Source organism: Rhinatrema bivittatum, chromosome 4 (assembly GCF_901001135.1).
Source record: "Rhinatrema bivittatum chromosome 4, aRhiBiv1.1, whole genome shotgun sequence".
NCBI lineage: Eukaryota > Metazoa > Chordata > Amphibia > Gymnophiona > Rhinatrematidae > Rhinatrema > Rhinatrema bivittatum.
The window spans coordinates 83539381-83786932 of NC_042618.1; the positions used below are offsets into that span (position 1 = coordinate 83539381).

At 46.4% G+C, this 247552-nt stretch overlaps 4 protein-coding genes across 9 annotated transcripts; 3 read left to right on the forward strand and 1 right to left on the reverse strand.

Moving 5' to 3' along the window:
- Positions 1 to 2583: 2583 nt before the first annotated feature.
- ZC2HC1C (zinc finger C2HC-type containing 1C) lies at positions 2584 to 37279 on the reverse strand. Of its 2 annotated transcripts, none has more exons than XM_029598409.1 (3): positions 37164 to 37279; positions 13625 to 15188; positions 2584 to 5717 (listed from the first exon to the last, which is right to left on the reverse strand). In XM_029598409.1, the coding sequence occupies exons 2-3, from the start codon at positions 15167 to 15169 to the stop codon at positions 5454 to 5456; spliced, it is 1809 nt and encodes a 602-aa protein (XP_029454269.1). In that variant the 5' UTR covers positions 15170 to 15188; positions 37164 to 37279; the 3' UTR covers positions 2584 to 5453. The 2 variants fall into 2 exon arrangements, with proteins under 2 accessions (XP_029454269.1, XP_029454271.1); XM_029598411.1 differs by having other exon boundaries at positions 5535 to 5721.
- Positions 37280 to 37327: 48 nt separating this feature from the next.
- ACYP1 (acylphosphatase 1) lies at positions 37328 to 88467 on the forward strand. Of its 2 annotated transcripts, none has more exons than XM_029598416.1 (3): positions 37328 to 37499; positions 57265 to 57360; positions 88082 to 88467. In XM_029598416.1, the coding sequence occupies exons 2-3, from the start codon at positions 57274 to 57276 to the stop codon at positions 88295 to 88297; spliced, it is 303 nt and encodes a 100-aa protein (XP_029454276.1). In that variant the 5' UTR covers positions 37328 to 37499; positions 57265 to 57273; the 3' UTR covers positions 88298 to 88467. The 2 variants fall into 2 exon arrangements, with proteins under 2 accessions (XP_029454276.1, XP_029454277.1); XM_029598417.1 differs by having other exon boundaries at positions 57269 to 57360.
- LOC115089946 lies at positions 82915 to 85852 on the forward strand. Of its 4 annotated transcripts, XM_029598415.1 has the most exons (3): positions 82915 to 84765; positions 84868 to 84949; positions 85113 to 85852. In XM_029598415.1, exon 1 carries the CDS (start codon positions 83187 to 83189, stop codon positions 84096 to 84098), a length of 912 nt encoding a protein of 303 aa, XP_029454275.1. In that variant the 5' UTR covers positions 82915 to 83186; the 3' UTR covers positions 84099 to 84765; positions 84868 to 84949; positions 85113 to 85852. The 4 variants fall into 4 exon arrangements, with proteins under 4 accessions (XP_029454275.1, XP_029454272.1, XP_029454273.1 ...); XM_029598412.1 differs by having other exon boundaries at positions 82915 to 85217; positions 85425 to 85852; XM_029598413.1 differs by having other exon boundaries at positions 82915 to 84949.
- A 12963-nt stretch (positions 88468 to 101430) lies between the features above and the next one.
- Positions 101431 to 227798, forward strand: MLH3 (mutL homolog 3). Its single transcript, XM_029598418.1, is given in 13 exon segments — positions 101431 to 101855; positions 101857 to 105604; positions 114677 to 114775; positions 124387 to 124469; positions 130419 to 130523; positions 144907 to 144979; positions 177053 to 177124; positions 191671 to 191779; positions 211707 to 211866; positions 211993 to 212016; positions 212107 to 212185; positions 226899 to 227050; positions 227517 to 227798. Coding segments are annotated over 13 exon segments (5112 nt in total). The 5' UTR covers positions 101431 to 101516; the 3' UTR covers positions 227586 to 227798.
- Positions 227799 to 247552: the final 19754 nt, after the last annotated feature.

Below are 247552 nucleotides of genomic sequence, written 5' to 3' on the forward strand. Positions count from 1 at the left end.
AGTAGATGGAATAGTGTCCCAAGCCCACCTCGCCGAAGGGGACGGTGGAAATGGCCCCTATGCTCTGCAGCCGATCCAGGGTTTGTTGCACTGCCGCCCTCTTGAGGTCCGAGCCACAGGGGGAGAAGAGGAACCGGTCCCTTGGAGGGTGGACAAACTCCAAGGCGTAGCCGTGTCTTATAGTGTCCAGGACCCACTGGTCTGCGGATATACGTACCCACTCCTCGTAGAACTCCGCCAGCCAACCCCCTATCCTGGAAGTGGAGGAGTGGGCGAATCTGGCATCATTGGGTAGACTTTGGCGGGGGGTTACCCTGCCCTGAGCTGTCACGCGCGGGTCTGCGCCCACGAAAGGACCGAGGCCAGGACTGGGGTCTGGAGGAGCCTGGGCGAGTCCCAGACTGCCTGTAAGACCTATAGTGCCTCTGCGCTCTGGCCCTCGTCCGAGAAGAAGCAAATGACCGAGAAGGCCGATGTTGATCTTCAGGAAGCCTGTGGACAGCATTCTCCCCCAGAGACTTGATGAGTTGGTCCAAGTCATCTCCAAAAAGAAACTTGCCCCGGAACGGCAAGGAGCCCAAGCTCGACTTGGAGGAGGCATCCGCCGCCCAATTGCGCAGCCAGAGAAGCCGTCTGGCCACCATTACCGAGACCATGGACCGCGCCAGAACTCGGAATAGATCATAAAGAGCATCCGCCCCGTAGGCTATGGCGGATTCCAAGCGGTCTGCCTGTGCGGTCTCCTCTGGAGGTAGAGACCTGGAAGTGAGTAACTGTTGAACCCACCGAAGGCTGGCTCGCTGCGTCAGAGAGGTACACATCACGGCCCGCATTCCCAAAGCGGAGACTTCAAACACCCGTTTTAGGAAAACTTCCAACTTGCGATCCTGGGTATCCCGCAGGGCCGTGCCGCCTGTGACCGGGATCGTCGTCCTCTTGGTAACCGCCGAAACAACTGAGTCCACCTTGGGTACCTTGATGAGCTCCAAGAAATCTTCTGGTAGCGGGTACAATTTCTCCATGGCCCGCGTGACTTTCAACGAGGCTTCAGGAGTATCCCACTCCCTGGTGAGCAGCTGCAGGAAAGAATCATGGATGGGGAAAGCCCGAGGTCTAGGGCGAAGAGCGGCAAGGACCGGATCCCCCTTCCTGGCTGAGGTGGCGACTGCTGGGGCAACCGGAGCCGGTGGATCCGGTGGAGGATCAAGGTCTAGTTCCAGAAGAATCTGAGGGATCAGGTCATTCAGCTCGTCCCTCTGGAAAATGCGGAGCGCCAGTGGGTCGTCCCCGTCGGAAGGCAGATCCGACTGCGTAGGATCCAAAGGCTCTGGGGAGGCTCCCCCCGATGGAGAAACCGCTCCCGTACCCCCCCAGGGCAGACCGTGGGCGAGGAAGCGGCCCGGGGGCCCCCGACACCGAGCCCAGCAGGTCGGGGGGCGCAACATAAGGAGCCGAGGGGACCCTAGGGGCCTTAGTCGGTGGGGGGCCCCCGGGAACCCCTAGCCCCTGCAAGTACGCGCTATGCATGAGCAGAATGAATTCTGGGGGAAAACGCGGCAAGCTGGGAGGGGGGCTTGAGGAGGGGACCTCTGAGGGCTCTGGAGCGGGCAATCCCCCCTCCGGGGATAAATTCGGGGGAGAGACCTCCCAAAATTCCCTCCGCTCTTGTGCCGAATCTGTTGCAGCATCGTGCTGCAAATCTAATATGGCCGCCGTTCCCGCCAACGGCGGCGAAGTGGCCGGCCCGCGCCGCCCATGCCGCGGGGAGGGGAGGAAGGAAAACGAGGCGAGTGGCTGCGAGGTGCCTTCCCCTCCAGGGAGACACCTCGCGCAAATCCCCTCCCGCTCGCCGCAGGCCGCACATCGGGACGGCTGCGGCATGAAGGAAATGCCGGGGTAAGGCAGGCACTATGCCTCGGGGAGGGGGGGGGGGGCCTGAAAGCACCGAGAGGTGTCGCGGGGGGGCCCGGAATGGCCTGCTCAACCCGCCCAAAATGTCCCGCAGCGCCGAAGAGGAGCCCTGCCTGGGCTAGAAAACCCCGCGAAAGAGGCCGCGGGACCGTCAGCCCACACGTGGAGAGGCCGGCACCACTGGCATCCACGGGGCACTAAGAACGCTGTTGGGGAAAAGCAACAACCTAAAAAAAAAATAAATACAAAGAGAAAAACCCCAACAACTTACCCCAACCAACGGAGGAAAAAGCAAGCAGAGAAAGGCCGACAGAAAGACACGCCTCCACTTTAACTTGATCCACAAAAGAGCTCAAAGAATATGACAGGAAAAAATAGAAGGAAGGGAAAAAAGGAAAACCTAAAATCCTGTCACCCTGGGGGAGCCGATGGATCCCCCCCAACTCTCATCTGCTGGAGTCAGAAAGATACTGAGCTCCAGCAGAGGGAGCACTGGCTTATGCTGGTGACGTCCCTCGAAGTCTGTTCTGACTCCATCTGCTGGACGGGGGTCATAACCCACCGTCTGGACTGATCCTGGTACGTACAGGGAACATCCTCTGTTTCTGCTTAATAGAGTAGTATGGCTGCTGTGTTAGTCCAACTCAATGCACACAAATAAAGGTTAGTAATTAAAAACAAAACAAAAAAATCAGGCAATACCTTTTTATTGGCCTAATCTTAATACATTTCTTGATGAGTTTTCAAGAGCTAAAACTCTTCTTCAGGTCAGAATTCAAATGAGCAAAAGATGATATTATCAGGCAATATAAAGTAGTGGGATTGCAATAAGTGATTCATAAAAGGCCCTAACATGATCGGGGGTGGGGGGAGGGGTGAAGCATTCAGTAGTGAACAGGGCTCTGAAGCTTTGTTTGTGATACTTCTCAGAACTTCCACTAAATAAAAAAAGTTCATGTGCCTGGGAGGACTTGGAATAAGGTAGATTTTCTTCCCTAATCAAAAGGCAGCAACAACATAAAATTGGGAATTTAAAGGCACTGTGTGAATTACTATGCTATCAAGCAAGCAAAGCAGACCAGCTTGAGGAAAATCACCCAAGACAACTTTTTAAAGTAGTCTCTGAGTTTTCTGCCCAATCTAGTGATTCGTTAGCAGAATTCTTCTATTTTATCATCATCTCCATGTCTTTAGGAGAATCAATAGAATTTCTTTAACACTGTCATCTTCAGCTATTCAGAAACTTTCTGGCTGGGAAGAATCGTTGCTCTTCCTCTCTAGATCCAGTGAAGCTGGAGCTTGCCCTTACCAGATTCATACTTTTTATTCAAAACGGTCAGTTTCCATTCTCATTATTGAAAAAGGCTGCACTGGACCCTTTGTTGCCTTCAATTCTAATCTGTCATTTTTGTCTAAGATCAGAGAGTGAGAGGCTTCAGGAAGGAATATGCTGCATAAACAGCGCTAGTGCCTCTCACTAATGACAATGGAAAGGATGCACTGGACCCTTTGCTGCCTTCAATTCTAATCTGTCATTTTTGTCTAAGATCAGAGACTGAGGCTTCAGGAAGGAATATGCTGCATAAACAGCGCTAGTGCCTCTCACTAATGACAATGGAAAGGATGCACTGGACCCTTTGCTGCCTTCAATTCTAATCTGTCATTTTTGTCTAAGATCAGAGAGTGAGAGGCTTCAGGAAGGAATATGCTGCATAAACAGCGCTAGTGCCTCTCACTAATGACAATGGAAAGGATACACTGGACCCTTTGCTGCCTCCAATTCTAATCTGTCATTTTTGTCTAAGATCAGAGAGTGAGAGGCTTCAGGAAGGAATATGCTGCATAAACAGCGCTAGTGCCTCTCACTAATGACAATGGAAAGGATACACTGGACCCTTTGCTGCCTCCAATTCTAATCTGTCATTTTTGTCTAAGATCAGAGAGTGAGAGGCTTCAGGAAGGAATATGCTGCATAAACAGTGCTAGTGCCTCTCACTAATGACAATGGAAAGGATGCACTGGACCCTTTGCTGCCTTCAATTCTAATCTGTCATTTTTGTCTAAGATCAGAGAGTGAGAGGCTTCAGGAAGGAATATGCTACATAAACAGCGCTAGTGCCTCTCACTAATGACAATGGAAAGGATGCACTGGACCCTTTGCTGCCTTCAATTCTAATCTGTCATTTTTGTCTAAGATCAGAGAGTGAGAGGCTTCAGGAAGGAATATGCTGCATAAACAGCGCTAGTGCCTCTCACTAATGACAATGGAAAGGATGCACTTGTCATCATGCCACGTTACAGATATTGCATTAGATGATAGTGTTTTGTCTTGCTTTAAATCTTATCAAACCGTTCTTTTAAGTACTTAGGGGAAATCAATTCCTTTAAATGATGGGGTTCCCTGAGCTCCTGTTCGTCACTTTTTCTATTTAATATTATTTTAGTCCCTCTTACCATGGTTATCATTGTTTTATTCATGCAGATTGTTACCTATTTTGATCCTGCAGAGGTTTCTAAATTTAACTCTTGTTTAGATTGAGTTGCTGAATGGCTGAACTGTCATAATCCAAGAGTAAAGCTCCAGAAGTTACAGGTTCCAATATCATTATAAAAGTTGTGCCAACTTTGGGGATAAAACTTGATTCTAAAGTTAGTTTTTCAGAGCAGATTTCTTCCTTGATTCAAATCTCTTTTCAGTATCTGACATATATTCAAAGAGTTCAACTTTATTTCAGAACCTCAAGACCTTAAAGTATTAGTTCATGCTCTGGCTATTTCATGGACAGCTTTTTACAACTTTGTTTGCCTCTTTTCCAGTTAAAACAGCTTCAGCTCCAGCAAGATATGACCATGAGATTGATCATATCTCCCTTATTTTACAGAAATTGCATTGGCTGCCAGTATTGTGCAGGATAAAATTTAAAACTCTTTGCTTGACCTTTAAAGCCGTTTTTCGGGGCAAATCAATATATTTCAGATATGTTGATTCTGTACCAGCATGCTAGGGTATTGCATGCTTCACAAAAATAATTTTTGGTTATTCTGTTCCCATCTAGCAACAGACCAGAAGGGACACATCAAACCTCTTTTAGGTATCAAGCTCCTTTCTTAGAGAATTCTCTTCCATTCCATCTGCATTTAGTATCAAATTATCTCAACTTTAGGAAGCTGATTACATCTGGGCTTTTAAATAGGGGTTATTTTAATTCTCCTGGAATTCAAGGTAGTGTTTTGAATTTTGGGTTTTTATTTTTATTTCAATTTGCTGTTTATGTTTTATTTTGGCATATCTGTCTGTTTTTAAGAATTATATATATAATTTTCTATTAAGCACTTAGTTTTACTTCTCTATAATCAGCATATCAAATTTAATAAAAATAAGTCATCTGCTCACTTGCTAAAATCTGAATGTGATGTAAAATACAGAAGGCCCAAATCTGGTGATATCTACACTGCCTGAATATAAGAAGGCTGTCAGCATTGCCACTTCCCCTGCCTCTGGCAAGCCACAGAATGGGGAGGGGTCCTCTGCCCTTGGGACATCAGCGTCTCCGTTGTGGAGGGGGCTGTGGTTTGCTCTTGATAGTTTCACATTTTGGTATATGCCTTTCAGCCACCTTTGGAGCAAATCGTCGGCTGCAGTGTGGGCACCGGATGTAATCTGGGTTCTCATCTGGAGTAGGTATCGGTAGATCTGACAGCTTTCCACCCTTGGCTATGACCACCTGCATCTCACGAGCCTGCTGGATGGTCCAGATGAAAGACTCATGCTTCTGGCCGCCAGGTGCTCTTCTTAGCATGGATTTCTGGCTGTGAACAAGAAGGAAATATGTCTTAGACCATTAGAAGAGAGACAAGAGGAGGAGGAGATATGGATGAGCAAGAAAAGATGTAGCAAGCATAAATGTGAACAGTCTTGTAACTGATAGAGCACTGCTAAGGCAGTAGTATCCTTGCAGTGATGGCCCCAGGGAGCTGTGGGGAGAGATCACACTCCATACACGTTTTACAAGGTGATAGCTTCCTGCTCAAATGCAATCTTCTGCTTCTTTGGAAATGAAGCATAGCAGGGAAAGATGTGGGCAGCAAAGGTTCTTAAACAGGGAGTAGAAAGAAGTCCAGGGCTCAAAGTGCCTGCAGTGGATGGGAAAATGTGGTAGAGGGCAGCCCCTTCTCCAGCCCTCCCCTGTAAATCCACAGCCTCCCCTTCCTCATGAAAGGGATTATGGAATGGGGGCAGCGCTAGGTGGATATTAGGACAGAAGTTCTGACTCCTTGCCTATTCCCTGCCCTGGAAAATCCACTCTCCCCCCCCCCCCCCCCCCCCCCCATCAGGATGGTAATACACACACTGGTGTAATGTGGAGGATTTTGTATCAGTTTGCTGCAGCATGGACGTACCCAAAGCCTGCTGGCAAGTCGTGGAGCTTTCTACATGGGCCTACAAGGATGTGTGTGAGGGGTGGCAGAGGGCTCGTCATGTGCTTGCTGGTATATGGTAGTACAGCCAGGGGGGCCACAATCGCAAGCAGATGGACCACCTAGCTATAAGACAGGTAGGACCTAGCACAGGGGTATTCACTTCAAGCCCTTGGCCCACAGACAAGTCTGGCTTTCAGATAATCCTAAATGAATATGCATGACAGATTTGCATACAAATGTGGCAGTACCTCATGCATGTTCATTAGGGATTATTGTGAAAACCTGACCCATTTGCAGCCGTCGAGGACTGGAAGTGAATAGCATTGATCGAGCTCATCCACATAGCTGGGAACTTTTGTATCGTAGTCGCCCTGAGATTGCTGTTAGTAGTGCGGGAAGGGGGCAGGAAACAATGCATATCCTATATTTTCTCATTTGACAAGCAGGCATGAATCAGCCAGAGACCCACTAGTTTGTGGAGCATCTGAGTGGAGTCCATGCGTGTGCACTCTGCCTTCCGAGTTCCTCAGTCTTATTTTATCTGCGCTACCACGCAAAAACTTAAGCAATGCCATAGTGGGTCAGAGCACTCTCCATTAATTCCAGTATCCTGTCTCCAAAGGTGGCCAGGCCAGGTCACAAGTATGTAGCAGACCCCATGACGTACTTCTATTTCTTGTTACTCACTCACAGGAACACTGTACCAATAGTTTTCCTTCGTCGACCTGGCTAATAATGGATATTGACTTATCCTCTAGGCCAGTGGTTCCGATCCTGAGCCCATGGACCCATAGGGGTCTGCCCGACCATAACAGGGGGTCCGCCGAAACCCACACCAAGAAGAGGCCCAACAAGCCCCATTCCATGGTGACAACAAAACAGAAGGACCAGCAGGCTGCCAGTGTACCCCCTCTCTCTGGCGCCTGAAGACTGCAGCAGGTCACTGGCTCACCCAATCCCACTGGCAGCCGAGGAATGAAGGCTATGCAGCTGCCCACGCACCTCATTTCGGCAGCAGTCAGACTGCAGGAGGCCATGGGACCACCAGCTCCCTCGATCCTAACAGCAGCTGAGGAATGCAGGAGGCAGCGAGGCTGCCAGCTCACCCCATCCCACTGGAGGCTGAGGAATGAAGACCACACAGCCACTGCAGGAAGCCATAGGGCTCCTGGTTCACCCGATCCCGCCGGTGGCCAAAGAATTCAGGAGGCAGTGGGGTCACTGACTCACTCCATCCTGCCAGCAGCATGAGCGAGGAGGCGGCCGTTGTACCCCTCTCCTTATGTAGATTCCAGGACAGAGAGAGGAAGGGACCTGGCTAAGAAGGTGTGTAAGCATGTATGCCTGTGTGAATTAGAGGGAGGGAGCTTGTATGTATATATATATATATATTTTTTTTTTTATGTGTGCATGTATGAGAGAAGAAACATAGAAATGACGGCAGAAGAAGACCATACGGCCCATCCAGTCTGCCCAGCAAGCTTCACACTTTTTTTTTTCTCATACTTATCTGTTACTCTTGGCTCTTAGTAATCCTTTGGTTCTATTTCCCTTCCACCCCACCATTAATGCAAAAAGCAGTGTTGGAGCTGCATCTAAGTGAAATATCTAGCTTAGTTAGGGGTAGTAACCGCCGCAATAAGCAAGCTACACCCATGCTTATTTGTTTACCCAGACTATGTGATTCAGTCCTTGTTGGTTGTTGTCGGTATATAGATCCACTTTTCTTCATTCCCCCTGCTGTTGAAGCAGAGAGCTATGCTGGATATGCACGAAGTATCAGACTGTCTCCTCTGCCGTTGAAGCAGAGAGCTATGCTGGATATGCACGTAGTATCAGACTTTCTCCCCTGCCGTTGAAGCAGAGAGCTATGCTAGTTATGCATTGAAAGTGAAGTATCAGGCTTATTTTGGTTTGGGGTAGTAACCGCCGTAACAAGCAAGTACTCCCCATTTTTTTGGGAATTCAAATCTTTTTCCACATTTCCTCTTGCCGTTGAAGCTTGGAGCAATGTTGGAGTCGCATTAACCGTGTGTATGTTTATTGAATAAGGGTATTATCCCCAGGCAGTAACCGTCATTCCCGCGAGCCATCCACTCTTCATTCACGTCCTCTAGACTTTATGGATCCACAGTGTTTATCCCATGCCCCTTTGAAGTCCTTCACAGTTCTGGTCTTCACCACTTCCTCTGGACGGGCATTCCAGGCATCCACCACCCTCTCCGTGAAGAAATACTTCCTGACATTGGTTCTGAGTCTTCCTCCCTGGAGCTTCAACTCGTGACCCCTGGTTCTGCTGATTTTTTTCCGACGGAAAAGGTTTGTTGTTGTCTTTGGATCGTTAAAACCTTTCAAGTATCTTGAAAGTCTGTGTACCTCTCTCTCTCTATCCCTACTAATTCACAGCAATTCCAGGGTGACTGGAAATCAAAAAGTCCCAGGTCTAGAGAGTGGGGAATTTTTAAATTGGTTTTAGTTTTATTGTTGGCTGTTATTTGGTGTCTGATGTTTTGAAATAGTTTATGGCTGATTGGGAAATTAAAAAAAAAACAAAAAACTTAAATGAGTTTTAAATTATTGGATGTTTTGTATGACAGTTTTGAAATTTTTATTAGTATGGTTTGCTATTATTGATATTTTATATTTCTTGATTGTATTATTGTTGTGTTTGGTGATTGCAGCCTGCCCCCATGCACTGTAACATTTTCCTCCCTGGGCAGGCATTGCTGGCTCCTGCTGTGGCCAGAAGCTGGCAGCCTTCCTTGCAGTGGGATGCCACGCGGCAACAGGGCGCAGTACCACTAATGCACCATGCAGCAGGATGCCGCCAGCCCCAACCCAGCCATGCACACCCAACATCACACTACTTAAAGGGCCCGGGTAGCTCCTGATGACCTTACACACTAAGCTCTATAAAAAGCTCGCTCTCTCCTTCCCTCACTGCCTCAGCAACAGGTCCAGCTACTGTTTAGTAGTGCCTGTTGTGGCCCAGTGTTCCAGTCTTTGGCTTCAGCCTGTTCCAGTCCTTGCCTGACTCAGCATTATCCATTGCTCTTCTCCCTTGGCCAGAGACCTGGTTTTGATCTCTGCTTGAACTTTGGATAAGCTTGACCACTGCTTGCCCTTGACACTGCCTGAACTCTGATCATTGTCAGCCTCTGACCTTTGCCCAGACCTAGACACATCTATTGGCTGCCTGCCTACAACCTTCACCTGGCCTCAGACCATGTCTCCAGTCATCAGCAGAGACCCTTGCCTAAATCCTGCCAGCCCTGGCACCCAAAGGCTCAATCCGAGGGGAAAGTGGGCTGGTATAGGTGAAGGTCCGGTTTGGTCTCTATTTTGGCTCAGTCTGCCTAGTGACAGTGTGAACCTGCAGGGCTCCTTGCTGCTGGTAGAACCAATCTCACCTCAGCCCAAGGGTCCACAGACTAATCCTGGGGGAATTCTGCGCTACTGTGAAGTGCAGATCCCCCCCCCCCCCCCCCGCGCAGAAAATAGCAGAGACTCCAGCAGCACGTGAGGACGAAGGCCAGCATGTGCTGGGGGACACGCTCCACTTGATTTGAACAGAATACAGGACACAGGATCCCTGAAGGTATTTTTAATCTTTTTCTCTTTGTTTTTTTGTGCTGTACCATTTGTATTGCACTAACATTGAGACATTTAAGGGAAATGTGTTTACTCATTATTTTTGCACTGTTAAGTGACTTGTGTGTTCCTATGAATAACAAAGCGTTCAGTATTACAAAGGTACCTGATAAAGCCAGTAGCTTAACTGATAGGGCACTGGGTAGTGGCAGCCTGCTGCTTAACGGATAAGGGCGCAGGGCTCCAGCCAGCAACTTAAGAAAAAGACAAACCTGCTGCTTACATGACAGGGCGCAGGACAGTAAAGCCAGCTGCTAACAAACAGGGCGCTAGGCTTCTGGATAAAAATACCCGGCCCGGTGAACTATAGGGAAGTAAAATCCCTAGATTTTCAGCCTAAGGCTGGGACGGTCTGGGCAATCCACATTCAGGGAGACGAATTCTCTGGGATTGTCTAGGACTGGGATACAGGGTAGTGAATTCCCTGGGTATTTAGCCTTGGACACGGCTAGGATAAGTATGGGAAGTGCACCCCTGCTTCTAAAAAAAAAAGAAGTGTGAAAAAAAGGGGATAGCAAAAAGAACCTTGATTTCTTGAGAACCCTTGCATACATGGAGTATTTGTGATACAAGAGGAGAGTGTCTGTAATCCGGCAAAGGATTGCTACTTGAGAAAAAAATGGGAGATTTACCCAGCAAAGAAATACCAGAACCAAGGGTCCCTTACAATTCTTTTTTACCAAGCACTGTAACAACCTAGAGGGTTTTTTTCTATTAGATGGTTTGTTTAATCTCTGCATTAGCTACAACTCCTGCATACAGGGAAACAGTGTCTTATGATGCAGGCTATTTTTGAGAACTGCCTGTATATCTATTAGGAAAAGTGTTATGCAAGTGTTGCTGCCTATTAGCCAAACTTCAAATCTCTGCTATGGTAGATTGGTTTGAAAGATTTCTTTTTGGTCAAATGCACTATTTCTTTTTATCTACTTTGGGGATGCCCATTACAGACTATTTTTAATTAAGGAGAACTTATTAAAAGTGATTGTGAATTATTTATCTGTATATTTGTTAATAAATGTGCACTTGAAAAAAAAAAAAAAACTATACAAGGAAAATTTAACAACAGTGCCATTTAGCCTATGGTTTAAAACCCTTGCCCTGCTGGCGAGGCTGAGACAGGAACATAAAAAAGGGAAAATGTAGTTTGTAATCTGGTTTTTATTTATGTCTGATTTTTGCTGTAATGCATTACAATTATTATGGCAATTCCAGCACTTGAAAGGTCACAGTAAGTACTTTCATTTAGTAGAATTCTTTCAGAAAGATTGGTTTCATCAGCCTTCTCTGGCTGACATGTGGTTAAAAGTTAATAAGCTATTGAGTTTGTTAACAATAAACTTAAAAAGACTTTACAATAGGCATAGTAGGTATATTGCATTTTTGTATTGAAAGCACCTAGTTTGGTTCTTGTTGATTTAAGTTATAAGATTGATTTATGGGTCTCAAGGATGGACAGCGGCTGCTTCTCAGCATAACAATTTAACCCCTAAAACATTTCTCTGGTACATTTGGGATTTCAAATTATGAATTAAGGATTGTGATATATGCAGCAGCTATCTTTTAATTGCAAACACTTGTACCAGGGATTTTAATTGTTTTAACCCCTAATAGGCAGAGATTTTTTGATTTACAGATGAATCCTGTACAAAATCAAACCCAGGATTGCTTTGCTGCTACTTAGAGGTAAACAGTTCTCACTACCATCACAAATGCGATAGGCTGAACTCAGATAGCAGACACAGTATGGATAGAGGCTTTATTGTACTGCTGTAGATAGATGGTAAAAGCAGGAAGGTAAGGCACTGATCCATGAAGTGCCAGTACGTTCAACAAGCTCAGATGTATAGTCTCACCCACATGTTCATGATAGGCGGGAGCCTGCTGTGCGGGTAATGCCGCGGCTGGAGCTGGAGCACCGGATCGTAGAGGGACTCACAGGAATGAAGGATATAATGGCTGGTAGGCCCTCAAGGAGCGAGCTTCTACAGGAGCGAGGCCCTTGGAGTGAAAGCGGCGTCTAAGCGTGCAGCTGAAAGCGTTCAGAGTAGCTAAACCGAAGTCCTTGCTAACTCAAGGTGGTAGCGGAAGCGGAGGCTTCTTATACCCGGAGGTACTGACGTCATGCGGTGGGGCCGCCCCCGAGGTTCCCACCATGACGTGTATTTGAGCGTAAGAGATGTGCGTGCTCATGCCCTAGGAGGCCAAGGGAGTGAGCATGGCGGACTGGGACACCCATGCTAATTTGGAAACACCGAGACTCTCAGCACCGGAGGCAGCCATCTTGTCCAAGGAGAGTGAAAGAGGAGAAAAAGGAGGTAAGGCAGAGTGATCTCAACCGTCTGCGACCGACGGACGCAACACACGGCAGACTTGCATGTAGAGAAGTACTCTAATGCTGCCACGGCCTACCACACAGCATCTGAACAAAGCCTGAGAGCAGGGCCTAGTCAAAAGGCTGCTCAACCCATCAAGCTACCAACAAGGGCCCTGAACTTGGTGGTCGGTGAAACATGTAAGTATGGGAAAATAAGTGTGGGAGCTTACTGGACAGACTAGATGGGCCGTTTGGTCTTTTTCTGCCGTCATTTCTATGTATCTATGACTCCCCAAGCTCCTCCAGAGGCAGGAATGGACTTCAGATTGGCGCACCAAGGCTTGGAGACCAGAAGGGGAATGAAATCCTTAAAATTATCTTTTTTTTTTTTTTTTTTAATAATTACTCTTTACCTAAGCTCTGTCTGTCCTAACTGTGTATAGAGTTGGTCTCCGGCTGCGGGGGGAGAGGGCAAAGGCCTTCACTGCCACGCTCAGCTTCATGCACCCACTAGCCTCTCAACTGTTTCTCTCTCTACAGCTAAGTCCACGCTGGAAAAACAACTACTGGACCAAGGCACTCTACTGAGGGAAGGAAAACTCGACTGAGGGTAAGACCAGAAGGTATCACCTCAGGAGAGCGGGGTGAATTAATTTCCTTCTTTTCTCCTTCTAAATTTTTTTTTTTAAGCAATCTCCAGTAGGGAGATGCAGAATTCTGGTGGGCTGATATCAGTGCAGGGGCATATATACCTTGACATCAGATTTGCTCCATCTCCATCTACTGGTAGAGGTGCATAACTCACTGATTTATGGATTAACCTGTCTGAATGCTAAGAAAGTGGGAATTATTATGGTAGTTAAGCATAAAATGTAAGACAGGAACAGATTTTATGATTTGTGATTGAAACAAAAGCAAAAGAACAAATAATAAAAATAGAGCACACAAGAAGAGATGGGGTTGAAGATGACCAAAACGTTTGGTAGAGTCAGATGTATGGCGTCAACGAGATGAAAACCCATAGGTAAGTGAGGCATCTGACCAGAAGCTGGAACGTACAGAACTTCAGTTTTGGTGGAAGTCAGCTTTAGGAAGCATGTACATATCAGAGGACACAAAGGAAAAAAAAATACAAGCAAAGTGAAAGCTTGACAAACAGTTAAAAGATGGGTGAAAGAAAGTGAAAGAAGGAAAAAGGTTTGAGTGTCCCCTGCAAAGGAACGATAAAGACCCAAGGATTGAAAGCATTAGCATGCAGGTAAACTTGATTAGAGTAGTAGGAAGACAGGTTCTGACAGGGTTTGGCATGCAGGAGTCTCCTACCATGGCTGAGGTGGCTCTGCTCCTCAGATACAAATATGGTTCCAGATCAGTGCCCTTAGTCCTAGCCTTAGATGAGTCGAACACTTTCCTCTTAGAGTTCTTCATCTTTTTGCAGACCGCAACATGTTTCTGCAGTCTTTCCAAGAGGAAGGTGCGGCCACAGATCTGGCATGGCACCAGGTCAGTAGCAGTGGAATTCTCTGGGTATCCATTTTCTTCACCGACTTCAGATGATATTCCTGCACATGGATCTTCTAAGTTCAAGTCTGAAGGCTTTACTTGGTCTGACATCTCTTCTAGGCTATAATTGCTGTGGCTTCTGGAGAAAGGCCTGAAGTTGGAGCAATTTGCCTCAAACTGAGGATCTAACTGGTGTCTAGCTATCTCAGATGGGGCCAAAGTCTCTTGAGCTTGCATTTTGCTGTTACTGGCAACTAGTCTTTCCTTCTTCAGCTTTACTACAGTGTACTCCTGAGGCCTGCCCAAGGGGTTGGGTCTATAAGAAATATGGTGTACTGCTGGATTAGCCCAAGCTTTATGATTTCTGGCACTCAGACCACTCCTGGTAATGCCAATATCTGCCTCATTAACTTCTTCCTCATTGTTGGATCCCAGTGGCACTTTGCAAACGTTCCTGAAATCCTTGGTTACTGCTGTACCCACTGCTTTCCTAGGGGACATGGCCACCCTTCCGTTATCTAGTCCTTTCCCTTTTTCCTGTCTTTCCCTTTCATTTCTCTCTTCTTTTTCTACTTGTTCTTTCTCTCTCTGTATCCTCCTCAACTCTTTTTCTGTCCTCCTCAGCTTCTGTCTTAGGAGGGCCTCCTTCCTTTGAATCTCAAGCTCCAAGCTTTCTCCCATTGCCTCCAGCTCCTGAATCTGACATGATTCTAGTCTTCCTGGATTGGACATTGATCGCTGTTGGATCCCCCCTGGCCCTCGAGATGGTGTGGGAGTATCTGTGGCCTGTTCTTTAGTAGTGGGCAGTTTTCTGCTATTGAAGATAGGAGTGCATGAGCTTGTTGTAGGGGGTGAATGCAGCAGTAGAGTATTCTTGGGTTCTTCAACTTGGATGTTGTTGTTCAGGCTTACTGTTTTTCTGTGAAAAACAGGTCTCAAGGGATAAGCTCGATCCACTCCAGCACTCCTCTTGGCCATACAGTTTGAGGGCCACATGTGAGCTTGGCTGTAGTCAGGTCTAGTATTCCTGCTGTGGGATCCTGCCGAGGAGAAGCCTTTCCTGAATGGAGCTTGTGGGCCTTTCTCCAAAGAGTCAGACTGCATAGTAGTATGCAGAGAAAGATGATGTAAGGAGATTCGAGCTTTGTTTAAAGCAGTCAGTTGCTGTTGAGGAAAGGGGTCTACCAGTTTCTCCCCTCTCTGTCTCAAAAGACGTTGCTGATACTCATTCTTCATCAACTCTAACCTGGACTGAGGCTCACAGACTCTCTCATGTCTGAGTGAGGGGAATTTTGATGTCCCTATCATCTTGTATGAGGGCATAACATCAACATGTGGGTGCAGAGCCATCTGGAGATGAACCATTCAAGATCTTTCGAAAAACCTGTGGTGTATATAAAATAGAAGCCTTAAGAAAAATATACTTATAATCCTCAGAGCTAAACTTAAGCTTCAAAGAAAAGTGCAAAACGTCTGCAGATCAGTATGCTTGTACAATAGTGCATTTTTTGGCCAATGCCTTGATTTCCGGAAACTTCTGGATGGGAAAAATATTCCACAGAAAAAAAAAACGTGTGTCATAAAGCAGAGTTGCTTACCTGTAACAGGTGTTCGGAAGACAGCAGGATGTCAGTCCTCACACAAGAGTGATGTCATCTGATGGAGCCCAGCATAGAACTTTGATCTCAAAATATTCTAGAGTTTCAACATGCTCTGAGCATGTGCAGCTATAGCCACCTCCCTGCCTCCCAGGCAATGCCCCTCAGTCCATGATACAGCTAATACATGGAGAAACCAACTCCCAGGGGAGGTGGGTGAGAATCATGAGAACTGACATCCTGCTGTCCTCCAACACCTGTTACAGGTAAGCAACTCTGCTTTTTCTAAGGAAAAGCAGGATAGCAGTCCTCACACATTCACATAAGAATGGCTATTGCTGTTCCTTCTTGTAAGAGACATTACTGATTAAGAGGTTTTATTTCTGGAGAGCATGTGGTAAAGAATGGTGAATTATTGTGTGTGGAATGTGGTGGGTTGGATATTTTTAATCGAATGTGTGGTATTTCTCACAAATGGTATTTTTTTTTTTTTAGGGATGATGTATTTCTGTTTGACATTGTAAGAATCTGTTTTATATAAAATGTTTGTGATAAGAGTTAAATAGTATCTCAACTATTACCACAAATACTACCATAAGACTAGAGACAATGGGGTAGATTTTCAAATAGCGCGAATTGGCCTACTTTTGCTGGCGCATCAGGCGCAAGCAAAAGTACGCTGGATTTTAGCAGATACGCGCGGAGCCGCGCGTATCTGCTAAAAAACTGGATCGGCGCGCACAAGGCTATTGATTTTGTATAGCCGGCGCGCGCCGAGCCGCACAGCCTACCTCCGTTCCCTCCGAGGCCGCTCCGAAATCGGAGCGGCCTCGGAGGGAACTTCCTTTTGCCCTCCCCTCACCTTCCCCTCCCTTCCCCTACCTAACCCACCCACCCGGCCCTGTCTAAGCCCCCCCTTACCTTTGTCGGGGGATTTACGCCTCCCGGAGGGAGAAGTAAATCCCCGCACACCAGCGGGCCTCTTGCGTGGCGGGACGCGACCTGGGGGCGGGTACGGAGGGTGCGGCCACGCCCCCGGACCGCCCCGGGCCGTAGCCACGCCCCGTACCCGCCCCCAAAACGCTGCCGACACGCCCCCTAAACGCCGCGACGACCGGGCCCGCCCCCGACACGCCCCCCTCGGAGAACCCCGGGACTTACGCGAGTCCCAGGGCTCTGCGCGTGCCGGTGAGCCTATGTAAAATAGGCTCACCGGCGCACAGGGCCCTGCTCGCCTAAATCCGCCCGGATTTGGGCGGATTTAGGCGAGCAGGGCTCTGAAAATCCGCCCCAATATCAGCACATGCTCAAAGATGGCGAGAGACAGCAGATTAAACTATCTTTGAGCATGTGCTGATATTGTCTCTAGTCTTATGGTAGTATTTGTGGTAATAGTTGAGATACGATTTCCCTCTCTAAGTTCGCTTTGATCAGAGTGATTATTTGAGAGGTGTTTGCTTCTGTATTTGTGAAAAATAGAGTTAAATCATGTAATACAAATATTCCAATTTTTTTAATAGATTTAAAATTCCCTTTGATTTTTTATTTTGAGTCCTCACACATGGGTCATTTCCAAGCTACAGGCTTCACACCAAAACATGAAAAGGGGGAAGACCCCATACTGCTGAAGGCACCACCTTTCCCCCCTTTCCTCCATTAAGCATTATTTGTATTTATTTATCTGTTTATTTATTTATTTTTAGGCAGCTGAACCCAAAATGGGCTCTAGGAGGGAACGGAGTTAGGTTCCACACCTCAAAGAGACCACAGTTCAGATAGACACAAAAATTCCCTTCATAGCAATAGTCAAAGGCAGGGGTGTGATGCGAACTTGCGGCCAGAAGCCGACTTTGCCTCACAAAAACTAATACAGTCAGAGCTACCATACAACAAGCACTTGCGTGGTCCACTAGGCCTAGGTCCTCCTGGGTACATGAATGGGCACAAATCACTAACCAAGGGAAAGAGCTCTTGGATCAAAACTGCACAGTTCTCTTTGGTGTCGCAAGACAGCTAAATAGACAATCTGAGGCTAGAGAGCCCTCCAGAAAGAAAACTGCTGTTCACTACCATTTGAAGAGCAAGAACAGATTGTCTACACATAGCTACAACCGAAGTTTCACCAACAGCAAGAGGCAGCATAGATAAAGAGGCATCAGGTTCTGTGACAGACCCTACCTGTCAAATGACTATAAAAAAAAAAACCAAAAAAAAAAAACCCATAAGAAATTGCCATGCTGGGTCAGCCCAAAGGTCCATCAAGCCCAGCATCCTGTTTCCAACAGAGGCCAAACCAGGCCACAAGAACCTGGCAATTACCCAAACACCAAGAAGATCCCATGCTACTGATACAATTAAAGCAGTGGGTATTCCCTACGTAAATTTGATTAATAGCCATTAATGGACTTCTCCTCCAAGAACTTATCCAAACCTTTTTTGAACCCAGCTAGACTAACTGCACTAACCACATCCTCTGGCAACAAATTCCAGAGCTTTATTGTGTGTTGAGTGAAAGAATTTTCTCCGATTAGTCTTAAATGTGCTACTTGCTAACTTCATGGAATGCTCCCTAGTCCTATTATCTGAAAGTGTAAATAACAGATTGACATCTACTTGTTCAAGACCTCTCATGATCTTAAAGACCTCTATCATATCCCCCCTCAGCCATCTCTTCTCCAAGCTGAACAGTCCCAACTTCTTCAGCCTTTGCTCATAGGGGAGCTGTTCCATTCCCTTTATCATTTTGGTTGCCCTTCTCTGTACCTTCTCCATTGCAACTATATCTTATTTGAGATGCGGCGACCAGAATTGTACACAGTATTCAAGGTGCGATCTCACCATGGAGCGATATAGAGGCATTATGACATTTTACGTTCTATTAACCATTCCCTTCCTAATAATTCCTAATATTCTGTTTGCTTTTTTGACTGCTGCAGCACACTGAGCCGACGATTTTAAAGTATTATTCACTATGATGCCTAGATCTTTTTCCTGGGTGGTAGCTCCTAATATGGAACCTAACATCGTGTAACTACAGCATGGGTTATTTTTCCCTATATGCATCACCTTGCACTTGTCCACATTAAATTTCATTTGCCATTTGGATGCCCAATCTTCCAGTCTTGCAAAGTCCTCCTGTAATGTATCACAATATGCTTATGATTTAACTACTCTGAATAATGTTGTATCGTCCGCAAATTTGATAACCTCACTTGTTGTATTCCTTTCCAGATCAGGGGAATGTGGCTTTGTGCGTGTTAGGAAAACACATGCTCAATACAAGCAGCCGTTTTCAATGCCAGTCTTAATGCATCAGCCTCAGAGTGAAACCAAGTCATAAAGTGAAAATATGCAGGTTGTGCCCAGTAGGTATCAGGAGAGGCACTACCCCCACTTGGGAGAAATCCTTATCTATTGCTGGGGAACAAATTCCCATGAGAGGGAATCCTCAACACTGTGGGGAATCTGAGTTTGGGACAGCTCCCCACATGCCACAAAACATCTCCATTGCACAGTAATGAAATGGTAGAATGAGTGCTCCCAGATCCAGCAGGTTACAGAGAGCCGAGGAGCAAGCAGCCATTCAGAGGCTGGTAGGGGAAGTAGGCAGAATGGGCTGCAGGCACGCTTTAATAGACAAGGGAGCTTTTCAACCCATCAGCTTTTAGCATGAAAAAAATAAATAAATAAATCACCACATCTCTCTTGCTGACATTGCAAATTCAGGAATTGTGATGAAAAAAAACTCTATATTAACCCACAATCCAGTGGGAGCACTGAGAGGAGAGGATCACCTTACTGGTGGCTGAAAGGAATCAGTAAGTTCTGCTTGGGAAAATTTTTTTAAGTATTGGGGAGAAGTAAACGGGGCACATTATTTATTTATTTAATATGTTTGTTTGTGCTTTAAATAGTCAGTAAGGCAGATAGTAAGAGGAAGTTAGTATGTTTGTGTTTCCCAACCCTTTCACCCACCCCTAGCTCATCCTTTAATTTATAGGCAGTGACACTTTCACACTAAAAAAAAAAAAAAAAAATCTGCCTTTTAACTTCACAATCACAAATTCCCCACACCTTAAGAGTTTGATCATTTCCTGGTAAGCCACTACCAGATACATAGTGAATACACAAATACATTTAAAGGACCCTAATTGTACGCAATCCTACACCCATAACAACCTTAAACTTAGCTAGGATTTTTTACCCTCTGGTGAGAAGTTGTACATGTGCATCCGATGCAAAGAGCTCCTGTCTCTCAGAGAATGAGTCCGATCTCTGGAGACTAAAGTGGCAGACCTAGACATGAGGCAGACAGAGAGGTATATAGATGAGACTTTCAGGGACATAGTAGCCAAGTCCCAACTTCAGACTGGCAGCCCTGGTGCTGCCTTGGAGGAAGAAGGTCTCATGATCTGAGTGTTGCGTCTGAGGTGGACCCTTGGGCTGAGGTGGGGTTGATGCAACCCATAGACGAGGACCTACAGGTCCCCACCGTCAGCAGGTGTAGTGAGCTGAAACTAGAGGCCACTAGAGCTTCACCTACACCAGCCCTCGTTCCCCTCGGGTTGAGCCTTTGGGTGCCGGAGCCGGCAGGACTTAGGTGGGACTCGAAGTTAGCTAGAGAAGATAGGTGATTCAGCCCAGAGACAGCAGTTGGTAGATGGCGCAGTCCTATCCTGGACTGGATTCGGTACTGGAACTCAGGTGCCAAAGGAACAAGGAGAGACTGAAGGCGCTTAAGCAAAGGAAGGCTGAAGCCTTGAAAAGTCCATGTCAGAGGATAGGCAAGGAGAGGCGTCACCGACAGGCTAGGGTTAGAGCCGGCGACGAGTAGAAGTTGTGGCAAGCAACTTAGAACTCTGGACACTGAGTACGCAGAGTACGAGGAGACCTGTTGCAAAGGCAACGCTATGGAGCAAGGCCTGGGCTTTTATACGCTGAAGAGTCTGACGTCAGATTCTGGGTCCGCGGCCAGGTTCCACCATGGACCCTTTAAAAGAATCAATGATGTGCGCGCGCCTAGGAAGGGGCACGGCGCTGATGGCGGCATCTCTCCACGGGCCATGTGGAGAGGTCCGATGAACAGGGACATTTTGGCTAGCAACACTGGTTGGCGTGGCAGGACCAGAGGGAACCCAATGTCTGAGCTGGCGGCCCACCGCCGCTAGCTAAGAGGAGCCTTGAGCTGGAGTCAGTCTGAGAAGGTGAGAGGGCCGCACCGCGGGGCTGCTGTGGGCAGCATGCGTAACACTGAGTGCATCAACCTGGTGCAACAGGAAAGGATCCAGTAGCAAGGACCTGTTCTCAAGGTGGTTCATTGTCCTCACACCAAGGAATTGTCTCCCAAGCCTACTGCCCCAGGAAGGAAGGGTTAGGGTGGCCATCATAGTTGGTGATTTGATTATTAAGTATGTAGACAGCTGGGTGGCGGGTGGGCGTGAGGATCGCCTGGTAACATGCCTACCTGGGGCGAAGGTGGCGGATCTCAGGCGTCACCTAGATAGAATTTTAGACAGTGCTGGGGAGGAGCCGGCAATCGTGGTACATGTGAGCACCAACGACATAGGAAAATGTGGGAGGGAGGTTCTGGAAGCCAAATTTAGGCTCTTAGGTAGAAAGCTGTAATTCAGAAATGCTCCCTGTTCCACGTGCAGGTCCCCAGAGGCAGGCAGAGCTCCGGAATCTCAATACGTGGATGAGACAAAGGTGCAAGGAAGAGGGATTCAGTTTTGTAAGGAACTGGGGAGCCTTTTCCGAAGGGATGAGCTCCACCATAACCAGGGTGGAACCAGGCTGCTGGCACTAACCTTTAAAAAGGAGATTGTTCTAGTTTAAAAGCTGCTCTAAGGAGAAAGACAGTCGCTCAGCAGCGCATGGTTCGGAGGGAGGTATCTTCAAAGGATACTAATGATGCATTAGAATTAGGGCACCCAACAGTGAGGTTCCAATAATAAGAAAAGTAGTCCAAGTGCCTGTAATTAAAAACTCACCTGGGCTAAAAGATTCCAATTTATCCTTATCAATTAAAAAACAAAATGAAAATACAAACAAAACACACATTTTGAAATGTTTGTAGGCTAATGCCAGAAGTCTAAGAAGTAAGATGGGAGAATTAGAATGTATAGCAGTGAATGATGACATAGACTTAATTGGCATCTCAGAGACATGGTGGAAAGAGGATAACCAATGGGACAGTGCTATACCAGGGTACAAATTATATCGCAATGACAGAGGAGCAGTTGGGAGGAGGTGTGGCCTTTATGTCCAGGGTGGCATAGAGTCCAACAGGATAAAGATCCTGCATGAGACTAAATGTACAATTGAATCTTTATGGGTAGAAATCCCTTGTGTGTTGGGGAAGACTACAGTGATAGGGGTATACTACCGTCCACCTGGTCAAGATGGTGAGATGGACAGTGAAATGCTAAGAGAAATTAGGGAAGCTAACCAAATTGGTAGTGCGGTAATAATGGGAGATTTTAATTACATTTACCCAGTCAATATTGGAGTAACATCAGGGCAAGCTAGAGAGTTAAAGTTCCTGGATGGGATAAATAACAGTTTTATGGAGCAATTGGTTCAAGAACAGATGAGAGAGGGAGCAGTTTTAGATCTAATTCTCATTAGAATACAGGTTTTGGTGAGAGAGGTAACTGTGGTGGGGCCGCTTGGCAATAGTGATCATAATATGATCAAATTTGAATTAATGACTGGAAGGGGGGACAGTAAGCAAATCTACGGCTCTAGTGCTAAACTTTCAAAAGGGAAACTTTGATAAAGTACGAGAGGGCTATGCCAAGTTAATGATGCTTAAGCAACTAAAACCATTGTTAACACTAAATGACTTTAGAACAGAGAGCGGTGTTAAATGGAGCTGCAAGGATCAATGTTGGGACTGGTCCTGTTCAATATCTTTGTGAGCAACATTGCGGACGGGATAGAAGGTAAAGTTTGTCTTTTTGTGGATGATACTAAGATCTTCAAAGAGTGGACATGCCGGAAGGAGTGGAGAGAATGAGACGGGATTTAAGGAAGCTGAAAGAGTGGTCGAAGATATGGCAGCTGAGATTCAATGCCAAGAAGTGCAGAGTTGCATATGGGGTGTGAAAATCCGAAAGAACTGTATTTGATGGGGGGTGAAGGGATGATAAGAACATAAGAAATTGCCATACTGGGTCAGACCAAGGGTCCATCAAGCCCAGCATCCTGTTTCCAACAGTGGCCAATCCAGGCCATAAGAACCTGGCAAGTACCCAAAAACTAAGTCTATTCCATGTTACCATTGCTAATGGCAGTGGCTATTCTCTAAGTGAACTTAATAGCAGGTAATGGACTTCTCCTCCAAGAACTTATCCAATCCTTTTTTAAACACAGCTATTCTAACTGCACTAACCACATCCTCTGGCAACAAATTCCAGAGTTTAATTGTGCGTTGAGTAAAAAAGAACTTTCTCCGATTAGTTTTAAATGTGCCACATGCTAACTTCATGGAGTGCCCCCTAGTCTTTCTATTATCTGAAAGAGTAAATAACCGATTCACATCTACCTGTTCTAGACCTCTCATGATTTTAAACATCTCTATCATATCCCCCCTCAGCCGTCTCTTCTCCAAGCTGAAAAGTCCTAACCTCTTTAGTCTTTCCTCATAGGGAAGGGGAATGGAACAGCTCATCATTTTGGTCGCCCTTCTCTGTACCTTCTCCATTGCAATTATATCTTTTTTGAGATGCGGCGACCAGAATTGTACACAGTATTCAAGGTGCAGTCTCACCATGGAGCGATACAGAGGCATTATGATATTTTCTGTTTTATTCACCATGCCCTTTCTAATAATTCCCACCATTCTGTTTGCTTTTTTGACTGCCGCAGCACACTGAGCCGATGATGTCAATGTGTTATCCACTAAGCCGCGCGCGCCAAAGGGGCACGCGCGACTTTGCCCGACTTCGCCTGACTGAGCATTATTATTACCTATCTCGAAAAAAAAAAAAGGAACGAGCTGCATAGTCAAGCTATATATGTACTCGTTTTTCTTTTTATATTGCCTTCTGGGTTATTATCATGCCTGCAAAGAGGAAAGGGAAAATTCGGGTTTTCCCTCCAGAACCCATACCCTCAGCCTCAACGCAACTAGAGATACATAAATTCTTGACCCAGCTGGGGAAGCAAGGAACCGATGACTTCCTTGGAACTCCCCAGGAAGGAGAGATGAGGAGTCCCCGTGAAGAGGCGTCCTTAAGCCCTGATAGTAGACCACCTCCGGCCCAACGCCCTTTCGAGGAACAGATGGCTCAGCCCTCGACCCAATCTGGGGAAGAAGTGACTGGGCAGGAGGGAATCTTTCCCTCGAACATTGAAGATCTATCGCAGATGACAACTAGGCCTGAAAAGGTAACCCTTGAGGCAATTTGGGATGCAGTGAAAAGTGTGAGCGGTGCCGTAAACAGGTTGGAGAAAAAGATGGATACAATATCATTAGAACATCAAGGGAAGTTGCAATTAGTTCAAACTAATTTCTTAGAGATATCGAAGAAAGTTACTAAAAATGAAGAAACTATCCAAACGATGCAAAAGTTGAATGTAATGTTAGTTAAAGATCAAATTGCTACTTCTCATAGTTTGGAGTTAATAGAGAACAAGGCTAGGCATTTAAATGTCAGAATTGTTAACTTTCCACAGGTTTTGGGTGAGTTACCCTATATTTCTTTTAAAAAATATCTTAAAGAAGTATTGTCATATACGGATGATGAAATGCCATCGATAAATTTGTGTTATTTCTTATTAAAAAAATCTCCTATACCATCTAACTTTCTCGAAGATTCATCTCTAGATGTGTTACACAGAAATACCTTGATTGTTTCCTTTATAGCGACAAAGGACATAAGCAATCTTATGAAGAAATATTTTCAAAAATTTCCAACAAATTATTATGGTCAAATAGTTAAAATGTACCCTGACTTGGCCCCCATCACTAGGATACGTTGTAGAGAATTCCTAAAATTGAGACAAAAAGTGATTTCATTGGGTTTTACTTTTTTCCTACGATATCCTTGTAGATGCGAGCTAAAGAAAGGGGATTCTGATTATGTCTTATCAAATCGAACAACTCCAATTTGTGGATGCTCAACAACCCACTGCCTCCACTCCGTTGCCTAATAGTTTGTCAACCAATGTGGTTATACCTATAAGTGATTAACTACTACAGGCTTTAGCAATAAGAATATGCCAGCTGGTTATATGTAAAGCTATCGATATTAGTTTTTTCCTTTGGTTAATCTCCTTCTGTTTTTCTTTTGCTTCCTAAAGAGCCTCAATGTTTTTCGTATTTAAAAGATAAATTACTATGCTTCTTTTTTTTTTTTATTAAGTTTAATATGTAACTGAAAGTTTATATTTTTCCTAAATATACATAAGATAATTGGAATTTCTTGGAAGCTTAAAATTATGTAAAATTTCTGTTTGCAAGCATTAAAAATATCATAAATAAAGAATTAAAAAAAAAAAAAAAGGCACCCGGCCAATCAGAGGGCAGCGTCAAGAACTTTAAATTTAAGCCCTCACCGATGGCTTCTCTCTCTACGACCCCCGCTCTCGTCCTCCACTCAGTGACACCACCTCCTCTGCCGGGGCTCGATAGGCCCAACCTCCATACAGATGCCAACCCCAGATCACTAAACTGCCAAACCCTTCTAGACATGCTATCAAGCTTAAATTGCGTCCTACAAGTGAACAACCCCACACAAAGCAGGACACACACTGGACCTGATTTTCACTAATAGCTATTTCTCAGATACATCCATTTCTTACAGTCCAGTCCCCTGGTCTGATCACCATCTCTTACTATGCAAGACTCAAATGAATTACAACAACTCAACTAAAACCAATGAAACACAAAAACTCTTCAAATACCGACCACCATTTCAAACTGATCTTCTCCAACAAGAGCTGGGATATCAACTAGCAAATCTTTACCTCTCAAATATAAATAACGCTATCCAATCCTGGTTTCAAATCACTGAAGAAACCGCAAACATTAACCCAGAGAAAGTCAAACGACTAAAGAACAAAAGAGAACAACAAAACCCTTGGTTCAATACCACACTAAAAAACATGAAAACGGCCCTCAGGAAAATCGAAAAAGAATGGCTAAAAAACAACAGCCCGGATCACTGCAGAGATACCGCACACAACTAGCCACCTACAAAAAAACAATCCAGAATACGAAACGTGACTACTACGGTAAAAAAATAAAAAACACTCCACCAATAAATCCAAATCTCTGTTCAACATAGTAAACAACCTCATCGCCGAAAACATCAACCCAAACTCAACCGTAACCAAAAACGTAAGCCAAGATTTAGCCATCTTCTTTAAGAACAAAATTTCCAAAATAACTGATGCCTTCAACACCCCATCAATCATAGAAAATCAAATATCAACAAACATAACTCCATGGTTTGATTTTGAACCTATCTCCAACATGGAAACAGAAAAAATGCTGAGAAAAATAAACCCTGCGCGTCATGACATGGATACCATCCCCACCCGAGTGTTAAAGGAAATCGCTCATCCCATAGCCCCGACAGTCGCAGCAATCATCAACAAATCACTCGAGGAAGGCGAGCTTCCTACCAAGCTAAAATCACCACAATCACACCATTACTAAAGAAGAAAAACCTTAACCCAGAAGACTTAAACAATTACCGCCCAATTTCAAACCTACCCCTTTTTTTGCTAAATTGACGAAGAAGGCAGTCCTGAAACAACTCAACGAACATCTTGACGACCACAAAATTTTATATCCCACCCAACACGGTTTTAGGAAAAACCTCAGCACAGAAACCCTCCTACTCAACCTTTCTGATACCATTCTAAGAGGCTTAGATAACAAACTAGGTCATCTACTGATCCTCCTCGACCTTTCAGCAGCCTTTGACACAGTTGACCACAAAAGGCTTATTTCTAGCCTAGAAACCATTGTGCTCGCTGGCAAAACCCTAAGCTGATTCACCTCTTTCCTTAAAAACAGGTTTTTCAAAGTCTCCTACAACAACAATTCATCTGATGCTATCCCCCTTGATACAGGAGTTCCACAAGGGTCTGCACTATCGCCCATACTCTTCAATATCTACCTTCTACCTTTATGCCAACTCCTATCAAGTCTAGACATCACGTACTACATGTACGCGGATGACATACAACTCCTCATTCCAATCTCTTCCACCATAGAAGATGCAATGTCAAGAGCAGCCTCACAACTTGATGCAATTCGTAATATGCTAAACAACCTAAAATTATGTTTAAACATGAACAAAACTGAATGTATTCTAATTGTAAGAAAAAACTCAGGATCAATAACCACACCACCCTTCCAAATTGACAACATTCACATTCAACTTAAAGACAACGTAAAAGACCTTGGCATATGGTTAGACAATGAACTAAACTACAAAAAACACATTACAACAAGAACAAAAGAAGGCTTCCATAAACTTCAAATACTCAAACACCTAAAACAGATGCTTCACCTCCATGATTTCAGAACTGTCTTACAAGCCCTCATCTTTTCCAGTCTGGACTACTGCAACTCTCTCCTGATAGGTCTACCTAAAACGACCTTAAAACCACTGCAGTTACTTCAGAATTCCGCTGCCAGAGTACTGACTGGTAAAAGAAAATCTGACCACATAACCTCTGTACTGAACAATTTGCATTGGCTACCGGTGGAGAAAAGAATAGAGTTCAAAGTCCTTACAATTTTACACAAGACAATTCATAAAGTAGACTACACAGCCCTGGACAATATCATACATATACATAGGTCACTACGTACGACAAGGTCAACAAGCAAACTTCATCTAGATGTTCCATCTCTACCACAAGCCAAATTGTCCTCCACAAGAAACAGAGCTATCTCCATCATTGGCCCCAAATTATGGAACTCGCTACCTCATCACCTGAGCTCTCAAGAAAACTTTAAATCTTTTAAAAAGATCTTAAAGCTTGGCTACTCAGCCAAACACTCAGACAGTAAGGGATAAGACTTCAGTCCACACCCTTGGCGTGTCCCACCTTGGGCATGCAATCTCCCTCCAACGACTACCACTCTGACTCACAGAAACCTTCTTGATTTTTTCTCTGTATCAGCTGTCCCCTTACATACTTAGAGCACAGATATATACCTAACTATATTGTATATTTTGATTGATAGCAAATGTAACCCCAATATTTAAAAAGGGCTCCAGGGGCGATCCGGGAAACTACAGACCGGTTAGCCTGACTTCAGTGCCAGGAAAAATAGTGGAAAGTGTTCTAAACATCAAAATCACAGAACATATAGAAAGACATGGTTTAATGGAACAAAGTCAGCATGGCTTTACCCAGGGCAAGTCTTGCCTCACAAATCTGCTTCACTTTTTTGAAGGAGTTAATAAACATGTGGATAAAGGTGAACCGGTAGATATCGTATACTTGGATTTTCAGAAGGCGTTTGACAAAGTTCCTTATGAGAGGCTTCTAGGAAAAGTAAAAAGTCATGGGATAGGTGGCGATGTCCTTTCGTGGATTGCAAACTGGCTATAAGACAGGAAACAGAGAGTAGGATTAAATGGACAATTTTCTCAGTGGAAGGGAGTGGACAGTGGAGTGCCTCAGGGATCTGTATTGGGACCCTTACTTTTCAATATATTTATAAATGATCTGGAAAGAAATATGACGAGTGAGATAATCAAATTTGCAGAGGACACAAAATTGTTCAGAGTAGTTAAATCACAAGCAGATTGTGATAAATTGCAGGAGGACCTTGTGAGACTGGAAAATTGTGCATCCAAATGGCAGATGAAATTTAATGTGGATAAGTGCAAGGTGATGCATATAGGGAAAAATAACCCATGCTATAATTACACAATGTTGGGTTCCATATTAGGTGCTACAACCCAAGAAAGAGATCTAGGTGTCATAGTGGATAACACATTGAAATCGTTGGCTCAGTGTGCTGTGGCAGTCAAAAAAGCAAACAGAATGTTGGGAATTATTATTCCTCACTAATCGTCACTATCAAATCCATATAGGGACGTTTGCATCCTCACATTACTCAATTTCCTCAGGGCTCCCACAAGGGCCTTCACTTTCCCCCATTCTGTTTAACATCTCTCTTTTACCATTGTGCTATATTTTAGACAGTCTCAATATCCAATTCAAAATATGTGCAGTTGATATCCAGTTTTTCGTTCCGTTCTCAAAATCATGGTCCAACACTATCTTTGGTTTCCTTATACATCAGCACCATAAAATCCTGGCTTTCTCACAATCATCTGAAACGTAACATCTCAAAAACAGAAATTGTACACTTATCTTCCATCCCAATGTCTGTCTGCAGACCTCCTGCTCATCTTTATCTTAATGGTACTCTTTTACCAATCACATCACTATAGACTCCAGTCTTTCCATGTCACACCACATATCCCTAACAGTAAAAAACTCTTTAAGCTACACATGCTGAAACATCTCAAACCCCTACTCTTTCATCAAGACTTCAGAATAATCCTTCAATGTTTAGCAATTTAGACTACTGTAATACCCTGTTCTTTGGGCTCCACCAACAGCGGATTCACGATGTCGGACCAGCCCGGGTATTCGCCACCCAGGACACATCACATGGCCTGCCAAGCGCGGCTTTGTCACGGCCGCGCACGGCAGACCATGTGACTGGAGCAATCTGCCCACCGGGGGATGCCTGATCCACCGATAGGCCAATCCGCCTTTGGGCTCCACCAAAATGCTATCCGACCACTACAACTGATTCAAAACTCAGCAGCACGCATTCTTATCTGCAAGTCACATAGAAACCATATTTTTCCTGTACTTTACTCTCTGCACTGGTTACCCATCAAGTTCAGGATCAAATTCAAAATCTTTCCATTATTCATAATTTATTAAAATGATGACACCGCAACCTGGCTCAGCTCCCAATTACGCATCTATAGACCTTCCAGAAACTTACTCTCATCCCAAAATAACTTTCTACACGTTCCTACTATCAAAATTGTCTGACTAGATATAACGAGATGCCATGCATTTTCAGTAGCTGGCCTGCAACTTTGGAATTCCATCATGGACTATATTATTTATTTATTTATTTTTAATTTTTATATACCGATGTTCCTGTAAAGTATACATATCACACCGGTTTACAAGAAAGAAACTGTCGCCTCGATGGCGTTTTACATTGAACATTTAACAATTTACAAATTAACAAATATTAGACACCTAAATAGCAGGACCGAATTTAAAAAGAGCTTAAAACCTCTCTCTTTAAGTGCGCTTTTAGCATCCATGAGGCCAATTAATCTAGCCTCTCCTATATTGCTTTTTTGAATTGTATCAAGCTCCACTATCCTCAATCCTTCCCTCTTTCTAGAGCTTCTAATCTGTTATTCATTTTAAGAACTAGCTGTACCCGGCCACGTGTTGCCGATGCTCAGTCTGGTTTAATTTCACAATGCGCATTTGCTCTGCTCCGGCCGTCCCAACTCCCTCCTCCCCTTCCCCGTCGGTGGACGGACTGGCTTGGCGACTCTTCTACCCTTTCCTCCTCCTGTGTGTAACTGTCCGGCAGTCCCTACTCCCTCCCCCCTTCCCCAGCGGCAGAGGAACGGGCTGAGCCGTTTCTCGGAGCGGCGACTCGTCTGCCCTTTCCTCCTCCCCCCTGACACACCCAGCACGTAGCTCAGAGCTCTATGGTCCGCACATGCGCGGTAGAGCTGCTCTCTACTGCGCATTTGCGGTCAGTCGGTCAGAGCCCATTTCTATTGTAGATAGCGTGTGTTGCTTTTACGTCCAACAGATGGCGCTGTTTTTCCCAAAAAGCATGTTTTTACCTGTCACAGGTGTGACATCTATATAATATAGGTATATAAAAACACGCTCGTATTCGAATGCAATGTTGTGTCAAAATTTCAAAGCAATCTGTGAAGAACTTTCGGAGATTTAAGATTTTGAACAAACGAACATTTACATTTTTATTTATATAGAAGATATATTATCTTTATTTTTTTACCTTGTATTAAATTTAACTTTGTAATTTTATATATGTTATATTGTAAACCATTTTGATTACATATAGTATAAAAACGGTATATAAAATATTTTAAATAAAAATGTCTACAGCACTAAAGATAATATCCAAAAAAGTAGACAAATATCACTTAATATATTTTATTTAAACCAAAAATATACCATACACAGATTGAAGCACACTTTTTGATCCAAAGTGCCTATTCAATGCCCATCCAATGCGGTGTGAATAGGAAAATTAGGACTTACCTGATAATTTTCATTCCTGTAGTACCAAGGATCAGTCCAGACTGCTGGGTTATGCCTCCCGTCCAGCAGATGGAGTCAGAGAGAAACTGAAAAGGCACCACTGATATACCCTGGTGCGCCCCCTGCGATCCTTCAGTATAATCCATAACAAAGCAGTATGAAATTAGAAAACAATGGCAAACTCTGTGACTAGATCAAGATAAAGATGAAAAGTATGAACATGTGGAAAACGAGGAAACCATGCAGTCAACCATACAAAAAAGAACAAGTACCCGTAAAAACGGAACCCGAAAAAAAAGAACAACAGTTGCGGGACTTTATACTCTTCACTGATATGGGCGGGCGTCTGGACTGATCCTTGGTACTACAGGAATGAAAATTATCAGGTAAGCCCTAATTTTCCTTTCCCTGTACGTACCAGGATCAGTCCAGACTGCTGGGAAGTACCCAAGCTGCCCTAAACGGGGTGGGACCCTGACAGTCCCGCACGAAGCACACCACTGCCAAAGGAGTCCACCGTCGGAGCGCGCACGTCCAAACGGTAATGTCTCGCAAATGTGTGCAACGTCTTCCAAGTAGCCGCTCGGCAAATTTCCTGTGAGGAGATAAAACCACTCTCTGCCCAAGATGCCGCCTGGGAGCGCAGAGAATGAGCCTTAAGACCCTCCGGAACTGCGCGACCTTGGGAAATGTAAGTAGAAACAATCGCCTCTTTCAACCAGCGTGCTATCGTAGCTTTCGAAGCTTTATTCCCTTTCTTTGGACCACCCCACAAGACAAACAGATGATCAGACAACCGAAAAGGGTTGGTAATGTCCAGGTACCGCAAGAGCGTCCTTCGAACATCCAACTTGCGAAGTTCCGGTTGCCGCGACGCCTCCGCTCCGTCAACCGCAAAAGCCGGTAGGTCCACCGTCTGGTTGACGTGAAAAGCGGAAACTACCTTAGGCAAAAACGAGGGAACGGTACGTAGAGAAACCCCCGAATTAGAAATACGGAGAAAAGTTCCTGAAGTTCCGAGATTCGGCGAGCCAAACAAATAGCGACGAGAAAAACAGTTTTGAGAGTGAGATCCTTGAGAGTAGCCCTTCGTAGGGGTTCAAACGGAGAAGTACAAAGACCCCGGAGAACCAAATTTAAACTCCAAGAAGGACAGATAGGTCGTACCGGGGGTCGCAAATGCTTAACTCCTTTTAAAAATCGTGCAACGTCCGGATGCATGGCAATGGAAATTCCGTCAAGTTTACCGCTGTAACAGCCTAAGGCTGCCACCTGCACACGCAGAGAATTATAAGATAAACCCTTCTTTAGACCCTCTTGCAAAAAAGTCAGAATATGAGACACCGTAGCCTTCCGCGACGGCACCTCCAGACCCTGACACCAGGAGTCAAAAACTCTCCATACCCTGACATAAGCAACCGAGGTAGAGGGTTTACGAGCCTGCAGAAGAGTAGTAATGACCGACTCCGGATATCCTTTCTTTCTCAATTGCCGCCTCTCATAAGCCAAGCCGCTAGACAAAAGCGATCGGCCTGGTCGAAAAATACTGGACCCTGCCGAAGGAGCCGAGGCAGATGCCCGAGACGCAAGGGGCCGTCCACCGCTAGATTGATGAGGTCGGCGAACCACGGCCTCCTTGGCCACTCTGGGGCTACGAGAACGACGGGTCCCGCGTGGGATTCTATTCGCCGCAATATTTTCCCCACCAACGGCCACGGTGGAAACACATACAGAAGAACGTGCGTGGGCCAGGGAAGAACTAGCGTGTCCACGCCCTCCGACCCGTGTTCCCTTCTGCGACTGAAGAAGCGAGCTGCCTTGGCATTCAAACGAGTTGCCATGAGGTCCAACCGTGGAGTTCCCCACCGGCGGCAGATGAGTCTGAGTGCCTCGGGAGATAGTTCCCACTCTCCCGGATCTAGGCGTTGCCTGCTGAGATAGTCTGCTTGAACGTTGTCGACTCCTGCGATGTGAGACGCCGCAATCCGAGACAGGTGCTGCTCTGCCCACACCATCAATTGGCTGGCTTCGGTTGCCACCGGTAGACTCCGTGTACCGCCTTGCCGATTTATATACGCTACCGTGGTTGCGTTGTCGGACAAAACCCGAACTGCTCTGTCCCGAATCAAAGGCAGAAAATGTTGTAGCGCTAGGCGAACCGCCCTTGTTTCCAAACGATTGATAGACCACTTGGTTTGAGAAGGCGTCCAACTTCCCTGAGCGGACTGAGACTGACAGACTGCTCCCCAGCCCGTCAGACTGGCATTGGTCGTGACAATAATCCATTGGGGTGGCTCCAAATCGGTACCTTGGAGCAAGTGGACCGGATCCAACCACCACTGCAGACTGGTCTGCGTTGGGGGTAAGAGTGGCAAAGGTATCTGAAACTCTTCCGATTTGGGGTCCCAACGAGACAGAAGGGCCCTCTGTAGCGGCCGCATATGCGCAAAAGACCACGGAACCAAATCCAGAGTGGACGCCATATATCCAAGGACCTGTAAGTAATCCCATACCACTGGCAAGGAAAGGGCGAGGAGACGGCGAACGTGCGCCATCAGCCGCTCCATCCTTGCCCGTGGCAGGAAAACCTTCCCCACTTCGGTATCGAACGAGGCGCCCAGAAATTCCAAATTCTGGGAGGGGATCAGATGGCTCTTGGGGTAATTGACTACCCACCCCAAGGAGTGGAGGCGATGGAGAACTGCCTGAATTGCATCCTCGCAGAGACGGCGCGATTTCGCCCGAATGAGCCAGTCGTCCAAATAAGGGTGTACCAACACTCCGTCTCTCCGAAGACTCGCCGCCACGACCACCATTACCTTGGTGAACACTCTCGGAGCTGTCGCCAGACCGAACGGAAGAGCGCAGAACTGGAAATGAGATCCCAGGACCATAAAGCGCAGAAATCTTTGATGGAACTCTTGGATTCCTATGTGCAAGTAAGCCTCTGTGAGATCTAAGGAAGCCAAATACTCGCCTTTGTGTACCGCGGCGATGACCGAGCGCAGGGTCTCCATCCGAAACCGCGGTATGCGCAAAGCCCTGTTGACCCGCTTGAGATCCAGAATTGGCCGGAACGTGCCCTCCTTTTTGGGAACGATGAAATAGATGGAATAACGGCCTGTGCGCTGTTCGGCGGGCGGCACTGGCACTATCGCTCCCAGCTCCTGTAACCGCTCCAGGGTCTGAGCAATTCGTTGTTGCTTTACTAGAGAACCGCTGGGAGAGATTAGAAACAAATCGCGCAGGGGTTTTGCAAAATCTAAGGCGTATCCGTGAGAAATAATGTCGAGGACCCATTGGTCCGTGGTAATTGTGGCCCATTCCTCCCGAAAGTAAGAGAGTCGTCCTCCGACCTCCGGGATGGAGGAATGGACCGGCGTCCCTTCATTGAGCCGCTTTAGAGGTGGCGAAGGTATGAGACGCCCCTGCGCGGGCCGGCCTTCTACCATGAAAGGAAGGAGTCCATGACTGGGAGCGCGTAGATGGCTGCCTTGTAGCAAAGGAGGAGCCCCTCCCCGATCGAAAACGTCGCTGCCCGCGAAATCGTCCGCGAAAAGTACCCGAAGGGCGAAAAAATCTAGGCCTGTCCTCTGGTAACTTGAACACCTTATTCTCCCCCAAAGACCGGATAAGGTCTTCTAACTCGGTGCCAAATAACAGTTTTCCCCGAAAGGGAAAGGAACCGAGTTGGGCCTTGGAGGAAGAATCTGCTGCCCAGTGACGCAGCCAGAGTAACCTCCGAGCCGACACTGCCGAAGACATAGACCGGGCCGAAGTGCGGAGGAGGTCATAGAAGGCATCTGCGGCGTAAGCCACCGCAGATTCTATGCGGTTTGCCTGCTCTGCTTCATCCGGAGGCAGATCCTGAGATGTCAACATCTGTTGTACCCAGCGAAGGGTAGCCCTTTGTACCATGCAACTGCAAACTGCCGCCCGTACTCCCAAGGCTGACACCTCAAAGATGCGTTTAAGCAACGTCTCCAACTTCCTGATCTTGAAGATCCCTAAGGGCCGTACCCCCTGTTACGGGAATGGTGGTATGTTTTGCCATGGCAGTGACCGCCGAATCCACCCTTGGCACCCTAAGGAGCTCCAAGGATTCAGTAGGGAGAGGGTAAAGCTTATCCATAGCCCGGCTGACTCTAAGAGTTGCCTCCGGATTATCCCATTCCCGGGACACAAGCTGAAACAGTTTATTGTGAAAAGGAAAAGCATGCGCGGGAGTGCGGAGCCCATCCAATTCAAAATCCCCTGGCTGGGCATTTGAGTCTATCTGGGGTATTGGAATCTTTAGTTCCCTAAGGACATGAGTAATCAACGGATCCAATTCCTCCTTATGAAATAACCGGAGAATCTGAGGATCATCCCCCTCAACCGGGTCAACAGGGTCCGTACCCCCCACGTCCGTATCCGGATCCGGAGGGGACGGAGCCTGTGAAAGGGGAACCGGAGCTGCAGGCTGTGGTTTTGGAGGGGGAGCCGGAGAAGCCTGCTGCGGGGGTTTAGGAGGAGCTGGAGCTGGATCTCCCAATCCAAAGAGACCTGTAGAAACTCTTCCCTGTTTAGCTGGGCCAGGATTACCCTGATCCCATTCCGTTTCGGCTTCCATATACGCCTTATGGAGCAAAAGAACAAATTGTGAGGTAAAGGGATGAGGTCTTTTCAAGGAACCTCCTTTTGCTCCCCCAGGTGGCAAATCTGGCCCGCGGGGGCTAAGGTCCGGCGGGGACAGAGGGGGGAGGTCCTCCCCCTCTTCTGACGAAATCGCGTCACCCTCGAGCTCATTTAAAATGGCCGCAGAATTTTCCAAAATGGCCGCCGCCCCCGGAATCGGCAGCGAGGACTGCCGAGATCTGCCCGACGCTGCCCGTGCACCAGTCCGAGGGGAAGGGGAGCCCCCGGCCGCGGCTGGCCCCCGCGAGGAGCCCTCACCCCCGGGAAGACACCGGGAGCAAAGGCCCTCGCGGGAGAGCCGGCGGCCGGGATCCCCACACGCCGCACAAACAGGTCCTCGGGGCATTTTTTTTTTTTTTTTTTTAAAGAAAATCCAAAAACGGCGCGAAAAACGGCGTGAAACACGGCGCGAACAAGGGCTGGGTGACAAGCCACCCCTTCCGGAGACCACAGTGAGTACAGCAGGCTGGGACCAAATTACCTCGTTTTTTTGTTTGTTTTTTTTTTTTTGTTGAGAGCGCTGCCACCGGCAGCAAAGTAAATTACCTCACAAACAATTTATTATTGGAGCCGGTAGGGGGTGTAGTGCACCCGGCTAAACTTTTTCTCCGAGGAATTAAACTTCTCAGGAGTCGGAAAGGGAGAGTGACCGGCCCACCGATTAATTCTCCCCTCCTCTCACTGGGTAGGGCTGAAAGAAACCCCGGGAAAAGGCTGTAGGGCAGTGCCCTGCCTTGCCTGCTACGGCTCCTATTAGCAATACCAAATTAGCAGTACCTCATTAGGTACAAAATATTACCTTGATCCAGTCACAGGATTTCTCCTATATACTAATCAAACCTGATAGGGAAACCCCTTCACAATTCAATTTACAGGAGATCAGGACCGCAAGGTTATGCTCTCTCATCTGCTGGAGTCAGAGATATACTGAAGGATCGCAGGGGGCGCACCAGGGTATATCAGTGGTGCCTTTTCAGTTTCTCTCTGACTCCATCTGCTGGACTGGAGGCATAACCCAGCAGTCTGGACTGATCCTGGTAGGTACAGGGAACTAATAGCGCTCATCACATGCAAATGCATGTGATGAGCGCTATTAGGCATTCACTCCCGATGCAAAAAGAAACGAAAGTGCGTCTGGGACGCACATTTAACTGTCATCTATTAATGCCTGCCTGGAATGTTAATTTTAAGAAGGAGGCAGTAGAGAAAAACAGTTTTTTCTGCTTTTCTGTACTTTTTTTTATGCATACAGCTATTAATGCTCCAGGCAGGCGTTAATAAATAACAGTTAAATGTGCCTCCGAGATGCACTTTTTTTTTTTTTTTTTTGCATTGGGAGTGAATGCCTAATAGCGCTCATCACATGCATTTGCATGTGATGAGCGCTATTAGATGCACACCGCATTGGATGGGCATTGAATATGCGCTAATGCCCTTATTGCAATTTTTTTTTTTTTATTTTTCATCCTACTTTCTACGCGACTTTATTGCATCGGCCCCAGAAACTGCTCTAGGTATGGCCACAGGAGCCAGGGCACACCCAGAAACCGCGCCAGGCCCGGGGGCCAGTGAACCCCCGGAAACCGCGCCAGGCCCGGGGGCCATGGCACACCCGGAAACCGCGCCAGGCCCGGGGGCCAGTGACCCTGGCGAGACCCCCCCGGGGGGGGGGGCAGTAACCTCCCAGACACCTCTCAGAGACGGCAGTGGGGAGGATGAGGATGGCAGGACCTAGTGACTACCCAGAGGTGGATACCGACCTCACGGAGACCGCAGCGCTGGGGACAGGTCTCGGACTGCCCTCTCTCACCGCGCTTCCCCCGCTGCTCGGCGCCGGCTCGCGATGTTGCTGTGGGTTGCTAGGTGACATCAGCGCGTGGGGTTTTAAGAGTCAGGTGGGGAGCCGTGGTGGGCGTGGCTCTGCGCAAGGCGCGGAACGGAGCCGCCGGGGATTGGGCAGCGCCGCCGCGCGCTTCCGCTGCCTCTTTCAGCCTCAGCGAATCCAGGCGCGGCTTTCGTTCCCGCCCGCCCGCAGTCGGAGCCGTCGGTTGCTGCAGGATCGGGAGAATCTGAGACGGGGCGCAGGAGAGACAGAGGTGACGCCGCTGCCGGTCCTTCCTTCATAACCCACGGACACCGCGCCAGGCCCTTCCTTATCATCCGAGGGTGGAGGAGTGAGAGGGAGAAAGGGAAAGGAGCCTGAGGAATGGGGAGAGAGAGAGAGGGGGGAAGGGAGAATAAGGAAGAAAGGTAGGAATGCGGGAGGGGGAAAGGATGTGAGGGGAAGAGGCCGAGAGAGAAGGAGGACAGGAGACGAGCCAAGAGAGAGTGGAAGTAGGGGGAAGGATAAAGAAAACATGGGGGAGGGGAGAATGTGAGGGGAAGAGAAGGAGGAGGGAATGGGGGAGAGACAGGGTAAAAAGAGAGAGGATAAGGAAGAAATAGAAGAGGGGAGATAATTTGAGAGGGAGAGGATGTGAGGGGAAGATAAGGAATGGGAGGTGAGGAGGGGAAGCTAAGGAAGGAATGGGAGGGGAAGAGAAGGAGGAAGGATAAGGAGGGAATAGGGGAGAGACAGGGTAAAAAGAGGATAAAGAAGAAATAGAAGAGGGAGAGGATATGAGGGGAGGAGGGAGAGAGGAGGGGAAGATAAGGAATTGGGAGAGAGGAGGAGACGATAAGGAAGGAATGGGAATGAGGACGGTAGGACATGGGGCAAGATGAAATGGAAGAGTTAAGTTGGAAATGGAGGAGAGAGGGCAGGTAGAGCTGGTGAGAATAAGAGAGCATGAGGTGGGAAGAAAATGGAGGTAGAGAACTGCAGGAGAGATTGGGTTAGTGAAACACGAATGTACCAATGTGAGGATGAGTAGAGAAATAGGGGAGAAGACACGGAAGAATAAGAAGGGATAGAGGAAAAGGAGTGTAGGAGGAGTGTAAAGGGAGAAGTGGGAGGGGCGAATAGGAGTGTGAACGGGGGAGATGGATGTTATTGGGGGAAAATATGGAAGGGTAAGGGGAGAGGAGTGGAGAGTTGAGAAGATAGTAACATTGTAAGTGACAGCAGAAAAAAAAATTTGGCACATCCAGTCTGCCCAGTTGATTCTTCCAGTTTGGGTAGACAAGGATTCAACTCTCTTATGCAACCCAACCCCAGTTCTCTACCCCTCCCCCTTTCAAAAAGGAGGTAAAGCTATCCCCACGGGGGTTGGATGTGGCACTCCAGTAGCTCCTTGTTCCTCAAGATATACATGGAAGGGGACGATGGTGATGAGAGAAGAGGGGAGTAAGGGGAATGTGAGAAAGAAGAGGAGGACACCGGAAGCAAGAAAAGGTTGAAGGAGAAAAGAGAGGGACAGAACATGGGGGAGTGTAAGGGTGATACAAAGCAAGATTTAGGGGTAAGTGGAAGAAGACAATGGGGGAGAGCAAGCGAGAGAAGGGTTGTAGAAGTGGGAGGAGGGGGAACAGAGCCTGTCAGCAGAGAGAGTCCACAAGGCCCATCACATCAGTTTCCCCTTCTGCCATGCCTTAGATCCTATTTTTTTTTAATTTTATTAAGATTGTCTTAATTGACAAAACTTACAAATTTTCAAGAATACAAATGTATTGCTATACTTAATCTTTTCAACAAAAAGAAAACCATGGCCAGATCTTAACATGGATGCCATGAGCTATGCCATCCAGCCAAAACGATCCAGCTCATTTTTCCACTCCCCCCCCCCCCCCCCCCTTCTGGATATTATCCATTCGATCAACTTTCACTCATTCCTCACACACAAACACACCTAGCAATTTGTCATGTTCTACTTATGTTCAGATCTTATATAAAAGTATGTTGCTCACTGTCTAACAATTCCTGTATAGATTTGCTGCTATCTTTTCCCAATATTGTATTATACTTGCTCTTTTGTTAATTTGCTTCTCGCTGAATTCTATTTTTTCCATTTCTGCTTAATTTTTCATTAATGTCTTCCAACTCAGGTAGGCAGCTCATCATCTTTCCAGGGTAAAAGCAAATTTGCTTACCGTAAACGGTGTTTCCGTAGATAGCAGGATGAATTAGCCATGCTGTCATGGGATCTGTCAATCAGGTCCAGGAGGCGGAGCTTGTCAAAGCAGAGATTAGAGCTTTGCTCTCTGCAGCTGGGCGTGGGTTCCCGTGCAGGAGAGTAACGGAATCTCCTCAGTCCGTGATTAAGCTGTAGTGTAGTCGCAGACTTGGTGACTGCCAGGGAGGAGGGTGGGTCAGCATGGCTAATTCATCCTGTTATCTACGGAAACACCGTTTACAGTAAGCAAACTTGCTTTTTCCGGTAGATAGCAGGGCTGAATTAGCCATGCTGTCTTGGGAGTCCCAAGCTCCCGATCACGTTGTTTATGATATATATATTTGTACTTGATCTTTGACAGTGTGGCGGTCACCGTGGACAGGAGGATAGAGATTGCAGGATTGCTTGCCCTATCTTCACATCAGTGGCTGCTTGTTGATCAAGGCAGTAGCGAGATGTGAAGATATGAAGCAATGACCATCTAGCTGCCTTGCATGTCTGTGGGTTGCACATTCTTTAGGTGTGCCAATGAGGCTGCTACTGCTCTGACTTGGTGAGCTTTCAGCTCTGAATGTAGTTGTAGTTTCTGTTTATCGTAACAGAATTTGATGCACTGTGCTATCCAGCTGGAGATTGTGCGTTTATCCACTGGTAATCCAGGTGCCTTTGGGTCAAAGGAGACAAAGAGTTGAGAAACACGGGAGTCCGAGTTTGTCCTTTCTTTGTAGTATGCTAAAGCTCTTTTACAATCTAGTGTGTGCAGTAGTTTCTCCCTATCATTTGTATGAGGTTTAGGGAAAAAGGTGGGTAATTCCATGATCTGATTGAGATGGAATTGAGAAACCACTTTTGGTAGGAAGGATGGGTGAGTTTGGAGAACTACCTTTTGGTGATGAAATTGCAAATATGGAGAATAATGGACCAAGGCCTGTAATTCACTGACTCTTCGTGCCGATGTTACTGCAACCAGGAATACAACTTTCCATGTGAGGTATTTAACATGTGCTGAGTCCATGGGTTCAAACGGGAAAAGCATGAGCTGTTCCAGAACTATGTTGAGGTTCCATGGAACTGGAGGCTTAGAGATGGGAGGCCTAAGGTGAGTTAACCCCTTAATGAAACGAGAGAGTAAGGGGTGATTGGATATAGGAATATTGTTAACTGGTCTATGATATGCTCCTATGGCACTGAGATGAACTCTGATGGATGATGTTGCTAGACCAGCTGCATATAGTGTATGAAGATAATCAATGAGTAACTCAGGTGAGCAGTGCAATGGTGGTACACCTTTGGAAGTGCACCAGGTCGAGTAACGTTTCCATTTATAGCGCTAATTTTTCATCGTTGAGAGTTTCCAGGATTCTAACAAAATGAATTGTGCCGAAGTGGAAAATCCTTGTTCTGTTAAAAGGAGCCTTTCAATCTCCACGCTGTCAAGTGGAGAGATGAGTGTAACGGGTGTAGAAGCATTCCTTGATCTTGGCAGAGAAGATCTTGACGAGTCGGTAAACAAATTGGATCCATGATGGATAGTCTGAGAAGGAAACTGGACCATGGTTGCCTCGGCCAGGCCGGGGCGATGAGTATCAGTTGAGCTTTGTCTGCTATGCACTTTTGAATTGTCCTTGTTATGAGTGGTATGGGAGGAAAGGCGTACAGGAGGCCTGTCGTCCACGGGATGAGGAAGGCATCTTGAGCGATCCTGAATTGGCTTGGTCTTATCGAGCAGAATTTGGGAACTTGAGCATTGAACTCCATTGCAAAGAGATCTATCAAAGACGTCCCCCACTGCATGAATATGCTTTGGGCTATTTCTGCATTGAGTGTCCATTCGTGAGGATGAAAAATGTGGCTTAGCCTGTCCACTCTTGTTTTTGCCACTCCTGGTAGGTAAGTTGCTTGCAGATGTATGCAATTCCTGTGAGCGTGTTCGAAGATTATCGGGGTCTCCTTGCAGAGGGACCATGAACCGGACCCTCCTTGTTTGTTGATGTAAAACATCGCCACTTGATTGTATTGTCCGTGTAGATCATGACCCTGCATCCTTTCAGGTGGTCTTGGAACACTTGAAATGCATTCCGAATCGCTCTGAGTTCCAATAAATTTATTTGTAGGTTTTGTTCTGAGATTGTCCATAACCCTTGTGTTTCGTAAATCTCGAGGTGTGCACCCCATCCCTTGCGAGACACATCTGTGGTTAAGACTGCATTGTGAGGAGGGGAACCGAACAATGCTCCCTTGGACAGGGTTGAGTGAAGGAGCCACCATGTTATATCTTTTTTCATTTCGGCGGTCAAAGATAACTTCTGCGTCAGTGGTTGTGAGTGTTGTTTCCATTGGCGTTTTAGTCCCCATTGCAGGCGTCTCATGTGTAGCCTGGTGTTTGGAACCGTGAAAACAGCCGCCGCCATGTGGCCTAGGATTACTAAAACCTCTCTTGCTGAAGGTCTCCGAGTGTGGTTCAAGGTATGTAGAAGGTGACGGAATTGTGATATTCTGTCGTTTGGTAGGTATGCCCTGTTGCAAGTAGTGTCCAGGCATGCTCCTATGAACTGTAACTGTTGTGTTGGTTGTAGGTGTGATTTCTGAAAATTGATCACTAATCCTAATTCCTGTAAGTATTGTATCACCCGATGGAGGTGATCTAGTAAGATATTTGGAGTTGGGGCAATTATGAGCCAATCGTCCAGATATGGAAAGATGGTTATACCCTGTTGTCTGAGATGAGCCACCACCACTACCATGCATTTGGTGAAAACCCTGGGTGCAGCTGATAGTCCAAAGGGGAGAACTTTGTACTGGTAGTGTTGATGTCTGTAGCGAAAGCATAGGTAACGCCATGAGGATGGATGGATTGGGATGTGTGTGTAAGCATCCTTCAGGTCGATGGAACACATCCAATCGTTGGTTTGAATCAGAGGAAGGATTGATTTCAACGATACCATTTTGAATTTCTCTTTGGTGAGAAATTTGTTCAGTTCTCTTAGGTCTAGGATGGGACGAAGTTCACCCGATTTCTTGGGTATGAGGAAGTATGGGGAATAAAATCCTTGTGATTGGGTCCCCGGGGATATTTGTCGTATCGCTTGTTGTTTGCAAAGCGAAGCAATTTCCTCCCCCAATTGTGGTTGAAAGCTTTGAATCTTGAGAGTGGAAAGCTGAGGTAATATGGGTTTTGTGACAAATTGGAGTTGGTAACCGTGATGTACTATCTCCAAAACCCATTGATCAGATGTTATTCTCTCCCAGGCTGTCAGGCAAGAATGAATCCTGCTGGGTGGTGCTTGATGTTGTGGTGGTGGCTAGGTAACTAAAAAGATGGAGTCTATTTTACTGCAGTAGCCGGCTGCTGTGCCTGCTGTCTCTGGTTACGTGGTTTACCTCTACATTGGTTTGAGGTATTCTGTTGTGGAGGAGGATGTTGGTAAGCAGGGTAAGGCTGTGTACGAAAGGACTGGTAAGATCTGTAGGGTCTCCTGGCATATGATTGCCAGCGAGTAAAGCCACTATAACGACGTGTGGTCGAATAGTTTGCCCACAGTGTCCTGGAATCGTTCTCTGAACAGGTTATCCCCTGTACATGGAAGGTTTGTTAGTTTCTCATGTAAATCTTCACGTACCGAACTTGAATGTAACCATGCCAGTCTGCGGGCTGCAATGGCTGATGCAGATGCCCTGGAAGATGTTTCATATGCTTCATAAATTGACCTCAAAAGGTGTCGAGAGCACTCCTCCATGTCATGAAGAGGTGGAGGTATTTGATCCGCAGTCGAGGCAAGCATACCTTTTATAGCTTGTATGCACTTATATAGGTATTGTACCACGTAGAATTGATGGTGCATAATTCGGGCATTCAACATTGAGTTATGGTTATTTTCCTGCCAAACTCATCTAAATATTTGTTGTCTTTGCCTGGTGGATATGAGGAATGCGACTTCGTTTCCTTAAATCTTTGCATCGCCGACTCTACTACAATTGAAGCATGAGGTAATTGTGGTATAGAGTACGGTGATGTTTTCCTCATACGGAATTTTATGTCCTTCTTCCTGGATACCACTGAGATTGCGAAAGGTGTTTCCTAGGATTTCTGTAAGACTGAATGCAGGAGCTCTTTTGGTGGAAGAGATGTTGGTTCTCTTGGAGTATCGAAAATTTTTAGGAGACCAAGTGTTTCTGAGCTAGAGTCTGTTTCTTTTTGGACCTCTAGATGCAGTATTGTACCCAATGTTTCTAGAAATTTTGAGTATGTAAGGTCTTCTGGAGGAGAATACGGCTTCTGAGGTTGTTCCTGTGGATCCGATGGCAATCCTGTAGATGATGATGGGGATGTTGGTGGTGAAGGAGAATCAAAAGATGTATCCTGTTTATAATTTGGTGAAGTTGGTCGGTTTGTCATGGGAGATGTTTGAGGTTCCACCGACGGTTCTCTAGTAGTCTGTGTTTTATGTTCGGGAGAACTGACAGAGGCAATATTAGTCATTTTGAATGATGACTGAAGAGTTTCATAAAATCCTGCTAAGGATTGAGACAATTGATAAAATGCCTCTTTTGTACGAGGGAGCATTATTGTACGATCATCTAATTCTTGTGACTCACATGCTTTAGGTTGCATTGGAGTGTTCTGAGGTAAAGTACTGGATACTTTATGGTCTCTCTGTTTTTTGTCGCATATTATGTCCATCGAATCTTCTGAAGCAGTAGAAGCGTTAGAGGAAGCAACTTGTATTACCTCTCTGTGGGAGAAGGTATTTGAAGTTGGTACATGAGATGATTTAGAAGTCGAAGGGCTTAATTCTCATGTTGCACTCCTCTTTGCCGACTTTTTGTGGTGGGAATGTCGTGAGTGCTTATGATAATAGTGTGACGACGAGTCTGTAGGACTTCTACATGAAGACGGTGATCGCTTTCTACATTTTATTATAAAGTTTGTCGAAGTAGCTCTCGAAGAAAGGGAAGTACCTGAACGAGGTGGAGTTATTGATGGAGAGGAGGAAGAAGACATTTGTGAGGGTCTACGTCGTCGTTTCAACTCATGATGTAGTACATGAGATGGGTGCTCATATGTTTTGTACGCTGATCTAGACTTGCGCGCGGATCTAGACTTGCGCGCATATCTTTTTGTTTCTGTGCGCGCAAGATTTATCGGCGCCGATATCTCTGGCGCCGTGCACACAGATATGTTTGGCTCTGGACGCGGAGGTAGTATCGGTGCTGTGCGCGCAGGTGGTGGCGCCATGTGCGCAGATGTGGACAGCGCCGTGTGCGTAAGTGACTTCGGCGCCGTGCACGCAGAAATCTTCTGCGCCGTGCGCGCAGGGTCCTTCAGCATCATGCGCACAAGTGTCTTTGGCGCCATGCACGTAGAAGTGTTGTGCGCCGATACTTGCTGAGGCGCAGAAGTGTTAGGCGCCGACACTGTTTTATGCGCAGAAGGTGGCTTAGGCGCAGAAGTTTTAGGCACCGAGATTTTTGGCGCCAGTGTGTCCTGTGCCGGCGATTCTGGGTCTATGGATTTTTGAAAATCCGATGGCCTTTGCCGGCTTGCCATATCCTTACCTCCAAAATTGGAGGATTGAGGATCCCACGATGATGCCCTCTTTTTTGAGGGAGCCGGTAAAATCGCAGGGCCAGGCGACGAATGAGCCTCCGATGGCTCCGGTGAAGCAAAAAGTTCCTGAAGCCTGTAGGCCCGTTGCTTCAGTGCTCTGGGTGACATCCTCGAACAAAATTCACAATCCCTGAGGCACTCCACTGTCCACTCCCTTCCACTGAGAAAATTGCCCATTTAATCCTACTCTCTGTTTCCTGTCTTTTAGCCAGTTTGCAATCCACGAAAGGACATCGCCACCTATCCCATGACTTTTTACTTTTCCTAGAAGCCTCTTATGAGGAACTTTGTCAAACGCCTTCTGAAAATCCAAGTATACTATATCTACCGGTTCACCTTTATCCACATGTTTATTAACTCCTTCAAAAAAGTGAAGCAGATTTGTGAGGCAAGACTTGCCCTGGGTAAAGCCATGCTGACTTTGTTCCATTAAACCATGTCTTTCTATATGTTCTGTGATTTTGATGTTTAGAACACTTTCCACTATTTTTCCTGGCACTGAAGTCAGGCTAACCGGTCTGTAGTTTCCCGGATCGCCCCTGGAGCCCTTTTTAAATATTGGGGTTACATTTGCTATCCTCCAGTCTTCAGGTACAATGGATGATTTTAATGATAAGTTACAAATTTTTACTAATAGCTCTGAAATTTCATTTTTTAGTTCCTTCAGAACTCTGGGGTGTATACCATCCGGTCCAGGTGATTTACTACTCTTCAGTTTGTCAATCAGGCCTACCACATCTTCTAGGTTCACCGTGATTTGATTCAGTCCATCTGAATCATTGCCCATGAAAACCTCCATTACGGGTACCTCCCCAACATCCTCTTCAGTAAACACCGAAGCAAAGAAATCATTTAATCTTTCCGCGATGGCCTTATCTTCTCTAAGTGCCCCTTTAACCCCTCGATCATCTAACGGTCCAACTGACTCCCTCACAGGCTTTCTGCTTCGGATATATTTAAAAAAGTTTTTACTGTGAGTTTTTGCCTCTACAGCCAACTTCTTTTCAAATTCTCTCTTAGCCTGTCTTATCAATGTCTTACATTTAACTTGCCAGTGTTTATGCTTTATCCTATTTTCTTCTGTTGGATCCTTCTTCCAATTTTTGAATGAAGATCTTTTGGCTAAAATAGCTTCTTTCACCTCCCCTTTTAACCATGCCAGTAATCGTTTTGCCTTCTTTCCACCTTTCTTAATGTGTGGAATGCATCTGGACTGTGCTTCTAGAATGGTATTTTTTAACAATGACCACGCCTCTTGGACATTTTTTACTTTTGTAGCTGCTCCTTTCAGTTTTTTTCTAACAATTTTTCTCATTTTATCAAAGTTTCCCTTTTGAAAGTTTAGCACGAGAGCCTTGGATTTGCACACTGTTCCTTTTCCAGTCATTAAATCAAATTTGATCATATTATGATCACTATTGCCAAGCGGCCCCACCACCGTTACCTCTCTCACCAAGTCCTGTGCTCCACTGAGAATTAGATCTAAAAATGCTCCCTCTCTCGTCAGTTCCTGAACCAATTGCTCCATAAAGCTATCATTTATTCCATCCAGGAAAGTTATCTCTCTAGCGTGACCCGATGATACATTGGGGTAATTGAAGTCTCCCATTATTACTGCACTACCAATTTGGTTAGCTTCCCTAATTTCTCTTAGCATTTCACTGTCCATCTCACCATCTTGACCAGGTGGACGGTAGTATACCCCTATCACTATAGTCTTCCCCGCTCTAGCATTTTATCTAGACCATACAGCTACCCACAGGAAAAGTACTCGTTTATTTTTTTCCATTCCACCAAATTGGGACAGCCTGTGGGTAAGCAGACTCTCTCCTCCTGGTTAGCGGACTGCATATCCTTTTGCTATCAGCAAGCAGGGATTCCAATTCAAGACCGTGTTAAAGCACACTCTGTCAGGGCCATGGCAACTTCAGTAGCACACCTATACTCTGTGCCGCTTCCTGATATTTGTAGGGCTGCTACTTGGAGTTCTCTCCATACCTTTACAGCCCATTATTGCTTAGACAAGGCTGGAAGACAAGATTCCATCGTCGGCCAGTCTGTCTTGCACAACCTTTTTGCAACTTGACGTACCAACACCCTTCCGCCTGCCCGTTAGGGTTCAGGATGCCCTCTACCAAATTCCACCCCACTCCTTGTGCCTATTGCACATCTTGGGTACATTTGGTGCATTTCTCAGACATCCTCAGCTCGGTACTCACCCATATGTGAGGACTACCATCCTGCTTGACCTGTGAGAAAGCAAATGTTGCTTACCTGTAACAGGTGTTCTCACAGGACAGCAGGATGTTAGTCCTCACGAAACCCGCCCACCACCCTGTGGTGTTGGGTTTGTTACGTTTTCTTATTTTATTTTTGGCACTTCCTGTAGCTTTATTTATTTATTTATTTAAAATTTTTATATACCGACGTTCATCCGGGATATCACATCGGTTTACAGTGTAACTGAAACAGGCGCCTGGGATGGCGGTTTACATCGAACAGATATAACGAATTTAACATATGAACAAATGAGGAGGGGGAAAAAAGGAGGGAAATAATTAAACAAAACTTATGAGCAAAATTTACAAATATATATAGAGTATCACTATGTACAAAGTATTCATAAATACAGCAATGCCATGGAAATACAATTGTGTAGAGTTATAAGAGAGGAGGGGGGATGGGGAGGGGGTGGGGGTGTAGGAGGGGAGGAGGGCTGGATGGGGTAAAAGGAGAAGGCGAGCTGAGAAATCAGGAGAAGGTAAGAGGACTGAACAGGTAGGGGGCGAAGGAGGAATTTAGAGGTGGGAGTGAGGAATGGGGGAGAGGGCAGGAGAGTATGGGTGTGAGTGTGAAAGTGGGGGAATTAGGTGTATGCTTTGGTGAAGAGCCAGGTCTTTAGCTTACGTTTGAATGTTTTTGTGCATTCTTCTTGTCGTAGTTCGACAGGCATTGCGTTCCAAAGGGTGGGCCCGGCGATAGAGAGCGCTCGGGCTCTCGTGGAGGTAAGTTTGTAATGTTTGGGAGAAGGTGTAGGCATGGAGGCGAGGTGTTGGTGTCTGATGGGCCTGTTGGATTGGTGGAGGCGGAAGGATTCGTTGAACCAGTTCATTTCAGGGTTGTATAAAGCCTTGTGGACAAGGGAGAGAGTCTTATATTGGATGCGTGATGCAATTGGGAGCCAGTGTAGGTCTTTTAATACCGGTGTGATATGGTCATTTCTGCGTGAGTTAGTCAGGATCCGGGCTGTTGTGTTTTGTAATATTTGAATGGGTTGGATGGCATTGTTCGGTAGGCCAAGGAGGAGAGCATTACAATAGTCGGTTTTGGCAAAGATGGTGGTTTGAAGAACTGTGCGGAAGTCGGGGGGATGTAGTAGGGGTTTTAGTTTTTTTAGGGAGTGTAGTTTAAAAAAGCCCTCTTTTAGTATATTGCTGATGAATTTCTTAAGCGTGAGATGGTCGTCAAGGATGACACCCAGATCACGGACTTGCTGGGCGAATGGTGTATGAATAGGAGGGGGGTTAGGATGATTTTGGGGTGAGATGAGCATGATTTCAGTTTTAGTAGTGTTAAGAGCTAAATGGATGGAAGCTAAAAGCTTGTTTATGGATTGGAGCGTATCATTCCAGATATCCATAGCTTTTGGTAGGGAGTCAGTGATGGGTATGAGCAGCTGAACATCATCAGCGTAGACAAAGTGAGGCAGCTTGAGACTAGAGAGGAGGTCACAGAGGGGTAGCATGTAAATATTGAAGAGAGTTGAGGACAGAGCTGAGCCTTGTGGTACACCCTGATTGAGGTGGATAGTTTTGGATTCGTGATTTCCTAGTTGGATTTTGAAGTTTCTGTTACTGAGGTAGGAATTGAACCAGTTATGGGCAATACCTGTGACGCCAATTTCAGTTAAGCGTTGTAGGAGAATGGAGTGGCTGATGGTATCAAAAGCGGAGGAGATGTCAAGGAAGGCGAGAATAAAGGATTGCCCTTTGTCAAATCCTTTAAGAATATGGTCTGACAGGGAAAGTAGAAGTGTCTCAGTGCTGTGGGATTTCCGGAAACCGTATTGAGCAGGTGCAAGGATACGGTTATCTTCGAGGTATTCTGAGAGTTGTTTGTTGACAGTTTTTTCGAGGAGTTTAGAGATGAAGGGGAGATTAGAGATGGGGCGGTAGTTGGCGAGGTCAGAGGGGTCAAGTTTAGGTTTTTTTAGGATAGGTTTGACGATTGCCTGTTTAAGGGGAACAGGTACTTGCCCCGAGTTGATGGACAGATTAATGATGTTTGTTAAAGGTTTAGCGATAAGGTTAGGGATGGAAAGTAGATGTTTGGTAGGGATTGTGTCCGAGGGATGGGAAGAGGGCTTGGCTTTCTTGATGAATGATTCTATTTCAAGTACTGAGGTGCAGTCTAATGAGGAGAGAAGTTTAGTGTTGTTACTAGTGATGGTGTGGTTGAGGTTATGATTGGAGAGGCTGAGGGGAGTGGTAGGTGTAGTATAGAAGGTGGACAGCAATTTGTCTATTTTGGTTTGGAAGAACGTGGCAAGTTCTTCACATTTGGATTTGGCTACTTCATCTGGAATGTCGGGAGCTGCTGGCTTGGTGAGTGAAGCTACGTAATCAAAAAGTACTCTAGGGTTGAATTGGAATTGATGTATTTTATTAGCGAAAAAGTCGCGTTTTGTCTTGTTGATTTTTTTCGCTGTACAGATGTAAGGAGGACTTAAATTGGGCAAGGTGTGTAGGAGAGGGATCGTTACGCCAGATCTTTTCAGATTTTCGAAGGCATTGTTTTAGGTTCTTTAATTCTTGGGAATACCAAGGTTTCCTTTTTTCATTGTGTAGAGGAGAGATGAGTTTTGATTGCAAGGGGCAGATAGTGTTGGCTATATTATTGGTAATATCGTGCCAGGAAGCGAGTGCTGTGTCTGCATTGGTGAGATCTAGTTGGTCGAGTTTGTTAGAGATAGCTGAGATGAGGTCATCTCTAGTGCAGTTTTTCCTGTAGTGGATAGTTTTGTTAGTGTTATTATGTCGGGAGGGTGTCTTGTATGAGAGAGAGGCTTCGATGAGGTAGTGGTCTGACCAGGGAATAGGTGTGTGGGAGGGGGGGTCAACCTGAATGAGAGCATTAGTGAAGAGGAGGTCAAGGGTGTGACCCGCCTTGTGAGTGGGGAAGTGGATGGTCTGCCTGTATCCTAGTGCGTTCAGTGAATCTAGGAATGCGTCACAAGTAGGGGAACGGGGAGAAATGTCGACGTGGAGATTAAAATCTCCTAGAATGATTGCTGGTGTGTCAATGGATAAGTTCTTTGCAATGTATTCTATGAGGGTTGAAGGGTTACTGTGGAGGGTTCCTGGGGGGGCATAGATAAGACATATTTGCAGAGTGGGAGATTTGAAAAGGCCTATTTCAGTTTTTGGGGGGGAGGGGATAGGGTAGAGAATCATGTTAAATTTTTTCTTTATGGCTAAGAGTAAACCTCCTCCTTTCTTTTTTGGTCTGGGGATAGTGAAGATATCATATGTTTTGGATGGTAACTGGTTTATGAGCACGGAATCGGAATCCTTAAGCCAGGTCTCTGTTATAGCACAGATGTCTGGGTCTTGGTCTGTAAGGAGGTCAGTGAGTAGAGGGATTTTTTTGTTTAATGATTGTGCATTAAGGAGGATGAGAGAGAGTGCAGTGAGACCGATTACTTGGGTCAGGGGGGGGGAGATCATGGAGGGGAGGAGGGTTTTGAGGTGTGAGTGGAGACGTGGGTAAGGAGGAACATTGGGCCTTTGGTTGTTATGTTTAAGAATGGTGATGTGATGTTGATACATGATGAGAGTGTAGTGTGTTGGCAGTTGAAGTTTTTGGTGTGTCTGGCTTGGGGGGGGAGCACAATGCGGGGAGAGTATTGCAGTTTTGTACAACTTAGAGCAGGATAATGCAGATTGGACAGTTCAGATTAACAAACAAATGCAGTTAAAAACCGAGCAAATTGAAATAGATATACAAGTTTGGATTAAACAGAATACATAGGTTATGTAGTGCTAGGATTATATTGATTATACTGTAAGGATAGAGAGCAGGTTGTAGAATACTGCTTAAGAATTGGAATTCGGGTGTTAGGTTGACTAGTAGGGCTGAGGGGGGATAAGTCCAGATCTGGGAGAGCTAACGAAGTCCAGTGTGGTGACGGAAAATGTTCTATGTAAAGGTGCCTACTCACTCTGAAGATCCTGGATCTAGCTGGGTCTTGGCTGAGGGTTAGAAGGTAGACAACGTAACTTCGGAACCTCGGAACAGGTGACTGCTGTTATGGATGTCCGGGTGGTGCCTCAGTGGCCGTCCGAAGGGGCTGCCCGAAGGGGCGCACAAAGGGGCGGGCCCCTTTGTCGCGCTCCTTCGGTGCGCGACGCCGGTGGGACAGACGAATTTAAAGAGCCTCTGGGCCCTTCCTGATTGGCTGCTGGGGAAGCCTCCGCTGGTTGGCTGTTCCCCGGTAGCTGGAGGGAGGGCGGGACGCAGGAGTCGGCGGCAGATCGGCGCTGTGGGCCACGCGGTCGGGCGCAGTCCCACCGAGGGTAAAGGTGAGTTTTTTAGGCCTTACCCCGATGGGTCTGTTGCGCCGATCGCGCAGGCCTCCCTCGAGCCGGACGCCGCGCTGCCGAGATGAGTCGCCGTGAAGAGGAGGATCGCCGTGGGACAGACGAATTTAAAGAGCCTCTGGGCCCTTCCTGATTGGCTGCTGGGGAAGCCTCCGCTGGTTGGCTGTTCCCCGGTAGCTGGAGGGAGGGCGGGACGCAGGAGTCGGCGGCAGATCGAAGGGGGACCCCTGCTGGCTGCAGATCGAAGGGGGACCCCTGCTGGCGGCAGATCGAAGGGGGACCCCTGCTGGCTGCAGATTTAGTGCCATGTTGGGCATACCCAGTAGGTGCCAGTCAAAGTTCTAGAAACTTTGACAAAAGTGTTCCGTGATTGGGCTCCATCCTGTGATGTCACCCATATGTGAGGACTAACATCCTGCTGTCCTGTGAGAACACCTGTTACAGGTAAGCAACATTTGCTTTACTTAAGATATTTGGGTTGCTGTTTTTTTCTTTAGTTTGGGTTTGATTATAGCTCCTTTAAGAACATCTGGTAACGATCCTTTGTTAAGGGATAGGTTTATGATTTTGGTTAATGTATGAGAAGCTGTATTCGCTAGTTTTTTATGTCCATGGTGGGTATGGTGTCAATTTTATGTGGGGCAGGATTTAGTTTTTTTAGCATGGACTCTACTTCAATATTTGAGATTTCATCAAACGTTAGCCATTGTGTTACATCTCTTTTGTGCATCTTAATATCCTGTTTGGTTGATTTTGGGATCTTAGTTTTTAGGTTTGTAATTTTGTCTATGAAATAGTGTGCTATTTCGTTACATTTATTCTCTGGTAGGTTATGGGGAGCCTCTGTTTTATCATTTGTCAGATTTTTTACTATGTTGGATAGAGGTTTTGGGTTGTTTGCAAATTTTTAAATTTTTGAACTGAAGAATTGTTTTTTTGCGTCAATTATTTTTTTTTTATTTTTTTGGAGAAGGTTTGTCTAATGTGCATCTTTAAAACCTTTCAGGTATCTGAAGGTCTGTATCATATCTCCCCTGCTCCTCCTTTCCTCCAGTGTATACATATTTAAGTCCTTCAACCTCTCCTCATAAGACATTTGGTGGAAACTCCCCACCCCAACATTTTTCTCACCCTTCTCTGACCGCCTCCATCCTGTCTCTGTCCCTTTTGAGATATGGTCTCCAGAACTGAACACAATTCTCCAGGTGAGGCCTCACCAATGACATGTACAAAGGAATTATCACCTCCTTTTTCTTACTACTTGTACCTCTCTCTGTGCAGCCCAGCATTCTTTCGGCTTTAGCTATCGCCTTGTCACATTGCTTCGCCGTCTTCAGATCGCTAGACATTATCACCCCAAGGTCCCTCTCTTGCTCTGTGTGCACAACATCCCTCCCCCCCCCCCCCACATCTCATAGAGCTCTTTCGATTACCACAGCCCAGATGCATGACTCTGCATTTCTTGGCATTGAATTCCAGCTGCCATATCTTCGACCACCGTTCAAGCTTCTTTAAACCGTTTCTCATTCTCTCCAGTCCTTCCGCATGTGCACTCTGTTGCAGATCTTAGTATCATCCACAAAAAGACAAATTTTATCTTCTATCCCTTCCACAATGTCGCTTACAAAGATGTTGAACAGGACTGATCCCAACACCGATCCTTGTGGCACTCCGCTTAACACTGTTGTCTCTTTAGAATAGGTTCAGTTTACCATCACACGCTGTCTTCTATCCGTCAATCAGTTTGTAATCCACACCACCACCTTGGTACTCACTCCCAAGCCTCTCATTTTATTCACAAGCCTCCTATGCTGGACTGTATCAAAAGCTTTGCTGAAATTCAAGTAGAACACATCGAGCACTCTTCCTTGATCCAATTCTTTAGTCACCCAATCAAAAAAATCAATCATTTGTCAGACAGGACTTTTCCCTGGTGAATCTATGCTGCCTGAGGTCCAGCAATCCTCCTGACTGTGGATAGGTCACTATCCTTTCCTTCAGCAGAGTCTCCATTACTTTTCCCACCACCTAGGTGAGGCTAATCGGCCTGTAGTTTCCAGCCTCCTCTCTGCTCCCACTCTTGTGAAGTGGAACCACCACTGCTCTTCTCCGACCTTGTGGCCCCACTCCCGTTTCCAGGGATCAATTGAACAGGTCATGCAGCGGACCCGCCAGCACATCTTTGGGCTCCCTTAGTATCCTGGGATGAATCTCATCAGGCCCCATGGCTTTGTCCACTTTCAGTTTTCCTAGCTCTTCCCATACAATCTCTTCTGTACATGGAGTTTCGTCTACTCCATCGCCCTCAATGTTTTCTTAACTAGCAACGGTCCTTCTCCAGGGTCTTCTTTAGTGAACACAGAACTGAAGTATTTGTTTAATATTTCTGCCTTTTCTTTGTCTCTCTACACATTACATAGAAACATAGAAATGACGGCAGAAGAAGACCAAACGGCCCATCCAGTCTGCCCAGCAAGTTTCACACTTTTTTTTTTTTCTCATACTTATCGGTTATTCTTGGCTCTTAGTAACCTTTTGGTTCTATTTCCCTTCCACCCCCACCATTAATGTAGAGAGCAGTGTTGGAACTGTATCTAAGTGAAATATCTAGCTTAATTAGTTAGGGGTAGTAACCGCCGCAATAAGCAAGCTACACCCATGCTTATTTGTTTACCCAGACTATGTAATTCAGTCCTTGTTGGTTGTTGTCTGTATATAGATCCACTTTTCTTCATTCCTCCTGCCGTTGAAGCAGAGAGCTATGCTGGATATGCATGAAGTATCAGTCTTTCTCCCCTGCCGGTGAAGCAGAGAGCTATGCTGGATATGCATGAAGTATCAGTCTTTCTCCCCTGCCGTTGAAGCAGAGAGCTATGCTGGATATGCATTGAAAGTGAAGTAGCAGGCTTATTTGGTTTGGGGTAGTAACCGCCGTAACAAGCAAGCTATTCCCCACTTTTTTGTGAATGTGAATCCTTTTTTCTACATTTCCTCTTGCCGTTGAAGCTTAGAGCAATGTTGGAGTCGCATTAACCGTGTGTATGTTTATTGAATAAGGGTATTATCTCCAGGTAGTAGCCGTCATTCCCGCGATTCACCCACTCTTCATTCACGTTCTCTAGACTTTATGGATCCACAGGGTTTATCCCACGTCCCTTTGAAGTCCTTCACAGTTCTGGTCTTCACCACTTCCTCTGGAAGGGCATTCCAGGCATCCACCACCCTCTCCGTGAAGAAATACTTCCTGACATTGGTTCTGAGTCTTCCTCCCTGGAGCTTCAAATTGTGACCCCTGGTTCTGCTGATTTTTTTTCTGACGGAAAAGGTTTGTCATTGTCTTTGGATCATTAAAACCTTTCAAGTATCTGAAAGTCTGTATCATATCACCTCTGCTCCTCCTTTCCTCCAGGGTGTACATATTTAGATTTTTCAATCTCTCCTCATAAGTCATTCGATGAAGACCATCCACCTTTTTGGTCGCCCTTCTCTGGACCAACTCCATCCTGTCTCTGTCCCTTTTGAGATACAAACTCCAGAACTGAACACAGTACTCCAGGTGTGGCCTCACCAAGGACCTGAACAAGTGGATAATTACTTCCCTTTTCTTACTCAATATTCCTCTCTCTATGCAGCCCAGCATTCTTCTGGCTTTAGCTATCGCCTTGTCACATTGTTTCGCCGACTTCATATCATTAGCCACTATCACCCCAAGGTGTCTCTCCTGCTCCATGAACATCAGCCTTTCTCCCCCCATCGAATACAGTTCATTCGATTTCCACTCCCCAAATGCATGACTCGGCACTTTTTGGCATTGAATCTCAGCTGCATTATTTTCGACCACTCTTCCAGCTTCCTTAAATCCTGTCTCATTCTCTCCACTCCTTCCGGCGTGTCCACTCTGTTTCATTGATCCTTGTCACCTTTCAATTTCACTATACCACTTCGGACCTTTCTCTGATGTATCTGAAAAATGTTTTCTCACCTCACTTTACCTCTTTGGCAATCCTTTCTTCTGCTTCACCTTTTGCTTTCTTGATTTCTTTCTTCGTCTCCCTCAGTTTCACCAGATATTCTTCCCTGTGGGATCCTTTTTACTTCTTGAACGCTGTTCTTTTTGCTTTTATTTTATCAGCCACCTCCTTTCAGAACCAGATAGGTTTCTTACTTCTCTTGCTTTTGTTTACTTTTCTAATATATAGATTAGTTGCCTTTTTAATTGCTCCTTTTAGTTTGGCCCACTGTTGTTTCATCTCTCTCATTTTCTCCCAGCCTTCTAGTTCTACCTGCAGGTACTTCTCCATTTCAGAAAAGTCTGTATTTTTGAAGTTCAAACTCTGTACTTCATGTGACTTCTCCATATCCTATTAGCAATATCAAACCATACCATTTGATGATCACTGGTGCTGAGGTGGGCTTCCACCTGGACAATAGAGACATTATCGAATACAGAATACCAAGCTTTCTCATAACCTCTCCTTTCCGCCATGGTCTTAGTCCGCATCTTTGGTTACCTCTCCCTTATGAGGTTCTCAGAGTCCTCCACAATTTATGTTCCCGGCTTTCGCCCAAGCCATGATTACCCATTGTTCCTTTACCTGTTTTCACCCAAGTTATGTTATCCAGGTTTTTTTCTACCTTGTTAAATGTAAGACAAGACTTTGTCACTGTTGTTTTTTGCAGGTTGTAATGTAAACCGAAGTGATAATTAATCCTGTTAATTGAACCTCTGTATATAAATGTTATAAATAAATGAATTAAATAAAATTATCCCCGTTCATTAGCACAAAGTCGAGTATAGCTCCCTCCCTCATGGGTTCCATTACCATTTGTTTGAACAGAGCCCCTTGCAGGGCATCCACTATCTCTCTACTTCTGGTAGATTCCGCAGAAGGGATTCTCCAGCATACGTTCAGCAGATTAAAATCTCCAACAATCAATACTTCCTCCTTCTTTCCCACCTTTTGGATGTCTTCAACCAGATCTCTGTCTAGTTCTTCCGTTTGAATCGGAGGCCTGTAACCCATGCCAGTAAAAATTGATGCACCACCATCTTTTTTTAGAACAGCCCGTAATTCTCTACCCCTCTTCCTTGCAGTTCCATTGCTTGGATATTGTTTTTGACATAAAGAGCTACTCCTCCACCTTTTCTGTCCTCCCTGTCTTTCCTTAACATGTTATAGCCCGGTATGGCCGTATCCCAATCAGAATCTGTGAACCATGCTCTGTAATAGCAACAATGTCCAAGTCCACCTCCACCATTAGGGCTTGCATATCTGGGATGTTATTGTCTAGGCTACGAGCATTTTTGCTCAAGGCTTTCCAGCTTTTGTTATTCAGGTTGCTGCTTTTCTTGGACTTGTTTTGTGCCTTATTCAGTTGACGTTTGTTATCCCCTGCACCCTTTGTGGTATTTGAATGTCTGTATTCTATCCCCCTTTTCCCTCTTTTTTTTTTTTTTTTTTTTCCTAGGGTATACATATTTAAATGCTTTATACAGCTTATAATGTAATCTGCACCATTTTAGTACCTCTTCTCTGAGCTCACTCTGCTTTTTTCCAGAAATGTGGCCTTTAGAATTATTTTCTGTTTTCTTTTGCCCAAGACAGGTGGGATGATGGCTGAAGAGGATCATCTGATCTCAGTGAATTTTGAGATTTTTGGGAAAGTTCAAGGTGTATTTTTCCGGAAGTACACACAGGTTTGTAATAAATCTTGTGACTTGAGAAACTGGTAATGCAGACTAAAGATAGCTTTCAGAAAAGTGAATCGTAGTGATATCACATGTTCCCTGTACGTACCCGGATCAGTCCAGACAGTGGGTTGAGCCTCCTGTCCAGCAGATGGAGACGGAGAAAAAATGAAAGGGCATCCTATATCAGGACAGTGCTCACCCTGCGTCCCTTCAGTATTTCTCTGTCTCCAACAGATGCAGATAGCAGAACCTCCGGTTCCCCTCTAGACAGTTATTCGATTGGGAAAGTCTTTTTTCTCCCTCTTACTGTCTTGTTAACGGATCAAGCAAGTATTTCTCATTATTTAAAGTTTAAAAAAAAAGACATTTAGCCTTTAATTTTTAATTTCTATTAAGGAGCAACAGTACTTGCCCCTTGCTCTTATTTGGGCCTAGGGGGCTTTGCCCCTTGAGATCTTCAGCCTAGGACCCTACCCGGTGACCTGCCTGGCTAGGGGTGACACTGGTGGTCCGGTCCCTCCCCTGCGCAGACACAGAGAAGTAGCATGCCTCGGGTCTGCTGACAGAGAAGTCTCATTCCTCTGTTTCTTTCAAACAAAAAAAAAAGGGTTTTCTATGGCAAACAGCTGATACCTTCGGGGGAAGGAGCGGGTAGCTGATTCTTCTCTTCCCCGCTCACAGCCAGGCACCGGCGAACCTTGCTGTTCTCGAGCGGCAGTTCTGTCATCCCCCCCCCCTCTCCCTACATGCCTCGATCAGCGTTCTGTATTGCGTGCTGGGAGCCTGCTTCGAGGTTCTCCCGCGAGGGAGTATGCTCGCGTTGTCTGCCCAGCAGGGAAGGTTCCTCTGCGCCGGCAAAATCAGCTGGTCGTTCTCGGCCCGGCAAGCTCGCTGCAAGGACGGCCCCATTCTTGCAAACCACGGGAATGGTGGCCATTTTGTCGCCAGACCTTGTTGATGAAACAGCTGGATGGGGGAAGGGATGTGAATTTTCCACACTCCCCTCCAAATTTAAGCCCTGTGGACCTCCCGGATGTCAGCTCTGACCCTCAGCCCGATGAACCCCCTCTCCCAATGCAGGGAAAACGCCTGGACATTTTTCTACAGATTTTGTTTTACTTTTGCATAAAGCATATGTTGCCAGCCTTTTACAGCAGGATGACCCACCTCCAGACCCTTCTCCTGCTAGACTTCCTACATGACCTCCTGCTAAGGTCCCCAGGGCATCTGCAGCTCAGGGACCCAAAACCCCTGATTCTCAAGGGTTGAACTGGGTTTGGATGGTACCAGGGGTCCTGGTCTCTCAGGCCCCCGCTGATCTGCCCCTTCAGCTTCCGGACCCCGAAACCGGATGCCGATGTCCTCACCCAGAATTCTCCGGTAGAGGGGGACGACCCACGGGTATTTCGCCTGTTCTAGCGTGAAGAGCTGGACCCACTCATACCCTATGTTTTGGCCGAGTTGGGCATAGATGCTCCTCCGGAAGACAACACGAGTGCTTCGACTCCTAGCAACGTTGACCCGGTTCTGGCTGGTCTGAGGGCACCCCCGCGCACCTTCCCTTTTCATCCGATGCTGATGCAGTTACTGCTGCGGGAATGGGAAGCACCGGACACCGGTTTACGCATGGGCAGAGCTATGGATAAGCTCTATCCTCTCTCAGATCAATGTCTTGATATGCTCAGGATCCCCAAGGTGGACGCTTCAGTTTCCACTGTCACGAAGAGAACTACTATTCTGGTAGTGGGAGCGACTGCTTTAAAAGACCTTCAGGACCGTAAGTTGGAAGTTTATCTCAAAAGAATATTTGAAGTTTTGGCACTCGGGGTCCGGGCGACAGTCTGTAGCAGTCTCATGCAGTGGGCATGCCTCAGGTGGGTTCAACAACAACTCAGCACCCAGGACCTCCCGTCTGCAGAGGCGGAACAGGCAGAACGGCTGGAAGCCGCAGTTGCATATGGAGCTGATGCCCTCTATGATCTCCTCCGGGTGTAGGCCAGAGCCATGGTTTCAGCGGTGCCGACCAGGTGCCTTCTCTGGCTGCGTAATTGGGCGGCAGACTCCTCTTCTAAATCATGGTTGGGCACTCTCCCATTCAAGGGTAAGTTGCTTTTTGGGGAGGACCTGGATCAGCTTATTAAATCTTTAGGGGACAATAAGATTCATAAGCTGCCGGAGGGCCGCCCTAGACAATCCAAATCATTTTTTTCCTTCGCGCTCTCGGTTCAGGGGCAGCGCAGGTACAACAAGCTGAGAGGGGCTGCCCAAAGATCCGCCTCCACTAGATCCCAGTCTTGGTCTCATTCCTTTCGTGGCTGACGTCCATTCCAAGATGGTAACCCTCAAGGCTCCACCTCGAAGTCTTTCCAATGAGATGCCCATTCGTCCGTTCCCAACTTAGGTGGATGTCTGTCCCTCTTTCTCGAGGAATGGGTCAAAATTACGTCAGATCAGTGGGTCCTCGAGGTGATCGAAAAAGGCTACGCTTTAGAATTTGCTCGGGACCTCCCCGACTGCTACAATCTCTCCCTGCGGGAGATGGAAGCGTCCAGCAGTGTGCCAGACTCTCAGCAGGTTGCAAGAGCTCGGTGCCATAGTCCCAGTTCTCTTGGATGAACAGGGGTCCGGCCAGTATTCTGTCGTTCCCAAAAAGGACGGCTCCTTCCAACCAATCCTGGACCTCAAGAGAGTCAACAAGGCCCTCAGGGTCCCCCATTTTCGGATGAAGACCCTGAGGGCAGTCATAGAAACATAGAAACATAGAAGTGACGGCAGAAGAAGACCAACGGCCCATCCAGTCTGCCCAGCAAGCTACGCAGTTTATCCATTTTTTTCCCCCTTTTTTCTCCCTCCCACCTGTCTCTATTGGCTTCCAGCACCCTCCGGCCCCAATTCCCTTCCACCCCTCCACCAATGCAGAGAGCAGCGCCATCCTAGTGAACATCCAGCTCAATCAGGGGTAGCAACCGCTGCAACCAGCAGGCCACACCCCTGCCCCTTACCCACCCCTGTTTTGTTTGCTTGTTTGTTTGTTTTTTATTTTTTGAGATGGCAGCCCTCCATCCTTCCGCTCCGTGAAGGTGGAACACCAACCACTGGCCACTGGCATCCCGCTCCGTGAATGCCTCTGTGGCTACTGCCGCTCCGTGCAGTGTTTTGTTGCTCAGGCAAATTTCTGGCATCTCTCGGCTTGACGGAGGCCTACCTGCATATCCCAATCCAACATGAGCATCAGAAGTATCTCCGTTTCAACATAATGGGGCAACATTTCCAGTTTCGGGCGCTTCCGTTCGGCCTGGCCACCGCGCACATTTACCAAGGTCATGGTGGTGGTGGCGGCCTTCCTCCACCGGGAGGGAGTCCTAGTCCACCCTTACCTGGATGACTGGCTCATTCAGGCCAAATCGGAGAAACTCTGCGCGATAGCAGTCGTCAGAGTCTTGACGTTTTTCACCTCTCTCGGGTGGATAGTCAACTTCTCCAGGAGCAAACTCCAGGAGCAAACTCAAGCCCTCTCAGGTCCTGGAATTCTTGGGAGCATGCTTCGACACCAGTGTGGACAAAGTTTTGCTGCCCGAGACCCGGGCGCTCAAGCTCATGGATCAAGTACAAAATCTATCTCTCTCGGTATCCACAGCCTGGGACTATCTTCAGGTCCTGGGCTCTATGGCTTCAACTATAGATTTGATTCCTTGGGCTTTTGTGCTTTCCTGTCCCGCTGGAAGCTGGTCTCTGAGGAGTTTGACACCTCTACCGCTCTCAGACTCTACCATAGCTAGCATGCAGTGGAGGCTCTTGTTCACTCACCTGTTGAAGGGGATGCCCCTGAAGACACCTGAATGGATTATTGTTATGATGGATGCCAGCCTCTCTGGCTGGGGTGCAGTGTGTCAGAATCAATCTACCCAGGGACAATGGTCCCCAGTTCAGTCCCAGTGGCACATCAATCGTCTGGAGGCCCAAGCGGTCCATCTGGCAATCAAGACTTTCGTACCCTTGATCCGTCGCAAGGTGGTACGGGTCCTCTCTGACAATGCCACCATAGTAGCTTACATCAATCTCCAGGGTGGCACCAGGAGTCGTCTGGTGGCCCTAGAAGCCAGCAAGCTGCTCTCCTGGGCGGAGTGCCATCTGGATCGACTGGTGGCCTCCCACATTGCAGGGAAGGAGAATATTCAAGCCGACTTCCTCAGTCATCAACATCTCGACTCTGGAGAGTAGGAGTTGTCCAAAGAGGCGCTGGACCTTGTAGTGCGCAAGTGGGGAGCTCCCCACTTGGACCTAAAGACCACCCTGAGGAATGCGAAGGCTCCCAGATTCTTCAGTCGCAGAAGGGAGCACTGCTCGAAAGGCATGGATGCCCTAGTCCTACCCTGGCCTCGCGACGTACTCCTCTACGTGTTCCCACTCTGGCCTCTCGTGGGAAAGGTACTCAGAAGGATAGAACTTCACATGGGGCTGGCCGTTTTTGTGGCGCCAGAGTGGCCTCGGAAGCCATGGTTCGCGGATCTGGTGAACCTCGCGACGGATGGTCCTCTTCACCTCGGTCACCTTCCAAACCTGCTGCAGCAAGGTCCCGTATTTTTCGATCAGGCAGATCGCTTTTGTCTAGCGGCCTGGCTTTTGAGCAGCGGCTACTGAGGAAAAAGGGTTATAAGGAGGAAGTTATTTCCACGCTGTTGCGGGTGCGTAAAACGTCCACCTCTCTTGCTTACATTCGGGTATGGAGAGTGTTTGAGAATATGTGTGCCGAGTCTGGAGTACCGGCACTCAAGGCCCCTGTGTCCCAGGTCCTCTCCTTCCTACAGAATGGCCTCTCCAAAGGTTTGTCTTTCAATTCCTTACAGGTCCAGGTTTCGGCTCTCGGTTCTCTCTTAGGGCAGGTCGATGGTTACGCGGAGGCGGCCCATCCGGATGTCGTTCGGTTCCTCAAAGGTGCCAAACATTTGAATCCGCCTGTTCGGGTTACTTGTCCATCGTGGAGTCTTAATTTGGTACTTCAAGTTCTCTGCGAGGCACCCTTCGAACCTCTCTGACAGGCCACTCTTAAGGACCTGACTCTTAAGACTGTATTTCTAGTCTCCATTTGCTCGGCCAGGAGAGTATCCGAGCTTCAAGCCTTGTCTTGTAGGGAGCCCTTCCTTCGCTTTTCTGATTCAGGTGTTTCCCTTAAACAGTCCCATCCTTCTTACCAAAGGTTGTGTCCTTCTTTCAGTAAGTGGAGCTCCCTGCTTTTTCCCCAGAGGACATTGCCAGCATGCCAGGTGGGGACCTAAGGCTACTGGATGTGAAAAGAGTGCACTGCAATATTTACAGGTTACGAACGAATTTCGGGTTTATGATCATCTTTGTTCTTTGGTGTGGACCAAGTAAGGGGAACAAGGCTTCTAAAGCTACTATTGCTCGATGGTTGAAGGAGGCGATTGCGTCGGCGTATATCTGTTGGGGCCAGCTGGTCTCTCCGCAAGAAATATGCCGAGCGGCTACTTGGAAATCTCTGCATACCTTTGCTCAGCATTACTGCCTCAATGTACAGGCGCCAGTTTTTGGCTCCTTCGGCAGACAGGTGCTTCGAGTGGGACTATCTTGGTCCCACCATACTTAGGGAAGCTTTGGTACATCCCACTGTCTGGACTGATCCGGATACATACAGGGAAAGGAAAATTGGTCCTTACCTGCTAATTTTCGTTCCTGTAGTACCACGGATCAGTCCAGATGCCCGCCCTGGCTATGTTTCTTTTTGATACGTCTGCTCGAAGTTTTCTTTTTGTTCTTCACAGCATTTTGGATATATTTACTTCTTTTCAGAACTTTAAGGCACTGGAAGTATCTACCAGATAGATATATGTGTAAGAGCGGTTCTTTACAGTGTTTGGAATTTCAATTTATAAGTTCATTGTTACTTGCTTGATCTTATACTGGTTAACTTTACATTTCTCTGCTTGATAATGTTTATACTGAAGGGACGCAGGGTGAGCACTGTCCTGTTATAGGATACCCTTTCAATTTTTGTCTGTCTCCATCTGCTGGACAGGAGGCTCAACCCACTGTCTGGACTGATCCGTGATACTACAGGAACGAAAATTAGCAGGTAATTTTCCTTTTCCCGTTGATAGCAGGGCTGAATTAGCCATGCTGTCATGGGAACTGTCAGTCAGGGCCCGGAAGGCGGAGCTTGAGAAGCAGAGTGTAGATTTTTTCAGTCTCTGTGGCTGTGCGTGAGTTCCCGCGCAGGAAAGTAACAGATTCTCCTCAGTCTGTTTTATTCCGTGCGCGGGAGCGCACGCGAAGCTCTTCTCCTCATACTTCTTTCTATTTTTGAGATGTCGAAAAAGCCTTTGGGCTTCAAGCCGTGTCCCTGCGGTAAGATCATGTCTGTCACCGACGGACGTGATCGCTGCTACTGCTGTTTGGGACGCGACCACAATCAGTCGGATTGTGAATTTTGTGAGAGAATGTCCCCGCGAGCAGGACGCCATAGGGCCTATAGATGGCTTGAATTCTCGGGGGAAGAAAGGTCGTCGACTCATTCTTCACCGGGGCCGGTGTCGCGGACATCACCGCCAAAGAAAAGAGCATCTTCGTGGAACCCGCAGACCTCCAGGACTGGAGGTAAGAACAAGCGGCCCAAGGAAATAGAGGGAACCCATGGATCTGGGTTGCCACCAGAGAAACGGGATTCACCGGCTAAATCGGCCCCGGACAAAAAGCAGGCCTGACGTTCTTCGGACAGTGTACGGGCACACAGGGATCCGGAGGCGCCGAGGGGACAGCGGCCTATATTACATATTGAGCCATCACTTCCCCAGGCGGGACCGAAAGATAGACCGGTACAGACGCCGCCGACAAAACAGCAACCGGCACCGAGGACAACAGATCCAGCGCCGAGGACACTGGAACTGGGAACTTTGAAACTGGAGCCGGCATTGAAAAATCTGTTGACGGCCCCGAAACTATTGGCGCCGATGGAGCCGGCGCAGAAGAGGCCGGAGCCGGCGCCAAAAAAACTGAAACCGACAATGGAGAGGTCACATCGGGCGCCAAAAAAGATGCACCAGCAACAGAAAAAGTTGGTAAGGAGACCGGAGGTGCGAAAGTCTCCACCATCGGAGCAACAAACACGAGAACAGGCTCCTAGCACATCACAATGACAACTCACAGTTCGGAGAGAGATAACGCAACAATTGGGACCCCTATTGGGACACCAAAACCAGTCGTCGATGTGGAGTCATACATCGTCAAAAAGATCTATATCGGAGAGGGATTCTCCGACAGAGAGTAGACACTCAAGCTGAAAGAAAAGGTTGGAGCACCATAGGGATTCGTCTTCCTTCTCCAGACGAGATCATGGTCACGCGCATAAACCCCGCCGTGTCTCACACCACGCAAAAGATAGATCATCAATCTCATCGTCCTCCCATCATAGGAGCAGGTCAAGAAGCTCTCACGGTTCAACTAGACGAATAATACGAGTTTCTTCGTCTACTTCCCCTCATTCCAACTCCAGATCAATGGACAGAGAGTTATCGCAACACCAGTGGGAACGACAGAGTAGTCAATCCGATGGAGATGACAACTCGAGGCTTCTTACCCTGCAATCAACACAACCGGATTTGTCAGGAAAGTTGGGAGCATCTCAAGGACGGCCCCCAGTGCTGCCACACACCACAAAGGCGTTTTGGGACCTTACTCAATCCTTAGCGGGATTTTTTGAGACTCTCAAATCCTCCTTTACATTACCACCAGAATCCTCACCCACTCACGAGGATACAAAGGACCAGCCTCAAGCAGTTCTGCAGGAACCAGCATTGGTACCGCTACGCTCTCCGCCCGTCTCCCCACTCCGTTCACCATCTTCTCAAAAGGATTCGGTATCCTTACACTCTTCGCCTTCCTCTTCCACTGGTTATCCATCTGATCCACCGGAACAACCTGCGGAGCCTTATTCTCCCCCAGAGGATCTTTCTTATCCAAAATTTGTGGATAAGATGGGAACCATTTTAAAGTTGGAAGTGCAGAAATTGCCAGAACCCAGAGCGGAGACATTGGGTCTATTGAAGATCTTCGATACCCCTGGAGAACCGTCTTCGCTTCCGCCACACACTGTGTTGCACAGCGTTCTTCAGAAATCATGGGAGACCCCCTTTGCCTTGTCAGCGGTGTCTAGGAAGACTGATTTAAAGTTTAAATTGCAAAACCCTTCTGCGTATTCCACTCCACAATTACCAATGAGTCCATTGTAGTAGAGTCAGCATTGCAGAGATCAAGGAAGTCCAAAACTCATGCCTCCAACCCCCCTGGCAAAGATAACAAATGTCTAGACGACTTCGCAAAATGAGTCTATCAAAATGCTATGCTAACTGCACGCATCCATCATCAATTCTACATGGTACAGTACATGTATGAATGTATACAAGCAACCAAAGGGATGTTTACCTCAGCAGGGGAGAATATCCCTTCCCCTATTTCAGACATGGAAGAATGCTCTCGTCACATGCTTAGAGCAGTATACGAGGGATTTGAGAACGCCTCTCATGCATCAGCAACAGTGATAGCGGCACGGAGACTAGCTTGGCTAAAGGCCAGCGCCATCTGAGAGGAGTTACATGAGAAGTTAGCTAATCTCCCATGCACAGGAGATAATCTATTCGGTGAACGGTTTCATGATACCGTTAGCTATTTAAAGGGCCAAGCACTTGCAGTACAGTCTTTAACAACACCAGCCACTTCCAAGAGATATTTTCATACATCTCGTAGGCAATCTTTCTCTCAAAGACCCTACACGAACTACCAATCGTTCAGAACGCAGTCTTATCAAACCTTTCAAAGACAGCAGACTCATCCCCCTCAGCAACAACAGCAGAGGAGGGGAAAACCACGGTCACAAAGACAGCAACAGCTGCAGCAAACCGCGGTTCCAGCAAAGACCTTGCAATCTTTTTAAGAACCAGGCCACCACCTCCCCTACCAGAAGCCCCTCCAGGAAGAATAACAGCTTGCTTCACCACCTGGGTGTCTATAACATCAGATCAATGGGTTCTGGAAATAGTGAAGAATGGATATCAGCTTCAGTTTCTAACCAAGCCCCAAATTCCACATCTAGCACCTTGGGGTTTGAAAACCCTATACCCCCAACTCACCCAAGAGATAGCCCTACTTCAACATCAGAAGGCTATCCGATACATCCCTCGGGCGCAACGGTGCAAGGGCTTTTACTCCCCATATTTTCTAATTCCAAAGAAATCGGGGGGCTACCATTCCATCCTGGACCTCAGGAACCTGAACAAATGGATAGTTCGAGAAAAGTTCAAGATGGTATCTCTGAAATCCATCCTTCCATTGTTACAACCCAGGGACCGGATGTGTTCAATAGACCTCAAGGATGCATATACACACATACCAATCCACCGATCCTCTTGGCAATACCTATGTTTTCAGTACCACAACAAACATTACCAATACCAGGTCCTACCATTTGGCCGCTCAGCAGCCCCCAGGGTATTTACCAAATGTATTGTGGTGGCCCACCTTCGCCAGCAAGGTCTGACTATCTTTCCATATCTAGACGATTGGCTGCTAGTAGCGTCGGATCCAATCCTTTTGAAGCATCATCTCAACAAGGCGATCAGCTGCCTGCAGGAGTTGGGGTTGATCATCAACTACCCAAAATCCACCTTACAGCCTACACAGATGCTGCAATTCATAGGAGCCCGTCTGGTCACCATTCGAGCCAGAGCATTCCTTCCGGACGACAGGAAGGTGACAATACGCGCTCTGCTCCAATCACTGAAGGAAACGCAGTGTCCAACGGCTCAAAACATATTGCAAGCTCTGGGTCATATGGCGGCAGCAAATTTCACAGTCCCAAACACAAAACTTCACATGAGACTCTTGCAGTGGGGTTTCAAAAGACAGTGGAAACAACATTCGCAACCATTGCAAAAGTGCATACAGCTGACAACTCAGATGCAGAAGGACATCGACTGGTGGCTCCGGGTACCAACGTTGGACAAGGGAGCTTTGTTCAATCCTCCACAGCACAATGCAGTCCTCTCGACGGATGCATCCCAGAAAGGCTGGGGAGCTTATCTCGATCTCTTAGAGACGCAAGGCCTCTGGTCGACCACCGAACAAACTCTGCAGATCAATCTATTGGAACTCAGAGCGATACGCAATGCCCTAACAACCTTTCAGGACTACCTACGGGGTCGAAGGGTCATGATATATACGGACAACCAAGTGGCAATGTTTTATGTAAACAAGGCGGGTCCGGTTCATGGCCCCTCTGCAGGGAAGCCCTTCAGATCTTTTCCCATGCACACACAAACTCCATACACCTTCAAGCCACTTACCTGCTGGGAATAGCAAACACCAGAGCGGACAGGTTAAGTCGCATATTTCACCCACACGAGTGGACGCTCAATGCAGAAGTGGTGCAAACTATCTTCGACCGTTGGGGAATGCCAACCATAGACCTCTTTGCCACAGAAGCAAACACTCAGCTTCCGCAATTCTGTTCGATCCGACCGAGTCTATCAAGGATTTCTCAAGACGCATTCCTTATTCCGTTGGCGTCCAGTCTTCTATATGCATTTCCTCCGATTCCATTAATCACCAGGACAATTCAAAAGTGCATAGCAGACAACCGCCAACTGATCCTCATTGCCCCAGCGTGGTACAGTTATCTCTTACGTCTGTCAATCACAACCCCAATTTGATTACCAGACCGTCCAGACCTTCTACTTCAGGAAGGGGGAGTACTCATTCACCCACTCCATTCCTCCCTCCATCTGACTGCATGGAGATTGAGCGGACACTTTTAACTGAGCAAGGGGTTTCTGCAGTAGCACAGGCCATACTTTTAGAATCCAGAAAACAGTCTACCAGAAGAAGTTACACCTTTAAATGGAAGCGCTATTCCAACTGGTGTGCGAATAACGGTATTCCACCTATAGACTGTTCGCCAACACGCTTACTGAATTATCTACATTCTCTGTATAAGGCAGGGTTAGCAACATCATCTATAAGAGTTCATTTCAGTTCGATTTCGGCATATCACAGACCGATCAATAAACACTCTGTGGCTGAACATCCTTTATTATCCAGATTCATCAAGGGTTTAATGCATCTTCGTCCACCGATGTCTAAACCACCTGTTCCATGGAACCTTAATGTCCTGCTTGAGCAACTTATGCTATCACCCTTCGAACCTATGGATTCAGCACATATGAAATATCTCACTTGGAAAGTCGTGTTTTTGATAGACATAACATCTGCACGTAGAGTTAGTGAGCTGCAAGCACTAGTTCATTACGACCCGTATTTGCAGTTTTATCACAATAAAGTCGTCCTACGAACTCATCCATCTTTCCTTCCAAAGGTGATTTCGTCTTTTCATCTGAACCAGGCAATAGAATTACCAATTTTTTTCCCAAAACCTCATTCGAACGACAGGGAACGTTTGTTACACACCCTCGACTGTAAACGAGCGTTGGCATACTATAAAAGAAGAACACACTCTACAAATAGGGTATCTCAACTGTTGTCTCGTTTAACCCGAATACCCCCGGATTACCGGTGGCTAAACGAACAATCTCAAGCTGGATTGTACAGTGCATCCAAATTTGTTACATTAAGCAAGACTTACCACTCCCTTCGCTCCCAAGAGCTCATCAGCTATGAGCTATGGCAACCTCGATAGCACATCTTCGAAACGTGCAACCAGTAGACATTTGCAAGGCAGCCACATGGTCGTCACTACATACTTTCACTTCCCACTACTGTATAGATAAACAATCGGCAGGGGATGCGAAGTTGGGACAGGCGATTCTGCACACATTGTCTAATTAAACACACGACTACCACAGCTAGACATCACGCTAAGGACAATTAAGAAAGCGTCACTGGGAGCTTGGGACTCCCATGACAGCATGGCTAATTCAGCTCTGCTATCAACGGGAAAAAGCAAGTTTGCTTACCGTAAACGGTGTTTCCGTAGATAGCAGGATGAATTAGCCATGCGGACCCACCCACCTCCCTGGCAGTCGTGTTATTATCCGCTACGTTCAAACTTAAATACAGACTGAGGAGAATCTGTTACTTTCCTGTGCGGGAACTCACGCGCAGCCGCAGAGACTGAAAAAATCTACACTCTGCTTCTCAAGCTCCGCCTCCCGGGCCCTGATTGACAGTTCCCATGACAGCATGGCTAATTCATCCTGCTATCTACGGAAACACCGTTTACGGTAAGCAAACTTGCTTTTACTCACTAGGGGTTTAATGTAATAAGGTTTGCAGTAAAACTGTGCGCTGAAATTCAGTATGCAGTTTTTTAACCTGCATGGTAAAAAATATTAACTTTCAATGCAGTAAGTTAATAGTATAATAATGCATTGGGAGTTTTAAAAAAATGCATGTAAAGAAAGGCTTAGAACACATAAAAAGATGCATAAATCTGTGCACTTAATTTTGTGTTCCTGAACATACCCATATCAGTCCAGACAAGCGGGTTTTATTCATCCCTACCAGCAGATGGAGGTAGAGAACAAAACTTTGGGCTCTGATATATGAGAGTGCCACCTGCAGTCCCTCAGTATTTCTCTACCCCCAGCAGATGGTAGAGGTGCTAACCCTGCAGTCATGACTGACTGGATATATTAAGGAAAATTGCTCCCCGAGGTGACAGGCTCCTGCAGAAGGTCGTCCCTCGGTCAACTTCAGCCTGCAACTCCAGGACCACTGAATGCCAGTGGTATGGTTCCCTCGGTAGGCCTGAAGCCCCTCCACCGGCCCAGGAGCAGGGAAGTACCCTTACTTTTGTTTTGTGCTTTCCTGTGTATCTGGGCCTTTAAGTTTAAAGTTTTGTTGTAAAAAAAAAAAAAAAAAGTCACCTGGAGCTGTCTGCTTTTGCAACAGCAGATGCGAGTGAGCAGTCTGAGCTGCCTAGCAGGCAGACACCTCTGTGGGATCATCAGGTGCAGGCCGGGCAGTAAGTGGGAGGATCGGGGGAGAATGGTCCCGGTCGGAACAGTTTCACTCCAGTGGGGGCTGGCTGCACTCCCGATCGAGCCGCGCGGTTTTCAGTCACGGCAGCGGCCTGTTCAGTGCGCCGGCGGGAATTTTTGGGGCAATGCGCCCTCTTCAGGGTTTGACAGCTGCCGCATGGTGCGCCCCTCCTCCTCACGATCCGGGCCGCGTGGAAGTGCGGCAAGCATAGGATTTGCCTGTTGGTTGTTTTCTTTTTGCTTTTATTTATTTTTTGGTGCTTGCTATGATGGACAAGCAGCTCAGGGAGACCTGTAATGCCTGTGGCAGCTCGTCGGTCTACCTGAATGACCTCCTCTGCACGGACTATGCTGGGGGGGTGGGGGTGGGAGTCTGACAGGCAATCAAAGCCATGGAGGAATCCACGGACCGCGGCAGTGGCGCTTGGGTCACAGGAGGGAGTGGCTATGGCTGCAAAAGCAGAGCCGGATAGGGGGGCTTCCCCCCCCCCGGGGTTCCGGGGGGTCCCCATCACTCCTATCTCCCATGATTCGACCAAGGAAAAAAGGTCCGGATATCTCGGGCCCTAGTAGCCCCAAGCACCCTTCAGGGACCCCGTGGGGGTTTTTCACCCGAATTTGTACTTTTGCTGCACAAAGCCTTCCTGGCTAAGCAGGCAGGTAAGTGCGGGGTTGCAGAAGGCCCGGCGGCATTGGCAAAGTGGGGAAGGTCCCCTTTAAAGGCTCTGTGGGCCTGCGAATTCTACCTCCCAAGGGATGGCTAGCACGATTGGAATCGGACTCGGACGATTCTAAGGAGGAGGATGAGGTATCCTCGGAGGCCAATCGGGAGGGGGACCCGATTGGGGGTCTCCCTCTGGACCCAGGGAACGCTAAAACTGAACAGGGGACCTCGGATGGTCCTGAGGCTGAAGGCGATGATCCACGGGTGATCCGTCTTTTCAAGAAAGGGGAGCTTCGCCTGCTTATACTTCTGGTGTTAGAGGAGTTGGGGATTAAGCTCACCCTGGAGGATTCAGATGCTGAAGGGGTTAATCTGGTTCTGGATGGCCTTCGGAGACCCCCCAGCGCGTTCCCTATTCTGAAGAAAATCCAGAAGTTGATCAACCAGGAGTGGAATTCCCCCGACTCGGGCCTGCAAGTGGGCAGGGTGATGTCCAAGCTTTATCCACTTCTGTAGGACCATTTGGATGTTCTCAGCAGTATCGGCAGTCACTAAGAAAATCACTATCTTGGAGAGGAAGTGACGTCATCGGGCTGCATGGCTGCCTGAAAAGGAAGCTCCTCCAAACGCCGATTAAAACTGCTTTTTTTGGGCACTTTAGACGAGCCTTAACGCCTTAGAAATAGTGCAAGGGACCCGACAACACTTCAGGATGGCGGCGAAAAGGAAATTGGTGGATTTCCACTTCTTCTCCTACTGCAAAGTAGAAGCGCAGGAGAAAGACCGCGAGGCAGGAGAGCAGGACGCTGAGGCCGATGCTACCGCGGACGATGGCGCAGCGCATTTGAGCGCCGATGAGGCCCTGACCAGAAAAGAATTTCGAGAGTGGTTCGGGGAACTACGGAAGGACTTGAAATCCTACAAAAAAGAAATTACAGCTATGATCAACGATTTCCAGGAGGAACTTTCTTCGATGGGACGACGGGTAGATGATATTGATATGAGGGTGGATACCCAGACAGAGACAACCAAGCAACTACACGAGGCTGTTACAGAACTTCAAGAAGAAAATCTAGGTATGAAAGCGAAATTAGCAGACTTAGAAAATAGAGCTCGCAGGGGAAACCTTAGGTTCCGGGGTTTCTCTGAAAAACCAGAAAATGACTGCACTGAGTTAATCCAGCGTTTCAGTTTATTCTTACTACACTCTACCACAGAACATAAAGATATGTTGCAAGCCAGCATTAAAATAGATCATGCTCATAGAGTGCTGCGGGCGTCAACCAGACACGAGATATCATAGTCTGCTATCATGACTATGCCCTGAAGGAAAGAATTGCAGGTATTGCTAGAAAACAAATGCGGTGGTCGTGGGAAGACCAAGAAATCTCTGTTTATGCTGATCTGTCTCAAGCTACTTTACTGAACAGGCAGGAACTAAAAGAGGCTACAGCTTTTCTTCGAAAAGAAAACATCAAATACCGGTGGCTGCACCCATTCGGCCTGCAATACACATGGGAAGGTATATCTACCCGTATCCTTACAGCGACCGAGGCTGCAATCCAGCTCAAGGATCGTGGATTTACAGCAACAATCCCACAGCCGGTAGGCCACAAAAATTCACTCCCAGGAATCAACCACCCAGATGGCAAAGGGCTGGTTCCAGGAATAGCCACCTGAAAAGAAATTCAGATTCCCGGAAACTTCAGGAGGAAGGCACCTGAAGACTAAGCGTAAGCCTAGCAGGATACACAGTCTTTTTTTATTCATAGACACACAGCGGTTCTATTTTGAATGTTTTTCTTGTTGTCGGGACTCCATACCTATAATATATCTGCATATCTTATGGCGACAGATAACCAGAAGCCCACTAAGATTTTTCTCTGGCGGCTTGACGGAGTGTAAAGTCCATGATTAATATCTTCCTTCAAGGGCTGGGTTAGCCTAGATCTGCGTGGAGCTATTAGCAGATCGTGGTTGGGGGGAGGGGGGAAAGAGGAGGGGAAACTCATGGGGAATGGGTTAAATGTTTCTATCTGTATTTTTTTGGGGGGATGAGAGTCATCAGCAGTCTATCTGGGTTGTACATGTAACTACTGCACAAAATGGTACCTGTTATCACACACTATTTAAGGGCTGTGTTCCCTGTTTGAATGTTCCACAATATACACTCAGGGGTGGTATTGCATGTGCGTTGGTTAAATATTTACTCTGCGTACCGGATTCTGGTTTTGGGTGGTGGAGGACCATAGGTTTCTACAGCTAGCTATGGCCACATTCTGCATGGTATCCCTTAATGTTAAGGGACTCAACTCACCATACAAAAGGCATAACTTGTTTAAAGAATTGAACACGCTAAAAGCGGATATGGCCTTTATCCAAGAATCTCATTTAAAGCGTAAACATGAATCATTGTTAAAAAATCACCAATACCCATATCAATTCTTTACTCCAAGTACGAACGCCACCAAATACACCAGGGTCTGTATATTGATTGCACAACAGCTGGTGTTCGAATATCACTCTTGTATTACAGATCCGTTGGGAAGATATTTATTGTTGCAGATTGCAATAGATGGTGCAGAGTATACTCTGGTAAATGTTTATGCTCCTAATCAGGAGCATAAATGTTTATGCTCCTAATCAGGGGAAATTCTTTACCGAACTGAACAATATCATACTGCTATACGGAAAAGGGAACCTAATCCTGGGGGGAGACTTCAATGTGGCTAGGAACCCTGGGATAGACACATCTAGAGGTAGCGCTGCGCTTGCACCTACTCATAGGAAGCAATTGCAGATACTGATGGATGACTGTCAAATAGTAGATGTATGGAGAATGCATTTTCCTAAATCCCGTTCCTACACGTTTTACTCAGCCACCCACATAACTTACTCTAGAATCGATTACTTTCTGATCAATAAGGCATTGCTCTCTTATATCTCGAAGCCCAATATTAGCCCAGTGGCCTGGTCAGATCATGCTGCGGTACTGGTGGACATATGTATCCCACACTATGACAAGGGGACCCGATTTTGGAGTTTGAATGACTCTTTGTTGTCAGACGCTGGATTTAACAAACTATTGGCAGACCAGATACAGGATTATATATGCCTAAATGATAATGGGGATGTGAGCCCGGCGGTAGTCTGGGACTCCTTAAAAGCATATCTGAGGGGTATATTGATTTCAAGGGCTTCATTTCTTAATAAAAGGGATACCCAAAAGGCGTTCGAATTGCGCCAAAAATTGACACAACTTACCCGAGACCACCAGGCTACCAGCTCCTTGAAAATATGGCAACATATATCCAAAACTCGGGAAGAATTGGCTAGATTGGAAGCAGACTCGCTAGTTCATTCACTGAATATTGTTAAACAGGCATATTTTGAGGGGGGAAACAAGGCAGGCCGTATCTTAACCCGCAAGCTCAAATTACTTACCAGACTACCATAGCCAAAATAAAAAATGATAAAGGAGATATCCTTACTAATAATACTGATATTCATAGGCACTTTCTGGAATTCTATGGTATGTTATATGCCTCTGACACAAATATTAATCAGATATTGATCTGTATCTTGAGGAGATATGCATACCCACTTTGACAAAGGCAGCACAGGATAGGTTAGATGACGAGATCTAGACTAAATCCTCCATGCCATAAAAACACTAAAGATCGGAAAATCCCTGGGTCCTGATGGCCTCACGGCTAAATTCTATAAACAATTCGCTCCCTGTATTGTGACTTACCTTCAAACGATATATAATTACTTACGAAATGGGGGATCTTTGGCTCATAACTCCAATATAGCGGGGAGAACCATCCTGTTGAAACCTGGAAGGGACCAGCTGTCTGTGGCTCATACAAGCCCATATCGCTAATAAATCTTGATCATAAAATTCTCGCAAAAATATTAGCAGCCTACATGAATTGTTTCATTACGGAGTTAATACACCAAGATCAGGCAGGCTTTATGCCAGGCGCTTGGCTGGGGACAATTTGCGCAAACTGATAGATCTGATGTGGGCGCATAAGCACCAGAAAGAATCCATTTTTCTCTCTATCGACGCAGAAAAAGCGTTCGATATGGTGCACTGGCAATTTCTCTTCAGGGTTCTGCAGAAGATGGGCTTTGGATCTTATTTCTGTACTTGGATAATTAGCTTATTCACCAATCCCAGGGCATGCTTAAAAATCAATGGGGGTTACTCAGATCGATTTCAAGGGTGCCGTGGCACTAGGCAAGGCTGTCCACTGCCACCACTATTGTTTGCACTCTTTCTAGAACCCCTGGCAATCACCATAAGGGAAAACATGGCGATTTCGGGTTTTACCTTTGCACATCAAACCTTCAAAATCACTTTATTATTTGGTATTTTTATATACCGATATCCGTTTGCACATAGTATTGGTTTACATATAACAAAAAACAGTGTCGCTGTAACGACAGGCAGAGCCTTTACAGCAGGGGTCCCCAACCACCGGTCCGCGGACCGGGACCGGGCCGTGGGAGTTTTTTGCCGGTCCGCGGCGCCGCCAAGCACCGGCAGGTGTGTCGCGCGCTCCCAGTCTCTCCCGCTGCCGATGCCGCCGGGCTGTCAGCACGTTCAAGCCCAGTGGGAACGGCAGCGGTGCTAGAAGCTGTGGCACCCATGTCTGGCCTTTTCTTTTTCCCGCGCCTGTCCCCCCCCCTCCCGTGACCCGGAACAGGAAGTGATACCCAGTGCGCGGGAAGGAGAAAGAGCTGCGCCGCGTGATAAAGTAGCAGCGGCGGCTGCAGCATCGGTCCCCGAGCAATTGAAGCAGCCGGTAATCGAGAAAGGAGTCAGCAGCAGGAGCCTCCCGCGGCCGATGGCATTCTTCTTTCTTGGACTGCAGGGGCTGCTGCAGCTCCCATTTGTGCTTGGGGGGGGGGGGGGGAGGAGAGGAAGTGAGTGAGAGAAGCAGCAGCCAGCCTGTGTGTGATTGACTGGTCAGAGAGCTGATGTGTGTGTGTGTGTATGTGAGAGACAATGAAAGTGATTGCTCAGGGAGGTGACGTGTATGTGAGAGTGTGAGACATTAGTCAGGGAGGTGACTGATGTGTGTGTGTGTGTGTGTGTGTGTGTGTGAGAGAGAAAAAGCATGGAAGTGAGGGAAAAAGCATGGGGGTGAAAGAAAGCATGGGAGTGAGAAACCTGGGTGAGTGTGCATGCATGAGAGAGAGAGACTGCTTGGTAAGGTGACGGTGTGTGTGAGAGAAAAAGACTGGTGTGTGTGAGAGAAAAAGACTGGTGTGTGTGAATGTGAGAGAATGTGATTCAGGGAATGAGAAGCCTGTGCATGTGGAGAGTGAGCATGGAAATGAGAGAGACTGGTGTGTGTGTAACAGAGAGAAAGTGATTATAGGAATGAGAAGCCTGTGCACGTGAAGAGTGAGCATGGGAGTGAGAAACCTGGGTGTGTGTGAGACACATCATGGGAGGGAGAAGCCTGTATATCTGAAAGAGAACATGGGAGTGAGAGACTGGTGAGTGTGTGTGTGTATGTGAGAGAGAGAAAGAAAGTGATTATGGGAATGAGAAGCCTGTGCATGTGGAGAGAACAAGCATGGGAGTGAGAGACTGGTGAGTGTGTGTGTGTGTGTGTGGTGAGAGAGGGAGACAGAGAAAGTGATTCTGAGAGTGAGAAGCCCATATATGTAAGTAGAACACGGGAGTGGGAAGCCTGTGTGTGTGTGTATGGCATGAGAGAAACTGTTCAGGAAGGTGACTGGTGTGTGTGTGCCAAAGACTGGGAGATGATTGGTGTGTGAGAGACAGAAACTGGTCATGGGGGCATGACTGGTATGGTGTGTGTGTGTGTGTGAGAGACATGGGCACTAAGGAAGAGGACCATAAGTATAGAGCTTAGCTTCTACTGCTGCTTCTGGTGTGTGCCACGGCCTGCAGGGAAGGGGAGTAGGATAGCTGCTGGAGGGGGTAAGTAAAGGTGGCTTTTTAAGTTTATTTTTCTTGACTGCCATTTTAATTGTATGATGTCTGCTTTTTTGAAATATTTTATTGGTGTTTGGAGAATGTTTAATAGTTTTTATGAGTTTTTAATTGTTGGATGTTATTCTGTTCATAGCTGTTTTGAAACATTTATTCTGCTTATTAGTATAGTTTTACAATTATTTCTGTGTTGGGATCTATAGCTGCTTGGCTTGTTGTTTTCCTAATAGGAGGTGTATTGGTTTTTAGGGCCTGATTTAATATTTGTAGTGTTGCCTTTTCATAGATAGGGTTGCTCCTGTTTGAGTGTATTCCATAATACAGGTGTAACTGTGTGCGGATTAGTTTATGTGCATTACTACAGATCCTGGGAGTATGTTAGGTCGGTTCTGTGTCTGTTACCGAGATGAGATATTTTGCTAGCATGTAGGCGTTTGTATCGGTCTTATTTGTTGTGTTTTCTCAGAGGACATGCATTGGTGGTAAACTGCTGTCTTTTCATAAGTAGGGCTATTGAGCCTGGAAGTAGAAGGAGTTTGAGTTGCTGTTACTGAGATGACACCAGAACTAGAATATCTTTTTTGTAGGGTGAGTTGTATGGGGAATGTCATAATTCTGCTTTACATCCATTATTGGGGGTCAGGGGGGTTCCCGTGGATACAAATTGTACTTTTACATCTAGCCCCGTGACGATCATGGGTCAGTGTGCCATGCATGTGAGAACCTATGGTGAGTTGAGTCACATTCACATTATAAATGTCATAATTAAATAAGTGTGCACTAAAATCCAACCCCTCCATAACCCCGCCCCCATATGACCAAAGCCCCGCCCCTGCCCCGCCGGGCCATGGAAAAATGGTCTTGCTTGAAGCCGGTCCCTGATGCAAAAAAGGTTGGGGACCACTGCTTTACAGGGAACAAAACTGTAAACAAGAGGTTAAATATGGGAGAGTTTGATACAGTATAGTCGAAAAACAGATTAACTGGGTACAGAGCAAATACAGGGCAGGATGTATATACAGGTCAATATGTACAAAATTTACAATATATGGTTTCAAAAGTAGCTAGTTTCAATATGGTGTGGTACAACATTTTGCATTTATTCATTCACAATGTTGGGAGGTGCAGGATAAGGAGGGGTATTAGTGGGGAAGGCCTGTTTTCTCTGACTAATCCCCATGATTCCCTAACAGCCATAGAAAATGATATCAGACGATTCAGTGGTGTGTCCGGTTTCAAAGTGAATTGGGACAAATCTGAAATTCTCAATATCACCTGTAGCTCTGCGACAGTACAGGCAGTGCAACCCTTACACCCTTTTCGTTGGGCTAATCAGAAGATAAAATATTTGGGTGTTAATATTGCGACTCACCACACTGATCTATTTAAGTTAAACTATGTCTCTTTGATAAAGCGGGTCTTCCAGGACTTGGATAAGTGGGGCAACCTACCCATATCCTGGTTGGGACGAGTGGCAACAGTCAAAATGAATATTCTTCCCAGATTATTATATTTGTTCCAGTCATTACCGGTACCAATTCCCCCTGAATTATTAAAACAATGGCAAAGAAAGCTGTTTTGCTTCCTCTGGAAAAGACGACCACCGAGGGTAGCCCGGAAGGTCTTATACCAAAACAAGCTAGAAGGGGGTCTCGGTGTTCCTAATATTACCTGGTACTATGTGGCAGAGCAGCTCCGCCCCCTGATAGTTTGGCATCAGACAGAAACACCAAAACACTGGGCTGTGATAGAGAAATCCCAAATCCCCGACATGCCCTTGGAAGCTTTAGCTTGGCAGGCTCCGAAGACATGGAAACCAACCAATCACATGCTACCAACTACTAGACATACATTAAATTTATGGAGAAGGTGGCAAACCAGATTGGTGGATGATAGGTCATGTTACTTTTTAACACAGCTGTTTCATAATACCGCCTTTCTGCCGTGTTTACCCCCCAATTCCTTTACCCAATGGAAGGCTAAAAGGATTCTCAAATTTGAGGATGTATGGGGGGGGGGGAGGTATTCTCTCCTTTGATTCCTTGAAAGTTAAATATTCCATCCCCACTGCTGAGTTTCTGGCATATCTGCAACTCAGACATTTTTGCCGCACTGTACAGGTTAAGGAAAATTTAACTAGGGGGAAAACACTACTGGAAGGTTATTGCTCTGATCCAAATCAGTTTAAAGGTCTTATTGCTAAAGTGTATAAATTGCTGAATGTAAAACTACTGGAAGATTCTGCTCATATATTAGCTTGGAAAAAGGACTTGACAAGAGAGTATTCAGAATTGGACTGGGAGGCCCTTTTCGGACAGCTGAGCAAAGCTTCTATATCCTCAGTATTGGTGGAAAATGGATATAAACAACCATATCGATGGTATCTCACACCTGAGCGTATGGAAAAGATCTCGTCTAAATACTCTAGCACATGCTGGAGATGGTGCAAAACTATAGGCACCTACTTGCACATGTTGGTGGTCAGGAGGCTGCATCAAACCTCTATAGACTCAGATTGAAGGTCCCCTGACCCAGGTTTTGAAAGAACCCATACAACTTCGAATGGAAACAGCTTTACTGAATGAACAAGAATGCAGTCAACACCGCACCCATCATCCCTTTGTCATACAGGCTTGTATTGCGACGAGAATGGAAATAGCCAAAGAATGGAAGGCGCCTCACTGTCCTCCTTTGGCCGCCGTCCTGATGCGATTAGACAATGTTTGTACAATGAATCGGCTGACGGCGGCCTGGTGAGAACCACGGCCCGAGTTATGGTGTTGGTGGTGGCGGCCAGACGACACTTGTGGCTATGTAACTGGTCAGCGGAGCTTTCGTGAAAATCACAGCTCTGTAATCTGCCCTTTCAGGGGAAACTACTGTTTGGTGAGGATCTCAATCGTCTGATGAAGTCGCTGGGAGAGACGAAGGGCAATAGGCTGCCAGAGGATCAAATGTCTGACCGGAAACCTTTCTCTTCTTGGTTTTGCTTTCGGGAGTTGAGGCGTTTTCATCAGCCAAGGTCCTCGGGGGTCTCGGCCCCATGACAGTCCTCGCATAGGCAACAGTCCTTTCGGGGATCTGGAAGGTCATCTAGAGGCGAATTCATCCAGGGAGCAGGTGGCAATAAGTCCTCACAATGAGATCCGGCAGGTCCACGCCTCATTTCTGGTAATCGGGGGCAGGCTGGCCCGGTTCTACGGGGAGTGGACAAAGATAACCTCCGACCAGTGAGTCTTGAGCGTGGTGAGAGATAGCTACACCTTAGAATTTTCTCACCCTCTGTAGTCGGTATTTCTGGAGTCGCATTGTCTTTCCCAAAGCAAGTGGATGGCATTCCAGGAAACACTTCAGTGTCTGCTAAGTCTGGAGGCGGTTGTGCCGGTACCAATGACCGAACAGAGGCAAGGCAGATATTCCATCTACTTTGTGGTGCCCAAGAAGGAAGGCACGTTCCGCCCTATCTTAGACCTGAAGAAGGTCAACCAGAGTTTGAAGATACCACGTTTTTGGATGGAGACGTTACGCACCGTAATTGCAGCAGTGCGGGAAGGAGAGTTTTTGGCGTCTCTGGATCTCACCGAGGTTTATCTGCATATCCCCATCCATCAGGAGCACCAATATATTTCTCAGATTTATGGTTCTGGGACAGCACTATTAGTTTCAAGTGCTTCCTTTCGGACTGGCCACCGCCCCGCGGACCTTTACGAAGGTGATGGTTGTAGTGGCGGCGGCTCTGCGACAGAAGGGATTTCTGGTACACCTGTACTTGGACAACTGGCTGATCTGATCGAAGTCACTAGAGGAGTGTGTGCGGTCTGTGGACAGAGTTCGGTCATGTCTGGAATCTCTGGGCTGGGTCACGAATGTGCAGACGAGTCATCTGGTCCCCTCCCATTCCCTCGAATACTTGGGAGCCTGTTTCGACACCCAGCGGAGCAGAGTGTTTCTCACAGAAGACAGGGTGAACAAGATTCAGGGACAGATAGCGCGTCTGCTGTGTCTACAGGTGCCGAAGGTCTGGGATTATTTACAAGTCCTGGGCTTGATGGCGTCCACGTTGGAACTTAAGGCCGCTGCAGAGAGCGCTGTTGTCCCGTTGGAATCCTCTGTCGCAACAATATTTTCTGCCCCTGTCTCTGACGGAGCCGGCCAGGTCCATCCTGAACATCGTGTTTTGTTGCAGTAGAATAGAGTCGTGTAGATATCTGGTTGCCATAGCAGCAGCAGAAGTTCTGGAAGGGACATCAATCCCTCCTAGAGAGAACGCAGGAGGTCTGTAGAGTCCTCTTCTAGGCCGTGGCACCTAGGGTCCACTTGGGGACTTGGGAGCCATGCTGGGCTCTGGTTGGTGGCGCACTAGAATGAAGTCTTGATGAACGAGCCCTTTGCAACACCGACTGTACTCCCATGATTTGGTGTGGGAGCTGTACTTCAGAGTGGAAGGAAGAATCTTCTATTTGGTAGGCAGCCTGTGCAATGTTGGAGGAATGGATAGTGGGTTATTCCATGCCCTGTCATGAATGCACTCTGAATGAAGTGTTAAGGTAACCCCTATGCTCAGAAGGAGTGTCCAGAATGTCGAAAGTGCCAGACGTCTCCGGTCTAGAATCAGGTTAGCAAGATGGCTCTCCATCCCAGTTGCCACCTGAGGTGGGGCCATGAGGACGCATATGTCCCCAGAAATGGCTTCCAGGAGATATAGATATATATATATATATATACGGTATATATATATATATATATATATATAATATATTTTTTTTTTTTTAAAGTCTGGAGCCTCGTGCATGTAGGAGAGGCATTTCCCTACTGGTGAGCGCTGGACTCGTGCACTGGATCAGATGTACGAGCATCGAGGTGCTCCCGTGGATGCAAAGGTGTGTCGGGAGGACGCACCAGCGCTTCGGCGTGTCCGCAGATGCCCCCGGTTTTCCTATGTAATGATGTGCCGGTGCCTCCAGTGGAGAACCGGTCTGATGTGCAATGGGAATGCGCCAGCGAGGATGGCCATGAATTGGCGAACTAGCAGATGCGCCTGGTGGTTTAGTGCAACAGCGGGGTCTGTGGCGTGTCAGCCGTCTCTCGAGTGCATGTATGACAGGGGGGGTTCCCAGTGTGGGCTGCTTCCCGATCAGCTGCATGAGCACGTGGCCCCATAGACTGGCGGACGAGCTGGCAGCCACGCGTGATGGCAGTGACACCGACTCGTCTCGTGCGCCGGTGGCATACTGCTGCGCCAGCGGACGCATTGTCATGTGTGTCGCTGGGGTGTTTACGAGCCAGCAGACACCTCGACGTCCTCTGTGAGTCTGCGCCGGTGACGTATAGATGCGCTGGCGGACACCTCGACGCTTTCTGTGAGTCGGCGGTGCATGGATGCGCCGGCAGATGCCTCAACGCAATTCATGCTTCAGCGGCGCATGGACGCGCTAGCAGACGCCTCGACACCTTTAGTGCATCGGCGGCACGTCTATGCACTTGCGAGCACCCCGACACTCTTCATGCGTCGGCGGCACGCCGGTGGGCGCCTAGACGCATTCCGTGCGTGCATGGCGCGTTGATGTGTCGGCGGGTGCCTAGACGCATTCCCTGCTTGGGTGGAGTACTGGTGTGCCGGCGAACTCTTCGCCGTACTTCATGCATCGCCTTGATGCGCCGGCGGACGCAGAGATATATATATATATATAGCTAGCAAAAAATTTTTGGCAATTCTACTTCTATTAGTGCCAAGACTTATATACAAAAAACCTCCAACGTGCAACCGTCGGAGACCATAAGCACTATTTGTTATATTGAATAAATCAATTCAAATATGTGATATTTCTTAGAAATATAAATCTTTTTTTGACTGCTTTAACAAATATACTAATAATTTAAGTGAAAAATTGAATTGCAAAACATTAAATATTTTAAATATGCTAAAATCCACTTTTAGACCTATCAGTTTTGACCCTCTATCCTCTCCTATACCTATCCTCAATCTGACCCTGATTGGACTAAATAAACCCTAACTTCATTGATGATAAATTTGGTCTATACAAAGGAATACACCACTTGTTACTTTAACAATGTTATCCCATATCTCTTGAATTACATTCCTTAATCAAAACAGTTAACATGTATCAGTGGTGTATCTCATTTGGCTGATGCTTTCTCCTGTCCCGACAAGGTCCTCGTTTCGCCAATGTTGGCTTCTTCAGGGGAATACTTTTATACCGACCAAACATCAATGAAAACCAATAACTTCCATCACTTGTATCTTCGGACTAATATTCCAGCAGGACAATTTCTTCGATTGCGACGGCTATGTGGCAGTAGAGATGAGTATAGGAACCAGGCAGCAAAAATGCGGGATAAGTTTCTAGCCAGGGGATACCCGGGTAAAACGATTAAGCAAGCATATAAGAGAGGGCTATATGCAGATCGGACATCTCTTCTTCAAACTAGACAGCGAAGCGAAGTAGATAGATTAGTATGTGTACTTCCGTACACACAAAGAACCCAAAAGATTCAAGAAATTATATTACAACATTGGCACGTTTTAACGTTTCATGAATCTTTACAGAATAGACCTTTGTTTGCACGCACAAGAGGACGTAACTTACGAGATATATTAGTGCATTCGGACTCGTACCAAACAGACACAGAACCAACACCTGGCCAATACAGGTGCCAGGGATGCTCTGTATGTAAACACGTTCTAGAGACAAAAAGTTTTCAGCATCCAACTATGCCATATAAACAGGTGTTGAGTCGTCATTTTGATTGTAGTACTGACAGGGTAATTTATGCCATCTTATGCCCGTGTCAGAAGCTATACATTGGCCAAACCAAACTGTCAATTTGTACTCGCATTATACAACACAGGAGTTGTATACATACTGGCAAAATTGAGTCCCCTTTGGTAAAACACTGGCAAGATTGTGGACACACAGAGGATCAGTTAAAATTCTGCATATTACAGCAGCGACCCAATAGAAGAGGTGGACACATTTCTCAGGATCTGCGGCAAACTGAACAGAGATTTATTTATTATTGGCAAACAATGGCACCTAAGGGACTGAATGCAACAATAGAGTGGGAAGCGTTCTTGTAGAACGGTAGTACTGGCACTTTATAAGTAATATCAGTTCTGACTTTGCAGTTATATAAACAAGTTTTTTCCAATTTTAAAAAATTTTTTTATTTGGAACAATCGGATTAGAAATTGAAGTTCGGTTTGCACAGCGAGCAGTAACCTTTACTGATTTGTTGGAGTGGCTCTGATATCATGACTGAGTTGGGGTTCAAATGGATTAAATGGTAGGATAGCGTAGAGTAATGATATGACGAGATGTATAGGGATTTTGCCCTAGGATAGGGTTTCAAAGAGGAACGATGTGATTGGACGGGAATAAGAACGTGAGAAGGGATTGGATGGTGTAAGAGACTGAGGGGGTGTATATAAAGGGCTCTTGGTGAAAGGAGCCTCATTATGAAACATGTTCTGAGGACAACGCACGGTTATTGGAGATCTAGGTGAGTGTTAAAGTTTTCCTATTAACATGGGGTTCAGTGTAAAGAACTAGAAGCGTTTTGTTACTTCTTTTTGAATACAGGGAGTAAATACAAGTGGCAGAGGAATATCGGGGCATATTTTGAACCATTGTGAAATGGATACGAATCCTCACCTGTGCGGTTGAATACTGAGTCGGTTGGAAGTTTGTTAGGAGCGTGGTATTTGTGACTCCATCTTGAGAATAACAGCATTCTTTGCAAATAAGGTATATTATATAGATCACTTTTTGGGTTCTTAGAATTTTTGGTGAATGTATTTGATTATCAAATTGGGAAGAGCGTGGGTGAATACTCTGTGGCTTTTGCAGGTGTGGTGTAATTAATTGAAACTCTGAGAGGAGCGTTCATGGATAGAAGTTTGTGAAGACGGAAGTATGATGAGACAGAAAGGTAATATAATATTTGTGTCCCCGTGGTAACATCTTGAGACTAAACCAGACAACAAAGACCATTGTGTTGATTAATATTTTGAAACTTGATTTTTTTAAATTTAAATTTGGAAATAGAATATTAAAGTAGGGATAAATCTTCTTTTTTCTGAATCACTTTATAGGTACACATTCATATTCGGGAGACTTCATATATTAAAAATTTAGGAGCAATTGAGCCGGAGTGAATTGAATGTGTTTTTCCTGAATCCACTCCACTCACAATACAGGTAGGAGTGGGTATCAGGACAAAAGTTCTTTGTAAATTCACAATTTATTTATTACTATTTGTCAATCATTAATGAATATTTCATTATAAATGTTAGGTTCTAGAAGTTTGTTGGCTGTAATACATGGATATATGTGATTAGATCAGTACATATTGATTCAGTAGATGAGATAATCAGTTTGACATAATATGAGTTTTATGCTTTCAGATACAAGTGATGGAGGTTATTGGTTTTCATTGATGTTTGGTCGGTATAAAAGTATTCCCCTGAAGAAGCCAACATTGGCGAAACGAGGACCTTGTCGGGACAGGAGAAAGCATCAGCCAAATGAGATACACCACTGATACATGTTAACTGTTTTGATTAAGGAATGTAATTCAAGAGATATGGGATAACATTGTTAAAGTAACAAGTGGTGTATTCCTTTGTATAGACCAAATTTATCATCAATGAAGTTAGGGTTTATTTAGTCCAATCAGGGTCAGATTGAGGATAGGTATAGGAGAGGATAGAGGGTCATAACTGATAGGTCTAAAAGTGGATTTTAGCATATTTAAAATATTTAATGTTTTACAATTCAATTTTTCACTTAAATTATTAGTATATTTGTTAAAGCAGTCAATAAAAGATTTATATTTCTAAGAAATATCACATATTTGAATTGATTTATTCAATATAACAAATAGTGCTTATGGTCTCCGACGGTTGCACGTTGGAGGTTTTTTGTATATATATATATATATATATATATATATAAATAAAAATATGGAAAGGAAAAAGTACAAACAGTAAAATAAAATAAATACTCAAGGTTTTTTTCTTTCCTGCTGAATCCATGAACAGCGAAACGGAACCACTGCAGCCGTGAGAAGGGCTGCCCTTAAAGAGATATTTGTGTCTACTCCGGGCCCTCGTACATCTAATAGCCCTTATATTGTAGCCCTCAGCAGCCCCCAGCCTCGTCTGGCTCAGCGCTGAAGTGAGCCGATGCCTGGAAGGCGTCGATCTGTCTGCTGGCGCATTCAAATGCCGCCGACGTATGAAAACACTATATATATATATATATATATATATATATATACACACACACATAATTTTGAGGAGAAAGGAGATAGAGAAAGAGTTCCGCGTGCCATTAATCGTGTGGAAAAAAACTGACTGAGTTACCTTAGGCAGAGCGAGCGATATACAAGATGGGATACCTAGCTGAAAGACTTAACCATACTTGGAGAGCTCTGCCACCTAGTGGCACGGAGGATGTACCCAGACAGCATGACTAATTCAGCTGCTTATCTACGTGAAAACCAATTTTCCTTTTTTGGATATATTTTGATGGGTTTGTTGATATGTATTAAATTTAAAAATCTGTATGAATTGTATTAAAAGCTCTTTAGTTATATTTGACATCTTTCTTTGTTGCTTACTCCCAGGAATAAGTGCTGGCTTTCCCAAGTCTATCTGGCTAATTATTGTTTATGGGCTTTCCATTAGGAACTTGTTCAAGCCTCTTTTAAACTCCATTATGCTAGTTGCCTTGACCATGACCTCAGGCAACAGATTCCATTACTTGCGCTGAGTGAAAAAATACTTCCTATAATTTTTTAAAAATTTGCTGGTTATTAGTTTCATGGAGGGACCGTTTGTTTGTTTGTTTATTTATTTATTTAAGGTTTTTATATACCGGCAATCATGAAAACATATCTTGCTGGTTTACATAGAACAGGAGTGCAGTAAATACATCAAACTGGAACAGTGGTGCCCGAAGGTGCAGTTACATTTTAACAAGGGTAGTAAAACTGGGATGAGGAGGAAGAGAGAGATAAATTAGTAACGATTAAACAATATACAACTTAAATACTATGTACAGAAGGATGGTTGAGGGCAGCCTGCTTGGGAAGGAGATAGTGTAGACATTAGAGTGTGTCCGGGAAGGCTTGCTTGAATATCCAAGTCTTAAGTCTTTTTCTAAAAGTTAGGAGGCAGGGCTCCTGTCTGAGATCAGTCTTAGTACTATCAGAAAGGGTAGATATCTGTTCCCTATTTAGCCATTCCACCTCACTCATTTTATAGACTTCTATAATATTCCCTTTGGTCATCTAATCTCCAAATTAAAGAGCGCTAATCTCTTTAGCCTTTCTTCAAGAGCATACTGCTCCATCTCCTTCATAATTCTTTTGCCCTTCTATGTACCTTTTTTAGTTCTGCTTTATCTTGTTTGAAATTGAGTGACTAGAATCACACACAAAACTCAAGGTGCTGTTTTACTATGGCTCGATACAGAGGCATTATGATATTTTCAGTTTTACTCTACATTTCTTTACTAATACAGTAAATATTAATGATGCTGTTTTATGTATATTTGTGTGTGTATGGGGGTTGTACAGTCTGTTTTGTCTTATTTTAAATTGACAAATTGTTCAGTTGTATGCACTGAATTTGTGTTATATTGTATGTGGTGCTTTTATTTTAACCACATTCATGTACAATGCCTTTAAGCTAAGCGATGAAAAGGTGCTTCAACATTCTTGTCAATAAATACAAAGGTGTACCTCTGAAACCTTTATCCAACCCTCTTAGTCACCCGGGTACACCCTGTTGACAAAAAAAGGGAGCTTTAAATGAGGGAGAAATGGTCAGAAAAAGAATTTTTTAATTTTGCTATAACATATGCCTTATGAAATGGCCCTTCCAGAAATTCCAAGTTACAACTGTGTTAATCCTGATAGGTCTTGGAATGTATTGTTTGGATCAGAGGCTTTGGTTTTTCACAGATACTGATGGTTCCTCGCTGGATTGAGATCATGCTTTTTGTGTGACAACGCTTTGGATGAATAAATATTTGTTCCTTTCTGTTTTGCACGTAGGCTGAAGGAAAGAGGCTGGGGCTGGTAGGCTGGGTGCAGAATACAGAGCAAAACAGTGTGCAGGGCCAGCTGCAGGGGCCTATCTCCAAGGTCCGAGACATGCAGCAGTGGTTGCAGAAGAAAGGAAGCCCCAAATCTCGCATCAAGCGGGCAGAATTTCACAGTGAGAGAAGGCTCACGCAGCTGGAGCACAGCGACTTCTGCATCATCAAATAAAAGCAGAGTGTGTGCCACCTTCATTGTTTGATGTGAAAACACTGCTGCTTCATTTTATTTTGTTACCGCTTTAAATTATTTGTAGTATTTGTTCTGGTTTTGGAAGTCTGCACCACTTTGGTTTCAGATTTCTACATTTCAGCAATATAGTGCAGAATTGTAACCCTAAACTGCGTTTCTGGAGGTTTTTAAGGAATGCTTGTGTGTGCCTGGGCTGCTCTGTTATGCACAAGAGATTAGTGTGGATAATGATGAAGCCTTGGAATCAGTTTGAAAATGTTTTACTTATGAGGCAAAGGTCCAGTCCTGCCCAAGATTTCATATAAAATTAAGGTGGAAGATTTTTAGTCTGATGTCCTTTTGTGAGCTAATTTTAGAATCCAGCATAACTTAGTTAAAACTGTAGTAAGACTATGGATCAATGTTGGTTGGCTCTTCCTTTGAGATGCAGCTACTTCCTTTGAGATGTTGTAGAGGAGAACGTGTGAAAATTTTCTTCCTTTAGAAAGTGTGTGTGTGTGTGTGTATATGTGTGTGTAGATATATACATATATATATATATATATATATAATCTACACATACACACTTTTTTTTCTTCCTGTAGAAAATGTATGTATGTGTAGATATATATATATATATATATATATATATACACATATATACAGGAAGAAAAAAAATGTGTGTGTGTAGATATATATATATACACATACACATTTTTTTTCTTCCTGTAGAAAATGTATGTATGTGTGTGTGTATATATATATATATACACACACACAATCATATACATGCAATTGCATGTTGAGGGTGCTATTAGGTTCCACGGGTTGGACACGCGTTTTCTGCCCCTTACTGAATAAGGGGTAAGGGAAAACGCGCGTCCAAGGGCAGGTTAACAGTGCTGTACTGTATCGGCCCGAGTGTTTTACAGGAACATTAGTAATTCATTGGTTACAAATTCCCCTGATGAAGCCGCAAGGTGAAACATGGGCCCGGTTGGGATAAATAAGAAGACCGAGTATCTAACAGTATGACCACATGTTTAATTTTCAAAAATTCAAAAAATGAAGTATTGATAAAAATCATTGATATCTGCAGTGTGTGATTTCTGCTTTGAATGTAAACATTAAGGAGTTTGTGCTTAAAAATATTTTTGAATAATATTCTGTACTATAAGATTGAGTATTTACTGTTCCCTGTAAAGGAGAGTTGTTATGGTAAAAACATTGTTAGGGATTGCACAATTTTGGAAGCAAGTTATGAATGCAATTTGTGAGATTGAGTACATATGAGAATGAGTGGGTATGTTTTTTTAAAAGGTATGATACAATTTTGAATAAGGAAAAAAGAAATGCAAAAGTGATTTGGAATTATTAGTCTGTGCTTTTACTCCATTCTATAGGGAGTGTTTTTTGGTTTATATTAATTAGGCACATAGTGAAATTATATATTGCCTATGCATGTTGATGGCCCTATTAGGTATTCCCACACGATACAGAAAGTAAAATGTGCAGCCAAGCCGCACATTTTACTTTAAGAAATTAGCGCCAACTCAAAGGTAGGCGCTAGCTTCTGCTGGCACCGGGAAAGTGCACAGAAAAGCAGTAAAAACTGCTTTTCTGTGCACCCTTCGACTTAATATCAAAGCGATATTAAGTCTGAGGTCCCGAAGGGTAAAAAAAAGTAAAAAAAAAAATAAATAAAATTTTAAAATGGGCCAGCGGCTGTCGTGTCGAAAACCGGATGCTCAATTTTGCCAGGGTCCGGTTTCTGAGCCCGTGGCTGTCAGCAGGCTCGAGAACCGACGCCGGCAAAATTGAGCATCAGCTGTCAAACCCGCTGACAGCCGCCAGCTCCGGGCTAAAAGGAGGCACTAGGGACGCGCTAGTGTCCCTAGCGCCTCCTTTTGCCTGTTTCTACCGCCAGGCCTCATTTAAATAGAGAATCGCGCGCAAAGGAGAGTGGCCTGTGTGCGCGCCAGGAGAGCGGGCGTTCGTCCGCTCTCCCGCGGACTTTACTGAATTGGCCTGACTGTGGGGTAGATTTTATAAGTCTGCGCCCGCGCAAACAAGAGTATGCGGGATTTTAATAGATACGTGCGTACCCATTAAAATTCGGTTTCGGCGCGCACAAGGCTGCCCAAAATCGGCAGCCTGCACACGCCGAGCCGCGCAGCCTGCCTCCAGTCCCTCCGAGGCTGCTCCGATTTTGGAGCGGCCTCGGAGGGAACTTTCCTTCCGCCTCCCCCCACCTTCCCCTCCCTAACCCACCCCCCCACCTCTTGTTGTACAAGTTACGTCTGCCCGAAGCAGGCATAACTTGCGCGCGCCGGGCCGGCCGCCGGCGCACGATTCCCAGGCCCAGGAGCCGTTTCGGAGGCCTTAGCCAATCCCCTGGGTTGGAACCACGCCCGTGGCCCCATTCCAAATGACGCGCTGCCGCTACACGCCCCCGACACGCCCCCAGGAAAGCCCTGAGATTTACGCGCGTCCCGGGGCTTGTGCGCGCTGCCGAGCCTACTCAACATAGGCTCAGCGCACGCAGGGGGTACTTCGGCCAGGTTTTCGGGGGGTACGCGCGTATCCCTTTGAAAATCTGGCCCTATATGTGCGGTATTCTGCAGCTATTGAAATGCTGTATGTACAATATTCTGCTAATCTTATAGATGCACCACTGGATTTCCTAGCAACTCCAAATGATGTTGATTGACACTCGATTTGCTCATCTATATTCACAATTTAAACACAAATTAATATCAATTAAATTAGCAATATTTTTTTTGAAAAAAGATTTTTTTCTTTGACTGCTCTGTCCTTCTACAAGACATATCCAATCTTATAAGAAAACTAACAAATACCTGCATTCGTACTTGCAACTCGCTGTCTTCAATCTTCTCATTAAACATCACCAAACCATAACCCGTATCTGCTCAATGCTACTAAATACAGATAAATAAATATTATCTTTTCATTTAATGAATTTATCCAATGTTGAAACCAATTATTATTTTTAACCATTCTCATGTCTCTTATCCGGGGGATCAATACACTCCCCTCGCTACTACAGGACCCCAAAGTTAACCTACCCACAAAATCTCTAGGTACTATATGTGTTAACCCCCTACCAACCAACCTGTGGAGGTTAAAATACACCATCTTAAACTCCCATCTGCATGTTGCAATGCAGCCACTTATGCGATGACTATAAAACTGCAAAATTTTCTTGACCGCTGACAACTTCCTTTATGGACTTAGATATTTCATACTTCCGTTACATCTGACCCTCAGAAGTTGAATCTAAAAACCAAAAAGACAACTCTCAACTGATTACAAACGACTATCAGTAATTCTCCAAGCCATTGATTTGTCAAAAGCCCCCTTACTCACCTTAAACAACCCTTACTTGATACCTCCTGCTTTTCTGTGCACTTTCCCGGTGCCTGGAGAAATTAGTGCCCACCTTTGGGTAGGCACTAATTTCTGAATGTAAAATGTGCGGCTTGGCTGCACATTTTCCTTTCTGAATCGCGCAGGAATACCTAATAGGGCCATCAACATGCATTTGCATGTTGCGGGCGCTATTAGGTTCGGGGGGGTTGGATGCGCATTTTTGACCCCTTACTGAATAAGGGGTAACGCTAGCGCGTTGAAAACCCGCGTCCAATTGCGGGTTAACAGTGTGCTCTGTACTGTATTGGCCTGAGAGACAGTTCGGTCTCTTTGCTCTGCTGGGAGCCTGGGGGGGGGGGGGCTTGCCCATCCTAGGCCCCTTTTTCCCGGTGACCATCTGGGGTGATACTGGTGGTCCAGTCCCTCCCCCATTATCTAGCTGTCCACTGTAAAACAGTACCCTCTCAGGGTGTATTTTCCCGTGGCTTAGCTGAGCAGTTTAAAAAAAAAAGGGTACAAGCAGGGCTGTATTTGTTACTTGTATTTGTTATTTTTTAAGAACTGTGGACAGCTCCGGCAACCTGTAGAGTTCAATCGCTGCTTCTGCTGACCGACTTCAGCCCTGCACAGCTCAGCTGTTTTTACTTTTTTAGTGATTTGTTTTTTTCTTCAGCGCTGGTGCCCCGTTCCAGCACCTGTAAAGCACGTGGAAAGTCTGCCACATGTTTTTCCCGCTGAGGCCTCTGTTCAGGGTGTCTACCCGGTGGGGAGGGTCCCTCATTGGTCACCTCGACCACAGCGACCCGGGGGCGAGTTCCCCGCTGCATGGCCAGGCCGTTCCCGGCCCGGAAAATCGCGGGAACAGCGGCCATCTTGTAAGCAGGCTCAAATGCAGAATTGGATGTGCAGGAGGAAGGTGAGTCTGATTTTTTAGTATCTCCTCCGGATTTGAGTCCCCCCTCATGCCCCGGAGGAGGTTCCTGACCTTTCCCTACCCCCCCCCCCCCCCCCCCCCCCCCCCGGAAGTCTAAGTCTTTTTTTCTCCGCGGAGTTTGTGCTTCTTATGCACAAGTCCTATTTAGCCAGCTTACAGCAGAAGAAGATCCATCCCTGCCCCCCCCCCCCCCCCCACCAAAAAACCCACGAATTTCTCCGGAGGGCCAGGGCTCGGTTAGGGTGGTCCCTGGAGTCCCGCCGCCTCCGGATCCGCCACAGCCGCCGCCGGTCCCAATTCCAGATCCGGATGTTGACTCGCTGCTTCCTAACCCCCCCTCGAGGGGGATGATCCTCGGGTGCTACGCTTATTTCAAAAGGAGGAACTAGAACCACTCATTCCCTTCATTTTGCAGGAACTGGGAATTTAGCTGCCCCCGGCAGATATGGTTACGGCCGCAATGCCTGCCAACATGGACCTGGTCCTGGCGGGACTTAGGGCTTCTTCCATGTACTTTTCCTTTTCACCCTATGCATAAGCTGATGCTCCTTAGGGAATGGGAGTCCCCTGAGGCGGGACTGCGAGTGGGGAGGGCTATGGACAAGCTCTACCCACTTCCTGAGGACTGCTTGAATCTATTTAAGATGCCCAAGGTAGATTCCTCTGTCATTACCAAACACACCACCATCCCGGTGGTTGGGGCTACTGCTCTAAAGGATGTCCAGGACCACAAGTTGGAATTTTACCTCAAACGCATATTTGAGGTCCTGTCCTTGGGAGTTTGGGCGACAATCTGCGGCAGTCTCATGCAACGGGCAAGCCTCAGGTGGGTTCAACAATTACTCAGCACCCAAGACCTCCTGTCTGCAGAGGCGGAGCAGGCGGATTGCTTGGAGGGAGCGATTGCGTATGGGGCGGACGCCCTGTACGATCTTCTGCGAGTGCAAGCCAAGGCAATGGTCTTTGCAGTCTCGGCCAGGCGCCTCCTCTGGCTGAGAAATTGGTCTGCGGACACCTTCCAAAGTGCAGTTGGGAACCCTTCCCTTCAAGGGCCAGTTGCTTTTTGGTGAGGACCTAGAGCAACTTATCAAATCCCTGGGAGAAAATAAGGTTCATAAGTTGCCGGAGGACCACCCAAAACAGTCTAAGTCCTTCTTACCCTCTCGCACTAGATTTAGGGGGCAACGCCGTTTTTCCACCAGGGCAAGGGGCTCGTTTCCGAGGGGTAATGCTTCTCGATCTCAATCCTGGCCTCATTCCTTTTGGGGACGTCAGCCTTTCAGGGATAGTAGCCAGCAATACTCGGTCACCAAGTCCTTCTCTCAATGAGATGGGACCAGCTCATTCCTCCGTTCAAGACTTAGGTGGGACGACTGTCCCAGATTCTCGGGGAATGGGTCACCATAACGACGGATCAGTAAGTCCTAGAGGTGATAGAAAAAGGCTACACATTAGCATTTGCTCAAGACCTACCGGCTCTTCACCTAATCTCCCCCTGCGGAAGTTGAAAGAGGCCTGATGTCGAACAAACCCTGTGCAGGCTGCTGGAACTGGAGGCCATAGTCCCAGACCCAGTGGAAGAACAAGGGTCTGGCCAATATTCCATCTACTTTGTCATGCCCAAAAAGGAGGGCTCCTTTCATCCAATTTTGGATCTCAAGTGCATCAACCGGGCTCTCAAGGTTCCCCATTTTTGGATGGAAATCTTGAGGGCGGTGATAGCGGCAGTTCAATCCAGAGAATTCTTGGCATCGTTCGATCTGACGGAGGCCTACTTACACATCCCGATTCACTGCGATCACCAGTGGTATCTTCGGTTCGAGATACTGGCCAACATTTTCAGTTTTGAGCACTCCCCTTCAGTCTTGTCATGGCGCCGTGCACTTTTACCAAGGTAATGATGGCAGTGGCGGCCACCCTGCGTCGAGACAGAGTCCTAGTCCATCCTTACCTGGATGATTGGTTCATCCGGGCCAAATCAAAGTCTCTTTGCCAGCTGGAGGTCAGCAAGGTCCTGTCATGTCTGACCTCTCTGGGGTAGCCTTTCCAAAAAGCAAGCTTCAACCCTCACAGACATTGGAATTCCTGGGGGCGCATTTCAAAACTCAAGTAGGCAGGGTGTTTCTTCTGGAGGACTGATTGCTCAAACTTGGGCCAAGTGCGCAATTTTCTCTCTCTTGCTCTGCCAATGGCCTGGGATTATCTCCAGGTTCTGGGGTCCATGGCCTCCACTATTGATCTGGTCCCCTGGGCTTTTGCGCATATATGTCCGTTACAGAAAGCCTTGCTATCCTGCTGGAAATCAATATCTGAACAGTTTCAGACGCCCCTGCCACTCTCCGAATCTACCGTCACTGTTATTATTTGTGATAATTGTGGGTGGATCCTTGGGCCGGTGGCACATGACCACGCCCACGGGGGGAAGATCCCGAGAGGGACCACCGGTCAGGCTCAGAGTTGGGAGACAGACACACACTAGTTCTTTTATTAAACTGTTTTGGAGAACCACCAGAGATGGCAGTCGTGAGCTGGAAGAGCCCAGCTGGGCTGTAGTCCCTCAGGCACTGGAACAGTGATTCCAGGATGGCTGAGCTGTAGAGAAACTGAGATAGTGAGTAGGCAGAGTATGCAGAGTTCAGGAACAGAACCTTGATGGTAACACTCACACAACAGTCCCTTGGAACAACCCAGGAGCTGGAATGAAGTAGGCCCTCGAGGAGCGAGTACCTGGTTCCAGGGAAAGCTCTGAGAGAGAGATGGTTACTCACTGGTGTTGTAGGCAGCAGTGACTTCCTGGCAGACGTTATATTCAGTAGCAGGTCTGGGAATGTGGGCCCTCGAGCGAGTACCAGTTCCAAACTGCGATCTGAAAAGCAAGAGAGAGAGCGAGGTCCCCGAGGAGTGGGTACCCCTGGTAAAGTCCAAGGAGGCAGAGTAGCAAGGTAAGCGGAGAGTGAATCCCATCCGCAGCAATACCTGGAGGCAGCTAGGTAGGAAACCCTTTGCTGCAATACCTGGAGGCAGCTAGGTAGGAAACCCTTTGCTAACTCGATTAATTAGCAAATCAAGAGACCTTAAATATCTGGCGATGATGTCATCTCAGGGGGACGCTCCTGAGGTTCACACCACAGCTGGTACTTGAGTCGGGGCTGCGCGCGCGTCCTTAGGCCTCAGGAGAACATGGCGGAAGGCAGCGTTTAGCTGGTCCGGGGTCGCCAGAGGAGGTTGGCAAGATGATGCTGCGGCAGCCAAACTTCCATCAACCAAAGAGGGAGTCGCCAAAGAGGTAAGGTGGGCGGAGTGGAGACGTCGGGCAGCGACGGTCGCAACAGTCGCAGAACTGCAGTGGTGGCTATCGCCTGCCCATCTTCAGAAGGGGATGTCCCTTTTGACACTGCAGTGGATCATGGTAACAGCGGACGCCAGCCTCTCCGGCTGGGGAGCTGTATGCCAGACCCAGTCTGCTCAGGGGTATTGGTCTCCGACCCAATCTCGCTGGCACATCAATCAACTGGAAGCTCGAGCGGTCCGACTGGCTGTCAAGGCCTTCCTTCCCCTACTCCTCCACAAGGCGGTGCGGGTCCTGTCGGACAGTTCCACCACTGTAGCCTACATCAATCGACAAGGGGGCACCAGGAGTCGCCTAGTCGCTCTAGAAGCCAGCAGACTCTTCGCATGGGCGGAACGTCATCTAGAACGCTTAGCGGCGTCCTATATTGCGGGGAAAGAGAACGTTCAAGCGGATTTCCTCAGTCGCCAGAGGTTAGACCCAGGCGAGTGGGAATTGTCAGATGCAGCGATGAACCTGATCATCCGCAGGTGGGATCCCCCTCACTTGGATCTGATGGCCACCATGACCAATGCGAAAGCTCCTTGGTTCTTCAGCCGCAGACGGGAACATTGCGCGGAAGGGGTGGACACCCTGGTCCTTCCCTGGCCCCGCGACATTCTCTTGTACGTGTTCCCTCCCTGGCTGTTAGTGGGCAAAGTACTCCGAAGAATCGAGCTTCATCGCGGGCCTGTCATTCTAGTGGCTCTGGAATGGCCTCGCAGACTGTGATTTGCGGACCTCGTGAATCTAGCCACGGACGATCCCCTACACCTCGGTCATCTTTCCCATCTTCTTCGGCAGGGTCCCATATTTTTCGATCAGGCGGATTGCTTCTGTCTAGCGGCCTGGCTTTTCAACGGCAGAGATTGAGAAAGAAGGGATATAAGGAAGAAGTTATATCCATTCTGTTGTGGGCCAGGAAGCTGACTACCTCGCTTGCTAATGTTCGAGTATGGAAGGTTTTTGAAAATGCATGTGTCACCTCGGGTATCTCGGCTTGTAAGGCTCCGGTTTCCCAGGTCCTTTCTTTTCTCCAGAACGGTCTCGCCAAGGGGTTGTCGTTCAGTTCCTTGCAAGTGCAAGTCTCTGCTCTCGGTTCTCTCTTAGGTACCATTGATGGTTACTCAGTGGCGGCTCATCCAGATGTTGTCCGTTTTCTCAAGGGAGCCAAGCACTTGAATCCTCCGGTCCGGGTTACTTGTCCCTCGTGGAGTCTTAACTTGGTTCTCCGGGTTCTCTGTGAAGCTCCTTTTGAACATTTAAGGAGGGCTTTTTCTTCATCAGAAGTAACAAATACAGCTGGGGATGATCTGCGGTGCCTCGATGTGAAACGGGTCTTGCTGCGTTACCTTCAGGTTACAAATGAGTTCCGGGTCTCTGACCACTTGTTTGTTCTGTGGAGTGGGCCAAATAAAGGTAATAAGGCTTCCAAAGCCACTATCGCGCGTTTGCTAAAGGCCATTGCATCAGCTTACATCTGTAAGGGTCGGCCCGTGCCGGAAGGCTTAAAAGTTCATTCCTTATGGTCTCAGGCTACGTCTTGGGTGGAGAGTCAGTCAGTCTCTCTGCAGGAAATATGTAGGGCAGCTACTTGGAAATCCCTGCATACGTTTGCTCGTCATTACCGTCTGGATGTGCAGGCTCAAGTTTTTGGCTCCTTCGGGCACCAGGTTCTTTGAGTGGGACTATCTTGGTCCCATCCTATTTAGGGAAGCTTTGGTACATCCCACAGTCTGGACTGATCCGGGTATGAACAGGGAAAGGAAAATTGGTTCTTATCTGCTAATTTTCGTTCCTGTAGTACCACGAATCAGTCCAGACACCCTCCCGTTCTAGATCTGATACATCCGCTCGAATGTTCTGTCTTTTTCTACAGGTGTTTTCAATTATCTGATTTGTTGTCTACTAATACTAAAGGCACCGGAAGCATCCAACAGATGAAAATAAAATTGTATGAAAGAACATTCTTATTCATACAGAATCCTTTCAATTGTTCACTTGTTCAATTTGGGTTTTTTTTTCTTATTGCTTGCTTGATCTTTGGGAATTTATATCTGCTTTGAAAGTACTTTAAACTGAAGGGGTGTGAGGTAGGCTCTGTCCTCATATAGGATACCCTCACAGTTTTGGTCTGTCTCCACCTGCTGAACAGGAGGCTCAACCCACGGTCTGGACTGATCTGTGGTACTACAGGAACGAAAATTAGCAGGTAAGAACCAATTTTCCTATACTTGTTTTGCTCCTTTTACACTTTAAATTGTTGCAAACGCTTTAATCATAGGTCCAGCATTCTTAAATTTTATATATGTGCATTTAAAAATTTTTAAGTGAGTATATCTCAAAGCACTTAGCTCGCCAGTTCGCTGGTCTCACCAAAGTGCATTAAATACTGAAAGTCTCAGTACACTTAGTTATTCGATATTTATCCCAAGGTGGGCTGTGCCGCGCTTTGGAAATCATCCTGTGTCAGGGGGAGTTTTTCTGTGCACAGCTTGCATGATGGCTTCCTTCAGTGTAGGTGCAATAGAAAAATAGGTGTGATGTGTGCAAAATGGTGAGACCAGGGCCAGTGTGAACTCAGTTTCTAACACACTCGAACACATTCTTCTCTTTCAACATGCTTACGGATCACTGGTAGGTGAAGGATGGCTAGGGTTTGAGGATGCAGGATCACTGGGACAAGGAAGAAAAGCTGGATAGAAAGAATGGGGTTCTCTCTCTCTCTAACCCCCTTGTCCTCTGTCCTGGTGATCCTGATCCTCTATCCCCATCCCCCATAAGGTAAAACCCCTAAGTCTAAGCCCCTCCTATCCCTGGAAAATTACTCTCTCCAGCAACTCTCCTCCTCTCCCTCCTTGGCCAGTAAAGTACAAGTCTCCTCTTCCAGCCAGAATCATCTGGCTCACCTCTGAGGGGGTGGCAGCAGACTGGTGTGCACTATCTCCTATCCTCATTCTCCTTGGACAAAGGTGTGGGCCTGGAATTCAAAAGCATCTCTTTGGGGATGGAAGGAAGGGAGCAACGTCACATACTAAGGGTGTTCTGCGAGCTTGTAGTTTCTTGGTAGGGATCTATAGCAACTTGGCTTGTTCTGTTTTCCTAATAGGAGGTGTATTGGTGTTTAGGGCCTGGTGTAATTTTTGCAGTGCTGCCTTTTCATAGGTAGGGTTGTTACTGTTTGAGTTCCATAATGCAGGTGTAACTTTGTGAGCATTAGTTTGAGTACATTATTGCAGATCCTGGGAGTCTGTTAGGTGCTATATTTCTGTTTTGCACAGAATGCAGAGTGGCTTTCCATTCCAGTTTCTGTTTCCATATTTGTAATTTGTGGTCTTTCTGTATTTGGTGAAGGTTGATTCTATGTATGTCACCGAGGTGAAATATTTTACTAGCATGTAGGCAGGCATTTGTATCAATATTATTTGTTGTGTTTTCTCAATAGAACATGCATTGGTGGTAAATTACTGTTTTTTCATAAGGAGGTCTATTGCACCTGGTAGGCGAGAGTTTTTATGTTGCTGTTACTGAGATGACACTAGAAATATCTTTTTTTGTATAGTAAATTGAATGGGGAATGTCCTAGTTCTGTTCAGAAGCCATTGTTGGGGGGTCAGGGTGGATTCCGTAGATACAGAATATATGTTTACATTTAGCCCCATGACGATCATGTGTTCAGTGTGTCACACATGTGAGAACCATGTCAGGTGTGTCCCGACAGAAAAAAGGTTGAGAAACCACTGTTGTAGACATCTCTATCTTTTGTAGGAGTTTGTGTTACTTCATAAAATAGCAGTGGAGGGATATTTTTTGCTGAAGCAACACCAGAATTTGAATTTGTTTTTGATGTTTATTGTAATATGAATTGTCCTAGTTCTGCTCTACACCTGTTCTGATGATTAATGCCATGTATTGTGGTTATGATGATTTCTGGCTTTCTGCAAAGAGGATTCATGAAAGAATACATTAATTTTTGTTTTATTACATGATTGATTGGATCTGATTGTTTTCTTTGCTTTTTACATGATATACTTGTGCATTTATAAATGGCAATAAATATAAAATAAATTAAAAATGACTAACAATTTTAATACTGGTAAGTGCTTGAAATAATGGGGGTAAAATATTTTAAAGTTTCACGCATATCCATAATAGCTGTTGTGAACTACTTAGAAAGCCATGGTAGGGTGCAGTATGTGGCATTATTAAGAATACAAACAGTAAGGTTCAGACCTGCATGCCTATGGCTTACCCCCATTAACCTTGTGCCCACCTAAAAAATCAATTCTGGCTACGCCATTGAGTTTCACAGAACCCCTGCCAAAAAATCACTCAGAACCTATATAGCAAGCCTGCCATTAACTCCCAGAACTCAAACAGCCACAACTGTGTATGAAAAGTAATACGGTACTGCAAATATTCTACCTGTGACTAAAACGCCAATATACTTTCTCTGGGAAAACAGAACTGGACTGCTACCGTTCCCTACATGGTAGCAGAATACTTCACCTCCATCACACATATAGGATACAGACAGAATTAGAAATTAGAAATATGAAGATACAAATGGAATTCTCCTTTCCAGTGCTCTTAGCCCTGACTTTCTTTCCTGGGGGGGCAGAAACAACAAGAGAGGAGCAGGAGATGGATTAGGGTAAGTTCTTTGCGCCATGCCCTGACTACGCCAGCCTCCCATCCACCCCCATCCAGCGAACCTACGGCCCGATACAGTAAAAACGCGGGAGAGTGGGCGAACGCAAAGGTCACTCTCCTGTGAGTGCGATCCAGTATCTTAGTTTATTTAAATTAGGTCCGGCGGTAAAAAGAGGCGCTAGGGACACTAGCAGGTCCCTAGCGCCTCTTTTTTTGACGGAAGGAGTGGCTGTCAGCCATGGGCTCGGAAATGGGACGTTGGCAAAATTGAGTGTCCGGTTTTTGACGGACAGCTACGTGCCCCTTTTAAATTTTTTTAAATTTTTTACTTTTTTAAACTTTCGGGACCTCCGCCTGAATATCGCCAGTGCCTGGCGAAATTAGCACCTACCTTTGCATAGGGCTAATTTCTGAAAGCACAATGTGCGGCGTGGCTGCACATTTTGCTTTCTGAATGGCATGGGAATACCTACTAGGGCCATCAACATGAATTTGCGTGATGCTGGCGCTATTAGGTGCGGGGGGGGGGGGGGGGTTGGACGCGCTAGCGTTACCCCTTATTCAGTAAAGCTAGCGCGTCCAAATCCCGGCTAACAGTGCGCGCGGCCCGCTAGGAAGGGAGCTGATTTAGGGCAGTGGGTGATAGAGCAGAGCCTTGCGTGCTCCTGCTGAAAGGTAAAAGCAGCCCGGCTTGACACCCATGGGAAACGCCTCCCCTCCACTGCTACACCAGCTTTATTCTGCGCATGCGGGATCTTGATCGCCCGGACCACCTGATTATTCACAACAAAGAGTCCAGCGAAGCACGTGCAGGCCCACGTGGGGCTGAGTGGGCGGAGCAAGCGCCTGTCGCTCGCAGCAAACGTCGGCTGGAGTCTTCTTCGCGCGCCTGAGCTCCTGCCTCAGGCCCGGCAATGATCCGGCGGCTGCCCGAGGAGCTGCACGCCGACCTGCGCTCCGGCCTGGCCCTGGCCTCGCTGGGGCAGTGCGTGGAGGAGCTGCTACTCAACAGCCTGGATGCCGGCGCCACCTGCGTGGCGGTGCGCGTGGACGCGGCCGGCCTGCGCGCGCAGGTGGTGGATAACGGCTGCGGCATGGTGCGCGAGGACGTGGAGCTGGCGGGCCGCCGCTACTTCAGCAGCAAGTGCCGCTCGCTGGCCGAGCTGGAAGGCGCGCGCCTGTACGGCTTCCGCGGCGAGGCGCTGGCCGGCCTCGCGCACCTGGCCGGCCTGCTGGAGATCTGCTCGCGCGCCCCGCGGCGCCGCCGCCACCTTCACCAAGCTCTTCCGGCACGGCTGCGCGCAGCCGGTGCGCCAGGCGGAGGAGGGCCGGCCCGGCCCTGGCACCACCGTCACCGTCTGCCAGCTCTTCGGCCGCCTGCCGGTGCGCAGGGGGCGGCTGCAGCCCGGGCCGGAACTGGAGCGCACGCGGCGGCGCGTGGAGGCGCTGGCCCTGGCGCACCCCGCCGTCTCCTTCTCGCTGAGGAACGATGCCACGGCCGCCCTGCTGCTGCGCCTGCCCCGGGCCCGCCACGCCGCCGCCCGCTTTGCGCAGCTCTACGGCCCGGCGGCGGCGCGGCCGCTCAGGAGCCTGAGCTTCCGGCGGGAGGACTACGCGCTGAGCGGCCTGGTGGGCGGCCGGGGCCACCGGGACCGCAGCCGGCAGTTCCTGTACGTGAACGGGCGCCTGGTGCTGAGGACGCGGCTGCACCGGGCGCTGGACGCCCTGCTGAGGAGGGTGCGGAGCGGGCCCTGCCCGGACGCCCAGGCGGTCTACGTGCTGCACCTTTCCTGCCCCGCCTCGGACTGCGACGCCAGCCTGGAGCCCGCCAAGACGCTGCTGGAGTTCCGCGACTGGGAGCGGGTGCTGTGCTGTACCGAGGAGGCCGTGCAGGGCTTCCTGAGCCAGGCTGAGCCGGGGGCCGAGGACGAGCGCGGAGCCCACGAGGCTGAGCCGGGGGCCGAGGACGAGCAGTTCCTACCGCGGGTGAATGAGCGCGGAGCCCACGAGGCTGAGGACGAGCGGTTCCTCCCGCGGGTGAATGAGCGCGGAGCCCAGGAGGCTGAGGATGAGCAGTTCCTACCGCGGGTGAATGAGCGCGGAGCCCAGGAGGCTGAGGACGAGCGGTTCCTCCCGCGGGTGAATGAGCGCGGAGCCCAGGAGGCTGAGGATGAGCAGTTCCTACCGCGGGTGAATGAGCGTGGAGCCCCCGCACTCCAGGCTGAGCTGGGAACCGAGGCCAAATACTTCTTCCCGCAGGCGAATGCGTGTGGGGCCCCCGAGGCTGCGCAGGGGGCCGAGGATGAGCGTTTCCTCCCGCGGGTGAATGTGCGCGGAGCCCCCGAGGTTGAGTCGGAGGAAGAGTGTATTCTCCCGCGGGTAAATGAACGCGGAGCCCCTGAGGTTGAGTCGGAGGATGAGCGTATTCTCCCGCGGGTAAATGAGCGCGGAGCCCCCGAGGTTGAGCCGGAGGACGAGCGTATTCTCCCGCGGGTAAATGAGCGCGGAGCCCCCGAGGTTGAGCCGGAGGACGAGCGTATTCTCCCGCGGGTAAATGAACGCGGAGCCCCCGAGGTTGAGCCGGAGGACGAGCGTATTCTCCCGCGGGTAAATGAACGCGGAGCCCCCGAGGTTGAGCCGGAGGACGAGCGTATTCTCCCGCGGGTAAATGAGCGCGGAGCCCTTGAGGTTGAGCCGGAGAACGAGCGTATTCTCCCGCGGGTAAATGAACGCGGAGCCCCCGAGGTTGAGCCGGAGGATGAGCGTATTCTCCCGCGGGTAAATGAACGCGGAGCCCCCGAGGTTGAGCCGGAGGACGAGCGTATTCTCCCGCGGGTAAATGAACGCGGAGCCCCCGAGGTTGAGCCGGAGGATGAGCGTATTCTCCCGCGGGTAAATGAACGCGGAGCCCCCGAGGTTGAGCCGGAGGATGAGCGTATTCTCCCGCGGGTAAATGAACGCGGAGCCCCCGAGGTTGAGCCGGAGGATGAGCGTATTCTCCCGCGGGTAAATGAGCGCGGAGCCCCCGAGGTTGAGCCGGAGGATGAGCGTATTCTCCCGCTGGTAAATGAGCGCGGAGCCCCCAAGGCTGTGCAGAGGGGTGAGGACGAATGCTTCTTCCCGTGGGTGAATGAGTGTGGAGCTTCCGCACCCGAGGATGAGCGCTTCCTCCCGCAAGTGAATGCGCTTGGGCTCTTCGCACCCGACGCTGAGCCAGGGCCTCCTGCAACTCCTGAAAACCAGAGGATAGCAATTCAACCTGCCCCAGGAAGCCCCGCTGTGCAGCCGCTTCTTGCTGTTTGTGTTGGAGAATCTGAAAGGCAAGAGGCAAGTGACAGCTGTCCCAGAGAAGAGCAGCACCCGCAAACCCCTCTCTCTGAGCCTGCAAAGCAACCTGAAACAAACCCAAGTGAAATTACTGATTGCAATGAAATAGAACAAGAGGGCATCACCAGAACAGCTCCTTGTATCCGTGAAATCAGAGAGAAACCACGATTTGTGTCAGGACGAATCTCTTTGGAGGGGTGTGATGTGGGAAAAGCCACAAATAAAGCGAGAGATGCTGACACCTTGCAGGCGGATTTATGTTTTACAGATTTTAGAACTGGCTTGATGTCAAATCAGATATCCGAAGCCAGTAAAATAAATGATCCATTAAAACAATTTGCGAGACTTGGCCCTGTAAGTGCCCAAGAAGTATTTGGGAATGAGATGAATATTTCAGAACAGATGGAAAATGTTATAATTTTGCCAGCAAGCTTGAATACAAAATATGCCAGTTTGCAAAACCAAGTATTTGCGAGTGATACAAACAGCTGGAAGAAGAAGCTAACTGTAGAAGATAAGAATAACCAGAAGGAGTGTTTCTATGATAGTGGAAGAAAAGATAGAATATGGCATCGTAAGAATGCCTCACTTAATACCTCACATTTTTCCCGTACGAAAGGCCACAGAAACATTCGGAATATAACCAAGCATTTAATACTTTCCAAGCCTAGGAAGCTGAGTTTAGATGCACATGGTGGGTCATTAGAGAGGTTTAGGAGACATTATGGTAGAGCAAAGCATTCAGCTCCTTCTCAAGATGATAGCATTGATGCAACGATACCAGAACTCTCCAGGAACTGGAATAATTTTGAAGTTTTTAGCAATCATGAAAACACAAAAGCAGAACCTTTTAGTTCTAAAAATAACCTGGTTACTCTTGTTTTAGAAGATTCTGGTAATCCACCTTTCAAAAAGCTTGTGACTTCAAAAGATATCTTGCTGGGTGATCAGATCTCTTGTCTAAAAAGAGAACCTCTGGCATGGTCCGATTACATTCTGCATCAAGGAAATGCTGTGAGCACTCCTGCATCTCCTGGTTCATTAGCTGCTAAATTGACCAGGATGAAAGGTAACCAGACAAAAGTTTTAATTCCAGAAAGGTCTGGACATGTCATGGAAGAATCTAATGCTAATCTAAGCAGAAAAGATAATACAACCTGTGACCTTTTACAATCAGTCAAGGCCAGAAACCAGCAAAGTTTTCAAAACGTATCTATAGAAATCCAAACTGAGAGGTGTGGACTTAATTCTACAGCTGGTAAGGCAAGAAATTCCTGCAGCAGTGATACTGCAAGCTGTGGGATAGAAGATGAAAATGTGGACTGCTGTACCAGCAAAGATGTGGAATATGCAACCAACTCAAATATTTATCCACATTTGGAGGCCATAAAAATGTGTTCTGGAGGTGAGTGTACCAATACAGGTACCTTGAATATGCCCTTGGAGCAAGATTTTCAAACTGGTGAATTTTCAGACGTTGCCTTGCCACTTAATTTGGAAGATGACACAGGTGAAACCTGTAGTTGGTTACAGCATTTTGATGTTTCGCTTGGTCGGACTGTATATGTCAACAGGACCACTGGACTGAGCAGTTACAGTGTCCCCCCTAAAGAGAATCCGACAGTCTGCACACAAGATTTGACGACAACAGCTGTGAATGTAGTATCCAGTGTTGGTAGGTATTGTACAGTGTTTGTTCGTCTTAGCAGTAAAGCTTGTCAGCTGTAAAAATTACTTTAGGTCATGCCTTGTTTCTCTGTGTGGTCTGGGCCTTTGATAGGTTGCTCTAGTAATATTTCTCTGGATTTTAGTTTTAAGTGCTGCTTGGGATCCTTAACAAAATAGTAAATGTTGTCACAAAAGACCAAACTGCCCCATCCATCTGCCCAGCAAGTTCCTTGTGGTAGTTGACTACCACTTTGAGCAGGTCACTCCCAAGCAGAAATGTTACACGCTCAGTTAATACAGGCTTTCCTGTTTTCTTCATTTCCAACTTCTAGCCTGTAAGGATCAATAGCGAATATCCTATTCCATTACTGTTCTCCTTGTCCCCACCCTTTCCCTGAAGCAATATTTCCTGATGTTACTGAGTGTACCTGCTTGGAGCTTCATATTGTGACCCTTCTACAGTTTTCTTTCCAGTGGAAAAATTTAATGTCTTTGTATTAATAAAACTTTTTCCCATAGATAAGCAGCTGAATTAGCAATGCTGTCTGGGTACATCCTCCGTGCCACTAGGTGGCGGAGCTCTCAAAGTTGAAAACTGATCTTTGTCAGCGAGGCGCGCCTGCTTGTAAGATCCTGCGCTGCCTCAAGTCTCCTTAGTCCGTATCAAAGCAAGACTAGATGTAAAGTGATAAACTGTCCGGGGAGGCGGGAGGGTCAGCATGGCTAATTCATCTGCTATCTACAGAAAACACCGTTTACGGTGAGCAAACCTGCTCTTTTCCGTAGATAAGCAGAATGAATTAGCCATGCTGTCTGGGAGTTCCTAGCTAATGTATTGAGTGCATATAGCCCATATTGTGTCCATGATGTAAAATGAAGAAATGCGCTCAAAGCATAGACTGTAGGCGGATGGTTTTTATGACGTTGTTGCTGTTGCTGTGGTCAGTCATGTGCTACTGGACAATTGTGTTTATGTTGTGTGTGACATCCGCAGTCTGCCTGTTAAGCAGTAGCAGGAGTTTAACAGATTATCAGGCCGATACAGTAAGGGCGCGTAAAAAAAAGTGCGGCAGTGCCGGGTGCCTGCTCGTTTGCCTCGCGCACAGTTCGGATCACATACTGCTTGATACAGTATTTAAATGGCATGCAAATGCAAGCCGCGTCCATGAAGGGCAATCCATTTTACTGTATAGAGTGCTATACAGTGCCTATACAGTATCCTGGGTGCGCTGGTATCTGTCATTTCAAATGTCATTTGAAATGACAAGTACCAGGAAGTGGATGGTTCTCCTATGCTCGGGCATCGGGGATTGCCAGTCCTCTCTCCCCCCCTCCCGAAGCAAGGTGCAGGGCGAAAATTGTCTCGACATGTTATTAAAGCAAATAGAAATTGTAAAAAAGTAAACTTACTGCATGCTTCCAGCAGCCCCAGTCCTCTCTCCCCTCCTCCCGAGGCACCCACCGCGGCTCCCCTGCCTCCCGGGGGCAGCCAGCGGCGAAAGCGGCCTCCAGCAGCCCCGCCGGCGAAGGTGCATGAACGCACGCTGTGACTTCGGACGTCCATCCGGGCATTTGGATTTTCATAAGGTGTTTGACAAAGTTCCTCATGAGAGGCTTCTAAGAAAACTAAAAAGTCATGGGATAGGAGGCGATGTCCTTTCATGGATTACAAACTGGCTAAAAGACAGGAAACAGAGTAGGATTAAATGGTCAATTTTCTCAGTGGAAGGGAGTGGACAGTGGAGTGCCTCAGGGATCTGTACTTGGACCGGTGCTTTTCAATATATTTATAAATGATCTGGAAAGTAATACGACGAGTGAGGTTATTAAATTTGCAGATGACACAAAATTGTTCAGAGTAGTTAAATCACAAGCAGATTGTGATAAATTGCAGGAAGACCTTCTGAGACTGGAAGATTGGGCATCCAAATGGCAGATGAAATTTAATGTGGACAAGTGCAAGGTGTTGCACATAGGGAACACAACGTTAGGTATCCAACATCTCAACATTCAAGAAAAGACTCAAAACGTGGCTGTTCACGCAGGCCTTTCCTAACTCCAACCCCATCTAACTCCCTTCATGCAACAAGCTCCGCTAGTATTAGCGTTAATAGCCACCTCTCACAATGTTATTTATACATATATATAACTTTCTAATCTTCATTTCCCTTCTCATTCCAAGTTATTGTTTTCCTTGTTATATGTAACTGCTTTTCTGCACTATTGTTTAAATGGTAAAGTTTATTATAATTTCACCCCTGTTTCTTGTGAACCAGCATGATGGGACCACCGTCTTGAATGTTGGTATATAAAAAACTTAAATAAATAAATAAATAAATAAATATTAGGAGCTACCACCCAGGAAAAAGATCTAGGCATCATAGTGGATAATACTTTAAAATCGTCGGCTCAGTGTGCTGCAGCAGTCAAAAAAGCAAACAGAATGTTAGGAATTATTAGGAAAGGGAATGGTGAATAAAACGGAAAATGTCATAATGCCTCTGTATCGCTCCATGGTGAGACCTCACCTGGAATACTGTGTACAATTCTGGTCGCCGCATCTCAAAAAAGATATAGTTGTGATGGAGAAGGTACAGAGAAGGGCAACAAAAATGATAAAGGGGAATGGAACAACTCCCCTATGAGGAAAGGCTGAAGAGGTTAGGACTTTTCAGCTTGGAGAAGAGACGGCTGAGGGGGGATATGATAGAGGTGTTTAAGATCATGAGAGGTCTTGAACGGGAAGATGTGACTCGGTTATTTACTCTTTCAGATAATAGAAGGACTAGGGGACACTCCATGAAGTTAGCATGGGGCACATTTAAAACTAATCGGAGAAAATTCTTTCACTCAACGCACAATAAAGCTCTGGAATTTGTTGCCATTTCCTCCAGGTATATATATTTAGGCCCTTCATAAGTCTTCCAATACAGACCCTACACCAGTTTGGTCGCCCTTCTCTGGACCCCCTCCATCCTGTCTCTGTCCCTTCGGAGATTCGGGTCTCCAGAACTGACACAATACTGCAGGTGAGGCCTCATCAAGGACCTGTACAAGAGCATTATCACCTTTTATTTTTACTTTTTACACTGCTGGTTATTCCGCTCGCTGTGCAGCCTCCCATCCCTCTGGTGTATTGACAGAAAAGGTAGTCGTCTTAGAGCAGAGCTTTCCAAACTGTGTGTCGCCTGCAGTGTGAAGGTGTCGCCCGGTCCACAAAGTAGCAGGGTTGGCAGAAGCAGGGAACTACAGCAGGAAGATCGGCGGGGCCGTGGTGGAGCTTACCTCACCACGGCCCAAAGAAAAGGGTCACATTCACTCCTCCTCCTCCTTCCTGCCTGCACAGCCCCGGAAGAAAAATGTTGGTGGAGCATCTGCCGTGTACAGAAGAGCAGTGTTAATGGGCCGCCGCATATCCCATGTCACAGTGGCCCGAGAAGAGGAGAAAACCCGGTAGTAGGGCCGCTGTGAGAATGAGAACCTGATTGTGTGTTTCAGGGAAGAAGACAGATGGAGAGAAAATAGAAAAAAAAAGACCCTGTAAAAGGAACTCACAAAAAAACAAGAAAGAGAAGGTGGAAAAAAAGCCTGTGACCAACTGATTAGAAAACTAAGATCAGACAGCAAAGGTAAAAAAAAATTACTTTTTAGTGCTTGGCACATGTAATCTTTGGGAATGTGCAAGAGTAGCACTTTCTCAATGCAGATCTCACAATGTACGAGATCAGCATGGAGGAACTGGAAACCCACGGGGCCTGCACAGAGGAGGCAGCAGAATGGGCTTCAGTATCAGTAGCAGCAATCAGCACCTCCCCAAATATCCACATGGAAGCAGTGACAGCAGTAGCAGAGGAATGAGAGAGGCTCCGAGGTTGCTGGCAAAAGAAAGAGAGGGGGGGAGGGTCTGCCTTCAGTGTGTGCAAGTGTATGAATGGGAGTCTGCATGGGGGGGGGGTGTCTGTGTGTGAGAATGCATGGGTGCCTGCCTGAGGCTGTATCTGTGTGTGAGAATGAATGGGAGTCTTCCTGGGGGTCTTTGTGTGTGTGTGTGAGATGAATGTGTGCCTGCCTGGGAGGTGGGGAGGGTGCGTGTGAGAATGAATGGGAGTCTTCCTGGGGGTCTCTGTGTGTGTGAGAATAGGTGCTTGCCTGTGTGTGGTGTATGTGTGTGTGAGAATGAATTGGTGCCTGCCTGGGGGTGTCTGTGTGTGAGAATGAATGTGTGCATGCTTGGGGGGGTGGGGAGGGTGGTGTTGAGAATGAATGGGAGTCTTCCTGGGGGTCTCTGTTGCCTGTGTGTGGTGTATGTGTGTGTGAGAATGAATTGGTGCCTGCCTGGGGGTGTCTGTGTGTGAGAATGAATGTGTGCATGCTTGGGGGGTGGGGAGGGTGCGTGTGAGAATGAATGGGAGTCTTCCTGGGGGTCTCTGTGTGTGTGAGAATAGGTGCTTGCCTATGTGTGGTATATGTGTGTGTGAGAATGAATGGGAGTCTTCCTGGGGGTCTCTGTGTGTGTGTGTGAGAATGAATGTGTGCATGCTTGGGGGGTGGGGAGGGTGCGTGTGAGAATGAATGGGAGTCTTCCTGGGGGTCTCTGTGTGTGTGAGAATAGGTGCTTGCCTGTGTGTGGTGTATGTGTGTGTGAGAATGAATTGGTGCCTGCCTGGGGGTCTCTGTGTGTGAGAATGAATGGGTGCATGCCTGGGGGGTGGGGAGGGTGCGTGTGAGAATGAATGGGAGTCTTCCTGGGGGTCTCTGTGTGTGTGAGAATAGGTGCTTGCCTGTGTGTGGTGTATGTGTGTGTGAGAATGAATTGGTGCCTGCCTGGGGGTCTCTGTGTGTGAGAATGAATGGGTGCATGCCTGGGGGGTGGGTTGGGTGCGTGTGAGAATGAATGGGAGTCTTCCTGGGGGTCTCTGTGTGTGTGAGAATAGGTGCTTGCCTGTGTGTGGTGTATGTGTGTGTGAGAATGAATTGGTGCCTGCCTGGGGGTTTCTGTGTGTGTGTGAGAATGAATGTGTGTATGCCTGGGGGGTGGGGAGGGTGCGTGTGTGTGAGAATGAATTGGTGCCTGCCTGGGGGTTTCTGTGTGTGTGTGAGAATGAATGTGTGTATGCCTGGGGGGTGGGGAGGGTGCGTGTGAGAATGAATGGGAGTTACCTGGGGGTCAGTGTGGGTGTAACATTATGTAATCCACAAAAATGTATGCATATATTTAAGGAAATACACATAAATTGTCAAAATACGTTTTGTTTGTTTAACCTTTAACCTCTGGTTTGCTAGTAGACTGAATTACTGTGTCATGAAATTATGTTTGTCTAAAAAGTGTCAGCAACTTGAAAAGTTTGGAAAGCTCTGTTTTAGAGGAATACTGTACATGCTATATATGTATAGATATATATATTTGTAATCACGTTTGTATTAGGTTCTGTGAGTAACATTTAATCTGAAGAAAGGAGGTCAGGATAAAGCTTGCAGGTTATGTGAAGTTGGAGAAGTGCCCAGAAAGGATAGTGTTTGTGTAGAGGTTCAGGAAATCATCTCATGCTTATTTGGCTGGAAGTTGGAGGAGTCTTGTACTACTTACTGGTTAGAGCAGCGGATTAAAGAACCAGGGCAGTCAGGATTTAACTCCTGCTCCTGACTCCCTTTGTCACGTTGCCTGTCAGTGCTTCAGTTGCCAGCTTAGATTGTGAGATCTCTGGGGCATATCTGAATTGTAACTTGCTTTGAGCATAGGTTTAGAAAGGCGAGAACATCTAAAATCCAAACTATTATGAAGTAAAAGCGTACAAGTGTGGAGCACAAGGTTATCTTGATAATGGAATTGACGCTATCCTTATCCTTTTTGGAATACATGGAGATTGAGAGGCAATGTTGAGCGACCACATTTGTCACCCCTAATGCATGGACTCGTTAATGGCTTTTGCACCTTATTGCTCCCCCTTCCATGCCACCATCACCACTCACTTGTGGCTGCTGTGGTTTTTTCTTTCTAGTAAATTTTCCAATCCTATAATTAAGTTTCTTTTTACAGCTCTTCTAACAGTGTTTTGTACAACACTCTTCTTAAGATGGTGGGACTGAAGGTGTGCGAGCACTCGGTACTGTTGTGGAATAAGAAGCAGGTAAATCAGAGATCCTGTGAGGAGGACAGCCCGATCCCAGAGGCAGCAGCGCACAACTGCTGGTGAGTGCCCCTTGTAGAAATGTATTGTCTTGGAAAAAGGGGGGAAGATCCTTCAAGTCCTTTGACACCAGCAGCTGCAAGAAGACACATGGACTTTCACGTTAGATCTCACCCCCAACTGTAAACAAATCTGAGCATTGGGAGTGAGGCTGGTACCTCAGATGCCCTCAAGGATGCAGCCTATAACTCAACAGCCTGAGGGTGGAAGAGCAGGAAGCCTTGGACTTGAATTAGCGGAGTATATTACTCCCCCTAAGAATGTGAGTACCCCGCTTTTGGAAGTTCTTCTTTGACTAATCCACAGGGTTCGGTGGCTCCTTGCTTTCTTGGTCATCTAGAGCCTGGGTCCCTGCTAGCTGGATTAAAGGACGTTTGCCTTAGTAAAATCGGTAATGATCTTTGTACCTTTTCAGAGGGTACAGCTGCCAAGTTGTCTCATTTACATTCTAGAGTGGAAGCTCAATCATCTCTTAACTGGGGATCTCTAACATCTAGCCAGACTTCAGGATCTTCATTGGAAAACGCATGGGCCGTTATAGTCAAAGATCATTTGAAATATACGTTGCAAAACCAAATTGATTTAAGAATGCTGAATTTTCCTAGGTTTTCTGGGGTTCAGCTCTTCAAGCGCTGTTATTGTAGTACTCTATGCCTGATAGGGTTTTTCTTTGATCAAATTGTTACGATTTTCCTAATTTAAAGAGACTTCCTGGACCCAGTGAGGGAGCTTCGGATATTTTTGCTCCCATATGAAGCCCTCACTTCTGCAGGATGACTATTACATCCTTTTCTTTGGGAACCGAGAACTTGTGTTTCAGCAGAATTTCAAATATAAAGAAGTACTTTTCTGTGGCCAGAAAGTTTGTATCTGCTCTGATGTTTCTCGGGAGACCTTCCTGCAGTTGAACAGCAAGTGCTTACACCTGGGGCAACTTTTTTTCCCTAAAATTCCCCTGATAACATCTGGGGACTAAGTTCACGTTTGTGAATCCCATTCATTTGCAAACTTTTATTGCTGATAAGTCTGGATGTAATTGGTGGGGAGGTTAGGATTAGTATTAATCACTTTTTATAAAAGGTTTGCACCCCCATGTAATGTGGACTTGTTAAGATTTCTTGAAATAATTGTATATTAAGAGGTTTTGCATTTCTTATATTCTTTAATTTTTGTCATGTAATGCGATGTAAAATTTAATAAAGTATAAATAAAAACAAATTGCCATTCTGGGTCAGACCAAGGTCCATCGAGCCCAGCATCCTGTCTGACAGCAGCCAGTCACGGTTGTAAGAACCTGGCAAGTCCCATAAAGTAGATCTATTGCCAGTTTCTCTTTTATTATGTCCCCCCTCTCAGCTGTCTCTTTTTTCCAAGCTGAAGAGTCTTTCTCTGTGTAACCTCTTCCATCTGTATCACTCCATGGTGAGACCGCACCTTGAATACTGTGCACAGTTCTGGTCGCCGCATCTCAAAAAAGATATAATTGCGATGGAGAAGGTACAGAGAAGGGCAACCAAAATGATAAAGGGGATGGAACAGCTCCCCTATGAGGAAAGACTAAAGAGGTTAGGACTTTTCAGCTTGGAGAAGAGACGACTGAGGGGGGGATATGATAGAGGTGTTTAAAATCATGAGAGGTCTAGAACGGGTAGATGTGAATCGGTTATTTACTCTTTCGGATAGTAGAAAGACTAGGGGACACTCCATGAAGTTAGCATGGGGCACATTTAAAACTAATCGGAGAAAATTCTTTCACTCAACGCACAATTAAACTCTGGAATTTGTTGCCAGAGGATGTGGTTAGTGCAGTTAGTATAGCTGGGTTCAAAAAAGGTTTGGATAAGTTCTTGGAGGAGAAGTCCATTACCTGCTATTAATCAGTGGGGAACGGCCACTGCTTGTTGCCGGCATAAGTAGCATGGGATCTGTTTAATGTTTGGGTACTTGCCAGGTACTTGTGACCTGGATTGGCCACTGTTGGAGACAGGATACTGGGCTTGTTGGACCCTTGGTCTGAGCCAGTGGGGCACGTGTACAGTTTTTTTTGGTGTAACTTGCTATATTTGATGTCCAGCTAATTCTGTCCCAAAATGTTAATGATTAGAAATTGTATAATAGTGGCTTATTGCCCTAAATGGCGGTAGTTTATAAAATGATTATTCCTGAAGGCTTTCTTTATCACAAGGATGAGTGGTATGTATAGGTATCTTGGATTGCTCCTAGTAGCATTATTTGTGATGAGGACTGGACGGTATCATGGACATTCTGAAACAGAGTCAATTTAGGATTGACTAAGTCATCTTCAAATTTAAAGCACTGGGGTAACCTGCAGGGAGTGGCAGTTGCAGTGGGTTTCCTAGAGGGCCTGGATGTAACCTGCACACATGGGGAAAAGGGGGAGTGGGGATTAGAATTTGTATGTCACTACTGGGCAGACTGGATGGGCCAATTTAGTCTTTATTTGCCATTGTGTATTATATTAATATGAGTACAGAGTAAATGTGTTTTTTAAAATACATTAAAATGACTTTGGTACAAGAGTTAATCATCAGGGCTTTAACCTTAGCGTCTGTAGCACTCACTTGCTCTTTCACAACCAGCTGTAGTTAAAAGAAGACAAACAAACCTCTTAATAAACAGTAAGGTACATGCTTGGTTTATTCTTCATCTCCTGTTCATAAGAAAAGATTCAGGGGGGGGGGCAGGACCTATAAGCTCAGGCTTGTTGAAGGTTACACTGTGGAACTGAAATATTAATGGATGTTTCCAACATTTAGAAAATGCTTATAGTTAGTAAAGATAAAAGTACCTTAATTCCTTGGATTGCATTGTAATAAGATGCTGAATGCAGATGTAGATTTCTGCCACTGAAGTCTTTGTTATATGTTTAGGGTTCCAGTACAGGTGCTACCCCTTTAGAAGTGACCTTCTCCTACCCTTTCTTCCTAGAGCTCGTGATGAGAGGGATATGGCAAGACAGAAATGCAGAGGTAGGGTCAGATTGTTAGGCATCTGTTGTGGCATGCAGGAATAACCTAGTGGTTAGAGCAGCGGGCTGCAAACCAGGGAAACCAGTTCAAATTCTACTGATGCTCCTGGTGGCCTTGGGCAAGTCGCTTTACTCTCTGTTGCCTCAAATACAAACTTAGATGGTGCGTCCTCTGGGGACAGTGAATTAGCCACAGTGCCTGAATGTAATCAGCTTTTAAGTGACTGACTTGAAAGGCAGAATATAAATACAAAAATATATTAAAACAAACCTAGATGTTGAGTTCATCTTATAAAAAATGGCAGGTGCAGAAGCCAAGATATAATTGTGTACACACAACTTCTCATGCCCCTTGTGGATTTTCAAGTACTTTGCAGTCACATTTTTGATAACCAATTTGAGTAAACTGAGATACATGAGATGTAGAAAAACTTGCCCAAGGTCGCTTATAGTTAGCAGGGGAGTCCACATTTGATGATGATGATAAAAAATTGGTTTCAAGCCCAGCCACTAGACTAGTGGTCCCAGCCAAATAGTTTTCAAACCTTTTTTTTTTTCCCTAAGGGCTTATGGAAATGTTTTCTAGGGACCTAGTGGAAGGAAAACTCACTTCACACTGCTCACTCACTCCAGCGCCTTTCCTCACTCATTCCCATTTCCTGCTATTCCTATTCCCCCCCCCCCCCCCCCCCCCCCCCCACAGTCCCTATTATCTACTCTCATCCCCAGTTCCCTTTGTTGTGGTTTAAATGCCTAAAGCTGGTAGATTGAGGAGAAAAGTCTTTTTATTAAACAAAACTATAATAAGATATCTTATGGAAAGAACAAGTTACCATACAGTAGAAAAGGATCAGTTTTCTGAGATGAATTACTGATACCAGTCATTAAAAAGGGTTCACATCTCTAATTTCTAAACCAATGATTGTTTTTCATAATGTTTTCCTAATTGGTTAACATTAACACAACATCCGTATGACAGAATTATAATGCTGTCCTATCGCATACATATTTTAGTGAAGCTAGAGTTCTTGTAAAGCATGTGATTTCTTGTACATGGACACAATTTGAGACCGTTGCATCATCTGAAGTTGAAGCAATCATCCAAAAAACAAACCCTGCTGCAAATCCCCTTGACCCCATCCAATAAAAATCCTGAAACAAGTCTCCAACATTATCGCCAGACCCATAGCTGACATAGTCAACCTATCACTCGAACAGGGTACCTTCCCAGACAACCTTAAATTTGCCATCATCAAGCCTATTCTCAGAAAACCTCAACTTGACAAATCCGATCTAACAAACTTCAGGCCCATCTCCAAACTTCCCTTCCTAGCCAAGATCCTAGAAAAAATTGTCAATCGCCAACTCTGAGCATTTGGAAAGTCAGAACATTTTATTTCCAGCCCAACACGGCTTCAGAAAGTTCTTTAGCACTGAAACGCTGCTACTCACCCTTGCTGACACAGTCCTCAGGACTTGACAGCGGCTGCTTCTACCTATTAATCTTACTTGACATCTCGACACCATTAACCATGAAATACTGTTAAATAGATTAAGAGATATTGGCCTATACCAGTGGTTCTCAACCGGTGTGTCGCCACACTTCCCAGTCCCCTGCTGACCCGGCTGCTTCCCGGTCCTCCTCCGCCCGCGCTTAAAATGCTGTCAGCCCGGGTGGAACGCGGCAGGACAGCTGGAGGCAGCAGCACCGGCATGGTCTCTTCTTCCCGCCGCCCCCGCAACCCGGAAGAGGAAGTGGTGAGCATGGGTGCGTGTGCGGGAAGAAGAGACCATTCTAGTGTGGTCAGAATCGGCCTGAAGAACAGAAAAGAGGCGCGGCCTGAAGAATGTGCAGCGCGGCTCCGCGAGGGCTGAAAATGAAGGAGGTTAAGGTTGGGAGGAGGCTGCTGCTGCCGCTAGTTCCGGGGGGGAGGGAGAGAGAGTGAATGAGCAAGCAAGCATGTGTGTTTGAGATCCTGTGTGAGTGAGATAGCATGTATATGAATGACTGAGAGCCTGTATATGTGAAAGAGAGTATGTCTGTGATTGAGAACCTGCCTATGAGAGACTGAGCATGAATGTAAGTTTACAATTGGGAACCTGTATGTGTAAGTTTGTGATTGAAAACCTGTTTGTGTGAAAGAGTATGTGTGTATGATTGAGATCCTTTGTGTATGAGAGAGATCATGTGTATGCATGATTAAGAGCCTGTGTGTATAAGCAAGAGAGAGAGAGCATGTGTGTCTGTGAGCTGGTTTAGGTGAGGGAGCATGTGAGTATGTGATTGAGAGCCTGTGTGTAAATGAGAGAAAGAGCATGCGTGTCTGTGTGTGATTGAGAGCTGGTTTAGGTGAAGGGAGCATGTGAGTATGTGATTGAGAGCCTGGGTGTAAATGAGAGAGAGCATGTTTGTAAGCATGTGAATGAGAGTTTGTGTGTGAGAGAAAAAGCATATATGTGTGTGATTGAAAGCCTGTGTGTGTGTGTGTAAGCGTGAAAAGATAGACAGCATGTGTGTAAATGTGTAACCTATATAAGTGAGAGAAAAAGTATGTGTATATGTGAGTGACTGAGAGCATGTGTGTATAGGTGTGTCATTGAGAGCCAGTGTGAGAGAGCGCTGGTATGTGACTGAGAGAGAGGAGAAAGTTCCAAGCAAACCACCCCCTCTGCTAATTCAAAACAATCTCAGGACACCTGGATATCAAACGTTCCCAGGTATGCAGAGCCAAAAAATCTTTGTATCCTTATTTTTCATTACTGGGTGTTTGTGTCTGCTATTTTGAAATATTTTATTGGTATCTAGAAATTTGTTATATGAGTTTTTAATTATTGGATATTCCACTCATCAGCTGTTTCGAAATAATCTGTTCTTTTTGTTAGTATGGTTTTACTGCTACTGATTTTATATTTCTTGATTTGTTTTATAAGGATGGGTGATGTTTCTTTTTTTCCTTTATTACACTGCATACAGAGACTCTTGCTTGTTGCAGTTTCCAATTCAGTTTTTGTCTGCATGCTTCTTGTTATGCGTTTTGGTCTCTTTATTCTTTGTCAGGGGAGGGTCAGCACATGTGATTCAGGTGAGGTTTTCTGCTGGCGTGTAGTTTCTGTGTAGGGCTCTATAGCAGCCTGACTTGGTCCGTTTTCCTAATAGGAGATGTATTGGTGTCTTAAGGCCTGGTGTAATATTTCAGTGTTGCCTTTTCTTAGGTAAGGTGGTTACTGTTTAAGTGCTGGAAATTGGTGCTCTTTTTGTGTGGGATGTTTACTATTTATGCAATTTCTGTTCAGACAGAATATGTATCTTTTCCTCGTGTCATTTTAAACAAAAATAATTACCGGACCTTTACTTTTTATTTCTGCCAATAATTGTAATGACCAGTGTGTCACACATGTGAGCGTGGCCTGTCAGGTGTGTCACGATGGGAAAAAGGTTGAGAACCACTGGTCTAGACGACTCCACGATCAAATGGTTCAACTCCTACTTATCAGGCAGATCCTACAAAGTAAGACTAAACAGAATCCAAACAAATACCTCTTCCACATGGCGTCCCGCAAGGATCTTCCTTAACATCCACCCTCTTTAGCATTTACATGCTGCCCCAAGATTAGGCCTATCCTTCTACGTCTATGTGGACGATGTCCAAATTCTGCTCCCCCTTAGAATCCCTCGAACACCCTAAAACTCTGGGAGACTTATTTATCTGAAATCACTCAGCTTCTCTCACAAATGTCACTCACACTCAACCATAGTAAAACTGAAATCCTAATATAACAAACAAAACCACCACAACTCTTTCCCACGATTGCACAGCCTCCCATATGAAGAATCAAATAGTCTCCACGGAAAAGGACCTAGGTGTCGTCATAGATAGCGAACTAAGCTTTAAAAAACACATTAAGATGGATACTTCAGACTCAAAGTCCTAAAAAAACCCTCAAACCACTCCTTTACACCGAAGACTTTTGAACTGTTCTGCAGGCACTACTATTCTCAAAACTCGATTACTGCAATGCCCTTCTCCTGGGCCTCCCAGCTGCTACCCTCAGACCATTGCAGCTATTACAGAATGCAGCAGCAAGATTGCTCACCAACAGTAAAAGATTGGGTCACATCACACCGATCCGACCTTCACTGGCTACCCATCCCATTCAGAATACAATACAAAGCCCTTACCTTTATTCACAAAACGCTCAACAATGACAAGATTGACTGGCTAAATGCATCCTTACACTATCACATTCCCAGAAGAGTCTCTGCTCCACTAACACTGGGCTACTTCCAATTCCAACACCGAAAGTGGCGCACCTGAAAATGGTAAGAGAGCGGCACGCCCGGCTCTTTGGCACAACCTACCCATACAGCTACGGTAAGAACAGAACCCATGTCTCAAACTTTCAAAAAAACCCCTAAAGACATGGCTCTTTCAAAAAGCCTTCTCATCAAACTCCTAAAGCCACCCACCCCCCAACACTTTAAAAAAAAGTAGCTGCCCACCCAAAGATTACTCTGTAAGACATTACATTGATACTCACTGATAATGCCCGTAGTAGCATCCTGTTACGTTATTTCAAGTATAATGTACATTGTTACACTGTAAGAAGCAACTTGAGGACTAGGTCCTCCCTAGCACCTTTGATCCTCGTTGTCTATGTTCATGTTAACGATTCATTAATCCAGTTAATATTGATGCTAAGTTACACTATATGAAAGTTCCTGAAGACTAGGTCCTCCCAGCACCTTTGTTTCTCGTTGATTATGTTCTTAGTAGCAAACAATGTTAACATTTCATTACTCTAGTTAATGTAGACGCTAAGTTATACTGTAAGATATAAGAGCTATGTCCTCTTAATCAGTTATCACATCAGACATATCACATCAGTTTCACTGTAAACTGATGTGATATGTCAGATCGAATGTCAGTATATAAAAATAAATTAAAAAAAATAGTCAAGAGTGAGAAATGCATTAAGAGAAATTACTTAAAACTAAGCTCATATCTTTTTGACCTTTGCCCTACATGTTAGCATTTCAGCATTTTTTGTTGTGTATATTCACAGTATGGTAATTATAGCTTCATAGGGACAAACCTTTTCAAAGTACCCCAATACCCTTCTCCAGGCCCTATTGCTTACTCCCATACGCCTAGCTGTAGGAGTAATTGAACCTCCAACTATACTAATTACAGTGTTTTATTAATTATTCAAACTATTGTCAATCAGAATTCATTTTTAATAATTTTATCTAAAATTAGATATTTGAGTTTTAGCAGTTAAAATATTACGTTTTTTTCAGACCTTGGAAACATTCTTCCTTTATGCCGATGACATAGTTCTACATTCCATTCTCCAAATGTCTTTGAATACACTGAATCAACTCTGCCAACCCATATGAAAGCAATTCAGTGGATCTAAAACTGACACTAAACCCTAAAAAAAATTATCTGGTTAAGAAGAAATTCGCTGATCATCAAACCACCAGCTCTTGACCTCTGTAATTTTAAAATTATGCCCTCTGACCAATTATGGGATCTAGGCATTCAACTGGATGAGAATCTCACGATAAAGAAAATTCAATAAGCTAATCACATCTGTCTACAACAAGTTAAGGATTCTACAATGTCCGAACCTTTGCTACCCTTTGAAGACTTCCGGACTGGACTGTATTGCAAAACTTAACTTTCTCAGACCTAGACTATTGCAACTCCCTATTTCTAGATCTGCCAGAATACATCTTAAAATGTTATAATTAGTGAGGTTTGGGTGGACCCTTGGACACTGTGGCAGCTGACCACGCCCACGGGGGAAGTCCTGTGAGGGGCCACAGGTTAGGCTCAGCTCTGGACACACAAACACAAATATTTCTTTATTTAGACAGTTCGAGAAGCCACCAGAGGTGGCAGTAGTGAGAAGAAGATGTAGCCCGGCTGGGCTAGTATTCCCCAGGGCACTGGAACAACGGTTCCTCCGGTAGCAGTGCTGTAGTGGAGAGAACTGAGATAGTGAGTACAATAGAACATACAGAGTCCCAAATATGGAGAAGCCCCAAGATAGGGAGAGCTGGCCCTCGAGCGAGTACCAGATCCCTGGGAGCAGAGAGACTCGGCAAAGTACTCACACAGCAGTTCCACGTAGGCGAAGGCACTGGCGCTGGAACGGAGGCAGGCCCTCGAGGAGCGAGTACCTGGTTCCAGGGAGACAGCTCTGAGGAGTGGATGATAGTAGTACTCACTGATGGTGTCTGTAGCGAATTCTTCCAAGTAGAAGAAGAGATAGATGCAGGCAGCGGGTCAGGGAACATGGGCCTTCGAGGAGTGAGTACTGTTTACCTGATAGTGACCTGAAAGAAGCAAAAGAGGCCCCCGAGGAGCGGGGTACCCCGTTAGCAGAAAGAGTCCAATGGAAGTTGGAAAGGCAGAGTAGCTGGGTACGGAGAGCGAATCCCATCCATAAGAATTCCCCTTGCTAACTCAACGGCTAGCAATAAACTGTAGGCTTAAATATCCAGGCAGTGTGATGTCATCACAGGGGGATGCCCCTGAGGAACGCGCCAATGAGGAAATAAGAATGAGGGCCGCGCAGCGCGTGCACCCTAAGGTACCTGTAGAACATGGCGGGAGGCAGCGCCCAAGCCAGTCTGGGGACGCTGGAGAGGATGGCAGATGGACACCGCGGCAGCCAGGCGTCCGTGAAGATCAAGAGGAGCCGCAAAAAAGGAAAGGTAGTGGGAGTGAAGTCAGGAAGTGACGGTCGCAACATAAAACCATTACAAATATAGAAAAATGCATCTGCAAGACTCTTACTAGGAGCCAATAAATTTGATCACGTTTCTCCAGCACTAATCTCATTACACTGGTTACCAGTTCACGTCCGAATCCAATTTAAAGTTCTAGCTTTAATATTTAACATCATTCACTCAAATAACTCTTGAGTGGCATATCATTACAATTTCCAACGATCATTAAGATCCCAAAATAAGGTTTTACTGTCTGTCCCCCAACATACGAAGCGCACGCTTGACACAGATAAGAGACCAAGCCTTTTCCATTGCTGGACCAAATGTGTGGAACTCCCTAACTGGAAGGCTACGACTGATCCCAGACAAAAAGAAATTTAAAAAGGAGTTAAAAACATGGCTCTTCAAAAATGCATACAACCTAACCTAACTCAGAAGAAAGGAGTCTCTAAATTGACACTTAATGTACTAAACAATTACATTCTCAAATAATTCCCACTCAGATACACTCAACCTAAAGTGAAGAATGATTATTTATGCAAACTTTGTCATGAACTATGGCTTTTACTCATCATGTCATCTGTTATTCCTCTTTTCAAGTATTGACTAAGTTATGAATGTATTGAACTGACAAATGCATGGTCTGGGGAACAAGTATGGGGGTAGCTTGCTGATTTGGTTACTACCCTTAACCAATAAGCCCGATCCTTTGATGCAGCTCCAACATTGTTCTCTGCTTCAACGGCAAGGTGTATCAGGGAATTGGATTCAAACAGCAGCCAACGAGGGCCCTGACTTTTATATTCTGGGAAACTAAGCATGGGGGTAACCTACATGGTGCAGCAGATACTATCTAAGTATGCTGGGCAGATTGCATAATCCCAAATGAGTTTTTTGGAGCCCAGTTTACAAGAGAAAACATAAGAAATTGCCATGCTGCGTCAGACCAAGGTCCATCAAGCCCAACATCCTGTTTCCAACAGAGGCCAAATCAGGCCACAAGAACCTGGCAAGTATCCAAACACCAAGAAGATCCCATGCTACTGATGCCAGTAATAGCAGAGTGTTTGTCCAAATTTTATCAGAAGTGTGCTAGGGGGCATTTTTAGTTTCAGGCTTGGCCCTTTGGTATAGCCACTGCATCAAGGACTTTTTCAAAGGTCATGTTAGTGGTGAGAGTGGTGTTGCAAAGAAAAGGAATTTTGGTGCATCTTTAATTGGATGACTGGCTGATAAAAGCAAAATCAGAAGATGGAGAGTATGGTGGCTACGGGAAGGTGGTTCGTTTTTTTGCAGGAGCTGGGTTGGATAGTAAACTCCAAAATTTAATGTCTTTCATAGACCTTGGAGTATCTAGTTGGACCTATTTGACAGAAAGATGGTTTGTTTTCATTTGTCGGAGCAAAGGATTCAGAAATTGCTGCTGCAGGTTCTTTCATTGTTGTTCAGGAATCCAACTGAGGGAGTAACTTGCAGCTTCTGGGTTCCATGGCAGCGGTAAAATTGAGCGTCAGCTGTCAAACCCGCTGACAGCCTCCTCTTACCGCAGGCCCTCATTTAAATACTTGATCGCGCGCCCAGAAGACTGGCCTGGGCACGCGTTGGGAGAGCAGGCGCTCTCCTCGGAGCGCCGGCTCTCCCGCGGGTTTTATTGTATCGGCCTGAGTAATAGCAGCAGTGGCTATTCTCAAGTCAAAATAATTAATAGCAGTTTATGGACTTCTTTACTAGGAACATATCCAAACCTTTTTTTTAAACCCAGCTACACTGACTGTCCTAACTACATCCTGGCAATGAATTCCAGAGCTTAATTGTGCATTGAGTATTCTTCATGATTTTACATTCATCTGTCATATCTCCCCTTAGTTGTCTTTTCTCCAAGCTAAACAACCCTAACTTCTTTAGCCTTTCTTCATAGGTGAACAGTTCCATCCCCTTTATCATTTTGGTCGCCCTTCTGTGTATCTTCTCTAGTGTAACTATATCTTTTTTGAGATGTGGCGACCAAAATTGCACACAGTATTCAAGGTGTGATCTCACCATGGAGCGATACAGAGGATTTATAATGTTCTCCATTTTATTCACCATTCCCTTCCTAATTTCTAACATTGTTTGCTTTTTTGACTGCCGCAGCACACTGTGAAGATTTCAATGTATTATTCACTGTGACTCCTAGGTAACTCCCTAATATGCAACCTAACATCATGTAACTACAGCATGGGTTATTTTTCCCTATATGCATCACCTCGCACTTGTCCACATTAAATTGCATCTGCCATTTAGATGCCTAATCTTCCAGTCTCACGAGATCCTCCTGCAATTTATAACAATTCGCATGTAATTTAACTACTCCAAATTTTGTGGTGTTTGCAGATTTGATCATCTGATTCTATATATCCCTTTTCAGATAATTTATAAATACATTGAAAAGCACCAGTCCAAGTATAGATCCCTGAGGCATTGAACTGTTTACCTTTTTCCACTGAGAAAACAGACTATTTAATCCTATTCTCTGTTTCCTGTTTTTTAACCAGTTTGCAGTTCACGAAAGGACTTTGCTTCCCATCCCATGACTTTTTAATTTTCTTAGGAGTCTGTCATGGGGTCTTTGTCAAATGCCTTCTGAAAATCCATCTACTGGCTCACCTTTATCCACGTTTATTTTTTTTTTTGAAGGGGTTAACATAGATGATTTGCGAGGCAAGACTTCCCTTGGGTAAATCCACGCTGGCTGTGTAGAAGTGGTATATAAATGTAAAAAAAAAAAAAAAAGGTTAGACATTGGGAGAAGGCTGTCTAGAGTGGGAAGAGAAAATATTCAAGCTTCTTTCATAGATCCCTTCTCTGCTGTGTTTTGTTTTTTTTTATCATAGGTGACGTCAATGAAGCTGCTGTTGGTTCTCTCCAGTCCTTATTGTTAGAGTGGGAGAATCCAGTATTTGCGTGTTGTTCTGAGGTAGGTGCTGGTAGAAGGCAGCCTTTACTTAGAGAAAGTACTTAATAATTAGTAAACCTTTCAGGTTGATTAGAATTGAATTGGAGTCATCTAACCATCCTTTGTTTATCAAACAGTTCTTGATGTTGCTGGTTTATCATTTGCCTTCTCCATGGACATGCAGGACAGTAATCAACCACACAAGTCGGGTGATGTTATATACAGTGGTCCCTTGACTTACAAATTCAATTGGTTCCAGAGGGCTGGTTGTAACCCAAGTTGGTTGTAAGTCAAGACTATTTTTTCCATAGGAAATAATGGGAAACCCAATAATGCATTCCGAACCTCCCAAAAGCACCCCGTACCTAACCATTTCTATAATAAAAAATAGTTGTATAAGGTCATTAATTACCAGAAACACCAATAATTTCCTAGTGTACTCACCAAAAGGTTATAAAATTTGCCTAGCCTACCAGAAACAATTTCATCTCCTCCACCAGTTCCTTTACAATATCTACATATGGACTCTACCTGGGTAACATCAAGTTAGGTTGAGAAATCTCATCTTTGGCTAAGTTTCCTCACTCCGAAAGTCATCAAATCTTCACAAGAGAGCACTGTTCTGTTTGTACGTCTCACTCTGAATGTCAAAGTGGCCCCTAACCCCTACAGTAATACTTAAACCTCACCTCGAGTTACTAGGTGGGCCTCCCATAGAGATATAAATGCCTGTCTAGCTTGAGGGCATTATGGTTAGTCTCTCTCTCTCTCTCTTTCCCTTCCCCCTCCCCCCTCCCCCCCTCAGAATTTGTGGTTGTAACTCTGAGATCATCTATCTACAGATGATCTCAGCCTCCCACATCACAGGAAAAGATGTCAGAACAGACTTTCTAAGAGGGGGAGAGTCTGGATTCAGGAGAGTGGGCGTTGTTGACCAAAGCCTTTTACCTGGTGGTAGATCGCAGAATTGAGAGCCACAGGGGATTAGTCCTATGAGTTGCTCTAGATTGGCCCTGGCGTCCGTGGTATGTGGACATAAGGAGACTCCTGGTGGAGACACCCCACCCCCCGTACCCCCCACTGCACAGGGACTTGCTACATCAGGGACCGGTCCTTCATGAGGATCAGACTCAATTCTGTCTTACAGACTGGCCTTTGAGAGGGCTCACCTGATGAAGCAAGGATATTTGGCGGCGGTAATTGCCACCTTATTCCACACATGGAAGTTCTCTACGTCCCTAGTGTATGTGTGGGTCTGGAAGGTATTTGAGGCCTGGTGCAAGGAATGCTGTGTTTCCCTTTGGACTGTTAAAATCCCACTAATTGTGGAATTTTTGCAGGACGGCTTGAGTAAAGGTTTGACCCTTAACTCCTTGAAGGTCTAGGTAGCAGCACTCTCCTGTTTCAGGGGCGAGGTAAACAGAACCTGCCTGTCGATTCATCCGGACATGGTCCGTTTTCTGAAAAGGGGTGAAGCACCTTTGATCACCCCTTCGGTTGCTGGTTCCCTTGTGGAATCTTAATCTAGCATTGGAGTTTTTGGAAGGGGACTCCTTTCGGCCACTGCGCAGTCTTTCCTTGTGTTTATTAACCCTGAAAATGGTGTTCCTGGTGGCTATATCCTCAGCATGTTGCATCTTTGAATTATAGGCATTGTGTTGGGACAGTTCCTCCGGATGACTCCAGGAGCGTTAAAGCTTCGTACTGTTCCATCTTTCTTGCCCAAGGTAGTCTCAGAGTTTTGTTTGAATCAGTCCATTTCGTTGCTTATCCCGAGATAAGCAGAAGAATACTGCCTTCACCATTTGAATGTCAGTAGGCTTTTGGTGCAGTATCTGGAAGTTTCAGAACTGGTTTGAAAGATGGACTGCCTGTTTGTCCTTCATGGTGGAAGGAAGCAGGGCAAACCAGCTTCGCGGACTACAATAGCTTGCTGTATTAAGGAGGTGGTGACAGGAGCCTATGTGGAGGCAGGAAAGCCATTATCCCGTCAGATTAAAGCTCATTCCATTAGGGCTCAGGCAGTCTCATGGGCAGAAGTTAGACTGCTGTGTCCTGTCGACATCTGCCTAGCGGTGACGTGGTCCTCCTTGCACACCTGCCGAGCAGTGATGTGGTCATCCTTGCACACCTTCTGCAGGTTCTATATCCTGGACGTTCAGGCTTGGGAGGACGCAGCCTTTGCAAGGGCGGTGTTAACCGGACTGTGGGTGGCCTCCCACCCCAATCGGGAGTAGCTTTTGTACATCCCATTGGTCCTGAGTCCACCTGCTACACGCTAGGAAATGGAGAAATTACTTACCTGATAATTTCATTTTCCTTAGTGTAGACAGATGGACTCAGCATCCCGCTCCCGGCTGCCCAAGACCGGTGCCAAGGATTCGCTTGTGGAGTGGATATCGATTCCAGGAGATTAAGGGTAAGCCGTCATCCAGTCCCTAGATCAGGGTATCTATAATCTTGCTGGGATTCAGTGTTTGTTTAGTTGAGTACAGTTATGGTTATCTGTTTTTAATCAAGCTTTTTCGATAGCATGTCCACACTGAAGGGCTGAGGTCTCTGCAGGGGTGCTTCTAGGGTGGCATCAGCTTTGAAACCTGACTCCGTCTCCTGCTGGCAGGGGAGCATAAACCCATTTTTCCTGAGTCCATCTGTCTACACTAAGGAAAACAAAATTATCAGCTAATTAATATCTCCAATGTCATGATACAAAAGATTTTTCCGGTCCACTTATCAAACTCCTTGCTGGTTCCCACAAAGACTCATATGGTCAAAAGAAGTGCTAGGGAGGCACTGAAAGCCTCACCAGTCTCTGCCACATTTTCAAACACAGGGAGCAACAATGAACAGTTCCCCCTATATAAGGAAAGGAGAAGTGGATATGGTGTGGACAGCTGGCTGTTTCTTGACACCTGCATGTGGCTGCCAGAGCTGCTCTCAACATTGAAAGGCAGTTACATGCAGTGCTCAGTGCATTCCCTCCCCATGGGGATAAGACAGGCTGGACACAAAGGGGGGGGGGGGATTTTATTTATTTATTTATAGTGTTTTATATACCGTCGTTCGGTATTGCCATTCTAATATTTTGTTAACATGGTTAGCAATTTTTCATAAGAAGTACATTCTAACGATAAATTTTTAAGGGTAACAAAGGTCTAAGTATAGAACAACAATTAGTAGGAAATAGGAAATACAGTATAAAGTTAAATAGTCAAGGGTAACCAAGTTACAAGTATAGAGCAAGGCTTCGATTATAGGTATAGACAAGTAGCATGAGTGTTTGTGATCTTTCAGAGTGGTGTGGGAGGGGGCGGTTAGTGGCAGCGTGCGTTTTGGTAGACTTTGGTGAACAGCCATGTTTTCACTTCTTTCTTGAAGGTTTTTTGGCTGGGTTGTAGTCTTAGTTCAGTCGGTAGTGTATTACATAGTTGGGGGCTTGTGAGGGAGATTGCTCGTTCATATACTGATGTCAGTTGTGTGGCTCGGCGGGGGATTGCAGGAGTCCTTTGTCGGCAGAACGAAGGTTTTTGTGTGGTTTGTGCGGTTTAATCGCTTCGCTTAACCAGTCAGTTCGTTCTTCATGTATGTGTTTGTGTACAGTGGTTAATATTTTGTAGTCAATTCGTTATTTGATTGGAAGCCAGTGAGGGATGTAAGAACTGGGGTTATGTGCTCGTGTTTTTTGGTTCCGGTGAGTAGTCTGGCGGCTGAATTTTGTAGAATTTGGAGGGGGCGGAAATGAGGGTGTTGAATGGTGAACAAAGTGGGGCCTGGCTATCCATGCCCTGCTGTAGCTAGGAAGAAGAGGCATGCATGATTATGCATGTTCTACAGGTTTAAGAGCCACCAGCAGAGCTCAGGTGCTGGCCTGGATCTGAGCATCAAGCACTGGTGACATTTCTGTGGCAATGTTCAGATATAGAAACTTATTGATAAGAAAAATCCTAGGGGGAAGGGGAAATACAGTAATCATTTGCACAAGGCAGCCAAACAGGTAGCACTGACCCTACACGCTTGTGTGGTTGTAATTGTCCTGCTTCTCCACAGAGAAAGCAAAACTGATTACCTGTAAGAGGTGTTCTCTGTAGAAAAATCAGCCACACAATCCAAACCTCTTACTCTTAGAGTTGAGGGTTAGCTTGGTAAACAAACTGAGGAGACTTGCACAGTGGCTGCGCAGGAGACCCTGCGCATGCTCAAACAATTCTTGGTCTTTGTCTTTGTCAAATAGAAATACAAACAGAATCTGCAGATCATTTGAAAAAATAGCCCTTCAACCCCATATAATACTAGGGAAAGTGGGGGAGACAAAGGAAAATAGAGCGGAAACATCCATGAAAAAATAAGGAAACACTGAGAAACCCCATTTACTTTATAATTGCTGGGAAACTTTAAGATAAAGCATCCAAAAGCACTTTAAGTTGGTCTGGTTCAAAGAACACATAATTAGCATTTTTTATACCAAACCAGACATTTACAGGGGTAATTTAACCTAAAGTACCCCCCTTTAGATAAAACCTCATGCTGAAGGGCAAGGAATGTTTTCCGGTGCATCTGCGTACTCTTAGCGAGATCTGGATACACCCAGATTTTTTGCCCGTAAAACATTAAAGAACGTGATCGAAAGAAAAATCTTAACACTTTATCCCTATCAGATGAAAAAGCAAAGGTTACTAGAAGTGTCCCTCTGTGTAATTTCCATCTCTTGGGAATTTTGAAGATGTTCAGACAGATTCAACGGTATTTCCAAAAGTGGGTTTTCTTCTTTAATTTCTCCAGATTGAGGTTGATCTTTCGCTTGTGGTACATAATATGCCTTAACAATCATCGGCATACAAGCAACTGGAATTTTTAGAACCTGAGACACATAGTTCTTGAAGAGTTCAACTGGAGCCAGCTACTTAATTACAGGAAAATTAAGTACTCTCAAATTCAACACACGAATTGAATTTTCAATGTTCTCAATTTTTCTTGAAATTTCCCCCTCTGTCTGTATTAAATGCTGCTGAATTTTCTCCACTGCTTTTACTCGAGAGTCTAAACTTAGTATTTTCCCCTCTTGATTTATCAGTACTTGAATATTCATTTTAAGAGCATTATTAGTTTCAACCACAACTTCAGTTAGTGAAGATATTGATGTCGCCAGTCTCACTATACGTCCAAAGTAATGATGGCTGGTTTAACAACCTTAATTTTACCAACCTGGGCCTTGGAACTTTCTCCCAAATCTCGCATGGTGACCATCCCAGAGCCAGAAGGAAGCGGTGTACTCACGTCCACAGGGGTAGAGGAAATCATTCCAAGGGCCCCGTGAACGGGCGCCCCATCCATTGCCTGTATTCCAGGCATTATCGTTGGTAATATTTCATATTCCCCCTCTGTCTTTCGCTGCTTTTTCCGCTTGGCGCCATCTCCGGGCTTATTCCTGACATGAACATGCAGAACCCGGAGGAGATGATGTTACCAGCGCTCCCGGACTCAGGGAGATCTCATCGACCTGAAGAGAGAGGACCCGCTCTAGGTCCCTCTTTTCTGCGGTCATCTCAACGGGAGCTATTGCTTGGGGCAAGCCAAAGCACTCTGCTATGCTGTGCTGCGTCGAAACCGGTAAGGAAATGTGAGGACTCGCTCCCTTCAACTTTGCCTTGCATTTAGTATGGGGCATAGTATCGTCGCAGCAGTAAATCAAATGGAAAAAAGAAAAATATTCAGAGGCAATAAGAGCAGGACTTTCGTGTGCTTCTCAGTGGGCAGCCATCTTGTCCCCCTCCCAATTCTTGGTCTTTCTGAGCTCAGAGAGCTATTCCATCCTGGTGCCGTTGTATGATGTCACCCAGCTTGTATGAGTGATTTGCCCTGCTGTCTACAGAGACCACTAGTTACAGGTATGCAGCTTTGCTTTATTTTCTTCTGTTTGCCAAGTTGGATGCTCGTGGCTGATCCCTTACATTATTTTCTGTATTTCCACAGGTTGCTGTGGATGTAAGCAGCAATCAGGCTGAAAGGCTGGCAGTGAAAATTCACAACATTTTATATCCATATCGTTTCACCAAGGAAATGATTCATTCAATGAAGGTAAGAATCAGCATAATTACAGACTGCAGGGTTTTGAAAAAGCACTGCTATTACAGAGATAGAAAGCACTCTGTCCCAAGAGACACTGACAGGGTGGACCCCTCGGGGACCCCACTGAGAGAGAGAGTGTGTGCAGAAAGGCAGGTTCAATGATATTCGTGAGTCGATCTTGATCTTCCTCTCTCTCATTAAAGATTTTCTACTGATTCTAGTGCTATAAAGGGGGGCATTTCAAACTGTCTCATTGAAATGGCCTGTAAATGCTTTTTTACTGGCAGACTTTTGCACCTGGTTACTTTCTGCATGGAGAGTAAAAAAAAAAAAAAATGCAATGTATGTGCGTTATTTTTCTCCACAGACTACACATATCTGGCAATGCCGCCTTTAAATGCAGCTACAAATGTGCTCCTCAGCATGTGTGCTTTCAGCCACACGTATTAAAAACCATTTATATACAGGATTCTCAGGCATACGACTGTCCAAAGTGGTGCACACAAATCAGGCAGTTGGGTTGCCTCAGTCATAATACATAGCAAATATAAATAATCTAACCCTAGTAATATCAGGCAAAATATAAAATAAATCCTCTCCTCTAACCTGTCGAGCCTCCTCTTCTCGGGCTGCGCGGGATGAGCTCCGTGATGCCCCTTCTTCAAGCCTCCTCGGGCCACACTGGATGTAGCTTGAGTTCCCTGTACGTACCCAGATCAGTCCAGACTCCTGGGTTTTGCTCCCTTCTAGCAGATAGAGACTGAAAGTTTCGCTGACCCTGTCATAGAACCTGGTGTGCCACTTGCAGTCCGCCAGTATTTCTCTGTCTCCAGCAGATGGTGGTAATGCAAAACCTGCAGTTTGAGCTATTTAAAAAAAAAGGATTAAATTTTAAACTAGAAGAGTGCCTCCCAGAAGATTGGTAGGTTCTGGTGGGACCATCCCTTCTGATTGAGGATTGGACGAGCAGGGGGTTGGAAGCTCCTTCTTTGCTTCGGTCCTTTTGCCGTCGAAGGGGGAGGGATAACTGGTGGTCGAAGCTCCTCCCCCACCCCTGCCAAGAGTCTTTCCTGTACATACCCGGATCAGCCCAGACTGCTGGGTTATGCCTCCCTTCCAGCAGATGGAGTCAGAGAAAATCTTGAAGGACACCCCTGTAAGTAGGAAGGGCCACCTGCAGCTCCTTCAGTATTTCTCTGTCTCCAGCAGATGAAGGTGGCAGAACCTGCAGTCCTGGCTAATTGACTCTAAACAAAAAAAATAAATAAAGAGAGTTGCAGTGACAGGAATCCTTTCAATTTGTTTGGCTGAAACAAAGTTTCAAAAAAAAGAGCCGGGCCTCCCGAGGAGCAGAGTCATTTCTCCTCAGTGGTAGGACTGCCGTGTGCTTTGCCCTGCACTCCAGTGTACCAGGAGCAGCAGCCGGTGAGTGACTGGGGGGGATTTACCGGTGGGGCCAGTCCATCCCCCCCAGCCCAGACACAACCGTGGGTTGTGCTCTGGTGAGGCCAACGCGAATTTAAAAAAAATAGAATCGGAATGCATCGTTTTTTGCAGCTGCGCTGCTCTTATTCAGCCTCCCGGGCTTTGGGGTTTTATTTTTGTGGCCTCCCCTCCTTGTTCAGCGCACTTTGGCCTGCAAATCCTGTGGGGAGCCGGCAGCACGGCTCTCCAGAGATAGCCTCTGCTCCCGGTGTCTTCCCGGGAGTGAGGGCCCGTCAGCGGGGGCAGCTGGCAGCAGGGGGAGGCAGGCACATCGGTCCCGTGCGGCGCCCCGATGGCTGCCTCGTGGTACTCAGCCTGCCTTGCTCCCACAGAACGCAGGAACGGCCGCCATTTTAGGAGCTTTAGATGCTGATGCAGACAGCTCAGCAGGGGGAGGGGATCTCCCTCCTCAGTTATTTCTGCAGGATTTTTGCCCTGGGTCTCCCCATGATTTATTTCCTGCTTTTCATGCTCCTTTGGGTACCCCCCCTTGGGAAAATTTAAAGGGCCAGCATCTTTTTTTCGGCTGATTTTATTTTACTATTACATAGGGCTTATTTAGCTAGCCTTATGCCAATGGGAGATCCTGAGCCCCCTCCGGGGAGGCCTGGGGATGGGCCCTCCTGTGCAGGTTCCTAGGCCGGATCCTCCCGAGGTCTCCTGGATTAGGGTGGTCCAGGAAGGGTCCAGTTCCAGGAACCAGGGGGTGGTGCCGCTGGCGGATCCGCTTCAGATGGACATAGATGAGGATTCCAAGCATGTGGCCCCGGTGAAAGGGGATGATCCTCGGGTCCTTAGGCTCTTTCGTAGAGTTGAGTTGGAGCCGATGATTCCACATGTCCTAGCGGAGTTGGGCATACCGGCTGGTCAGATGCTGATGCCTCAGGATCAGGGCACGGTGGATCCGGTGCTGTCTGGTTTGTCCCCCGGCTAGGACTTTTCCTTTTCATCCTATGTTGCTCCAGCTAATGTTTCGGGAGTGGGATACTCCGGAAGCTAGCCTTCACGTAGGCAGAGCTATGGAAAAATTGTACCTGCTGCCGGATGACTCTCTTGGCCTCCTTAATGTTCCCAAGGTTGATGCCATATCTGAAGTCACCAAGTGTGCGACTATTCCTGTGGTTGGGGCGGCTGCCCTTAAGGACCCTCAGGATCGTAAGCTGGAGGTGCTTCTCAAGCGTATCTTCAAAGGGTTGGCTCTAGAGGTTCGTGCAGCCGTTTGCAGTAGTTTAATGCAGCATGTGAGTCTCCAGTGGGTACAAAAACTCCTGAGTGCCAGAGAGCTCTCCCCAGAGGAGTCGAAGCACGCTGATCATTTGGAGGTGATGGTAGCGTATGGGGCGGATGCCTTGTACGATCTCCTTCGTACATCTTCGCGTACTATGGCTTCTGCGGTGTCAGCCCACAGGCTTTTATGGCTTCGTAATTGGTCGGCTGATGCTTCCTCCAAGTCGCAGCTGGGTGCTTTTCTGTTTCGGGGGAAATTACTTTTTGGAGATGATTTGGAGCAGCTCATTAAGTCCTTGGGGGACAATAAAGTGTACAAGGTCCCAGAGGATAGGCCAAAAGTTTCCAGAGGTTTCGGCCCTTTCCGCTCGCGTTTTCAGGGGCAGCGCCGTTTTCGCCAGTCTAAGCCGGCTCTGTTTGGCCAAAGACAGTCATCCGGCAGGTCACAGACCTGGTCTCATTACTTTCGTGGCCATAGACCCGCCCGAGACGGCGGTGCCACAGGGGCGACGGGAGTCAAGTTCTCCCAATGAAATAGCACCGGTGCACTCCCCTGTTCCAGTCGTTGGGTGGCGGCTGTCCCTGTTTTATGAGGAGTGGGTCAAAATAATGTCGGACCATTGGGTTCTAAACATTATAGAATACTGCTACGCCTTAGATTTTGCTCGTCCCTTACGTGATCTATTTCTGGTGTTGCCCTGCGGGACACTGGAGAAAAGGTGCCAGGTGTCTCTCATGCTTCGGCGGTTGTTCTGGTTCCTCTGAGCGAACTTCGAACCGGCAGGTTTTCTATTTATTTTCTGGTTCCGAAGAAGAAAGGGTCCTTCCGTCTGATTTTAGATCTGAAGAAGGTCAACAGAACTCTGAGTGCCCCATTTTCGTATGGAGACACTACGTTCCGTAATCGCCTCCGTCAGAGCAGGGGAGTTTTTACCATCCCTCAATTTGACAGAAGTGTACCTACACATTGCAATTCGGAAGGACCATCAGCGGTATCTCAGGTTTATGGTCCTTGGCAAGCATTACCAGTTTCAGGCACTTCCCTTCGGGCTGGCGACCGCTCCATGCACATTTACCAAAGTGATGGGTGGTTGTGGCGGCGGCTCTTCGTTGCCAGCGGATCCTGGTCCATCCCCACTTGGACGACTGGCTCATTCGAGCGAAGTCAAAGGAACTATGCGAGGCAGCGGTCGCCAGGGAGGTGCAGTCACTTCATGCTCTGGGTTGGATCATCAAAGCGGACAAGAGCCAGATGTCCCCCACCCAGGTCCTGGATTTTTTGGGGGCGAGATTCGATACTCGGATTGGGGAAGTCTTCCTGATGCAGGATCGGATAGACAAACTCATGTCGCAAGTTCGGCGTCTCTTGTCCCTGCCAGTTCCCAGGGCATGGGACTATTTACAGGTTCTTGGTTCTATGGCATCTACTCTGGAGTTGGTCCCGTGGGCTTTCACTCATATGAAGCTGTTGCAAAGACTTTGCTCTCACGTTGGGACCCCAAGTCGGAAGCTTTTCAAGTTCCCTTACCCCTCCAGGAACCAGCCAGGTCCAGCCTAGCTTGGTGGCTGACCCACGAACACTTGTCCCGGGGGATGGATCTGGAGGTCCCTCAGTGGACTATTGTGACGACGGATGCCAGTCTTTCTGGCGGGGGGGCAGTTTTCCAAATCTCAGGCAGCCCAAGGCCAATGGACGCAGCAGGAAGCGCAATGGGCCATCAATCGTCTCGAGACCAGGGCAGTCCACTTGGCCCTGCAGAAGTTCTTGTCTCTGGTTCATCGTCTGTCGGTGAGAGTGCTCTCCGACAATGCAACGACGGTAGCATATATCAACCAGCAGGGAGGCACAAAGAGCTGCCCTGTAGCGGCGGAGGCAGGCGAGCTCATGGCCTGGGCAGAAACTCATCTGCTCAGGATAGCGGCTTCACACATTGCCGGGGTAGACAACGTAGAGGCGGATTTTTGAGCCGTCAGAGATTGGATCCTGGAAAATGGGAGCTGTCCGATGAGTAGTTCACGTTGATATCTCATCACTGGGGGATTCCCCGTTTGGATCTACTAGCGACTCGAGGGAATGCCAAAATGCCGTGCTTCTTCAGTCGCAGAAGATAGCATGGAGCAGAAGGGGTGGACACTCTTGTCTTCCCCTGGCCTCGCGACATTCTGCTCTACGCATTCCCTCTTTGGCCTCTGGTAGGCAAGGTCTTGAGAAGGATAGAAGCCCATCCAGGAGTGATGGTGCTGGTGGCTCCGGAATGGCCATGAAGGCCATGGTTCGCGGATCTCCTCAACCTTGCAGTGGACAGATCGCACCGTTTGGGTCATCTCCCAAATCTCCTGCAGCAGGGTCCAGTATTTTTCGACCAGGTGGATCGCTTTTGTCTAGTGGCTTGGCTTATGAGAAGTGGCAGTTGAGAAAGGAGGGGTATCCGGATTCGGTGATTTCCACTATTTTACGGGCTCGCAAAACTTCCACCTCTTACGTATGTCAGAGTTTGGAAGGTTTTTGACTCTTGGTGTAGTAGGTTGAATGTTTCCCCTAGGCAGGCCTCGATAAGTCCACATTCTAGCCTTCTTGCAAGAGGGTTTGGCAAAAGGGCTAGCTGTCAGTTCTTTCCGGGTTCAAGTGGCGGCGTTAGGATGTTTACGTGGAAAGATGGACTGTGCATCCATAGCGGCTCATCCAGATATGGTTCGTTTCCTTCGGGGTGCTAAGCATTTGCATCCACCACGTCGAGCTGTTTGTCCTTCCTGGAGTTTGAATTTGGTCCTTATGACGTTGTGTGAACCTCCTTTTGAACCGCTCAGGTGCGTCACTCTGAAGGACCTTACGCTCAAAACGGTGTTTTTGGTAGCTATCTGCTCGGCTCGGCGAATTTCGGAAATTCAGGCCCTATTTTGTCGCAAACATTTTCTTAGGTTTTCCGATTTTGGCTTTTCTCTTAGAACCGTGCTGTCCTATCTGCCTAAGGTTGTATCGGCTTTTCACGTGAACCAGTCCGTTGAGTTGCTTGCGTTCCCGGATTTGGATCAGAATTCTCCACATGCTCGTGAATTGAAGCGTTTGGATGTGAGGTGGGCGCTGATGCGTTACTTGGAGGTCACTAATGATTTTTGCCTGTCTGATCACCTTTTTGTCTTGTGGAATGGTCCCAGGAAAGGGCATAAAGCTTCCAAGGCTACTATTGCCCGGTGGTTGAAGGATGCTATTGCTTCAGCATACATATGTCACAGGCGAGCAGATCCAGAGGGTCTTAAGGCTCATTCGCTCCGTTCTCAGGCGGCGTCCTGGGCAAAAAGTCAATTGATTTCCCCTCAGGAGATCTGTAGGGCGGCAACCTGGAAATCTTTGCATATCTTTGCTCGGCATTACCGTTTGGATGTTCGGGCTCCCGACTCTGAGAGTTTTGGCAGCAGTGTGCTTCGAGCGGGGCTTTCTAGGTCCCACCCCATGTAAGGCGGCTTGGGTACATCCCAGCAGTCTGGGCTGATCCAGGTACGTACAGGGAAAGGAAAATTGGTTCTTACCTGATAATTTTCGTTCCTGTAGTACCACGGATCAGCCCAGTCGCCCGCCCAGATTTTGATTCTGCTCAACAGATTATCGGTTTTTTTCCTGTCATACTATATAGGCAGGATGAAGATTTCACATTTTGTACATAGTTGAGTCTCCTAAATTTGGTTTAACCATTTAAATTTTTTAATTCCTGTTACCACTTTAATTCTGCTTTGATATTGTTTATACTGAAGGGGCTGCAGATGGCGCATCCTACTTACAGGGGTGTCCTTCAAGTTTTTCTCTGTCTCCATTTGCTGGAAGAGAGGCATAACCCAGCAGTCTGGGCTGATCCGTGGTACTACAGCAACGAAAACTAGCAGGTAAGAACCAGTTTTCCTTTCCTTTTTCTTTTTGGTCGGGGTGTGTTGGCAGTGCAGCGAGGATATTTGCAGGCGGCTCGATGGGGGATCCGTTCCTCTTCATATTTCTTTGTACAGCAGTAGCCATTTTCACGCAGCAGCAGACCATCGGGGGTCATGCTGCGCAGCAGTGTGCAGCCTGTGGAGAGGCATGCGCGTGTCTCTCTCAAACTGGAATTGAGTCCTGATGCCACTGTGGGGGAGAGGGCAACTTGGGGATGGCGTTGAGACCAGTGGATAGGCATCGGGTAAACTAAAGGAAGAAGCTCTAGCAGTACAATCATTAACATCACATCCTAACTATTCGACCACACGTCGTTATATTGGATCTACTCGAAGGCAATCCTATGCCAGGAGACCCTACAGATCTTACCAGTCCTTTCGTACACAGACTTAGCCTGTGTACCAGCGTCCTGCTCCACAACAGAATTCCTCAAACCAACGTAGAGGTAAACCACGTAATCAGAGACAGCAGGCACAACAACCAGCTACTGCAGTGAAAGCGACTTCATCTTTTTAGTTACTCAGCCACCACCACAACATCAAGCACCACCCGGCAGGATTCATTCCTGCCTGACAGCTTGGGAGAGAATAACATCCAATCAATGGGTTTTGGAGATAGTACATCACGGCTACCAACTCCAATTTGTCAGAAAACCCATATTACCTCATCTTTCCACTTTCAAGATTCACAACTTCCAACCACAACTGGGAGAGGAAATTGCTTTGCTTCGCAAACAACAAGCAATTCGACAAATTTACCCAGGGACCCAATCAGTAGGAACATAAGAACATAAGAAAATGCCATATTGGGTCAGACCAAGGGTCCATCAAGCCCAGCATCCTGTTTCCAACAGTGGCCAATCCAGGCCACAATGACCTGGCAAGTACTCAAAAACTAAGTCTATTCCATGTTACCATTGCTAATGGCAGTGGCTATTCTCTAAGTGAACTTAATAGCAGGTAATGGACTTCTCCTCCAAGAACTTATCCAATCCTTTTTTAAACACAGCTATACTAACTGCACTAACCACATCCTCTGGCAACAAATTCCAGAGTTTAATTGTGCGATGAGTAAAAAAGAACTTTCTCCGATTAGTTTTAAATGTGCCCCATGCTAACTTCATGGAGTGCCCCCTAGTCTTTCTATTATCCGAAAGAGTAAATAACCGATTCACATCTACCCGTTCTAGACCTCTCATGATTTTAAACACCTCTATCATATCCCCCCTCAGTCGTCTCTTCTCCAAGCTGAAAAGTCCTAACCTCTTTAGTCTTTCCTCATAGGGGAGCTGTTCCATTCCCCTTAACATTTTGGTAGCCCTTCTCTGTACCTTCTCCATCGCAATTTATATCTTTTTTGAGATGCGGTGACCAGAATTGTACACAGTATTCAAGGTGCGGTCTCACCATGGAGCGATTCAGAGGCATTATAACATTTTCTGTTTTATTCACCATTCCCCTTCTAATAATTCCCAACATTCTGTTTGCTTTTTTGGCTGCTGCAGCACACTGAACCGACGATTTCAACGTGTTATCCACTATGACGCCTAGATCTCTTTCTTGGGTTGTAGCACCTAATATGGAACCCAACATTGTGTAACTATAGCATGGGTTATTTTTCCCTATATGCATCACCTTGCACTTATCCACATTAAATTTCATCTGCCATTTTGATGCCCAATTTTCCAGTCTCACAAGGTCTTCCTGCAATTTATCACAATCTGCTTGTGATTTAACTACTCTGAACAATTTTGTGTCATCTGCAAATTTGATTATCTCACTCTTCGTATTTCTTTCCAGATCATTTATAAATATATTGAAAATAAGGGTCCCAATACGGATCCCTGAGGCACTCCACTGTCCACTCCCTTCCACTGAGAAAATTGTCCATTTAATCCTACTCTCTGTTACAGTAAAATGGATTGCGCTTCATGGACGCTTCTTGGATGCGCTTTGGACGCGGCTTGCATTTGCATGCCATTTAAATACTGTATCGAGCGGTATGTCATCCGAACTGTGCGTGCGGCAAACGCGGGTGCACCCGGCACTACCGCACTCCTTCTACCGCGACCTTACTGTATCGGCCTGTAAATTATTAAAGTTACAATGTAAATCTGTCTTTCTAAATTATTATTTAAGTTACAATGTTACAATGTAAAATAAGCAGCTTCTGCCTTATTTATGTTCAGTTACATGTAAACTGATGTAATATTTCGATCGAATGTTGGCATATAAAAACAAACAAATAAATAAATAAATGTCATCATTCACTGCTATACATTCTAATTCTCCCATCTTACTTCTTATATTTCTGGCATTAGCATACAAACATTTCAAAGTTTGTTTTTTGTTTGTATTTTCATTCTGCTTTTTAATTGATAGGGATAAGTTAGAGTTTTTTAGCTCAGGTGAGTTTTTAGTTACAGGCACTTGGACTATTTTTCTAATTATTGGAACCTCACTGTCGGGAAACCCTAATTCTAATGCATCATTAGTATCCTTTGAAGACACCTCTCTCCGAACCATGCGCTGCTGAGCGACTGTCGGCTTTCCCCTTTGTTCTAGTTTAAAAGCTGCTCTATCTCCTTTTTAAAGGATAGCGCCAGCAGTCTGGTTCCACCCTGGTTAAGGTGGAGCCCATCCCTTCGGAAGAGACTTCCCCCTTCCCCAAAAGGTTCCCCAGTTCCTAACAAAACTGAATCCCTCTTCCTTGCACCATCGTCTCATCCACGCATTGAGACGCTAGAGCTCTGCCTGCCTCTGGGGACCTGCGTGTGGAACAGGGAGCATTTCAGAGAATGCTACCCTGGAGGTTCTGGATTTCAGCTTCCTACCTAAGAGCCTAAATTTGGCTTCAAGAACCTCCCTCCCACATTTTCCTATGTCGTTGGTGCCCACATGTACCACGACAGCCGGCTCCTCCCCAGCACTGTCTAAAATCCTATCTAGGTGACGCGTGTGGTCCGCCACCTTCGCACCAGGTAGGCATGTTATCAGGCGATCCTCACGCCCACCAGCCACCCAGCTGTCTACATTCCTAATAATCGAATCATCAACTATGACGGTCGACCTAACCCTTCCCTCCTGGGCAGTACGCCTTGGGGAGATATCCTCAGTGCGAAAGGACAATGCATCACCTGGAGAGCAGGTCCTTGCTACAGGATCCTTTCCTGCTGCACCCGGTTGATGCTCTCCAATCATGAGACCTTCTTCCTCCAAGGCAGCACCAGGGCTGCCAGTCTGAAGTTGGGACTTGGCTACTATGTCCCTGAAGGTCTCATCTATATACCTCTCTGTCTGCCTCAGCTCCTCCAGGTCTGCCACTCTAGCCTCCAGAGATCGGACTCGTTCTCTGAGAGCCAGGAGCTCTTTGCATTTCATGCACATGTACAACTTCTCACCGGTGGGTAAAAAATCATACATGTGACACTCGATGCAAAAGACTGGGAAGCCCCCCTCTTGCTGCTGGACTGCTGCCTTCATCTCAATTTTGTTCATTTCCTAGTTAAGTTTTAGGTTGCTATGGGAGTAGGAATGTGTCTAATTAACGTCCTTTAAATGTATTAGTGAATTCACTATATGTCTGGTAGTGGCCTACAAGGGACTGCTCAAACTCTCAATAAAGCTTTTGTTCTTGGTTTTTTTGTTTTTTTTTGTGAAAGTGGCACCTGCCTATAAATTAAAGGATGAGCTAGGGTTGGGAAATACAAACAATCTAACTTCAGTTAGTCAGCCAGAGTGACTCACTGCTCTCTTGATTAACAAATGTTGGTACCTAATCAAACCAAATCACACTATCTCAACACCTTTCCAAGGTGAGTAACTGAACTGAACTTTTCAATCTTTTTACTTAGGTATACACTGCTCCTAGCTTATTTCTAGCTTCTGGCTACTTTTTTTTTTTTTTAATACAAACACTCAGTTTTGCTTACTAGCTGCCTTACAGATTTTTTAAAAATAAACACACTAACTACTGCTTACTTAGCTGCCTTACTGACTGACTATTTAAAAATACAGTCTAACTTGTTTATTCGCTGCCTTACTATTAAAAGCACAAACATACTAAATAATATTCCCAAATAGTTAACTTTGCCCCAATACTTTTAAAAAAGACAATGTCCCAAGCAAAAATTTACTGATTCCTTTCAGCCACCAGCAAGGTGATCTCTCCTCTCAGCTCCAGCACTGCTCTCTACATCAGTGGCGGGGGTGGAAGGTAACTAGAACTAAAAGGTTACTAATAAGGGCCAAGAGTTATAGATAAGTATGAGGAAAAAGAAGTGTAAAAGCTTGCTGGGCAGACTGGATGGTCCGTTTGGTCTTCTTCTGCCGTCATTTCTATGTTTCTATGAGAAGGGCAACCAAAATGATAACAAGAATGGAACAGCTCCCCCTATGAGGAAAGACTAAAGAGGTTAGGACTTTTCAGCTTGGAGAAGAGACGGCTGAGGGGGGGATATGATAGAGGTGTTTAACATCATGAGATGTCTAGAACAGGTAGCTGTGAATCGGTTTTTTACTCTTTCGGATAATAGAAAGACTAGGGGGCACTCCATGAAGTTAGTATGGGGCACATTTAAAACTAATCGGAGAAAGTTCTTTTTTACTCAACGCACAATTAAACTCTGGAATTTGTTGCCAGAGGATGTGGTTAGTGCAGGTAGTGTAGCTGTGTTTAAAAAAGGATTGGATAAGTTCTTGGAGGAGAAGTCTATTACCTGCTATTAATTAAGTTGGCTTAGATAATAACCACCGCTATTACTAGGAACGGTAACGTGGAATAGACTTAGTGTTTAGGTACTTGCCAGGTTCTTATGGCCTGGATTGGCCTCTGTTGGAAACAGGATGCTGGGCTTGATGGACCTTTGGTCTGACCCAGTATGGCATGTTCTTATTTTATGTTCTTACCTGGGCATGGCCACACCACTGAATATCTTGGTTAAGTTAGCCAACTATGTCTGACTATTGACCTCTATATGACTTATAAGAATCCTTGCCACCTAGTTGGAAAATATTAACAAACTAGGCCATTGGTGTGTAAGTTTAGAGGCGGTGACATTTAACTGAGTGTAATGGTTCAGAAGAGCTGAGCTGACATTTACTCTGAATTGTTTGGTGAGCTACTCTGCATCTATTGTGAGATATCTTATAATTCTAACAATTTTTCTATTACTGGCTGTTAGTATTCAGTGTTTACTAACAACCTCAGTGCATGGACGGGTTTGCAGTTGAGGATTCCCCTAGCCTGGTATTAGGTTCTGAGATCCTTGATCTCAGCACTGGATCCAGTTCCTTGGGCATCTGCTCATATGAGACTTGCAAAGAATTCTTCTGTCTTGTTGGTGTCCTCAATTGCAGAATTTTGACAGATTATCCCTTGAGATTGGAGGGAGTCAGAACGAGTTTGGCCTGGTGGCTGTTGCAGAACAGTATGTTGAAGAGAATGGAGTTAGAAAATCTGGATTGGGTGACAGTGACAACCAATGCCAGTCTGAGCAGCTTGGGGGGAGGGACCATCTGTCAGGGTCAGATGGTGCAGGACCAGTAGACTGGTTTGGAAACCTCCTATTGTTTGGAGACTCAGGCAGTTAGGAAAGTCTTGCTGTGTTTTCATCCTCTGGTCAAGAACAGGACAGTGAGAGTATTGTTGAACAATGCAGCATCTGTGATCTATTTAAACAGACAAGGGAGGAACAAAGAGCCCAGTGGTCCTTGCAAGTGGGTATGTTACTTAACTGGGCAGAAAAGAATTTGATGGTTTTGTCGGCACCTCATGCAGGTGGATTTTTTGCACAGGCTGGATCCCGGAGAATGGGAGCTAGCAGAGAAATGTTAAAGCAATTCCAGATGAGCAAATAGATAAGCATCAAGGTCTGATTCTTATGGCTCCAGAGTGGCCTAGGTGTCCGTGGAAAGTCTTGCAATGGGTGACCCATTGTGGCTCGACCAGGAGCCCAGTCTTTTGCATCAGGGTCCAATCTGCTTGGAACAGGCGGATCGCTTCTGTCTTGTGGCCTAGCTCTTGAATGGAGAAAGTTTGTGAGCTAAGGGTTATTCAGAGGAGGTCATGTCAACTTTGTTGCAAGACAGGAGAAAGTGGACGTCCTTAGCGTATGTTCGGGTCTGGAAGGTATTTGAGTTTTGGTGTCTGGAATCGGATCTGACTCTTTTAGGCCTACATCTTGGTCATACTACCTTTTTGCAAAAGGATTTGCTCTTGAACTCCCTTAAAGTACAGGTAGTGGCAATGGCTTGTTTTAGGGGCAAGATGTTCAGCTCATCCAGTTGTGGTTCACTTTCTGAAAGGATCTGGTTCAGCATGTGGTTCCTCTGTAGAATCTCAATTTGGTCTTGAAAACCTTGCACAGGCCACCTTTGAACCTGTTGCAAAGGGCTACTTTCAAAGATGTGACTGAAGACTGTTTTTGGTAGCGATCTGTTTGACAAGATGCGTTTCAGAATTGTAGGCGCAGTCATGTAGGGATCCTTTCTTTTGTTTTTTGGAGGAAAGGATTTCTATCTGAATGGTTCTGTTTTTGCTAAAGGTGGTTTCCGTTTTCATTAAGTCAGTCAATAGAGTTGTCTGTGTTAGAGTCTCTCTCCTGAGATACATTAAGGTCATGAATGCCTTTCGTTGATGTGCATGATCTCTGTCTTGTTTATTGGTCAAAATATAGGGTAAAAGGCTTCCATTGCTAGGTGGATTAAAGGGACAATTGCGGCGGTGTACATTTGCAAGGGTTTAATGTTACCTGAGGATTTTCAGGCTCATTCTTCTGGAGCTCAAGTGGCTTCTTGGGCCGAGTGTAAGCTGATTTCTCCTCTGAAGATTTGTAAGGTGGCAACCTGGTCATTGTTGCACATGTTTTTCAGACATTATAGGCTGGATGTTAGATCTTTGGATGAGGCTGTGTTTGGTGCGAGTGTTCTGCAAACATGTCTTTCAGATTCCCACCCAGTTTAGTTTGGCTTGGGTACATCCCATCCATCTGGGCTGGTCTGGTGGATGATCAGGAAGGAAAAATTGGCTCTTACCTGTGAATTTTCTTTCCTGGAGTCCTACCAGACCAGTCTAGAATCTGGCCCTTTGATCCTAAAGACTGCTCTTCTGGATATACATATGAATGCTCAGGATATTCATTGTTATCTCTGGTTTTAGACCCTCCATGAGGGAGAGGTTTCAAGTTTAAATTTCAGGCTTTACCATTTTATGAAGTTCCCCCTGTTTGTGGAAAGGAAAGGGTTTAGTTTTGCTTTGTGTTAGATTTATTGAGAGACTGCAGATGGTATCGTAACTTAAGTAACAAGAGTATTGCAAAACTTTTGTTCTCTGTCTCCATCTATTAGTAGGGGAGAAAAACCCATCTGTCTGGACTGGTCTGGTAGGACTTCAGGAAAGAAAATTAGGTAAGAACCAATTTTTCCTTAACTGTTTAAATGGCTTTAAACATCATCCTCCATATTATCAGTGACTCTCTGATATTCCAAGCAAACAGTTTTTGTGAAAAATTAATGGGGATGCACAGTAGTAGTGATTAAAAAGCTTTAACCATATATTTAACACTATAGAAATCTTCATCTTTCAGTCTGTGTCTCTGAAGCTTTACGAAGGCCTTAAATATCCAGTGATCTCAATAAGGCTACACATGCTAGATTGGCAATTTTGAACCATGTCTTTTTTAATTATTGAAAGAGGACTGAAACTCAATTGATGATGTATCAGAGAAGATTTATGAAAATATTTTAATCTATTTTGCAGGTTCTTAAGCAAGTGGATAATAAATTTATTGCATGTTTAATTGATACGAAGAATGAAAAAAATGCAAACCCAGGTGAGAACAGCTCTCAACAAGGGGCTTTACTTCCTGTCTACTTTCATACACTGGGACAGCTCTAGACCTGGAAGGTTATGGTTTAAAGCTCACTGTGTCTCTTGTCTTATGAAGTGTTTGCTCTTTGATTTACTGTGCTAATTTTATTAGTGCCCTATAGCATGTGCAGATATTTCTGCTTGGGATGTTCTACGTCACCTGAAGTGTTTTCCCTCTCACTTAACCTCCACATAGCCTCATCTGCTGTTTGTACCTGTTGATAAATGCTCACTTGTTTTCTGTCCTTTCACTTCCATATATAATTTCTGCAATCCCGAGGCGTACCATAAGCCTCTGTTGCCTGGTGGCCAATGCTAGCATTTGTGGGGCTTGACTTCCCCGCTACATTTCCATTCCCATCCTCCTCATAGCAATGCTTAGTCACAATAATACAAATATTAAGATGAAGGCAGTAGTTGAGCAGCAAGAGGGGAGCCTTCCAGTCTTTTGCATTTAGTGTCACATGTATGATTTTTACCCATCGGTGAGAGTGGTTGTATGCGTGCACCTGGTGCAAAGAGCTCCTGGCTCTCAGAGAACGAGTCCGATCTCTGGAGGCTACAGTGGCAGATCTGGAGGAGCTGAGGCAGACAGAGAGGTATATAGATGAGACCTTCAGGGACATAGTAGCCAAGTCCCAACTCCAGTCTGGCAGCCCTGGTGCTGCCTTGGAGGAGGAAGCTATCCTGGTTGGAGAGCATCAGCCTGATAAAGCAGGATGTGATTCTGTAGCAAGGACCTGCTCTCCGTGATGCATTGTCCTCTCGCACAGAGGACAGGTCTCCCAGGGCTGCTGCCTAGAAGGGAAGGGTCAGGTGGGCCGTCATAGTTGGTGATTTGATTATTAGGAATGTAGACATTTGGGTGGCTGGGGGGCTTGATGATCGCCTGGTAACATTCTTACCTGGTGTGAATGTGGTGGGCCTCACGTGTCACCAAGATAGGATTTTAGACAGTGCTACAGAGGAGCCGGCTGTCGTGGTATCATGATGTAACCTGCCTAGTGTACTATAATGAGTAAGCAAGAAATAAATGTAAATAATCCTGATCCTGGTCTCCTAAACCAGTGCTTACCCTTCTGTGCACATAAAGCCATTACTTCCTCCAATCTTTTCCCTATTTCTCGCCTTCCTTTCTCTTTTCTCCCTTTCTCTATGGAATGCCCACTGCATTTTCAACATGTTTGTATACATTCATTACAACTTTATCTCTCATTCCCTCTTATCTTCCTGCTCTGATTGAGGCTTGGCTTTCCCCTGAAGACTTTTGCTTCAGTTGCTGCTGTCTGTCATGGAGATGCTTTTCTCCCAAACTCTTCATTCAGTAGGCCATGGTGGTGGTGATGCGCTACTATTCTTCCCACCTCTCTTTTCCCCTCAGGTTTCAGTCCATTCTTCCACTAGAATCTCACTTCTTTCCATACACCGAGATCCACTCCATCTGTCCCTCTTCATTCTGTCCACACCAGTGGGTTGTGCACTCCAACCAGCAGATGGAGACGGAGAACAACAACTTACTGATGTCATCCTCATATAGTTCTGCTCAGGCACCAGCCAGTCAGTATTTCTCCATCTCCAGGAGATGGACATGCATCCTTGCTTGTGGACTTCAGCCTGCCTGGATTGAACAGCTATTTTGACCTGTGGTGATAGCATTCGCTCCCTTCCTCAGTTGAGAGTCTGGAAAATTTCAGGAGATAAATCAGGTCAGGAGTTAGGTGAAGGCTGTGGCCCTAGACCTCCTCCTGAAAGAAGAAGTAGGGTAAGGAAGCCTTGGCTCAGTCCTGCTGCATAGTCCTCTTCTTTGTCTGGTCGTTCTCTTACCTCTGCTCCCTGCCATTCTGACTGTTGTGGGCCTGTTCAGTCTTTTTCAATGCGACTGGCAGTGAAGGTTTTGACAAAAAAAAGTGCGCGCGTTGGGCAGCGCTCAGAGCGGGTGCCAGCGCACTTCTTACAAGGTCGGTCAAAGAGGCAGTTGCAGTCACGGCCACGCAGTCGAGGAGTGCTGCGAGGCTATTTTTGGCCGGTTGGGATTAGCACGGCAGTGCAGGGACATGCAGCAGGTGCCTTTTTCGGGGTTTGCAGGAGCTGCTGAGACACGTGGTGGGAAGCGTTTGCTCAGCCCTGTCGGGGGAAAAGAGAGAGAGAGAGCGAGATAGCATTGGGGGAGCAGTGTAGGAAGAAGCTTCGCATCTACTCTGCATGCCATATAAGGGTCCTTAGTCTCAGGAGAGGTCCCTCAGTGTTTGTCAGAAGTGTGTTGAGGCTGGGGGGTGGTGAGGTCACAGAGCGAGATGGCAGCTTAACCAGGGAGCTCCTGCTCACCATGTGCTATTAAGTACGGGAATCGCCATCCATCCCCTCTCCAGCATTGTGATTTGTAACTTTACCCATCTCAAATAGAGGTTATATATGTCTTCTAAGAAAAAAGGCACTGACCTAAGCAATACTCATATTTAAAGACCCGAGAGGTCCTGGACGGCCTAACCGCAAGAGCTGACTTAGACATGGTGGAGTGGTCAGAGGACGAACCTGATTTCTGCATCGCAGGAGCGGACTTACCAGCGTCAGATGTACCCTCCCGCAAGGAATTCAGACAATGGTTCCAGGACTTACGGAGAGACATGAAAGCAAATAAGCAGGAATTGCTTCAGAAGATTGAGGAGATAAAAGATGATATGGCAGAGATAGGCCACAGAGTCGACGAGTGTGATATTAGGCTTGAAGCACAAGAAGACAAAACAAAGAAGTTGAAAGAACAATGCGATGTAGTGGCTCAGTCGGGGGCAGACTTATTACTAAAGGTAGAGGACTTGGAAAATAGAAATCGCCGGTGCAACCTGTGATTCCGAGGGGTACCTGACACAGAGGCCTACAGTAACTGGCACGAGGTAGTCCAGACTCTTTGCAAGTTTTTTCTTGGAAGCGCCGAAGCAGGAGACGCAGCAGATATAAATCTCCCGATCGAGCCAGAGCGTGCGCACCGGACCCTGGGACCCCGAATCGGCCCACAATCGCGCGACATAATAGCCTGCTTCCTCTGATTTCCAGTTAAAGAGAAGGTTTTAAGCGCAGCCAGAAAAAAGCAAGTCTGGCAGTGGGAGGGGCACTCTATATCTGTGTTTGCAGATTTATCGCCGGGAACCCTTAAACGGAGACAAGCCTACCAACCGATCACTATGGAACTCAGAAAAGAAAAAATTCGGTACCGGTGGTTGTTTCCCGTGGGGATATCATTCACCATCCAGGGTACTACTTCACGAGCAGCATCGCCCGAAGAAGCAGTGGCCATTTTGAAAATGGCAGGCCTGCCAATTAAAGTCACAGTACCAGGGAAAAATAGGGGCAGAGCGGAGCCTCCGAGATGGCAACGGGTGGAAAAAGGGGATTGGAGGCTTAGAAGAAATTCTGGCTCCTCGTCTCACCGTCAACAGAACACTGCGGGATGAAAAGAAACTCTGTGGATTTCAGATAGGTTTCTTTTTGAACAAATGCTATTTAGCTAGTAAAAAAAGATGGTTGGACTGCTTTTTGTTTAACATATTCTTCTAGTATAAGATAGCAATGTTGACAATGTTATGGGAAAATTTAATTAACATAGAGAGGGGGGATGGGGGATTTATCTTGTTGGTGGAACTGGGGGACTGCTATCCCATTTCTAGTACTCACACTGCCCTCATCTGCATAAGCAGATTAGCCATGAAGATATGGTGCACACATTGGGAAGGGAGGGGGGAAGAATGCTGGGGGATGATAGGACAACCGAGCATACAGTGCAGCTTCACGCAATAAGGATTGAAAGGGTTCCTAGCGGGGTAGTTTTATACACAGCGGGGGAGATAGTGCTGAGGTGCAGAACCTTCAATACATTTCACAGATGGCTAGGCATCCACTTCAAGGATAGTACCCATAGGTCTAATGGCTTTTAAGTTTCTTTCCCTTAATGTAAAAGGTCTTAACACGCCTCGCAAATGCCACCTGCTCAAGCAGGACATTCAAACCAAATCTGCAGGGATTATTTTCTTACAGGAAATGCACTTGAAACAGCGTTATGAGCATCTGCTAGATTGGCCGATGTTTGCTTATAGATTCTTTTCTATCGCAAAATGGTCAAATAAATACACGGGGGTCTGTGTTCTATTCCAACAAGGATATGATTATAAAATAAAAAAATATGTTGAAGACCCTTCAGGAAGATTTATATTGGTTACATTTGAATACCAGGGGGAAGCGTACACACTATTAAATATATACACTCCAAACTCAGACCAGAAGAGCTTCTTCAATCAGATTGATCAGCTATTAAATAATGAGGAAGAATGGCACCTCATAATTACAGAGGACTTCAATTTGACTCTATGCCCGCAATTGGACAATTCGGGGGGGGGGGGGGGTTAGTAAGGGGTCTGGTTCTCCTCGCAAAAGACTTCGGTCTCTTATGGGCCGACTCTTTGGAACACTCTCCCTCCTGACCTCCGTCAAGAACAGTGTCTCCTAACCTTCAAGAAAGACTTAAAAACTTAGCTGTTCAATCAAACTTTCCCTGAAAACCCAAGTTCTCCTTGATGCAGGTCCCAAAACATGAATACAAGGCCTATGGCTAACATTTAGTGGACTTACTGAATTTTCTCTTCACAGCCCCCCAAGGACTCATTCTAGTTTTAAATAAAGTACTATATTTATTTTCACTTTATTCATTTTTATTATTTATCCACAATTTTATTTTATTTTTTGCTCTCGGTTTGCTATGGTTCCTTGTTTCCAAATGTTTTTTGAATGTTCAATTGCTAATGTTCATTGTTTAATGTATCGCCTCCCAGCGAAAGTTCTGTTCCATTGTAAACCGGTGTGATCTATATTCTTTATAGGAATATCGGTATATAAAAATTCAAAATAAATAAATAAATAAAAGGGGTCTAAACGATGTTTGGCGACAATGGAACCCACATACCAAAAATTATACATTTTTTTTCCGCATCCCACCAATCATACTCATGTATTGACTATTTCCTAGTTGACAAGACTTTACTGGGAAGGGTACAACAGGCATGCATAGATCCCATTACATGGTCTGACCATGCCCTTGTTGGTCTAGAACTTGGTACCTACAATAGAGGGGGGGGGGGGATATCGCCCATGGAAATTAAATGATTCCCATCTAATTGATACAAATTTCGTGAGATGTTACAAAGGGAAATAGAAGAATTCCTTCTCCGCAACACGGGGACACTGTGGTCATATGGGAATGTTTGAAAACTGTAGTGAGGGGCCACCTTATATCCTGGGGCACTCATGTCAAAAAACAGAAATTAAGAGCCAAACAAAAGTTGCTAGATGAAATCATGATTCTGACAGAAATCCATAAAAGACAGCTAGACAAAGGTATGTACACGAAACTTCAGAAAGCCCGAGAAGAATTGCAGTCCTTGGCAGATCAGGAACTTAGAGCTGAACTATCCCTGATTACCCAAGAACAATTTGAGTGGGGTAATAGATCAGGGAAAATATTGGCCAGATATTTGAAAATTTAACTCAAAATCAGATAACTAAAGTCAGAGACACTTCGGGGAGTATGCTTTCATCCCCCCCAGATATCAGACAACGCTTCCAGCAATTCTATGGAGAACTGTATGATACGGACTCCTCCATACAATTGAGCAGTATAGAGGCATACCTAAAAGAGAGAGAACTCCCTTGCTTAAGTGAGAAGGAGCGAGAATATATGGAAAAGGAAATCACGCGGGGGGAAATATTGGAGGCTATTAAAGGACTGAAAGCTAACAAGGCCCCAGGATTGGATGGATATACTCCCCAATTCTATAAACAATTTTCCACAGTAATTCTGAATCCACTACAGGAATTTTTCCACCATTTAAGGGAAGGCCATTCTCTGGGGCCGGGGGCAAACGTTGCCAGAATCACCGGGGAGGGATCTCACACAATGTGGATCATATCGGCCAATATCCCTCATTAATATCGACCTCAAACTTTTAGCTAAAATTCTGGCAACAAGCCTAAATAAAATTTTGGCCCAGTTGATCCATATAGATCAGGCGGGCTTTATCCCCGGCCGGATAGCTTCAGATAACATACGAAAAATTGTAAACCTCATATGGTGGGCAAAGAAGCAAGACATCCCTACGGTGGTATTATCAGTAGACGCAGAAAAGGCCTTTGACATGGTGCATTGGCCGTTTTTATTCAGTACCCTTCAGAAGCTCAACTTTGGACCCCATTTTCTAAATTGCCTTCAACAATCATATACTGATCCAATGGCTCGAGTGAAAGTCACGCAAGACAGGCCATACCCTCTATCTCATATTCACTAATTCCCATATCCGAACAAACCCCCCCCATCGTGCACCCCCCCTTCCTTGGTCTGATCACTTCCGCATAGACACCTCTGTACTATGAACCATACCACCCTTCCTACCCAATCTAAAAAAAAACCATACACTACAGAAGTCAGTGCAAACAGGAAGACCTAATTACAGCCCTTTCTACTGGCATTAACACTCTTGACTTAACTAACGCAGATACAGCTCTCTTCTCCTGGAACCACATCACCAATGCAATAGCCGATAAGCTTTGCTGTACTCAATCGTGCAAAATTGACACTCTAAAAAAAAAACAATAAACAACCTTGGTATACTCCTGAGCTAAAAATTATGAAACATAATCTCAGAAAGCTCGAACAATTATGGCGCAAAGACCCCTCTACTGCACAACTGACTAAGTTTAAATCTTACCTTCACACCTACCGAATAGCAATCAATAAAACCAAACGAGACTTCTACTCGCAAAAAGTCCACCAAATCCAATTCAACGCATGAGCCTTATTTGAACTAGTAAGCAACTTAACGAAAACTAGCCCACCCTCCACACCTGACATAGACGAACAGGTCAAATGCGAAGACCTGGCTTCTTTCTTCCACAAGAAATTAGTCAACATTGTCACATTTCCCCCCCATGCAATCACCCACAAAAACCTTTCAATCACCCCACGCAATCTCCCACTACGCAATTGCCCACAAAAACCTTTCAAGCACCCCCCACGCAATCTCCCACTACGCAATCACCCGCTCAAACATTGTAATCCCTCACCACTGCAAGACTCTATTAGAAAAGGAATGATGAATAAAACGGAAAATGTCATAATGCCTCTGTATCGCTCCATGGTGAGACCGCACCTTGAATACTGTGTACAATTCTGGTCGCCGAATCTCAAAAAAGATATAATTGCGATGGAGAAGGTACAGAGAAGGGCTACCAAAATGATAAAGGGAATGGAACAACTCCCCTATGAGGAAAGACTAAAGAGGTTAGGACTTTTCAGCTTGGAGAAGAGACGACTGAGGGGGGATATGATAGAGGTGTTTAAAATCATGAGAGGTCTAGAACGGGTAGATGTGAATCGGTTATTTACTCTTTCGGATAGTAGAAAGACTAGGGGACACTCCATGAAGTTAGCATGGGGCACATTTAAAACTAATCGGAGAAAGTTCTTTTTTACTCAACGCACAATTAAACTCTGGAATTTGTTGCCAGAGAATGTGGTTCATGCAGTTAGTATAGCTGTGTTTAAAAAAGGATTGGATAAGTTCTTGGAGGAGAAGTCCATTACCTGCTATTAAGTTCACTTAGAGAATAGCCACTGCCATTATTTATTTTTATTTATTTATTTGTGTTTTTCTATACCGGCATTCACGGGAGTACGTATCATGTCGGTTTACATAAAACAAGGGGTGATCAATACATTATAACATACATAACTAAAACATAAGAGTATACATTACAGTAGTATAAAACAAGTGCACGGAAGAGAAAGTTACAATAAACAGGGGTTATTCTAACTGGGATTAGAGTTAAAGGAAAGATAAACAAGTTTAATAAGAATTAAAACATTGTAGTGATTGGTTTGTAGTGATTGATTCCGTTTGGAAGGGAATGTTCAATTAAGTAATTGTTCTTTTAAATAAATATTTTATTTGATAGAAAATGTTCAGTATTGCTGTATTAGATTTTGCTGCAATTGCTGGAAGTGAATCCTTAAGGGTCTGGAAATGCTTTCATGAACAGCCATGTTTTCAGTCTCTTTCTGAAGGTTAGGAGACATGGTTCCTGTCTTAATTCTAAGGGGATTGAGTTCCATAGTGGGGGACCTGCTGTGGAGAAGGCCCGCTCTCTCAATGTTATATGTTGGGTGGTATTGTTGTGTGGTACCTGTAGATATTCTCTATAAGCTTCTCTGATGGGTCTATTGGAGGAGTGTTTTTTGAGAGCTATTTGTAGATCGAGTGGAGCCAGCCCATGGATATTCTTGTAGATTGTGGTGAGGGACTTATGAATTATTCTATAATGGATTGGTAACCAGTGAAGGTCTTTGAGGACTGGTGTAATGTGATCTCTTCTCCTTTTGTTTGTTAGTATTCTTGCTGCCGTGTTCTGTATCAATTGGAGAGGTTTAGTATGTGCTGATGGGAGGCCTAGAAGAATCGAGTTGCAGTAATCAATTTTAGCAAATATTATTGCTTGGAGCACTGTTCTATAGTCATGGAAGTGAAATAGGGGTTTTATCCTTTTTAATACGTGCAGTTTGTGGAAGCAGTCTTTGGTTGTTTGGTTGATAAATGATTTAAAATTTAATCGGTTGTCTATGGAAACTCCTAAATCTCTTACTTTTGAGGTTTGCAAGTTGGCTGGAGGGTTTGTAGTGATTTTGCAATTGTCTGGAGAGATTAGAATGAATTCGCTTTTTGATTGGTTTAGAATTAAATTTAAGCTGGATAAGAGATCGTTGATTTCATGAGAACAATTTTCCCAAAGTTCTAGAGCTTTAGTGATGGATTCTTTAATGGGGATCAGAATCTGGACATCGTCGGCAAATATGAAGTGTTTAAGGTTCAATTTGTTTAGCAATTGGCAAAGCGGGAGAAGGTATAAGTTGAAAAGTGTCGGTGAAAGGGAGGAACCCTGAGGAACTCCTTGCGAAGATGGGTATCTGGGGGATTCTTTGTTGTGAATTTTAACCTTGAAACCTCTGTTTTCTAAGAATGTCTTGAACCATGTTAGTGCTGATCCTGCAATACCGATGTTCGCCAGTTGTTTTAGTAATATGGCGTGGTTGACAGTATCGAACGCTGCAGATAGGTCCAATAGAATCAGAAGGAAGGCCTGTCCTTTGTCTAGGCCCAATATAATGTAGTCAGTCAGTGAAATGAGAAGGGATTCGGTGCTTGATGCCTTTCTGAAACCAAATTGAGTAGGGAATAGAATTCCGTGTTCCTCTATGTAATCCGATAGTTGTGTGTTGACTAGTTTCTCCATCACCTTGGCAATGAAAGGCAGATTTGAGATTGGACGGAAGCTGTTGGGATCATTGGGGTCCAAGTTAGGCTTCTTAAGGAGCGGTTTGATGGATGCTAGTTTGAGGTTGTCTGGATAGAAACCCTGGGTGAATGAGCAGTTTATGATGTCTGCTAGGGTTTTGGTTATGGTGTCCGGGATTAGCAGTAGTAATTTTGACGGGATCTGGTCTAATGGATGCGATGAGGGTTTCATTTTTTTAAGAAGTGTTTGGATCTCTGAGGAAGTGGTGAGTTCAAGAGATTGGAGGGAAATGTCTTTATTATGGAGTACGTAATTGCTAGCTGGTGAGCCTGTATTAGGCTTTAATTGTGATAGCAGGTTCGTGATTTTCTTACTGAAGAAGAGTGCCAGCTCATCAGCTTTTGTTTGAGCTTGGTTAGGTGGTATGTCAGAAGGGTTTTCATGAGTTAGATTGGAGACAAATGTGAATAGCGCTTTAGAGTCGAATATAATGTTATGAATCTTTTGAGCGTAGAAGTCCCTTTTTGTTTTTAGAGTGGAGCTCTTGTATGAATGGAGGGCGAGTTTGTATGTAGAAAGTGTTTGTATGTAGAAAGTGTAGAGTTTGTATGTAGAAAGTGTATTCCATGTAACCATTAGCAATGGTTACATGGAATAGACTTAGTTTTTGGGTACTTGCCAGGTTCTTATGGCCTGGATTGGCCACTGTTGGAAACAGGATGCTGGGCTTGATGGACCCTTGGTCTGACCCAGTATGGCATTTTCTTATGTTCTTATGTTCGAAACTACCTCCTCATTAGAAATTAAATCCATATTAAAAAAAATTAGACCCTCCACTCACCCCTCAGATACCATCCCTACAAAAAACCTCCTCACCATCCCCAAAATTATTGCTAAACCCATCTCGAACATCATTAACAGATCCATTGTGCTTGGCTCTGTACCTAAAGATGTCAAACATCCCATTGTAAAACCTATATTAAAGAAACCCTCCCTAGACCCCTCCGACCTCGCCAATTACCGCCCTATATCCAACCTATCCCTGATAACAAAAATCTTAGAGAAGTCAATCAACCGCCAATTATCAGACTATCTTGACGAACACAACATTCTCTTTCCCTCTCAATAGGGATTTTGCAAATACCACAGTACAGAGACACTGCTCATTTCCATCTCTGACCACATCCCAAAAAGCCTAGACAAAGGTCTCTCGCACATCTTGATTCTTATTTATTTATTTACTTCTTTTTACTATACCGATATTCAAGACAAAAGTCTTATCGTACCGGTTTACATCAAAACAAGGGAAAACCAGAGAAACATGAGAAAAGTTACATATAACAAGGGCGATGAATTCAGGACAACTCAGAAAGGTAAACTTAGCTTTAACATAGGACTAGAAACAGAATGAAGATAACTTAGTATGGAGATAATTTAGCGTTAACACTGAATTAAATCAAATAACTTAACGTGAATGTGGAATACGGAATTGAAATCAAATCTTAAGGGATGAAAAGGCTTTAAGGTGGGGGAAAGGGAGGAGGAAGGGTCTGGTCAGGGGGATCAAGGATCAGAGGGCTAAGGAGCAGGCAGGGTGGTGAATATTATCACAAGATTATAGCAGGAGTACAGCAGGAATAAAGGAAGATTCCGAAAGGTTCTGAATGTTGGTGACTAGGTTCAGAATTGATGACTGCTTTAAGAGACAGTATTTGAGGCTTGGCAGATTAAGGGTAGGCTTGTTTGAAAAGCCAGGTCTTCAGTTTCTTTCTAAAGGTAAATGGACATTGTTCCTGGTGAAGCTCTGGTGGTAGTGAATTCCATTGAGAGGGTCTGGCTGTGGAGAATGCACGTTTCCGTATGGAGGGGTGAAGCCTGGATTTTGGGGGGAGGGGGCATAAAGGGACCCTTTATAGGCAGTTCTGATCGGTCTCGTGGAGGAGTGAAGGTTGAGAGGAATTTTTAGCTGGAGTGTGGAATGATAGTGGATGGTTTTGTGTATATAATGGTCAGGGACTTATACAAGATTCTGAAGTTGATGGGGAGCCAATGTAGATTTTTGAGGATGGGCGTGATATGGTCTCTTCGCCTAGCATTGGTTAGGATCCTTGCAGCGGCATTCTGGAGCATTTGCAAAGGTTTGGTAGTGGAAGCAGGAAGGCCGAGGAGTAATGAGTTACAGTAGTCGATTTTTTAGAAAAGGATGGCTTGGAGGACTGTGCGGTAGTCGTGAAAGTGAAGGAGGGGTCTGAGCTGTTTTAGAACATGTAGCTTATAGAAGCATTCTTTTGTGGTAGTGTTTATGAATTTTTTGAAATTCATTCGGGTGTCTAATATGGCAATGAGATCTCTCACTTGAGTCACTGATGGGATATTGAGGTTGCTGGAGAGGGGGTTACAGTCATTGGGAGAGATGATGAGTTCCTTTTTGGAGGTGTTGAGGCTAGAGAAGAGAAGGTTGATGGAGTGAAGGCAGCTGTTCCAGAAATTAAGGGTTTTGGAGATGGGATCTGTTATGGGGATCAAGATCTGCACATCGTCGGCGTAAATGAAATGTGTTAAGTTTAGACTTGCAAGGAGCTGGCAGAGGGGTAGCAGATATATGTTAAACAGAGTTGGAGAGAGAGACGATCCCTGAGGTACTCCATGCGATGAGCAGATGGGGTGTGATTCCTTATTGCTTATTCTAACCTTGTAGTTTGTGTTGCTGAGGAAGGACTTGAACCAACTGAGGGCGGTACCAGAGATGCCGATGTCTGCAAGTCGGTTGATGAGGATGGGATGATTCACGGTGTCAAAAGCTGCTGAGATGTCAAGCAAAGCCAGTAGGTAGGATTGTCCTTTGTCTAGGCCCATTAAGATGTTGTCTGTGAGTGAGATCAGAAGGGATTCCGTGTTTAGGAATTTACGGAATCCGAACTGGGAAGGGTAGAGAATCTTGTGAGTGTCTAGATGTTCAGATAGTTGGTTGTTGACCAGTTTTTCCATTAGCTTAGCGATGAAAGGTAGGTTGGCGATGGGGCGAAAGTTAGCGGGGTTAGCTGGATCCAGGTTGGGTTACTTTAGTAGAGGTTTAAGTGTGGCGAGTTTAAGGAGGTCGGGAACAGATCCTTGGGAAAGGGAGCAGTTTATAATATCCGCCAGAGGTTTGGAGATGATGTTGGGGATGGTAAGTAGGAGTTTAGTAGGTATGTGGTCGGAGGGGTGAGAGGAAGGCTTCATGTTCTTGAGGATGGATTCGATTTCTAGGGATGAAGTGAGTTCGAAGGAGTCGAGAGTTGGTTTTTGGATAAAAGGGAGGGGGCTGGTTATTCGAGGGGATCAGAGGAGCTAGTAAGTTGATGATTTTCCTCTCGAAGAACGTTGCTAGTTCGATGGATTTATTTTGGGCTTCGTCGTCAGGGATGGTTGGGGGAGTGGGTTTTATAAGTACTGAGACATATGAAAACAAGGCCTTTGCGTCGTAGAGAAAGTTGTGGATTTTATTGGCGTACAAATCTCTCTTAGTGCGTAGTATGGTGTTCCTGTAGTAGTGCACAGAGGCTTTGTAGGCTGACTGTGAAGCGGGGGTGGGGTCCTTGCGCCATCGTTGTTCTTTGTGTCGTAGCTCTTGTTTAAGGTTCTTTAGTTCTAGTGAGAGCCAAGGTTTTTTTGTTTTGTCGGGCAGGGTTAATTTCCTTCGATGTCATGGGACATATTTTATTAGCTACAGAGTTTGTGATGTTGAGCCATGAGGTCATGGCAGAGTCTGCGTTGGAGAGGTCAAGGTTTTGTCGGTCCGTAGAGAGGTGGGAGCTGAGGTCGTCCATGGAGCAGGATTTTCTGAAGTGGATGTTCGTTTTGGGGAAGGGGGGGGTCAGTCTTTTCTTTAATGAGAGTTGTGGAGATCATCGAATGGTCAGACCATGGGATTGGGGTACAAGAGGGATGGGCAATAGGCGAGATGGATTCATTTATGAAGATGAGATCCAAGGTGTGGCCTGCCTTTTGGGTGAGTTTGTTGATGATTTGCTTGAAACCCATGGCCATGAGGGAGGATAGAAGGGCTTCGCAGTTAGGGGTCAGTGGGATCGAGTCTGCATGGATGTTGAAATCCCCCAAAATAATAGCAGGGGAGTCTGTGTTGATGTGTTTTGCTATGATTTCAATGAGAGGAGATGGGTCTGATTCTAGGAGCCCAGGGGGGGCGTAGATTAGGCAGATTTGTAATTGGTTAGATTTGAAAAGGCCGATTTTCTATTTTGGAGGCCAATTTCAGTGAGGAATTAATCTGAGCTCTTTTTTTTGCCGCTAACAGTAATCCACCCCCTCTTTTTTTAAGCCTGGGTATTGAGGATATATCATAGAGCTGTAGTGGCAATTGGTTGGTCAGAGCTATATCTGTATTTTTCAACCACGTTTCGGTGATAGCACAGATATCAGGTTGAGAATCCAAAAGGTAGTCGTTGAGAATGTGTTTTTTTGGTGAGGGATTGTTTGTTGAGTAGCGTTAGCGTGATTAAAGAGAGACCAAGGAACTGAGTGAGGGGAGAAGTCATGATAGGAATCAGTGATCTCTTAAGAAGCGGATGAGTAGGGGTTGCTAGTTTTCCTCTGTTATGGTAGAGGTGGGTAATAATAGGTATGGGGTACGTTTGCATCTTAGTAGGTTTAGTTGTTGGAGTGTCAGGGGTAGGATGCTGATGGCTGTTGCTAGGGAAGTAGAAGATCCCCTGTATGAGTGGTGAAGAGAGGGGAAGGCTGTCGCACTCAGTGGCTGCACGAAGGGGCGCACTAAGGGGCAGGCCCCTTTGTTGCGCTCCTTAGGTGTGCAACACAGGCATGCGGCGCCAAAGGCGCGCTCCTGCTCTTTAAATAATGCTCAGGTCCCACGTCGCTGCCTAGAGAGCGTCTGTGGACGGGGTCGGAGGTCGCGAGGAGAGAGAGAGAAGAGAGGCGGCCCTACTGGGGCTTTCCTCCAAGTAAGGAGGAGGCAGAGGAGCCGGCACTGCTAACTCCCTCGGAGGACGGTGGGATGCCGGGGGATCGGGCCTGCTGGAGTACGGAGAGGCCTGTGCAGTGAGGGCCCTCCGTGGAGGGCCGTCTGGTTGAGAGCAGGGCCTACCGTGGAGGTAGCGCCTGGCAGCTCGTCTCTTGAGTAAGTTTTAAATCGCGGGTCTGAGGGAGGTAGGCCGCAGCAGGGGCCTACCTGGAAAGTGGCAACGTCGGAAGTCCTCTGCGCTGCGGTGAGGCAAGGCGGTCCGGCGATCAATTCTTCTTGATATCTCCTCTGCTTTTGACACTGTCAACCACCACATATTAATAGAACGCCTCATTGAGATTGCATTTCAGGCTCTGTACTCCTATGGTTCCATTCATACCTGAATGACAGACAATTCAGTGTTCAAATCGGAAACTGCATCTCCAAGCCTACTGCTCTTACTCAAGGTGTACCTCAAGGCTCTTCTCTCTCCTCTACCCTTTTCAACATATATCTCATACCGCTCTGCCATCTCCTCTCTAACCTAGGCCTTCCGCACTTTATATATGCGGATGATGTTCAGATCCTCATACCTGTCACTGATACTCTAAATAAAGCGATTGAAACCTGGAAAGCTGCCCTTGCGGACATTAGTACCCTGCTGTCAAATAATTTTCTCACACTCAACACTTCTAAAACTGAGCTCCTCCTCATATCTCCCCACAACATCAACCCTAGAGATGTGAATCGTGTCCTCGATCGTCTTAACGATCGATTTCGGCTGGGAGGGGGAGGGAATCGTATTGTTGCCGTTTGGGTGTGTAAACTATCGTGAAAATCTTTAAAATCGTGAGCCGACACACTAAAACCCCCTAAAACCCACCCCCGACCCTTTAAATTAAATCCCCCACCCTCCCGAACCCCCCCCCAAATGCTTTAAATAACCTGGGGATCCAGCGGTGGTCCAGAACGGCGGCGGTCCGGAACTGCCCCCTCAATTGAATCCTGTTGTCTTCAGCCGGCGCCATTTTGCAAAATGGCCGCCGCAAAATGGCGGCGGCCATAGACAAAAACGATTCGACGCAGGAGGTCGTTCCGGACCCCCGCTGGACTTTTGGCAAGTCTTGTGGGGGTCAGGAGGCCCCCCCAAGCTGGCCAAAGGTTCCTGGGAGTCCAGCGGGGTTCAGGAAGCGATTTCTTGCCGCGAATCGTTTTCCGTACGGAAAATGGTGCCGGCAGGAGATCGACTGCAGGAGGTCGTTCAGCGGCGGTCCGGAACCCCCGCTGAACGACCTCCTGCAGTCGATCTCCTGCCGGCGCCATTTTCCGTACGGAAAACGATTCGCGGCAAGAAATCGCTTCCTGAACCCTGCTGGACTCCCAGGAACCTTTGGCCAGCTTGGGGGGGCCTCCTGACCCCCACAAGACTTGCCAAAAGTCCAGCGGGGGTCTGGAACGACCTCCTGCGTCGAATCGTTTTTGTCTATGGCCGCCGCCATTTTGCGGCGGCCATTTTGCAAAATGGCGCTGGCTAAAGACAACAGGATTCAATTGAGGGGGCCGTTCTGGACCGCCGCCGTTCTGGACCACCGCTGGATCCCCAGGTTATTTAAAGCATTTGGGGGGGGGTTCGGGAGGGTGGGGGATTTAATTTAAAGGGTCGGGGTGGGTTTTAGGGGGTTTTAGTGTGCCGGTTTTCCTGCCCTCCCCCTTCCCCCGACTTACGATTTTTTAACGATAAATCGGGGGAATTGGTATTGTATCGTGGCCCTAACGATTTTTGACGATTTAAAATATATCTGACGATATTTTAAATCGTCAAAAAACGATTCACATCCCTAATCAACCCACCACTTCTATCGACTAATGCACCCCATACTAATATCAACTTCCCACTACACGTGCGTAGCCTCGGCTTCACCCTTGATAACCACTTTAACTTAAAAAAATTAATCAATGCCACAATTAAAGACTGTTTCTTCAAATTGCACACCTGAAAAAACTCAAACCCCTTCTACACCTTAATAACTTTCGCACGATTTTACAAGCCATTATCCTATCGAAAATAGATTACTGTAATGCCATGCTGCTAGGCCTACCGAAAAACACCGTCTATCCTCTCCAACTTCTCCAAAATGCAGCAGCCTGTATCCTCACCAGCACACACAAACATGACCACATTACCCCTGTGCTCAAATATCTTCACTGGTTACCCGTCACATCTAGAATCATATACAAATCCCTCACTCTAATCCATAAATTTCTACACAACCATAACATGAACTGGTTTAGAGAACACCTCATTTTTCATAACCCTACTCAGACCCACTAGGAAACAACACCTTGCATACCCCCTCCTCCAAACTCACCAAGCTACGCTCGACCAAAGAACGGGCTTTCTCCCTAGCGGGGCCTACCCTCTGGAACAAGCTACCTTCCTTAATCCGACAAGAATCATGCCCAAAAAAATTTAAGCAGAGCCTTAAAACTTGGCTCTTCAAACAGGCTTACACCTAAACTCACGCCGCCACCAGTCCCTCCCTCCTCCACCCTCCTCAGTTGCCCCCATGTTTCTACGCGCAATAGTTCCCTACTACCTAATACCTGTTGTAACCTTTCGTCCTATGCAGACAAATCCTTGCATGATATATCAGCTTAACCTACTATACACCTTATTATTTTCACCTGCAAACCCCTCCCGCCTATTTATATATAATTCCTCCTTCTAAGAGTTAGATCTTATATTTAGGTTGTTTACCTAGGTGTTAAATTTTCCTTGTAAAAACTAGATGTTATATATAGGTCGTATTTAGTTTAATTACAGGCTTTTGTACCTTGTGTACCAGGCTTTTATACCTTGTGTACCTTTAGCTCCAGTTCCATTGTAATGTCTATCTCCCCTCTACACAAACCCCTATCTCTGATAGGTCAGCTTAAATTCATATCTCACATTGTAATTTATCTTGCTGTTGAAACTTGAAATTTGTACATTGTAATTTATCTTGCTGTTGAAACTTGTGCATACTTCCTCCATGTATATACCTATGCTCTGTTTGAATTTGATTCGATGGTTAATGTTAGTTTCCTCATTTCCCAGTTATTGATCTCTACCTTCCCTCCACTTTTTGCCCTCCTTCCTTCAGCCGCCCCACCCTTGTTCCCTTCCCTCCCCAACCCAACCCTGTTCTCTACCCTTCCTCCGCCCTTCACCCTCAGTTCGATGTTTAATGTAAAGCCAGTTGCTAATTTTTGTTTCTTGTTAACTGATGAGATGTTCCCAGCGTTCATCGGTATATAAAAACTGTTAAATAAATAAAATATTTTTGGAGGCATTCTCAATCACAAGGGGGACGAGACAGGGTTGCCCCTTACCCCCCCCCCCCCCCTATTATTCACCATATTTTTGGAACCCCTAGCAACTAGGATCTGCAATAATCCTCAAATACAGGGTATTGTAGTAGGCGACAATGACTATAAAATGTTGATATTCGCCGACAACGTCTTATTCACATTAACCAATCCGACCCAAGCTCTAAGTGAGACTTTGACTGAACTTCAGAGTTTCAGCCAAGAATCTGGCTTCATGTTAAGAAACGCTGTTCCATGTATCGCCATTTGTGCGAAAGTTTTGTTATATATAAACCGACCTGATTCGATATTTGTATTGAGAATGTCGGTATATAAAAATCCTAAATAAATAAATAAATTAATTAATAAACTCATCATAGAAAAATCTGAAATATTGAATATATCAGTTCCCAAAGCAGAGCTTCTGGGTCTCCAGATATCATTTCCCTTTCAATGGGCTCAAAAGAAAAATATTTAGGGGTTTACCTTAGCAACAACACAGAGGAGCTTTACCAACTAAACTACCCACCTCTTATTTACAAGATATTTAGAGATCTGGATAGATGGTCCGAATTATATCTTTCATGGTTCGGAAGAATCTCCTCCATGAATATTCTTCCATGCCTAGGATACCTGTTCCGTCACTACCTATACATATTCCCGCTACCATTCTCAAATGGCAGCAGCGGATTTTCTCATACATTTGGCGCCGGCAGCCCCCCAGAGTATCACAAAAAGTTATGTTTTGGCTCAGAATAAGAGGGGGCTTAGGGGTGCCAAATCTCCAGTGGTACTTTATGGCTTTCCAATTGCGGGCGGTGATTGATTGGCATCGAAAGGGCGTACAAAAGCAATGGAGTAATATTGAACAGGCATTACTAGGCAAAATGCCCCTTAGGGCTCTTGTATGGCAACCACGGCAAACATGGCTCCCTCTCCAATTTATCTCCTTGCTGGTTGACACTACTTTCAAAGTTTGGAAGACGTGGAAAAGTTCCCTGGTGGGAGATCGGAAGTACTTCCATAGCTCTGGCTTTACTGCCAATATTAAACTGGTTCCTGGAAGTCAGATGAAATTCTTCTCCAAGTGGGAATCAAAAGGTATCAGATGCCTGGGCCACTTATGGCAACAGGGAGCTTTCATCTCATTCCAGTCATTACAAGAAAAATATAATTTACCCCCCCCAGATATATTTGCATATTTACAAATACGTCATTTCTTCCAAACTGAGGGAATAGGTAGGGAACTGGGAATGGGCAAAACACAATTGGAGAACTGGTGTGACCATGCAGATGCTTTCAGGAGAGTGATATCACAGATGTATAACTTTATTATTAAAGACCTTCATGATAAACCACATGTATGAAAGCTTGGGAGGCAGATCTAGGGCGTCCAATCTCTGATGCCCTTTGGGATTCCATATTTGTAGCTACAAAGAGAGGATCTCCTTATGTCAACTTGGCAGAGAATTGTTATAAAGTACTTTTAAGGTGGTACTACTCGCCTGACCGCCTGCATAAAATCGCTTACTCAAATGACCCTCTATGTTGGAAAGGATGTGGTCAGATAGGTACTTTTTATCATATGTGGTGGGCTTATCCCAAGGTAATGACCTTCTGGGACTCAGTATCCCACATTATACAACAAATCCTGCAGGAAGCGATTTACTTTATCCCCTGAACAAGCTCTCTTAAACCTACCCATGGATACAACACTGGCTAACAGCAAATTGGCCCAATTGATTGTAATAGCCGCTAGATGTGAGCTAGCACAGCAGTGGAGATCTGTGGACCTGCCCTCTATAAAAGCCCTACGGGCTAGACTGCACAAGCTTTGGACGCGTCATAGGGGAATTGCTCTTTCATCCGCTACCAGCACAAGCAGATTGCAAATCTGGCAACCCCTCGGTGACTGGCTATCACAGAGTGCTGTATGATGGAACGTAGAATCGGAGGGAGTTCTGCCGCAGAGTTTACATTATCTTTTATTACATGTCCCTAGCTTAATAGTGAGTCTGGAACTTTGCTAGTAATTACAGTCTGACCTATCGAGCGTTTCTAGTCATAATTATTGCATCGTATGAACTGCTGCAACTATAATCCTGGCCTTAAATTGATCTTGGCAAGACGCTGTATTGCTTAACTGGGAAAATGTTATGTTAATGCTCGCCTATCGAAGGGGAGGGGGGGGAACCTAAGAGACAAGATTTGATATTGATTATGTGTTAATGTATTGGTATATATACAAAATGTGTTTAGATGTTGTATTATACACAATGTTCATGTTTTATTGATGCAATAAAATATATATATTAAAAAAAAAAGTGTGTTGAGGCCCAGAGAGATGTCTCCTCAGGGGAATTTGTCACTGCAGGGACTTCAGAGGCTCTCATTTTACAGGCATTATGCATGGTGGCTGCTCCTACCAGGGAGGGTGAGGAGTCTTCTCCGCCTCCTCTCTTACCAATCCCCTCTGGAATTGGCTCAGAGAAGTTTTTGCCTACCCTGGGGATGGATCTTTCCGCCATTTCATGGGTGGAATTTTTTAAGGGCTTTTAGGCTGTCAGGGGTGGGAAGGGCCCCAGGAGGGAAGCTAGGGATTGCTCGTTTCAGAGGTCTCCCTCCTTGGGTCCAAGGAAGCACTCCAAGGGGCCCTTGTCCCCTCTCAGGAGGGGGAAGAAGAGGAGGAGACAGACTGAAAGAGGAAAAGATGGGGGATCCTTCAGGAGACTCAGGTGGGGAGTCTGGATCTTGACAAGCCATTCTTGGAAGAGGGGGAGATTCTTCCAGATGCTGAGCCTCATAGAACGATGCTTCAGCTCTTTCACATGGCCGAGATGTCTGGTTTAATGAGGTGAAATTGCCAGCAGGTGAACTTAAATCAATAAAACCCAGTAATGGTTAGCTTGCACAAGGCATCCTAGTTTTTTCCTCTGCATGAGACCATCCAGGAGCTAATAATTGGGAATGGGGCGCACCTGAGGCTAATTTTAAAGAGTTCACTCTTTAGCAGGATTGTATCCTATGGATCCTAAAGCTAGGGAGCAGCTCCGGTTTCCCAAGATGGACATCTTGGTCTTTGCGGTGACAAAGTGCACAACCAATCTGGTAGAAGGAGGTGCGGCTTTTAAAGAGCACCCAAAATCAGAAGATTCAGGCAATTTTGAAGCAGGCCTTTGAAGCGATGACCATGAATCTCCAAATCTCCGCTTGCTGTTATATGGTGGCAAGGGCTGGGTTACAGTTGGCCCAGGAAGATCTGGGAGAGAATGGCCCATGCCTGGAACCGGGAGAGGCTTTCCTGGCAGATGCTGAGTATAATTTGGCATGTATGGCAGCTCGTGAAGTGGCTTTGGTGATTGCAGCCCGAAGTCTCCTTTGGCTGTGAAACTGGTCTGCTGATACTATTTCGAAGTTGAACCTTACCAAGTTGCCTTTTAAGAGGTGTTTGTTGATTAGGGAGGAATTAGAGAAGAAGCTGGATTAGTGGGGAGAGTTGAAATTTCCTTGATTACCAGAGGATAAGAAGTCAACACTCTTCTTGTGAAAGGGCGATTTTAGAGCTCTCTGAGTTTTCGCTCCTACAGAGGTGTGAGTAGTCAGAGGTCTTGTACGTTCGGTAGGTCTCAGTCCTTTCAGGCAAAGAAGCCACGTAAGGATGGCGCCTTTGAATCCAGAACACTTCGATCCTCCCAATGAAGTTTTGGGGGTCCATCCTCCAGTTCCAGAGGTAGGCAGACTCCTGTCTGTTTTATTGGAGGTGGACCTACATCACTTTTGAACAGTGGGTTTTGGAAGTGGTACTCGGTGGATATGCTTTGGAACTTATCTGTCCTCTCTCAGATGTTATGATTTCCCCTGCATCTCCGTGGGAAAGTCAGTAGTCCAGTCCACGTTGCAGCGGCTGCTTGCCCTGATGGCCATAGTTCCAGTTCCAAAGGATCAGAAGGGTACAGGGCACTATTCCATAGAAACATAGAAATGACGGCAGAAGAAGACCAAACGGCCCATCCAGTCTGCCCAGCAAGCTATGCACTTTTTTTTTCCTCTTTCTTGTTACGCTTAGCTCTTAGTACCTTTTAGTTTTATTTCCCTTCCACCCCACCATTAATGTAGAGAGCAGTGTTGGAACTGCATCTAATTGAATATGTAGCTCAGTTAGGGGTAGTAACCGCCTCAATAAGCAAGCTACACCCATGCTTTTGTTTACTCGACTATGTAATTTAGTCCTTGTTGGTTGTTGTCTATATATATAGATACTCTTTTCTACATTGCCCCTGCCGTTGAAGCAGAGAGCTATGCTGGCTATGCTTTGAAAGTGAAGTAACAGACTTTCTCTCCTGCCGTTGAAGCAGAGAGCTATGTTGGCTATGCGTTGAAGGTGACGTAACAGACTTTCTCCCCTGCCGTTGAAGCAGAGAGCTATGCTGGCTATGCATTGAAAGTGAAGTATCAGACTTTTTCCCCTGCCGTTGAAGCAGAGAGCTATGCTGGCTATGCATTGAAAGTGAAGTATCAGACCTTCTCCCCTGTCGTTGAAGCAGAGAGCTATGCATTGAAAGTAAAGTATCAGGCTTATTTGGTTTGGGGGTAGTAACTGCCGTAACAAGCAAGCTACACCCTGCTTTTTTGTGAATGCAAATCCTTCCTTTTTTTTTTCCACATTTCCTCTTACCGTTGAAGCTTAGAGCAATGTTGGAGTCGCATTAACCGTGTGTATCTATATTGAATAAGGGTATTATCTCCAGGTAGTAGCCTTCATTCCCGCAAGCCACCCCCTCTTCATTCACGTCCTCTAGACTTGATGGATCCACAGTGTTTATCCCACGCCCCTTTGAAGTCCTTCACAGTTCTGGTCTTCACCACTTCCTCCGGAAGGGCATTCCAGGCATCCACCACCCTCTCCGTGAAGAAATACTTCCTGACATTGGTTCTGAGTCTTCCTCCCTGGAGCTTCAGCTCGTGACCCCTGGTTCTGCTGATTTTTTTTTTGACGGAAAAGGTTTGTCGTTGTCTTTGTATTGTTAAAACCTTTCAAGTATCTGAAAGTTTGAATCATATCACCCCTGCTCCTCCTTTCTTCCAGGGTGTACATATTTAGATTCTTCAATCTCTCCTCATAAGTCATTTGATGAAGACCCTCCACCTTTCTGGTCGCCCTTCTCTGTACCGTTTCCATCTTGTCTCTGTCTCTTTGTAGATACGGTCTCCAGAACTGAACACAGTACTCCAGGTGAGGCCTCACCAAGGACCTGTACAAGGGGATAATCACTTCCCTTTTCTTACTCGATATTCCTCTCTCTATGCAGCCCAGCACTCTTCTGGCTTTTGCTATCGCCTTGTCACATTGTTTCTCCGACTTCAGATCATTAGACACTATCACCCCAAGGTCTCTCTCCTGCTCCGTGCACATCAGCCTTTTCCCTCCCCCCATCGAATACAGTTCATTCGGATTTCCACTCCCCATATGTATGACTTTGCACTTCTTGGCATTGAATCTCAGCTGCCATATCTTTGACCACTCTTCCAGCTTCCTTAAATCCCGTCTCATTCTCTCCACTCCTTCCAGCGTGTCCACTCTGTTGCAGATCTTAGTGTCGTCCGCAAACAGACAAACCTTACCTTCTATCCCGTTCGCAATGTCGCTCACAAAGATATTGAACAGGACCGGTCCCAACACTGATCCTTGCGGTACACCGCTTAAAACCGCTCTCTCTTCAGAGAGAGTTCCATTTACCATCACACATTGTCTTCTGTCCGTCAACCAGTTTGCAATCCAGGCCACCACCTGGGCACTCACTCCTAAGCTTCTCATTTTATTCACCAGTCTCCTGTGAGGAACCGTATCAAAAGCTTTGCTGAAATCCAAGTAGATGACATCGAGCGCTCTTCCTTGATCCAATTCCTTGGTTACCCAGTCAAAAAAGTCAATCAGATTTACTTTGTAGCTCCCAAGAATGAAGGGCTCGTTTCGACCTATTCTGAGTCTCAAAAGGGGTAAATCGAGCCCTTCGGGTTACCCATTTTCGGATGAAAATATTAAGATACGTGATCATGACGGTGCAGAAGGGAGAATTTCTCATTTCTCTGGACCTCTCTGAGGCTTACCTGCATATTCTGATTCGCAAGCAGCATCAGCGCTATTCACACTTTGCAGTTTTAGGTCGGCACTACCAATTTTCAAGTGTTGCCTTTTGGCTTGGCCATGGCACCCAGGACCTTTCCAAGGTGATAGTAATTATGGCCGCGGCCCTCAGAAAGGAGGGCATTCTTGTTCATATATACTTGGGCAACTGGCTAATTAGAGCCAGGTCATTAGAGGAGAGCCGGGTGATGTCGAGCAGGGTGGTTCAGTTGTTACAACACCTGGGATGTTTAGTGAACTTAGCCAAGAGAAACCTGAAGCCATTACAATTTATCATATATTGTTTACAATGTTATGACGGTTATATTGTTATCACTGTTTTTAACGTTATTTGCTGGAAAAGGTGTTGCAACTGTAAACCGGAGTGAAGGCTTGTTCCAAATTTTGGTATAGAAAACCTCACAAATAAATAAATCTCAGGTTCTGGAGTATCTGGACATCTGGTTCGATACGGCGCAAGGCAGGGTGTTTCTTCTGACATCTTGCATCCAGAAGATCTGGGGTCAGGTTTGGATGCTGCAGTCAGCGATTGGTCTATCTGGTCGTATCTGAAGATGGGAACAATGGCCGTGACGATAGAAGTTGTTCCATGGGCATGTGCTCATATGAGTCCTCTGCAGTGGTCCTCCTGACTTGATGGAATCCCCAGTCTCAGGAGTACTTTGCCGGAGGAGGTGAGTTGGAAGTTGCTGTGGTGGTTATTTAGGGAGCATCTCAAAAATGGTATGGATTTGGTCTGGTTGTTGGTCACAATAGATGCGAGTCTCCAGGGCTGGGGAGTGCACTGTCAGGGGTTGGTGGTGCAAGGCCAGTGGACTTCCAAAGAGGCGTCTTGGTCCATCCACTAGCTAGAGGCCTGAGTGATCTGGTTAGCCTTCCTGCAGTTCGTGGACTGGTTGGAAGGAAAGGTGGTGAGAGTTATGTCAGACATAAATCACCAATGGGGGACTTGAAGTTGGCAAGTCTCTCTAGAAATGGATACCCTTCTTTCGTGGGCAGAGCTTCATTTGCAGGCATGCCTCTGTGGCTACTGCACGGAGCGGCAGTAGCCACAGAGGCATTCACGGAGCGGGATGCCAGTGGCCAGTAGTTGGTGTTCCACCTTCACGGAGCGGAAGGATGGAGGGCTGCTATTTCCAAAAAAATAAATAAATAAAACAAAAAAATAAAAACAGGGGTGGGTAAGAGTATGGAGCAAGGGAGTGGCCTGCTTGTTACAGCGGTTGCTACCCCTAATTGAGCTGGATGTCACTTGGATGCAGATACAGAGCTGCTCTCTAAATTGGGTGGAGGGGAATTAGGGCTGGAGGGTACTGGAAGCCAATAGTAACAGGTGGGAGAGAGAAAAAGGGAAAAAAAATGGATAAAGTGCGTAGCTTGCTGGGCAGACTTGATGGGCCGTTTGGTCTTCTTCTGCCGTCCTTTCTATGTTTCTATGTTTCATTGTCAGCCTCGCATATAGCAGGAGTCAACAAAGTGTGGACAGATTACCTCAGTTGTCACGAGTTGGATCTGGGAGAATGGGAATTGGTTCCTAAAATGTTTAACCTCATCATGGATCACTGGGGCTGTCCCTTTGTGGATCTAGTGGCGTGTCGCAGGAATGCGAAAGTGGAGAGGTTCTATAGTCTGACAAGGGATGTTCAAGCACTCAGAGTAGATGTGCTTAGTTGCAGGAGAAGTTTCTCTGTGTCTTTTCGCCGTGGCCCATGATCTGCAGGTTATCGCAAAAGACATCCAGGCGTGGTGCTTCTGGTGGCCCCAGATTGGCCGCCCAGGCCATGGTACTTGGATCTGCATCGTCTTCTGATGGGAGATCGATGCAGCTTCCTCTTCTCGGGGGGCTGTTGCAGCAAGGCCCAATATTTCACAACAGTCCGGGTCAGTTTTGTCTTACGGTTTGACCCTTGAGAAGGCTCAGCTCTTAAGGTGAGGTTACTCAGGGGCAGTTTGGAAACTCTTCAGAGAGTGCATAAACTTTTCACCTCGTCATATATCTGCGTTTGGCGGGATTTTGAGATTTGGTATCAGAATCATGCTTGTCTACCTGCTTCGGCACCTGTTCCCTTAATTTTGGATTTTTTACAAAAAGGTGTGAATATGGAGTTGGTCTTTTAACACGCTGAAGATGCAGGTGACTGCTATAGCGTGTTAAGGCGGCTGTGTGCAGGGGAGGCCTCTCTTCATACCTAGACGTGTCTAGGTTCTTGAAGGGAGTGAAACACCTTAGGGCCCCTCTGCATTTCCCAGTACCCTTGTGGCTGTTCAGATCAGAGTTAAGTCTGCTTGGAGTTAGCAATCTGTTATTGATCTGATGCCTGATGGGAGGAGCAATCAGATAGTTGAGGGTGGATCCTTGGACCAGTGGCAGATGACCACGCCCTGGGGAATGATCCCAAGAGGGACCACCGGTCAGGCTCAGAGTTAGGAGACAAACACACACTAGTTCTTTATTAGACAGTATACTGAACCACCAGAGATGGCAGTAGTAAGCTGGCAAGCCCGGCTGGGCTGTAGTCCCTCGGATACTGGAACAGCGATCCCTGGAGGCTGAGCTGAAGAGAGACTGAGATATAGTGAGTAGGCAGGGTTTGCAGATGTAACATTCACACAATGTCCCAATGAAGCCCAGGAGCTGGAAAGTATAGGGCCTCAAGGAGCGAGTACCTGGTTCCAGGGAAAGCTCAGAGAGAACGATGGTAACTCACTGATGTAGCTGAGATAGTTGGTAGTGAAGACTTCCAGGCAGAAGAGTATATGAAGCGAGTCTGGGATGAGGGCCCTCGAGGAGCGAGTACCGGTTCCAGGGAAAGCTCAGAGAGAACGATGGTAACTCACTGATGAAGCTGAGATAGTTGGTAGTGAAGACTTCCAGGCAGAAGAGTATATGAAATAAGTCTGGGATGAGGGCCCTCGAGGAGCGAGTACCGGTTCCAGGGAAAGCTCAGAGAGAACGATGGTAACTCACTGATGAAGCTGAGATAGTTGGTAGTGAAGACTTCCAGGCAGAAGAGTATATGAAATAAGTCTGGGATGAGGGCCCTCGAGGAGCGAGTACCTGGTTCCAGGGAAAGCTCAGAGAGAACGATGGTAACTCACTGATGTAGCTGAGATAGTTGGTAGTGAAGACTTCCAGGCAGAAGAGTATATGAAATAAGTCTGGGATGAGGGCCCTCGAGGAGCGAGTATCTGGTTCCAGGGAAAGCTCAGAGAGAACGATGGTAACTCACTGATGTAGCTGAGATAGTTGGTAGTGAAGACTTCCAGGCAGAAGAGTATATGAAATAAGTCTGGGATGAGGGCCCTCGAGGAGCGAGTACCGGTTCCAGGGAAAGCTCAGAGAGAACGATGGTAACTCACTGATGTAGCTGAGATAGTTGGTAGTGAAGACTTCCAGGCAGAAGAGTATATGAAATAAGTCTGGGATGAGGGCCCTCGAGGAGCGAGTATCTGGTTCCAGGGAAAGCTCAGAGAGAACGATGGTAACTCACTGATGAAGCTGAGATAGTTGGTAGTGAAGACTTCCAGGCAGAAGAGTATATGAAATAAGTCTGGGATGAGGGCCCTCGAGGAGCGAGTACCAGTTCCAGACTGTCACCTGAAAAAACAAGGAGAGAGCGAGGCCCCCGAGGAGTGGGTACCTCTGGTAAGTCCGAGGAGGCAGAGTAGCTTAGACAGACAAAGCGAGTCCGTTGTCAATACATGTCCTTGCTAACTCGGTGTGTTAGCAAATTCCAAGACTTTAAATATCCATCGTGGGTGACGTCATCTTCGGGGGCGCCCCCGAGGTTTGCGCCACGCGCGCGCCCCTAGGCCTCCAGGAAACATGGCGGTCTGGGAAAGGCCAAGGACAAGTGGCAGGAGAACGCAGCGGGAGCCAGTCTTCCCGCGGACGGAGAGGTAAGGAGGGTGGAGAGAGGGCATCGGGCACCGACGGACACAACAGTGGAATTTGAATCTGGTCCTGCTTTTGTCCTCTTCGGGGTATTGCTTTGTGTTTACTGACCCTGAAGACTGTTTGTTCGGCGAGGCGGATTTTGGAATTACAAGCCTTGTCGTGCAGAGAGCCTTTTTTTTGATTATCATGCTGGATAGGGTGCAGATTCAGACAGTACCTGCCTTTCTTCCAAAGGTAGTTTCGGACACTCACGTAAATCAGTCAGTTTTGTTGCCATCCTTAGACAGTGATATGGATGGACAGGAATATAGGAAATTGAAGCCTTTGGACATGCAGCAACATTTATTATGTTATCTGGAGGTTACGAACTATTTTCAGAAATCAAATCGGCTTTTTGTTCTTCACCAGAGGGGTGAAGAAGGGGGGGGGGGGGAAGCAGCTTCTCAGGGCACAGTGGCTCTTTGGATTAAGGAAGTGGTTTCAGCAGCCTATATGGGTTCCGGGACGCCTCTTCCGAGGCAAGTTGATCACAGGCGGTTTCCTGGGCAGAATTGCATTTGCTTTCTCTGGCAGAGATCTGTAGAGCAGTGACATGGTCTTCCTTGCATACATTTGCCGAGTATTACCAGCTGGATATGGTAGCATGAGAGGATTCTGCCTTTGCTGGGTCAGTGCTCCGCCCATCTGGGGAGTAGCTTTGGTACATCCCACTGGTGTGGAATGGCTTGCCCAGATGAAGAGGAAGGTGAAATTATTTCATACCTGATAATTTCCTTTCCTCAAAGTAGGGCAAACCAGTCCTCCATCCTGCCCTGGGCTGCCTTTACGGTGGCTGACTTTCTTCTGTTTTGCTAGATCCCTGTCAAGGTTGAATGAGATTCAAGGATCTGCCATGGAGCTGGACTAGCACAAAACCGGGTGAATGAGTCCCATTTTTGTCTAGGATATTCTGGGTTTCTGATTGTACTAGGTGGCTTATTAGCGGAGCTGAGTCAAGGGTTTCCATTATTTATATTTTTTTTAAAAAAACCCCACAAGGTTAATTTTGAATGGTGTTTGTAGGATATGATATTTGCAGAGCCTCCCAAACCTTTAGCCAATGTGACCCCATGCTAGCACTTGAAAATTCACATGACCCCAGAGGACAACCAAAACCAAATGATCAGGGCTGCGGTCCCCCTCTAAATTACTCCACGCTCACCTTCACCGCACTCCAGCTTATCCTCTTGCTCAACCTCTATCCTCTCTAAAGGACCTATAAGAACATAAGAAATTGCCTTGCTGGGTCAGACCCAAGGGTCCATCAAGCCCAGCATCCTGTTTCCAACAGAGGCCAAACCAGGCCACAAGAACCTGGCAATTACCCAAACACTAAGAAGATCCCACGCTACTGATGTAATTAATAGTAGTGGCTATTCCCTATGTAAACTTGATTAATAGTCATTAATGGACTTCTCCTCCAAGAACTTATCCAAACCTTTTTTGAACCCAGCTACACTAACTGCACTAACCACATCCTCTGGCAACAAATTCCAGAGCTTTATTGTGCGTTGAGCGAAAAAGAATTTTCTCCGATTAGTCTTAAATGTGCTACTTGCTAACTTCATGGACTATCCCCATGTCCTTCTATTATCCAAAAGTGGAAATAATCGAGTCACATCTACTCATTCAAGACCTCTCATGATCTTAAAAACCTCTATCGTATCCCCCTCAGTCGTCTCTTCTCCAAGCTGAACAGCCCTAATGTCTTCAGCCTTTCCTCATAGGGGAGTTGTTCCATTCCCCTTATCATTTTGGTTGCCCTTCTCTGTACCTTCTCCATCGCAACTATATCTTTTTTGAGATGCGGTGACCAGAACTGTACACAGTATTCAAGGTGCGGTCTCACCATGGAGCGATACAGAGGCATTATGACATTTTCCGTTCTATTAACCATTCCCTTCCTAATAATTCCTAACATTCTATTTGCTTTTTTGACTGCTGCAGCACACTGAGCCGACAATTTTAAAGGATTATCCACTATGATGCCTAGATCTTTTTCCTGGGTGGTAGCTCCCAATATGGAACCCAACATTGTGTAACTACAGCAAGGGTTATTTTTCCCTATATGCAACATCTTGCACTTGTCCACATTAAATTTCATCTGCCATTTGGATGCCCAATCTTCCAGTCTTGCAAGGTCCTCCTGTAATGTATCACAGTCTGCCTGTGATTTAACTACTCTGAATAATTTTGTATCATCCGCAAATTTGATAACCTCACTCGTCATATTCCTTTCCAAATTTTTTATATATATATATTGAAAAGCACTGATCCAAGTACAGATCCCTGAGGCACTCCACTGTTTACCCTTTTCCACTGAGAAAATTGTCCATTTAATCCTACTCTCTGTTTCCTGTCTTTTAACCAGTTTGTAATCCACGAAAGGACATCGCCTCCTATCCCATGACTTTTTAGTTTTCGTAGAAGCCTCTCATGAGGGACTTTGTCAAACGCCTTCTGAAAATCCAAATACACTACATCTACCGGTTCACCTTTATCCACATGTTTATTAACCCCTTCAAAAAAAATGAAGCAGATTTGTTAGGCAAGACTTGCCTTGGGTAAATCCATGTTGACTGTGTTCCACCTCTTCTTCTCCAGGGGAACACCTTTTACATTCTTCCCACCTCACCCCCTCTCAGCTCTTTTCCTATCTTTCCACTGATCCTCTCTCACCCCCAGCCCCTTCTTAAAATACCCTATTGATTTTCTATCATCCTCCCTCTCACATTCCCTCCTTCCTCTCATCCCCATCACTCCTCATCACCTCCTCTCCAATCCTTCTCTCACATTCCCCCAGCCTCCCAGCTCTTACATCCATCTGTCAATCTTCTTTCATTTCCCCTTTCTTACCCTCCACAATCAATCTCTCTCCAAACGATGCAAGCTGCAAACCGTTCCTGCAACTGAACCACCTTCTCTAAAGCTCTACCTGGGCTGAGAGCAGTGGCAAGATTTTCATTTGGGCACCGGGCCAAAGATGGATGCCAAGGATGCCAACTAGTGAGACGAGAGCAGGCTGATGAAGGGGCAACATTTTTCTCTTGGGCAGATTCAGTAGTACGTGAGGATAGAGAAGTCAAGGCAATCTTTACCGGCTTGTGCACTCAGTCCTCCCCTTCCCCACTTCATTCCCAAGCCCAGCAGCAAAAGCATTAGAAATGAATATCTGTAGCAGCCCCAATCCCTGCTTCCTGTAACCAGGCTGCTGCAGGGCTTGTGAGTGCATACTGCCTCGCAGGCCCCATCTTGCCTTCCACTATTAAAGCTGCTGCTTCTGGTACCTGAAGGGTGCTGCCATTTGAGGCACTTGTGACCCCAATTGAATGTTTTGTGACCCCATTTGCGGTCCTGACCCACAGTTTGGGAAGCCCTGGTTTAGTGGTTAGTATCCACAATTTGCTTTTCAAGAAAATTCTGACTGGCTGGTGCCTGAACAGAGTTATATGAGGGGGACATCAGCAAGTCGTTCTCCGTCTCCATCTGCTGGTTGGAGTGCACTGGTATGGACTGGCTTGCCCTACTTTGAGGAAAGGAAATTACCAGGTAAGAAGTAATTTCACCTTCACCCCACTGTCTCTCTGAATAGCTGTCATCTGTTGACCTAATACATCCCCCTCCTCCTTCCTCACCAGCTCTGAGTACTGACTCAGACTTCCTTGAACCGTTTTCCTCTTCACTTATTCTTGGGAACTTTACCTTCCATGCTGATAATCCCTCTGAACCTTATTCTTCAAAGCTCCTTGCCTTAATTTCCTCATTTGACCTCCAGCTATGCTCCACTGCTCCTACTTGCCAGCATAGCTGCTGCCTTGACATAGTCTTTTCTTCCAACTGCTCTCTTTCAGGCACCTTCAACTCTCTTCTACTTTCTCATCATCATCTGATAACTCCCACACTTAACCATCCTCCCTCGGTGTCTTGTCCATTCACCACCTGCATCTTTAAGAATCTCTAGGGTATTGATTCTTGTATCTTCTCCACAACCTTGCCAGAATGTGTTGATTAGATGATTCATTGTTACAACAATAAATTTTCTTCAACTTTTCACATTCTTGCCCCTCCCTGTCCCCTGTTCTGCACAGTATTCCAAACCCAACTTTGGCTCACTTCTATTTTGTTTGCTGTGTTCCTACACACGCTCTGCTGAGCATCTCTGGCTAAAATTCTATTTCCATTCTGACGTACGTCTTGGATTATTTATTGCTCTGCTTTTGAACACTGATCAGTATATAAAACAATTGACATAATGACAGCCAAATAAAGCCTGACTTGATGCTGAAAATTGCTCACTTTTTCTGTTCCTGCTTAGATGGAAACCTGCTGGTACTGGTGGATCAGCATGCAGCCCATGAGCGCATCCGCCTGGAGCAGCTCATCACAGGTAAGAGTATTGCCTGTGGGAGTGGGAGGGGGTAAGTGTGAAAGCTTCCCCTGTCCCATGCACTAGTACAGCTGACACAGCCGTGGGATAGGTGGTGGTGTGTGAAAGCTTTACTTAGTGGACAAACAGGTCAGTAATCAGCCACAGAAGTGGGTGATGACATATAACATCACCAAGACGGAAAACGTTCTGAGGGAGTTCCTGTACAGCCATGTGGCGTGAGTCTCCTCAGTCTTTTGTCTTCTGCTGGTGCGAGAGGGACTTTTTTTGCTCTTTCTTCTTCAGTTGTTCACTGAACTTTTGTTTGTTTTTTCCTTTCTTGAAGCATTCCTTATTTTGTCATGATTCTCCAAAAATAAATATTTTGTTACTTCAGTTTTCAAAAATTTAGACCTAGCCTCAGCTGTCTTCTTGATGGCAGACAGCAAATGGTACTTTAAAAGGCACCTTGATTTAGGCACAGAGAACATAGGCAACTGCTTAGAGCACCAAAATTTTGAATGCGCCAAATACCTGGGTCATGTGGTGGTGCCACTTTCAAAAGGAGTATGTGAGGCCCTGTTGGGAAAGTTCTTGCCTCCTGCCAGTAGAGGTCCTCAGTGGATTTCCTGAACTATCTGTTTAGTCCTTCCAGCTCTGTGGCTCACACTTCCTGCTGGCAGCCATCTTGTTCATTTGGACACAGTTATATTCCAGGTTCACGATCTGTACCTTGCCAGAGCATGATCCTGTGTTTGGTCTTTGTGGTCCTAGACTTGGGCCTTGTTTCATGTTCCTATTTACTCCTAGATTATTTCTTGTATCCAGTGTTCCTGTTTAGTTTTAGATTGCTTCAAATATCCATTCCCTGTACGTACCCGGATCAGTCCAGACCATGGGTTATGCCTCCCTTCCAGCAGGTGGAGACAGAGAAAAACTTGAAAGGCACCCTCACTTAATCTGGTGAGCCTCCTGCTTCCCTTCAGTATTTCTCTGTCTCCAGAAGATGGAGGTGGTGCAAACTCTGCAGTCTTGCCCTGTTTCTGGGGCGTAGGCTATCCCTTGAAATAATTAAGAGTGAACTAGCTATATAAAGGTTTAAAAAAAAAAACCAAAACAAAAAAAACAAAGAAGTCTTCTGCAGCAGGGAGTGTTTCCCAATCCTCCCAGGGGGTTGTTAGATCCTGCGGGGTCATCCCCTCTGGTGGCAGGTTATTGAAGCTGGGGTTGGTAACCCCGCAGGGCTCCAGTCAGGTAAGGCGCTGGGGAAGAGATTACCAGTGGTCCGTTCCCTCTCTTACCTTGTGCCAAGCTTCAGTGGTTAAAAAAAAAATCCAAATTTTTGAAAATTTCTTTTTTGGTGGACTGCAATCCAGGAGCCCTCCCCATCCAAATCGCTGCATTTTTGACGAATTTTGCTGCACTTTTGCCGAGTTTTGGACTGTTTTTTTTCCTCCTCCACGATGCTGCGGCCATCTTTGTGTGTGGCATGTGGAGAATTGTCCGCACAGCTTTCTCAGGCCAGTATTTGCTCCCGCTGCCTTCCGGGAGGGGAAGGCAGCTCCCTTTCTGGGTCTGCAACATTAGCTAAGCCCCGGGGGGCTCAAAAACTATCGACTCCACGGGACCCTCCGGCTAACCCTTTTCTCCTAGGTGCAGGGACGGCAGCCATCTTAAACATTTTTGCTGCATCTCAGGCAAGGGCTATGGGGGATGGGGAGATTCCCCCTGCGCGGCCACTGGTTCCTGCCAGTCCTGATAATAGGGATGTGAATCGGGCTTCGGACGATTGAAAATATTGTCGATATTTTCAAAATCGTCAGAAATCGGGGGCTCCCCCGAAACGATAGGAAAACCCCACGATATTGATCGTGGTGGTTCTCTTATCGTTTTAGGGGAGGGCGGGAAAAACGGCACACAAAAATAACCCCTAAACCCACCCCAACCCTTTAAAACTAATCCCTTTGCTTCCCCCCCCCCCCCCCCCCCCCCCCCAAAACATTTTACAGGTACGTGGGGGTCCCGGGAGTGATCTCCCGGGCCGTCGGCTGCTACTAATCAAAATGGCGCCGATGGCCCTTTGCCCTTACCATGTGACAGGGTATCCGGGCCATTGGCTGGCCCCTGTCACATGGAAGGAGCACTGGATGGCCTGCACCATTTTTAAAGATGAGTGAAATAGGCCGGTATGATCCACATTTCTTTACGTCTCAGCCAGGTTTGCCCAGAATGGTAATGCCAGCTACGTTTGCCCCCCTCCCCAGGGATTTACTGTCTCACAAGGAATTGAATATAGCTTGTAACGGGGAAGCCACTACAGATATTTTCTTGTAAAACTGCGGCGTGTAGCGGTCTAGGCCAGGTGCCTTGTTTGCTTTTAAGTCTTTAACGGCATGTTGTATCTCCAGGAGAGATATCTCACCATCCAAGAGGTCCCTCTCCTCACTAGTAAGAGTTGGTAGTGAGAGCCCTCCCAAGTACCTGTTTATTTGGTCATCAGAGATACCCGCGCCGCGGAGTACAGCTCTCCATAAAACTGTTGGAAGTGCTGTCTGATATCCGGGGGAGAGGTGAACATTTGACCCTCTGGGCCCTCTATCACTAAAATTTGGTTTTGCAGCATTCGCTGTTTCAAATATCTGTGTCCAGATCGGTCACCCCATTCGAATTTCTCTTGAGAGATCAGAGTAGCCCGAGCGGCCAACTCTGCATCAGCTATGCTCCGAAGTCTATCTCTAGCCCTCTGCAATTTGGCATATACGGCTTTAGATAAGGTTCATTTGTGGGACTCGGAGAGAGCAGCTATTTCAGCTGTCACTTGTTGTGTCTCCTGTTGAGTAATTTTCTTACAATATGATCCCCGTGAAATTAAATGGCCCCTCAAAACTGCTTTCAAGCAGTCCCATATTACTGCCGGCTGTCCATCATTGAGGTGCAAATATTCATCGACCTTTTCCTGCAAAGTAATGCAAAATGCTTCATCAAGAAGCAGCGAATCATTCATTTTCCATGGGCAGAAGCCTCTATCAACCCAGGAGAGGTCCACAGATAAAACCACCGGAGCGTGGTCCGACCACACTATGGTCCCTATATCCGTCCGCGTGACCCTATCAGCCAGCAGCTGATCTACAAAAAATAATCTATCCTAGTATAGGACTGGTGGGCAGAGGAGTAGAATGTATTGTTGCGACTAATTACATTTCTTTGGCGCCATATGTCCGTAAGGTGCCATGACTTCATGAGAGACCGTAAACCCCGCCGGGCAGAACCCGTCCCTCTGCTACTTCCTCCTTAATTGTCTAGCTTAGGGTCCAGGGTCAGTTTAAAATCCCCCACCAATATCAGTTTCCCTTCCCCTTCATTGTACAATAGTTTGTCAACTCTATTGAAGAAACTCCTTTGGTCAATATTCGGGGCATATACCGGTATGTTAACCAATGTATATAATTCCCCCCTCAGTTCAAATTTAACCAAGAGATATCTGCCGTTTTCATCTTTTATATGTTTGTTTATTTTAAAATCCAGACCCTGTCTGAACAAAGTGCACACTCCAGCGTACTTGCTGTTCTTGAGCGCCGCAGAGAAAAAACTATATACCAAACCTGGCCATGCTAGGTGTGTCTCCTGTAAGTATATGATGTCTGCCGATTGGAACTCTTTATCCTGTCTAAGAAGCTGGCGCTTACGTGGAATATTGACACCCTTCACATTCAGAGAAAATATTCGCACTGCCATTACTTAATGGTATTATGTGGAGTCATTCCCATAGCCGCAAAGCAGTCTCATGCAAAGTTTGCACCAACACTCCAGCATCAGGGTTACCACACATTGTTCCCTCTTGGCTGCCCACGCAGGACTGAGTAAACACAGGTGTCCAGGTTTGCCTTTGTCCCACACTACCTGCTATTCCCAAGTTGCCCAGTGCCCCATTTGTCCCCACCCCCGTCTCGTCCTTCTCTCTCCCTCCATGTACCTCCGGTATCCCACCTCCCTCCCTTTCCCCCCTCCCTTTTTCAAACGCCATATCCCTATGGCCTGCCTGAAGTGCAGGCGTGGTCGGTGTGTTACTGGGTTCAATGAACAACCTCTGTGCTCTCCCGGAATTTCAAGCAAAAAAAACCCTCCCCCCCCCCGACACTCATTCCAAACATATAACTGTGCATTTTTATACAGATAATAGTAATCCTGGAATAAACTTAAGCTCTCATTAACTAAATAACTGTCTGCAGCAAAGAGCATACCATCAACTTCAACGATAGTGTATTAACCAGTCCTCCGACTAGTCCATTGGGCCGAGATTCTTCTCCTCTGTTATCCGGTCCTCAGCCCTGATCCTCTATCGAGGGCTGCGTAGTCATATCTGATTGCCGTCGCAGGCGGCGGCCACCTTTCTCCACCCTTTGCCATCGTGGGTTTTCTCGCCGCTCCCTCTGCCCTATCGGAGCCACTTGCTTCACTGGAAACCCTGCCGCCAGCAATATGGCCGCTGCTTCTGCCGGCGATGTTGCTTTAGTAGTGATTCCCTTGATGGTTATAGAAATCCCGGTCAGGTAGAGCCAGCGGTAGCGAAAGTCTTCCTGACGGAGCACCAAGGTGATTGGCCTATATTCCTGCCGGCGCCTGAGGGTTCCCGGTGAGAGGTCTGTGAACACAGCGATCGAGTGCGTTTCCCAGTCCCATGTCTTCTTTTGCCGGGCTACTTGTAGTATCTGCTCCTTCACTGGATACCGCAAACAGCATGCGATTATGTCTCTCGGGAGATTCCCTTGTCTCGGCCCTAAGGTCCGGTGCGCCCTCTCGATTTCAATCTCTGAATCAGGAGCTGTCTGCGCTCCGTCGGCCATCTTGGATAGGAGGACACGGCTGATAGATTTTACCACCTCATGACAGTCTTTGTAGGCCTCGGTTTCGGGGTTTCCTCGAATCCTCCAGTTTGAGATATAGTTCTTCTTCTGTGGATGTATGCTTGTCACTTTGTGTCTGGAGTTTCCTTATTTTGTCTTCTTGGGCCTCTATCCGCAGATCACAGTCATCTACTCTGTGCCCTATTTCAGCCATTTCCTCTCGAAATTCCGCAAATTTCTCCAGCATCTCCTGTTTGTTAGCTTTCATGTCCGCCCTTAAGTCCGTGAACCATTGGCGAAATTCGCTTCTCATGGGAACGGAGTCAGAGCACGAATTTAAATCGGTCGTGTCATTCACCTCTTCCTCATCTGCCGCGTCAAGCATGGCCATGTCTCCACCCGCGGCCGTTCCTGCCTTTAAGTAGGAGAAACGGCTGAGATCTGTGCCTTTTTTCCGGGTCGACATATGTAGACTCGTATGCTGTATCCTCCCTGGTCTTTATTGCCACAGCAGATGAGTGATGGAGCGGGATGCGCCTGGATAGTTGCTCAGGATGCCTGGGAGCTCCCTAATTAGGCTGCCATTTCTCCCGGTGACGTCACCCGACTCTCGCGACTCCCTCTTTGCTTGTTGGATGTTTGGCTGCCACGGCGTCATCTTGCTGCCCTCCTCCGGTGTCCCCGGACCGGCAAGACGCTGCACTCCGCCATGTTTCCCAGAAGCCTAAGGGCGCACGCGTGGCCCCGACTCAAGTACCAGCAGTGGCGCGAACCTCAGGGGCGTCCCCCTGAGATTTCGATATCCGCACCGGGTATTTAAGGTCTCTGAATTCGCTAACTAATCGAGTTAGCAATGGAAAGGTTCGTGCACTCCTAGCTACTCTGCCTCCTCGGACTTTCCAGGGGTACCCGCTCCTTGGGGGCCTCGTTTCTCTTTTGCCTTTCAGGTCGCAGTCTGGAACCGGTACTCGCTCCTCGAGGGCCCACGTTCTAGGACCTGCTTCTGAATACCACTTCTGCCAGGAAGTCATCGCTGCCTACAACACCAGTGAGTTACCATCTCTCTCTCTCAGAGCGTTCCCTGGAACCAGGAACTCGCTCCTCGAGGGCCTAATCCATTCCAGCTCCTGGGCTGCTTCAACAGACTATTGTGTGAGTGTTAAGAACATAAGAAATTGCCAGGCTGGGTCAGACCAAGGGTCCATCAAGCCCAGCATCCTGTTTCCAACAGAGGCCAAAAACCAGGCCACAAGAACCTGGCAATTATCCAAACACTAAGAAGATCCCATGCTACTGATGTAATTAATAGCAGTGGCTATTCCCTATGTAAACTTGATTAATAGCCGTTAATGGACTTCTCCTCCAAGAACTTATCCAAACCTTTTTTGAACCCAGCTACACTAACTGCACTAACCACATCCTCTGGCAACAAATTCCAGAACCATCAAGGTTCTGTTCCTGAACTCTGCATACCCTGCCTACTCACTATATTCAGTTTCTCTACAGCTCAGTTATCCAGGATCGCTGTTCCAGTATCTGAGGGACTACAGCCCTGCCGGGCATTCCAGCTCACTACTGCCACCTCTGGTGGTTCAATATACTGTTTAATAAAAGAACTTGTGTGTGTCTGTCTCCATACTCTGAGCCTGACCAGTGGTCCCTCTTGGGATCTTCCCCCGGGGGCGTGGTCATCTGCCACCAGCCTAAGGATCCACCCACAACTATCCCAAACAATAACAAAAATCAAGAAACATAAAGCATCAGTTATAATAGTAAAACCATATTAATAAAAGAATATTTTAAAACTAATGATAAATAGAATTTCTATTAATTAAAATCATATACATCGTTTACAAATTCCCAAACACCAATAAAATATTTCAAAACAGCATATGTATCAAATAACACCCAATAATTAAAACTAATAGGGATTTTAAAAAGCCCCTGCTGTCCAGACGTGGGAGCTCTTGATTTCCAGTCACCCTGATATTGTCCAGGATTAGGAGGTTATCCTCTCTCACACAGACTCACATGTCCATTCTCTCTCACACATACACTGTCACATACATACACATTCATGCTCTTATACCCACCATAATCTCTCGCTCTCACAGACATTGACACACTGTCAGGCTCTAAGACACTCTCTCCCCCTCCACACCCCCCCCCCCCCCCCACACACACACACAAACTCTTACTCCCCTGGATTTTCTCATACACACTCAAGCTCTCACACTCACTGGCTCTCTCACATGCACACAAACACACACACCCAGGCAGACTCCCATGCATTCACACACATACACACCCAGGCAAGCTCACAGTCATTCTCACACCACTCCCTTCCCACCCCCCAGGCATGCACACATTCATTCTCACACACAGGCAGGCACCTATTCTCACACATACAAACCCCAGGAAGACACCCATTTGTTCTCATACACAGACACACCCTCAGGCAGACTCCCATCCATACACATGCACACACTAAAGGCCTCTCTCTCATTCCTCTGCTGCCACTGTCACTGCTGCCGCATGGCTATTGGGGAGGTGCTGATTGCTGCTACTGGCACTGAAACCCATTCTGCTGCCTCTTCTGTGCAGGCCCCGAGGGCTTCCACTTCCTCCATGTTGATCTCGTACATTGTGAGATCCATAGAGAAAGTGCTACTCTTGCACATTCCCAAAGATTACATGTGCCAATCACTAAAAAGTAATTTATTTATTTTTACCTTTGCTGTCTGATCTTAGTTTTCTAATAGGTTGGTCACAGGCTTTTTTTTTTCCACCTTCCCTTTCTTATTTTTTTGCCAATTCCTTTTATATTGTCTTTTTTTCCTATTTCTTTTATCTCCATCTGTCTTCTTCCCTCAAACACACAGGTTCTCATTCTCACATGCTTTCTCTCTCACACATACAGGCTCTCACTCTCACATGCTCGCTCTCATACAATCATTCATACACACAGTCTCTGTCTTGCACATGCTGTCTGACTCTCACCCACAGGCTCTATCTCACTCCCACATGCTGTCTTGCTCAAGTACAGGCTCTCACTGTCACATGCTGTCTCTCTCACACACACAGAGGCTCTCACGTGCTGTCTCTGTAAACATTTAGGTCCTCACTCCCATACATAGTCTCTCAACTCTCTCTCTCTCACACACACACACACACACACACACACACACACACACACACACTCTACAGGCCCTCAGCCTCTCTCTTGCCTCTAGGCCTCCTCTTCACGGGTCACCACAGGATGGGCTCTGCAGCAGCCCGCAATGTGGGATCTGCGTGGCGACCCTCCTACCGGGCTGCCTCCTCTTCTCAGCCTGCTGTGACTTGGGATTCACGGAGAACCATAAGCGCTGCTCTTTCTTCTGCATGTAGCTGATGCTCCTCCTTCCTGCCTGTGCGGCTCCGGCAATGTTTTTCTTCCGAGGCCGCACGGGCAGGAAGGAGGAGCACCTGCAGGTTTGGACACGACCTTTTTCTTAGGGCCGTGGTGACATGAGCTCCACCACGTCCCTGCTGATCTTCCTGCTGTGTGTGTCCGGCACACAGTACAGCAGTAGTTCACTTCTCAGTCGCCAGTGGGATGAGGTCCACCGGCGGCCACATGAGCCTCCATGTCGGCCCTCAGCACCCCCCCCCTATGGCCCTATGCCCGGGGGCATTGGCTCCCCCTGACCTCCCCTCGGTATACCACTGCTCGCACCCCCTAATGGTCGGCACCCTAGGCACAGGCCTAGTTTGCCTAGTGTTTCCACCGGCCCTGGTAGCATGGGATCTTCTTGGTGTTTGGGTAATTGCCAGGTTCTTGTGGTCTGGTTTGGCCTCTGTTGGAAACAGGATGCTGGGTTTGATGGACCCTTGGTCTGACCCAGCATGGCAATTTCTTATTTTCTTATGTTCTTAATACAAAAACCAGCAACAATAACTCACGGGACTCCCAACAGCAACAATATGCCCTGTGAAAAGATAGCACTGTAGAGATTACACTGGTCCCTACAACTCCCTTCCTGTTCCTACCCCAGATCAGTCCAGACGAGTGGGTTTATCATCCCTACCAGCAAATGGAGGCAGAGCACAAAAACCTTGAGGCACTGCTACATAACCGAGAGTGCCACCTGCAGTCCCTCAGTATTTCTCTGTCTGCAGCAGATGGTAGAGGTGCAAACCTGCATTTAAGAAAAAAGAAAGAAAGAAGGGACAGAAGAAAAGTTAGAAGAAGCTTCCTGAGGTGTTAGGTTCCTTTGTGGGCCATCCCTCAGGTTGAGCCAGGTGAATGGGGGGTCGGTAATCCCTGATCAGCTTTAGCCCGCAGCAGATCCAGGGGTCTGACAGCCAGGGGTCCTGGTTCCCTCTTATCCCCTGAAGGCTCCTTCCCAGAGGTGTTGCCAGCAGCAGGGAAGTATTCCTTTTTTTACTTTAATTTCTTCCCTTGTGTGGCTACTGTTTCTTTAAAAAAAAAAGCGTTACATTTTTCATTCAGCAGCAACTGCTTGGGCTATTTCTGGTTTGAACATCGGGGCAGGCCTGGATTGGGGAAGGGAGCAGTGTAGCTCCTCTGTTCGCAGCTTCAGGCTGCTTGGGGAGCCGGAAGCTGCATTGGGCTGTGTTCCTCTCCTCTCCCGTGTGCCACTATCATGCGGTGTCTTTTCCTCTGCAGCAGGCTCAGCCGCGTGGAGATGAGGTGGTGCCAACAGCGGTTTCCTAGCATATGAAAGTTTGTCGGGCCTGTGGCCTGGCTCAGGGACAGCTGAATGCAGTGGTGCTATGTCGTGATTCATTTCTGGAGGGGAGGGACCCTCCAGGGGGAACGAGGCTGGTAGGAAACCCTCAGGTTCCCAAGGCCCTGTCAAGATCAATTCTGGGAGCCTAAACAGCCTATCAGGCAGGAGAAGTGCTACAGCTCAGAAGGTGTCGGGAGCCCAGGGACTCCCCTCCCCCCTTTGTTTCCAGTGATCCTGTCGGGGGGGAGGAGATGCGAGCTCTGGGCCGGACAGGGGAGAGGATGATGTGGAGTTTTCCTCAGAATTTCTTATGCATAAGGCCTTTTTAACCAGGAAAAGCACTGGCTATAAAAGGGCATTTGTCAGCTGTCTTGTCCTGCTGCAAAGAGGCCGAGGGGTTCCTTGGTCAGGGGACCTCTTTCGCTGGTGGGACCTGGCGGCTCAGATGATTCGGATCTGGATGACCCAGAAGATGGTTTGGGGGTTGGTCCGAGGATGGTTCAAGATCACCCAGCAGATCTCATGGGGGATATCGATCAGGACGGGTATAAGGACATGGCTGATCCGGAAGAGGTCCCGATAACGGAGGGAGATGACCTGCGTCTGTTCCGTAAGGAGGAGTTGAGGCCCCTTATTTCCCATGTTCTGAAGGAACTGGATATTAAGGTGGTCCAGGAGGAGTCTGACAATGAAGGGGTAGATTTGGTGTTGGTTGGACTCCGGGGCCCACCAAAAGCCTTTCCTCTTCCCTAAAATGATCAAGAAGTTGGTGAACCAGGAATAGGACTTAAGAACATAAGAAATTGCCATGCTGGGTCAGACCAAGGGTCCATCAAGCCCAGCATCCTGTTTCCAACAGAGGCCAAACCAGGCCACAAGAACCTGGCAATTACCCAAACACCAAGAACTTCCCATGCTACTGATGCAATTAATAGCAGTGGCTATTCCCTAAGTAAACTTGATTAATAGCAGTTAATGGACTTCTCTTCCAAGAACTTATCCAAACCTTTTTTGAACCCAGCTACACTAACTGCACTAACCAAATCCTCTGGCAACAAATTCCAGAGCTTTATTGTGCGTTGAGTGAAAAAGAATTTTCTCCGATTAGTCTTAAATGTGTTACTTGCTAACTTCATGGAATGCCCCCTAGACCTTCTATTATTCGAAAGTGTAAATAACCGAGTCACATCTACTCATTCAAGACCTCTCATGATGATCTTAAAGACCTCTATTATATCCCCCCTCAGCCGTCTCTTCTCCAAACTGAAAAGCCTTAACCTCTTCAGCCTTTCCTGATAGGGGAGCTGTTCCATCCCCTTTATCATTTTGGTTGCCCTTCTCTGTACCTTCTCCATTGCAACTATATCTTTTTTGAGATACGGTGACCAGAATTGTACACAGTATTCAAGGTGTGGTCTCACCATGGAGCGATATAGAGGCATTATGACATTTTCCGTTTTATTAACCATTCCCTTCCTAATAATTCCTAACATTCTATTTGCTTTATTTTTACAGTGATGGTGAATGTTTAGAGGTCCGGTTGGATTTTGGTTTGAATCACAACGTCTGGCTTGATGACACCGTCACTATAGGCAAAAATTTAAATTAAAATCAGTTTCCCTCTTTATTGACAGTTTTCCTATTGGGTTACTGTATTGGCTCTCTTTATTATAATTTTTTGGTAATTGAAATCTCCCATTATTATTGCACTGCCAAATTGGTTTGCTTCCCTGATTTCTCTTAGCATTTCATCATCTGTCTGACTATTTTGTCCAGGTGGACGGTAGTATACTCCTATCACTGTACTCGTACCCAACACATATGGGATTTCTATCCATATAGATTCTACTGAGCATTTAGTCTCTTGTATGATCTTTAGCCTTACCAGAGGTGAGCCCCAAAGTGGCTAGAGCCGTGCAAATACCGCAGCTGCTGGTATTGCTGAAGGTGCATGCTTCGATCTCGGCGGTCACTAACAAGACAACCATTCCGGTTGCGGGTTTGGAAGTGTTAAAGGATGCACAGGACCATAGCTTAGAGATTCATCGGGAGAGGATGTTTGAAGTCTTGGTGCTGAGCCTGCGAGCAGCGATCTGTGGAAGTCTGATGCAGAGGGCCTGTTTATACTGGCTCCAGAAGTCTCAGGAGAAGTCTTCAGCAGACGCAGATGTTAATAACCAGGCAACTCAAGTGGAGCCAGGAATTGCATATGAGGCTGATGAGCTTTGACTTGAGCTGAATTTTGGCCAGGAATATGGTTGTGGCGGTCTCTGTGTGACATCGGCTGTGGTTGTGGAATTGGTCAGCTGATATCTGTTCCAAGTCTCAGCTCTGTAATCTTCCCTTTAAAGGAAGGAAAATTGTTTGGGGAGGATGTGGAACAATTGATGGAGGTTTTGGGGGTCTAAAGGGAATAAGCTGCCGGAGGATAAGATGACAATCAGGAAGTCTTTTCTGCCTCACTCTAGGTTTCGGGAGGTGTGGCAGTTTTCATCCCAGTAAGGGTTCTGCACTGTCTTCAGGGCAAAACCAGGGGTCCAGTAGGCAGCAGTCCTTTTGAGGTGCCTTTAGATTTCTCTGAGAGGGCTCCTACCAGGAGGCCAATGGCGGTAAGGTTTCACAATGAAGACGGGCTGGTCCACTCTCAAGATGATGGTGGAAGGCCGTTTATCACAGTTTTACGAAGAGTGGACCAGGAGTACCTCGGACAAATGGGTCCTAGAGGTAATAAGGGGTGGTTATGTTTTAGAATTTTTTCACCCCATCATGGAAGTTTTCATGGTGTCTCATTGCAGTGTCTGAGGCAAGCAAGCGGTGATTTGGGACACGTGTCACCTTCAGTTGCTGGCATATTAGTACCGGTGGCGGCCAGGGAGCGTGGTCGCGGGAGGTACTCTATTTACTGTGCTGTGCCAAGAAAGGAAGGAGCATTTCGTTCCATCCTCGATCTGCAAAAAGTGAAATGTGATACTGCGAGTTTCATGTTTTTCCATATGGAAACGTGGACGGCGATAGTGGCAGTTTATCGTGTGGAGTGTTTTGGGCCTCGCTGGACTTGACGGAAGCCTACCTGCACATACCCATTTGGGAAGAACATCAAAGTTCGGATTCTTCCATGGCCAATAAGGATCCTGCTGTATGTGTTCCCTCCGTGATCTTTAATAGGTCAAGTGTTTAGGCGCATAGAGAGGCATCTAGGCTAGGTGGTACTGGGGCTGCCAGAGAAGCTGTGTCATTCATGGTTCATGGAACTGGTTTAGCGTACAATTGACGGGTCCCTGAGACTGGCTCGTTTGCAGGGGCTGTTAAGGCACAATTAAACTCTGGAATTTTTTGCCAGGGGATGTGGTTAGTGCATTTAGTGTAGCTGTGTTTAAAAAAGGATTGGATAAGTTCTTGGAGGAGAAGTCCATTAACGGCTATTAATCAAGTTGACTTAGAAAATAGCCACTGCTATTACTAGCAACAGTAGCATGGGACAGACTTAGTTTTTGGGAATTTGCCAGATTCTTATGGCCTGGATTGGCCACTGTTGGAAACAGGATGCTGGGCTTGATGGACCCTTGGTCTGACCCAGTATGGCATTTTCTTATGTTCTTATGTCCTGTCTTCTTGGATTGGGCAGATCACTTTTGTCTCGCGACTTTTTGAGAGCAAGCGCTTGTGACAAAAAGGATACTCTGAGCTCATGATTTTCAAGGGCTTAGTTTACAATTTCTTGCAGGTTCAAGTGGCAGCCTTGGGGTGTCTCAGAGGTATACTCCAGGGAAAAGGTCATTGGCCTCACATCCGGATGTTGTGAGTTTTTTGAAGGGGATCGAGCGTCTGCAGCCGCCAGTGCATAGATTGGGTCCGGCATGGAGTTAAAACTTGGTCTTGTGGGTGCCTTGTGGACCTCTGTTTTGAGCCACTGATCAAGTTGTCGTTAAAGGACCTCATGCCGAAGGTGGTATTTTTGGTGACTGTTTGTTCAGAAAGATCTTGGAGCTGCAGGCTTTGTCCTGTAGGGAACCATTTCTGAAGAGTTTGGATGAGGGGGTGTCTTTGCACATACCAACACCCTATCTAAACTGGTATCTTTGCTTCATCTGAGTCAGACACTGGAGCTCCTGCCTTCTTGAATTGGTCTGAGTCGCCGGAGGTAAAGGTCCCAAACAGTTTTCAGTGGTCGGATCATTTGTTTGTATTGACATTATATGGCCCTCTGCATGCTAGCACTAGTCTTGAGATATGCAGATCAGTGAGAGATCATGTGCTGATCTGCATGTCTTGTGAGCTAGCATGAGCATGCAGAGAGCTGTGTAGTATTGGGACAGCGTAAGCACATCATGCGACCCACCTCTTTCCAACGCCTATGCAGAGGATTTGGGAAATCATATTCCTGTGGCCCATGGGGCATCAATCATTTATCTCTTGAAGTTAATGTCATCATGTATATTTTTTGTGTAGCTAATAAAGTGGGAGTGCCCAGTGATAGTGTTCAAACATAGTAATTTTACAGAATCAATTTCCATATATCTAAAGGTCAGTCCCAACATTGGCCATTGTTTCTTGCATATGAGCCATCTTCAGGGGAATATTAAAGATAGATTTAACTGTAGCATGACAAATCAACAGGGAGCGTTCTCAAGGCATACTGCTCATAGCTCTTGCTGCAGTCCTGTCAGAAAATAGAAACTGCAGAAAGCTATGAGTTATGTGCCATGAGAATACTCCTATATATAGTGCTGATAGATTAGACAACACTATCATTGCAGATACAGTCTACAGGGTGTATAAACACCTTTTTTATCTCATGCTGCACCACTATCGCTTCTGACGCAGCCTGCAATATGTATGAACGCTTTTTTTGACCTTGTGCGGCATTGTCGCTGCTGATAAAGCCAGCAGGGAGTTGGGAACACTCTCTTGATTTCATGCACCATTGTTGCTGACAGCCTGTAGGGGGTGAATAGTCTCCTGATAGCTTTACTTTTTCTTCTGACAGAGTCCTATGAATTGCAAACTGACATGTTTACCAGAAGGAAACTTCGCTCTTCCACAATGTACCCACCACTTCATGTTGAGATCAGTGAGGAACAAAGGAGACTTCTAAGGTTAGAAGTGATTTGGTATGGGGGTGGGGAAAACTGAGAGCACAAGTTCTTCTGAATGGTTTAAGGAGGAATCTGAAACTATTACAAAGTGAGTTTAAGCAGAAATATGCGGATGGTACTTCACTAACACAACCATTATATGCAGAAAGAAAAAAAGACAGTTACTGACATAGTATGAGGAAAAATATTGGAGGCACAATCAAAATCTGGGAACTATTGCATAATGTTTGAAGAAATTTCCAGCTGACTTAATAAGAAATGGAGTTTCCCTGTACGTACCCGGATCAGTCCAGACTCCTAGGTTTATTCATCCCTGCCAGCAGATGGAGACAGAGAAAAGCCTCACTGATGCTGCTTGAAAAGCCCTGGTGCCACCTGCAGTAGTTCAGTATTTCTCGGTCTCCAGCAGATGGCGGGTGCATAAACCTGCAGTTCTTTTTTTAGTCTTGTTCTTTTTTTAGTCTTGCTTTTTTATAGAATTTTTTCTCTTTTCAGGTGAGCCTTCCTCCCAGGGGGAGCCATTCTCTGCTCGGTCGAGGTGGACCAGTTGAGGTCCAATTTGTTCTGTAGGGTGTACATCTGGTGGTCCAGATCCCTCACGAGGCCGGCCCTGTGGCTTTCAGCCCTTCTTTTCTTTTCAGAGGTTTTCTCACCTTTTTATTCAGTGGCTGATTTGAGCTGGACAGCTACTTTCAGCTCTAGGAGAGAAGCTTTCCTGTTAGTTTTTGTTAGCTTTACTAAAGTTTAAAAAAAAAGTAAAAAAAGAAAAAGAAAAGTCGGCTGAGTGGTAAGGCTCTGGGGCGACTCTTCCCCGCCCCCCCCCCCCGTTCGCGTCTGTTCTTTTGTGTTTTCTTTGATTTTTTTATTTTAGTTTGTTGTTTTGTCGGCATGGTTCATGACTCGGCTTGCCGCGCGTGTGGGGCGGTCCCGGCGCATCTCAGTCACTCAGGACTCTGTTCCTGGTTCGTTTTTTTTTGGGGGGGAGGGAAGGGCCCTCCCACCTCCTGGGAGTCTCCAAACGGCGCCTTTACAAGCGCGTGGCTGCCGCAGTCGGGCCACTTTTTCAGGCTCCTGCTGACTCAGGGTCTGTCAGCTCCCTTGAGACTGGAGCGGCGGCCGTTTTGGCGCTTGATTCGCATGCGCCGCCATTTTTAGAGGGGGAAAGAGATCTTCCTCCGCGGCTCTCCCCGGTTCATCCCGGACCCCCCAAGGGGCAGGGGCCCTCCGGAGGGGCAAATCAACAGATCCGTTTGCCTCAGGGGCCTGGGGGAGACCAGGTCCCAGTTTTTCCTCCGGGTTCGTGCCCCTTTTCTCCAGATTTTATTCTCCTGCTGCACCAGGCCTATCTGGCACAGCAGAAAGGTTTAGGGGGGTCCACAGTTGCCCCTGGCACCTCAGAGTCTGGGCCTGCAGCCTCCGGGGACCGAGTCAGGGCCCATACAGCTGCGGGGCTCGGGGATCCCGTTGGTACCCAGCCCAGGGGGGGGGGGGGGCAATAGGGGGCTTACTGGTACTCGGTGCAGGATCTGGCATCCCCGGATGTGGATCAAGGGGATGACGGGATACCTTCGGTGGCAGAGGGTGATGACCCCAAAATTCTCTGGTTGTTCCTGAGGGAGGAGTTGGACCCTCTGCTTCCTCAAGTTCTTGAGGAGCTTGGTTTGAAAGCTCCTCAGGAAGTTCCGGAATTGGATGGGGCGGACCCTGTCCTGGACAGTCTTCAGGCTCCTCTTTCCGCCTTCCCTTATCATAGGTCAGTGCTGCAGTTAGTTGAGCATGAGTGGGATTCCCCAGACTCCGGCTTGAGGGTCAAACTTTACCCCTTGCCAGAACAAACCTTGGAGCTTTTTGTGCTTCCGCAAGTGGATGCGGCGGTTTCCGCAGTCACTAAGAGTACGATTCTGATGGTGGGGGCCGCGGCACTCAGGATGTCCAGGATCGGAAGTTGGCTTTCTTCTCAAGAGAATTTTTGAGGGGGCAGCCTTGGAGCTATGGGCCGCTATTTGCTCCGGCTTTATACAAAGAGCATGTTTACGCTGGGTGCAGAATTTTCAGGATGGCCAAATGCTACCTGGATCCGACACGTCGAATGCAGATCACGTGGAGTCATCGGTCGCATATGTGACTGCGCTTTATGATTTGGTGCGTTCGTTGTCTCGAGTTATGAGTTTGTGTTCGCGGCCAGACATTTGCTATGGCTCCATCACTGGTCTGCGGATGTGTCCTCTAAGGCCCAGTTAGGTTCCTTGCCTTTTAAGGGTCATCTCTTGTTTGGGGAGCAGCTGGAGCAGCTGATCAAGCAATTGAGTGAAACGAAGGTACACAAGTTACCGGAGGACAAGCCTAGGAATCGCCAGGCGTTTCAGTCCCGGTCCCATTTTAGGGACGGCAGACGATCTCGTCCTTCTCGAGGTCCTGTGGGGTCGCAGTCACAGAAACCTTTTCAACCGCGGGGCTCGAATTGGGTCAGGCCTTTCGTAGTGGACGAAGGCCTTTCAGGGCTCTCTCGGCTGGGGGAGCAGCTGCAGTTAAGTCTTCCCAATGAAACGAGGCCGGTTCACTCCACCGTTCCCTATATAGGGGGCAGTGTGGCAGATTTTTACGGGGAGTGGACCAAGGTTACACAGGATCAGTGGATCCTCTCGGTGATAAGAGATGGTTATGTGTTAGTCTGCACTCCCGTTCGCGATCTCTTCTTAGTCTCCCCTTGTGGGTTCTCGGCGAAGCGTCGTGCGGTTCGGGAGACTTTGCGCAGGTTGCGCATGTCGGGGCCGATGGTCCCAGTACCCGTACATGAACGGGGCAGGGGTCGTTACTCCATCTATTTCGTGGTGCCGAAAAAGGAGGGAATGTTTAGACCCATCCTGGACCTCAGGTCGGTCAACGCGTCCTTAAAGATTCCGCACTTCCGAATGGAGACTTTACGTTCAGTAATTGCGGCGGTGTGCTCTCGGGAGATTTTCACCTCCCTGGATCTGACGGAGGCTTATCCGCATATTCCCTGTACGTACTGGATCAGTCCAGATTCCTGGGCTATGCCTCCGCACCAGCAGATGGAGACAGAGCAAAACTTGACAGGCTCTGCCATTAATACCAGGGTGCCACCCACAGCCTGCCAGTATTACTCTGTCTCCAGCAGATGGTCCGGGTGCATCTCCCACAGTCTGATTCGATTTAAAAAAAAAAAAGAGGAAAGGGGTGTTTAGTTTAGTCAGGTGTTTTTGTGTGGCTTGCTTCTTTCGATTAAGTTTAAAAAAAATAGACTTCAGGAGGAAGCCGTTGGTAGAGACGGTCCTTCGCTCCCAGGGGGTTGTCAGGTCCTGAGGGGACCATCCCCCCTGGTCGAGCAGTTGCTGGGACTAAGGGTTGAGGACCCTGTGTTAGTGTACAGCCCAGCCGGGGTGATACTGGGGAGCCCAGCTCACTCACCCCAGCCAGACCGCTTCAGGAACCGACAAGGGACAGCTCCAGGTAAAAAAAAAAAAAAAAAAAAAAGACGGAGCGTTTTTTTATTTCAGTTGGGCGGCGATTCTCTGTCCTCAGTGCAGCGGCGGCGGTCGTTTTCGGCGTCTCCTTCCACCCTCTCCCCTTCTTCGTCGCGGTTTGTGTGCGGGTGAGTTTCGTGGCGCCGAGCATGCCACGTGGCGCGGCCTGCTCAGCTTGCAGTGCGGATGGCGCACACATCTCCCGGGACGGGCTGTGCTCAGCCTGCATCCCAGGAGGCGAGGATACCTCGGTTTCGCTTCGGGGGGGGGGGGGTGGTTGTGAGGCGGCAGATGTTCGCGGTCGGGAGTGCCCCGTGGCCCCCCCCAAACAGTTTCTAAAAATCGTGGGAAAGTCGGCCATCTTGCTGCCGACTCCTCTCGCGGTGCCTATCGCATCGGGCCCCAGGGATTCCCCGCCCTCGCTCTCCCCAAAGCGGCTGGCCCTACGGCCTGTTTCTCCAGCGGGGGCATCAGGGGGAGGCAGGGGGGGCACAGATTCGGAGGGGTCCGATGTTTCCTTTTCTTCAGGATTTATATTGGCAATGCATAGGGATTTTAAGGCCCACAAGAGGCACTCTTCCCAGTTGGGGGGCCCTGAGGGGCCATTCCCCACAAACAAGCCTCGTCCCCGGTCGGGGAGCTCGGAAGGGCGGTCCAAATCTAAACACCCATTGAGGGCTCTTCCACCTAGAGTGGACACGGAGTCCTCCTCCAGCTCCTCGGATCAGGAGGTTCATGAGGAGCCCTCCCCCGAGGGGGGCTGAGGGAGATGGCACACCGACGCAGGGAGCGGCAAGGCAGAGCCAGGCCTTGGAGGGGGATGACCCGAGGGTAATCCACCTTTTCAGAAGGGACGAGCTGGCTCCACTCATTCCCGCCATTCTGGAGGAGTTAGGGATCGCTAGGCCGCCTGAAGAGTCTTGACTTGGATCCATGGATCCAGTGTTGTTAGGACTGAGTGGCCCTCCTACCACATTCCCTTTTCACTTCTCTGCGACGGACCTTCTCTTTCGAGAATGAGATACTCCAGACCTGGGTCTGAAGGTCAAGAAGGCTATGGATAAGCTCTATCCCTTGCCAGAGGACGCTCTGGAAGTCCTGCGAGTACCAAAGGTGGATGCCGCAGTCTCGGCGGTCACAAAGAGGACGACCATCCCGGTCACGGGAACCATGGCGTTGAAGGACCTGCAGGATTGCAAGTTGGAGATTCAGCTGAAGAAGATTTTCGAGGTCTCCACCCTGGGGGCTCGAGCAGCAATTTGCAGTAACTTTGCGTTACGGGCTGGTCTTCATTGGTGTTTGCCAACGAGGGTCTATCCACGGAAGAAGCCAGGCAGGAGGGTCGCCTCGAGGCGGTCGTGGCTTATAGTGCGGATGCCCTGTATGACCTTCTTAGAACTTTGGCCCGCACCATGGTTTCGGCTGTATCAGCCAGGTGACTCTTGTGGTTATGGAACTGGTCTGCGGGCGGGGCCTCCAAATCGCGCCTGGGTTCCTTACCCTTTAAGGGTAATCTTCTCTTTGGGAAGGAATTGGAAGACATGATACAGTTGCTGGGCGAAAATAAAGGGTACTGACTCCCGGAGGACAGGCCGCGTTCCAAGGGGTCCTTCTCGTCCAGACCCAGGTTTCGGGGAAACCATAAGGCTCGTTTTCCTCGCTCGAGTACCCCTTCATCCTCCTTTTGTTCCGGAGGGGGTAGACAGCAGTCCCAGCCCTTTCAAGGAAGATGTTTTGGTAGACCCGCGATCACCGCCTCGTCTGCCGGCGGTAAGTCGGCACAGTGATGTCCCGCCGGTCCATCCCTCCATGCCGAAAGTAGGGGGCCTACTGGCTCTCTTTTACGAGGTATGGACCACAATTACGACAGACCAGTGGGTACTCTCTGTGATAAAACACGGCTACGCTTTAGATTTTGCTCGCATCCCCAATCCGAGATTTTTCCCATCCCTGTGCGGTCACACGGAGAAGCGGCAAGCGGAGTCGCCCGGTGGCATTAGAAGCTCGACTGTTGATCCAGTGGGCGGAGCGGCAACTTCTCAGCATCGCCGTGTCAAACATAGCAGGGGTAGACAACGTTCACGTAGACTTTTTGAGTCGGCATCAGCTTGATCCCAGAGATTGGGAACTCGCGGACAGGGCGTTCCAGCTAATCTGCAACAGATGGGGACAACCGGCCATGGATCTGATGGCGACCTTTCAGAATGCCAAGGCTCTACGCTTCTTCACCCACCGCAGGGAACCAGGGGCGGAGGAGGTGGACGCCTTGGCCTTACCCTGGCCGACATCGATCCGTCTGTATGTTTTCCCCCCCTGACCTCTGATCGGCAAGGTCCTTCGTCGGATAGAGAGTCACCCTACGGAGGTGATTCTGGTGGCCCCAGAATGGCTGCGGCGGCCTTGGTTTGCAGACCTTTTCAACCTGGCATTAGAGGAACCACTGTGTCTTCCGGCGTTACCAAATCTTCTTCATCAGGGGCCTGTCTGTTTCAATCAGGTAGATCACTTCTGTCTAATGGCCTGGCGTTTGAGAGGCGCCGTTTAAGAGGTAAAGGTTATTCTAATGCGCAAGTCCTCGACTTCCTTATCATATGTGCGAGTTTGGAAGGTTTTCGAATCTTGGTGTTTAGTTCGGACGATTTGGGTAACTCGGGCATCCGTGTCAGAGATTTTAGCCTTTCTTCAAGACAGCTTGGCCAAGGGCCTGTCCTGTAGTTCTTTGAGGGTGCAAGTGGCTGCCCTTGGTTGTTTACGTTGTTCGGTGGAAGGGGGGATGCTGGCATCACATCCAGACGTTGCATGGTTTCTCAAGGGGGCAAAGCATTTGCGTCCACCGCTGCTTGTTCCCTGTCCCTCCTGGAACTTAAACGTGGTGTTAAGGGCCTTGTGTGGCCCACTGTTCGAACCACTGAAGAGGGTAACCCTGAAGGACCTCGCGTTGAAGGTAGTCTTTTTGGTGGTGATCACTTCGGCTCGGCGTGTTTCAGGACTTCAGTTGTTGTCCTGTAGGGAACCTTTCTTGCGGATCTCTGAGTCCGGAATTAGTCTCCGGACGGTTCTCTCCTTTCTACTGAAAGTAGTTTCTTATTTTCATTTGAACCAGTCTGTGGAGCTTCCAGCATTTGCGCAACTTAACAGGTCGGATCCTTCTTCCAAGGACTTGATGAAACTGGATGTGCGTAGGGCTCTTCTGCGCTATCTAGAGGTCACTAATAGTTTCCGGGTTTCGGATCATCTCTTTGTCCTCTGGAAGGGTCCTAAAAAGGGTAATATGGCATCCAAGGCTTCCATCTCGCGTTGGTTGAAGGAGGCCATTAATTCTGCATACCTTTTAGGTGGTCGGCCCTTGCCTTTGGGTCTGAAGGCGCATTCTACGCATTCACAGGCGGCCTCCTGGGCGGAGTGCCACCAGATCTCTCCACAAGAGATCTGCAGAGCAGCGACTTGGAAATCGTTGCATACGTTTGCGCGTCATTATAGACTGCATGTTCAGGCCTCCAGGGAGGCAAATTTCAGAGCAGGTGTCCTGCGAGCGGGCCTCTCCGGGTCCCATCCCAAGTAGTAGGAGCTCTGGTACATCCCAGGAGTCTGGACTGATCCGGTACGTACAGGGAAAAGAAAATTAGGTCTTACCTTCGATAATTTTCGTTCCTGTAGTACCAAGGATCAGTCCAGAGTCCCGCCCACTTCTGCATTGAGTCGGAGAGTCCGCTGTTCCTACAATTTCCCTAAATTTTTTCTTGGGCTGGGAAGATTCTTATTCCTGTCTGTTTTCGGGTCAAGTTCCTTGTTGGGGGTAGTGACCCGAGGGTTTCCCGGTTGAACTTCATGAGTTTGCAGCTGGGGATTATTCTGCTTTGACATTGCGTAATACTGGAAGGCTGTGGGTGGCACCCTGGTATTTATGGCAGAGCCTGTTAAGTTTTGCTCTGTCTCCATCTGCTGGTGCGGAGGCATAGCCCAGGAGTCTGGACTGATCCTTGGTACTACAGGAACGAAAATTATCGAAGGTAAGACCTAATTTTCTTTTCCCATTCGCCTGGAGCATCAGCATTTTCTGAGATTCGCAGTGCTGGGTCAGCATTTCCAATTTCAGGCTCTCCCCTTCGGACTGGCCACAGCTCCTCGCACATTCACCAAAGTAATGGTGGTAGTGGCAGCAGCTCTTCGGCACGAGGGGGTGTTGGTGCACCCTTATCTCGACGATTGGTTAATTTGGGAGAAATCATTGGACAGCTGCCGTTCTTCGGTTCAGAAAGTTATTCGTCTGCTAGAGTTTTTCAGCTGGGTGGTCAGTCGGGCGAAGAGTCATTTAGAGCCATCCTAGACACTAGACTACCTTGGGGCTCGTTTCGACACGAAGCAAGCAGAGTGTTTCTCACACAGGAGAGAATGATCAAGCTACAGTCACAATTTCGCCGCTTGTTGGCGTTGAAGGTGCCCCAAGCCTGGGATTTTTTTGCAGGTTCTGGGATCGATGGCCTCAACCCTGGAATTAGTGCCGTGGGCCTTCGCACATATGCGCCCATTTCAGAGGGCCCTGTTGGAGAAATGGAATCCTCTGTTGCAGGCTTTTCATTTACCGGTCTTGCTGGATGCGTCAGCACAGAGCAGCCTCTCTTAGTGGCTACAGTCGTCCAATCTGCAGCCATCTCTTTTTCACAAAAAAGAACCCGGCGCCCGCCTGGGATGTAGAAGGTCTAATAAAACCTTTGGCTAGGTTTTCCTTAATATAGGTGGACATAGCCTGGGTCTTAGGAAGTGAGAAGCGGGTAAGCTCTGCCCTTGGGAGATGTGCTACCGGGTAGTAGTTCGATTGGGCAGTTGAACTTCCGGAGTGGAGGTAAGATGTCAGCTTGCTGTTTGGAGAAGACATCTTGGTAGTCTGCATAGGGTGTGGGTAGCCCAGGATGGGGCGTTGAGGTTAGAACTGGAACGGATGGGGAGACCCGTCGTAGACAATGGGTCTAGCACCAGGGGCCCCACTGGGTAAGCTGGAGTGACTCCCAATCAAAATGTGGGGAGTGCAATTGTAGCCATGGTAGACCGAGGATTATGGGGTTTACTGACCGCTTGAGGATCAGAAGGGTTATCTCTTCTTCGTGGAGAGTCCCTACGGTCAGTCGGATGGGCTAGGGTGTGATGGGTGATGCGATCAGGCAAATGTTCTCCATGTATGGAGGTGATTCGCAAAGGCACCTCAAGAGGTTGTGTAGGAATTTGGAATAGTGTAACAAGTTCTTCGAGTATGAAATTCCCACCAGCCTCAGTATCCACGAGGGCGGTGATGGAGAAGGAGTATGTCTCCCTGAGGAGGGAGACAGGCAGCAAAAGCTGAGGGCTGGTAACCGTAGTGCCCAAGCTCTCTGCAGAAGCTTTCCAGATGATAGGCGACGCGTGGTCCAGACAGAGCATGGATCTCATGGCCACATTAGAGAATGCCAAGGCTCCTTGTTTCTTCAGTCTGTGCAGGGAGCCAGGAGTGGATGCCCTGGTTCTTCCTTGGCCAACGGAAGTCCTACTGTATGTATTTCTGCCCGGGCCACTAATCGGCAGAGTGCTTTGAAGAATAGAGGCTCATCTGGAAACGGAAAATGTCATTATGTCTCTGTATCGCTCCATGGTGAGACAGCACCTTGAATACTGTGTACAATTTTGGTCGCATCTCAAAAAAGATATAGTTGCGATGGAGAAGGTACAGAGAAGGGCAACCAAAATGATAAAGGGGAATGGAATAGCTCCCCTATGAGGAAAAGGCTGAAGAGGTTAGGCCTTTTCAGCTTGGAGAAGAGATGGCTGAGGAGGGGGGGGGGGGGGGATATGATAGAGGTCTTTAAGATCATGAGAGGTCTTGAATGAGCAGATGTGAATTGGTTATTTACACTTTAGGATAATAGAAGGACATGGGGGCATTCCATGAAGTTAGCAAGTAGCACATTTAAGACTAATTGGAGAAAATTCTTTTTCACTCAACGCACAATTAAGCTCTGGAATTTGTTGCCAGAAGATGTGGTTAGTGCAGTTAGTGTAGCTGGGTTCAAAAAAGGTTTGGATACGGTCTTGGAGGAGAAGTCCATTAACTGCTATTAATCAAGTTTACTTAGGGAATAGCCACTGCTATTAATTGCATCAATAGCATGGGATCTTCTTAGTGTTTGGGTAATTGCCAGGTTCTTGTGGCCTAAAACCTCACGGGAACTAAAAAATTCTAACTTATCCCTATCAATTAAAAAGCAGATTGAAAATACAAACTTTGAAATGTTTGTATGCTAATGCCAGAAGTCTAAGAAGTAAGATGGGAGTATTAGAATGTATAGCAGTGAATGATGACATAGAGTTAATTGGCATCTCAGATACATGGTGGAAGGAGGACAACCAATGGGACAGTGCTATAACGGGGTACAAATTATATCGCAATGACAGGATAAACATCCTGCATGAGACTAAATGCACAATTGAATCTTTATGGGTAGAAATCCCTTGTGTGTCGGGGAAGACTATAGTGATAGGGGTATACTACCGTCCACCTGGTCAAGATGGTGAGACTGACAGTGAAATGCTAAGAGAAATTAGGGAAGCTAACCAAATTGGTAGTGTGGTAATAATGGGAGACTTCAATTACCCCAATACTGACTGGGTAAATGTATTATCGGGACACGCTACAGAAATAAAGTTCCTAGATGGAATAAATGATAGCTTTATGGAGCAATTGGTTCAGGAACCGACGAGAGAGGGAGCAATTTTAGATCTAATTCTCAGTGGAGCACAGGATTTGGTGAGAGAGGTAACGGTGGTGGGGCCGCTTGGCAATAGTGATCATAATATGATCAAATTTGAATTAACGACTGGAAGGGGGGCAGTAAGCAAATCCACGGCTCACATGCTAAACTTTCAAAAGGGAAACTTTGATAAAATGAGAAAAATAGTTAGAAAAAAACTGAAAGGAGCAGCTACAAAAGTAAAAAGTGTGCAAGAGGCATGGTCATTGTTAAAAAATACCATTCTAGAAGCACAGTCCAGATGTATTCCACACATTAACTGAATGGCAGGGGGAAAAAGATACGGAACTAACAGCAGGAGGTGAGGGAAATGAATGACTGCGATGCGATGTGTGACCACGCCCCCCCTGACGTCACTGGGAGCTCCGGCGAAGGTTGAAGAGCGCCTCACCATCAGGCGCCGGCGAGCGGGGAGGCCACCCTCCATCCTGGGCCCGCGCGAGAACTGAACACCTAACTGAATGGCAGGGGGAAAAAAGATACGGAACCAACAGCAGGAGGTGAGGGAAATGAATGATTGCGATGCAATGTGTGACCACACCCCCCCCTGACGTCACTGGGAGCTCCGGCGACGGTTGAAGAGCGCCTCACCATCAGGCGCTGGCGAGCGGGGAGGCCACCCTCCATCCTGGGCCCCCGCGAGAACTGAACACCTAACTGAATGGCAGGGGGAAAAAAGATACGGAACTAACAGCAGGAGGTGAGGGAAATGAATGACTGCGATGCGATTTGTGACCACGCCCCCCCTGATGTCACTGGGAGCTCCGGCGACGGTTGAAGAGCGCCTCACCATCAGGCGCCGGCGAGCAGGGGAGGCCACCCTCCATCCTGGGCCCCCGCGAGAACTGAACACCTAACTGAATGGCAGGGGGAAAAAAGATACGGAACCAACAGCAGGAGGTGAGGGAAATGAATGATTGCGATGCGATGTGTGACCATGCCCCCCCTGACGTCACTGGGAGCTCCGGTGACGGTTGAAGAGCGCCTCACCATCAGGCGCTGGCGAGCGGAGAGGCCACCCTCCATCCTGGGCCCCCGCAAGAACTGAACACCTAACTGAATGGCAGGGGGAAAAAAGATACGGAACTAACAGCAGGAGGTGAGGGAAATGAATGACTGCGATGCGATGTGTGACCACGCCCCCCCCTGACGTCACTGGGAGCTCCGGCGACGGTTGAAGAGCACCTCACCATCAGGCGCCGTGCGTCGCATGCCGAAGGGGCGCAACAAAGGGGCTCTCCCCTTTGTGCACCCCTTCGTGCAACCCTTGTGCTTCTAAAAAAAAAAAAAAAAATCTTTTATATTTTTCTGTTATGTAACCTTTATTCCAATTCTTTACCTTTACTTTTCGCTTGTTAACAATTTTAATTAGAAATGTTCATTGTATTAGACTATGGAAATTTATTTCCTGCTATTCTGTTTAATGTAAACTGGTATGATTTACATCGGATGTAAGAATGTCGGTATATAAAAATTATAAATAAATAAATTAATTAATTAAGAAAGGTGGAAAGAAGGCAAAACTGTTACCGGCATGGTTAAAAGGGGAGGTGAAAGAAGCTCCTTAGCCAAAGGATCTTCATTCCAAAATTGGAAGAAGGATCGAACAGAGGAAAATAGGAAAATGCATAAACGTTGGCAAGTTAAATGTAAGACATTGATAAGACAGGCTAAGAGAGAATTTGAAAAGAAGCTGGCCGTAGAGGCAAAAGCTCAAAGTTAAAACTTTTTAAAATATATCCAAAGCAGAAAGCCTGTGAGGGAGTCAGTTGGACCGTTAGATGGTCGAGGGGTTAAAGGGGCACTTAGAGAAGATAAGGCCATCATGGAAATATTAAATGATTTCTTTTCTTCGGTGTTTACTGAAGAAGATGTTGGGGAGGTACCCGTACTGGAGAAGGTTTTCATGGGTAATGATTCAGATGGACTGAACCAAATCACGGTGAACCTAGAAGATGTGGTAGACCTGATTGATAAACTGAAGAGTAGTAAATCACCTGGACCAGATGTATACCATCCGGTCTGTGGTGTATACCAGGGCCTCTGGAAGGAATGCAGGGCCTCTGGAAGCTGGTTCCTTCATAAGTCTGACCTATTAGTAAAAATTTGAAATCTATCATTAAAATCATCCATTGTACCTGAAGACTGGAGGATAGCTAATGTAACCCCCATATTTAAAAAGGGCTCCAGGGGAGATCCGGGAAATTACAGACCAGTTAGCCTGTCTTCAGAGCCAGGAAAAATAGTGGAAAGTATTCTAAACATCAAAATTGCAGATCATATAGAAAGACATGGTTTAATGGAACAAAGTCAGCATGGCTTTACCCAAGGCAAGTCTTGCCTCACAAATCTGCTTCACGTTTTTGAAGGAGTTAATAAACATGTGGCTAAAGGTGAACCAGTAGATGTAGTGTACTTGGATTTTCAGAAGGCATTTGACAAAGTTCCTCATGAGAGGCTTCTAGGAAAAATAAAAAGTCATGGAATAGGTGGTGATGTCCTTTCGTGGATTACAAACTGGCTAAAAGACAGGAAACAGAGAATAGGATTAAATGGACAATTTTCTCAGTAGAAGTGAGTGGGCAGTGGAGTGCCTCCGGGATCTGTATTGGGACCCTTACTTTTCAATATTTATTTATTTTTATTTATTTTTAATATACCGATATTCAGGACAAGGGTCCTATCACACCGGTTTACATCAAAACAAGGGGAAACCAAAGAACATGAGAAGTTACGTATAACAAGGGTGATGAATTCATGACAACTTGATATGAAGATAACTAAGCTTTAACAAGATAACTAAGCTTTAACAAATAACTTAACTCAGTATGAAGAGAGCTTAGTATGAAAATGACTTAGCGTTAACACGAAATTTAACTCAACTCATAAGGGAGGATGGGGCTTTCGGGGGGGGAGGGAGAGGGAGGACGAAGGGTTGGGAAAGGGGGTCGAGGGGGCAAGGTAGCAGGAGAGAGGGGTAATTATCACGGGATATATTTATAAATGATCTGGAAAGAAATACAAGTGAGGTAATCAAATTTGCAGATGATACTAAATTGTTCAGAGTAGTTAAATCACAAGCAGATTGTGATAAATTGCAGGAAGACCTTGTGAGGCTGGAAAATTGTGCATCAAAATGGCAGATGAAATGTAATGTGGATAAGTGCAAGGTGATGCATATAGGGAAAAATAACCCATGCTATAATTACACAATGTTAGGTTCCATATTAGGTGTTACTACCCAAGAAAGAGATCTAGGTGTCATAGTGGATAACACATTGAAATCGTCTGTGCAGTGTGCTGCGGCAGTCAAAAAAGCAAACAATGTTGGGAATTATTAGAAAGGGAATGGTGAATAAAACGGAAAATGTCATAATGCCTCTATCACTCCATGGTGAGACTGCACCTTGAATACTGTGTACAATTCTGGTCGCTGCATCTCAAAAAAGATATAATTGCGATGGAGAAGGTACAGAGAAGGGCTATCAAAATGATAAGGGGAATGGAACAGCTCCCCTATGAGGAAAGACTAAAGAGGTTAGGACTTTTCAGCTTGGAGAAGAGACGGCTGAGGGGGGGATATGATAGAGGTGTTTAAAATCATGAGAGGTCTAGAACGGGTAGATGTGAATCGGTTTTTTACTCTTTCAGATAATAGACTAGGGGGCACTCCATGAAGTTAGCATGTGGCACATTTAAAACTAATCGGAGAAAGTTCTTTTTCACTCAACGCACAGGTAAACTCTGGAATTTGTTGCCAGAAGATGTGGTTAGTGCAGTTAGTAAAGCTGTGTCTAAAAAAGGATTGTATAAGTTCTTGGAGGAGAAGTCCATTACCTGCTATTAATCAAGTTGACTTAGATAATAACCACCGCTATTACTAGCAACTTTAACATGGGTACTTGCCAGGTTCTTATGGCCTGGATTGGCCACTGTTGGAAACAGGATGCTGAGCTTGATGGACCCTTGGTCTGACCCAGTAAGGCATGTTCTTATGTTCTTAATCCAATAAAGGACTTTGTTCCATTAAATCATGCCTTTCTATATGTTCTGTGATTTTGATGTTTAGAACACTTTCCACTATTTTTCCTGGCACTGAAGTCAGGCTAACTGATCTGTAGTTTCCCGGATCGCCCCTGGAGCCCTTTTTAAATATTGGGGTTACATTAGCTATCCTCCAGTCTTCAGGTGCAATGGATGATTTTAATGATAGGTTACAAATTTTTACTAATATGTCTGAAATTTCATTTTTGAGTTCCTTTAGAACCCTGGGATGTATACCATCCGGTCCAGGTGATTTACTACTCTTCAGTTTATCAATCAAGCCTACCACAACTTCTAGGTTCACCGTGATTTGGTTCAGTCCATCTGAATCATTACACATGAAAACCTTCTCCGGAACGGGTATTTCCCCAACATACTCTTTAGTAAACACCGAAGAAAAGAAATCATTTAATATTTCCGCGATGGCCTTATCTTCTCTAAGTGCCCCTTTAAACCCTCGATCATCTAACGGTCCAACTGACTTCTTCACAGGCTTTCTGCTTCGGATATATTTTAAAACGTTTTTATTGTGAGTTTTTGCCGCTACGGCCAACTTCTTTTCAAATTCTCTCTTAGCCTATCTTATCAATGTCTTACATTTAACTTGCCAACGCTTATGTATTATCCTATTTTCTTCTGTTGGATCCTTCTCCCCTTTCTTGCTGACTAGCGCGATCGACGAACGGACCGAGCACTCTCCACGATCCCGCAGGCGCTGGGAGAAGGGCCCGCGCAGCCGGCGCAGGACCCATCGGGGTAAGGCCTTAACTTCTCGCCCTACCACCGACGGCACCGGCCACGAGGCTTTAATCTACGCGCTCAATTCGGAATTACTTACCTCCAGCCGGCCTCCCCTTGCCGCATCGAATCGCCACGAGTCGAGTCGCACGGCCGATGACGTCACAGAAGAGCGACTAAGGCGGGGGATTTAAATCTCCGCTCCAGCCGGAATCGCTCCCTTTCTTGCTGACTAGCGCGACCGACGAACGGACCGAGCACTCTCCACGATCCCGCAGGCGCTGGGAGAAGGGCCCGCGCAGCCGGCGCAGGACCCATCGGGGTAAGGCCTTAACTTCTCGCCCTACCACCGACGGCACCGCACCGGCCACGAGGCTTTAATCTACGCGCTCAATTCGGAATTACTTACCTCCAGCCGGCCTCCCCTTGCCGCATCGAATCGCCACGAGTCGAGTCGCACGGCCGATGACGTCACAGAAGAGCGACTAAGGCGGAGGATTTAAATCTCCGCTCCAGCCGGAATCGCTCCCTTTCTTGCTGACTAGCGCGACCGACGAACGGACCGAGCACTCTCCACGATCCCGCAGGCGCTGGGAGAAGGGCCGCGCAGCCGGCGCAGGACCCATCGGGGTAAGGCCTTAACTTCTCGCCCTACCACCGATGGCACCGCACCGGCCACGAGGCTTTAATCTACGCGTTCAATTCGGAATTACTTACCTCCAGCCGGCCTCCCCTTGCCGCATCGAATCGCCATGAGTCGAGTCGCATGGCCGATGACGTCACAGAAGAGTGACTAAGGTGGCAGTCAATCTATAAAACTTAAAGCAAGCTAGGCGTCACGCGCCGAGCGTCACGCACCGAAGGGGCGTGCCCCTTTGTTTCGCCCCTTTGTTTCGATCCTCGCTTCCCCGAGCAGCTTCACAACATTACCGCACCAGAGCTCTTCCAGCGTCCATATTGCTCAAGCTCTCCCAGCTCTCACCTAGCAAGTACCATCCTGCGCCCAGCCTGCGCCATCTCAGCAAGCTTTCAGAATACGTAAGTGACTACAGCTGGAAGACCCATACCCACGAAAGTGACTACAGCCTATGACTACAGCCTCAACAATACAATAGTAACAAACAGTAAAAGCGCTGAAGCTCTACGATACTTATTGCCTGCATTAAAGCCACTACCCGTTATAGCCACCGTAGTATCCAGTCCAGCCACTCCAGCATCCAGTCCAGTCACTCCAGCATCCAGTCCAGCCACTCCAGCTTCCAGTCCAGCAAACTAAGAAGAATGTCTCCATCCTTTCCAATCCCAATCCTCCCTCACGGTCCACCTTCCAAAGGACATTCAACTCGACACGCCCACTACCAGAACCTTAAATCCATCTCTCCAATCATGATCACTCCCATTACCCAACTGCTAGGCCTCACACTATTTACGTTAACACTATTCAATGCACAATCCCTAACTAAAAAATCAGTAATACTAAATGACTATCTCATCGATGTGAAACCGGACATATGCGCAATTACTGAGACATGGCTCAAACCTTCAGACACTGCAATAATTAACCAACTACCCACAGAGACATACAACTTCTTCTCCATCCCACGTCAGGGAAAAAAAAAAGGAGGAGGAATCCTCCTAGCTACAAAAAAGGTCCTCAGATTCACTCAACACTCCTCCAATACAGACTCGAAACTCGAATTTGGCTTCTTCTCATCAGACAAACTCCAAATTTTACTTCTCTACGCTCCTCCAGGTTTACTGGAAACAGACGCATCTCCCCTGGTCGAACTAACTACCTCCCTTATCAATCTAGATGCCCCAGCGATAATCTTAGGTGACTTCAACCTGCACGTCAACAACTCCAAATTATCACCCAACTGCGAAGCCCTACTCACAGCATACTCTGCTTTAGGTTTCACTCAACTAGTTAACAAACCCACACACAAAGCCGGACACACGTTAGACCTTATCTTCATCAATACAGCAATCAAACTGGTCCAGCACCCAACCTGCACGAAGGTACCATGGTCAGATCACTCCCTCATAACCTCCTCATTCTCAATAAAAGATACCAGTCCAACTCGCATACCCTCACATTGCTTCACTTACAGGAAAACATGCACCTCAGAAGATCTTAGCAATCACTTATTATCACATCTCACCCAAGTAGACTTCACCAACCCGAATTCAGCGCTTCGATCTTGGAACAACATCACGGAATCGATAGCCAACAAGCTATGCCCCCTAACAACAAAAAATCCTCACCCCAACTCGTCCAAAAGACAACCATGGTTTACTCTAGAGCTAAGAAAGCTTAAATTATTGCTAAGACAAAATGAGGCTAAATGGCGTAAAAACCCATGCACCATCACTCTATCTACCTATAAATCTACCCTTCACCAATACAAATCCAATACATTAAGATCCAAAAGGAACTACTACGCATCCAAGATCCACCACCTAATCTTCGACGCTAAAGCCCTCTTTAGCTATGTCTCCAACCTCACTCAAATAAACTCATCAGAAATCGCTCTCAACCAAGCCAAATCTAAAGCGGAAGAACTAGCGCTATTTTTCAATAACAAAATCAGCAAACTTCTAACTCAGCTGCCCACTAACACTGCATCTACTTCTATACCACCTCAGACTACCTTCAAAAATACCCGCTTAGAAGAACTGGAACTAACTTCTTCCATCGAGATCCAAGGTATTCTACGGAAAATGAAACCATCTTCTCACCCTTCGGACCACATCCCCTCGAAATTGCTTCTATCAATTCCTGACTCCATCTCCAAATCCCTGTCAGACATCATAAATTGCTCAACAACACAAGGTTCTTACCCAGATGACCTAAAATTGGCCTCTCTCAAACCATTACTCAAGAAACCAAATCTAGATCCTAATGACCCAAACAACTACAGACCTATCGCCAACCTCCCCTTCATAGCTAAGATTATGGAGAAACTGGTGAACTCCCGACTCTCAAACTACATTGAAGAAAACAACCTCCTATTCCCATCACAATACGGTTTCCGCAAAACACTAAGCACGGAGTCCCTCCTCATTTCCTTAACGGATCACCTCATCCTGGGCCTCGATAAAGGGCAAGCCTTCTTACTGATCCTACTGGACCTTTCCTCAGCCTTTGACACCGTCAATCATTCCTTACTCATTAACCAGTTAGCCTCCATAGGCATCTCAGGCACAGCACCATCTTGGTTCATATCATTTCTCAGCAATAGAGGATACAAGGTCAAGATACAGAACAAAGAATCCTCTCAACATCCGTCGTCAGTAGGAGTCCCACAGGGGTCCTCCCTGTCTCCTACTTTATTTAACATTTACCTTATACCATTATGCCAACTTCTCACCGACCTCAACCTCAAACACTACCTTTACGCGGACGATATCCAGGTCCTGATACCCATTAAGGATTCCTTCGCTAAAATTCTGGCTTACTGGGATACATGCCTTCAAAAAATTAAACTCCTCCTCACCAGCCTAAACTTGGTATTAAACTCCGGTAAAACTGAACTCCTGCTCATCGCCTCAGAAAATAACACCATCACCTCTGCACAACAAGCCACGCCAAAAATCACACAAGTGAGAGACCTAGGAGTCCTAATTGATAATCGCCTGAATTTCAAAGCCACTATTAACAAAACCACCAAAGACTGTTTCTACAAACTACAAGTGCTGAAAAGAATTAGACCTCTTTTCCATGCCCAAGATTTTAGAACCATTCTACAAGCAATCATTTTTTCAAAATTAGACTATTGTAACACCATCCTACTCGGCCTTCCCGCTTCATACACTAAACCGCTCCAGATGGTGCAAAATGCAGCTGCACGAATTCTAACAAATACCAGGAGAAGGGACCACATAACCCCCATACTAAAGAGCCTCCATTGGCTACCTATACACTTTAGAATAATATACAAGGCCATTCTCACCACATACAAAATCACCCACCAACTGGCTCCCATCGACCTACAGATCCCCCTCCGACTACACAATTCGTCAAGACCGACAAGAGATGCATACAAGGGATCGCTACAGGTACCACCGTCCAAATCTACCAGACACTGCACACTAAGAGACCGGGCTTTCTCTACAGCCATCCCACCGTTATGGAACTCCATCCCCTCAAATCTCAGAACAGAACCTTGCATCTCAACCTTCAAAAAAAGACTAAAGACCTGGATATTCTTACAAGCCTTCCCGGACGCCAACATAGTCAACTAATCTCCAACTACACCTTGGTTATCCATTCTATTGTTTTACATATGTAAATTAATAACCTATCCTTTCTCTTCCTTCTCATCCAAGTTCTTATCACCCTGTTATATGTAACTGCCTTTTCAGCACCTTTGTTATAGTTATGTTTACTATGCACCCCTGTTTTATGTGAACCAGCATGATGTGACTGCTGTCTCGAATGCCGGTATATAAAAATTTGAAATAAATAAATAAAATAAATAAATAAATTTTTGAATGAAGGTCTTTTGGCTAAAATAGCTTCTTTCACCTCCCCTTTTAACCATGCCGGTAATCGTTTTGCCTTCTTTCCACCTTTTTTAATGTATGGAATACATCTGGACTGTGCTTCTAGGATGGTATTTTTTAACAATGACCACGCCTCTTGCACACTTTTTACCTTTCTAGCTGCTCCTTTCAGTTTTTTTCTTACAATTTTCTCATTTTATCAAAGTTTCCCTTTTGAAAGTTTAGCTTGAGAGCTGTGGATTACTGCTTTACTGGTCCCCTTCCAGTCATTAATTCAAATTCTTCATGCCCTTAAACAATTTCCTTTATTGTAGACTGAAAAAATCAGGCACTTTGGTTAATTATATTGGATTTCTGATATTTTTTTTTTTGTAGGTCCTACCAAACGAATCTGGAAGAGCTGGGTCTACGTGTGTCCTTCCCAGAGGCCAGCAGTGTCTCAGTCCTAGTACACACGGTGCCCGTCTGTTTTGTTGAGAGAGAGGCCACGGAAGCTCGTCGGGGGAGGCAGACTGTGACCAAGAGTTTTGTAGAGGTGGGTAGCAGAGTGTGCATAGGGCTTTGGTCACCCTTCAGAACTGTGCTTTTTACACATTCTTGCAAAGTGTTTCTTTTGACCCTGAGAGTGTTTACAGTTTTTATTCTTTTTTTCCCTTCGTAGGAGTTTATTCAGGAGCAGATAGAGGTGAGCTTAGTCTTGCATGGGGAGAGTTGAAGGGAAGCCCTGCCTTGATATCATCAGACCCGTCATCTGGTGTTACTTTGCTGCTTTTAGCTGCTGCAGACTGCAGGTGGAGCACGTGGAAGCCTTCCCCCAACTGTCCTTAAGGTTCTAGCATCTCAGGCATGCCGAGGTAAGTCAGTATATCGTACACTTTGGCCACAGCAGCCCTCTGATTTTTGCCCTGCTACAGTCCTACACTGGGGTTGTATTGTGATCCATTAGGCTCCTTTATTATGTCCTACAGAGAAATGGAGACCTGGGCACTCCCAGGCTGGGATAATAGGGTCTGTGGGATGAGGGGCATGGTACTGCTGTGTAAGCTGCTGTATATTCAATTGTAAACACTTTGTGTTAATTCTCATAGGACAAACAGGATGGTTTGTCCTATGAGAATGGAAAAAATAGTAAACAGACAACTGACGGAGTACCTTGACAACAACAAAATTCTAGCACCATCTCAATTCGGCTTTCGCAAAGAACAGAGTACTGAAACTCTTTTAATCTCTTTAACTGACACAATACTCCTGAATCTTGATAAAAAACAATCCTGCTTACTCATACTCCTCGATCTATCAGCCGCATTCGACACGGTGAAACACTCTCTACTCTTGGAACGTCTAGCCGACATCGGAATCAAAGACACCACTCTAAATTGGTTTAAGTCATTTCTACAAAACAGATTTTACAAAGTCAGAATCAACAACAATGAATCACACCCTGTCGACTCCTCTATGGGAGTCCCGCAAGGCTCCTCATTATCACCGACTCTTTTCAACATATACCTTTTACCGCTATGCCAGCTCCTCTCCAAACTTAACCTTAAACATTTCATTTACGCAGACGACGTACAAATTTTTATACCGATTAAAGAATCCCTTCAAAAAACACTAGAATTCTGGAACACCTGCCTTTTTTCCATCAACAACTTGCTCTCAAGCCTTAACCTAATCCTCAATTCCAATAAAACGGAAATACTCCTTATCTCTCAAGACGGTAACTACGCTAGGCTAGACTCAAACCAAATAAATCAACAATCCTTTTCTGCCCAAGTGAGAAACCTTGGAGTCATCATGGACGATCAACTAAACCTAAAGAGATTCGTCAATAACACTGCTAAGGAGGGCTTCTTTAAATTGCAAGTCCTTAAACGACTCAGACCACTACTACATTTCTAAGATTACCGATCAGTACTCCAAGCAATCATTTTCTCTAAAATCGATTATTGCAATTCTTTGCTAATTGGCATTCCCTGTACGTACCAGGATCAGTCCAGGACACCTGGGTTGTGACTCCGCACCAGTAGATGGAGACAGATTAAAACTTGTGGGCGGAGCCATATATAAGCCCCTGTGCCAGTCACAGCCCCTCAGTCTTACTCTGTCTCCAGTAGATGGTGCAGGTCCAGTCACAGCCCTTCCTGACCTGATTCTGGTGTTTGTCAGGTTTGGTTTTTTGAATTAGTTTTTTGTTAGGTCTAATTGTTCTGGGCTAAATTGGGTTTCTTTTTAATTCTTTCCCGGTTGCCCTGCCTCCCAGGGGAGTTGAGAGGTCCTGAGGGGACTACCCTCCCCCGGTCGAGGCCGCTGCCAGGGTTGAGGACCCGGCTGAGCTAGTGGCAGCGTCAGGGGTGACACCAGGGAGCCTGGTTCACTCACCCCTGCAGGAAATAGGGCTTTCAGAACCAGGGACAGCGCGTTTTTTTCTGTTAAAAAAAAAAAAAAAAAAAGTTTTACTTTTATTTTTTTGCGGCTCTCTGTTCCTTGGCGTTGCCGTTCCGTTTCGGTCGGTGGGGGGCGTCGCCTGCAGGGGGGAGGTCGCCGAATTGCGCCGTTTTGGTTATTTTGAATTTTATTCCTCTGAGGTGAATTTTCTTTTCGCGTCTCTGTTTTCCCGCGTTCGCCGGCATGCCTCGCGGTTCGCAGTGCAGGGCCTGCGGCTCGGCGCGCGCGCGTCTCTCCTGGGACAGCCTTTGTTCGGCTTGTGTCCCGGGTGATGAGGGCACCTCAGCAGCACCTCGGAGAGCTCGGTCCCGGGTCGTGCGATCGCCGCCGCGAGGTGGGGGCCCCTCTGACACTCCTCAGGAGCTGTTCCCGCTTAGCGCGGGAGTGGCAGCCATTTTGGCCACGGGCCGGGAAATTTCCAGAGAGACAGTGGGGGCTTCGTCTCTACCTCCCGCGCTTTCCCCGCAGCGTGACAAGGCGAGGGAGGTCCCCTCGGAGGGGATTCGGTCCCGGGGGGACTCGAGTAGCGATTCAGCGGGTTCCGGAGAATTTTCTGAGGACTTTGCGCTGTTGCTGCGCAAAGTCCTCAGATATAAGCGCAGCAAGCGCATACGGGGGGATGTCTCGCGTACTGCTATCCGCAAGTCCCCGCCTCGGAAAAAGAAGGCCAGGAAGGGTGCGGAGATCGCCCAGGGCTCGTCCCGGGGGAAGCGGCTTCCCCGGGGGCTGCCGCAGGAATCGGATTCCGAGGATTCCCCCGGGACGGATACGGAGGCCTCCGAAGAGCCCCTGATGGGGGCCGGGACGGCAGCACCGGATGCAATGGCACAGCCTAGTGCAGGGAAAGGTGCACAGGCCTTAGACGAGGATGACCCCAAGGTGGTGCGGCTATTCCGCAGAGAGGAACTGTCACCTCTCATCCCAGCCATTCTCCAGGAGCTGGGGATTGAGGCTCCCCCAGTGGTGGTCCGCCAGGAGGCGAACATGGATCCCGTTTTGCTCGGCCTCACAGGGCCGGCGGTCGCCTTCCCTTTTCATTTTTCATCCACGGATATCCTCTTCAAGGAATGGGATACTCCGGAGCTGGGTTTGAAAGTCAGCAAAGCCATGGATAAGCTCTACCCTTTACCGGAGGAGGCGTTGGAACTCCTCAGACTCCCGAAGGTGGATTCGGCGGTCTCCGCTGTCACGAAGAGGTCTACCATCCCGGTCACGGGAGCAACAGCCCTCCGGGATATTCAGGACCGAAAGTTGGAGGTTCAACTCAAAAAGATTTTTGAGGTTTCCGCCCTAGGAGTACGAGCTGCCATTTGCACGAACTTTGCTATGCGTGCTAGTCTGCGCTGGGCCCAGGTATTGCAGGCTAATGCGGATCTCTCTCCGGAGGAGACTTCCCAAGCAGATAGGTTGGAAGCGGCTATTGCATATGGGGCTGATGCGCTCCATGATCTTTTACGCACTTCAGCTAGGTCCATGGTAGCAGCGGTGTCGGCACGCCGTCTTCTTTGGCTACGCAACTGGGCGGCGGATGGTTCGTCCAAGGCTCACCTCGGGGCGTTACCCTTTAAAGGGAAATTGCTGTTCGGAAAGGAGTTAGATGACTTAATGGTTTCACTAGGTGAGAACCGAGCGTTTAAGCTGCCAGAGGATAGGGCCCGGGAGCGCTCTTCGTTTTCCAGCAGAGCTCGTTTCCGGGGACCCCGAAAGTCCAGGCCGCAAAGATCCACCGGGTCCTCTTATAGACCGTCCTCTTCTCGGAACACTCACTGGCAGCAGTCCTTTCGAGGCAAACGTTTTGGCAGGCAAGGAGGAGCCCCGTCGGGTGCAGGGTCCAAGCCTTCGCAATGAAGTTCGGCCGGCCCATCCCTCCTTGCGTCCTCAGCACGTTGTCCCAAACGTGGGGGCGCGTCTATCCTTGTTCCTCGAGGAATGGGCCAGCATTACGTCGGATCAGTGGGTCCTCAATGTGATAAGACACGGTTACGAGTTAGATTTTGCTCGCATCCCAGTGGACAAATTCCTGGTCTCGCCCTGCAAAGATCCCAAGAAGAAAGCGGCGGTGCTAGATACCATTCGAAGACTAGAAAGCTTGGGGGCCATCTCTCCGGTTCCGGCCGATCAGTACGGCAAGGGCCGTTATTCCATTTACTTCATAGTTCCCAAGAAAGACGGCACTTTCCGACCCATTCTGGATCTCAAAGGAGTCAACAGATGCCTTCGGGTCCCTCACTTCAAGATGGAGACCATTCGTTCGGTGATCGCGTCAGTGCGGCCAGGAGAATTCCTTGCGTCACTAGATCTCACAGAAGCATACCTTCATGTGGGCATCCAACCAGCGTTCCAGCGGTTCCTGCGGTTTTGCATTTTGGGAAGACACTTCCAGTTCCGGGCTCTTCCGTTCGGCCTGGCGACAGCGCCTCGGACATTCACGAAAGTGATGGTGGTGGTGGCGGCGCACTTACGTCGGGAAGGCCTCCTGGTTCACCCTTACCTCGACGATTGGCTGATTCGGGCGAAGTCAGAGAGCTTGTGTCGGCAGGCGGTAGCCAAGGTGCTTCAATTCTTGCAGTCCCTGGGCTGGGTGGTCAACTACAACAAGAGTCATCTGGAACCCACTCAGTCCTTGGAGTATCTAGGAGCCGTCTTCGACACAAAACGGGGCAGAGTGATTCTCTCTCAGGAACGGATATGCAAATTACAGTCTCAGGTGCGACGTCTTTTGTCTCAGCACCGTCCGCGAGTCTGGGATTACCTGACGGTTCTCAGATCTATGGCCTCCACGCTGGCGTTAGTCCCTTGGGCATTCGCTCACCTACGGCCGCTGCAGTCTTCATTGCTTTCCCACTGGAAACCGATTTCAGAGGAATTTTATCTTCCACTGCCTCTCGACAGTCAGGCGCGCTCCAGCCTGAGCTGGTGGCTGGACTCCAAACATCTCTCCTGTGGAGTATCTCTTCTCCTTCCCAACTGGACAGTGGTGACCACGGATGCCAGTCTTTCCGGTTGGGGTGCAGTTTGCCAAGGGAAATCGGTTCAAGGTCTGTGGTCAGAAGATCAGACCCGGTGGTCTATCAACCGCCTAGAGTCCAGGGCAGTCTGTCTGGCACTGCAAGCTTTTCTACCCCTCGTACGAGGAAAGGCGATCCGAGTATTGTCGGACAACGCTACCACCGTGGCTTACATCAATCGCCAGGGCGGGACGAAAAGCCCTCAAGTAGCGGAGGAAGCGCGTTCCTTGATGGCCTGGGCAGAGCGGCATCTCAGCGATCTCGCTGCGTCTCACATAGCAGGAGTCGACAATGTCCAGGCGGACTTCCTCAGCCGGCACCACCTGGATCCGGGAGAGTGGGAGCTGGCGGAAGAAGCGTTTCTTCTCATTTGCAGGACTTGGGGAACGCCCCACATGGACCTGATGGCCACGTGGAACAACTCAAAAGCTCCGAGATTTTTCAGTCGACGCCGAGAAAGAGGAGCAGAAGGGGTCGACGCGTTAGCTCTTCCCTGGCCAGCGGAGGTGCTACTGTATGTGTTCCCACCGTGGCCCATGATCGGCAAAATCCTGCGGCGCATAGAATTGCACCCGTCCAACGTGATCATGGTGGCGCCGGAATGGCCGCGCCGTCCGTGGTTTGCGGATCTGATCCAATTGTCGGTGGCGCCGCCCCTTCGTCTACAGGGGTTTCCGGGGCTCCTTCGTCAGGGCCCCGTCTGTTTAGAGGATGCGGATCACTTCTGTCTCGCGGCATGGCTTTTGAGAGGAATCGATTGAAGCGCAAAGGTTACTCAGATGCGGTAGTTGCCACGTTGCTGAGATCCAGGAAGCAGTCTACATCTCTGGCTTATGTTAGAGTCTGGGTAGTTTTTGAAGAGTGGTGCGTAGAGCGGGGTCTGGATCCCACTTCCGCTACTATTCCTGATATTTTGGCTTTTCTCCAGGCTGGGCTGGCCAAAGGTTTAGCATGCAGTTCCCTACGTCCAAGTGGCGGCGCTTGGTTGTTTGCGTGGTAAAGTCAGGGGAGTCTCCCTGGCTCTCCACCCTGATATTTCCCGTTTTCTTAGGGGAGCGAAACACCTCCGTCCTCCTTTGCGGTTCCCTTGTCCGTCTTGGAACCTCAACTGGGTGCTCTCGGCCTTATGCTCAGCTCCGTTTGAGCCTCTGAAGCGTTCTACGATCAAAGATCTCACGTTGAAGACTGTATTCCTGATAGCGATTGCGTCGGCTCGTCGAGTTTCCGAGTTGCAGGCTTTGTCCTGTAGGGAGCCCTTCTTGCGCATTTCCGATTCGGGGGATTCCTTGCGGACCGTTCCATCTTTTCTGCCTAAGGTCGTATCGGCTTTTCATTTGAATCAATCAGTTGAACTTCCTTCTTTTGCGGTAGGGGAGTCTTCTGACCCGAAATCAAGGGACTTGAGAAAGCTAGATGTGCGGAGGTCTCTTCTTCGCTATCTAGAGGTCACAAATTCTTTTCGGTTGACGGATCATCTGTTTGTGTTGACATCGGGTCCAAAGAAAGGTTCTGCTGCATCCCGCACGACGATCGCCCGTTGGCTCAAGGAGGCCATTGGTTCCGCGTACATTTTGCGCGGTAAATCACCGCCGGTGGGTCTTCGTGCTCATTCAACGAAGTCTCATGCTGCGTCTTGGGCGGAATTTTCTCAGGTATCGCCTCAAGAGATTTGCAGGGCGGCTACCTGGAAATCGTTGCATACATTCATTAAACATTACCGGTTGGATGTTCAGGCTACTGATGCTGGGGGATTTGGAGAGCGGGACTCTCTGCTTCCCACCCTCGGTAACTTAGCTCTGGTACATCCCAGGTGTCCTGGACTGATCCTGGTACGTACAGGGAAAGGAAAATTAGTTTCTTACCTGATAATTTTCGTTCCTGTAGTACCAAGGATCAGTCCAGGATCCCGCCCGCACTGTTGCGCTATAGTAACGGAGAGTCCGCTCATTGTTGTTTTTTAATACGCTGACCCCTTGTTTTGTTCGCTCTCCCGGTTGGGGAGTCTGTTTTCCTGTAGGGGTGTTGGAGTTGTTTTCGTTTTCTTAGTGAGTTTCTATAGTTAGCTATGTTGGCTTTTGGATTTTCTACTTTGACATTACGTATGACTGAGGGGCTGTGACTGGCACAGGGGCTTATATATGGCTCCGCCCACAAGTTTTAATCTGTCTCCATCTACTGGTGCGGAGTCACAACCCAGGTGTCCTGGACTGATCCTTGGTACTACAGGAACGAAAATTATCAGGTAAGAAACTAATTTTCCTTTCCAGCTAACACCCTTAAACCCCTTCAAATGCTGCAAAACGCCGCAGCCAGGATACTAAGACCAACAAGAGAGACCATATTACCCCCATCTTAAGGAACCTACATTGGCTCCCAATAAAGTACAGAATCTTATACAAAACACTAACAATCGTTCACAAAACCATCCACAAGTTCATTCCTCTGGAACTCAACATTCCACTTCAATTTCATCTACCAACCAGACCAACGAGAACAGCTTACAAAAACACTCTCCTAACAACACACTTCAAAACTTCTCTAAGCAAACGTACCATGTCTGCAGCAGGTCCAACACTATGGAACTCTCTACCGACAGTACTCCGGACAGAACAATGCCCAATCAACTTCAAAAAGAGACTAAAAACCTGGCTATTCGAGCAAGCGTTCCAATTATGATAAGAATATACCTCAACACCACCACACTAGCCAACAGGCTATATAAAGACTTTCAAACCAAGCTTATAATATCACATATTATAATAAGATAAATTTTCGTTTTTGCTTCTATTATGTTCCAAGTTTTTCCCCACGTATTCTGTCCCAAGTTTTATGCCCTGTTCTATGTAATTAGCATTCTCTCATGCTTGTTTTTCAGTTACAATGTAAACCGAGACGATATGCAAATTTTGCATGAATCCCGGTATATAAAAATGTTAAATAAAATAAATGGTAGTCCTCACACATGGGTACATTTGATGGAGCCCAGCATGGAAAACTTATGTCAAAGTTTCTAGAACTTTGACTAGGCACACTGAGCATGCCCAGCATGCCCTAATCCACACGGCCGCTTGGAGTCCCTCTTCAGTCTTTTTTTCCATGGAGCTGTTGCATAGCAGTTTGTGAGCTCGTGGTTTTGTTAAAAAAAAAAAAAAAAAAAAAAAAGTGAACACTTTGCACCGATTCATCAGTGTGTTTTGCAGTTTTTCCTTGATTTGGGTCCCTCTTTGGTTCCCCCCTCGCTTCTCAGTCAGGTTTTTTGCCAGTTCAGTATGTTTTTTTGCTTCGTTCCCCTGTGGCAGCGGTGACTCAGTGCCCGCCGGCATCAACAGCCTGCAGCCTCTCATTTTTTGCCTCTCTTAGTTCATGTCATCAAGGCATCGTCAGGTTTTCGCTGATGCCCCCAGTGCCCAAGGACTATGTCCATCATGGATCCACATGAAGTGTGCATCCTCTGCCTGGGGGCATCACATTTATTATTTATTTATTTATTTATTTTTAATTTTTATATACCGGAATTCCTGTATACAATACAAATCAGTCCGGTTTACATGGAACGAAAAGATAGCCCTGGTCTGGGAAGTCAGATCAGGGTTTTTTTACAAAGAACATTGAACAATAACATATAATCCATTCATAATACAAAGAACATTGAACAATAACAATAAATCCTTAAATATTTTCGTAATTTAATTAAAATTAGGCCAATGGCATGTTGAACTTAAATTAAATGTAAGGTAAATTGAAATTTAATTTTGCTTAAAATTGCATATTATTAACTGTAACACAGTTAATAATATGCAATTTGTCTGGGGGTGCTGCATGTGCAACCAAATGGGGGTGCTGCACATGCACATGCAGCACCCCCAAATGGGGGTGCTGCACCCCCAAATGGGGGTTGCACATGCAGCACCCCCAAATGGGGGTGCTGCATGTGCAACCAAATGGGGGTGCTGCATGTGCAACCAAATGACCCCAAAGGGACGTCTAGCTCACCTCAATAAGATGGAGAAACTGTTTGGGGCGAGCAAGTCCGAGACAGCATCGGCATTGATGCCGAAGGACCGAAGAGCTGCACCAATGGACACTGAGCCCTCAACCCCGGCAGGGCCCTATGTTCCGTCAGTGGCGCCGGGGACTGACCACTGTCGGTCTCTTCCAGGTCAAGGACGTCTGGTTCGTTATCAACCTCGACACCGGGGAAAGACTGGGTCGAGCACAGAGGGAAGCCAAGGAACCATTGACACTGGTCACCTTTGATGCACACGGCCAGGCTCGGGTTGGCACTGGTGCTTGCCGTGATGCCTCCGAAGCAACCCATGGCGAGGAGTGCCGATCCTCAATCTGTGCCGGTGGGTCTGTGACAGTCTCCACCAGTCCAGGTGTCAGTCACTGATCCACCCGAAGCTCCAGGAAAGATCTGGCTTGCCCTTTTACCTCCTAGTCTGTTTTGGCATTGGCAACCTTAGAGGAGGAGTTAAAGTGCAGAGTCCAGCTAGTGGTTGATCGGGTGCTCCAGGGCATTGAGCTGGTGGCACAGACAGTATCGGTGCCTGGGCTCTCCCTGTTAGAACTGCTGCCGGAGCGCCTTAATGTGCTTATCGGTGTCTTACTGACCCAGCTGGCATCGGTTCCCAGGCAGCCACCGGTGACCAGCAGGGCACCGATGCTTCCCCCAACCGATGCAGTGGTTGTCGCTGGTTCCTCTGAGGAGGAGGCCTTATCGATGCTGGCGCTGCTACCACAGCCTGTAGTCCCCATACGACTTTGCCAGAGCCGGCACCAGTGCCTATGCCCCTGAATGAAGGCCAAGCACCTAGGGCCCCATCCACTGGGGATTACAATGAAAATGAAGCGCCTTATGATTCCTGGGGGGATGACACTGCTGAATCCTCCTTAGAGGACTCGGAGGGTCTCCCCTCGGAGCCCTGTCCTCCAGAGGAGCGAAGGAAGTCTCCCCCTGATGACCTGACCTTCGCAGGTTTTGTGCGGGCAATGGCAGAAACGATTCCATTTGTTAATGACTGAGGATGCCGAGCACAAGATGCTGGAGATCCTTTAGTTTGTGGCAGCTCCTAAAGAAGTCATGGCAGTCCTGGTGCATGAAATTTTTGATTTGCTGTTGAGGATTTGGGAGTACCCCCTCACGGTTCCTCCTGTTAACAGGAAGGGCGGACAGGATTTACCTCATCCAACAGGCTATTGGATTCGAAAAGCGCCAGCTGGCACACCAATCAGTTGTAGTCTAATCCACTCTCAAGAAGGCCAAGTGCTGTCGAACCCATGCCTTGGCGCCCCCCAGGACAGGATCACAGAGTGCTGGATGCCCTTGGGAGAGAGGTTTTTCAGGGGCCTATGCTTATTGCCCGCATCACCACCTATCAGCTCTACATGAGCCAATACTCTTGCAACCTCTGGAAGCAGGTGCAGGAGGCGGCCGAGCGGCTGCCTCAACAGCAGCAAGACACCTTTCTGTCACTAGTGCGTCAGGCCTGGAGTGCGGGAAACACGAGGTTCGTTCCGCCTGTGATTTTTTCAAGATCACAGTGAGAGTCTCTGCAGCAGGAATCGGCACCTGCAGAATGGCATGGCTGTGGGCCTTGGCTTTCCAACCGGACGGAGGTACAAGAACAACTCGCTGACCTGCTGGGCATGGGAGAGAATCTCTTTGGAGATAAGGTGAGGGATGCAGTGGCCCAGTTACAGGATCACCATGAGATCCTCCAGCAACTCTCCACCAGCATTTCAGACCCGCCTTCCTCAGCCAGGTGTTCAGCGAGACAAGGGCAGAGGAAGTCTTTCTACCGCCAGAAAAAGTACTATCCTCCGCCCTCTTGCTCCAGTTCCCAGAGGGTGTGCTCTTACGGCTGTTCCAGGCAGCAGGGAGCTCCCAAGCCCCAACCGGCACACCAGCAAAATCCTGGGACGGGATTTTGACTGAATGGTATATGACGAGTGAGGTTATCAAATTTACGGATGATACAAAATTATTCAGAGTAGTTAAATCACAAGCAGACTGTGATACATTACAGGAGGACCTTGCAAGACTGGAAGATTGGGCATCCAAATGACAGATGAAATTTAATGTGGACAAGTGCAAGGTGTTGCATATAGGGAAAAATAACCCTTGCTGTAGTTACACGATGTTAGGTTCCATATTAGGAGTTACCACCAAGGAAAAAGATCTAGGCATCATAGTGGATAATCCTTTAAAATCGTCAGCTCAGTGTGCTGCAGCAGTCAAAAAAGCAAACCGAATATTAGGAATTATTAGGAAGGGAATGGTTAATAGAACGTAAAATGTCATAATGCCTCTATATCGCTCCATGGTGAGATCGCACCTTGAATACTGTGTACAATTCTGGTCGCCGCATCTCAAATAAGATATAGTTGCAATGGAGAAGGTACAGAGAAGGGCAACCAAAATGATAAAAGGGATGGAACTGCTCCCCTATGAGGAAAGGCTGAAGAGGTTAGGGCTGTTCAGCTTGGAGAAGAGACGGCTGAGGGGAGATATGATAGAGGTCTTTAAGATCATGAGAGGTCTTGAACGAGTAGATGTGACTCGGTTATTTACACTTTCGAATAACAGAAGGACTAGGGGGAATTCCATGAAGTTAGCAAGTAACACATTTAAGACTAATCGGAGAAAATTCTTTTTCACTCAACACACAATAAAGCTCTGGAATTTGTTGCCAGAGGATGTGGTTAGGTGCAGTTAGTGTAGCTGGGTTCAAAAAAGGTTTGGATAAGTTCTTGGAGGAGAAGTCCATTAATGACTATTAATCAATTTTACTTAGGGAATAGCCACTGCTATTAATTGCATCAGTAGCATGGGATCTTCTTAGTTTTTGGGTACTTGCCAGGTTCTTATGGCCTGGATTGGCCACTGTTGGAAACCTGATGCTGGGCTTGATGGACCCTTGGTCTGACCCAGCATGGCAATTTCTTATGTTCTTATGGTAGGGAGCATGAGCCAGCCACCCATACCTGAGACACTGGACCCCCCCTGCGGTCGGAGGTAGGCTACAGTTCTTCGCGAACCAGTGGCCCAGTATGGTACCGATTGAACCTATTGGGTGACCCTCCAAATTATCCTCCGTGCCCGTCTTGGAGGCAGATACTGCATCAGGAGGTACCTACTTAATGTCCAAAGTGGTCAAGCCTGTCCCACCAGGGTAAAGAGGGCAGGGATTCTGCTCCCTGTACTTCCTGATTCCATAGAGAACAGGGGGACTCCGTCCCATCCTAGTCCTAAGGGCCTTGAACAGTTTTCTCAAAAAAGAAAAGTTCAAGATGGTTTCCCTGGGCACACTTGATTGTTCTCCTGCAAAAGGGGGATTGGCTGTGCTCCCTCGATTTAAAGGACGCATTCATGCACATAGAGATCTTTTTGGTCACAGGAAGTCATGGGATAGGAGGTGATGTCCTTTCGTGGATTACAAACTGGTTAAAAGACAGGAAACAGAGAGTAGGATTTAAATGGTCAATTTTCTCAATGGAAAAGGGAAAACAGTGGAGTGCCTTAGGGATCTGTACTTGGACCTGTGCTTTTCAATATATTTATAAATGATCTGGAAAGGAATACGACGAGTAAGGTTATCAAATTTACGGATGATGCAAAATTATTCAGAGTAGTTAAATCACAAGAGGATTGTGATACATTACAGGAGGTCCTTGCGAGACTGGAAGATTGGGCATCCAAATGGCAGATGAAATTTAATGTGGACCAAGTCCAAGGTGTTGCATATAAGGAAAAATATCCCTTGCTGTAGTTACACGGTTAGGTTCCTTATTAGGAGCTACCATCCAGGAAAAAGATCTAGGCATCATAGTGGATAATACTTTGAAATCGTCGGCTCAGTGTGCTGCAGTGTCAAATCAACTTCCTGGAGTTCTGGGCGATCTATGGGCTTTCAGAGATCGTCTGACCAACAAAATTGTCCTGATCCAAACCGACAACCAAGTGGCGATGTGGTATGTCAACAAGGAGAGAGGCACGGGATCATATCTCCTGTGTCAGGAAATGATCCAGATCTGGTCCTGGGCCCTGTCCTGCGGGATGATGCTCAGGACCATGTATCTAGCCAGAACGGAGAATGTGATAGCGGACAGGCTGAGCTGGGCCTTCAGACTCTACAAGTGGTCGCTGAACCAAAGTGTAGCAAACCGGATCTTCCACCTCTGGAGACTCCCAGATGTCGATCTGTTGGAAGGTGACTCAGTTCTGTTCCTTGTACAGCACAAACTGTGAACCAGCCTTTGACGCCTTTGCCCACCATTGGGGCAAGGGTCTTCTGTACACATATCTCCGATTCTTCTGGTAACAAAAGACTCTCTTGAAGCTTCATCAGGACTGAGGGACTATGATTCTCATAGCTCCTCAATGGCTGAGACAGGTCTGGTTCCCACTCCTTCGAGAGTTGTCCATCCAGAGACCAATCAGACTGGGGACTTCCCCGGATCCCATCACACCACACAAGATCAAGGCAGCTCCAGGATTCCAACCTCCAGGCCCTGGCACTCACAGCCTGGATGTTGAGAGGCTGATTCTGCAACCTCTTGATCTCTCTGCTGATGTCTTGGGTCCTGGTGGCTTCTAGGAAGCCTTCCACTAGAAAGTCCTATGGACTGAAGTGGAGGAGGTTTTCCTTGTGGTGTGAGAAAAAAGCCCTAGATCCATTCTCTTGCCCCCCCCCCCCCCCCCCCAAAAAAAAAAACAACCCAAAACTGCTTGATTACCTTCTGCACCTTTCGGAGGCTGGCTTAAAGACCAACTCCATTAGGGTTCATCTCAGTACGATTGATGCTTACCACCACAGTGTAGAGGGTAAGCCCATCGTTGTACTTTTTATGTGAGGCCTGCTTCATTGGGGCCTTCCACTGTGTCTTTGGACTCAACGTGGTGCTTGCACAGCTGATGAAAGCTCCTTTTAAGCCACTGAGTACCTATAATCTGAAGTACCTGACCTGGAAGGTCATATTTTTGGTGGTGGTTACTTCAGGATGCAGGGCCAGCGAGCTCCAGACCTTAGTGGCTTATCCAACTTATACCAAGTTTTATCATGACAGAATGGTCCTCCGTTCCTGTCTAAGGTGGTGTCTGATTTCCATCTAAATCAGTCAGTTGTCCTGCCAATATTCTTTCTCAGACCCCATTCACACCAAGGCGAATGAGTACTGCAGTGTGGTCTGCAAGAGAGCATTAGCCTTCTCTCTGGAGTGGACAGAAGCCCATAGACAGTCCACCCAACTTTTTATTTCTTTTGATAGGAATAAGTTTGGGGTTGGCGTTGCCAAACAGACACTGTTCAGTTGGCTAGCAGATTGCATCTCCTTCTGTTTCGCCCAGGTGGCACTGCTTCTTGGGGGTCATATCAAGGCTCATTCTGTCAGAGCCATGGCAACGTCGGTGACTCACTTGCGAGCAGTTCCCATGGAGGAGATCTGCAAGGCTGCGACATGGAGTTCTCTCCATACATTCACATCCCACTACTATCTGGACAGGGATGGCCAACATGATAGGTTCAGCCAGTCTGTCCTCCAGAATCTCTTTTGAGATGTAGAACCCAGCTCTCCCTACTTAGGGCCCGTTGTTTGGGTTCAGGCTGTCTCCCCCTCTGTTACCAACAGCACTGTGGTGTCTGTTGGCCCTCCTTTTTGTGTTGGGGAGCAGCCTATAGCTAGGGATTTACCCATGTGTGAGAACTGCCATCCTGCTTGTCCTAGGAGAAAACAGAGTTGCTTACCTGTAACAAGTGTTCTCCTAGGACAGCAGGATGTTAGTCCTCCCAAAACCCACCCGCCACCTCACGGAGTTGGGTTTCTCCTTTGGTTATTATTTTCTTTAACATAATTCTATGTTAAGAGGGATGCCACGTGGATTAGGACATGCTGGGCATGCTCAGTGTGCCTAGTCAAAGTTCTAGAAACTTTGACATAAGTTTTCTGTGCCGGGCTCCATCGGGTGAGGACTAACATCCTGCTGTCCTAGGAGAACCCCTGTTACAGGTAAGCAACTCTGCTTTAATCAGGGACAAAGTATTTGATGGAATGGAGATGGTGCTGATGACCCTGTAGGGCATCTTTAACTATGATCATTGTTTTCTGTTACCAGGAGCCATTAAGTTTAATGACAGACTGAGTGCTGAAGAGAGCTGCAGTCTTATTGAAGCTCTGTCAAGGTGCTACTTACCATTCCAGTGTGCGCATGGGAGACCCTCCATGCTGCCTCTTGCAGACACAGACCATTTGCAGTCAAAGATCCAGGTACCAAGCACAAAGATAAGAGAAGGAAGGTTGTCACTCTGGCTTCACTTACATGCGGAGGGCAGAAGATGCTGTGAGGCTGAAAGAGGTGGCAGCAGAGCTTTCAGACTCTGCTTAGGAATTGTATGGATTTTCTACAGTTGTATATATTTGAAATGCTACATTAGGGGTTTCTTAGAGCAGCTGCCATTTCTCTTTCAAGGAGGGCTGCAACCAGTTCTCCTCAGCTGCTTGCTGATTCAGAGATGTGAAAAGGCCTGAAGATGGGGAATGTAAGGGGCCTTGGGGCAGTCTAGTTTTTCTGTAGGACAAATCTTTACTATGCATCCCTTTTTCTTCTAGTGCAAATCTCTTGCTAGGAAGTTCTTCATGCTTGTGTGAAAGAAGAGGGCCCCAGTGGGAGGGCTGGTCTGGGCATGATATGGGTGGGAAGCTTCATCCAGCTCTCTGTATGTTGTTTCACTAGGAGAAGCCACCACCCAATCTGAAGAGGCTCCGAAAATTGGTCAAAGCATGGCAGCTCTTCAAGCAGTGAAAACAACTGTCCTCCCAATCATGTATTCATCAGAAGGTGGCAAGAGAATTTGGCCAGGAAATAAGATGTAGGCTTCCATAAGCCCAAGAGCCAGTCAAGAGTATAGAAGAGAGGCCGTAAAACTTGAGGCTAGTATTGCTTGTGGACTGAACTCACCGACAGCAATGAGTATTTTGTTCATTATATTAAAGAAGCCCTGAGACCTTTCCTAGAGAGTGTGTGTGATCTGTATTTCTGCATCCTGTCACCTAACTTTTCTATAGTGAATATGCAAGAGAAGCCTGGTGTATGCATTTCTATCTTATGCATATTCATTTTAGCCATCCTGAAAAGCAGACAGTGTTGAGAACCAATGCAATAACGTATGTGCCAGTGATAGCGAACCTTTCAGGTATACTTTGAACTAGCAGGGGTTGGGAGCCCCGAGCTTTGTTTCCCTTGCGGCCGATAGGCTGATAGCTGGTGGTCCAGCCCCCTCACTTCACTCCCCTACTGCCCAAACCCAGACTCTTCAAGAAAAGCATTTTGGTAGTAAAGTTTGGTTTAAAAAAAAAAAAAAAAAAGTTGAAAAATAAATAAATAAAAGGTAGTGAGAGGAAGAGCGGTGCCAGGAGTTCTTGGTTTATTTATTTATTTATTTATTTATTTATTGGTTTTTATATACCGCCGCTCATCAGAGATATCACGTCGGTGTACATAGAACAAAAATACGCAGTTGTGTGTACATATAACAGAATAATAATAGCTGAATTCAACAATAAATTAAAACAGTAAAATACAATATAAAGAAAGAACAACTTATTTAACGGAATATTAGATAGTAATATAGAGTAAAATAAATGTGATTGCATAAATGAATCTAGTATTAAGGCTAAAAAACTAGGGGTATGGGAGGGGTGGGGAGCAAAATGGAACAGGAGCAAAAAAGGGGAGCAAAATGGAACAGGAAGGGAAGAGAAAGGGTAAGGAAGGAAAGGGTTATATACAAATGTACAAAGGGCAAAATCAATGGATATAAGGGAGTAACAATAGTACTAGAATGACTAGAAGAGGAGGGCATAGTTAAATTAAAGGTGAGAGAAAAAGTGTAGAGATAAGATGAAAGATTGGCAGACTAAGAAAAGGGAATAATAGGAGTTAAGAGAGATCAAGAAAGTTAGAAACATATTAGAAACAGGAGAGTTAAGGGGAACACGGAAAAATCAAGTGTAGGCTTTAGTAAAAAGCCATGTCTTGAGCTTTTGCTTGAATGTCTTGGAGGACAGTTCAAGGCGTAGGTCAGTGGGCATAGAATTCCATAGTGAAGGGCCAGCTATGGAAATGGCACGAGCTTTGGTGGATGCATATTTAAATAGTTTAGGTAATGGGGTTTGTAGAGTAGCAATATAGGGATTTCTAATAGGCCTATTAGAATTATTGAATTGAAAGGTGTTGGAGGGCCAATTCATTTCTGGGTTGTGGAGGGCTTTGTGAATGAGTGATAATATCTTGTATTGTATACGGTAGTGGACAGGGAGCCAGTGTAATTTCTTAAGTATGGGAGTAATGTGTTCCCTTGTAGGTGTATTCGTGAGAATGCGAGCTGTCGTATTTTGTAGGATTTGTAGTGGGTTTATGGAATTTTTAGGCAGACCTAATAGTAACGCATTACAATAGTCAATTTTCGAAAAGACCATAGATTGTAACACAGTACGAAAGTCAGAGAAGTGAAGTAGTGGTTTAATTTTTTTGAGTGTGTGGATCTTAAAGAAACACTCCTTAAGAGTGGAATTAATAAATTTTTTGAGGGACATTTGATCATCTAATAGTACTCCAAGATCTCGGACTTGTTGAGAAAATTGTGTGTGTGGTGGAATAGTATGTAGTAGGGGAGTAGCATGTAGGGGGGGTAGGAGGTGAGATAACCATGAGTTCCATTTTTGTGGAGTTAAGGGCAAGCTGGATGGAGTTTAAGAGGTTGTTAATTGAAGTGAGTGTGGATTGCCAGATTTCCTACCTACCTGCCACCAAGGGTTTCCTACCTGCCACCAAGGGTTTCCTACCTACCTGCCACCAAGGGTTTCCCCTTGGTGGCAGGTAGGTTTTTACATTCTTGACAGCCGGGAGATGAAGTTTATTTTTAGTTGTATCGATTTCCCCGGGCTGGCCAGCAGTTTTTCTCGCGGCGGTTTTCTTTTTTTATCTCCTCGCCATGCTGCGAACAGGCTGCTGCACCCGATGCAGTGAACGGCTCCCCAATCCAACAGAGTCAAATGTCTGTGGCCGGTGCCTCTCTGGAGGGGAGGACAGCGCTGGAGGTCATGATAATCTCTATGGATGGAGGACTATTTAAAGAAAAATTAAAAAATGCTATTAAAAAAATGCTATAAAAATAATTTTTGAAGTATTAAAAAATGATGAAGGTAAATGATTAGAAGACCAGTTGGTGTCTTTTATTTAGAAGTCACACAACGTCAGGCTTGCTGACACCTTCTTAGGCTATAATTTAAAAACCTTTTGTTGGGTTCCACATTGTTTTTGAATTTGGTTGTTGTGGTTAACCGCTGACTCCCTTTGTTTAAGTTAGATAATTGAAATCTCCCATTATTACTGCAGTTCCAGTTTGGTTAGCTTCTCTAATCTCTCTTAGCATTTTATTATCCGTCTCACCATTTTGGCCAGGTGGACGGTAGTATACTCCTATCACTATTCTCTTCCCCAACACACAAGGGATTTCTACCCATAAAGATGCGATTGTATATTGAATCTCATGCAGGATGTTTATCCTGTTGGACTCTATGCCATCCCAGACATAAAGCGCCACACCTCCTCCCGACTGCTCCTCTCTGTCATTGCGATATAATTTGTACCCCAGTATAGCACTGTCCCATTGGTTATCCTCTTTCCACCACGTCCCTGAAACGCCAGTTAAGTCTATGTCATCATTCACTGCTATACATTCTAATTCTCCCATCTTACTTCTTAGACTTCTGGCATTGGCATACAGACATTTCAAAGTGTGTTTTTTGTTTGTATTAACATTCTGCTTTTCAGTTGTCAGGGATAAATTGGAATCTTTTAACTCAGGTGAGTTTTTAATTAGAGGCACTTGGACTACTTTTGTTATTAGTGGAACCGCTCTGTTCAGATGCCCTAATTCTAATGCTTCATTAGTATCCTTTGAAGATACCTCCCTCCGAACCATGTGCTGCTGAACGACTGTCGGCTTTCCCCTTAGAGCAGCTTTTAAAGTAGAACAATCTCCTTTTTAAAGGTTAGTGCCAGCAGTCTGGCTCCACCCTGGTTAAGGTGGAGCCCATCCCTTCGGAAGAGACTCCCCCCTTCCCTAAAAGGTTCCCCAGTTCCTTACAAAACTGAATCCCTCTTCCTTGTACCATCGTCTCATCCACACAGTGAGACTCCGGAGCTCTGCTTGACTCTGGGGACTTGTGTGTGGAACAGGAAGCATTTCAGAGAACACTACCCTGGAGGTTCTGGATTTAAGCTTTCTACCTAAGAGCATAAATTTTGCTTCTAGAACCTCCCTCCCACATTTTCCTACATCGTTGGTGCCCAAATGTACCACGACAGCCAACTCCTCCCCAGCACTGTCTAAAATCCTATCTAGGTCACACGTGAAGTCCACCACCTTCACACCAGGTAAGCATATTACCAGGCAATCTTCACGCCCACCAGCCACCCAGCTATCTACATTCCTAATAATTGAATCACCAACTGTGACGGCCGACCTGACCCTTCCCTCCTTGGCAGAAGCCCTGGGAGACACATCCTCTGTGCGAGAGAACAATGCACCACCTGGAGAGTAGGTCCTTGCCACAGGATCATTTTCTGCTGCACCAGGTTGATGATCTCCGATCATGAGATCTTCCTCCTCCAAGGCAGCACCAGAGCTGCTAGGCTGGAGTTGGGACTTGGCTGCTATGTCCATGAAGATCTCAACTATATACCTCTCTGTCTGCCTCAGCTCCTCAATTACAGCGGAACATCTCCGTCCTGTCCATCATACGGCAGGAGTACAAGTTGCATTTCCATAGAGTTCCACCCTGCTCTTCTCCATGTCCACAGTGGAAAAGAGTAGAGAACCAACAGATACTTCGAGTAGAGCTCTCTGCCCTCTTAATGGCTCAAGCATTCGAACCAGTCCCTCCAAGACAGCAGGGGGACATATTCTTCTCCAGGTATTCCTCAAAATACAAGGTCCCTATTTATGCTCACTAAAACTAATATTCAGATTTATTAATTAATTATTAATTGACATTTTATTATAATTTCTTCAACTGTATAAATATGTACTTAATTCATATATAAATATTTCTATAAAGCCTCCATCCATTCATCCCAATTCATACAAACTCACACAAACCACATCCCTATAACCACCATAAAACATCAATCCCTTGTATCTTCTTGAATATAAATTCTTAAATGAACCCCTTTTACTTTAACAGCATCAAAATGTAACCAATCCTTAAACCATCTTTGATTTTCATTTATACTACCCCTACTACCCCTAACTAATCAAGCTAGATATTTCACTTGGATGCAGCTCCATCACTGCTTTCTACATTAATGGTGGGGGTGGAAAGGAAATCGAACCAAGAGCTAAGAGAAACAGATAAGTATGAGAGAAAAAAGTGTGTGAAGCTTGCTGGGCAGACTGGATGGGCCGTTTGGTCGTCTTCTGCCGTCATTTCTGTTTCTATGTAAAAGTCATACAGTCCGATTCTTTGCTGCCGTACAGTCTCCACAATCCCCACTGCTTCCTGTTGCAAAGTACCCAAATCACCGTGAATGTTCCAACCGTATCACCTGTGTAGGCAATACGTTCCTTCGTTATGGGACATACAAACCGCCTTGATTTGCAACAAACAAAGATGTTCCTCATTCAGCAATACCCAATGCCATGGCATTTCGGCAGCTCATTCGCCACCTGCATCGGGGAAAGTATATATGTCGCCTTTATATTAAACAGCAAACATAAACGCTAATGTCCCAAAGGTTTAAGGTAGTGTATAAACGTGAATTCACAACATCATCTAGAGTACTTCTGATGAAAGACCTCATACAAGGCATACATTGATCAATGCTAGTTAGCACCAAAGTATACCGCCAGTATAATCATGGGTCTGTGATATGCTGATCAACTTTTTTTTCTTTTTTTTGCTCAAGTGAGTGTGTGGCCCATTTTAGACCCGTGTTTCATTATGCATAGTAGCACTTAACTTAATGGAGTCGAGGAACGCCAAGAACATGGTCGCGAGGTCGTATCCAAAGCCAAGCCCGACACGGACCGCGTTTCGGCTTCACAAGCCTTCTTCAAGGGCTGGAATTTTCTGTAAATGTAAAAATTATTTATAACATCATTTATAAAGGTAATCACCAACATTAAATCCCTGCAAAACATGGGTACTAACGTGACAATGCGGTAGTAGCATACTACAGCTGATACAGACAACTATACAGTGCTACCGGATGATCCTGGCCCTGAACTGCTTCGGCGTATCGAGGAGATGGTTGAGGACGGTTTCGCTTCGGGTTTTCTCTCTAAGAAAGAATTTTCTTTCTTAGTTAATAAATGCTACAGATCTCCCGTTATTTACATGCTACCCAAAATTCATAAGCACATGACCCAACCTCCAAGCAGACCCATCGTAAACACGATTGGGTCCCTTCTGGAACCCCTGTCGATCTTTGTGGATAAATTTCTTCAGCCACTCATTCCTAACATGCCGTCGTATGTGAAAGACACGAAAACTATGCTTGGTAGGTTGGATTCTATTCGGATTTCTAGCCCATGCATTTTGGTAACGTTGGACATTAAAGCTCTTTACACTAGCATACCCCAAGACGCGGCTCTTATCATCCTTGAGCAAGCCTTGGACACCCGTCCTCGTCCTCACCGAGTACCCACCACCTTCCTCGTTATGCTAGCGAGATTTGCCTTATGTGATAATTATTTTTTGTTTGATGATCACTTCTATAATCAAATTCACGGAACAGCTATGGGGGCGACTATGGCCCCCAGCATTGCTAATCTTTACATGGCTAATTTCGAGGAACACTTTTTATACTCGGCCCCTTCTTTTGTTCATGTTTTCAATTGGACCCGCTACATTGATGACATTTTCTTTTTGTGGCATAATGATGTTCCCTCACTAAATGATTTTTTACAGTGGTTGAATACGCTGGATTCTAATATCACATTCACCATGCAATATCATCCATTTCAGATTCCTTTCTTGGACATTCATATTCGGCTCGTTGATGATCATTTTGTCACCACTATATACAAGAAACCGTCCGATCGTAACACCTTGCTACATTTTTCTAGCTTTCATGCGTACAGTTTGAAGAAGAGCTTACCCATCGGACAGTTCCTACGCCTTCGGCGATTATGCACAGATAAAACTGAATTTGCTCAACAAGCTCAACTTTTAGCGTCCAGGTTATTACGCCGTGGTTACCCTACCTCTGTTATTAAAAGGGCTCTCAAACGGGCCACCAATGCTGAGCGGGAATGGCTCCTTTTGGAATCCGCAGATGCCACGTCTGATCCACCATTGGTATGTACAATCAGATTTTCCACCAGGTCCCAGGAGATTGCATCAATTGTACGTAACCATTGGTATATACTTCACACTCATGAAGTGTTCAAAGATGTTCCTCTGATTGCTTACAGTAGGGGCAAAAATCTACGTGATCTATTAACTCACGCTTTGACCCAGACAGATTTTTCTACACAATCTGAAGAACCGGTAGGACACTGGGCGTGTGGGAAATGCACTATGTGCGCTCAATCTCTAGATGGTACTACGTGGACTAATAACGCTGGGGTGATCCACACATCCCGTTTCCATTCAGACTGTACTACATCTCACGTCATATATCTAATTGTGTGTCCCTGTATTAAATTCTATGTGGGGAGAACAAAGCGCCCTATTCGCACGAGACTGATTGAACATCGAAGTTGCCTGAATACAGGCAAAATCAATGCCCCTATTGTTCAACACTGTTTAGATATGCAACATCTTTTTAGTGACTTAAGGTGGCGTGTCATCGATCGGCTACAACTGACGAAAAGAGGGGGTGATTTTCAACAGCTCCTTAACTTTTGTGAACAACGCTGGATTTTTCATTTGAATTGCATGCACCCAGATGGCCTTAACGCAGCCATAGAATGGTACTCGTTGCTATGATCCACCTATTTCTGTGTCTCTTAACAACGGCTGACGTCATTTCCTGGGTGTACCTTCCGTCCTATTGGTCTGTTACATCTTGAAAAAGCGCGCGAATGCGGCCCCTCTGGTAGAGGAGAAACATTACCAGCTGTAGTATGCTACTACCGCATTGTCACGTTAGTACCCATGTTTTGCAGGGATTTAATGTTGGTGATTACCTTTATAAATGATGTTATAAATAATTTTTACATTTACAGAAAATTCCAGCCCTTGAAGAAGGCTTGTGAAGCCGAAACGCGGTCCGTGTCGGGCTTGGCTTTGGATACGACCTCGCGACCATGTTCTTGGCGTTCCTCGACTCCATTAAGTTAAGTGCTACTATGCATAATGAAACACGGGTCTAAAATGGGCCACACACTCACTTGAGCAAAAAAAAGAAAAAAAAGTTGATCAGCATATCACAGACCCATGATTATACTGGCGGTATACTTTGGTGCTAACTAGCATTGATCAATGTATGCCTTGTATGAGGTCTTTCATCAGAAGTACTCTAGATGATGTTGTGAATTCACGTTTATACACTACCTTAAACCTTTGGGACATTAGCGTTTATGTTTGCTGTTTTGTTGAGCCGCTATCCCTGCCTTATATTTAGTGCTATAAGAGATTAGTTTTCTATTCGCCTTTATATTAAAGCCAGCTTTGATTATAGGACATAGGGTTCAAATCAATAAAGATAGATATAAAGCCAGAAGAATGGTGGGCTGCATAGAGAGAGGAGTATCGAGCAAGAAAAGGGAAGTGATAATCCCCTTATACAGGTCCTTGGTGAAGCCTCACCTGGAGTACTGTGCTCAGTTCTGGAGACCGTATCTCCGAAGGGACAAAGACAGGATGGAGGCGGTCCAGAGAAGGGCGACCAAAAAGGTGGAGGGTCTTCATCAAATGACTTATGAGGAGAGATTGAAGAATCTAAATATGTACACCCTGGAGGCAAGGAGGAGCAGGGGTGATATGATACAGACTTTCAGATACTTGAAAGGTTTTAATGATCCAAAGACGACAAACTTTTTTCGTTGCAAAAAAATCAGCAGAACCAGGGGTCACGATTTAAAACTCCAGGGAGGAAGACTCAGAACCAATGTCAGGAAATATTTCTTCACGGAGAGGGTGGTGGAAGCCTGGAACGCCCTTCCGGAGAAAGTGGTGAAGACCAAAACTGTGAAGGACTTCAAAGGGGCGTGGGATAAACACTGTGGATCCATAAAGTCTAGAGGATGTGAATGAAGAGAAGAGGCTCGGGGGTGGCTTGCTTGCAGGAATGATAGTTACTACCTGGAGATTAATATCCTTATTCAATAAACATACACACAGTTAATGTGACTCCAACATTGTTCTATGCTTCAACGGCAAGAGGAAAAGTGGAAAAAAGGATTTGCATCCTCAAAAAAGCAGGGGAGTAGCTTGCTTGTTATGGCAGTTACTACTCCAAACCAAATAAACCTGATACTTCACTTTCAATGCATATCCAGCATAGCTCTCTGCTTTAATGGTAGGGAGAATGAAGAAAAGACAATTTATATTCAGACAACAACCAACAAGGAATGAAATACATAGTCTGTGTAAACAAATAAGCATGGGTGTAGCTTGCTTATTACGGCGGTTACTGCCCCGAACCAATTAAGCCTGATACTTAACTTGGAATACATATCCAGCACAGTTCATTGCTTCAACAGGGGAATGAAGTAAAGAGGATTTATATTCAGACAACCAACAAGGACTGAATTGCACAGGCAGGGTAAACAAGCATGGGCGTAGCTTGCTTATTACAGTGGTTACTACCCCAAACCAATTAGCTAGATACGTCACTTAGATGCAGCTCCAGCACTGCTCTCTACATCAGTGGTGAGGGTGAAAGGGAACTGGAACTAAAAAGTTACCAATAAGGGCCCTGACTTCAGTGGTCAGAGTAACAAATAAGTATGAAAACAATTAGGTCTGAAAGCTTGCTGGGCAGACTGGATGGGCCTTTTAGTCTTTTTCTGCCGACACTTCTATGTTTCTATATATAGAAAGGGTTTGGATAGAGGTATGTGATGGTGAAATTTAATAACGTCAAGGTGATGAGGAGACGATGGCGTCCATGAGGTTACAACATAAGGGGAGGGAGGGGGCGGGGTTTGGAGTTTTTAAAGTATAGGTTGGGTGGTGTAGCTCATAGCCGCTGGAATAGAGAGTGTATGTCATTCAGAAATTAGGTTTGAATGCGGTTGGGGTAAGTATGAGTGACTATATGTTTGTATGGAGGTGATTAGGGGGAAGGATTGGATATAGGTTATGTAAGTAGTGTTTATTTGCAGATTTAACGGAACCAGTAGCCATGAGATGGAGATTAATGTTCAGCTGAGAGGCGTTTTGAGATTGAGTTATCCAACGATAGCTTTGTGAAGCTGGCTTTAATATAAAGGCGACATATATACTTTCCCCTGATGCAGGTGGTGAATGAGCCGCCGAAATGCCATGGCATTGGGTATTGCTGAATGAGGAACATCTTTGTTTGTTGCAAATCAACATAAGGAAGGAACGTATTACCTACACAGGTGATACAGTTGGAACATTCACTGTGATTTGGGTACTTTGCAACAGGAAGCAGTGGGGATTGTGGAGACTGTACGGCAGCAAAGAATCGGACTGTATGACTTTAATAAATGAAAGAATCAATGATGGTTTAAGGATTGGTTACATTTTGATGCTGTTAAATTAAAAGGGGTTCATTTAAGAATTTATATTCAAGAAGATACAAGGGATTGATATTTTATGGTGGTTATAGGGATGTGGTTTGTGTGAGTTTGTATGAATTGGGATGAATGAATGTATGGGGGGCTTTATAGAAATATTTATATATGAACAATATGAATTGAGTACATATTTATACAGTTGAAGAAATTATAATAAAATGACTAAGAATAAATCTGAATATTAGTTTATTTGGTGAGCATAAATAGGGACCTTGTATTTTGGGGGATATCTTAATTGTAGAGAGGGTTAGTTGGTATTATAAAAAGTGTATACTTCTCCAGGTATTTCCTGATTCCCAAGAAAAATGGTGGCCTTCAGCCCATTCTGGATCTGAGGGTGTTGAACCAGTGTCTGGTCAGAGAGGTTCAAAATCGTCTTGTTGGTCACTTTGATTCCCCTCCTCAGGGTGGTGGATTGGCTCTGCTGCCTCTATCTCAGATGCAAACACCCATATCCCCATTTTTCCACTGGATCAGAGGTACCTACAATTCCTGGAAGAGGAGAAACACTACCAGTACAGAGTACTACCCTTTGGCCTAGCGTCAGCGCCCCTTCTTTTCACTAAATGCCTGGCGGTAGTCTGGGCCTATCTGTGGAGGCGAGGGGTTCATGTCTTCCCTTATTTCGACAATGGCTTATCAAGAGCTACTCCAGGCAGGGGGCAGTGCGTTCCCTGCAAGTCACAATACGCATCTTGGAAAATCTTAACAGCTATCCAAATCCCATCTCCAGCCATCGTTACAACTGGACTTCATTGGGGTCAGGTTCAACACAATCCAGAAGAAGACTTTTCTGCCTCGAGACAGGGCAGAGATTCTTGCTGCCCTTGCTCGAGTAGTCTCCAGTTGCTCCCATGTCTCAGCACACCAGTTCTAAGACTGCTGGATCATATGGCGGCGACAGTGCACATTACACCATTTGCTCGGCTTCACGTGCAGGACTCAGTGGACACTACCCTCCCAGTGGTGTCAAGCCACTCAGGATCTTCGGGCTCGTGTCCTGATCACCACTCCCCTTCATCAGTCCCTTGTGTGGTGGGCAACCCCATCCAATCTGGAAAAGGGGATGTCTTTCTGGAGCCCGCAGCCCCAGATTGTCCTCATCATAGATGTGTCTCACACAGGTTAGGGAGCCCATGTTGCAGACCTCCACACTCTGGTTCTTTGGTCCTTGCAGGAGACGCAGTCCCCGATCAACTTCCTGGAATTATGGGTGATCCAGTATACCCTGAAGGTGTTCAGAGAGCACCTCACAACAAAGTGGTCCTAGTTCAGACCGACAATCAGGTGGCCATGTGGTATCTGAACAAGCAGGGAGGAACAGGGTCGTACATCCTCTGTCACGAAGCAGTCCAGATCTGGTCATGGGTCCTCGAGAACAGCATGCTCCGGGCAGTGTATCTTCCTGGGACAGACAAAGTCCTAGAGGACTCCTTGAGTCGAGCCTTCCGGCCTCACGAGTTATCCCTCAATCAAGAGGTAGCAAACAACATATTTTGCTTGTGGGGGACCCCAGATAAGGACCTGTTTGCTTCCCCAGAAAACAAGAAAGTGGATCAATTCTGCTCACTGGGCAAGCAGCGAATCTGTCAGATGCCTTTTCACTTCACTGGGGCACTGGTCTGTTGTATGCTTACCCTCCCCCCTTCCACTGATCTAAAAAACACTCCAAAAGCTCCAACAGGATGGGGGTACCATGATCCTGGTTGCCCCTTTTTGGCCTTGCCAGGTCCGATTCCCACTTCTATAGGAGCTGGCCTTGTGCCCTCCGATCTGGTTGGGGACTGCTCCAGACCTGATCGCTCAGGACCAGGGCAGGTTCCACCACCCCAACCTCCAAGCCCTATCTCTCACTGCTTGGATCCTGACTGGGTTACTATACAGGCTCTGGGCCTTTCGGAAGGCATATTTGGAGTCCTCTTGGAGTCCAGAAAGCCCTCCATGAGAAAATCTTACAATAAAGTGGAAGTGGTTTTCAGCTTGGTGTGTGGGACACTGTCTAGATCCCTTCTCTTGTTTACCTATTGCACCTCTGAGTCTGGTCCGCAAACCACTTCAGTGAGGGTTCACCTTAGTGCCATTGGAGCATACCATCAGGGGAGAGATGGTGCTTCCATTTCCACCCATCTGCTTGTGGGGCGGTTCACAAGGGGCTTCTTCCAACTTAAGCCTCCCCACTTGGCCTCCAGTTGTCTCCTGGGACCGCAATGTAGTTCTGTCCCAGCTCATGAAGGTTCTGTTTGAGCCCTTGCCATCTTGCAACCTGAAGTACCTATCCTCAAAGGTCATCTTCTTCGTAGCGGTTACTTCAGCGTGAAATGCAAGCTCTGGTGTCATGCGCCCTTATACCAAATTTTGTCATGATAAGATAGTCATACGTATGCATCTGAAGTTCCTCCCTAAGGTGGTCTTGGAGTTCCATCTCAATCAGTCTATTATCTTGCCTTCCTTTTTCCCCCCAAGGTGAGCGGGCACTGCATACCCTGGATTGTAAAAGAGCTCTGGCCTTTTATCTGGAACGGACAACTCCTCGCTACCTGTCCACTCAACTTTTTGTCTCCTTCGACAAACATAGGTTGGGGGTCACAGTTTCTAAGCAGACCATATCTCATTGGCTAGCAGACTGTATTTCCTTTTGCTAAGCTGAAGCAGGCTTACACCTTGAAGATAAGAACATGCCATACTGGGTCCATCAAGCCCAGCATGCTGTTTCCAACAGAGGCCAATCCAGGCCATAAGAACCTGGCAAGTACCCAAAAACTAAGTCTATTCCATGTTACCATTGCTAATGGCAGTGGCTATTCTCTAAGTCAACTTAATAGCAGGTCATGAACTTCTCCGTCATCCCTGTCTTCAGATAGATGGTTTTTGATTGTAGGAAGCATTATGCGTATTGAACCACCACTCTAGATTCCAGTTCCGCCTTGGGACCTGATCATAGTTTATCATTCTTGGTAGGACTGCAGTTTGTTCCCCTTAAAGCTAATCCTTAAGGCTGCTCAGGTGCCTGTGGTCATCCTAGTTATTTGTTTGGCCAGGAGGAAACTGGACATACAAATGCCTTCTTGTAGGAAGTTTTCTTAATGATTATGAGATGAGAATCCCAGTTCATACCAGTTTCCCCCCTTCCTCCAAAGGACATTCCTTAGTAAGGTGGTAGATTCTATTCACTTTATGAACCTTCACCTTCTGCTCATGGGGAGATATGTTTTGAAGTATTTCAAGATCCCTAGAGTTTCAGGTGCTCTGATTACTTCTTGGTCACACCATGAAGCAATACAAGAGACATTATGATATTCTCTGTTATTCTCCGTGCCTTTCCTAATAATTCCTAGCATTCTATTTGCTTTCAGGGCTACTGCTACTAGTATCTGTAAACCGGAGTGAAGGAAGAGCAAAATTGCTTACCTTGTAATAGGTGTTATCCCAGGACAGCAGGATGTAGTCCTCACATATGGGTGACGTCACCGAACGGAGCCCAGGCGGGAAAGCTTTCTGTCAAAGTTTCTAGAAATGTTTGAATGGCCCTGTGAGGCCACTGAGCATGCTATGATATTCTCTGCCACAGGTGTCTCTCTTCAGTCTGGTATATAGCATAAAGCGTTAGCAAAAATAAAATAATAAAAGTCTGAGGCCCAACTCCGCAGGGTGGCGGGTGGGTTCTGTGAAGACAACATCCTGCTGTCCTGGGATAACACCTATTACAAGGTAAGCAATTTTGCTTTATCCCAGGACAAGCAGGATGCTAGTCCTCACATATGGGTGAATAGCAAGCTAGAGGCTGAGTCATTTTGTATTGAGGCAACAGTGAAGTATTGTTGAAATGAGTCAGCCGAAGATCACAGAACATTGGATGTAGAAGGAGTTGGGATTAAACTGGAAACAAGTTCTTTGACAGATTGTCCATAGGCTGAATCTTGTCTTCCTTCTTTGTCCAAGCAGTAGTGGGCTGCAAAAGTGTGAAGAGAACTCCATGTTGCTGTTTTACATATGTCTAGGATTGGCACTGAACGAAAGTGTGCTACTGAAGTTGACATTGCTCTTACTGAATGTGCCTTTACTCGCCCTTGAAGACCTATTAGTAAAAATTTGTAACTTATCATTAAAATCATCCATTGTACCTGAAGACTGGAGGATAGCAAATGTAACCCCAATATTTAAAAAGGGCTCCAGGGGCAATCCGGGAAACTACAGACCGGTTAGCCTGACTTTTCAGTGCCAGGAAAAATAGTGGAAAGTGTTCTAAACATTAAAATCACAGAACATATAGAAAGACATGGTTTAATGGAACAAAGTCAGCATGGCTTTACCCAGGGCAAGTCTTGCCTCACAAATCTGCTTCACTTTTTTGAAGGATTTAATAAACATGTGGATAAAGGTGAACCGGTAGATATAGTATACTTGGATTTTCAGAAGGCGTTTGACAATGTTCCTCATGAGAGGCTTCTAGGAAAAGTAAAAAGTCATGGGATAGGTGGCGATGTCCTTTCGTGGATTGCAAACTGGCTAAAAGACAGGAAACAGAGAGTAGGATTAAATGGGCAATTTTCTCAGTGGAAGGGAGTGGACAGTGGAGTGCCTCAGGGATCTGTATTGGGACCCTTACTTTTCAATATATTTATAAATGATCTGGAAAGAAATACGACGAGTGAGATAATCAAATTTGCAGATGACACAAAATTGTTCAGAGTAGTTAAATCACAAGCAGATTGTGATAAATTGCAGGAAGACCTTCTGAGACTGGAAAATTGGGCATCCAAATGGCAGCTTTATTTATTTATTTATTTATTTATTTTTAGATTTTTTTTTATACCGGTGTTCCTGTATGAAATACAGATCACATCGGTTTACATTAAAACAGAACATAAATTTTTGCCTAGAGGCATTACATAGAACAAGGTTAAGCAACTTAAACAGATGAAAATTTAATGTGGATAAGTGCAAGGTGATGCATATAGGGAAAAATAACCCATGCTATAATTACACAATGTTGGGTTCCATATTAGGTGCTACAACCCAAGAAAGAGATCTAGGTGTCATAGTGGATAACACATTGAAATCGTCGGCTCAGTGTGCTGCGGCAGTCAAAAAAGCAAACAGAATGTTGGGAATTATTAGAAAGGGAATGGTGAATAAAATGGAAAATGTCATAATGCCTCTGTATCGCTCCATGGTGAGACCGCACCTTGAATACTGTGTACAATTCTGGTCGCCGCATCTCAAAAAAGATATAATTGCGATGGAGAAGGTACAGAGAAGGGCTACCAAAATGATAAGGGGAATGGAACAACTTCCCTACAAGGAAAGACTAAAGAGGTTAGGACTTTTCAGCTTGGAGAAGAGACGACTGAGGGGGGATATGATAGAGGTGTTTAAAATCATGAGAGGTCTAGAACGGGTAGATGTGAATCGGTTATTTACTCTTTCGGATAGTAGAAAGACTAGGGGGCACTCCATAAAGTTAGCATGTGGCACATTTAAAACTAATCGGAGAAAGTTCTTTTTTACTCAACGCACAATTAAACTCTGGAATTTGTTGCCAGAGGATGTGGTTAGTGCAGTTAGTATAGCTGTGTTTAAAAAAGGATTGGATAAGTTCTTGGAGGAGAAGTCCATTACCTGCTATTAAGTTCACCTAGAGAATAGCCACTGCCATTAGCAATGGTAACATGGAATAGACTTTTTTTGGGTACTTGCCAGGTTCTTATGGCCTGGATTGGCCACTGTTGGAAACAGGATGCTGGGCTTGATGGACCCTTGGTCTGACCCAGTATGGCATTTTCTTATGTTCTTATGTAAGGCCTGCTTGTTCATAGCAGAACTCTATGCAATCTGCTATCCAATTGGATAGAGTATGTTTACCCACTGCTTTACCTGGTTTGTTTGGATCATAAGAAACAAAAAGCTGAGTGGATTTCCTGTGAACTGCAGTACGGTTTATATAGAAAGCAAGTGTACGCTTACAGTCCAAGGTGTGTAAGGCTGTTTCTCCTGGATGGGAATGAGGCCTTGGAAAAAATGTGGGTAAATTTATGGATTGGTTCAAGTGGAATTCTGTAACTACCTTGGGAAGGAATTTTGGATGTGTACGGAGAACCACTCTGTCATGTAGGAACTTTGTATAAGGTTCGTATGTGACAAGTGCTTGTAACTCACTAACCCTTCTAGCTGAAGTAATGGCTATGTGGAAGATAGTCTTCCATGTGAAAAATTTAAGATTACAAGAGTCGATGGGTTCGAAAGGAGAGCGCATGAGTCTTGTTAATACCAAATTCAGGTCCCAGCTTGGGACAGGTTTTCGAATTGGTGGTTTAAGATAAGTTAAACCTCTTATAAATCTGCTTACGAGAGGGTTGTGTGGAAATAGGTGCATCTCCCATCTTGTTATGGTAAGCAGAGATTGCACTTAAATGTACTCTTACAGATGAAGTCTGGAGACCAGGTTCCGAAAGATGGTATAAGTATTCCAGTAGAGAAGTTGTGGGGCAGGTGAAAGGATTTATATCCTTTCCTGAACACCACAAAGTGAATCTCTTCCATTTAGAAGAATAGTTCTTTCATGTGGAAGGTTTACATGAAGCTATAAGCACTTGAGATATATGAGATGAAAGATTGAGTGGTTGTAATATCAAGCTTTCAACATCCATGCTGTCAGGGATAGGGACTGAAGGTTGGGATGTCGTAACCAGCCCTGATCCTGAGTTATGAGAGTGGGAGCTACTCCCAGGCGAATTGGATCCCTGACTGAGAGATCTAATAGTGTGGGGAACCATACTTGTCGAGGCCAATACGGGGCTATGAGAATCATGGAGCCCTTGTCCTGTTGTAGCTTCACTAGAGTTTTGGTTATGAGCGGTATTGGAGGATACGCGTATAGTAGGCCTGAGTTCCAAGGGCGAGCAAAGGCGTCTTTGGCTGGCTGGTTGTTCTGTTTGTGCAGAGAACAGAACTTGTCCACTTTGTGATTCAGATGTGACGCAAAGAGGTCTATTGTTGGATGACCCCAACGTTGAAATATCCTGGTTGCTACTGCAGGATCCAGGGAAATTCGTGTGGTTGGAAGTGACGACTGAGTCGATCCGCTACTACATTGTGTATGCCTGCCAGATAAGTGGCTCGTAGGAACATTGAGTGATTCAGGGCCCAGCCTCAAATCTGTGCAGCTTCTTGACAAAGGAGATACGAGCCCGTACCTCCCTGTTTGTTGATGTACCACATAGCTACTGTATTGTCTGTTTGGATGAGAACAGTCTTGTGTGAAAGGCAGTCCTGGAACGCATGCAGTGCATAACGTATCGCTCGAAGCTCCAGAAAATTGATTTGATATGTTGCTTCGAGTTTTGTCCAAGTCCCTTGAGTGTGGAGATTGTCTACATGAGCTCCCCATCCCAAGGTGGATGCATCTGTAGTTAAAGTAATCTCTGGGACTGGTTGTTGGAAAGGTAGGCCTTTGCACAGTGTCCCTTTGTTGGTCCACCAAAGTAGAGATGATCTTAGTTGGTGGGTCACTTGAATTGGATAGTGAAGTGATTGAATGGCTTGAATCCATTGTGACCGTAAAGTCCATTGGGCAATTCGCATGGCCAGCCTTGCCATAGGAGTAACATGAACTGTGGAGGCCATGTGGCCTAGCAGTATCAGAAACTGATGAGCTGTAGTTTGTGTCCGTAAGGAAATGGACTTTGCTAGTAGAATGAGGGCATCTGCACGTTCTATAGGTAGAATGGCCTTTGCTAGATCTGTGTTTAACTCTGCTCCTATGAATTGAAGCAGATGAGTTGGAGTAAGATGGGATTTTTGATAATTGATGAGAAACCCCATGGAGTGAAGTAGAGCAATTGTCCGGTTGAGAGAGGTTATTGCTCCTTGTTGAGATGGACTCTTTATGAGCCAGTCGTCTAGATATGGAAAAACATGAACACCTTCCTTGTGCAAGTGTCCTGCTATTACTGCTAGACATTTGGTGAAGACTCTGGGAGCAGACGCCAGTCCAAATGGTAGAACTCTGTATTGGTAATGAACCTATGCTCATGTTTTTACTCATCAATAAGAAATTTCCCCCTCCTCCCCCCCTCCACGAACAACCTTCCTTCCCCCTCCCCCCCCCCCATTAGCAAACCTCCCTCCCCATGCGCTAGTTTCGCTCTAATAGTGCATACTGCTACTGTTCCATGTTATGTTATGTTATATTATCCAAGTTGTTCACTCCCTTGTTCATTGTAAGACATATGTTGTCATTGTTTTCTACTTGTTATAATGTAAACCAGAGTGATAAGTAATTCTGTTACCTGAACTTCGGTATAAAAAAAAAAAAGAAGTTATAAATAAATAAATAATGTTGATGGCCTACCATGAAGCGCAGGTACTTGCGGTGAGGAGGGTATATTGGAATGTGAGCATAAGCATCTTGAAGATCCAGAGAACAAAGCCAATCCCTTGCTTGAAGAAGTGGAAGCATGGTGCCTAGAGAAACCATTCTGAACTTTTCTTTCTTTAGAAATTAGTTGAAATTTCTGAGGTCTAGGATGGGACGTAGGCCTCCGGTTTTCTTTGGAATGAGAAAGTATCGAGAGTAGAATCCTCTGCCCTGCTGTGTCCAAGGCACTGGTTGAATGGCCTTGGATCTCAGAAGGGTGGATAATTCTGTTTGTAATTGATGAATTTGAGAATTTTGTTGTTGGCAGTATGTTGGTGGAAATTCTGGAGGAATTGAGGAAAAATTCAGTTTGTAACCTCGGGAGACTATGGAAAGAACCCATTGATCGGAGGTTATGTTTTGCCAGTTTGTGTGAAAATAAGATATTCTTCCTCCCACTGGCAGATTTGGCTTGGGATTGCAAGGTTGGGTCTGTCCTCTGGTGTTTTCCTCAATAGCCTGTTGCAGGCCCTGTCTGTGCAGGAGGTTGTGGACGGGCAGGCCTGGATTGTCTGGCTTGGGATCGCTGTGTTGGTCTGCTAGATCTACCTCTAGTTGTTTGTTGGTAGTATCTGCGTGGCCTGTAGTAAGAGCGTCGCACATCTCTACGTGTAGGACGACGAGAAGGCTGAGTAGGAGGTTCTTGAGGGGTTTGAGACAGTTGTTTTAGTGTCTCAGTGTGATCTTTGAGGAGTTGTACAGCCTCTTGAATTTTATCTCCGAAGAGATTGTTACCAAGACAGGGAAGGTCAACGAGTTTATCCTGTACCTCAATCCTGAGGTCAGATGCCTTGAGCCAGGCCCATTGGCGAGTGGTGATTCCGGCTGCTGCTGTTCTGGAAGCAGTTTTGAAGTTATCATAAACTGCTCTCACTTCGTGTTTTCCTGCCTCCAGACCTTTTGATATGATTGCTTGAGCAGGATCCTGGAATTGAGTGGGTAAGGAAGTAATGAATTGTTCCATCTCTTTCCAGAGGTTCCTCTGGTACTGAGTGACAGAGTTGATATGCAGAGATTTTTGTGCTCAGCATGGAACTCTGGTAGATCTTCTTACCCATTGTGTCCAGGAATCTCTGCTCCCTGCCTGGTGGGATGGAGGAATGTGGGCGCACATGTTTAGATTTCTTCTGCGCTGATTCCACAACGACAGACTGGTGTGGCAATTGCTGTTTGTGGTATCCTGGAGCTGGTTGAACTATGTAGGTGGTTTCCACTCATTTGTTTACTGCAGGTGTAGAAGCTGGGTGTTCCCAGATTCTTTTCTGAAGGTCCAGTAAGACTTCATGTACTGGTACTGCTAATACCTGTTTGGGTGGATCCACAAACTGTAATACGTCAAGAGTTTGTGCTCTTGTGTCTTCCTCTGCTGTCAATTTAAATGGAATGGAGTCAGACATAGTTTGAATAAATGAGAAGGAAAGATCCTCTGGGGGTGACTCCTTTCTTCGGTCAGGAGAAGAAGGATTAGACATGAATTCCTCTGAGGAAAATTGAGAGGGTTCATCATCCCAGGAGTCTTCTGAATCTTCTCTGTAAGGTAGTTGAGGTGTTGGTGCCGGTGGGACATGAAGCCCT

Excerpts from the sequence above, each read along its gene's own strand:
- ZC2HC1C (XM_029598409.1), bottom strand. The coding sequence starts at position 15,169 with ATGGTTCATCTCCAGATGGCTCTGCACCCACATGTTGATGTTATGCCC. Across the intron at positions 5,718-13,624 it reads GCAGAGCCACCTCAGCCATG|AAATCCATGCTAAGAAGAGC; the intron begins GTAGGAGACTCC and ends GTTCACAGCCAG.
- ACYP1 (XM_029598416.1), top strand. The coding sequence starts at position 57,274 with ATGATGGCTGAAGAGGATCATCTGATCTCAGTGAATTTTGAGATTTTT. Across the intron at positions 57,361-88,081 it reads TTTTCCGGAAGTACACACAG|GCTGAAGGAAAGAGGCTGGG; the intron begins GTTTGTAATAAA and ends TTTTGCACGTAG.
- LOC115089946 (XM_029598412.1), top strand. The coding sequence starts at position 83,187 with ATGTTGGCTTCTTCAGGGGAATACTTTTATACCGACCAAACATCAATG.